The sequence below is a fragment of the Onychostruthus taczanowskii genome, unplaced genomic scaffold (assembly GCF_017590055.1).
Source record: "Onychostruthus taczanowskii isolate IOZ18803 unplaced genomic scaffold, ASM1759005v1 scaffold133, whole genome shotgun sequence".
Taxonomy (NCBI): Eukaryota; Metazoa; Chordata; class Aves; order Passeriformes; family Passeridae; genus Onychostruthus; species Onychostruthus taczanowskii.
Window position 1 is genome coordinate 60763 of NW_024498496.1, and position 237770 is coordinate 298532.

Genomic DNA, 237770 nt, shown 5'->3' on the forward strand with positions numbered 1-237770 from the left:
GCCTTAAACCATCAAAAGAGTTTCTGTCAGGTATGCTCCTTGGAGGTCTAAATCCTTTCTTCTGAGTTTGATGTAGAATTATTTTAGTACTGTTGGGTAACTACTTCCCAAGTGTTGTATTTGTATCAAAGTGAAATGGTTACTTGCATGAGGAGGAAGTCATAGTACACTGATTGGCAGGGCAGGACATCTGACATGATCTGCCAAATAATTTTTGTACCTCATTTGGTGGCGGAGTGGACAATTTGATGGGTATAAGCCCGGCTGGAACAGAAGTGTAGTGCTTAGTGTTTTGTACCCTACCAAAAGCTGCTAACAAGCATGTTTTTCCAGGGCCTGTCCTGGCACCTTGTTTTGTCTAGTGTCTGTGAATAACTGGAAGAGAGAAGAGCGCACCCTCATCAATTCTGTAACACCAAACCACGTGGCCTGAGCACATGGGCTTAGGGGCAGGAGGTGGAGTTCTGAAAGAACAGATGGGGAAAGGGGCCAAGCAGGACCCTGGCAAAATTCAGCAAAGGCAGGTACAAAGTCCTGCATCCAGGACACTACTTCCAACAGTGCAGGCTGGGGACTGACCAGCAAGGAAGAAACTCTGCTGGAGAAGACAGGGGAGAACCAGTCTACAGCCAGCTAAGCACCATCCAGCATGAGGCCACTAACATCCTGAGCCATATTAACAGGAGGGTAGCCACGACATCAGGGAAAACAGATATTCCTTTGTATTAGGCACTTCTTAGGCCACATCTGTGTGCTGTGGCCAGTACTGCGCCCTCCAGTACAAAACAGGCATTGATCAGTTGGGGCAGGTTTAGCAGGAAGTGGCCAAGGTGATCAGGGGATGGAGAAGAGACACTGCCACAGACAGATGGAACCATGCTTGTTCAGACTGGAGACAAGAAGGGTTCAGGAATACCTAACAGCAGCCTTCCAGCCCCCGCAAGAAGGTTACTGAGAAGGCAGGGACAGGCTGCTTACTAAGATGAGTGGCAGGACTTGGCAAGTCAGGCAGTGGAATCTAAGTATTAGTAGACTGAGGTTTTTAAGACCCCACTGGATAAAGCCCCTCGCAACCCAGTCTGACCTTGCTTTGGTCCACAGATTGGGCTACAGATCTGGATTCCAACCTGGATAAGGCTGTGATGCTGTATTTGTAAACAAGATACCCCATTAATAATGTTTTTTTTAAATAATGCATTGACTACTTATCCAGTGAAGGCTAACATATATACACAACACAGCTGAAAATTCTCCTTCAAAAAATATATACCATCAAGAACACTTGAGGACAAGATTTTTTTATTAGATATAAGTTGAAATACATAGAATGAAATGTTGCTGTTGAACTGTTTCCTTTAAAGTAGCAAAGACATAACTCTTTACACACCAAAAATGTAGAGCTGTGATTCTTTATTTAGATTTAAATAGTGTTTTATTGCAAAGAGGGATATCACTATCATTTTTGTGGTGTCACTCCTACCTTTATTAAAAAGCCTAATTAATTATTCTTCACAGATGGCTGAGTATAGCAAATTGACACTTATACATAGCATGGCTTGTTCCAAAACTCTAAGTTTCCTAGGAAATGTGTATTCTTCAGACAGAAATTCACTGCCTGTACACCAAGCTTGTGTACACTCAAAACCTTATTTGTGACAAAGCTGAAGCACACCTTATTCACAAAGTGAAAAATCTATTAACATAATTGAAACTCTAACAGTGTCACTCAAGAATGATTCATTATTACAGAAAGTTTATGCTAATTACCATTATTAAGTTTTATTATTTATTATATAAATAATTAATTGCTCCACACACACTTCTTCGTTTTCCCCATTCTCCTGGTGTTGTATTTACCTCTCTCCTCTTCTTGCCTGGGTCCCAAGGTCTCACTCAAGTGAGGGTGGTGGGGTTATGGTGAGTCATCAGCATCTGGACTCCCTCACCAGGAAGAATGCCATGCTCCTTCCTCATCCCTGTAGGGTTCACTCAGAGTTGTTTTTGTATGCTTGCTAACACAATGTTACACCTTGCCTTTTCTTTGTCTTTTTTTGCTAAACCAGTTGTATCCAGCTCCAGGTCTGCAACCAAGAAAAGAAACATAAAATACAATAAAAATAAATTACCCATAGAAAACCTGTCAAAACTGCTCTCACAATTAAAGGAAGCAAACCAAAGCTGCAAGCAGATCAAAGAACATTCAGACAATGCAAATCTGACTAACTTCTGTTCTGATGCCTTGGAAATTCAATAAAAGGCTTATGTCCTGTTACGAGCAATGGCAATATTTTGTTGGAGTCACAAGTTGATAATAATCAAATACAGAATTTTAGTTATTTGGAAAACATTTATGTTGTCTCAGGTTCTTTTGAGCTGTATTTGGAGTTTCTAATTTTAGTCCTATAAAAAGCACTCACTGCAGATTGTTTAGACATCCCTCAAAATAAACATAAATAGGAAAAGAAATAAAGTTCAAGTAAAAGAGAAGTTACATAGCTGTGTTTCCGAGACTGTGTGAAAAGTCTTGGGAGGTATGTAAACTAACAGAAATTCAGAGAAATGTGTTATCATTTTGCATTCTTGGAGCCCTCATATATTAGCAAAAGACAGATCTCTTTTGGAAGTTTCTGTAATGACATTTTCTGTATTGTATATCTCAAGTGATCAAACTATCAGGAGACTGTCATGTTCTCCAACCACTGATTAAATGAAAACTAATATTTGCCTGAGTACTGAGGTAAGCCAGTAATAGCTTTACATTTTGAGGTTATATTGTAACAGCTGCCCAGATCATGACATGTGTATATCTCTGAGGTGCCACTCCCTCTCTCTGTGCCACCTCTAGGCAGTTGACAAAAATCATTTCCCTGACTCCAGAAATCCTTGAACTTCTAGCACAACAAGCTAATAGCATTCCCAGGGAAACAAAACCCCTCCTTTATGTCACTGGGTATTTTTATGAAGATAGAGCTTTCATTACAGGGATACTTACATTATACCAGGAGAGTATATATGCCAGTGTTTTTTTACAGAAGCATCTTATTTCAGTTACATGAGAAAATTCTGACTGCCAATGGAATAATTCTTGGGGAAGACTGTTTTCTGTTTTGTCCTACCAATTTTGTTTTCCCATGCCTTGACATAAAGCAGATACTTGCAAATTGTTAACAGATGATAGCAAGTAATGGGAAGTCACAGAAGAAGGACAGGATGGACAGAACTAAAAATACATGTGTGGGAGCGCAGGGGAGTACACAAAGGAAGACAGAGATTTCATTCAAAGTAGACGCAGTTGACTAGACATTTTCAATGCAAATCTAAGATACAGAGTTCAGACAATGCAGTGAAAAACATAGTCCCAGCAGCAGCACCTGAAAGCCTTTCACACAGCTGTCTTCACAGAAGAAGACACTAGATTTCAGTGGGAGTGTTTGTCCTCTATCACACGCCATATCCACAAACTCACAGCAAACTTAGTTATTTAACTACTGCCCTGAAATTACGTCTAAAAGGCCTGTGAATGAAGGAAATTAAAGACGACAAAGTTGCTCCCTGATAATAGGAAACAGTTAAGTGCCAGACTTCTCCATTCATCATGAAGTTTAGCACTGTTTGTTCTGGAATTCCAAAATACCCTCCAAACTCTGAAACCCAAAGGAATTATGCAGAGAGTTGACTGAATTTAATTGTTTGTAAACAGGAAAACAAACCACTGATTTATTAAGAACGTTTTAAGAATTTTTTGTGAAGTTTGGACATAGATTTATTAGCTCTGAGAAGATACGTATGTTCTTTACCTTCCTTACACTCAGTTTTCTCTTAGTTCTGTTCAGTGCATAACAAAAAGAATTTCACCTGTCCAAGCCTCCCCCTATTTTCTGCTATATTCTAGATCAGAGCTGCAACTGGCAACTAATTTCTTACACACAGAAAGCTACAATTCTTTGATTCCACAAAACTGTCCATGACAGAACTCTCTTTTTCTAAAAATACAGTGAGGTTTCTCCATTAATAGCTCTAGATATTTCTGCCCATATCTCAGAAATCTTGGACATCACATATGTGAACAAATGCTGTTTAACTGCTGTCATTTTTTGATTCTCATTTTCCACAAATTTCTCAATATGCTTCTTTAAAAAATTTCTTAGGCTTTGTTTCCACACAGATGTGGTCTTTTGACTAAGATGTACAATTTTTTGGCGTTTGATTTCTTTGTCTTACCACCTGGGTCTGGGAAATCCAAAGCATCTGCACAGTCTGTGTGGTAAATGGATTAAGTGGAGAAGAAATTTAGGATACTGGTATGTGAAAAATTGGACTCCAGCATAAAGAGCAGTGTGTCCAGCTGGTCAAGGGGCATGATTGCCCTTTTCTACTCCACGCTTGTGAGACCCACCTGGATTTTTGCATCCAACTGTGGAGTCCTCAGTTCAGGAAAGACAAGAGGACAGTCTTAAGCTGTGGTAAGGAATATTTAGGAGGAATTTCTTCACAGAATTGTTGATTGGGCATTCAAATATGCTGCCCAGGGAGGTGGTGGAGTCACTGCCCCTGGAGGTTTTTAAGAAAAGACTGGATGTGGCACTCAGTGGTCGAGGCAACAAGGTAATGTTTGGTCATAGGTTGGACTTGATGATCTCAAAGGTCTTTTCCAGCCTAATCAATTCTGTGATTCTGCCTCTGTGGTTCTGCAACATGGACCTGATTCAATCAGTCTAGATGTGGGTCACAAAAATGATTGGTGGGCTGGAATAATTTCTTCTTGAGGAAAGGCTGAAAAAGCTCAGATTGGTCAGCCTGGAGAAGAGAGGGCCTTGGTGTGAGCTCATTGCTGTCTTTCAGTATTTTTCGGGGCTTATCAGAGAGACAGAGAGAATTTTTACCAAGAAATAGTGACAGGACAAAGGGCAAGAGTTTTACATTGAAAAAGGGTAGATTTACCCTGGACATAAGGAAGAATTTTTCTACAGTGAAGGTCACGAGGCACTGGCACAAGCTGCCAACAGAAGTTGTGTATGCCCAATGGGGACCTGTAAGTGTTGAAGACAAGGCTGGATGGGGCTTTTAGCAACCTGGTCCATGGAAGGTGACCCTGCCGATAGCATGAGGTTGACTAGATGATCTTTAAAGATCCCTTCCAAACGAATTAATTCTGCTTTTCTGTGATACAAAGCTTGCAGACCAGTGTATCAACACAACAAATATCCTTATGCATTTTGTCAGCAAGCAGCTAATAATAGGTGACTTGGTTCCTTCAGTTTCTGTAAAGTGCGCCTATCATGGCTTTAAAAAAAGAAGTTTTAGTCTCTGGAAAACAATTTAGTAAAATAAAAAGTGGTTATCATTTGTAAGGAAAATTGTTTGACTTTTGCTGTGCAACAGTGGAAGGTGCTGCTGACTCTCCTGAGGGCCAAGAAGCCTTAGAGTGAGAGGGATCTGGATAGAGTGAAGCACTGGGCAATCACCAGTGACATGAAGATGGCAAGTCAAATGCCAGATTCTGCACCTGGGATAGAGAAATGCCAGACCCAAGTCTACACTAGGAGAGGGGCAGTTCTGGGGTTGCAGAGAGGGCTCTGAGGGCGCCATCCTGATGCAGCAAACCCCATCCTGAGATCAGCAAACGCCATCCTGAGATCAGCAAATGCCATCCTGAGTGCAGCAAACGCCATCCAGAGATCAGCAAACCCCACCCTGAGTGCACCAACCTCGGCACTCTATGTGTCCCTCTGTGTCCAGCGTTAGGGCAGGGCCCCTCCTCGAGTGCTGGGTGCAGCTCTGGGCTCCACCATTTCAGAACCATGGGAAGGTCCTCAAAGGTGTCTGGAGAAGGGCAAGACAGCTGGTGGAAGGACTGGACACCATGGCTGTGAGCAGCTGCTAAGGGCTTAGGGTTTGTCTAGTCTGGAGGAAAGCAGGCTGGGGGGCAACCTCCTTGCTCTCTGCAGCTTCCTGAGGAGGGGAAGTGGAGAGGGAGGTGCTGATCTCTTCTCCCTGGGATCCAGTGACAGAATGTGTGGGAATGGATCAAAGCTGCACCAGGGAAGGTTCAGACTCACCATTAGGAAGCATTTCTTTATAGAGAGGGTGGTCAAGCCTGATGATGCCCTGAGCCTATCAATGTGTAAGGGGCGTTTGGACAGAGCCTGTTTAAGAGCCTGCTTTACCTTTGGGTCGGCCCTGAAGTGAAGCAGCTGGGCTAAATGATTCTTGTACATCTCTTACAACTAGACTCTTCAATTACAATAAACTTCTTTTCATGGGCACGTAAATGTAGCCTAACAATTGACATTGTCACACCTCCACTGTAATCGATGTTTCTCTTAAAGAGACTGAAAGCTTTAGTCGGTCTCCTCCTTAAGGACAGCAGGACCCTGTCAGCATCATTAAGCAAACAGGCTGTCCCAAGGAGCGCGAGCAGGACTCATTCCTCCGCCGTTTTCCTTAAGGTAAACAGGGGTAAATTACTGAAAAGTATTGCCTAGGGAACATGATCCCAGAAATCGACTCATTTGGATGTGGGGGCAGAATCCTTGTGCGGGCACCACGTTCCGCTCCGGACCGTCCTTACCCGCCCGCCGGAGGAGAGCCCACCCGGAGGAGCAGAGGGCCGGGTCCCGGTCAGACACATTTCCCCACACTTCCACACTCCTTAAGTTTCAACTGAAAACAAGCCGGCTGGGAGAGCAGAGGATAAGGCAGAGGCTGTCGCCCGTGCCTCGACAAACTCAGCCCGGTCGTCTCGACACGGCCCCGCCGCCGGCTGCCGGCGGATGCGAAGCGCGGGGGCGGTGCGAGCCCTCCCAGCGCCCGCCCGCCCCCTGCCCTTTGCCCCCGCCGGTGTCCCAGCGCTTCCTGTTCCCAACCACGTGGGCAGCGGGATGGCGGGCGGCGCGGCGGGCGAGGCGCAGTGCCTCAGCTACACGGGATGCAACTTCCTGCGGCAGCGCCTGGTGCTGGCCACGCTCAGCGGGCGCCCGCTGAAGATCCGCAAGATCCGTGCCAAGGAGGAGGATCCCGGCCTCCGCGGTGAGCGGCGGCACCGGCGGCCGCGGGGCAGGAGGTCGAGGGGCGGCGGAGCTCCGGCTCCAGCTGTGCCCGGGACCTGCTGCCGAGCAGGGGCAGACCCCCACTGGGAGCTGGGGCAGCCGGGCTCCATCTGGGCGGGCCCCACCGAGGAGAGGTCCCGGTGTCTTGCCGTGGATGCGCTCTGCTCTGAGCGCCCCGCACACCGGTCTCGGGTGTAGCTGTCACACGTGGATCGCGGGGCTTGGGGAGGAGGAGGAGAAGGGGCGGTGAAGGGGGCCGGAGCAGGGGGGATGTCACACACCCGCCGGCACCTGCCGTCAGCCTCCCTCGCTGCCCGGCGGGGCGGGATGGGGAACGGGGCCGTACCAGCCGCGTCCCGCCGGTTCGGCTCGGCTCGGCAGCCCTGCCTTCCGCGGGGTCACTCTTTTTCTTCAGAGCGGGCCGTCCGGGGCCGGTTCGAGCGGCCGGGGCTGGCTCTGCCCTGCCGAGCCGCCCCGGTGGGACGGGCCTGGCGCTGCCCGGCCGAGCCGCCCCGGTGGGACGGGGCTGGCGCTGCCCGGCCGCCCCTCCCGCCCCGCGGGGCAGCGCGTTCGCTCCGCGCCTGGCGGAGGCGGTGTGGGAGCGGCCGGGCCGGGCTCCGACCGGCTCGCTGGTGCGCGGGAGCCTCTCCACAGCCCCGGAGCTGGTTCTCGTTCCCGTGACGGTGGGGATCTTCGCAGTCGGGGTGCCGGAGTTAATTCCGTCTCTTGGGCCGTCGTTGCCGCGTGCCCGTGCCCAAGCGCCGTGTGCTGCCTGTGCTGGTGGGAGCTCACGTTCGTGCAGTTTTAATCGGCACGTTTTATGCTTTGATTTTTGTCAGGGTTTGCCGAAACGGGAAAGGTGAAAGACTTGAAATCATTTATTCTGCATATTTGTTTAAGGGAAATCTATTTTAGGGCATACTATCGTTATTGTCGTACAAAGCCTTTGGCATCCCAGGATGAATTCCATCAGAACTGAAATAAGAAAACAATAGGACAGTGTTTGAGGAAGAAACATTATTGTGGTGTTCAGTTATTTTTTAGGCAAGGGCCCCCTGTTATAAAGTTCAGAACAGGAGTAGATGTTTCTCTGCCTCCTGAAGAGCCTTGGGCGTGTAGCTAAAAATTCTACTCAAAAAATGCCAAAGCATTCTTGTGTGCTTGACTTAACATTTACCATGATCCAAAATATTTATTATCACTGTGGAGCATTTGGTGGTGGTAAAGTTTGTAGCTATTGCCATGTTTTTTTAAAGAGTGTTTGAATTTACTTTTTTTAAGTATGGGTTCAAGTGTGAACTATGGCTGTAACAGAAAAATAATCACAATAAATCCTGATTTATATTGATAATTCAACATGCAGCTATTTTTTTCCTTTTCATGACTGGAACTTTTGTAAACTCTGCTACTGGTGTTCTTCAGGAGTGAAATGTGTGCTCACAAGGATGCACTCTTGCACTGGAAGATGCCCCAGTGCTTATAAAGTGATATAAACTTTGTAAGCATATAAGCTGTCTTAGTTTAGAAAGAGAGCAGAACCAGTATTGTGTGACTGAGGCATAAATCATGTTATGCAGATATTGACAAACTGTAACTCCTGCAGGTAGCTTAAATGTCTGTTACATCCTAGAGCCACATGTAGAAAGAAAAAACCTGATTACTGTGTAAGAAGTAACATAGGATTATTGCTTAATAAGGGACTTCAGCAGCCTACAAACAATTGTGCAGATGCTGTTGGCTCTTAAAACTAGCTGGGTTTTGAATTCTGCATATATTCACCTATCTTCTTGATACTGAGCCTGTACCATATTGGGATACTAGAATACTAGCATATTCTTCCTGGGATGGCTTTTTTCAGGTGTTTTTGTTTTGGTTTTGCTTGTTTGGTTTGGTTTTTGGAGTTTTTGTTTGATTTGCTTTGTGTTATTTCCTTTTTGGTTATGGTTGGTTGGTGCTTTTGGTTTTATTTTGGGTTAAATCTGCTTGTCCTTTTCATCTCTGCGTGAGAGTCCACACAATTGAGAGAAACTGAGGAATCATTTCCACTTGAACTGTAGTGAAGACAGTAAGCAAGAAAAGAGGCAGTGGGATGACTTGTGGTTCTCTAGCCCTAAGCATGTCCAAAACTGATTTGGAAATTAAAAATTTTAGAGTCTGCAAGCAACTAATTCTGTTTGTGGAACAGATAAGCAGCAGCACTTCACATCTAAATATCCCCTACTTTTAAGCTAACACTTTCACAGAGAATAATGTGAAGCTGTTATTAGTTTGTCAGGCTTCAGTATATGGGGTCCTGTTTGCTATGATTTGTCTGTTCTGCTTTGTACTGAGCAAAATGTAAATTGCCAAAAGTTTTGTCCTGGACAAGAGCAATCCCCTGTTTTTACAGAGAATTGCCTTTTCACATGTGGTGGCATTATACCACAACTTGAAGAGTGAGAGTAGCCTTACTGTCATGGAAAGCAGGAAAGGGTAAAAGTACAAGTAAGATGTTGAACTTCTAAGAAACTTTACAATTCTGTCTGTGCTCTACTCCTTAGATTTTGAAGCAAGTTTTATTCGCCTGATTGACAAAGTGACCAATGGCTCACGGATTGAAATAAACCAAACAGGTGAGATCTGGTTTTTTTCTGCTTGGTCTCCAGGATTTATCAATTTTTGCAGTAGAATGGAAGTCTTGTCTTGATAGAGGTAGGTGTTCAGATAAGATTGACTGAGAAGATCAGAAGTAACAAAGTTGACAAGTTTTGCAGTAATTGATCACATGCAAGAAGGCCAGTGCTCCACCATAACGCAGGGAGCTAAGGGAGCTCTATTGCCCAAGAACTAAAATTAGTATTTTGTTAGGTATGCAGGATTTCACAGTGCGCAAAGGTTCCTCTGCACCAGAATCAACTTTTGTAGAAGAAAAAGAAGATTTACCCTCTACAGAGGCAAACTGCTTAGCCAGACTGCTTGCTTATTCGTGCTTAGAAATTAGTTTGATGAGGGTGAAAAGCATTCCATGCGATAACCTCACCCGGTCTGAGTTTTTTCCTTTTTTTTTTTTTAAGGGTTCTAATGATCTTTTGTTGGTAAGTAAGGCAAATGAATTAGCATCCAATATGCCAAGACTCCAGTGACTTGTAATAGACTGATGAAGGTTTAGCTTCTGTGGAAAATAATAATTGCTTGTATTAGCATTTTGGAGATTGCTAAGAGATCCTTGGTTTTGGTTGGAGGGGAAAAGATGTAAATGGTGTCCAGGACAGAGACACACTCATGTGTTGACCCATTTATTAGCTGCAGACATGTAAATAGTGTGCTGGAAGTGCTTTAGCCTTCCATATAGTCTTCTGCCTCCAGTTTGCCTCATATGTTGTTGCAAAGTATTTTTTTGCTGTTTTAATGGCCAGTGTTTTACAGTGCTCTCATTTTGGTTTGCTCCCCTGGCCTCTTCCACAGGTACTACCTTGTATTATCAGCCTGGTCTTCTGTACGGAGGCTCATTGGAACATGACTGCAGCCCCAGCCGTGGTATTGGCTACTACTTGGAAAGTCTGCTCTGCTTGGCACCTTTCATGAAGCATCCCTTGAAGATTGTCTTGAGGGGAGTAACAAATGATCAGGTAGATCCTTCGGTAAGTAATAAAGTTTAAGTATCAGAGAAGGATATTTTTCCCCCTAAAATAACAAGATTGGGAAGAAGTGTCTAAAACATGTTGAATTTTTAGCATTCCTCACATCCAGAAGTATCCAGTATCTATTGTCGCTGCATTAACAAACTCTGAGTCAAAGAACCACCTGCTAAACTAGAGTGTATCATACTCTAAACTTCAGTTTTTAATCCCCCTGGCTGAACTGATGTTCAGTTCTGTACAGCTTCTGTCTTCCCCCCTGCAAACTCCTTTTAAATGCATTGTGAGGCCCTGACACAGGTTTGTTTCTCCTCTTCTCTTAGAATTTCAATGGATTATTTCTCTTGCCCCATACTTGTATTTACTTTATAAAGAAGAAAGTGTCTTCAAAACATGAGTGCGAAAAGGAAGAAATCTGTCTCTTCTGGACAGAAGTCATACAACTGGTTTCTGGACACAGTCATACCACTGCTGCTGTCAAGCCTTCTTTCTATTAGAAACAGGAGTCACATGATGATTAGGCAATTACAGTAGCAAAAGAATGTAATAACTTTCTGGTTCTTCAGAAACATGCCAGAAGGTGTGGTAGGTCAAATGGCTATGAAATGCTTGCCTTGCTTTCTATTACTGATATGCAGTCCTTTGTTTTGTACCAGTGTTGTTACAGAAATGAGCTGTGGGAGACGTGATCAGAATGCTGAAGTAATGATTAATGGGCATGCTCTTCATTTATTTTTCTCCAAAAACTCCAAACATAGACTTCTGCTTTTAGAGAACAGCATTACTCTTTACTTTTTGAATGGTGATTAGACATTGCCTGTTTTCCTCTGAGTAAATTAAGGACACATTGTAATATGACAATTTAACCAGTTTAAATGAACACAAATACTTGTGAAGTATAACTACAGATACTACATGAGCCCCTGAGTCCTGCTCGAATTTATGACTTTTCAGCTGTGTTTTTCTGGTCATTTAAAAAACTCACTCTCTCACCTGTGGCTCTGTGAGACATCCCCATGAGTCAAGGGATGATCAAAGTGTGTTGTACACAGCACTATAAGAAAAAAAGAGGGAGTATTTTTTGCTACCCTTTCAGTCATTGTGATTAAAAGCACTTCTTGTACTTCTTGTAAGTAGTAAGAATCAAAGAAGTCCTTTTTTTGTTGAGTACTTAATCACAGTGGAGAAATTCCTGCATAATCTGGAGATGAAGAGTAGTGCAATGTTCATATTGCTTTCAGGTAAATTCGGACACTCATCTAAGCAATGGAGTCTTGATTCTGGGAATTATCTCCTTTTGGGCATCAGTCACATGGGCCTGAGATTAAACTATTTTAGTTCAAATGGGTGCAAGAATTAAGGCCATTTTGTGCTTGAAGGGTGCTTGCACTTGCCAAAACTTAGACAAGTGGTTTGGCACACATCAGCTGACTCCCAAGCTCTGTACGCTGAATGTAAATCAAATGCATGCAAAGAGTTACATCTTAAGTTCATTGTTCTGTAGTAGAGACTATGTTTTAGTTCTTAGCGACAACACAGTAACAGCTTCAGTTACTGTGACTCAGCTCCTACTTGCTAACTGTTAAGTGATTGTAACTGAATGCCAGTTCCTAAAATTGGTTTAACACTGGCTTTTATCTGTTTAACTTGGCTGAGTAAACATTAATCCTGGTGCATACCAATAAGGTACTTAAAGCCCTTCTACAAGTTGTTTGGTATAACATATATCTCTGCTGGTTTCTGAGACTAAAAGCACAATTTTAAGTGTTACCCTAATTTATTTGTATGCTTAAGTAAATGGAAACTTGGTTTTAAATTGATTTTGGTTTTTATTTTTCAGTAGACAGAGCGTGTATATAAACTCAGTGAAAAATTATTACCTGTGCTTGCCCAAAAAGAAGTGCTTGAGTTTGTTTGTCTATCTGTATGCTTTTTTGCTTTCCAAAGGTGGAAAGGCAAACCAGTGTGACTACAGTGTGGAAGTTTAGGTGTTTTACCTGCTGCTCTTCATGTAGCAACCTCTCTACTTCAGCTTAGTGGGTTGTATTGGATTTGCATGGCTGGATTTTGTGACCTGAGATGCTACAGAAGTGGCTTCTGTAAGAAGTTGACAAAAGTTTCCCCTTAATCTAACAGAGGCCATGTCATCTGGCCAAGTCTGAGCCCATCACTGATGGTGGTAGCACTGCTGGGGTAGCAGCTTTAAGGAGGAAGTGCTGGGGGGTGGAACGGTGGAATAACCTGGAGCTGGAGAGAGGAGTGAGAATATGTGAGAGAAGCAGCCCTGCAGAGAGCAGGGACAGTGAAAAATGGGAGGTGTTCCATGCACTGGAGCAGAGACTTCCCTATAGCCCATAATGAATACCATGGTGAGGCAACTGTCCTCCTGCAACCCTCAAACGTCAACAGCAGAGTGTGTGTCCACCTGCAGCCAGTGCAGGACCCCACACTGGAGCAGGTGGATGCCTGAATGTGGGTGTGAACCCATGGGAAACCTGCCCTGGAGCAGGATCCTGGCAGGACTTGCAGGCCTGTGGAGAGAGGAGCCTATGCTGGAGCAGGTTTGCTGGCAGGACTCGTGAACTCATGGGGAATCCGCACTGGAGCAGTTTGTGGAGAGCTGTAGCCAGTGGGAGGCAAGTAGCAGGAATATGTGTGCAGCCAGGGGAGTGTGACCTTTCTCTCATGGTGGCAGTAAACAGGTAGGCTGACCCACTGGGCTTTGTGAAATCTGCTCTTCAGCACCGAGATCTTGGCTTTTGCACAACCTTTTACACAGAAGTATTTTGGATGTGATTGCTATGTGGTTTGAGGTTGCTTTTCACCAGGGATCACCTTGTCAGGTGTGTGCAAGGGAATCTCTTGTGGATCTCCTGCTGTGAGGAGAGTAGAAGAGAGTCAGGTGAGAGGAGGAATTTCTAAAGGACATCTTGTAGAAGGAAAGACTTTAGCTGAGTTCAGGGAGGCACAGGTCAGGCTGCGTTCCTGGAGTATAAGAGCATGTGTTTACTGTGATGTTTGTTTACATACATTAATAGCCCTCCAATAGGCTGCAATGAAAGCTCTTTGACAGCTGGCATCACTTCTAAAGTGTATCGTGGCCAGTGAACATGCACTTGTTCCAAGTGGGACTGTGCTGACATTATTAATAATATTGTCCATATTATTTGGTACATTGTTAGACACTGGAACAAGTCAGCCTGAGAAGTTCTGGATACCACAACCCTGGCAATGTTCAAAGCCAGGTTGGACGGGGACTTGTTCTAGTGGGAGGTGTCCCTGCCTATGGCAGGGGTAGGTGGAACTAGATGGTCTTTAAGGTCTCTTCCAACCCCAAAACATTCTATGATTCTATGATAATACTCCGCAGTATTGTTACTGTGTGAGTGATACATCCTAAATGGATGAAAGGAATGCTGCTTTGCTCTCGCTTGTCAGGAAGAGCTAAGCCTTTGGAATACCAGCCTGGAATGTTCATTGACAGCCTACACTTGCAATGTGTTTTCCTGTGCTGTTGCTGGTGAGATCTGACCCTGGGTAGCTTGTGGGACCAACCATGTGAGACTGGGTTGAGGCAGTTTAAAGTTTCTCTGTGTAGTGATTATGTATGCAAAGTGTGCCCTTTGTAAAGTGCCTTTTTGAAGGGGATGGAGGTGGCACACAAATGATGGGCTCCTATTTTCCCTTTCTTCTCTATGTGTTGTTATTCTGACATTTAGATATACTTGCAGTAATTTGTTTTAGAGTAATCATTCTTGATCTTTGTGTTTCCAGATGTTGAAGGTTTTTTACAGCTATGGCATGGGGCTTTGAGTTCAAATGACTGACATGAGGCTAGTATATTAAAATTTAGCTTAGGAGCAGTAATCTTCAATCTTAATCAGAATTCAATAGTTGTCTGTAGAAAACAAGACATTTTTCCTACTGAGTTTTCTTCCCAGGGTTCTTTCTTCCCTGTTAAACTCTGTTTTTTCCCTTCCCCTTCTAGGCCCTTTTTTGCAAAACATAACCCTGTATGTTAGGTAGGGCTCAGTGATATGTGCAATGCCAATGGATATAGAGGCCAAGTGGTGCTTTTCCATTTCTCAGGTATCCATGTGCTGCAGGATCTCTATCTGGGTGAGGGTTTTTTGTGTGTGGGGGGTTTTTTTGTCTTTGTTGGGGTTTTTTTTTTTGTGGCATTTTTGGGGTTTGTTTGGGTTTTTTGGTTGGTTGGTTTGGTTTTGGTTTTTTTTTTTGACTGGGTTTTTTAAATATATCTTTGTACTGGATAAGGGATTCTTAAAATTACTTTTCTACCTTTTTCTTAGCTACTGTAGATTTCTTTAAAGGGAAGTGATAAGTGATTTGCATTTACACAACTTTGCGAATAAGCAATATTTATGTGACTTAGAATGTTGTCATTTGTGGTGAGGTATACCATTAGTTGGTATGATGCATCTGTTTCGGTGCAACTTGGTGTTGTGCTGTCTGTTCTGGAAATAGAATAACTGCCCTCCAAGGGGAGCTAAGGGATGGGGTTTATGGCTGAGAGTAGGCAAAAGGATAGAAAAATGGGTTTACCGCTCAGTTCAGCTGCTGTTTTTTGATTTTCATTGAACTGCTGCTCATCCTGCCCAACTCCCTGCTTGTTTGTGAGGCAGAACAGCCTTTTCCCATTCTTCAAATACTGCTGATTGCCTCCTCTGTTTAGGCAGCAAAACTGGAACAGTCAGTCTTACTATTTGTCTGTCTGGTACCTCTTAAGTATTATGCCTGGAATTTTTCTGAAGACTGAAAACTACAACAAGTCTTGACGTTTTTTGAGTTCTTAACCTACACAGTAAAGTTTTTATTTTTTACTGGTATGTTTTGTTTTATGAGAAGGAGGAAGAAATGTTGTGTAATTTTAATTTGAACCAGATCAGCTTGCTGAGGCTTCTGCCAGTGGTATTCATATGCTTATGCACATGCATGTTAGTATCTGCCAATGGTATTCACGTGCTTGTGCACATGCATGTTAATAAAGGCTTTACTCCAAAAGTCAAATTTGTACAGTTAATGAATACTACTGAAGGGCCAAAGCAAGGTAGCCTGGCTTTAAAAAACTGTAAACTTTGTGAGTTAAAAGGAGTTAAGCATTGGCTTGTAGTTTTGTTTGTTTTAACACAGACATTCAAATATTGATACTAAAACCAGCAGCAAATGCCTTTCTGTAAGAAAGGAGACATGTTGTCCAGCAGGATTTGAAAATGAGAACTACAACACACACTCATAGCTCCTCAGGTACCACTAACAGAATGTTCACAGATTTGTAGGTGAGGTACTGCAATTTTGTCAGTGGCTTGCACTCTTTTTCAAAGCAGAGAAAATGAAATTCAGGAATTACGAATTTTGTCTGAAGGCATGGGAAAGAGAGTGTTTTTTATCTGCCTTCTCAAATACTGTCTACCTCATGACTGTTTCCTTCATCTGTGTTTATCTTCTCTTTGGTCATGCCGTCCTGATCCTGTCTCTCCACAGCTATTTGTCTTGGGTAACTCCCTGTGCTGTTGCACTGCTAAATAATTTATATCATGTTTGGCAACACTACTGAAGTTTCAGAAAGGGAAGATGAGGGCAGTCCCTGTAGTCTTAGGAATTAGAAAGAGCAATGACAAGGATTATTCTGTTCAGACCTGGACCTGGTGAGCACCTGGCTTAAAAGGGAGTACACTGATGATGTGTTACCCACTTCAGATTCTTTTAAGTGCTTCAGCAGGAGCTACCTATAAGCTTCTGTTTCTTAGAAACAGGTAAAAAGAAGTTGTTGATAGAATGATCTTTCTGCCAAATACTGCAGCTATATCTTGCAGTGATGATTGAAAAAAGTGCAGTGGTTCTTGCATTGATTTGTTTAGCTATAGGAGTTTTTTAGTAATGACGGAAGAATATTATTTTCTCAATAACATAGAAATGTTCAGAGAAATGTTTCACTGTTCAGAGAAATAAGTAAGCTGTTTTACATAATGACATTCAAAATCAGGCTGAGGAGGAAAGCCAGAATAGGAAATTCTATCTACCAGTAATTTGTTCTAGGACTTTTTTTTTAGTAATGATGTAGCTCTCTGTGCTGCATTCCCATGTTTTCCCATAAAATACCTTCTATGAAGAAGATCTGTCTCTGTTAGTGACTAACCTTACTTCAAATAGAGAGTCTTTTCTTAAAATTTTGTGTTCCACATAGGTTGATGTCCTTAAGGCAACAGCTCTACCCCTTCTGAGGAAGTTTGGAATTGATGGTGAAAGTCTGGAAATCAAGGTAAGACAGTTTGTTCCTTTATTTTCAAGCATGTGTTGAAATTATGCTCTTGCAGTACTTCATGGGTCCATGTGCTTGCTTTGGGTTTCTGTCTCTAACAGATAATTTGTTCTGGCTACGAGCCACAAAGTGATAGAGAGGATAAGGAGAAAGTAGTGATTTTCCTTAGTCTCCAAAGAAGACTGAGAAACTGTCATGGATTGACTCTGGCACAGTGCCAGTGCCCCCCATGAAAGGTGTATTCTCCAAAATGGTCCCTTTTGCTTTTTGTTGCTTATTAGTTCATTTATTATCTTTTTATTTCTACTTGTTCATTCTGCCTCATGCTTGGGACTAAGAATTAAAAATGTATCTTTAACCTTTTTCACCTGTAGGAGAGCTGAATCTGTGTTTGGGTAGATGAACTCTCTGTGTGTGGAAACACAAGGTTTGATTCTATTTCAGAAGGTTGATTTATTATGTTATATATTATATTAAAATATTACATTAAAACTATACTAAAAGAACAGAGAGAACAGAAAGATCAGAAGGCTACAAAGAACAAGAATAGAATAGAATGTATAACAAAATTCTATGACTGCTCACAGCCTCGGTACAGGTGGCTGTGATTGGTCATCAATTAAAAACAATCCACATGAACCAATGGAAGATGCACCTGTTGCATTCCACAGCAGCAGATAGATATTGTTTACATTTCTTTCCTGAGGCTCCCAGCTCCTCAGGAGGGAAAAAAATCCTAGGAAAGGATTTTTAATAAAATATCATAACTACATTAGTTGGTTTGTTTCTAGTTCGGAAAACAGAGGAAAGCCATTTTTCATGAAGACTACAGTCTTCAGAGGCCCAGTAAATCTGGATACAAAACAACATTTGGGTTTCTTTTAGGCAGGAGAAATGAGTGAAGGGTCTGGCTGCACAACTGGGGCCTGCTGGTGCCTTGCTCTGCGAAGGCTCACCCCTCACCCCCACCCTGCCCACAGTCCAAGTGCCCTTGTCATTGTCCTGGCATTGCCAGCCTCTGCTCCTGTCACTCTGCAGCAGGGCTGGCCTTCAGCTCACCACGGCCCTGCCCTGCCTGGCTCTGGGCCTCTCTACCCAGACCCACTCACTGGGCCATGTCCCAGCTCCATCCTTGCCTTGGAATGGTGTGACTGGCTCAGGCTAGACAGACCTGTTAGTGGGAATGAGTTCATTTTAGTCTCTCACATACAGAAGTCATCAAGTCCAAATCTTAAGTGAATGTTCCCATATGGGAATCAAAGCCACGACCTTGGCATTACCAGCACCATGCTGTAATCAGCTCAGCTCAAATCAAATAGTTCTAGTCTCCTTAGCAGCGAGGTGCCATCTGCTACTAGAGACAAGTCTTAAGCCAAGGTTGTTTTGGTAAAGATGTTTTTGTTTGGTTTTGCACTGTTTTCTATTGAGAAGCCATGCTTTACTTTACTTGAGAGGAACGAAGAAATCAATGCCTGCTTTTAGTTTTGATGCAAAATCTATTTCTGCTTTTAGGATGTGGTTTTCTTGCCTGTGTTCACATAATGCCCCTACTTAAAACATTGTATTCTATGAGAAATAAAAGTGTAATTTTGGGGGGTGTAGGTACATTCTTTGCACTATTTACTAACCTGCTTTTTTTCCTCCATTATTTGTTCTAGATCAACCGAAGAGGAATGCCTCCCAAAGGGGGTGGAGAGATACTGTTTTCTTGCCCAGTGAGAAAGGTCTTGCAGCCTGTTCAGTTCACAGACCCTGGAAAAATCAAGCGCATCAGAGGAACTGCGTATCCTTTTTGTTTGTCTGTTTTTCTACTTTTAAATCGGTTTGTTTATTTAAAAAAAATCCCCTAACTTGGAAACCATAGAAGTGCACCCACGTTTCTGAGCACAGAACACAGGCCAACATTACACAGAGGGGTCATACAACTAGATTTCAGAACTGTGTCCCAAAACTCCTGTTTTCAAAACATTCAAAAAGTATCTGTAAGCTATTGAATAAATTCAAAGCTGAACAGCACTATTTGAAATTCAATAGCAAGAAAAAGTTAAAATTGCTTCCATCACATATTGTAGGAGGCTTAGAGAATCTTACTTTGTGTGTAAATTCAGTAGTAACCAATGTAGTTTAGTTGTGCATTGAATAGTTGACATCTTGGTGGTTACTAGTTTAGCAGAAGTTAGATGGGGTGATAGTTTAGCATGATAAATCTTAGTTCAGTTTACATCTTGCAGCACACTAAGCTTTTTGGTGTGGCTTGAAAGAGGATTCTTTGGCTCTTCACCTTTGGTAGAACCAGTGCAGGTGGAAGTGGAGGAGGTTTTATTCCATATGGAGATAAGGGCACAAAATACTCTTGTGAACTCCATACTTTTTCAAACAGCTGCAAATCTAGCCAATGTTTTGGATTGTTTATTTCTTTTTGACATTATTTTTCTCTTGTGGCTTTTGTATGGTATCTGTCCTGAATCTGCTGTCATTGTAGAAAGAAGGTAGAAATCCCTTATATGAAACTGTCTTAAGCGGTGGCCAACATGTAGTTTAATTTGTGTTTGAGAGCCCAAACATGATTTGGCATTGATTACTCAAAAGCAAAGCAGGAACGAGGTCACGTTTTCTGCCAGAAGTGTAGATTTGCAGCCTGTTTCTTCTTTTGATGGCATACCATCACAACTGTGTGTATAAACTGGATGTTTTCACTGCCTTGTCCAATTGCGGCATTTAGATAAGTGCAGCAGTGCCAAGCAAGAGCAGTTTTACTGGGTACATGTGCTGTAGAACAGAAAGGAGGCAGCTCATTGTGCTTTTGGTGATAGTTGCTGTGGTATATTGGTGGAGAAGGTAATTTTCTTATGCCTCCTTTCTGCTCTGTGGTAAGTAGTTGTGTCTGTGTGGAGGAGGAAGCAGTGATCATGACTTTACTGCCGTTGTTCTAAATTGACACTAATATGCAGCACCATTCTGGACCACTTTGACTGATGTATCTGATCTAATTCTGAACTTCTACCTTGCTGTAGGCTTTCCTGGGCCTTTTCTCAGGGGTATAGGTTTGCCTTTAAGCATTGTGAGAGACAGACTCATTTTAGTTTAGCTATTAAGTGGTCCTTCAAGGCAATAGAATACAAAACATCTGAAAGGATAAGCCCATATGTCTTTTTTATGTGTACTTTTATTCCTCCAAGATTCATCTGAGTAAATCTTCCTCACAGCTGTAGAGATCATATTACAGCAGCCTTTTATATAATCCAAAATACTGAGTGCATCAACTGTGCAGAGCAGTTTATTTTTTAATGATTTTGCCTTAAGATCCTAAAGTTTTGGGTTTGCCTACTCCATAAGAGATGCTATAGAAATTTGTAGAAAAGAAAATTTCTCCCTGCCAGCTGGGAGTTTTGAGAGTGTGTTTCTCTGCATTGCTGTGTGAATGTATGTGCAGATGGGTAGAGTGTGAGTCTGCATTATAGGTGGGCTGGAATTTAAAGCATAATGTGCTTTGTACATTTGAAGATCTTTTGGGACTTTCTCTGAAGCAGCACCTGAGTACAAGATCAGAAAGGCTGTTCATCTCTTAGTTACTGTTAAGAGGTGGGTTGGGGTGGGTGGTAAGGTGGTAGGTTCTTCTTTACTGGAACTTTCAGATGCTGAGCGACTAGAGAACTAGTGAATTTGATAGCCTCAGAACACTGCAAAATAGTTGGAGATAGCGAAGATATTTTTCTTAGAGCTTTTTAATTAATTTTTTTTTTGTTGGAACATTTGTCTTTAATTTCTTATTCATCTTCCCAATTTCTCTCTGACAGAAACAGAAAGGCAGGATTTTTTTTGCTGCAAATTCACAGAAACTTCACTCAGGATCGTGTTGTAATAAACCATGAAGAACAGAGCATGTGGGACTTCCTCCATCATAAGAAAGTAGATGACAGAACAGCAGTTTAAATTTGATGAAGGGCATTTTCAAGATAGATGTTTACTTAGTTGTAATCTGTTCTTCAGCACATGTTCTGTGTACTTCACTTCAAGGTACATCAATGAAAAGACTAGAAAACATTTACATGCATATGGTTCTCTAGGTACAGGAACATGGACAAAAGCCCATGAATAGATGTATAAAACACATGTTTTCTGAAATAATGCACTGGGACCTCTTCACTTTGTCAGTCTCTGCTTTCAATTTTTTCTTGTGATCACAATGGATTTCTTAGCTCAGAAATGTAGATACTCTGTCCGAGTGTCACCACAGATGGCAAACAGAATGGTGGAATCTGCAAGGGGCATCCTGAATAAATTCCTCCCAGACATCTATATCTACACAGACCATATGAAGGGGGTCAGCTCTGGAAAGTGAGTATCCAGAATTTACAGGAAACAGACGTGTTATTCTGCATTTGTTTATTTGCTGGGGTGTCCTGATCTAATTTTACTGAGCTTTAGATCACAATCTTCTATTTTGTTGATTTGAAATAAATATTTCTCACAAAGAAAGAATGGGTGATTCACTAGATACATTTGTTTTACTTACACAGGGATAGAAGTGTGTTTTCTTAAACAAGGAATGCAATACATCACTACTGCCACTAAAGGCAATTTGAGTCCCCTTCGTCTTTAAATCTGTTGCTTTGAAGAGAGATTAAGATCAAGGTGTCATGATATGTTCAGGAAACCAAGATTCAAAGTTGACTGTACACCTTCTGTTGGAAATAGTAATGTTAAGGATGGGACCGAGGTGTTTTAAGGAAGTGTTAAAGCAGTATGAGTTGTCTTCTGCTGAATGGCTGAAGGAGTGTCCTCTCACTAGCGAGGACTGGAAAATTAATTTATTGTACTTCCACAGATTTTGATTAGTGACAGAACACAGAAGTGGTGGATGCTATTGCGAAAATTTTGCTGGTATCTGTCATCTCTGTTGTCTTCTTCCTTGAGGTTGAAAGATCTGGATAACTCATTTGATAGTTTTCTGTCTGTATGCTCAAATGCAAGCATGCGTATTTTCTTTGACTATTTCTGCTTTTTGAAATATTTCGTTAAACTTTGGTAGATTAAAAAGTTTATGAACATAGAAGTTGTTGAAGAAATTTTTGGTATCTTTTTGTCTTTTCCAATCCTTCATCATATTTAATATGCCAGGATTGTAACTTTAATGGCTCCAAACTGTTTACAGGATCAGAATTGCAAAAATGTTTCTGGGAGCTGTGTAGTTTTTGGGTCTCGATTCTGTTTTTCATCTGTTTATGAAATTTAAAAAGTCAAATTATTTGGGGCAGCAACATTATTTTTACTACAAGCAGCTCATGCAGAGAGATAAACAGTAGCATGGGAAGAGGAACTGAATCACTTTCAACCTGGCTGGCTGGGTTTCTGATGCTACTGTGACAATCATCTTAAATATGAATCCAGTGTGATAGCAGTATCCTTGATACTAAGTAATTAGTCTAATTTTGCTAAATATTGTGGCTTCCAGGAGAAAGAGCTGAAGCCTTAAAGAAGGGTAGTTCTGGTTTTGAATGTCGCAGAGAATAAACACCAGATACCTTTGAAATATTTATCAAACACAAATTAAATAAATGTAAAAGGTACCCTCCTCTATTAAAAAAAAAACCCAAGCATTTCTGAGGTTTGTATGGCTCTTTATTTTCTTCTTCATTTTTCTGTTTAAAGAGTTTGGCCCAGGAAAAGCCAACATAGAGGGTTTTGTGGCTACTGGTACTGGGTTTGACTTTTAATTTGTTAATTTTCTTTTTCCAGCATCAATCTATTGTATCAAACAGGACATTTGTCATCCTATGGGAGGAGGTGTTTATGACTTGAAGTTCTTGACTCACTACTCCAGTTTTGTCCTTCAATCAAATGCACGTTTTCACTTTCTTTCAGATCACCAGGTTTTGGCATGTGCCTTACTGCAGAAACCATCAACGGCACTATTCTCAGTGCTGAGCTAGCCTCAAACCCTCAGGGCCAGGGAGCAGCTATACTTCCTGAGGAACTGGGCCAGAATTGTGCTAAGCTGCTGCTTGAGGAGGTCTACAGAGTAAGTGGCCAATATGTTTTGTATATGTGTGTATAGATGTAAGGGAAGTGGCACCCTCAGACAGGTGCGAATTCAAGCAGAGAAATTGTCTGATGCTGCCAGTGTTGTTTTCATCCAGGTCAAGAGTGGTTTTGCGTGACTCCTTTAACAGTGTAATGAGTTACTGGGGCATGCTGTTTCCAATGTCTGATATGTATTATGAATCATGGGAGTGGCTGTTCACTGTTGCTTTCTGTCTTCAACAGAATTCAATTAGCTTCATTCACATGGGCTGTTACTCTTCTAAATAGTATGAATGGGTAACATAGTCCATGCTTCTAAACTAGTGGTTGGAATTGGACATTATGAGTGAAAGAGCATAGGAGAGGCAGAAGGGGCAAAAAACCTTGCAAGGCTCCACGTTGACCACTTTGTGATGTTGATGACGAAGTCAACTGTGCTGAGAATTATTGGTTGTATGAAGAATTGTCTTAATGGGTTGTTGGAAGGGAGCTGAATTGATGTTTACTTAGGAATCCTAAGTGCATCACAGTTTTCTTCAGCATAGATATTTTTCTTTATTAAAATGATTTTCATTTGTGGCAAGAATTTCAGTGGATAAGCAGCTTTCAGTGCTACAAATTATTTGGCAAATAGCACCCTGATGAGTTTCCAATTTAATAAAGAACCTTCCAGCTGCCTTGATTTGTATCTCCACAAATGTTTAAATAACTACGTTTTAGCATTGATAAAACATGTTTGGCCTTTAGGAGGCAGTCATGTACAAATTTTGCTCATTATTTAAAAAAACAAGTAGTTGCTCTGAACTGTAACAAGCTATGTGACTTCACAAATTGTTAAAACTGCCATTATTGAGATTCTATGTTAGGGAATGCAGTTAAATGTAAAAAAGCCCCTCAACTTCATAAATCACATCCATACCTGTGTTAGATTGTTCATCTGTGCCCATTTTATTTTTCTCTTTCCCTGTTGCAAATCTTTTATCTGTTTGAATTACTAGTTGGCCACTTTTTTCAGTCGTCCATTAATATTTTGGCTATGTTTATTCAGCAGATAAACTATGTTGCTAAAGGACTTTTCTAGCCCAGGCTTCTTGTGTTACAGAAATACCACCGCCAAAATGTATTTCATGGGTTGCTGGGTACAATCTGTATTTGAAAGTCTGGCCTGTGTCAAGAATGTAGTCACAGCTAGTGATGGAAACATCTGTCTGTTTCTGCAATTACATACTGTCATGTAGTTATTTTGTTTCAGGTGTGAACTGCAAAAATCTTTCAGTAATTTGTTTGTGTACATGTTGGAAAGCATCTTCTGGTAGTTATATGTCTAGAGACATCAAAAATCAAGTTTCCACGTACTTTTGTCAGCAACAATAGGGTTTTTTCCCCCTTTGGAAACCATTTAGCACTTGATACATTAAAACTAGTGAGGCAATTTGTCCAGATGTTATGTTTTGCACAGAGTCAGATGTCAGAGAACTTACAAAGGAAGAGGGCTGGAAAGGCCTAAAGCAAGTAACTTTCTGCTTTAGTGTGTGGCAGCCATTTAAATATGACGAGTCAAATTCTGCAAAGGATAGTGAGGATCTTAAGACAACAGGAAAAAAAGTTTGAGGAGGAATCAGGGTCAGACAAGTCTTTGAATCGTAAAGTAATAGGCTGTCAGGTTTCAGTGTCTTTGAAGATCAGAATCTGAGTGAGGTTGTTAGCCGTGGCTTGCTATGGCACTGCTGGTGCTGCTGGAAGACTCCTTTATGTGTGGGTGACTTCTGTCCAAGAGTGACTGAAAAATGCTGAGCAGTGTACAGTCTACTTGTCCTTCACTATAGCAGCTCACTGTGGAAAAGTTAGAATTTGGTAGCATTTTGGCTCTTTGTGCTACTTTTTCACTGCAGTGCTTAGTCATTATTTAGTGAATTCTCCTCTCCCTCCATCATGGGCAATATGATGGGTTTTGTTATGTAGTTTTTGAAATACAGACTTGAATTTATGTGTGACACATATGGTCCTGAATTTTGAAAGGTAAGGTTTCTTTTTAATTTTCTTTCTTTTGTATTTTTGGGGCTTAGTGTGTTTTTTGTTTTGGGATGGGCTTTTTTAGGGTGTTTGGTTTTTGGACATTTATTTTTTGTTTGGGGTGCTTTTTCATTTGTTTGGTCTTTTTTGGGTTTTTTGTTGATCAATTTGATTTAGTGTTGGATGCAGAGGGGATATAAAAACATGTTGCAAAGTGCACAGTGTTTGTTTAGGTTTAGTGTACTAGTTTTTTATGTTTCTTTGCCTAGGTAAAATGTTTAGTGAAACTAAAAATCTGAAAAAGCAAGAATAGATTGCTCTGAACAGGCAATCTTTAAGTCTCACATATTTTTACACCATCTACTTTTTGAATACAGGGCTCAATTTCTTTTCCTGTTTTTAGATCTTCTCTTTATGGGATTATTCCACTATCTGTGTTTTTACCAGTAGGTACTATGCTGTGGGAGCCAGGGCAGGCTGACCAGACAAGGGCACGCTGAGAGCACTGGAGACAATTCTCTGTAAAAGGGCTTTAGGTGTTGGGATCACCCACAAATCTGCTGGAGTTGCAGTTACTGTTGAAAGGGGTCCAGGGACATTTTGTAAAGTGCTTGCCATTGTATATAGTTTACCACCTAGGAAATCTAAGGATTTGAGTCTTGCTAGAAGTCCTTTTACTAAGCCTTCAAAAATATATTAGTTAGGTTGCATGGTTCTTGGAATCAGCAGAGTTTTTAAATGCACATTTGTTGATGGAAAGATGTCAGAGCTAATAGACTAATAAGTGGCACAGTGCCTTAATTGCAGTGGCTCTGCAAGAGGGGATAATGGATTGACTGACTAGCATTGTCATTACAAATCCATATGCAGTTCTTTCTGAAGCTTAATTGTAGAAGGCTAGTAAGGATTTTAACTCTTGCCTTTGAAAGACATTGTTTATGGGAGCTTTATGTAGAGAGTAATTGGCAGAATGGAAGGTCTGGAAGAACTGGAAAAGGATTTAATTTTTATATTCTTTGTAATCATGAAAAATAGGGGAGTATCTATTTAAGGCTGAATTCTTTAATGAAGAAAGGCTGAGTTGCTAGGGGACCTTGAAGGGGCAGGAGGGCTAAAGCTGTTTGTTTTATTGAAGTAGAGCAAAAATGAGTGAAGGATTTCATTAATGGCTTTATTCTCAAGATGGTCTTACTTCAGTGTGGTAAGGCTTTGCTCCATTCTTCTGGGAAAAAACCCAAACCCCAAAAACCAAAATACAAACCCTCTGCAATAATTTGATACCCTTTGTATAATAGATTATTGAGTCCTGCAAATATGTACCACACAGGTAAGGGAGGAAATTGTGTGTGTCCCAAAATATAGCTAACACTCAATCAAAGCTGGGCTCAAGCTCAGAAGAAAAAACCTTTTCGAGACACAGTTGTCCAATACGCTGAGTTGTGATATTTGTATGTACATGTCAGCTGTAGTATTTGTACAACATTTAAAAATGGATGGGATTTTAAGGGACCTGTGTATACTTATCACAACTAGCTGGATCTGGCTCTGTAGTCAGTGTAAACAATAATGGCTAAGCTGCCATAGACTGAATTAATACAGTCTAGAAGCTGCATTCTACATTGGTAATGAACACCAGTTATTTTGGAACAAACGTACCTTGGCTCTGACTTTGCCCATTCCATTTCTTTTGGGAGGGTTGTTTCTAATCTTTGACTCTTGAGTAAGTGGCAGGTGGATTGATAGGAAAAAAAAACTGACCTCCTTGGGAACGTTAAGTCCTTTACTTGGCAGAAGTTACTGGTCAGTCATTAGATTACAAGCAATCACTTAATGTCACTGTCTGGGATCTGTCTTTGTAGGAATGGTGTCGCAAATGAGTGGTTTAGATCACTTAAATTGCTGGCAAAAGTATTGTCAAAAGGAAGTTTTTGTATAAATTTGTTGACATGTTGCAAAGTTTGATGGCAAGGTCCACTATTACTTATTACATAGATGAATCACGCCAAGAAACAATGGTTAGTGTGATTCTACAATGATTTATGCAGAGAACGGCAGTACAAAGAGGGGAAGGATGGAAAAAGGATAAAGCTGCAAAAGGGGTAAGGGAGGTCCTCCTTTTGGGTCACAAAAGTGTATCCCTTGCAAAATGTAGCTTCCGACTTGATCAACAATTTGTCTCAAGAACATAGCAGCTTTTAATCATTGACTATTGGAATGCTGACATAATCAAATAGTTCTGTAAACTGCATGTGCACCAGTGCACACAGTATGGGGAACAAACAAGATGAGCTAAAAACCTGCATGCAGTCACAGGGCTTTGATCTTATTGCGGTGGCAGAGACATGGTGGGCTAGTTCATGTGTCTGGAACGTTGGCATGAAGGGCTACACCGTGTTCCGGAGAGACAACCCTGACAGTTGTCTCTGTATTGGTGAGGATGATGAGCTTATGGGTCAGGATAAAAGGGCAGACTAGTAAGGGTGTTTGCTGTTGTGGGTGTTTGCTGCCTGATCAGGAGGAGAAAGTGAACGAAGCCATCTACAGGCAGCATGAAGCAGCCTCAAAATCACAGGCCCTGGTTTTTTGGGGGACTTTAGCTCCCCTGACATCTGCTGCAGAGCCAACACAGTGAAACACAAACAGCCCAGGAGGTTCCTGGAAAGCACGGGTGACAATTTCCTGACACAGGTAGTGGAGGATCCCCCAGGCAATGGTGTGCTGCTCAAGCAATGCTAACAAACAGGGAAGGCCTTGCTGGAGGTGTGGCCATGAGAGTGTGGAATTCAATTCCAGATGAGGAGAAAGCAGGGCAGCAAGTAGCCACAACCACAGACTTCAGGAGAGCTAACTTTAGCTTCTGCAGGGAGATCTTCTTGGAGAATGCCATGACAAGAAGCCCCACAGGATCCAAGAGACCCTGAGGGGTCCAAGAGAGTTGGTTGATTTCAAGGATTGCTTCCTCCAGACTCAAGAACAATGCTTCCAAATGTGCAAGAAATTGGGCAAAGAGGAAGAGATCTGATGGATAAATAAAGAACTTCTCTCATTATCAAGGGTAAGCAGGAATTACACAGGAACTGGAAGCAAGATCAGGTTACTTGGAATTAATACAGAGAGGTTGTCAGAATATTTAGAAAAGAGACAAGGGAAGCCAAGGTCCACCTGGAATTAAGTCTGGCAAAGAATGTCAAGGACAGCAAGAAAGGATTTTTCAAATACATCTATAACAAAAGGAAAAAGGATAATATGGGCCTGATACTAAATGGAAGTGGGGCCCTGTTAACAGAGGACACAGCAGAGGCAGGGTTAGTGAATGCTGCCTTTGCATCGGTCATCACTGACAAGACCAGCCCTCAGGGATCTCTGATCCACAAGACTAGGATGCAGGGAGGGTTGAAGGAAGGCTTTCCCTTGCTCAAGGAGGACTGAGTTGGAGTCAGGCAAACCTGGCATCCACAAGTGCATGGGCCCCAATGGGATGCACCCACAAATGCTGAGAGAGCTGATGGACACCAAGGTGGGCAATTTACAACCATCTTTGAAATGCTGTGGTGATCAGGAGAAGTGCCTGAGGACTGGAAGGAAGCAAATGTCACACTGGGCATAAAAATTGAAAGAAGGACCCAGGAAGCTACCAGACAGTCAGCCTCACATCAATCCATGATGATTCTGGAGGCCATTTCTATCCACATGGAGGACAAGAAAGTGTACAGGAGTAGTCAGCATGGATTCTTTAAAGGTAAATCATACTTGACTGTCCTGCTTCTCTTCTATAATGAAACAGCTAGATGAATGGATGAGGGAAAAGCAGTGGATATTGTCTGCCTTGACTTCAGCAAGGCTTTCAACACTCTCACAAAATTCTCACAAGCAAACTCAGGAAGTGTAGATTAGGTGAGTGGACAGGGAGGTGGATTAAGAACCAGCTGAATGGGAGATCCCAGGGGGTTGTAATCAGTAGTGTAGGGTCTGGCTGGAGGCCTGTCACTGGTGGTGTCCCCAGGGTTCAGTACTGATCCAGCATTGTTTAACTTGTTTATCAAGAACTTGAACAAAGGCACAAACGTCTTCTCAGTGAGTTCACTCACGACACAAAGCTGGGAGCAGTGGCCAATACCCCAGAGGGCCATGCAGCCCTTCAGAGGGCCTCAGCAGTGTAGAGAGATGGGCAGAGAAGAACTCCTGAAACTCAGCAAAGGTGAATGCTGGGTCCTGCATGTGGGGAAAAATAATCCTGGGCACTTGCAGAGGCTGGGAACTGAGCCACTGGGGATAGGTCTCTGTATCCTGGGGGACAACATGGGGTTGGACAGCATGCTGTCCAGGAGCCAGCAGTATGTCCAGGAGCCAGCAGTGTGTGCTGGTGGCCAAGAAGGCCAATGATACCTTGGGGTGCCTTAGGAAGAGCACTGACGGCAGGTTGAAGGAGTTGATCCTGCCCCTCTACTCAGCCCTGGTGAGGCTACATATGGGAATGCTGTGTTCAGTTCTCAGGACAAGAGAGACATGGTGTTCCTGGAGCAAGTCTAGAGGAGGTGACAAAGATGATTAAAGCACTGGAGCATCTCTCTTACGAAGAAAGGCCAAGCGAGCTGCACCTGTTTGGTGTTGAAAAGAGGTGACTGAGTGGAGACCTTATTGATACATCTGAAGGGAGGGTGCCAGGAAGATGGTTCCAAGCTCTTTTTGGTGGTGCCAAGCATTAGGGCAAGAGCCAACAGACAAAAACCGATGTGCAGGAAGTTCCACCTAGATAAGAGGAAGATATTTTTACATATCCTTTACAGTGCAGGTGATTGCACTCTGGAACAGGTTGCCCAGAGAGGTTGTGGAGTCTCACACACTGGAGATACTCGGGAACAGTCTGGATGCAATCCTGTGCCATGTACTCTGGGGCGATCCTGCTTGAGCAGGGAGGTTGGTCCAGCTGACCTGCTGTGATCCCTTCCAATCTTAACCATTCTGTGATTCTGTGACTAACATTTACAAAATGATTCAGTAAGATTTTCTATAAGCTCAGTAGCAACTTAGTTGAAAAATTAAGAGATGGCAACATTCATACTACACTTGCTGTACTATATTTAAATCAATTCATACATGCACACACATAGACATAAAGATGTATATAAAAAGGTTAAAAATTCCCCTCAAGTTTAGTAAAATATGTCAGATGGCTTTGTACCTGACACATAACTTGAAGAGTTAAGCTTTGAGGGTTGAGTGTATCAGTGCAGACCCTGTCAACAACTTTTGGTGGTTGTTCTCCAAGTACTGAAGACTTGAGGGTTGTTGAGCTTCGAGAGGTGTACCACTTCGGGGGAGGTGCTGGTGCAGCATTCTGTAGCCTTGGAGAACTCAAAGACCCTCACTTAGTACTGCTGCCAGTAGGGTTGTGAGATGCTTGGCTTTAGGCTTCTGTCATTCTCCATTCTGGCCACAATCTGGGTCAGTTGTTACTGGAATTTTCGTCAAAAGGTGCAGTAACAATAGTATTGTTCCACCTGGTCTATGATTTAGACAAAAATAATGTTCCAAGACTGTCCATTAGAAAACAGTAGTTTGTTAGGCAGAACTTCCTAGGAGCAGACTGTTTCTGATAAGCTAAAAAGGAGCTTAACTGCCCAGGAGGCATTAATCAAGGTCAATGTCTAATAAGAATTCCTGAGGAGATGGTAGAGTGGCACAAGGGAACACTGCCACAAATGGGCATACCAGATTGCTACTGCACAGCAGTACTGGGGATGACTGACTCACGGCAGCAAGGAAGCTTATGTAAGCAGTTAGGACATGATGGATGCATTGTGGTTTGATTTATTTGTTAGGACATGGTTGTCTCCGTGCTGATTGAAGCTTTTGTATAAATTAGGTTATAAAAGTAGATACCTTACAACGTTTTCAGCTGTAGAGAAACAAAAGAAGCTCAGAAAATGTGAAGTTTTCATCCAAGTAAGAAGGAGCATTTTGAATTACTAATCAGACTACAACTACACAAAGTCCAGTGTCAGGAATACTTCTTACCAAACTCTTATCTGCTTTGGTATGTGTTTCTCCTTGGCAAATACAACTGGTGAGATCTGTGGCTTTAGATGGCACCAGCAAATTCTGCAAGTCCCCTGTTCACTCAAGATAAAGTAAAATTTTTATCAGTCCTATAGGCGGCATTAGGTTGAATATATGAGCTTCATTTTGATTATGGCAAGTTTGCGCAGTTAAGAGGGCAAGTACTGCTGTAAGAGCATGTTTTAGGAGTTGGGTCATGGTAGTGAATGTAACAGAGCTACTTACTTTGCTGTGCTGTAGTTCGTTGCACGTAATGCACAGACCTTTTTTCAGAAGAATGGATCTGCAACTTGTCACAAGGCCGTCTTGAAAATTAAGTCTTCGGTATCCCCCCTTGGAAAGGCTCTCCCTTTCTGCCTCTCACTGAGTAAATGTGCTGCGGTTGTCACGTTGGCTGATTCTCTTAATCTGTGTAGTCCAAAATATATTTTCTCCCTTGCCTTCTTGGATAGTGTTATAGCTTGAAATTATGATAGGTGACCTTCCTTGTCAACAAAGGTAAGTGTCAGTTTACCTCATTAGAGAATTTGGTTTTAAAAAGTTAAGTCTCTCCAGAGAAACTATTCAGAGGACTTAGCATTAGGCCTGATGCAGCAGAAAACTGTTCAGATAGATTTCATATGGCTAGTCTCTACAGCAGCCTTGACTGAACGTATCCCTTTAAATTCATATTCCAGCTTTGTAAACAATTCTTATTTCTAATTCTAGCCTTCCAGTTCTAATTAATTTATGCATCATAGTAAACACCTTTCACATACAGTACTATTTACCTTGCATATGACTTACTACAGTCAAATATGTAAAAGAGTTTGTGTGGTTCTACTTAATTTTATGTATGGCTCTTTCACTTCGCAATAAAAAAAATCTATTTTAATTATGGAGGGGAAATGTTTTACAAGTGTAAACTCGCAAAAGTTGGCAGCAAGGGTTTTTGTGGATAAGTGCTAAATAACTTTTAAATTGCTGTTTTGCACCTGCTAACACTGAACTATTTGTGCAAATGTAACTGTTATCATAAAGTGCTGGAATTCATGGATCTTCAGATGCATGTGAACTAGAACTAATACCTCTTTTCAATTTACTGCAAAGAAATTCTTCAGTGTTTACATTCTGAGGTGTTAAAACAGATTAGGAGGGATATTTAATGTGACCTTCCTACGGGTTTTGTTTTAGTTCTGTTCTTCTCCCAGCCTGCCATGTGAAATTAATTTGTCATTGTTTAAAAAATCTAGATTTTTACCTTCTTGGCCCTTAAAAATTGGGAGTGTATTTCACCCTTTTAAGTGTATCTTTTGCCTTTGTTACTCTCCTCCCATCCCAGTTTCTGGTTGTACAGAGATTAATTATGAAAACATTTTGGTTTGCAGGGAGGCTGTGTGGATTCAACAAATCAGAGCCTTGCTCTGCTCCTTATGACCCTTGGACAGCGGGACGTTTCCAAAGTCCTGTTGGGACCTCTGTCTCCATACACGTAAGTTGTTTTGTTCAGTTCAGTTACACAGTCTTGTTTTAATTCACTAGTTTTATTGCATAGCTATTTTTATGTATGGAAGACTTTGCCTGTGGTAACAAATAGAACAACTTGTACCTGACTTCAAATGAGAAAAGTGGTGCAAATTGCCTAGGGTTTGTTTCTACATATTGGATGAGTCCCTTACTGTCCTATATTATTCCTGTTTCTGAGAATTGCAGAGACAGGGTTTATTGATGGTTCTTGACGTGGAATGTATGTGTACATCAGTTGGCTTTTTGTTGCCTAGTGTACACTAGTATGTTTTCCCTGGTGATCTCTCTGTAGCTGTGTCATTAAATGTTGTATTTCAAATGGCTAGCCAAACTCTAAAGCTGTGATTTTTCCTATGAAACAGCTTAAAACTTCAATTCATAGAGCTATGTGCTATTTCAAGGTTTTATTGGGCAGCAGAATCCTATCTGGTCCTTTAGTCTCAGTTTTCACTAAAGCTTTGTCTGTACCTGGTAGTTGTCCAGGGGATAGAAAATAAATTAATTTCTTATATTGCTAGTTGTAAACACAGGTTACAGAATCATCAAGGCTGGAAAGGACGTCTAAGACCAAGTCCAACTTTTGACTGAACACTGTTTCTCTACTAGACCATAGTGCTAGATCTGGTTGTTTCTTTCACACTTCCACAGATTGTGACTCCACCACCACCATGGGCGGCCCATTTAAATTCTTAACAACCCTTGCAGTGAAAAAACCTTTCCTGATATCCAACCTGAACCTACACTGGTGCAGCTTGAGGCCATTTCCTCTAATTCTTTCACTTGTTGCCTGGGAGAAGAGACCAAACCCTCACCTGTCTACAGCCTCCTTTCAGGCAGTTGTAGAGAGCAGTAAGGTCTCCCCTGAGCCTCCTTTTTTCTCCAGGCTAAACACCCCAAGCTCCCTCAGGTGTTCCTCCCAGGACTTGTGCTCCAGACCCTTCACCAGCTCTGTTGCCCTTCTCTGGACATGCTCCTGCACTTCAATGTCTTTCTTGGAGCGAGGGGCCTAGAACTGAGCACAGGATTTGAGGTGTGGCTTCACCAGCGTTGAGTACAGGAGGACAATCCCTGCCCTGCTCCTGCTGGCCACACTATTGCTGGTGCAGGCCAGGATGCCATTGGCCTTCTTGGCCAGCTGGGCACTGCTGGCTCATGTTCAGCTGCTGTCAGCAGCACCCCCAGCTCCTTTTCCTGTGGGCAGCTTTGCAGCCCCTCTGCCCCAGCCTGTGGCACTGCCTGGGGTTGCTGTGACCCAAGGGCAGGAGCCAGCACTGGCCTTGTTGGACCTCACACCACTGGCCTTGGCCCATGATCCAGCCTGTCTAGATCCCTCTGCAGAGCCTTCCTGCCCTCCAGGAGATCAGCACTCCCACCCAGCTTGGTGTCACCTGCAAACAGACTGAGGGTGCACTCAATCCCCTCATCCATGTCACTGATGAAGATGTTAAACAGAACTGGCCCGAGTGCCGAGCCCTGGGGAACACCACTGGTCACTGGCCACCAGCTGGATGTAACTCCATACACCACCACACTCTGGGCCCAGCCATACGAACAGTTTTTTTACCTAGCGAAGAGGGTACCCATCCAATCCATGGGTTATTACTATAGTTCCCTGGGTCTTCCTTCTGACCCTGCTGGTATGAGCATCACACTGGCCAACTTCCAGTCCTCTGGGACCTGCTCAGTTAGCTAGGACTGATGCTACATGATAGAGATTTTCTTGGGGAATTCTTCTTCTTGCTCCCTCAGTACCCTTGAAATGAATTCCATCCAATCCCATAGAATTCTTGAGTGTCTAAATGGCTCAGTACTTCACTGTGTATTTCAGAAGATCTATTCTCCCTGTGCCCCAGCTAGGAGGCTAGTTGCCCTGAGGATGAGTCTTACTGTTAAAGACTGAGGCAAAGAAGACATTGAGGACCTCAGCCTTTTCCTCTTCCTTGATGGCAATGTTCCCTTCTACATCTAGTAAAGCAGGAGATTTTCCATGGCCTTCCTTTAGTTTTTAATGTATTTATAAAAACACCTTTTATTATCTTTCATGGCAGTAGTCTAATTGAGTTCTAGGAGAAACTGATTAGGGAAACAAATTATCAAAAAATTATCAAAACAAATTTATCAAAACAATTTATCAAAAATTTAATTTTTCAGACTTGCAAGGGATTTATTAGATCACAGTTATTTCTAGAGACTGAGCAGTTTTCTTTAGTCAAATGAAGGGAGGTTTGTTTATCTGGCAATGGCATCAAACAATAAGAGTATGAACTGTCCTTTTTCGGTTATCATGGTACCGGTGCTGTATACGTGAAAGGTACAGTACTGTGATAACTGAAGAATGGTGGTGCCATCACATGAGAGCTAAAAATTACCTAACTGCTTTTCTCAACTCCTGAACAACATTCATCAGATTTTGAGGGGAAGATAGGGAAGTGTCCCACTGCACAAAGGGGAAGTAATCCCCTGTAAAGTAAGTATTTATGTGGAATGTTTCAGAAGAGTAGATATTAGTGTTTGAAGTGCACACTTAAGCATATGGGACAATCCAATCACTTTTCATTGTGAGGATTTTTTAATTTTTTACCCTTTTTTTGTTCTGTGAAAATCAAGCAAATGCACTAGTTTATTTTGTAAGCAGGCTGAGTTGAAGTTCATGGGTTGTCACTTCTTCCAAGCTAGGTGTATGCAGCAGGGATAGAGGTCAGGAGTACACATACAGAAGCAGCACATTGTAAAATCTATGATTCTGTGAGAATCTGTGACTCATCAATCCTATGAGGATCTGTTCAGACAGAATGCAGCTTTTTATGCATTCAACAACTAGAGCTTTTTATGCCCTCAGCTAGGGCTGTTTATGAAGAACTGGTAAATTTGGCTCCTAAGCAACTCATTGGATACACAAGCTATGAAGTGAATTGCGGTATTGTCATGTTCCGTGTCCTTGGCCCTTCTTTTTTTTCAGAGCTGTGACATCTCTGTACTTAACATTTTCACCCTACAGAATCTGAAATTATTTAAAAGCTATGTTACTGGCTTCCCTGTCCATCATGAATGTGACAGTTCAGCTGGGTGCTGAGAGCATCACATGGGGACAAAATGCTTTGGAACATAGCCATTAGAATGAGGAAACTTCTTATATTCACAGGAGACATCTGTTGTCTCAGCTAACAATGGGGAGTGGAAGTGCAGGCAACACCATGAGCAGGGCTGTCCTGAGTGGCAATGGAGCTAACAGTCTTCATGACCAGCAGCTGCTCTGCATTACTCCTTTCTTAGTATCCCTATTTCACAGAAGCAAGTGCCTTTCTGTCAAGCTGAGCTTAAAATCAAATGCAGGGTGCTGGCCATCCCACTAGCTCACAGGGATCAGTCTGGCAGGACAGACCTGTCTGCATGCAGGTGGATCAGCAGGAGCCAGGGGTATGTGAAGCACAGCAACAGGAAAGCCTGTTGTGCCCCAAAAGCCTGGGTGCCCCAATCCATGGCTTTGCAAGGGTTTAGGGGCTTCAAGAGGTGGGGTTAGAGTGCCTCTGCCGAGCCAAACTGACACTTGCAGTTGCTCCCCTGACTGGGGATGCCCACCCCCAGCTCCTCAGTCTGTCTCCTCCTGGGAAGGTCTCTGGCAGGACTCAGGAGAGCCGTGCTGGGGCTGCCACTGCCAGCGGGCAAAGCCCTCTGCAGGCCCCAGTGCAACTGAATCAAGAATGCACTGCTAGTGCACAGGTCTTCTCACACTGGTCTGTTAGTTGGTTGCTTTGCCCAGTGTGTGAAGTTCTTGTGTACTTCTTGGTAATTCTTAGCAGGCTTTGGGGAAAAGACAGCACTTAGATAAACAGGCCTTTTACTCTTGTTTTTGGCTGCAAGGCCTCCTCTGTGGCTCAGCTGTCCCTGCACCTAAGGAGCAGCTCTGTTCAGCTGCTGCCTTGTTCTTTCCTGAACACAGAGTGTAAATTTTCAGCAAAATAAACCTTCTTTATACCTTTCACCCCCTCCCTCAGTCCTCCAGCATGTGCCTGTGTGGTTGGCGCAGCCAGCGCTATTATTTGAGGGGCCCACCCGTGACCCAGACCAACCTCAGAGCTAATACAAACCCGCTTTCTGTCACGAACCCCTACTTTCCTGCCTCTTTCTCTTCTATTTTCAGGGCTTGTACCACTTGTCCTTCCACTACTACAAGACCATGCTGGCCTTTTGCTTTTTCTACATTCTCCCCTGGTGTCCCCAGGCAGCCTTCCCTTGCTCACACCCTAGAGAGCCTTTCCCATGTACGTAAGGGCTGATATTTTTCTCACTCTGCTTTTATTCAAAAGGGATAAAAGGCAGTGATGCGGGGTAGCCCAGCTATGTGCAAAGACAGGTATGGGCTGAACTGATCCCACCAACATGTTGCAGAGTTTCCGGATCACCTTTTAGGATTTTTCCCTGAGTCTCTGACTCCACATGGCCTCTGTCATTTTTACAGTTTCTTCTGTGCCCTCCTTGCAGTGTAGCATGCCACTCCTGCTGTTTTGGGCTTGGCTGCTTTCTTGTCACACTGCCAGAGCCTCCGAAAGGACCCAGCTAAGGAGAAGGCTGATACAGAGTTTGTTGTCTGTCAGCTTTACTGAAGCATTTGTGCCAGCATATGCCCATTTGGCTGCTATAGCTGCAACCAGAAACCTTGCAGCTGGAGAGGCATGGAAGAAAAGGTGCTTTTCAGTTCTTCATTTCAACTGTTAGTCCATTTGAGAGAGGAGAAAGCTGGTGTCTGTCCTGAGGCAAGTTATCAGTCCAGGAAGGTGCAGGAGAAAGTATACCTAGCATTGGGAGTGATGTTCCCACATTCACCCTGCAGAGGTATTTAGCAGATTGCCCCAGAGATAAGTAAGATCATCCCAAGCACACACCAGTACAGCCTCTCTTTTTCCAGCTCCTGCCATTTTCCTCTTCTCCCATGCATATATCTGAGTGCAGGAATAGCAGCATGCCCAGCTGAAGTGTATAAAGTGATTTTGCTTCTGCAGTTTTCCTTGTACTACTTCACAAATTCTGTGAAAAGGAGCTGCCAAGAAGCTTCAGAGGCCTCATGATGCCACAGTGGGGACAGGCTTAGGCTTTTGTTCTCCTTCTTCCCATTTTGTGGATACTTACTCTTGATTTGTTGTAATGATGTATGTGCGATTAGCTTGCAATTATGCATGTAGAGCAGACAAGCCAATTTGTGAACTGGATGTCCACATTCCATTTCTTTAAACTAAGAAAGGCATATACCGGTTGCTGGAGGAAATGAACTCTTTGTTCAAGACTGTAGACTTGCTTGTGGCCATGACTGGAAGAGTCCAAACTTCTGTCAGAAGCAATTACAAATTTTCTTTGGTGCAGTTGCATGTTCCCTCTTTCAGAGAAGCCAGTAAAAATGTTTTCTTGGATGTTTTTGGTTTTTTCCTTTTTTTATAGTTTTTCATGTTACTTACCCTCCAGTCAGTGTTTGTTTTGGATCAGTGTGATTGTTCAGTTTCTTGTTGCCTTTCTGTCTGAAATGATGAAAGGATTTTTTTTTCTGAAAATGAGAAAACAGGAAGAATTCTGTGTCTGATTGTAATCCTAATGAAACATTTAACTGAGAAGTGGAGAAGATAGTAATCAGTCAGAAATCAAACACATGCTTTGGGATCTCTCTTAAAGTATGCACCCAATCTTTTGGCTGTGCCTGTTTATTATGTTATATTATTATGTTTTATTTCTGCTTTAAACATGGGGCAGGGGAAAGGAGAAATCACAGGTTGGTGTGGGGTTCATATAGCCCTGATGAAGAGTCAGCATCAGGAGTAAATAACCTGCCTGGCTACATTTCTCTCCTTTCTTTCTTCTTCTCTCACCATTTTGTCTTGCTGTATTACCAGCCATTCCTCTCTCTGCTTATACAGAGAGAGCAGAGGTTTCAGGAGGGGTCACTAGCTGTTTCTACAATACAAATGAGAACAGTGTGTGGAGGTTGTAGCACTGTTTCTCTGTACTAAGCAATGTTTTCTTATTTCTTTCACCATGCTCATTGCTGGAATCTGTGTTGGTACATAATGCTATGGGACTTTCTGTTTTGTTTCTTAAATGGTATTATTTTCTCTCATTCAGAATTGAGTTTCTGCGACACCTCAGAAGCTTCTTCCAGATCATGTTTAAAATTGAAACAAAGACCTCTGAGGAAGAGCACATGGGCGGGGAGAAAGTCTTAATGACATGTGTTGGCATTGGATTTTGCAACCTCAGTAAAACTATAAGATAAAAAACATCTACAGACTCCATGAAAGACAGAAAATGCTGCAAAGATCTAATAAACCATTCCTGTCTCTGTACTTACTCTGGCGTAGGGAGACCTGTGATGATTCCAGTGCGGGATTACCCAAACTCACTGCATGTAAACAATAAAGCTGACTTCAGACTATTTAGATCTGTGCTATTTATAAATGCAATGCCAGTATTCTGTGCTGCTTGGAGTGGCTCTCTGGAGTCTCAGCTGACTTGGGACTCTGCACTGTATTCCGCTGAATGGGACACAAGTGCCTCATGTCACTGTGCTCTCAGGCCTTAATGAGGTGAGTGCTCTGGTTTTCTGTATTTACTGATTTCACTCGTAGCTTTTTCTGAAAGAGAAAGAGATAGATAGAAAGGGAAAACAAAAACAAGCTTTGCATTGCGAAACAGATGATCCTAATGGAAAAATATTAGATTATTGAGGTAATTGCAGAGATAATATTGGCATGAAAATTAAAGGTATGACAGCAATTCTTTGTTTATACATTGTGTGTGTGTAGAATTTGTCAGATGCTTCACTCCTGTTTACATTTACTAAATTCACAGAATTACAAAATAGTCTGAATTGGAAAGGACCCAGAAGGATCACTGAGCCCAACTCTTAAGTGAATGGCCTATACAGGGATGAAATACATGACCTTGGCATTATTAGCGCCATGCTTTAACCAGCTGAGCTCATCTCAGCATTACAGTTTCAAAGGAAAAATAAAATATCTGTCTTTTATTTTTCCTAATGTTGGAATACTGTAGAAGAGACCACAGCCTAGACTGACTTATTTTAGCCTCTTTTGCAAAGATGGGCATGGGAGGAGAAACTTTCATGGCAGCTTTTGACTTATCACATATATTCTTTTTAGGTTTGTTTGACATGCTATACACATCTCACAATTAGTTGTTAGAAGTAGCAAAAATAGCTGTACGCTTTGAGAAAGAAAAAGATACTCAGTTCCACCATCATATTTTGCGCATCTGCTCCCTTTTTATACTGCCAGTAATGCTGTATGGGATGGATTGACAGATGTGAAAAAGTTTCTGCCATGAAAGGCTTCTGGTAGATTCCAGGCAAACCTGTTGAACTTAATGCTGAACTCCTTACACAAGGGAGGAAATTTATATTTGACTTCAGACTATCCTTCATGTGTCTGGAGGAATATAAAACTGTGTCAAAAGCTGGTATATAGAGAGAGCAGATACTAGTGACTGTTAAAATGGTTTCACAAACTTCATCTGATGCCACTGTAAGGTGGGCATTACCTCTGCAGTATGAAGAATATATATTAGACCCAAAAAGGACTTGGACAGAGGTTTGGTATTTGATCACTATTTTGTTAACTTTTGCAGGCCATGTGAGTAATTTTTTATTGTACTTTGTTCTTGTTGCAATCTGTCAGATATAATTTGAAAAAATAAAGGTTTTTTTTTTTTTCCTAAATAAGGTTTTACTTTCCTTTAAAGCAAAACAGACAATAACTGGGGGGGAAAAAAAAGCCTGGAAGTCTTTCCTAAGCCCATCATAATATAAATGGCTATCTTGAACTGATGCATCAAAAAAAAACAAACTCGGGAGTTGTCAGAGAGGGAGGAAGGAAAAGGGTGAAGCCATTCTTATAATTTATTAGATTTCTAAAATTTGACTTGCAGCCAAGGAAATCCTAAATAAAACAATAGGATGTAAAATAAAAGAACTTGACTATATTTTTTACATTTCAAGTTAGAAAAAGGAATATAGACCTGAAAGAATCTGCCTTGCTCCCCTCTGTAACTATGTAATGAGAAAACTGGAAATTTCAGGAATTAAAAGTATCCAAAATACAAGGCACCACTGATCCACAAGGTGAAATGTACAAACTAAAATTAAAAGCCAGTAGAATAGAAATATAAAGCTTACAATAATTAAAGATTCAAATTTGTGCCACAGGTCCAGTTTCCAAAATTTGCTTAAATAAAAATTTGCAAGTATTGTCACAATTTCAAAAATGAAAAGCTTTATTCTTTTTAAGCTTAACCGTAAAGCTGAGTTTTTCCACATGTTCCAGTTGCACCAGACATAGAGAGGGCAATAAGTTGCCCAAGCAGCAGACACTATGTTACACAATTACCTGTACTTAACCTTAGTGTTAAAATTGGACTGGTAAGCCTTAGCCCTGCTGAAATTGCATAGCTCTACAGCACACCATTTGCTGCAACAATTCAAATCCCGTGAATTTGCTTGTTGCTTTTCAGAGAAAAAGAATGGTATATGAAACTAATAAGTTTTTCCAGAACAGTCACTCTTTGGAGAAATATTAATTTCAGATGAGGTTTTAGGTAAGAATTTTCTTAAAATTGTATGGCCTTCATGTTCTGGGAAGAGTACTTATTAGAAGGAAATCCTGCAGATAAAAGCTGTTTGTTTATCAGCAAAACAGCAACTGACATCTGTTTTGGTGGTCTGATCACACAAGCAGTAAGATTTTAGAGCTGGACAAAGGAAATTAATTTTTGGTGAAAAAAATTCGTAGTGTTGGTAACCAGAGACTTTATGGTGAAGATGGTAGTTACTAGGAGACACATCTTTCATCTCAGTCCGTCCGTCCATAGCAGAGTAACACTCAGGTAACTTAAATTTTAAGTGATTAGCTGTACATGAGTAATCCATCAGTAATTTAGTTAATTCCTTTTGGGTGAACAGCTTTGATAATAGAATCAAAATGGTTTTGGTTAAAAGAGTCCTTGCAGATCATCTAGTTCCAGCATCCCCCCAACCAGATTGCTCAAAGACCCATTCAGTCTGGCCTTGAGCACTTCCAGGGACTGAGCATCCACAGCTACACTGGGCAACCTGTTAGAGCAGCTCACCACTCTCACAGTAAGGAATTTCTTCTAATAGCCAATCTAAACATACCTTCTTTAGCTTAAACCCATCACGACTTGTTCTGTCACTACATGCCCTTTTAAAAATTTCATTTCCAGCCTTCCTTTAGGTCCATTAGGTACTGACTTAAAGGTGCTATAAGGTCTCCACAGTCTCCTCCCAGCTCTCTCAGCCTGTCCTCATGAGGAGAAGTGGTGCTCAGACCCTGGGATCTTTACTGTGGGCCTCCTCTGGACTTGCTCCAAGAGGTCCAGGTTGCATTTTGGGGTCCCCAGAGCTGAATGCACCACTGCAGGTGTGGTCCCATGACAGTTGCAGTCACAGCGGTGACATTAAAGGTATTTGTAAAATATGCCTTTACCTTGCATCTCCTGCCAATTTTGTAATACCTGTTGTCAAACTTTCTTCTATGTTATGATTGTTACGATGTTATGATTGTAGTTTGACTGCATCTTCTGTAGCTATGTCAGAAAATCCATGCTAACTTGCTGTAGCAAATTGCTGTAGGACAGCTTCTGGAGTAGAAGAGATTATGTTGGAAGCAAAATTGTTTCATTCCAAGTGCACTTTATCAGAGGGATATGGCTAGAAGCCAGTGCAATAACTGTCTGGGGAAGCACACAGTAGGTAAGTTGGCTGGGCCAAAACAGTAAGTACATAGCTGTCTTGGGTAATGTTTTCAAAATGGTGTTTTGTTATTGCCACAGCATATATGCTTTCTCTCTTCTTCCTCTTCCCCATGGGTGATATGGATTTTGTTTCAATCCACAGAGGCATAATTCTCTGCTTGCAAATTCTGACATTCACTTCCCTGTTTCTCAATCATACTCTTGAGAAACCAGATGCAAAAAGAGACAAGCAAGAAACCAATTTTCAGGATGCATAATTTTGTCTATGAGTTAATTTCCTTTTTTATTATTATTTTTTTTTTTTAATATTGTATGGCCATCTCCATGCTTTTATTTTGTATGTCTGATGTATGTCCACTTCTATTTAATCTGGCTCCTAAGGGATCCCAAGTGAGACACACAATTGTGTCAGGGCAACTCTAAACAAAGTAAAAATGTGGAAGGAGCATCTTTAGCAGTTACTCCTTAGGTCTTGGTAAGCTGTATCTGAAAAGAGCATTCACGATGGGAACTGTAGTGTCTTCCTTGTGCCTGTTGCTTCTGAGCAACACTGACCAGCTCTGAAAAACACTTATAACCTGTTTTCGGTGAGAGGGGTTAAAAGACAGTCCTGCAGGGAAGAGAGTGTGTGGGCTGAACTGTGTGGTGACGGCATTGGGTGAGTAACAGAAGCAAGTCATGCACTGTGTCACAGCATCACAATGTCCAAATTGCACCAGGACTAGATATAAATTGAGTTGTGACATTGTTACAAGACAGAACTATTAGGATGATTTGTAGTAAATCTGTAGCAATAGATGTCAGGTGTTAGTGCTAATCTCTTTCCTGGAATAGTAAGATTATGTATACACATGAAGAAGAGTGCCCAGAGCTGTATTTCCTGTGTATTAAAGAGTGTAAACATAATCTGTGTATGTAGCAATAAGGAGACCCACAGAGGAAACCCGGTTTAAAGTGGTATTGATCAAGGGTGTTGCTGCAAGAAAACAAAATAAATTCTTTACATGAGAGTGAGCAGTGGTGTGTGCCCACAGAAATTGAAGTAGCAACTGCTCTGCACAACTGAGCACACAGAGGTGGGCTGTGTCTTTGCATATTTGTCCTCATGCTGTATGTTGGCCGCATTGTCACTCCCTCTTCTCAGTACCAGTCTGGCCATGCTTCCCTCTGTTGTGTTGCTCATACAACAAACATCAGTGCTGCTTCAGCAGTGATCCTGTGGTGAAAATCTGTAGGACCTTGTGGAGATTGATCCGTGTGAGGGATCTAGTGCTTAACTATGGATGAACTAGTAGGATTAAGGGCTTAATTCCAGTGATCATCACTACATGTCAGTGACACATCCCATTTTACAAAATACAACAGGCTCAGGAGGGCACTCATTTTTGCAGGATGCCTCAGAAGTTACAGGCTTCAGAACAAATGCCTTACCCCTTCCCACTGCATTTTAAACTGGCCACCACCTTACTCCTTGAAAGTTATTTAAATCTTTTTTTGATCCTAAACTGTCTCCAAGGATAAGAAAAAAAAACTGCTTTAGCAAATTTTGCATAAATCTAGATATATTTTGTTAACTTTGATGAATGTGGATATATTTCGTAAGTTAAGACTGTGGTTCTGAATCATCCCTCAGCACATCAAGACAAACAATTTTCTTTGTCTGTCTGGTAATACAGTTTTGATTCTGTATAATGCACTAAAGACTTGCAAGATGCATCTAGATCAAAACATGCATGAATTTTGATTATTTACTCTTTTTCTTTCCAACATCATGAAAGTGGGGAAAAAAGAGAAGAAAACCACAGCCATACTGTTTTGTTTGTGTGCCATCATTCAGAAGGTGCCTGAAGCAGTATGGCTTCCTGAGAGATTCGTAAAAGTATTTGTATTTAGAAAGACATCTAAACATTCAGAATGTGTCTGGGAAAGAATTTCTATTGCAGAATCTTTCTGAGCAATGATTGTAAAAATCTACTTAATAATTCATGCCACAATTTTATTATCTACTATTTTCACTTGATTTTTGGGACATAGGTAATTTGCATAATATATTTTCAAAGAACACATCCACAGTGAGGCAGGGCTAAATAAGAAACACTAGGAAAAGGTATTTCTGTTTCTTTTGGAATGTGTTTGTCAGGTTAGCAAAAATACTGTTACTTCATCCTTCACTGTTAATGTCAGCAGCAAGTTTTGTCTTGAAACAGTGTCAAGATCTTGCTTTAGACTTTTTTAAGCAATAATGTATGAATTTGAAGTGAGGAACTGTTCTGAAAGATCTGGCTTTTTCCATGCTATGTAGAGCATCTTAGAAGAACAAGCTATTAGACAAGGCACAAACTTATTTAACAGTTTCTTACTCAACAAGAGGATGAGGGGTGCTAGTCTAAAGCTGCACCACCAGAAGCTGGGTGTGACAGCTGCCTAAAAAGGTATTCTTCATTTTAGTTTAAAGTACAAATAAAGAATGAACATGTGTTTCAGTTTGCAGGGTTAAATAAGCATTGTTAGCAGGTTTTTTTAAAACTTGAAATTTACAATAAGAATCAAAAAGATAGTATAACTAACAGCCAAGAAGAAGGATATTGCAGAATCCTATTACTCTTCCCTTCTCAGTCTCACAACTTTGCACAGAAAAGAGCAATTTTTTGTCAGAAATTGTTTAATAGCTATTGAGACATTGTAAGGAAAATACAAGAAATTACCAAAATTGTCACTTGCCTGAGTGACACATGGAGTGAAAACTTAATCATATTTATGCTCATGGCATTTTCTTCACTGAATCACTTTCAAAGAAAGAGATGCTATGAAAGAACTTGTCTGAAACTTCTCTTTTGTCACCTTTCAGTGTGATTTCAGGGAAGTCTCTCACTGATTTCCTCTGCCTTATGTCTTCTCCAGACAACAACAATGCTATTAATTAATATACAATTTTAATTGTTATTCCTAAGTCACAGGCCTATAAATATAAAAAGGTACATTTTTTGCATTACATGTAATGTAATTCTTGGCTTCATGCATTTTTATCCTCTGTTCCAAAGTCTGTGTTTTGGAGAACTTCTTCTGTGCCAGTGGTAAAGAAGAATGAAGTGACTCACTTTTATCCCACAGGGAGCTGGACTAGAAAATATCAAGATTCACAGAACCTCAGGTCTTTGCAAACATTTGCCTCACTTTGTGATGGCAATAAGCTTCTTTGGGGTCTACAAGCCTGAGTCTCCCTGTTTTATTTCTGCTGGTTTTTTATGTTGGTTTTGGTTTGAGGGTGGTGGGTTTTGTTTGTTTGTTTTGGTGAAGTTTACATTCTTGCTTACACTTTTTTCACAAAACTGTTTGGTTTGTCTACCTCTAAAGACTAAATTCTGCCAGTTTTACTTGAGGAAGCTTTCCATTGTGACATTTCCCTTTCTCCACTGATCTCTTCTGACTCCTGTCAGATGCATGGTCTTTGCTGTATTGTACAAGCTGGAAGAACAGTCCCCACTATGCTGCAGTAGACTCTGAGTTGCTACATCATTTCACTTCTCTGTTCCCTGTATGTACACAGAATCCTATGCAGGCAGTCTCCCTGGCCATTCATCCAGACATCTTCCTCTCTTTTTTCCACTGGTCACTGATCTGTCTCACTACAGGGATTTTCATCCAGGATTTCTGAAACAGAAGAGTGAAGAGACAGATGGGATTTGTTCTAAGTCTGCCCTAGTAGTTCCTGCTGTAGAAACAAAGCATTTTCCTCGTCTTTCCATCTCAGAGGTCTCCTTGAAGGCTTGCCATCTTGAAAAATAATAGTCCTCTGGCTGAATCCTCTTGAGTTTTGGAAAAAAGTGGAACAAGAAAGGAACTTAAGCCTAACACTCAAAATCAAAGTTTCTTGCTGACTGGCACTAACATGTATGGGCTGCTTTAAAACTGGTGGAATATTATGCTAAGAAATGGACAATGAGCACATTCTTAAAAAATCCTAAGTGTCTGAATTGTACAAGATAAAATCTTGATATAAAGCTCCAGTCTTATGAAATTAAAATACTTTATTATTTTAGGACCTTCTGTTAAGGAAGCCAACATAATGTTGTGTTTGCTTATCAGTCGTGGGAGTTTCTGTCGTTAACTTTCCACTGGTGAAACCCTTACTGCATTTCATCATGTAAGGTGTCTACCATTGCTACTGCAAAGACTATCTCCAGCACAAAGACAAGGTTAGTTTAAGAGAAGGAGCTTTGAGGGTTAGATACTACTTTTTAGCTTCTTGCTTGTCAATGAAGCAATGTGGGGAATAAAAGTCACAAAGATATAGAAGCACACAATTGAAGAAACTAATGTAACTGTGTTACTGTTTCAATTATCTGTTTATATTTAAAATGTTTAAAGCTATTTTAAATATTGTTCTTTTGCCCACTAGCATTTTATAGGGATTAAAAAAAAATTCCAAACCCTTGCCAGCATATTTTTGTAACGCTAGCTCATATAAAAAAAAAATCAAGAAACACAGATGCTAACCATAGTAGTGCAGTAGTTCTATCTCCCCGACCACTCTCATGACAATCCACTTCTTCTGGTGTTACTGCAGCTGCTAGCCAAATATTACACTCAAATAGCTCTGTGTGGGGCTTGTTAGTTTCACTTTTGAGAGTAAGCAGAACAGTGGCAATTCCAAGTAAAAGCTGTTCCCTTTGCAATCTTTTCAATTTGCTTCCTCTGCCATTTACTGAATGGTAACCTCTCCATAGATCAGTAGAATATTTATTTGTCTGCTGCAACATCTCCTAAGCACAAACGGACTCCTGTTGTCACAATTTCTGGTAACCAAAAATATCTGTCTGGGTTTTCTGGTAGCTCTAGCCTTTCTGTCTATGGCTGACTCAATTCTGTAGCAGCAGAGGAAGCAGAAGACGTTCAAAACCAGGAGGGTTGGGCACCCTGTGACTCATCTCAGAGGACTGGGTTTCCTCCACAGGTCTAGCTGTTTTGAAGGCAGTGCCAGGACTGCAGGGTGCTCTTGCAGCTTCTCTGGTCCTTGGAATGCCAGATTCAACATTGCTCAGCATTGATCAAAACCCATGACAACTAGCTTTCCTTCATTTCTGTAGATGAGAACTAGTTCTACTCTTTGAAGCAATTAGATAAATACATCTAATTATTTTGGTCCTTCATATGAAAGGTATCTTGGGAATGACACACTCTGAAGCTACTCCCTGGAAGGATCATGTTAACTCCTGTTTCTGCCTAGGGTACAGCTACCTTGACAATATCTTTTATAACCTAAGCTTTCAGGAAGCTTAATGGCAAGTGATGTGTATTCTTTGCCCTAGGGAGAGCTTTCTTGCTTTATTTTGTATGTGTGCCTCAGTGTCAGGGAATACTTACTGGAATTGCTTATCTAAAAATCTTCCTCCTCTAAGAAAAGGAGTTAGTGGAAGCTATTTCTAGATCCTGAAATGCTGTCCTGGAGAGCTCCAATATGTAGTTTATTTCCATTACGCTATAAAGCGTGGAACAAGATTTTCAGTATTTTCAAATTTAATAGTTGCTGGGTGCTTCTTTTAATATAGGAAATTAAAGAGCTGAATATGATTTATTGTTTTAATTACAAAGAAAGATCTTTAACTGATCTGACTGCAATTTGAAAATAAGGGAGGAGAAGAAAAGAGTGATTTGACATGGGTTTGATGTTGTTTGTACCAATGTAAATACAGAGCAATAGTGAAAATCAGTGGTTAAATCATGTAGAGTTTTATCCCACAATTAATTAATGAAAGCTGTGTTACCAAAGCTGTAGCATGTGGGACAGGCCTCTCTCTTAGAATTGCCTCTTAACTGGTTTGCAGATGTCCATACCTTTTTGAATCCAGACTAGGAATTTACTTCTTTGTGAAAACCTTATACTCTTGCTAGTTTTAACTAAAATTGGCCAAAAGATTCAAAAGCAAAACGGCTATGTTAAAGATACCTAATAATTTATTTTAAACATAAAATATTTTAGTATTAAAGTTTTGCCAGTGTGCATATTTGATACCAACACTGATATCTAGCTTTTTCCTGAGGTAACTTTTTCAGAAATATTAACAAAACAATGGGTCTCATATCTATTTTCATTTGAACAACAATTACTTAGCACATTTGAAGAATCATCAGACTGCATGTTTTTATAATTGTATTTCAGACTGGAATAGGTTTCTGATTTTAAGCTCTGCTCATGCTTTTCCAGAACTGTGAATCAAAACACAACATGCTGCTACTATGTACTATCAATTAGAAGTAAAACTGTGTAGAAACAAAAGTGAAATTCAGTGTCTTTACTTCATTGTGAAATATTAAAGTGAGAATACCATGTGGAAAAATTACCTACAAACAAATTTTTCACTTTGAGTTTACTGTATGCAGTATAGAAACTTCTAGAATCACTTCATAAAAGTTTCTTGTTTGTATATTTGTGTGTGTATATTAAAGTTTCTTGCTCTTACAGAATCATAAAATGGTTTGGGTTTGAAGAGACATTAAAAGTTATCTAGTTCTAATGCCCCTGTCATAGGTAGGGACATCTTTCACTATACCAGATTTCTCACAGTCACATCCAATTTGATCTTGAACCCTTCCAGGGATGGACCATTTGCAGTTTCCCTGGGAAACCTGTTCCAGCACCTCAATGTTTTCACAATAAAGAATTTCTTCTTAATATCTAATCTAAACCTACTTTCTTCAGTTTAAAGCTATTTTGTTCTGTCACTACATGCCCATGTAAAAAGTCTCTCTCCAGTCTTCCTGTAAGACTCCTTTACAGGAAGGAGCTAAAACCAGGAGGCTGCTATAAAGTCTCCCTGAAGACTTCTCTTCTCCATCCTAACTCAAGACTGGTGATTGATGTGAGTACAGAAGGCAGTTAAGAAAATGGGCAAGATACACTTGGTTCACTTTCATGACATTGATTTCTGTATTGCATCCAAGCAGCTTAGTAATTGTATCCAAATGTATTTCAAAAATGAAAAGAAATAATGAAAAATATCATAAAGGTTGAGCTCTCGAGTGAGGAAATTCAAAAACTTCAACAGTTGACCTTAGCAGGATTTCTGTTACCCCATTGTGTTGTCTTTTGTACTTTTAGTTTCTAGCTCTATCACAGTCACATCCTGCTACACTAAAGCAGATGAAATGACACAACAATGAAAAACATAATTAAATAACACAAAGAAAGCCCCAAACCCAACAGGATGAAACACTACTGATGGAAATGAATTTACCTAAGCATTAAATTTTGAAGCTTCCTGGCTTTCACAGATAGATAACTGCTGCCAAACAAGCTAAGGAAGGTTAACTTTCCATAATAATGCATGGTGAAAGAATATGGGTACAGCTGCAGTCCATTGCATTTAAAATCAGACATTATTAAACAGTACATAATTAACTTCTAGAAATATTAATTTTAAAAATCCATAACAAATATTCTCATCTAAATCTCCATTCATGTCTTGAGACACAAGAAAAAAAATCTAATATAAATACACATGTGAAAACACTATTCAAAGAACAATCTTACCTTCCACAAATTGATGCCAGGTCATTACTCAGTTGTGAACACTGTACATTACTCAGTTGTGTACACAATGAAGTCCTGAAGAAGGTGAACTGGGCTGGAAACCTATAATTATGCATTAGAGTACTTCTGGTCAATTTCTGAGTCCCTTTAAATATCTGGACACTCCAAGAATTAATAGAGAAATACTAGTTTGTGTATATGAGGAAAGTAGGCTGTTCTCCATATTTGCCTAAGGTAAGAAAGCCTGAGGTGATTTTGGTTTGATTTTTCAAAAGAAAAAACAGACTCTGGGCCTTCCAAAATCTATTTTGAGAGGTCTTCAATCTAGTAGACTTCCCTATTCCCATGGGTTTTTCAAAGACAATTTCTTTGTGAAAAGTTATTTTCCTATTGATAGGTAGACCTAGGAAGGCACTTTAATTTATCTTTATTATGAATATGAATACAATTTGTATAACAGTAGCACTGAAAACTTTTGGAGGGTTGATCCTGGCTTGATACCAGGTATCCAACAAAGCTAGTCTAACACTCTCCTTCGCAACTAGACATGGGAGGGAAAATATAGTGAAAGGCTCATGATTTGTGATAAAATCAGTGGGACTGGTAAATCAATTACCATCTCAACTAAAGCAGACTGAATTTGGTCATTAGTTGAATTTAGGACCAAGAAAATCAGGTCAGGATAATGAGAAGTAAAACAAACAAACAAAAAGTTTCCCTCATTTCTCTTCCTTCCTAGCTCTATTTCCTCCTGTAATGGTGCAGGCAGAAGGGGAATGGGGGTTATGGTCAGTTCATCAGACATTTTTTTCTCCCAGTGCTCAGGGAGAGGAGTCTTTCCCATGTTCCAGCATGGGGTGCCTCCAGTGTGAGCTCATCTCACAGGAAGATCGCACTCTTCCACAGGTGCTATCCATCAGGCACAGCCTGCTCCAGCATGACATCTCACAGAGTCACAAGTCCTACCAGGAAACCTGCTCCACTGCAGGCTCCTCTCTCCCTGGGTCTGCAGGTCCCTGCCAGGACTTGCTCCAGCACAGGCCTCCCATAGGGTCACAGCCTCTTTTGGGCATCCACCTGCTTGGGTGTGGGTCTCCTTCACAGGCTGCAGGTGGATCTCTGCATCCATGTGGTTCCCCGTGGGCTGCAGGAACACAGCTGCCTCACCACAGGCTCCACCATGGCCTTTAGAGGAATTCCAGCTGCAGTGTCTGCCTCTTCCCTCCCCTTCTTCACAGACCTTGATGTCTGCAGAGCTGTTCCTCTTACATACTCTCAGTCTGCTCTTCTCTGGCTGCAGTTACATCTACCCAATAACATTTTTTCCTTCTTAAATATTTTATCAAAAGGCATCACCATCATTTCTGATTGTCCCAGCCTTGGCCAGCAGCATGTCTGCCTTGAAGACATCTGACGCTGGCTCTACCAGACATGGAGGACACTGCCAGCATATTCTGACAGAATCCAGTAGCTCCCCCACTACCAAAACCTGGCCATGAAAACCCAAGACAAATTCACATATTATTGTATTTAGATACCAGTCAAACACAGAAGATACCCTGCTTTAAAGATGAAAGGGAAAACAAAACAAAACAGAACCTATGCAAGCAAAAGTTGGTTAGGAAACAGTCACTTGATGGAGTCCTGGCATACTGATGGACCCCTGAAGCATTTGTATTGCAATCACTAGGACTTTTGACAGCAGAGCCACTAACAAACACTACAAGCTGAGTTTTCATACTTGAAGGTTCTCCTTCAGCCTCAGGCTGCAGTTTTATTAATTTTTTTCATTCTGTTAGCAGATTTTGAGTAGAAATTCAGACTTACTGACCCTTTTCTTCACTGTGTGGTACTAGTATGTTTACTAACCAAAAAAGTCACAGGGTGACAGTAAATTTGTGATTCCACGTAATACCATTTATACCAAGCCATTTCCCATCAGTGGACTGCATTTCAAAAATTTATTTTGAAGTTCTATAGTTAAACCAATTGCTTGTGCTTACTTGCCTGCCTACTTTTTCCAGCTACTAAATTGTTGGCTGCACACTAGGTTTTATCCTCTAATAAGAGAAAGGCATATGTTCCTTAAAAGGAAATCCCATGCTGCTGCTCTGTTATGACTCAACTAACTTGGCAAGAAATGAATTTACTCCATTTCCATATCAGATCCACACCAACCTGTGCTGAGCCACATGGATGACAGTGCTCAAAGGATTGCAACATTTAATAGAGCCACAAGCAGTATGGGAGATCAGTGCAGGCCTTACTACTCACATGAGGCAATTAGCTTCACTAAACAGTAAATAAGCAAATTATTTAATCTTTATTTGCAGAAAACCTATCAGAAACTATTGAAATCCACAAAACTGGAACAATTAAATTTGAAAGGTGCAGATGAAAATCTCATGCACTACATGTGGGTGACTTGTGCATATTCTACCAATATTGGTTAAGAAATACAGCAATACTTCTATGCAATACTTTTAATCCAAGATTTAATGCCACTGGACATTTGACACACCCATCTCTCATACAATCTGTCAGGCAGAGCAGTATTCCTGATCACTGCTGGCTACAAAGCAGGCTTCTCTGTCTTCTCCTTATATTGTTTGGAGGGAATCCCGGAGAGCTGTTGGAAAATGAAAGCTTATCCAATTCCTGGAAACTTCTGGGGAAGGAAACAGGGCAGTTTTGGACACACAGGGAGCATTACCTGATTCCATTCCTCTGGTTCATAGAAGTCACCATCGTGCATTAGTCACTGTAGTCTCTGAGTGCTTTTTGCTTGCTCAGCAGTTGAACTAATGCCTGTTCTTGCCGGGCTTTTTCTATGTTTGTTTGGATTTTTAAAAATTTTTTTCCTATGGGATTGTTGTGTGATGCAGCATATTGTACCTGATCAAGAACACAGTGGACTGTTGGAGAAGGAACTGACAAAGAAGTTCATCTTCTAATGAGGGTACAATTTAGTGTCAGGAGAAGTACCTTTTGCATACTTAGGTATATGCTCCAAAAGCTGTCTTTGCAGAAATGCATTACAAATGGTACTTTTAGGTACTTTCTACTGTCTGTCAGAGGAACAGTATCCAATGGATGTCTTGCCCTATCAAATGGATGTCTTCCCTTCAAATAGAAGGGGAAAATCTTGTGCTTCCTGTTGGGGCCCTCAAAGCCAAGAGATGGCTTCTTTTCCTAAGTTATATTTTCCCAAAGGGGATGAATTAGAAGTGTGTCCTTTTGCAAGCCGAGTCATACACAAACCTGTATTTACAGGTGCTTTTTCTTCCATTCTCCTCCAGGAAGGAGGTAATCACTCATACGACTTCAAGAAAAAGGTTTTAGAGAATGACTATTAAAAAAGAAAACAATTCTTTTACGACTGTTCTTTGCATCATATATTTAAAGGGAAAACATGGCTTTTTAACCAAAGTATGTTTTTGTCCAAGGCCGGGCCTATTACACAAAGAAAATGAGAAAAAACATTATGACATATGTACTTACTAAACCGTATGAATTTTACATCCTACTATAAAAGTAGAAAGACAAGTGAAATACATGCATAGATTCGACTAAAATAAGTAATTTCGTTAGTGTTGTAATTTGAAAAGGTTTTGCAAATAGCTCCCTACTTCTGAACAGAGAATATGCTTTGATTTTAATTTCAGCTGAAAATGATAAATCAAAGGACAACTATGAGAATTTTTGAAGGACCTACTACAGAACTGTTTCTGTAATTTTCAGCTTTTTGAACATGAAACCAAAACAAAGTCTATATCCTGGCCAGCACACTAATCTCAGAATTTGGAACACAGAAGTAAAGTAATCAAGTAAGTAAAACTAGGCTTTTTGCACAGATGGCAAGTTCGTAACTTGCTTTGAAAAGCAAACTAAATTTGAAGCTGCTACACCACCTGCAGAAATAATGCTTTTTGTATAATTAGCGGTATTTTTGTCCATTATTCGGGAATATGTTTATTAAGTTTTTTGTTTAGCATCCATGTTTTTGGATTCTATGGTTATGGCTGTGTTACTACACCCTACACACAAGAGCATTCACAGAATGTGAAGACACAAAATGAAATGTGTGAACAGTATGGAGGTACTTCAACTCCCTCCCACAGGTTGACACTGGTGTCCAAGCATAGTAACATGCAAATGTATTGACACTGTATCATCATTTAGCAAAGAAAAAGGGAAGGGGAGGGGGCTTAAATGGCAGTTAGATGCAAACCTGAGTTGTTCACAGTTTTTGAGCGCAGATGCCTTTTAAAGGATTTGTTGAAAACTGATATAATAGCAAGAACCCTGATGAAAGTAATGAACAATGCTGAACAGACCAGTGAAAAAGGGTATTTCATAGGACAATTCTGTTTCTTGCTATGTTATACTAAAACATGTTTAGTTATAATTGAAGACAAACAAGAATACCAGGTATCATTAGATAAGCTGTAAAGTTTGGAGTCCTAACACAGATCGGACTTTCAAAATCTAGGCAAGCAGTGGTGTGCTTTATCACTCCAGAGGCTGAGAAATTTTGCAGCCCAACTACACCTGACTCTGACAAACTACTGAAACTTAACAATATGAGGATTTGTCATCTATTTCAGTCAAATTCTTTGCATTTGCAGGGATCTGTCCACAGAAATCTTGATGAGCAGAGTCTTATGTCATGCAGTGAACACAACCAATGTAGTACACGACTCTCCGTATCTTTTGAGTGGTCTGGATATCATTGGCATGTTAGGTAATTATGTTTGGGAGGCATCAGAATATTTTTATTTTGGAGATTTTGTGAGATGATCTTAAAGGACATGAGACCTGGGAGATTATGTTACAGCACATGGGCGTACTCTTCTGTACAGAGCAAAAGACCATGCATCACATCATAGAAATGACAAAGTAAGATTGTTCTTAAAGAATTACATTTTAACAGTACCAAATTGCTAGCTGACACATAACAGCCTGCTTTGAGAGCAAGAATGTAATGAACCTGAGTCTATTAGCAGTCTGAGACTCATCAACCATCAAACTTTTACATGGCTTTTTAGTTCTTCCCTGTCCCAGCTTGTGTTTTTCCTTTGTCTAACAGACAACCCACCAGAGCCTTCAGGTGAAGCATGTTTACTTGGCACAGACAAGAAAACAAGGAACAAACTCATCACACAGGAAGTGACAGAAAAGTGTGCATTTCAGAAGTCAGAACTATGCAATAAATCCCAAGAGGTGGGACAGAACTAGAACACACACACACACACACACACACACACACACTTTGCTTAAAAAACTACCATACATTTTTTCTTTGGCCCAGCTAACACACTCACTACTGTGCAGCCAGACCGCAGCAAAGACGCACTGCTTGTTTGCCATGGCTGAACAAGGCCAGATCTGTCCCTCACGCTCGCTGGTCCCCAGCCCTTCGCCTCACAGCGGTCCAGCTTTCGCCTCGGCGGGCTCCTACAGACGGAGACTTGCGGGAGGCAAGAAGCCCTTGCTGCCCACACCGGCTGTCGAGCAGGCAGCGGGGGCAAAGAGCAGCACCCGCCTGCTCGGCAGCGGTTCTGCTTCCCGCATTGACAAAACCCTGGTGCCCTCTCTAGTGCCGACGGAACCTGACACAGCTCCAGAGGAGTTTCGATCTCAAGCACATACGTGACTCTTGGGGATGGTACTGTGTAGGGCCAAGAGCTGGACGCGATGATCCATGTGTGTCCCTTGCCCTTTCCAACTCAGAGTATGCTGCGATTCTGTCACGAGGGGACTGCCGCGTCCACGGGCGAGCTGCGCGATGCCTGCCCTGCGGCCGCACGGCGTCCCCGCGGGCCGAGGGGCGCCCCGCCCCGCCCGGCAAGGCGAGCCCCGCGCGGAGCGGCCGCGCCTCGCCGGGGTACCGGCGGGCGGGCGCTCGGGGGGCGGGCGGCTCTGCCCGGCGGGCGCTGTGCGCGGGGCACCGCGCTGGCTTCCTCCCCCTCCGTAAACAGGGCTCCCGGGGGGCGGGCCGGGCCGACCTGGGCGGCGGGGAAGTGTGGCTGCCGCGCCTCTTCGGTGGAGGTGCTGTGTGTTGCGGGAGAACTTCCTCGCGAATACTTATTTGTGCCGTTAAAAAAAAAAAAAATCTCTTCACAGAAGGAGGGCAAACAGTCACGAAAAACCGCATTTGTGGTTTCTCTCTGTAAGTCTCTATTGAATTTGCTTCTGCGTGGGGAAGTGTTCCGTTAGGTGTGGGTTGTGAATTAACAGATTTGATTAATTTTCAGACGATAATTTTTCTTTTAAGAAAATAATTTCAAATAAAACTTCCTCAGGTGGTTTTTTTGGGTTTTTTTTTTTTGACTGAAGTCTAATTAGAACCTGATTGTGGCATTGTCTTCAAATGTCTCACTTCTGCAGTCAGTGACAGGTGAGAAAATAGCACCTTCTTTTGGTTATCCATAAATTGTTTTATGCTGAGAATTGTTGACTGTATTCCTTTTGGTTGTTGTACAGAAGGAAACTTAACTGGGAAGATTATAATGGTTATTAAGAGTTTTGAGTGTAATTTTGCACTTGAGTAAATTTGTAAAGCAAACTTTTAAATTTGCTTCGTGATTAGTGTTTCTGACATCTTTGCTCTGTAAAGCTTACCAATTTATTATCTACTTCATTTGTTCTATTGCTAGCTAAATGTAATGTGTATGTAACTAGGTGAGAGAAGTATTTCTTAAATTTCTGTTTTATGGAAAATCAGTATTGACAGAAGACTATAGAGAAATATGCGTGCTTAAAGGTATTTTGGATCAGTTATATGGATTAACTTTCTTTTCCTTCCTTGCATCTCAGTCTTCTTCATAAATGATATGGTGCTAATACTGTAGTGATGTTCTTTGGTCATGCCCCTTTTTCTTCCCTTTTTAGGGTTTGTGGCAGTAATTTGAGGATTCAGTGGGAATACAGTAACTGCTACTGTGTTCTCCTTGATGAGAATGCATCCAGAGTGACTTACATGGTATAAGTCTAGACTCTTGAATTAAACAATTTCAGTATTATTGTATAAAATAGCAGGGATTTGAAGCTGTGGTGGACTTTCCAGAGAAGCCTGAATTTGACCTATTCACAGATGTTCATTTTTTGTAAGCGCCAATGGCAGCAACATGGGGAAGGAGTATTTTCTGCTGGAAGGGGAAGTTGTAATGAGCAAGAAGTACCGGGAATGCATATGGTCCAGCATCCTTGTTGGTTGAATCGGACTTACTGGAACTGCAGAATGGAAAACAAAAGGAGATTGCTTCTGTTTTTTACTTGTAGCTGCTCAAAGTGATAATTAGGCTGATCTAAAGTTGAAATCTCTGTAGAATAACCATTTCCAAACTATGTGGAGGTAGTGTTATGCATGACCACAGAATAGTACTAAAGTGAGTGTTACTGCCATGTTGTATTAGCAGTGGCATCATCTTTCTGAAGTTAGAAGAAAAGCAATTGCTGAATGATGTTGTTGCTTTGCCATTGGTCTCTTTTTATTTCAGCTTTGGGGCATTTTTCCAGTATGACCTTATGTAAACAAAAGCTAAGTGATGATGTTTACAGTTACAAGAAATAACCTGACATCTCATCTGAAAGAGCCTTAAAGAGGCTAATAAACAAAATTCAGAAATGTAGTAATATTAAACAGAGACAGTAGTTAAATGGTGTTCATTATGAATAGAAGAGTATCAAAAGTTACAAAACTTGCTGTTAAAAAGCAGTTAACAGAATTGACCATGCAATAATAAAACAAGTGTTTGTTCTAAAAAATGGTATTCTAAAAAAAACCCAAAAAAAACAAAACAAAAAAAAAACCCAAAAAACCAAAAAAAACCCCCAAAAAAACAACAAAAAAAACCCCAAAACCCAACTGGAAGAAGGCAACCAAAACCTGGTGCCTTTTTTTTAGAAAAGTAACTGGAACTTTAAGTAGGAGGTTGAACTAGATGACCTCGTGCGGTGCCTTTCAACCCGAATTGTCCTATCCTAGTGCTCCTCTTCTGTTACAGGCTAGCTAGCATGTTTCTTGTAATACACCTGCTACTTTTTACCTAGGCTTGCATGCAAATGTTATCATTGTCATTAGGCAAGTACACAGTTATATTTTTTCATTTGACTTAATAGAGCTACTGTTTCAAAGCCTCTGACCCTGGCTGTGCACTGATTTTGGTGGGTTCTTTATGTATTCATGTGTCCCATGGGGTTCTCAGCACGAGGCCAGTAATGACTAATATGAGTAATACTAGCATGATCTGAGTCAACATTTGAGCTCATGCTTACGTTTGTTTTCTTTAACTTGTTTCAGTTACAATTTCTTTATCAAAAGGTAAATGAGAAGCTTTCTTGAATTTCTGAATAAGAGATTTAAAAATTATTTTGTAAGATAGATCTGTCTTCATGCAGACGTGAAAAACTGTACAAAAATGTGAATATACAAAGAAGCTTCTTTGTAGTAGTTCTGCTGAAGGAACAGTAATCCAGTTTTATTTGCTGCATACAAATAGATGCTTTCTGCTGCATACTGTGTTCATCTAGAGAGTAGATTGTATGTCTCGTTTAAATTGGTTGTGAACATCAGTACAGTGACAGCTGCAAGGTGCAAGTGTAAAGTAGGTTGTCACTGTCAGTTGCAACCTGTAAGATGCTCAAAGAAAAAGGGTGATGCCTCACTCAAATGTCAAGCTCTGTGGGTTATGCAGTACTGGATGCAGAGAGGTCTGGTTCACGTGGACAATGATAACCCCCATGTGTTATGTGAAATGACTTGCCTAGAAGGCAATTGTCTGCCTAATTTTGGTTATCTAGTTACTGTTTCACGCAGTCAAAGCTGAATCTTTAAATCTGATTTGTAGAAAAAAAACTGTCCAATCTGGTGCAGGCACCTATTGATTTAAAATCAATAGAAACATTGTCCCTTTCTGAGGTGAGTTGTCTCTGCATCTGTCTTTGACAATGACTTCCACAATAGCATTACATGATTCCTTTTGTTGTTAGTAGATTGCTTTTTAATCATAGTTGCACATTTCCTTATATTAGGAATGAAGGCGTTAACTCTTGCTGCTTAGATTTTCTGTCGTCTTGATTTTCGTCTGGTTTTGTGTGGTGCTTTTTCTGCAGGAGTGGGGGAAGGAGGGTATATTTGTGTATTTTCTTTTTTCATAGAGTCGTATTTGTTCATAGCTCATACAAATCTATGAACTAATTGTTTTTCTGTGTTTTTTGCAGTGTCACAAAAGACAGTATTCCAGGTGAATTGAGAATGTTTTCAATACCTTTCCTCTTTTCATCAGAACACTTTCTCTTGTCTAGTGTATGTCTGTATTAAAATAGAGATTCTGCTGAAGTGCATATCCTGTGAGTGATTGTTTTGTTTATCTGCTTACATTTGGCTTAAAATTCGATGTCACGTGGGAATAACTGCAAGTTATTCTTTCAGGGGTTTATTATTTTATGTTTGTTGACATCAGATATTATCTGTCTTCTGGTTTGTTTTTTTTTTTATTGGCTAGCTCTCAGTTTTGATCCTGCTCAAGTCTCATGTAAGCCGGTTATCACCAAAGTTGTTTTTAGGCTAAGATTTGAAAGTGCTTATATGCTTAATGCTTATATGCATAAATATATACGGTGTGGTATTTCTTGCTCTGCATGCAGCCCCATGTGGGGTCTTTTCTGATGTTTACCCCAGTTCTTAATCTATGTGTTGTTTGTGGTGTAAGGTTTTTTATCGACAGTTCAGTGGAGCTGATTTAGCTGGTATTACCTTTATCATTCTGCTTGTGTGCCTGAGCAGCTGCAGTAGATTTCAAGACTTAAGAAAGTCTTTTACAGATGTTTTAAGTAAATGGATTTATTATACATGTTCAAAGTATTGTGATTAAAGTTATTAGCATGTACAATTAAAACTTTAAAAGTGCTTCTTTATGTGACTTCATTGGTCTCAAGGATTTAGTTTTTGTACTATTTAGTGAGAGTAGCTATCAAATCAGTTTAAATCAGTTTTATAAACCTTATTTTGCACAGGCTATATCATCCTGTTCACCAGAAACAATGCCAGACTTTTGAGGGTTTTTTTGGTGGGTGGATAGTATCTTAAAGGAATAGTGTTAGTGTACAGGTCTAGTATGCTTTAAATTAGTATTTTCCATCTCTGATATCTGTTAGTCTTGTTTGACTGCAAGGATTTCATAGTTATGACAAAAATGTTCATCACTATTCAGTATGTCATAATACTGGCTATGGCTTGGGTTTCTAGTACTGTCAGATATTTCTAAAGTAGGAAACCTTTGCCTTCTAAATATCCAGTGTTGATACATAAACATACAGTTCATTTGGTGCCTGAACTTATCAAACAGTTTTTAGAGGCCTCAGTTATTCAAGTGCATTGAGACTGGGAAGCCTTTTAATTTCAGCGTGAAATTATGGGATTACTTGCATGGATTCAGATATGGAGGTATGGTTGCAGGTGGCGTTTCAGTTACGTATTAGGTAAAATTTGACTGGGAAACCAATGCAAGACCATTTGAGGACGAAGACAATTGGAAAACAAACATTAATTCCTAATGAAAGAGGGGTTTATAAACCATAGAGAGAATTATAACCATGAAGTCACAAAGATCTAAGAATAAGGTGAAGTTGTAGTTTCATGATGTGTATTAACTGTTCTCTTAACCTGTCTTTGTTCTCAAGACTTTTCTTAGCCTCTCACAAACACTGGAATTTGCTGCTCCCTTGGTTGTGTAAACATGACAGCTTTTGGTAGGACTGTGCTGTAAACTGTATCACAAGTGACCTAAGTTAAAATTAATTTTTTTTGTCTCATTTGGAACAAGTGGCATGAGGGATAACTTCTTAAGCTGGCTTGCAGTGTCAGAGAAAATGTTGTGTAATCTCATCCTGGATAACCCCAAAGATGGACTGAGCTACAAAAGAAATGTTGGGTTCCCAGTGGAATTGGAGGGCACTGGATTGCACAAGACCCAGATCCTCAGCTGTGGGCAGTAAAGCTTGTGTCAATCCAACAGCTGGCTCCCAAAAGACAGACTTTGGAACTACTCTGACAACTGTGTAAATAGGTGCACGGTTATCTTTTAATTGCCGCATACCTGGGTCTTCATAAACCTTTGTAACTATGCTCTCTGTCAGGGAGCTTGTGAAAATGTACTTCTGGCTGCTTTTCTCCTAACCAGGTTTCTTCAGTTAAAGGTGATTTCAAGGTAGTTGGCTAACATGAGGGCATTCTATTCCTGTGTATCTTCTCTTACCTAAAATTGGAGACTAGCCCACTAAAACCGTATTTTGGACATTGCAAGGAGGATGGACATGTACTGAATTTCAGCAAGTATTTCATAAGTATGCTTGCAGAAGCGGGGGATAAGCATGTTAGACTGAAGTTTGTGATAGCAAGAGTGTAAAACTTTGTAAAACATACAGGCATTGTGCAAAGTGGATGTGAAAATGAACCAGAGTCTTCACTTTTCGTTGTTATGCATTGGCAGACCTAAAAGCAGTGTGATGAAATAGGTGTACATCAAAGTGGAGAATAAATAAACCAGGGGATTTATTTGGCTGAGGTTTAATTAGATTACCCTAGTATCACCCAGGAACAAATGAATTTGAAACTATGTTGGCAATATAGTTGCATGTGTGATTGTAACACACATAGGTGTACCTGAACTTGTTCATATTTCAGCAGTTGGAAGCTACAGCAGCTTAAACCATACAGGACACTGAAAGTTTCACATGGCCTTTGCTACCCAAGCTGGGGCACATGTATTAGCAGTCTTTAGAAGGATATCTTTAGACTGCAGCACCCTTAAGCCGTGCCATAGTTTTCCTGGGCTTTGGTATTTTTTTCCAGGTTTCTTTCCAAAGAGCTCTGCCACTTGCTGAGATTGCTATGTTATTGTCCTGATTTCAGCCAAGACAGAGTTAATTTTTCTGCAGTAGCTGTGAGGGGGTGGAACCTGGACCCATGTGGCAGTGTCTAGGTTTTTGTTCTATACCATGCACTTCATCCTGTTGGAAGTAGGGTGATGTCACTTCTGGAAAGAAAGGTGTGGCATCAGATCAAGAAGAAGTGTGGTGGGAAGAGGGAACCTGGGGCCTTTGGGGAGAGTTTTGCATGTAAATCACCCTCTTTTTTACACTTTTGTTATTAATGCTGTTGCTATTACTGTCCATTTTCTTATCTCATTGCTGTTTCCAGTAAATTGTTCTTACGACAATTTGTAATCTCCGCCTTTTGTTTTTTTTCACTGGAGTGGGGACATGGAGGGAGCAGCCAGGGATTCTTTTTAGTGGGAGTACCAAATTGGGAATACCTAAATCATGACACTTATCAATAATGCTGCCAGTGAACCCACAAAACTGAATTTTAAATTCACTTTGGAATGCAAAAATGTTTTTGTTTTTTGAAAAAGATTATAGTGTTTGTCAATTTTTATGGTGATTCAGTGAGTTTTGACCCCTAAGTTTTTTGAACTCTTTAACCTGATGTAAAAATTTTTGGGTAGGTTGATAATACATGATGCCTCTTCTTGTAGTTTGTTATGCTGTGATGTGGTTGTGCAGTTGTTATGACTATGCAGGGTGGTGAAATAATATTTTTAGTCAGACTTTTTAGAAGGATATTTGAAGTTTGTCATGACTTGATATTATATTTGTCAATGCCATAATACGCTAGAAGGCATTGACGTCTGGTTTCTTATCCTTGCAGTAGTCTTGGGGACTGCTCAACCAAATTCTGTGAAAGACCTTTGAACAGCTTTATATTTAGATTTTTTGAAACCATTTCTGCAAATACTGAAAAAGCATTAGTTTTGAACAGCATGTAGGGCACTTGGTGCTTTGTGCTAGTGTGTCAAACTACTTTGCTCCCTCTCTGACATCTGTAGTATGTCTTGGATAAAAAACTCAGCATTATTTTGAGCTGATGCAACATAGCTTAAGTGTTTCTAAGTGAGAATGCCTAAAGGGAAGTCACCTTGGGTGCCCTTTATTATGCAGTTAATGGGTTAAATATCTGTGAAACTAGGAAAAGTGACAGTCCCTTTTCATGCTCAGAGAACATGCAGAATGAAAACAAGAGCATATAATCCCTGATTTTCAATGGACAAGCAGCTAATAGATTTGGAAAGGATTTATTTAAATTTAGTAAAATGTTGTAACTTTTAGTTAAAGATAGATATTGTATGTATAGAACCACAGAATAATTTAGTGAAGTGGTTCAGAACCTCAGTTGGTTTCTGTTTCAAAGTTCTGCATAAAGCAGGGTAAGTAAGGAGGTCATAACAGGTATGAAAGCTGTATCCAGGATGGTCATAAAAATCTCCAAGGATGGAGATGACACATCGACCACTGGGCCATCATCTGGATGTCAAACCTTCTCTTTATATCCTCTCTGAACATTTTGTGTTTCAACTTGCTCCTGTTGTCTCTTGTCCTGTGGATGGAGGACAAGAGCTTGGCTCCGTCTTCTGAATAACTTCCATGTTGGTACTGGGGACTGCTGTTAGGCTCCCCAGTCTCATCCAAGTGGAATAGACCCTGCTTCCTAGTCTGTCCTCATAGGGTCTGTGCTACAGCCTCCAACGGTGTTGGTGGCCTCTGCTGTGAACTTGTTCCTGTTTGCCCGTGGTTTTTCTCTACGTTAGGACACTAGAATACGACCTAGATTCAGAATTTTAAGTTCAGCAAAGATCTGAATATTGGCAGATTTCTAAATAAAGGCCAGGACAGTAGGTGGCCAGAGACTTTCCAACAACCAAACTGGGAATATATTCTTCCCCCAGTTTGTATAAAAATAGCCATAGGATGATGAATGATGAGTGGTTTAAATCCTTGAAGGATACTGTTACCAGAAACAAGCTGTTCAGCTCATGCAATTAACTTTCATTCTTTGTTGAACTGCATAGTTTGAAAAATATAGTATGTTTTGATAAATTTATTTGGTTATATAACTTTTCTTTAAAAGTATTGTATTTAATAATGTCAACTCTAGTTTTTTTGACAGTTTCCTATGTATTTGTTACATTTCAATTTTAGAAATGCAGTGTGCCAACAGAAAGTTAAAAATTATTGTAGTTGAAGACTGTAGCCAATGTGCTTTTTGGCATAATTTAATTAATTAAAATTCAAAGTCTAGATTGAACTCATTAAATTCCATCTCTTCTTACATAAAAATGCACCATAATGTATCTTGTTTAATTAAAAACATTAGTGCAGAGAACTATTTGGTTCCTTGAGTGATTAAACATGTGGAACAACAGTTTAAAAAGTAAATGTGCTACATGAATGGTTTATATTAAATGTTCTCTTTAATTTCAGTTGTAACTTGATGTTTTTAATTTGAAGAAATAAATTTGTCTGGCCATTAGATTGCTGAGTACTTAATTATACATGACATGAATAGAACACATGTGTTTATATTTGGGAGTTTGCGGGTTTTGATGTTTTTGTTTTGTTTTGGGGATTTTTGGTTTTGCTTTGTGTTTTTTGTTGTTTGTTTATTTTTTGGTTTTTGTTTTGTTTTTGTTTGCATTTGTTTTCTTTTAATTTTCTCTTTGAGTCTTTAAGATTCATGCACTTTTAAACTAGCTGGAACTTTTGGAGTGTTACAGTCTTTTGTTTTTGTCAAGTCATTAAACTTCAACCTGTTGAGACCAATGCGTTCTGTTTTGCTGGAACAAATGTCTTCTAGAACTGGTTACAAGGGTGTGCCAGTGCAGTTTGGTTCTTCCATCAAACTGGATTCCTGAGTGCAAGTTTACAAGTCAAGTTTTAATATTTGCCTTTCTTAACAGTTTCCCTATGATCTCATAGCATACAAATAATGTTAATTCTGGAATGAAGGTTTCTTCCCTTAAGAAACATAAATATATTGTGGATCAGTGTGCCAATTTTTTTCGCATCATTTAATGACCTCTAAATTTGTTTAATAAGAGCTTGTACTAGTGATATTTTTTGTGCCTAAAATTCTTCCATTTCTTACTAAGGTTTGTTCTTGTACCTGAGGAGCTAAGTGTATGTATATATATATATACACACATGTAATGTTAGAGTACTTGCCTTGTTTCCACTTGTTTTTGGTTTCTGTTGCTTTTTAAAGTTCATGTTCCTGACTCCTTTCTTATTATAATGACTTAAATTATTAGGCTGCTTTCTTGATTATGAAATACTAAGGGGAAGGAAGAAATTTTAAGAAATCTGGTTTTTAAGCAAAATAACATCTTAATTACTGGCCCTGTTAGGCAGCAGTGTATGCTTAGAGGCAGTAAACATGCAGGAATTATCACTATGGAATTGTGGGTTGAAACAATATTTTGCTTACTTCTGGTTAAGAAGAAAATCTAATTTCTCATCTAACAGTTCTTTATAATACATTACAGTGATTCTAGAATATTTACCTGTTGTCTTATCTAGACATAATTTCCAGTTACTCACTGAGCCTTTAGAGGAAGAAACTGAGCAAACAAAACTGCTGCATATCCTTTTGCTGTCAGGGAATTAAGGTGGTAAATCATTGTCACTGATGACATTTACAGCAGAAAAAAGATAAACTAAGGGAAAAAAGTATTAAAGTCTTCATGGCAAATACATACAAGGTGCAGCAAGGAGGTTAAATGGATGTGTAGACTCATTTGGTAAGCTTACACAGCAAGTGGTAGGAAAAAAATGTTTGTCTAAATTGTTAATTTGAACTTTCTGATATGAATGATATTGCACCACACACAAGATAATTATTTTGAACTTGCAAATAAAAGAAGACGCTCTTAGTCAAAGACATTGGGATATAATATAATATATATATCTAGTATAAATTATATATAAGATCATAAGCATAATATAACCTTACTGTTTCTAAATGGTTATATTTCTAGTGTAGAAAGAAAAGGAATTTTCCTCTTTTATCACAACAGCAAAAATACTTCTGCATTCCTTTCTCAGAGTAGTGGAGCATGAGGTGAATTTGCAGGCAGAAGCAGGAACTCAATATGATTCTGGAAATAATATGGTCTTAAAGTAAGGAGAGAGCAAAAATGGCTTTGTCTCATCATCCTTCCATATGCCTCTCTGTTCATTACCTTCTTACTATCTCTTTTCTTTTTCAAAACTTTTCTCTCATGTTCAGCCACATCTCTCCTGTTGAGGCTTTGTTGCTTTCTTACATTTCTTCCTCTGGTCCCATTAATAAAACAGCCATTAGCTGTTCTGCTCTGAATCAAGTAGGTTTCAAGTTTGCTTTCTGATCTTGACAGTAGTCAGTCTGACCTACTTGGAATCAAACTTCATTGCCCACATCTAGCCAAGTATTTTGTCTTTCAGTTTACATTGCTGAAACAACCTTTGTCTTTGTGGATCTCTTGTCCTCAGATTTACTATAGCTGACTCCCCAGTCAAGTTTTGAGTGCCTCTGGAGAGAAAATGGGAAGAAAATAAGATAACCAAAAAGCTCTTTATAACACATTAAATATGATTAGATTTGCAAGCTGGGCTTAGCTATATTAAGATTATCTTTTTGGGGTTGGAAAACTGATTTTCACTTGGAGGAGTACTGTTGCTGGTTTTGAAGAAGAAATTAGTTTTGATTGGTTAGTAGAAAAAGCAATTTTCTTATGAAAAACAGATTGTGATAAGACTCAGTTCTGTTAGTCTCAGTGGATAAGGGTGTGGTATGTTGATTAGAATTTTTTTTTTATGTGTGAGGAAGGAGAAGTATCGGTATTTTGTCCGGAAGGAAAACAGAAACTGGCAGGGTGCTTGGTAGTAGATGAGAACTGATGTTTAGTCTGAAAACAAGGATAATGGTAGGAAGTCAAAATGTATTACAAATGAGGGGAAAAAAATACAGATGACAGGTAATTAAGAAGGTGCAAGAAACCCTGAAATTAGTTCAGTTGGTTAGAGCATGAGTATTGCTGAGCTTGTGGGTTCAATCCCCACACAGGCCATTCACTTAAGACTGGGGCTCAGTGACCCCTGTGGGTCCTTTCCAGCTCGGAGCATGTAGTGATTCTTAAAGTTAGAAGTGTCCTTGCTTCTTTGTCTGTGAAGTGTCACAAAAGTGAACTGAATGTTTTGTGAAGGTGTGGGTAGATGAGTGGTTCTGTATGGAAATAGAGATGGATGCAAATCCTTGTATGTCTTGTTAACTTTAACTGTTACTGTACAAGTTTAATTATTCCAGCAGTGGTAACTGTTGGAAAGTACTGTGTAATGTCAAATTTCAGTGAGGCTTCTGTATTGACAGTAGAGAGGTCGTTTGTGATAAGACTTTGGAAATGTTGTTTTATAACCTCAGTATAGACAACTGATCTAGGAAAAGATTGATCATCTGGTAGTGTTTGAAGCAGGCATTCATGCTATCTGCAAATGTTTTGCTCAGTTTTGATTCCCCATGATTGAGGGTCAGACACTCTGGCTGTGTGTGAGCATTAAAGATTTCATAGTTTAAACTAAAGTTTTCTCTGAACTAGTGATCATTTCTCCAGAAAATGTACTGTATCTTACATGTGTATGGAAACATTCCTGACTACTTTTTCACCAATACCTTTAGTTTCTTGGCAGGAAAATAACCAGAAATATGTATTTCATTCTAAAATTCTTAGTATCTAGAACTCTAACATCATCCTTTCATCTTTTAGGCCATGTGATGGAATAATGTACTAGCTTAATAAGCCTTTTATTTATGACAACTCCATCTACTGACACAGATCATGTACAGGATTGGTTTTGCAATTACAGTTTGTGATCTCTCATTTCCTGCTTGTTCCTACATACTTTTATTTTAAAGTTTTGTTTTATCTGTGTAATGGATGAGGCCCTTTTGAAGTCATAATTAAAATACTGGATCACAGTACTTATTCGCTGGGTGAATTGCTACATAATATAACTGTTACTGGAACAATGACATACTCATAAGTACAGTGCTGTAAATACAGTGTTTACTGTAAAATGTTTTACAATTCTGTTGTTTATATGAGAGGGAGTCTTTAATAGGGTATCATTGCATGTGTGCATAACATTAGTCATTCTGTATTTTAAATTATGATGTGCTTCTATTTCATACAATATTGGCGTCACTTCTAGGTAATTATTAGAATTTCATATGCTTTCCAAATGTGATAGAACATTTTAAATGTGTATGGCTAATGCTACTGTTTCTGCTAGTTTCAAAACATTTGAAAAGTACTCTTGGTGTTTAGCAAGTAGATCATCAAAATGCTACTGTTGGACTAGTTCACACAAAGTCTGGCTTTAGCAAATCTCATTATATGATTACAGCCGTACTTAAAGTGTTAAATTGTGTGTACAAGCAATGAAAGAAATGGCAGGTCAGTTGTGGATTACACAGACTATTGTGAGTGTGTCAGTTTGGTAATTTGTGTGTCTTTTCATTTTTGTCCTTCTAACCTGAAAATCCTTGTTGACATAAGAACATCATGTTTACTGTCAAGACTACTATGATAACTAAACCATTTACTTGGAACAGATGCCTGATATCTAGACTCCATACCAGCAACACATCATCTGACATATGCAATGGTGTGTTTCTTTCATATAAAAAAAACAGAAGACCAAAAAAAAACCCTTATGTAATTTTTAGCTCACTAATAGTACGGGAACTTATGAAATGGGTAATATAAACTTCATCACAGGCAGAAAGGAAGTAATTTGCAGCGCAGAAGTAAGAAAAAATTGGCAGTCTTTGTGGCGATACTACCTCTAATGATTACATGAAAATGACTTTTCTAGAACCTTTTTCTAGATACATTTCCTTGTATATTCTAGGGTTTATATAAATTTTTAACTTGTTTCCCCATTAGAAGACACTCTTTGAGTGTTGCCTGTTCGCAGATAATCAATAATTTCTACTTGCAATGGATTATTTAAAATTACTGACTTGAGAGCCGTTACACAAGAAGACATGGAAGATTATCAACTCTGAAAGCAACTTGTATGCTCTTGAGTGATAAAGAAATGAAATACTGGGGAGAGCTGGCTCTTTTCTCTTCTACCAAAAGGAAGAAAACCCAAACCTCTCAAAGGGGCAGAACCAGTTCCTTTGAGGAGTTCAGCTGCTAGGAAAGGAAGGAGGAAATAGGAAATGGAGAATGCCCTGAATAAACAAAGGAAAAGGAACTTAAAGTGGGGAACTTCTACAGAATACAGAATATAGAGCAGGGATATAAAGTGGAAAGAAGAAAAGCGTGTTTCTTTTTCTCCTGTTTTTCCTTCTGTCTTTTTCAGGGCAGGGAGAGGATTATGATGTATAAAAGAGAAGGGAGGAACAAAACCAGAAAAAAAATAGAAGGGAATTTGGCTGCCAGCATAATTTATAGTTCTGCTGGGCTAAACGCTCAGCTTGAGAAGTATTTAGAGGTTTTGCAGGACTAGTACAAGCAATATATTTGCATTTGTGTGGTAAGGGGAAAAATATTTAACCGCTTGCGCAAGTCAAGCTACTGCATTGAAAAAGCTTATGAAGTGAAAGGCCTTTAAGGCAGCTCAGAAGCTGAACAAAGGCAGTACAGAAAGGACTGATTAGAGATCAACTATAGCTCTAGTAAGGCAGTTGGACTGGGTATGGGACTGCTTTGGATTTGTAAAAGGAATAAGATGTAATGCTATTTAATCTGGTTTGGTCACAGTGAAAAACACCCTTGTTTCAATAAACATGTCCATTCACCAGGATGTGAGCTCTAATTCGTGAAGCCTTTGGCTGCCTAGCTGGTACCTCCTGTATTATTGAATTGGCAAAAGTTTCCTACCCAATCTATCGGTTAGTCACAAACACACAGAAGCAGAGTGAAAAGGAGAGACAACCATACAAGTGTTTCTGTGTTTGTTTGGTTATAGAGTAGAACTGCTAATATGGTGAGGTAGACAACATTAATAGGAAGGGGTTTGGCAAGGCTGAGATGAGAAGGTATGTGGAAGCTTGCTGTCACTCCTACCAGCACTTCAGTTTTCTGCTCAAGGGCCTCAGTCCTCCTGTTTGTCTACAAACAGGAGGACTGAGGCCCTTGAGCAGAAAACACTGAGGTGAGAGGGGGGTTAAAAGTTTGGAGTACTGACACTTTCTTCCATGTTAAAGGCCAAGAAGGCACATTCTTGAAGGGCTCCATGAGATGGAGTTTTCAGTGCTGCAGTGATCCTCTTTTGACTGAGTTAAAGGACAAGTGAATTAAATGGAGTTGAGTACTGTAGGTGAAGAATGCCAGAATGCCGTAGGTTTTTATTTGTCACTGTTTTATTTCTAGTACTTCTGCTGCAGTGAGAAGGGGTGGGAATTAAACTGACAACATCATTATGACTAGTTACTCAGTATTGTTACAGTACTTGAAGTAATTTGAAGAAATTCTGTTCCAGAGGTACAACATATAGGTGGCTTTCATCGAAGAAAGGAGTCTATTATTTGATTGCATTCACTATAAAATAAGGTCCCTAAAATGCTAAGAATGAAAGAATAGTCATAACTGGAAATGTGCTTGCAGACATTGAAGTGGGTTTTAAGGAAATGTTTTGAAGTGCTTTTAAAGAGGATCTGCATCTGGATCACTTTTTTTTTTTCTTAGTTTCTCTGTATTTAAAAATAACCAGACACCTATATGCAAAAGATTCAGTGTTATCGCTAGAAACCTGGTTTCTGATCTTTTGGGATTCAAGTTGAAATTTACATTAGATTAATATGCATAAAGCGAGTCAGCAACGAAACATGTTAGACTCCATAATCTTACTGAGCCGCAACTTCTTTGAGTTTTTTTTTTTTTTTATGAGGATTCAAATACTGTTTCTCTTCTTGGGTTCTCATTCAAAGCCTTGTGAAATCAGCAACATTTATTTGAATTAATTTGAATTAAACCATTTGTATTTTGAGGTATGTGGGCCTGATACAAATTTGAGTAGTATGTGACTCGGGTAGTTGCTTAATAAATCAAAGCAGGTTTTATGTGTATTTTTATTTAGATTGATTTCTGAGTTATTGCTGAGGTAAGCAGGCTACTAAAAGGTCACTGTTCTAGATAAAATATCAGATGGGGCCTTTTGGAGGCCACCACCATTTAGCACGCACTGGATTTATTACTTTGACAATATTTCTGTGTAGTAGGTCCTGTTTATTGTTAAAACCTTGAAGTTCTTGGTCTAAGTTTAACAATCTTCTGTGTTCCAAAACTCTCTTGCAAAGTAACCTAAATACTGAGAAGAGCTATGGGAAAACTCCAGTATCCATTTCCACTTCAAACTTCTAAAGATATCAGAGGACTAGGGGCTGGAGGACAGACAGTGGACAGCATGAAAGAGGTTATACTCCTTGCTTGTGTTCATTGGCAGATTGGGTTGCAGAGACCTACTTTATTGTAGTTCCAAGGGAAGAAAAACCTTTAATCTCCAAACATTCTGCAATTAGTAACATCTCTTCCATGCTACAATGGGTTGTCTGAATTTTTTTTGTCTAATTGACATTACTTGCTGGTTGATGTAATCATCCCACAATGTATCTTAGTTTAAAAGAAAAGCAAAAACAACCAAGTCCTTTTTCTATCTTTATGCAGAACCCAGAAAAAAGCTATTTATTTCCAGGAATCAGTCTGCATCTGTGTGTAGGTTTTTTTCCCCATTTACAGATTGAGTTCGTTGGTCATTGATGTTACTTGGAGTAAAATATTACTTTCTTTCATGTAGTCTATGTAGAGTATTATGGAACATCCTTCAAATTTGAGGAAAGGGGTTCTCTCATTTTAAAGTTTGGTGTGCAGTGCTTGGAAAAAAAAATTGTGTTAGCTCAAATAAACTTTAAATTGAACCAGCTACTCTGTGGGTTTTTTTGTTTTACAGCAAAGTTCCTATATAAAAATAGAATTTTGGGTTACTGTTCCTTCTTTCATATGCAGTTCTTGCAATTGTTTTGTTGAGTTTTGCAAGTTAGAAGCTCTTCCAGCAAGTTTAGTGATTGTATCAAATATGTACAACTTTAACAGACAGCAAATGTTTATGAATGATAGCTTTATTCTTTGATGTAGTCATGAATTTTTGCAGCTAAGTATTTTTATGTTTGTAATTTGTTGTCTAGATAGTCTTTAAACTAGAATAATCCTAAATAAATGCAGAAACTATAAAACCGTACTTCTGTTTTGGATTTCAGCCAGGTTGTACGTAAGGTCTCCCCCCATGATGATTAAGTCCTTTATATATTTGAAGTATATAAGTAAAATTGAATGTGCCTAATGTTTATTGTATGTGTAAAGAACACATAATCTGCTCCATATACATAGCTTGCACTTACGAGTTTTCTTCTCAATTACATTGAAAATTTGTGTTCAATTCAGATCTCACTATACCAGGAGTTACTGTGATTACTACTCAGGGCATGCTCAATTATTTCCCAAGTGTAGCCTGTATTTTTCTTGAGTATCTAACTTAACACTGATATAATTAAAATGTGTGTCTTTTAAAAGAAAGTTCTATTTGAAAGGCTTCTATCTAATTTTGTCTGATTGTGATTCCAGTTCAAAGCTTCTTAATACTAGATCATTCCAACATTGGCATGCTGGAAAAAGATCAGTGAAGTACTGCCAAAGATAAATACAGCTGGAGTACATGATGTACTATGGGCTGAGGGAATTGTGTATTTTCATTTGTAGAAGTGTAAAGAGACATCGGTTTGTCTTCAGCTGCCTGATGGGAGGCTATAAAAAATATGGAGTTGGACTTTTTCTTGAAAGCACAGGGTGTTTGGATGAGAGAAAACAAACACAAGGAGCATGGGAAATTTTTGTTAGGTATTAAGGAAATATTTTTAAGCAGGAGGACAGTCAAACACTGGAACAAGCTGTTCAGAGAGGTTGTGAAATATCCACCTCTGAAAATGTTATAAATTTTGCTATATAGGCTCTGCGCCTGGTATAATTTGACCCTACTTTGAGCAGGGATAACAGACAAAAATGGCCATCATAAGACCCTTCCAACTATATTAATCTATTGTTACTTTATTTTTTCACTTTTGCCTGTAATAATTGTGACTTTCAGTTTTGTTGCTGTGTAAAAATGGTATTGTTTCACACCAGAGAAAATATTTGCTTAAATTGCACCTGTGTATGGATAATCATAACACTAGGGTAGGTAGTATTGCTTGGTTTTGATTCCCTTTTGATTATTACTTTGAGATTCTATTTAGCGTGTTTAACTTTCTAAAGTGTGGGGTTTTTCTTATTTATGAAGGTGGAATGCAATGGGATATTAAGTCTAAATCCCTGCAAATGTCTGCTGAACCTGTATGCATATTTATGGTTAAATTAAATGCCTCACTAAGTAGAAAGTATGCTTGTGGGTTTTTTCCTCTATTAAACATTTTATTTTCAGATTTTCCTTGAGTATCTTTCTAAGAAAATGGAAGTTTCCAGCTACAAACCAGCTTTTTCTTAACTCTGCTGGTTTTTCTGCAGATTTAGAGAAATTTCAATTTTCTGTGGTGCATTTTCAAGTAGGATAGGTTTTCAAGTCACTGTATGGCAGTTAGAGTGGAGCATGTTCCCATACATGTCTCTGCAACTGCGCTAGCAATCCTGTGTTTTTGGAGTGAAAAAAATGCAGAAAACTTCAGCAAATGCTGAAAACTTCTGAATAGTACTAACTGAAACTGGTTTACTGAATGTTGTCCCAGTACAAAGACAAGTGCTAAGCAAGAAGGGAGCAATTAGGAATACCAGGTGAAAGGGAGAATAAGACTTTAGCTTTCCAGAATTTCAGATTTAAGCTAACGTGAAACCACTGTACTCAAAACCTAGACTGCACTAATTATATAATACATACATAATAATTATACATAATTATACATAATAGTACATAATCTTAGGTTTTGGTGATGTTAGAATAGCACAGTGTGGCTGGTTTGTAGGCATTCATAGTTACTTGAGCTGCTTGTTAAGCTCTGAACATAACTCTCTTACAGGTAAATTTTCAAGTAAATACCGTTGGTTCACTGAACTTTTATTTCTTTGGCATGTTTATAGAATAAGTATCTTTCACAGTTTCTCAGTTTTTAATGGTGTTTAAATGGTTAAATAAATCTGTTTATGTACTGAAAAATAGCAGGTAGAGGAGTTAATCGGAAAGCTGAGAACTGAAGTGAGGTTTCTTTGGACTTCATAAATTACATGTTGATCCCTCATGTATTCAAAAGATTTAATTTGAATTTGCAGTAATGTTAACACTTGCCTCCCCTGCCTCCACAGTTTTGCCAGCAGGTCAAGTAGCAGTGTAAATTGTGTTGATTTCAGTAGTCCAAATTGTGTTGATATTTTTTGAAGTGCCACTTTCATATAAGAACTTAGCCAGAATTTTTTGTAACTGCATTTTTCTCATGTATTGCCAGGAGGCCTACCACTTTTGTATGAGAACTGATCTATTGTGTTTGTGTGGATTCAGTACTCTTGTGGTCTGTCAATTTCTGCATGTACCAATCTGCATACCTTGTATCTTACATTGTTAATTAAATGCTGCTCCTTCTGCTGTTCCAGAAGGTCTGTGTTGACTGGTGCCCCATTTGAGAGGCAGGCTTTCCAGTTTATGCAGCTTTCTCTGCTGGTCAGTCTGTATAATCAATTGTGCCTCAATAAAAGCACTGCCAGGATTTTTCCTTTAGTATATGCCTGTCTTTTCCTACTTAAGGGTCAGGAGGCTTCATTGGAGAAGGTCAGATGCCTTCCTTCTCAAGTCCTTTAAAGATCACTAGATAATTAACTTAGGTAGTTCTGCCTCACCCCATGATGTATTCCCATGTGAGTCACTGTCCTTGCCAAATGGATTTGCAGTCCTGCCTAATTTTGCTGCCGTAATCTGTGTCTTTCCTGGGAGCAAAATGGCCTGCATTCCTTCTTTACCTTTCTTGCTCTGTTTACTCAGTTATTTTAGTATGGAATTGTTATTTTATAATGACTTGTGTGTCCTAGGTCATGCAACAACTGCTCATGTATGTATTTTTTCTTGTCTGAAAATGCCTATCAGATGCGCTGCTTTGAGTTTGCTTTATTTCTTTGGAAGTTGACTTCATGAGTGACTGATTATGATTATCTGTCTTTTAAGTTAGTAGGGTACTTTGATTCCCTTACTTTTTTGGGTAACAGAAGAAGAGTGTTAGTCAGTAGGATGGAAGAAAGAAGTAAATTGTAGAAAGTGGCAAGAAAAGATGGAGAAAGGATACAGAAGAAATTACATGGAAATGAAGATTGAGTGTTCCTAAGGTTAATCATTTGAGGAGAAAAAAGACATTTTAACTTCATTCTAGGACCTTATCTTCTAGACCACATCTTCTGGTCTGATGATTTTCATGTCTGAAGGGACAAGAACTTGTATAATTTTTCACAGAGTCATAGAGAAATGCTAAGAGTGGGAAAGATCTCTGAGATTGAGTCCAACCATTAACCTAGTACACTGTGTTTGCCATGAAATTGTATCCCTATATGCCACATCCATATGCCTTTTGAACACTTTCAGGGATGGGGATTTCACCACCTCCACGGGCAACCTGTTCCAATGGCTAACTACCCTTTCAGTGAAGAAATTTTTCCCTATATCCAATCTAAATCTCCCCATGTACAACTTAAGGCTATTTCTTCTTGTTCTGTTACTTATTACGTGGAAGAGGATACTAAACCCCAGGTCACTATGACCTTCTTTCAGGTAGTTGTATAGAGGAAGGTGGTTGTTTTCAGGTGTTGCTTGTAAAGATCACAAAGCTGTTTTTTTTTAAAAATTCGTCTTGGCTTCAGATATTTGTGGATCTTGGATCACTATGAAACTACCATGGGAAAGTACTGTTGTGGGCTTGTTCTGCTCCTAGGCTCTTTTCTGGGCACTTACTCTTGGCCGCCACTAGAACTAGGTGTGCCTTTGGTCTCATCCTGTGTGCCTGTTCTGAAAAAAGTGAACCAACAAATGGCCTGGAAAACGTGTACTGAGAGAGATTTAAATTTAACTCTCAAAATCAAGTTGCCTGTTGCAGTTTAGGTAGAGAAAAAATAGAAGTAACAGAATTGTTTCATGAGCATTTGAAAATAAGTCTGAAAATTAGTTATACAATGCACTAAACAGTGACAGTAGCTGAGAAAAGACACAGACTCAAAGAGTGTTTAAGGTTATAAGGTCCACAGTGGGTCATCTGGTCTAACCTCTCTGCTCAAGCAGGGCCATCGTGGAGCACATGGCGTAGGATTGTATCCAGACAGTTGTTGGAGTTCTCCAAGAACTCCAAAGACTCCACAGCCTTTCTGGACAATCTGTTTTAGTGCACAGTTACCTGCTCAGTAAAGAAATTCATCCTTGTATCCAAGTAGAACTTCTGCTGCTGTTTCTGTTAGTTATCTCATTGCTGTTTCCAGTAGCTTGTTCATATCTCAACCTGTGGTTGTCACCTTTTGTGGTTCCAGTTCTCAACTCCATCCTGCCAGAGTGGGAAGGGAAGATTAAGCAAGTGGTGTTGGTTTGGGAGAGTACCAGTGGAGGCACTGAACTGAGGAGTACCATTCCTTAACCACAATAAATGATTAGAAAAGGAAAAGATGACTAAGTACATCTAGTAAGCTTTGCCTGCATTAAGTCAAAGCCACTCTCAAGTGGCTGTAAATGTATTTTCATAAATAAGTAAAAGAATCTTAATTGCTGTTGCTAAATTCTCTAGAGATATTTCAAAGCTGGGGTTGGATTTATAGGTGTCACAATTTGTTAGATAGCAGTTGGAGGAAAAGAAGGAAGGAATGCTTCATATAGATGAAAGAAACAGAAGGGGTAGACTAAGAAAGAAATGTTTCATAACTAGTGAGTGTGAAGAATTAAGCTTGTTTTTTCACTGTTCTGTGGTTACAGTGGGATGTAGGTGTTTCAGAAATACTTGCTGGTACACCTTCATTGTAGAAGTAACAGTGGCAGTTCAGAACACTAGGATCAGGAGTCATGAAAGACCAGGGAACGGTGAAGAAAGCACGTAGTTAGGAATTCTGGTTTTGACTCAAGAAAGTTCCCTATGCTGAGTGTTGAGCAAAGAAGGAGGAAAGGAATGCAGTTAGGCCAAGTCTGTAGTGCAAAATGCATGCAACAAGATACCTTTTTGATGTTGTGTCTGATCAAAAAATATGGTCCATGTTTATTAGCTTTGTTGCCAAGCTGAAATGTTCACATACTTGAAAATTATGTGATCATAAGCACTAATTAATTTTTCTCATACTGTCTATGCTAATAAGGAATATCAGTCTGTAGAAGTTTTGTTGAAAGCTGTTGTATTGTGGTATGTCTTCGGTGGGCACTGGGCTTCAAGCAACCACTGCAAGCAAAATCCAAGGAAGTATCAAGTAGTAGTAAGAAGGAATTTGGTAGGCTTCACTCTGTCACTTTCTTTTCCTGTTCAGTAGACAGTTGAATCTGGGCAGTAGTCGATAAGAAATTTATGTCACATACTGGTACTAAAGGGAAATTAAATTTTTCAAACTCATCATGCTGGTAGTCTAGGGAAATTTAATAAAAAATAATTTGTGATAAACTGTTTCTTGCTGTGATACTGATCACAAAGCAAATACTTCACCAATTGTAGAACTGCATACTATTAACAAGGAAAACTTCTGCAATATAGGCAAGTACTTGGCATAGGAAAGCAGTTATATTTAATTTGAATTATTTTGAAAAATTAAAAGAGAACTACCTTAAAGGCAGACCTGTCTCTAATTTCCCATAAATCCATCATATATGTTATGATAAATGTATATAAAAGAGCTGAGGGAAGGAGATGTACTACAAGTGTGTTTAATTTTGATGGCTGAATAGATAAAACGTTCATTAAGATCCTACATGCACATTGTGGGGGGGTTTGTTGTGTGTTCAATGTAATACTGCCCTTTTCAAACTTAAATGAGCAGGATGACTGAGAAATCACGCTGTAGAAAGACCAATATTAACTTAGCATTGACAGGTGGGAATCAGCTAATTGTGTTGCTCTTGCTTTTAGTGCTTCTGAACATCTAGGTTTGTTTATCTGCAGTCTGTGCTTTGATCTCTTCAACTTCTGTATGGCTGCACAGCCTTCAGGCTTATATTACAAGAGCAAGGTATGTTGGGGTGAAAGCTGTGACAAGACACAAGAAAATGAAAACTGCTCAGAAGCTGTTGGGAGCTGACTGTCCTTCAAGGCCACCAATGCTTCATTAGGGCATTGAAACTTGTAGTAGTAGTGATTTTTTTTTTTTTTTTTGAGTAGAGAAGAAATTGACTGGCATGGATGTATTTTATAAACCAATGTTATGAAAGCTGGCACAACTTGCTGAAGCCTCTTCACCACCCTCTTAGGCTGGGTGTTTTAAAAGTTCATAGCAGAAAAACTTCCAGGAGGAAGCAAAGCTGGTTTATCTGAGCAAGATGTTTGCACAGACTGCCCAAGAAAAATTTGAACAAGTATGAAATCCATCCATAGTTTGTGGACTATGCAGAGCTATTCCTTCATTTTGATTTTATATGTACTTGTGAGAAAGCCAGATGTTTATAGTTACTTATTTTGTTCATTGTATGTTCCAGGTGGTAAGGAAATAACATAGCTGCTTTGTTCTCTCACCATTCTTATGGAGAGTGGCAGATTAGAGGGTACTCAGATGAAACCACAGGATTAGAGTTGCTTTGTTCTTCTGGAGGATTGTGTTGTTACAAGTATTTACTGTTCTGGTTTCTTTCAGTAAAGCTAGTTGGCTCTGCAACAGGTGACATTTGCCAGTAATTGAGACTAAACAGTAGTTGGGACTGACTTTTCCTGTCATTAGGAGCATGCAAAACATGCATGGAAACATGGTTGGAAAATAGCTCCAAGATAAGTCCAGCATTTGACTGAACACCACCATGCCCACTAAAACCATAGCACAAAGTGCTATGTCTGCTCCTTTGAACTCCTCAAGGGATGGTGAATTCACCATTCCCTGAGCAGCCTATTCCAAAGCCTAACCACTCTTTCAGTGAAGAATTTTTTTCATTATATCCAATCTGAATCTCTCTTTGCACAACCTGAGTCATTTCCCCTTCACCTGTCACTTGTTACTTGGGAGAAGGGACACTGCCTTGCAATAACCTCCTTTCTCATAGCAGCTATAGAGTCTGATAAGGTCACCCCTGAGCCTCCTTTTCCCCAGGCTGAACAATCTCAGCTCCCTCAGCTGCTCCCCACAAGAATTTATGCTCCAGACTCTTCACCTTTGCTCTTCTGTGGACATGCTGCAGCACCTCAGTGTCCTTGTCATAAGAGGGCCAATACTGACCACAGAATTAAAGGCGTGGCTTCACCAGTGCCAAGTAGAGGGGACAGTCAGTGCCCTGGTCCAGCTGGTACATGGCCTCTTGTGCCATGGCAGCTGAAGTTCATTAAGAAAAAGCAGTCACTTCCACTGGTGTTATTTCTCACCCCACAACAGAAAGATTAAAGTTGTGATTTGAACATCTGTTTTAACTTGGTCTTGGTCATGGGCTCTATTTAATGGGCTCCTTAAACCTCCTTTTAATTTTCTTCCCTAAATTAACTTCCTGTAGTCTTTGGGGTTCCCCCCCCCCCAAAGGTATTTACTCCTGCTTCCTTTAATTTTATGTCAGTTTAAAATAGGATTTTTGTAGGTTTCATTTGTTCTACCTTCATTTAAAAAAACCAGCCTGAAGATGTCAGGAGGGTGGCACTTTCAATGCTTGAAGACTGCAGTTGTAGTGCTCAAAGGCTCAGTGCACTATTTTCATCTTCCACCTGAACTGAGACTCATGCTTTTACTTAATCCTCTGGTCATGGAGTGTCTGTCTCCTCTGGTATCTGTCACTGCCTCCCAGCAAATAATCCATGAAAAGGTACTTTCTTCTCAGGAGTAGCTGGAACTTCTTCCCAAGTTTTCATTTATGTTCAATTATATTTCCAAAGTTTAAAACATAATGCTCTGGAAGAACTTAATTTTCACAGGATGCCTCTACTTCCTTCCTCCTTTTGGATTTTTCTAGGAATCAAATTGCATCCAGACGTTTGGTCATGTTAGTAGCTATGTTTTCCTATGCCTACCAAGATGAAGCAGGCTCCAGCCTTCTGGTTTTTTTCATCTGCTTATGCACAAGCATTGATTTCACCATGTGTGTATTACGGTTATGCCTGCCTTTGAATCATGAACTTTTAATTAGTTTGAAACAAGTTAAATTAATTTTTCATTAGTTTTAAAGGAGGTGGAGTAAGTGCTAAATCACTGAGGTTATTTCAGCTAAAATTTGAACCTGGTTTTGTACCCAATTGTGGATGAGAGAGGAGAGAATTTCTCTTTATGAGAAAGGCTTAGTTGGGAGAGGGAGTGGCCATGGGAAAAGAGGAAAAGCAGCTGCTTTTGAGAGCAGCTCAGTTTGGGCTCAGACTTTGCATACTAATCTGTACTTTTGACCTGGAAATGCATTCTGAACTTGCAGACTATTCAAGCAACATCCAGGTTTTAGAGTAAGGGGTACTCGGATTTTTCTGGAAAATCTGATGTTCTGCTGTCATACAGTTTCTAATACATGTCATATTGTCCTTTCTCTCTCAATTCATTCTCAATTTTTCCCTCAAGGATTTGCCTGTTTTACCTGTTGCCCACTCTTTTTCTTCTTTCTGGTGGAGATCGTGTACAACACATAAAATGACATCAAATCTTCACTGTGACTCAGCTGCTGTGCTTACGCTGCTTAAGAGGACCTAGTCTGAGAGGGAGATAATTTGGTTTTAGGAAATTTCCATGTCAGATGAGATAGGATTCTTCATCAGAGAAGGCATTCTTCCATTACCCTGTGTTGCTGTCCACAAAAGCCTGTGTCTGGCAAAAAGAAGCTCAAGAACCACTTCTTACATTAATTCGATTTTAGATTCTAGGTTTCTAAAATCCTTTGTCAAGTACAAGAGTTATTTAACTGCCGTAACCCCTGCTGCACCTCTTTGTATTGGGTCTGGCTGAGATGGAGTTGATTTTCCCACAGGTGCCCTCACAGTGCTTGCTTTGCACTGGTACCTGCAAAGGAGTTGGTGACACACCAGTGTCTTGGCTGCTGCTGAGCAGCTCTGCACAGCACCGGCACTGTCTCTCCATCGTTCCACCTCCCACCGGCAGCCTGGGGGTGGGCAAAATCTTGGCAAAAATCTTGGCAGAGGACAACCAGGACAGCTGACTCAAAGTGACCAAAGGGATATTCCATATGGTATGATGTCAGCTCAGATAGAAAAGCTAAGTAAAGGAGGAGGAAGGGAGAGCACGGGTTATTTGTAATTTGTTTGCCTTTCAGAGCAGCTGTGACATGTGCTGCAGCCCTGCTTCATGGGAAGTGGCTGAACATTGCTTGCTGATGGGAAGTGGAGAATAGGGGTTTTTTGTCTTTGCTTGTGTGTGCATGAACTTTTGCTTTTGCTTTACTAAACTGCCTTATCTCAACCTATGAGTTGTTTTCTGTCTTTTTTCTCACCTGTCCAGCTGACAAGGGGAGTGGTGGAGTGGCTTAGTGGGCACCTGGCCTGCAGCCAAGGTCAACCCACCAGACCCTTCCTGTGATTCTGCCTGCCTGTCTGACGGGCAGAATCTATCCCAGCCTACACACAGTCCTGAGATATGGTGGCATATGCTGCTTGTGCCTCTAGTTAGGCCAAGTGTTAAATGGTGATCTTTGTCTGTGAGCAGTTTTCAGGGAGGTGGAAAGGGGAAGCATCTGGTGAATGAAAACTTATCATTCCTGAGCACAGGTGGAAGAATAACAAGAGCGTGTTTTTGTGAGTTTATTTTATTTACTGCTTGAAATAATGTAGAGGGCATTACATCCTACATGGTAATGACATTTAGAGTTGAGCAGAACCACAGTCACTAAGAATTTTGTTTCTTTTGTAGACATGAGGGATATCTTGGTCACCTGTGAGGTACTGAACAATACACCTACAGCTTTTGATAGAGTTGTTCACAGTAGTGTCACATTTGTTACCTAGTTATGTATAGTTTTTGAACTCTAAAGAGTAATTGAGAATGGAATTAATAAACACTGTGCAGAATCACTGTGTTGTGTTACTTTGAGAGGTGTTACATATGTTGATATATTACATCTATGTCTTTCTCTCAGTGCTTTTTCCTTGGTTTCTTCCTTACTCATGCCCTTTGTGTTGAACTCTGTGTGTTCAGAAGAGTTTTTCTCTTTCCTCTCCCTGAGATTTTCTCAATATACTAAAACTGAAAAATGAAACATGAGAAACAGTGTGGGAAAAATTATGATAAGAATTGAAATTTAAAATGGATTTTTTTTTTGCAGTGCCTTATATGAAAAGAATGATGAGATAAAGCTTTCTTTGCCATTTTTTCTCTTAAATATTTCATGAATCAAAGAATTTTGTTTATGTTTGGTTTACTGGTGGTTCACAGTGTGAGCCTAGGGAAATGATTTAGACCTTTGTATTAGATTCAGAAAGTAAGAGAAGTGACAGTGTTTTACGTAAAGGATCCTAGTATTAAACTGCAGTGGAAACTGAAAATATTAGGATTATTATGTGTTGTTACAGACTTGTTCAAATACATAGAGATTGTCTAGAATAGGGGAAGGGTTCTGGTGACACTGATGATACGTTTGCCACTGACAGAAGCATGTTCTCTTTTGTAGCAAAGCCACATTGTGGAGGTTTGTTTTTAACCAAATTTGATACTAAAGAGTGCTATCAGGGATCTAAAGAATTAGGCCTCAGTCTGACTTCTTCTGTCATTTGGCTGGGGTTTTTTTAGATTTTCTTTTTGTCTGTGTGCCAGTCAAAGGGATGTAGTGCCTGTGACTGTATTTACTTTAATGACATGAAACTTAATTCACTTATTTTGTGGATTGGCAGACAAATATTGTTATGTGTAGTTTGATTACTAGTAGGTGCAATAAATAGTCCGCCTGCATCTAGGCCCAAAGTCCTTACTAAGTCCCAAATAAGGAAAAAAAAAATTAAAAGACTGGTTGCTGGTAGATGTAGCAAACTCTGAAGGGCCATAGAGGGGAGAGGGATGTCCATTTACAGGTGCTGGAATGCCTGGGCAGAAGTGGTCTACTCAGACATTATTAATTCCTGCCTAGGATTTTTAACTGGCTTTTGTTTGCTAATGTTTAATTGGCTTTTAATTTTTAATGGGCTTTTGTTTGCTAATCGGAATTTATATTTAGCAAAACATATATTTATATTTGCTAAATATATTAATATTTAGCAAATATAAATATATATTTTATATTTATACTAGCAAATCACTAGTGTTTATAGTGATTTGTACTTTGTTGAGAAATATCTTTGGGAGCTTAAAGCATGCATAAAGAAAGGAGAGACCACGGTTGATTTTAAACAATGAGTTCATTTAAGTGGGCTTCAGCAATTGTCTTGTAAATGTACGTAAAAAACTTTACCTCTTAGAGCAACTAGTTCAGATGTAGACAGTTCTTACTCTGTATTTGAGTGAGAATTTATTATAATTTGCAAATAATGAAGAAACTTGGCTGTAATAAACTGTGTTGCATTTGTATTCTACACATAGCTCCAACTTATCTAATTATTTACATTCAAAGAAATAAAGTGTCAAAAAATCTGCAGTATCTTTTACAGGAAGTTTGGGGGGCCTAGCTGGATTTTTTTATTGCTTCATGGTCACAGCTTGCTTTTGTCAACTTTGCATTAGTCATTCTGCTTTACCTTGGGAAGTGGTTCTTGGGGTCCACACTTCTGTGCAACAGCTGGTTCCAAAACATGGGGAGAGAGATGAAATTCTTATTTCATCAGAGCTGGGGTGAAGCTGCAAATAATTATGCCAAGTATGCTGAAAAGTTCTGTAAAAAACTGAAGTGGCTTGTAAGTCTGAGATGATCTAGGAAAGAGTTCTTCTTCTGTAATTTAGAGAAGGGAGTATCTTAGATTTTGAACAGATCACCTTAGGTAGATTAAAATTTCCTATCCATGAGTGGGTGGGAAAATAATGCTTTTAGACGAGATTAGAACAGTATGATTGCTGAGTTGGAGTGGGGATCTGCAGGGAGAGCTGAGGTGCCTTGGTTCGTGTTACTGGATGCGTGCATCTGCAGAACGTTTGGGTGAGTTCCCACAATGCTAAGGACACTGAAATGTGGGTGGAAGCCCTCAGGGCTCTGAGGCAAAACTTGTGTGTTGGAGTTTGACTTTTGTACTGAGAGATCTGAGTGTTTTCAGGGTTTTTTTTTCTAGTTTTCTGTCATCTGAAAGAATTTTAGCAGGAGTTAAATAAATTTTTTAGTGGGAATTTTGCAATGTAACCTTTTTATCATCAACTTACCAGTTATTAAATAATGTTGTGCTAGTAATGCTTAATCTTTATTTTATAATGCCTTGTCATAAATGAACTGATAATAGTACAATCTGCAACAGCATATTTTAAAATCCAGAAAAGAACACTGTATCTTCCTGTCTAATCTTCTGTATGTCATAAACCAGTCAGTTACATTTGGCTTTCTTCCTCCCTTCATCAAGTTCAGTAACATAGAATTATCTAAAACCTATTTTGTAACAGTGCATCTACTCTTCATGTTTTAAAATCAGGAAATACTGGTTTTTTTCAGTAGTTTGACACTCTTGTTTCTGAGAGAAAAAAAAAAAGTTTTTAAAATAGGTATTTATTCTAAAGCTACTGCATATCTTATTTAAACAGTTCCTTGTTTTACCACTATGTTTTTTATTTATTGAGACTGTCAGGTAGTCTGCTAGATCTTATTAGTCTGTTGGAGCACAGTTTTCATGCTCTTGCTTTCTGCCATTTTCTTAGGGTGTTTCAGGATATAATTTCAAAAAGAATGAAAAAAGGTTTGTGTCATTATTGTTTCAGAGCTTGGGGAACAGTCAATGTGCATATAGGCAGTTCTAAGTTTATCTTATTTTGGAATATTTTCTTTCTCTTTAAAAGTGAAGTGTACAATTGAATGCTTAATCATACTCAAAACAGAGTTCTGTAAATACTGGGTCCATGTGATGATAATTTGACTCTTCCACAGTGTTTGGGAAAGCACCAGTCTGTTCTTTCTTTAAAATGTTCAAGAGAACACAGACTGTTTGAAATGCTACACTGTGAAAATAACTTGTCTTAATGTTTCTTTCTCCTTGTCACTTCTAGTAGACTTCTGCAGAATCTCTGCTAGTGGTATATTTTATGAAAAACCTTTGTTTACTTTCAGAGCCCAGGGTTTTCTGGCCAGCATTTTTTTCTGACAATCTGCGTTTATAGAGATAACATGATCTTGGCAAAGCAAGTAGTGCAGTATCTTTGCAAAAGCTGTCTGGTATTTCAGATAGGGAACAAGTGGAGAACTTGCAGGCCATTGGTGTTTAAGGAAACATTAAATAAACTATCAAGCAAGTACATTTTCCTGAATTGTAAAGATAAAGCATCAGCATTGGTGTCATAAATTATTCAGCAATATGAAGCATTAATATAGGATTTAAAAAAAGAATGTATTCTTTTGCAAAAATACTTCAGCTCTTCTCCTAAAGAGTAACAAGAAGCTGCACTATATATATGTTATAATAGCTATATAATTACAATATTTATATATTGATATAAATATTTATATATTGATACAGTAATTGAACTCTGAATCATTATTTGGTGGGCTTGTGAATGCATTTACATAGTCTTGACTTTACTGTTTAATCAGACTTCTACAAAAATAATTTTATTTGAAATATTTCTGTGGCAGTTGCTTGAATATCTCAGATTGTTGCTTGTATGTTTCAGATGGTCTTCGTTATGTTTTGTTGTCTCATTTTATGTGATCAGGCCCTGACTCTCTAAGGGTTTATGAAAGTACTTAGTCATAGCCTTGTTGAAACTGTATGGGATCTAAGTTGGAGAGCAGGGAGGGAAGTGTTCTGGGTTTTTGTTGGTTTTTCCTTTGGCTGGATTTTTAGGGGATTTTGGGGGAGATTTTTTTTTTTTGTTTGTTTGTTTGCTTGGTTTTCTAGGGGGGAGGGTGTTTCTTAAGGCAGGGTTGTAAATAATATTAGTGTCCTGGGTTCCTGTAACTGATGTATTACTGTAAAGAGCTAGCTTGGTTTCCTTTACAAGACTTTAGGCACTTTTCCAAAGACGAGGAGGAAGGAGGGAAATGACACCAAAATCCCCTAGAAACCCCCGCACCTTGAGTAGGAAATTTGTACAGCGAAATTTGCATTAGATCTGACCTTTTGAAGTACAGTTGCTTAACTGAAGCTGAAAAAGCAGGGTAGACTGAAGAAAGTATTTCTGGAGAGTCCAGAGGAGACACTGACATCTATTGCTCTTGGCTGTTTGGAAGAGTTTGCTGATTCACTGTGACTTAACTGTTATCCTGTTTACATGCTGACAGTTACTTCTGCAAAGAGCTAATTTGTTGAAGCATGTGTTTCCAGATTCTCTTCAGATAGTGTAGCTGGCATAAGAATAGTTCCTTCGTCCAGATGTTTTCACATTTTTGATGTCTCTGTCTCAGATTTACTAGATTTCTTTTCCACCATATTTTTCCCAGAAAAAATGTTACAGGAATCAAGGTAATGCATGTTTTATCATTCAGGCTATTATTGGAATTCTCTTGTCCAAGACCACTTTACCTTGCTTTGGTCAGGTCATGAAAACTGGGAGGGGAAATAAGCCAAATAACCTATGAATTCGGGAACAGCAGGAGTGACATCTTACAAACATAACATTGTGTTATGTTGAGCATAGTGGATCTTGTGGTTTTTCTTTTTGTGGGCAGAAGAGCTGGTTGGGGTTATGATTATTATATTCTATATTATATACTTTGTGTGGCAGACTGGTAAAGTGTATCTTTAATCTCTAAGGGTAGTTATTTAGAAGTTTGGCAAAGAGCAGTAGTTTCAGTTGGGATATTCTGGAGTTGAAACAGGAGGCATAATTTCACCTAGAATGAAGAGACCTGGTGATACTGTTCCATGGAATTATTACTCACTTAAATGACTGCAAATTTCATTAAACAGTCTTTGAGGTTAGAGTAACAGATTTTTTTCTTAAGATGTTCTGATTCTTGGGCAGGAATCAGGATCGTTTATTCCCCTCTTTTCTTTTGTCTCTTTTTTCTTTTATGCTGCCAAATGCAATCTGTGTTGAAAGAGAAAAGCCATAAAATAAACCATGAAGGTGAAAGCATGTTTTTAAACATTGTTTTGACACTTGACTTGAGAATGGCTCTTCCTCTTTCTGTTTACTTCCTATTTGCCTAGAGGAGACTTAGTGATGTCACTGCCCTTTCTCCCTACTACATAATCTTCTGCTCCTGGTTCTCAGGAAAATTCTAGCTCTTGAGCCTTCTTGAGCTCTGCATGTAGTGTAAACACGTATGACAGTTGCTGTAGAGGCAGTAGTTTTACTGAGCTCTGAGGAGGGAAGTTGCCACACTGGGGAAGTGAGATAAGAGTGCAAGAAAATGGAGATGACAGAATTCAGAAGGAAGTCCACAGGAGTTTAGCTTTTTAAAATCCAGGACTTGGAAAAAGCTTCCTGAACAAATGCAAGCAGGGCAATTTATGCTAATAGCCAATGGCAACTGGAAAGAGTTATGACTAGTTTTCCTGACAGAAGTATTTGCTGTGAGAAACTTTTTCTTCTGTGAGGAAGAGAACTCTTTAATTTCTGCCAGTAAATAACTCTGCTTCGTTATATTGTTTTGTTGATATTTGCTTAGAGGATAATATTTTTTATAGACTCAGAACTCCAGAGTGCATCTGTAGTGGGAGAGGATAAAGAACTTTGTCAAAAGTCTGACATCTTTCAGAAGTACCAGACCAGTGCAGGTGGTGTGTCTTGGTTGTTCTCTGTTGTACCTGTTCCACAGTTAAGGTGCTAAAACCAGAACATAGCTGGGAAATCCCTGCCTGCCTCAGAAGGCTGGGAGAAGAGTAACTGGTTTGAAACCTTTTCCATTGTGATACAGCTGGTGCCTGCCGTGCCACTCTTCAACACTCACTGCCTGCAGCGTGAAACGTGTATGACTTCTGAGAGCTTAGCACTAGCTTGTGTGGCTCTTGACAGCATCTGTAAACCAACATCTGTTTTGCAACTGTTGATGCTATTCTTTGGCCCTGCAGTACTGTAGAAACAAGTGCTGGTTCATGTTTTCACAAATTACTCTTCAGTTATGACAGCAGGAATTGCATTTGGGAACGAATAGCTAGCTTTTTTCAAAAGTGTCTTCCAGCATCACCTCCTGACTCTCTCAATCTTACAACATTTAAGAAAATTAAGTAATGTTACAGACAACTTTGCTGTGGTTGTAAGTTTTGCTTTTGCTTGCACTTCCAGTATTTTTTTTAACTTGTGAGTGAGGCTGTAGCTGTCTTATATACTCTCTGCAGGTTGTTGAAGGGTTTTTCCCCAAGACAGCATTTTTAACAAAAATGCCTTTTAATAGAAAAATACTTTTTTCTTCTTCTTTTTTGATGGTTTGTTGGAATATTTTTTAACATTAAAATTATATTTTTTCATGGAACCTTTTTTTATAATTTCTTAACTTCTTCATAATGCATCGGTAGTTTTTCCTGTGTAGAAGTTGGTGCTTTGATTGCTCACTGTAGAAGAGTTCACTTTTTTTTTTTTGTAACCAAAATCCAGCCAGGCAGAATGAGACCAGTAGCAAGCAGTTCTGCTTTTTACTTTGAATTAATTTCCTCCATGTACACAGGGGCATTGGGAATTCCTATTTAATGTCTTTCTTTCTGAAAGAAATCAAAGAACCAATTCAGGAAGACCTGTGCTCTAGTACGTAACTAGGAACAATCTTTTGTTCCATGATCTGAACTATTAAACAGTACTGTTTTCAGTACAGTTAACCAAAAAAATCTAGTATGATGTAGCATATTTGTGAAAATATCACTTAGTCCTAATTTTGGTGTTGTCATCTTTTATTGCATCACTTTCAAAGAATTTGGGAGGTATGTAAGGGAACAAAAGTAAATTGGTGATAATTTTCACATGCTTCATGCAAATGGCCTTCCTGACCCATTATCATTATTTTTCCTATGTCTTGTGTGTATATAAAGATGTGCAGGTAGTGGTGGCTCTGAATGGACTAAGGACCCTCAGATGCCATTATTTTGGGACATAATCTGTGCCAAATGATTGGGCAACTGTTTGAATTGCTTGGAAATTTTCTGATGAAATAGACTTTTGCTAAAATTTATCACTGTGGTGAAACTGAAATGTTTTGCAGATAAGGATCAATTTTTTCCAAAGTTATAATGGAACCTAAACAAAGCTGTTGCTTCTGGGCAAGTCTTTGATTTGATTACTTCTCTGGTAACTCACCTACATGGCATGTTACTGTGATGTTGAGGCTTCTACCTGAGTGTGTTCATTCATTTGCTGACAGTAGCCCCAGGTAGTTTTCTTCCTGCAATAAGTACAGTGATTACTTCATTCTCTTGTGAAGAACTTAGAAATCAAAATTTTCAGAATGAAAATATCAGAATGAAAATGGAGTAATCTTCATATTAACAGTGATCCACTTAGTCCCTGTGTGTCATGCAAGCAGATCAGGCCAGGATCATTACTCTCTTCTTACACAAAAGTTCATGGACTGAATTGTGAATACCGGGAGTGGCTTTCCAAGTAAAAACTGTAAGCGAATGTTATCTTTGCTTCTCTACCTTTTTTTTTAGGTTTGTTGTTGGTTTTGTTTGTTTGTTTGTTTGTTTTTGGTTTTTTTTTTGGCATGTTTTGTCATTGATATATTAATCTGTCACCTTCTGTATGTATTTGCTTGCTACCACATGCATTCAAATTTTGGTGTATTAAAAATTCTTCTGTGCTATTAGTATACAGTTGATAAAGCAGGAAAACTCCTTTGGAGTTACTTAACATTTTGGGCTTGTTTATTGTAAAAGCAGTTGTTTTCTTGTGTGGCTTCACCTCATGGCAGGGGAACAATAGGCACAGTATATTAGAAAAATGACCATGAAAACTGAAGATGCACTCCTTGTTCGCTAAACATCTTTGAATATGCTTTAGGAGAATATTTTATATTTTAGTGAAAGCTGGTTTTAAGGTCAGAATAAATATTAAAAGACAACAATAAAAGGATAAAATATGAAAAGACAACAGAGTTTTAATGCAGAAGATGGTGCATTTCAAGTGCAGATTAATTTTATTTATGAACTTGCCACCTGCTTTCCAAGTAATGGAAAAAAGTTCTCAGATTTTCCAGTTTGCTTAGTATTTTTAAAAGTATTGTTGAACATTTTGGCCAAGTTAGTCAGGAGAATATTTTCTTATGAATATATACTTGAAATACATTAATCTGTTGCTGTGAATTTTTTGTGAAATTTTCGCTGATGTGACGTGTTCAGACTGAACAAAGACTTAATGGACCTCTTGTTGGTCCATTAAAAAGCACTGTCATTCTGTAAGAGGTGGTGTTTTAAAAATACAATACTTTATTGCCTGTCAGCATAGTGTATGCATTTGCTTCCTTGAATTTAGCATACTTTTGTGTTTAAAGCAACCCACTGAAACAAGCTTGTACACGCAAAGAAAATCAGACCAGATTTGCAAGGATACCTGATGTTGTATATGCAGAATATGAAAACTATTGCTATTTGTCATAAGATTTTAAACTTTTAATAGCATAACAAGCCATGCTGAGCACATGTTATGGGCAAGCTTAATTGTGCTCCATTTGTCCGTGTATTCAAACTGAACTGCAAAGACTATAATTAAATATTAATTATACATATTAAGCGTAAATCAAACAAACTAGTCAAAATGATGGGAAGCTGACTGACTTTTTTTCTCAGTCTAAGTTTGGATTTAGAGGTGAAAACTTGATTCTTGTTGTCTTGGAACAAGATGCATAATACCCTTGTGATGTTCTGTTACTACTGGCTAATGTGAGATTTGTTAGTGCTTTTTATGATACTTTGCTGTAGTCTTAATCTGCTGTCACAGGTAGAGTGAGACCTTCAGACAAAGTTTATTAGAAAAGTTTCCATTGAGTCATGATGTGCAGAAGGGACCTGCTTGCCTTCTAAACTCCTTCTCAAGGAGGTGCCTGGTGTGGCTGGATCCTATCTTAGTGCCAAACTAATAGTTTTAGGTCTAAGAAATTATAGGGTTGTGATTGAACCTTTGTACAGCTTTGTCCCACAGGATTAAGGGAGGCAAACCAGATCTATTAATATAAAAATGAATGATTTACTATAATAAATTATTAGATATGAAGATCTTAATCAGAATTAGTTACTATGCATAATAGAAGCTAAAACTAGGATAGTATAGTGTATGCTATGTCAAAACAATTATATTAAAGCAATTTCATTAAAGCTAGCAAAGAAACCCCCTAAAAATTATTAGGTAAAGATTGATGTTACTTACCTGTATCACCAACTGTGTCACCTTAGCATTTTTAGGTAAGGATATTTTACTGTCTCTGCCACACCTTCACCTCACTATCAGGATGTTAAACTTCAGTGTTGATGAGTCAAGCTGGTTTTAGCATAATGCAATACCAAAAGCAGCATGATGCCCTCTTTTAGTTCACTACAGATAGCTTTGCAAAATAGAGCATTGTTCAAGTTGGTTCATCCCATTCTAGGCAGAGCATCCTGCTATACCACCTACTCACCATTACTTGGGAAGGCTTTCAGTATTGATGTTCATTCAAATTCCTTGAAAGAAGGATGTGTATATAAGCAGATGGAAAGTGTGCACAATGCTGTCATCTTTGGTTTACTGGCAATAAACTTACCGACTTATTGGGAGACAGCCTGTGTCTTCAAGGCCTTGCTTGTCAATAGAAAATACTATTTATTCTTTCTTCTTTCACTGAGCAGTTGGTGACAAGGCACAAACATTCATTGTATTTATAGGAGTTCTGAAGACTTGCTGAAATAACAAGTGCTGTATTGTGTTCTTTGCAGACAGTGGCAACTGGGAGATGATGGACTAATTTATTTTGGCTGAGTTTCATTAGACTCTTAAGTTTGTTTTGAAATTGGACATTTAAATCCTTGTAGCTACCAGAAATGTAAGATGGTGGAGACTTGAACAAATAGAGGGAAGGAGGAAATAGGGGAGCTAGGTCACTGACAAGATTGTGCACTGTGAGATTGGTACAGCAGCTCTGCTTCTAAAAGAGTAAGTTGTGTCAGATGAGACTTAGTCTGAAAGTGTGTGAACTGAATAGTTTTTTAAGGCCTTAATGCAGATCCTGTAGATGGAATGAGGGAGAAAGAGAGAAATATGTCACATGAACCTGTTGAGCTTGGAGTTTTTAATCTCTGTGTTTCCATGCTTCTTGATCACAGCTGTAAACTGCTTTTTCCTAAGTAAGCAATCATTTTGTTTGTCATGTGAAAAATAGATTTTCTGTTAGGCTGCTTCATTTATTTTTTTTTTTTATTTTTTTTTTTTTTTTTTTTTTTTTTTTTTTTTTTTTTTTTTTTTTTTTTTGCCTGTGAAGCACAAGCTACAGTATTTTTGGTAGTATTCAAAATGTTGCAATCCTTATTCTGCTGGATTTGTGGAAAAACGACATAGTTAAACATAGATAAATCTTCATGCAGTTTTGGTTAAAGTCAGGAGCCTGATTGGGAATTACGAATGCTAGGCAGTTCTCAGCATGGAACTGTACTTTTAAAATAGAAGATAAATTAGAATATCCACAATGCCCCTTGATCTGAAACCTGTAGGAATAGGTGATTGTTCTCTGCTTTATTTGAAGGTCGTGCTCTCAGACCAGTGTGCATGGAATGTGTGCTCAGAAGGTCAGAGACAGACAGCTCTCCCCCAAACAATCCTTCCTCTCTCCTTCCAGCACTTCAGCACAGGTCTGGAAAACCTGTGCTGACTGTACTGGCCTTGAGATCAGATCCTGGTATGGTCTAAAGCACTTGGAGGAGGTGCATACAAAATACACAGCTTGTCCAAGCAAGGCAAAACTGTCTGTCTCTAAAGCTAGTATTGCTGGCGGAGAAATGCTAATCATTGCCACCAGGATGACTTCTGTGGGGAAAGAAGCTGAATTTACTGTTCACTGAGATGGGTTCTTTTTTGGGGATGGAAGGAGGGAGTGTGGTATTCATGACAGACTCAATCAACACAGCACCTGGCACTGAGGAAGCTGTGTTGAAGTCTTTGCTCCTGTTCTTGGAGATACTTGTCTGAAGAGTCATCCAGTATGGAACTTGAAGAGTTCTCCATTTTGAATTCTGCCCCCTTCAGACTTCCATGTGTTCCTTGTATTTCACCCACCTTTATTCAGTTTTAAAATCAATTTTTGGTTCTTTGTCAGGTCCTTTCTGTGTTGGGAGGGTCACAAAGGGAATGCATATTTTTTTCATTGCTGCAGGAAGCTACTGTTGTGCTTAAGCACTTTCAAATAGTTTTCTGCAACCACAGAAGTGTTGTGCAATGAGAGCAAAGGGTGTGTGTGCCCTTGCCCTTCCTGCTGCAAGATAGTTGATCTTAACTTCCACGTGAATTGAAATGAGTGGATGTTGTCAGTTTTCAAACAGATTTAATTGTTATGGCTAAAGGGATTATTATTACATGAAGTGAACATACCATGTCTCTTTTTGTGATTGCTTTCACTTTTTCATTTTTATTTTCTCCATGTAATGCCATCAACAGTTTTCTCAAACTGATGCTGTATCCACAGAAAAGAAAAACATGTTGTGTGCAAAAAAACCTGGTGATCACATTTGAAGTCAGGTATCTGGCTTCTATGCCACTTTCTTGCTAGAACTGAGAAGTAGTGTCAGTACCACAAATGTAGTTTAATTTTTTTTTTAATTTTGTATTTTAAAAAGCCTAAATTAAAAAAGTTCTTGGCAAAGATGACAGGAATTTGGGCAAATAAGACAGGAGGAGATCATCTGTATCTAAATACAGATTTGATATCTTCAATAATCATGCATTATGTATTGTTCACAGCCATTAACATTCTTTTAATATTGTACTTTTAATGCAGATACATTATGTTCCACCTCTGCCTGTGTGCTTGCTTTGTCTGACTTTCTGTGGATTCCTGCAGTGAGTGGATGTCTTATGACATGCTCATTTAAAGGGATTCATCACTCCCATGTTTAGTACAGAGATTTCTCAAGTGATAAAAAGGTAATTAACTGTTGGGGATTTATCTGTAGTGAGATGCATTAAACCTTTGAAACTATACATTTGAAGTGGTATGGCTAAAGACCCTGGCTCAGGAGGCTTCCCTTCAAGAGCCAGCTGTTGCCTCAAATGCTCCCACCCCCGCCCTCCCTTCAAAAAAGAAACCCTGTAAGTTGAAAAACAATCTTCTGAAGGCTGTGAATGTTGCATATTATTAAATAGTGAGAATTTTGTATGTCCTCCATGTTTTAGTGAAATGTCTTCTGTGAGTCATGATTTTCAATCTAATTAACCAGTTTCTTGATGGTTGACTTGGAAAGAACAGTATAAATTACAATTCTGCAGCGTAGTGTGGCTGGTGAAAGTAATTTTCAGGTGCATTGCTGATACAAATGTCAGCAGAGAATTGTATGTAGATATGTTCTGTTGTAGATGCTGGTGATTGTGGTTAGAGCAGTGTATGGAATGATTAATCTTATCCTTTAGAAGCCATGGCTTAAAATATTATCTGTATTAGGAACATAAAATAATTCTATTGAATCAAATAATCTGTTCATCCGTACCAGAATAACATCTCCTACAGCTAGTAGTTTTCATCTCCAAAACTTCATCCTTATCTCAGACTTTGTTACCTTTTCCTGTTTATTACTTGAATAACTGGTTCGGCCATTTTTTTAATTGAGTCTTTGTTATGTCAGACATCCACTCTAAAGATGTGTGTGGACTTGGTATAGGGTTTTTTGTTTTTTTTTTTAAAATATCTTTGTGGCACCAAGTAACTTATCTACAAAAGTTGCATTCTGAATATGTTAAATCCTTTCATACAGCAGTGAGAATTATTTACATTCTTTATAGAAACACAGAAATTCCTTTGAATTACAGTATGAACAGATCTGTATACCCCAGATGATTATACTCAGTGAGTTCTGCAAACAGGTATGCTATTGTCTCCCAGTATATTTAATCTCAAAATACTTAACTCCATCAGAAGAATAGGTCATATTTAAAATATACTAGATCAACAGCAGTTAATTTTTTGGCCATGTTTAGTATTTCTGGTGTGCTAATATAGTGGAATAGAGCAAAGCAGGGAAAACCAAATGTGTCCAATTTGAGACTCGTTTGCTAAGAAAAACAGGTGCAAGCAGTTTGGTATTGTTTTCACCAGCGAGTGATGACCTTGCACGTCAGGTTCTGCCCATATAACTGCTTTAGTTACATGTACGAGGCAGAGGCCAAGAAAATGTGTTTTCTATTTTCAGTGAAGAAAATAATGTAGGACTATTTCTTGGTTTCACCTGCTTTGTCTGCACTTTAACATAAAGACAAACTTGAAACTTGAAAATTAGTTAATTTGAAGTCATGACACAATTTTACTGAATAGTATCTCTTGAGATTTTTTTCACATTGTCATATGGAACCTGTGAAATTAGAGCAACAAATAGAACAGAGTAGAGTATTTACTTTGTGTTGTTTACTGCATTTTATTGCTATTTCACATTCTTAGGTGTGTTCCCTTCTTGGCTTATCGAGTTTTTTAATACAGAAACAAAGAGAATGATGGGAGTTTTTTGAAAGGACAAATATATCGTAAATACACAGACTTTATGAAGGAGAGGCAGGCACAAGCACGTGTGTTTAGTACACTTCTGAAACTGGCCAGGTTTTCAGTTAGGTTGACAAATTACATTTCCATTCAGTTTTGGATAGACATAAAGCTGAGTGACCAGGATGAAAAATCTGTCAGTTCAGGTTAAGGTTTGAATAAACAGAGGTTAATTTTGGAGTATTTTGGGAAAACTACTGCAGTAATTAAAGATGACCCCCTGTGGTATTACACCCTGTGAGTTAAAGCTGGGACTGTTTTATAAAAGCAAGTTGCAGAGCACAAACATTACGTCTTGCATAATGTTGACAAAAGTAGTGAGAAATCCTTTAAATATAATGTTTATAGTCATGTAGTGGTTATTTTCTTCTAAAAAACAATAATTCCTTGTTGAGTGAGGAGGGATCATTTTTCTTTTTTCTTTTCTCTTTCCCCCAGAATTAGCGTAATGGTAACACTGTTTTATCCTCTTGTATATGTAATTGAATATTTTTGTCATCTCACAACTCATTAAGTTAGTTTTCCTTATTTAAGATCAGCCTTTTTTTCCTGCTGATGTAACTGTTGTGGTTTCCATAGCACACATCATCTTTAGCCCTCATTAATGAATATTCATACACTCATCCTTTCTTAAATAATTCTAGTTAGGAGCAGAAAATTTAAAAAACAACCCTCAAAACATGTTCCAAACAGCTCTTTCCTGTAAAGCAACATAGTTCAATACAAACAAAAGCTGTTGAAAATAATGCATTAAGAATGTAATACTCATATGCCTGTGCAGAACAATAGACATATTTTTAACTTAAACATTTACATTTTCAGTATCTTTATTAACCATTCAATATCTTAAGCAGCAGCATGCAGACCCTTAGTGAGTTTGGGAATGACACCAAGCATACTAGTGCAGATGAAGGGATTGAGGGAAGGGACACCGTCCAGCGGCACCCTGACAGACTTGAGAAGTGATTCCATGGGAAACTCATGAAGTTCAACAACGCCAGGTGCTGCACCTGGTCCTGCATCTAGGTTAGAGCAATCTCCAGGATCAGTACAGGCTGGAGGATGAATAGATTTGAGAGTGGCCCAATGAGGACTTGGGGATTCTGGTAGATAAAAAGTGAGATGTGAGCTGACCATGTGTGCTGGCACCCCAGAAAACCAATTTCATCGTATACAAAGAAGCTTTGCCAGCAGGTCAAGGGGTGTGATTCTCTTCCTCTGCTGTGTTTTTGTGAGACTGCACTTGGAGTCCTGTGTCCAGCTCTGGAATCCCTAGCACAGGGAAGACATGGACTATTTGGAGTGAGTCCAGAGAAGGGCCACAGAAACAATCAGAGCTCTGGAGTGCCTCTTCCATGAGGAAGGACCGAGATAGTTGGGGTTTTTCAGCTCAATGAGAAGGAGGTGTCAGGGCAACGTTATTGTGGCCCAAACCATACTTTGATTCTAAAAAAATCAAATTTTTAAAATTGTCTTGTTTGAACCTATTCTGCATTTTCAGAATAAGAAATGCAGAATTCCAGGTGGTGGTTACTTGGAATAACTTCTAATAAAAGCAAGCTTTTTGACTGTGATCAAAGCTTTTGCCTTACAAGGGGTTGTACCGATTAAAATTATGATGCAGTCACAGAGAAGCAAAGATATTCTTCAACTGGCTTTTGGAATATGCTGTTTAATCTCACATTTTTAAACTGTTTTTTCATTATCAAATATATGTGTGGTTATTTTTTACATTATTAGTCTTTGATTACATTTATCAGAGATGACTGTTATTTTAATGGCAGATAAAATGATTTTTTTCTGGAAGAAGGTGGTCTTGGAAGATTGCCCATTCCTAGGTCAACAAACCATGTCTGTTAGATTCTCATCTCAGCACTTTTTTGAAGTGTTTGCTTACAAGGAAAATTCAGCTGCAAGGTGCTGTTTTTGTCCTTCTCTCCATCAGTGCAAGTTTGTGACCCAACTAGATCTTGTTGAAGCAATTCTTTTGGCATTCAGGTTTAATTAGCATGTTGCAGGTGAGCACATGCTGTCTCAAGTCCAGTGAAAAGTGATAATCCTCTAGCTGAACTCCCAGTTTAGATTTTGTTTTTTCCTTTAATACTGTCAGTTACTTTTCCTCTAGGGCTATATAGTAAATCGAGGAGAAACTTTGCTTTTCGTAAACCACCTAATCTGTTTGCTTGTCTTCAAGTTCTAATGATTTTCAGTGTCAGAACAGTACTGTCACCAAATATGAATATTACAAATAAAACCAAGTGCAGTTAGTCAAGAAGTATTTCTTATATTTCTTTCAGGCAGATGCTTTGAACAGAACCAAAACAAACTATGGCTTGTCTTACAATGACAAATATGGAAAGTACAGCAACTTCTACTGTCCACCAGAATGGTGACATCCGTGGAAATAGCAGTGCACCCAAGCAGACAGAACCATTGCTTCAAGTGTACCTTTATCATTCTCCTGGGAAGACAGAAGGAGACTACCTTCAATTTTCAGCTGGAGAATATATTGCAGAAGAGATTTGTGCTGTTGCCTGTAAAGCCTGTGGTAAGTATATACCTAACAGTTTATAATATAATGAAGCAGTGAAATCCAGCTTCATACAAGAAAGTTTTCAACAATCCAGAGCTCATCAAAATGGTGGCATTTAGACTGTTCTCTGTTCTTTCAGATGTAATTAGCTCCAGACTGTGAAACTGTTCCCATTATAGTGGTTGTGAAGCTGAATTGGGTGACTGCCATATTTTTTCAAATAATTTAAGGGTATACCATCCTGTAACTGAAAGTTGTCTTTCATTGAGCTAAGTTTGAATAGTTAAATCATAGCAGGAGCTGTAAATAGCTTGAATTACTTCCTGATGCAGTCCTGCACAACAGATTGGTCCTGGAGGTTATGTGCATATGTTGTATATTATACATGCTTAGTCACTTTGCAGAAGGAAACTGTTCTGTTAGATACAACATGAGTGCTTGTGTGTGTGGTTGATACTCTTCAAAATGGTTTAGGAAATTAAGTGTGTCAATAACATGGTGGTATATTATAAATAAGTAATACATTGATATCTAAGAATGCCTTTGAATTGTTGCATTTACCCAGAATCTAACATACACTAGGGCTGAAATCTGTAGTAAAATAATTCAAGCTTGGATTTTGTGCATGCATCTTTCTTTGCTAAAGTACGTTGGATTTTTTAATAAAACAAATCCATTCCTATAATCTCTGGGTATGAAAATGATCTTCCTTCTGTGGTTTTTTCTCTTTCATAGCAACCATTAGTGCTTAAATCATGAGGTATTGCTTCTTATTGTTTATTATTCTTTTTTTTTTTTTTCTGAGAGGATTTTTTGGTTGTACATCAGAACAGATATGGCTCCATACAGTCAAATAGTGTTTGTTTGCAAGACTCATCTTTCAGGAGTAAGCTATGAGTCAGAATACTTGGTTAAGAAGAGAGTGATTTGGGTAGTAAGCAAGACTGAAATATAACAAATTTGGTAATTGTTACTTAATTTTGCAATCTGAGAAACTCATAGATCTTTTGATAGCAGAGCTGATTATATCCAACTATGACTGCTGTTGGAGGCAAAGCAGGACTGGATCTAGGCAAACATCAGCAGTCAGAGTCTTGTTATGTATCACTTAAACAGTTCAAACCATGGAAAATTTTCCAGTCACTGCTAACTTGACATTAGATCTGTTATATCTGGCTATAAAAATATTAGTCTGTCTAAATATTTTTCTGCCAGTTTGATACATGCATGCAAAAGCTTGGCCTTTTTTTTTTTAAACTTTATTTTAAAACAGTTTTCTGGTTTGGGAAAAAATATAATAAACATTTTTGTAGGTTTGTATTTTTATAAGGAAAACTGTACATAAAAGTGACTATCACATTTTCCAAGCAGAAATGCAAAAATAAATAAGGTGTCTTGAAATTAAATTTAAATTGATGAGTTAGTCATGGTTCAGTTCTTGCATGTTAGCTAGTTAATTCCAAGTAAAATATTAGAAATGTCATACCAAATTGAAGAAAAGGTATTGTTCTCAGCCTGAAGGGGAAAGTGGTATTAGAGGAACTAACTGATGATGGAAATTAAATACATTAGAGAAATTGTTCTAAAGGTTGCAGAATCTTTGTGTTAGGTGTATCTTCATTTTAATTCTCATCCATCTGAATTGCAAATATGTCGGAACTTGCATGGTACAACCCTTGAAAAATGCTGGTCTCTTTTGGAAAACCATAAAATGGCAGAGAGTTTTTAATTATAAGTAAGTAAAGGCACTGTTTCAAAGCATTTAATGTGACAAGTGGTGGCAGTGTTTGCAGTCAATTAAATGTTTTCAAGGGAGAGAGTGCAGTGCATAATGTTATGATTTGTAGTAAGTCTTTGCTTATATGCTCCAGAAGAGATTCCGTGCTGCTAACAAGGGAATTCTAGGCATATTTTTCCTAACATGCAGAATTTCCAGAATTGACATGAGTCAGGATTCGCACAGCTCGGAGTTGTCATTGAGTATAACTGTTCACTGAGGGTTGGTTTTTTTTGTTCAGTTGTTTTACTTGGTTTCAGGGGTTTTTTCTGTGTGTGTGTTTTTGCTTGTTTTTGTGAGGTCATGTTGTTGTTTGGTTTTTCTTTCTTTGTCATCCTTTAGGTGATAGCCTTTCCTGAAAATCCACCCAGAACATGTAGCCCCCCTGCTTTCCCTCACTAGCTGGGGAATGAATAGATCAGAACTCTGGGCAATTCTGTTTTTCCAGGAAAAGAAATAGAAGCTTTGATTGACTATTCAGAAACCATTTTGTTGACAGGATAGTGACATTGAATATGATGTTAAGGGTTTGGTAAGCCTCCAGTTTGCATGAATGATAATGCAAGATACTATTTTTATGTCAGAAAAGGCAAGCAAATTTCCATCTGGTATATGCAAGGCTATATATGTTTTAAATAGTTTGCTTTCAACTTTATGAGAACTAATGTATGTATTAGACTTTTTATATAGAAATTTGAGATTTTTATTAATCATTCAACTAGTTGCTTTCCTCTTTTTATATCTAATGACTTAACATGCTTGAGTTGAGAGTTTCATACAACAGTATTTCTATTGCAGACTCTGCATGGCTTTCACATGTCAGAGTGGTGTCATGGCTTGCTGTGATTTACACTTCCTGCTTTTTATTTTTTCTTAGAAGAGGGACATTCCCTTATGAAAATATACTGTATGGGAGAAAGGGTTCCTAATGCAAACAAAAGAGGAGACTCAGAAAAACTGTATTTTCGAAGCTGCTTCAGGATAAATGAAGTAGTGAGACTTGTCTGGATGTGAAGCTCTAAAATCATAATGAGGAAGAGAAGAATCTACTTTTTTTTAGGTTTGAAACAGAAGGTTGAAATATAAACTTACACTGTGTTGTAGTCTTTTGTGATGTTGCTTGACTATAGTCAAGTATATATCCTATATCCTATAGTATGTATATACTATATATATATATATATATATATATATATACACACTCCTTTCTTCAGCCTTATTGAACAAACAAATAAATTTTCAAGAGATCCTGTCACTGCAATATTCCAGAAAATTTACTTGATAGCCCTTGCTGAAGAAGCAAAGCAGTGAAAATTCTGATTAATTATGTCTGAATCACTGTCTTCTCTCCTAATTCATCACTGATTGAGCTGATAGCATGGTTGATGCAGTGTAAAAATCCAGGGGGGGCTTTTCAGTACCTGTTGTGAATGGCTTTTATGATTTTACTTAGCTTCACTTACTTTTATATTTCTCCTAAGTTTTCGCTATTGTTCATATATCTAGGCTTCAGCAGAAGACTTTTATTCCCCACTCCAATTTTTAGATTTTCATTGTTTCTAGAGAAAACATTTAAATACTGAAGTTATCTTGACTTTAAAAGGTCCTGCAGTTAATAGTGGTGGTAAGAATTACGTGAAAAGAGAAGTTTCTGGCCTCTTTGCTTTTGTCAGATTTTTGTGGACAATTTTCAAGACTGTTTAATAAAGGAATTTGCTCTGTTTTATAGTTGTTGAACATTAAGTGTAGCAAAGCAAATGAATAGTTCTAAAGGGGAAGGGATAACAAAGTGATACTCCTTTTCTTGAAAAATAGACATGATCTCTAAGTTCTTAAATACTGCCAGTGAATGGTGCAAGTTGCCATTCAGAAGTATAAGTGCCAAAATATGAGGGATGGAAGAGTGCACAGTTTACTTTTCAAACAAAGGAAGACAGTGGCAGGGGGAGGGCTTAATATAAGTACTTCTGATTTGTAGGGGGGAGTGCTGCAGTCATGCCTTGGTTAAAGTTTCAGAATGGGAATGATAGGATCTTGAAATACCTGTGGGGTTTTTTGAGATGTGGGGTGGCGTGGTGATTGTGGTGTCTGTAATGTATTTGGTGAAATACAGCAGCTTAGCATTTGAATTTAAGAATGTGGGTTTGAAATGTTGTTCAGTGAGTGTACACTGGATGGTTAATAGTTTGGGTAAAAGTATTAGGGAGACTAGGTAGGTCTCACTAGCTATATAGTAAATATTCAGCATTGCCCTGAATGGTGTTTAGCATCTAGCAAGAGTCATGAAACAGGCTAGTGATTCTCACATACATTACACTGTAATTAATCTGAAATTGTTTGGGATGCAGATACCACACCACCATAAAACTGCTGAGTTAGTGACTGCTAAGTTACTGCTTTATGGACAGCTGACATGTAGTATAGTATAGTTCATCCCACTTTACACATCAAATGAGAACCATATTTAGTTGTATGGGGTAGGTTTCTTTCTAACTCCATTAAAAAAATCCTCAAAACTTGGATGGATCAAATATGTCATATTGCGCCATAAATTTGCAACATTTAGAATTACAGCCGATCTTTCAGTTACTTATCTGTTTTATTCCTGCGGGGGATTTGTTTTGTTTTGGTTTCCTTTTCATTGCCTTATATAATGCTTTCCATTTCTCTAGTTTCCTGTAAGCCTGTGACTCCTTTTCATAGAAAATCATATGTTAACACCTGCAGCTCTGGTATGTTTTGTAGAGCTTTGGTTTGAGAAGGTGTCAGATGATTGGCCTACAGATTTCAGCAGTTTAATCTTCACGAATATGCAATAGAACTCTAGTTCTTAGCCCTCTTACTAGACCCCTATAGAAGCAAAGCCTTTTTTGTATCAAATTTAATAAGCTAGTTGTTGTTTAAGACTGAACTATGTTTTATTCCAAAACGGGGTTATGTAGTTTTTGTATGTGGAATTGGTTGGTTGTTTCTTTCGATTGTCTTACATGCTGTTTAGATGTGATGAAAGAAATGTGGGGTCTGCCCCTTTCAGTAATTACCTAGATGTTGTTCAGAACAGTAGGAAATAAAGGATTTCCTTTTTCTCCTGGTTTCTTTTGAGAACTTCAATTACTTCATTCTAAGTCTTTGAGCAAGGGTGTTGATATTTTACCTTTTCCCAGAATTCTTTTGTCTCATAACATCATTTTAAGTTACTTTTCTTGTCTTTACCTGTTTGTTTTTCCATTTTTTTGTTGCCTTCTTACCCCAAAGTCTATTCCTTTAATGTAAAGTTTTTTTTAGATATGACCTGCTTTGACATTGTAATTTTTCATCCTACTCTCTGGCCTTTCAACCTGTGTCTCTTTCTGTCTTCAGAATATTTTTGTCGATACCTGCAGTTCATTCTTTTGTGCTGTCAATTTTCAGGCAGTTACCCTGTTTTCCAAATCTAACACTGGCATCACAGGGACACATAACACTGCAGCACAGTACAATGCTGAGTCGTAGGCTGTGTTTTAGTTTTGAGTGTCAAAGTCAAATTTAAATTGTGGTGCTGCTGAAGAGTTGATGCTCAACTGATAGTTGTAGTTTCTGGTTAAGTAGGATTGCTTGTCAGTTACCATTAGCATAATTCAAAGTTGTTGAGGGAAAATAATATTTTCCAGTTCTGTTTTATTTTAACAGTATATGTTTGGCTATAAACTGAGTTACTAAAATGGAAATGGCCAGTGGTTGTCCTAATCACTATAATTTTGTGTTGCTTTACTTCTAATTTTTAATCAGTCTAAAGTCTTAAAATCAATGCTTAGTTGTAAAATCAATGCTCAAATCAAATTATCTGATTTTGGAAAGGCAGGAAAAACAAATCTACTGTTGTAAGCTGTTTCTAAACTGAGAAGCTAAGAAGACATTTTATTAAATGCCATACAGAGAAAATCTTGTAATCTAACAGTGGGGTCATAGGACAACAGGTGGACAGAGTCTTCAGTCAGAGACCATAAAGGAGAAATGAAAAATTTAACCAGCAAAGCAGCCTGCAGGTTATGGGCTCATGGTTGCAATGTTGTTGGCAATATTGATACCTGTAGCTGATAGTAGTAGAGCACTGTGGCAATCTGCTGCTTTTAAGCCATTTTTAAAAATATTTTATTTTTTTAAAAAATATTTTGTGAAAACTGTTTCCTACTGATGTTTGCTTCTCTGCTCCTCGTGTAGGTATCATGCCAGTGTATCATAACATGTTTGCACTCATGAGTGAAACAGACAGAATGTGGTATCCCCCAAATCACATCTTCCATGTAGATGAAACAACCAGACTCATCCTAATTTACCGGATAAGGTAATCTAAATAAAATATTGTACACTTTTCATGATAAAACAAGACTGTGTGAGAGAACACAACCAATATGATCTTTAGTTGAACTGTAGTTTCGCTTGGAAGTTATGGACAGATTGCTGGCATTTTCTGGAAAACAGGGAGCTAAAAGAATCAAAAATATTGGAGTGATTTGAATTATGTACTTTATTAATTTTCTCTATCCACTATGTTTACCAGTGTCACATTGAAGAAACAAACAATAAAAATATACTAGAAGTAAAAACCTTTCTTCGTAATAATACATCTCATCTCCTCTGTGCTTGCCTGTTTGAAATAAGTAGCAGTTTCTGAAATGCAGAGTAATTGTCCTGCGTAGTCAGACATGTTTCTGCAATACAACCATTTTTCCCTAACTTTATAATTGAATGTGGACAACTAAAACTGTAGTCAGTTTTCGTTTTGTAAATTGCTTAATTTATTTACATTATATAATTTGGCCTGAGTGTTTTTTGGGAGCTGTTTCAAAAGAAGCTAGAAGGCACTAATAAAATTCTCTGTATTCTGATTAGTGAGAATAACTTAGCAAAGTTCTCATTCCTATCAGTACAGTTTATCATCTTGCTCGAGTACTGTAGTACTTTAAAACACCAAGAACTGGATCTGAATTCTTCATTGAGTAACTGGGATTTCATAGTGGTCCTCCAGATCAGCGGCACTAGTTACATGTGTATGAGAGCAGTAAGGTCTGATGCTGGTAACCAAAATGTCTGTTTATTAACATTTGCTTGAATTTATTTCCTACCAGGTTTTATTTTCCCCACTGGTATTGCAGTGGCAGCAACAGGGCATACCGTTACGGCGTTCTTCGTGGTGCAGAAAGCCCTGTCCTTGATGATCTTGTCATGTCTTACCTATTTGCACAGGTATGATTTGCTCGCTCATTGCTAAATGCAGATTGGTGAGGGTTATTAGCATTTGTTCCCTTTCCATCTTCTCCTAGTAACTCTGTAGGCTCTTGAAAGCTTGAAGCCCTCTCAAGCTGGAAATTAAATTCCATCTCCTATTGTGTATTTGGAGAGATGAAGTTCAAAACAGTGCTTACAAGCATGATAGCAGCTGGTATTCCTTTTGAATAAGTACATCTCTTTGTGGATGAAGTAGGTCGTTGAGTCTTTAAAAACCAAGCCAATAAAACCCCCTAAACAAACCAAATATAAACAATCAAGCAGCACAACAGCTCCCCCCAGCAACTGCACCCCAAACCTCTATTCTTGTTAAGAAGCAGTGCACCAGGTTTCATTTGCTGTCTTGCATTCTTTCTTAGTGGCGAGCTGATTTTTTGGATGGATGGGTACAGATGCCTGTTACTCACGAAACACAAGAAGAATGCCTTGGAATGGCTGTTCTAGATATGATGAGAGTGGCCAAAGAAAAGGACCAAACCCCAATGGCTGTTTACAATTCAGTCAGGTGATTCTGTAATTTGTTTCAGATCTATCTCATGCCTAAAGATTGTATTTTTGCACGTTAGTGTCTAGGAGAAAGTATTCATCTGTTGGCAGTTGATGTGTTGGTGTAAAATTGTTACATAATTTTACTTATTATGTAAAATAGAGATGAATAGAAAATTTGTGTCATGATGACCATTCATGATTTGGAGACATGGATTTGACTCTCTTGATGAAAGGTAAGGCAGCAGCTTCTTATGTGAGAAAATATGTAAGCAATAATTTTAGGTGAGACACCTTCTGGATGTCATCAGATCCAAGCCCCTGTTCCTGTCAGGGTCAAATTCAAAGTTAGATGAAGTGACTCACGGCCTCATCCAGTCAAGTTCTGAAATTGTCTAGATACGGAGATTTCCCTGGTAACTCTGTGCACCTTTGTCCTCTGCATGACCATGGTCATTGTGAAAGATTTCTTCTGTACCTAATCAGTCTCCTCTCTGGTACTGATAATCCTCTCTTGTCCTTTCACATTATTAGATGACAATTAATAGAACACCATACTTGAGCCTACTTTTCTCCAGGCTGACCAAATCAAGATCCCATATGTCTCTTCTCTCATGTCATGTGCTCCAGGCTCTTAAACCATCTCGGGCAGATCTCTGCTAAACATTCTTGAGTTTATCAACTCACTTGGGTGTGTCAATCCTGTCAGTTTCTACTCCAGCTGAGTTAATTCTGTCCCTGACATAGGAACTTCAGTGACAACCAACCACAGTTTTGTATTCTACCACCTGTATTTTCAGCCGGGAAATCTGTCCTTTATCCATGTAGTTGCTATGCAGTATCCTCTTTACAATTTCTACACCAAACAAACCAATTTTGTAACTTCTGCTGCCTTACCTTAGAACTTCACTAATGAAAGAACAGACATTTTTGAATTTATGGAGAATGCATTATGTAGTTTATGTTGCAATTGAAAGAGTGGAAAAAAATGGAAAATGGAAGAATACAGGGGGCTCTGTTTGAAAGAACATACTACAGATCTAAGAAAGGATCTTTGTTATCCTACAGTTGTAAAAATAACAGTACATTTAGAGGAAAAGGTGTTTTCAATGTTGACTTGTTTAGCACAGAACTAATTATCTTTGCTGGATTTAATGGATAAAATTGGTAGCTTTTTTTGTCTGGTTATGTATTCACAGCTACAAAATGTTTTTACCTAAGTGTGTGCGAGCAAAAATCCAAGACTACCACATTTTGACACGAAAAAGGATAAGGTACAGGTTCCGCAAATTTATACAACAGTTTGGCCAATGCAAAGCTACTGCCAGAAACTTGAAACTTAAGTATCTCATAAATCTGGAAACCCTTCAGCCTGCCTTCTATTCAGAGGTTTTTGAAGTAAAAGAACCTGGTGGAGGTCCTTCTGGAGAGGAAAGTTTTGCAACCGTTGTAATAACTGGAAATGGTGGAATTCAGTGTTCAAGGGGAAAACTTAAAGACTGTGAGACACTTGGAGAGCAGGTAATTTTAAAAAATTATTTTAATCACTTCTAATGGAACAGAGTAGTAAGCAAATTTGGTAGGCAAATTTTACTTCACAATGACATATAAAAAATGTAAAAATGTAATGACCATGCCCTGAGGTGTAGATAAAATGCAGAAATTCCCCAAATCTTCTTTGAAAGCAGGGATCTAAGGACTCCAAACAAGAGGCAGATTCTCCTATACCTCTTTCCTGCTGTGGTTAGACAACTACCAGTGTCTCAGTTAGCAAATTTAAAATTACATCTGTGTGATTGTGGAGTCCATGTAGTCTTTCTTCAGGAATTAGGTGCTTAGTGGTTCCTGTAAGTGCTAATAATCATGTACTGCTGCATTTTTATTGGTATTATTTTGTATGTGTGTGAGATTTCCCATCATGACTGTTCATTAGGTTGAGTTTACCAAAACCTGATAAAACTCAAAGCAGTGTACATTGAGAGTGTGGGAGGTATCCTAAGGCAAAAGTAAAGGCAAACTGGAGTATGTGTGTTTTTTTCAAAATAATCACATTGATTTGGTAATTTTGATTCGTAATACGTAGCAGAAAAGATCAAAGTACAAAAAAGTTGTATTTCTACCGTGTGCTGTAATAATTTGTAAAAAAACGCTATATGCTAGTGGGTTTTTTCAATACTTAGCAAAAAGTAAATTTGATTACATGCCCATATATTTTGAGGTGTGCAGTTCTTAGAATATTTGTAGATTGACAATTACTTCATTCATAGTTGTTATGTATCAGCCCTCTGCCTTCCCTAATTTTCCTGTAAATGCAAGTTGCTCTGGTAGGATCTGTCATAAATGTCAGATTCTGCAGTTTCCAGTTTTAGGTGTGCAGAATGTATGCATACTATGCTGTTTGGGTTTGGCAGCCAAGCCTTTAGTAAGCATAGTGTTTGAATAAATCATGTTTTTTTATAAAGATTGCCAAATTATTTTTTCCTTATTAAAAATATTGTAATTCTATTATTGACAGACACGGCATATATTTTCACTGGTAAAGAAACTATTTATAAGGTTGGTTTTGAAAACCGGATTAATTAATATGGCTGCTTCTAAACATGATTGTAACTCGTTTCAGTAAACTTTACTATGAATTGTCATTTAGATACTGAACTAAAAAATATTTTTTATTTATTTGTATGTAATGACATATGTGGAGTGGATTGTGAAGAAATTTGTTTTGCAAGTTTACATTTTCACTAACTAGATGAACAAGTAGATAGGACTGAGAGGACAGCCTTACACTTTTTCTTCATTCCAACTACAGATTTGCAGCTTGTATCACTCTGAATGAAGTTATGACATTTTGTATAATTGACAGGCTTTCTAAAACTGTTTAATCAGGATGCCAGTAATAAGCTCACAAAAAAAAAAACCCAAACCCTTCTCAAAAAAGTAATCAAAATGATCCACTGTTCATAAAATACTACAGAGTGAAGAAATATCTGCAGTTATAAAAATCCAAGCCCATATGTAGATATTTCTGTTCATGGTTCCCGGATCTATGTCTGTTCTTCAATTTATGTTCCTAGTGATGATTCAATAAAGAAAAAAAAGAAAAAAATCCTGTATTTCCTTGTAATGGCATGTTTAAGGTTTTATAATCCTCTTTGTTGTTGGCTTACAAGTTCGGAATTGTAGAAGTTCCAATGCTGCAATTAGGTGAGGCTTTTTAATTGCCATTTATGTTATTACTGAAATTATATGATATTTGTTGCAGGATTTACAAACATACTGTGATTTTCCTGATATCATTGATGTCAGCATTAAACAAGCAAGCCAAGAAGGCTCCAGTGAGAGAAGAATTGTCACCATTCACAAACAAGACAGCAAGAATCTGGTCTGTTTATTTTGGTTGCTGTTCTTTCTAATAGATACTGCTTTGAACAGGCTGTATGACTGTTGTATGCATAGTATTGTATAATCCATGACCACATTAATTAAGCATGAGATAAAACTAAACATCTATCAGCAGTGTAAGGGGTGTTATCAGAACACTAAAAGTCTTCTGCATTCAAAGCTATTTGCTTGAAATGAAATAGAAGTAGATATTTATATCTGAGGAAAATTTCTGGTACACAGATAGGTTCTTTTGTTTATTAGTCTTAAACCTGAGTCCATGGTTTCAGTTCTCAAGTGTGCTGTTTCCATGGTGTCCTGATAAGCTGTCTGCTACAGACCAACACATTGAAAAAGACTTCAAAATGTTCTGAAAAATGATGATACAAAATAAGTATCAGGACAAAATTAATGTTACTGCTTTTACTGTGTACCATTCTTTGAAGATGATCTTAAGAAAGTATTTTGTACCCAAACGTAAAAAGTTTTTTACTTGAGCTACAACCTTGCACTTGGGTCAGGCTTTCTAGCAGGTATTGCTATCACAGAGTTGTGGGGTGGACTGACCCTGGCTGGGCACCAGATGCCGACCAAGTCTTCTCTAATCACAAACCCTCTGCAGCTTGAACAGAGGAGAGAAAATGTAATGAAAGGCTTGTGGGTCAAGATAAGGATAAATTAAGATGTATTAACCGTCATGGACAAAACAGAATTGACTCAGGGAAATTAACCAAGTTTGTTTCAGAGTAGGGTAATGAGAATAAAAAAATCCTAAAAACATTTTCCCAGCACGCCTCTCTTCTTCATGGGCCAACTTTATTCCTTATTCTCTACTTCCTTCCTTCCCCTCAGCACTGTAGAGGATTGATAATGGGAAGTGTGGTCAGTTCATTGCATGTTGTCCTTGCCTCTCAGTCTTCCCCATCTCATCCTCTGCTCCAGCAAGGGATCCCTCCAATGGTGGACAGTCCCCCATGAACTTCTCCAATGCAAATTGTTTCTACAGGGTGCAGTTCTTCATGAGCTGCTTCAGTGTTGGTCCCTTCCATGAAGTGCAGTTCTCAAGGAACAGGCTGCTCCACATCTCCATAGTGGCTCATGGGGCCACAAGTCCTGCCAGCACCTATGTTTCCATGCTTCCCATGGGGTCACAACCTGCTTGAGGCACGTCCTCCTTCTGTGACATGAGGTTCTTCACGGGCTGCAGGGGGATCTCTGCTGCACCATGAATTTCCATGGGCCGCAGAGGTACAGCTGCCTCACCATGGGCTGCAGTTGTTTCCAGATCCTGGTCCTCTTAAAAAGGAGTTTGGAAACTCTAAATTCTTGACACTTCCTCAAAAACACCAGCTCTTTTTATTGTTCTCTAGCAGCAAAGAACTTGCCAAATAATTGTGTTCAGTGAAGTATGTCTCTGGTGTCACAGGCAAACACATACTAAAGCCTGTTCCGTTGGGTTACACTGCTGAATGAAATCTAGGGTGACTCAGAAAATGCTTCTCTGTTTTTTTTTTATTTGCAGCAGTTAATGTGCTGTTGCAGATTAATGTAATTTTTCCCTGCTTTTATCTGTTAATCATAACGTACATAAGACCTTTTTCACACCCATTTTCCTTTAACCACCTGATTTTTCTCTCTGTTCTATCCGGTGTACCTGATTTCATAGTAGTAAAAGGTCATCTTCTGTCTATGATCCAGCTGAGGGTGCCAGTTTTTCCTGACTCGTAGTTAAGTTTTCAGGCAGGTACTTTACTGGAGATTTTTCTTTTCTGCTTGAAGGCAGAAGTATAAATCTTTGATAAGTGAAGGCTTTCCTTTAGGGAAAAGAACCAGACTGTATTGGCAGTGCAGTAGGTGTCTGCATGCTGTCTTGTATCTATCTACTTGTTTTTCCCTTTCAAATGCTCTTTCATATTGGCATTCCGCTGCTGTTTCATCTATGTAGATTAAGGGTTGTTTGGGTTTTTTTTTGTGGCAGATTTCATAGAATTGTGGAATGGTTTGAGTTGGGAGGGCCTTTAAAGGTCATTGGGTTCCAGCACCTCTGCCATGGGCTGGGACACAGATCATTAGAGCAGATTGCTCAAAAGCCTGTTTCAGGGATAAGGCATCCACAACTTCTCTGTTTTCTTTGGTTTGGATTTGATCTTGAACATTGAAGGTTGCTATCAAGTTTTGAATGATAACAAGAAGGTAGAATATACAAACATGAGTTAAAAACTGCTTTTATTCATGTCTTTAATGTGTGCACATATGTGTATCTTTTATAGCATTAGCATATTCAGGAATTTTTTGTTGCCTATTAAAAATTGAAATTCTCTCTCCCTCCCTGCCCCACATTGTTCTCTGGCAATTGAACAGGAGGCTGAATTTCAGTCACTAAGAGAAGCCCTCTCCTTTGTATCATTAATTGATGGATATTACAGATTAACAGCAGATGCCCATCATTATCTCTGTAAAGAAGTAGCGCCACCATCAGTCCTTGAAAATATCCAAAGCAACTGTCATGGGCCAATTTTGTAAGTATTTTTTTTTAGTAATATGACAATTGAATTTTTTTTTTGGAATATGAGCTTTAGTTGTTTGTGTACTGTGGTAGGCATCTTAAAATGTTTTTTTACTGCATTTATGTAACATAAAATGCTTTATACTTTTCCTCTTATTTTTCACTTTGTAAAATACAGTGCCTTTGTGACATGTTATAAAAATTAAGTGGAAAGATCATTCCTGGATATGGATAGAAATAGTGAGTTAGCAAGGCTTGTTTAAAAGAAAATTAATTCTTATAATAATGAATGTTGCTTTGTTTCAACTCTTTTTTCTTGTTAGCCATTTTCCTGGTTAAACCCACCTTTTTCACCCACACAAATGTTTTGCTAATTTAAGCTTATTTGTTAGGTAATTTTATTACAGCTTCTTTCATAATGCATGTTGAAAATCATCTTGTAAGCTGTGGGGAGTATTACTTTTTAGCCCTTAACATTTCTTATTGGATAAATAATTGTGATGGTTTAGTATCAAAAAATTTTAATATGCTGCTCTCTACATAAGCAATCACCCTATATATTGGAAAATAAAGGACAGAGATTATCTTAAGCTGTATAAAATTGAAAGTTTTAATTATTGTTCTATTAGATATTTGTAATATTGCTCATTACTCAACAGCTTATAACTCTGTGTTTTGCAATTATGCAATATTAAACATTTTATTTTTACTGCAGCATGGACTTTGCTATCAATAAACTGAAGAAAGCGGGTAATCAGACTGGTTTCTACGTCCTTCGCTGCAGTCCTAAAGATTTTAAAAAATACTTCCTTACCTTTGCTATAGAGGTTTGTATTCTATCTTCATGCCTATTTCATTTTTGTTGTGGTCTGACATTGAGCCTGAGATGTTCAGTAAATGATTCTGAATTTCCCCTCCAGAATGTTTGTCTAGTATGTATATTCTATAGCTACTTTTGTCAGATGGGCCAATTTTCAGGGTCTTGTGAAAAATGTCAGAGTTGATACAGAATTGCTAATGCACATGCCATATGCCTTGGAGACCAAGGCAAGTGAGCTTAAGAGTTCTGGAGACAAAGGCATGGATCTTGGGACTGTGATGCTGGGATAAATATTTGGGAGATGGAGCAATCTGCCAGATTTTCTGTTTTTTTAATGTTTGGGGGTTTTTACTTGAGTTTTTTCTCTGGGTTTTCCACATACCTCCTCCCCCATCACAAGTGGGGCTTTGACAATCTGAGAGTGCCTCCTTCACGGGTTCTTCTGGGTTTGGGTCTTGTCCTCATCCCCAGAACTGGGCCAGCCATATTATTTGGCAGCTGTTACATCAACACAAATCTCCTGGGTATATCTGTTGTTAGCTAGAGAGAAAGCTACCCTGGAAATGCATATGGTTCTCAGAGAACTAGATGTACGTCTTCTCTCTGACATTGCAGCTAGTGATAATATAATGCTTTATTATTGCTGTTAAATAATTTCTTAATGTTGTTTCAATAATGAATTTCTCTTTAATTACATTAGCAGAGCTATCTTTGTGTTTTTAGCTGGGGAAGGTAATACAAGAATTTTCCTGCTGGTGTACAACGAGCTAGCAAGTTTGCTAATACTGTCAGACATAGGTACATCTCTGAAAATGACTAAATAATGCTGATGTGTGAATGGAGAAATGTTATGTCCAGTCAATGAAGTATGTTTGGTAGGGAATTTTGTAGACGAAATCGGTTCATGAACAACCTTAGAGAGGCAAAGTTGAGAGTCAGGCTTGTGAGAGAAGACTACCATTGCCTTTAAGTGACTTTACTGCAACTTCTTCTTTTTTTTTCCTGAGACTTGTGTAAGTTATTGGAGGACTTTTTATATTCAGAATTGGTTGGAACATTTGCTACAGGACTGAGATACAGGACCACAAAAGCACTGTTAAGAATTCATCTTGTTTAAAAACGTTTAATGGTATCTTTTCAGGAGCCTTTGTGAAAATAATTCAGTGCATATTAAAAATACAGAAATAAAAATATTAGAAAGTAATTTCGTAGAACTGTGCTGGAGATGACACAAAAGCAGAACTACAGCTGATATCTCCAAATGCCTGCCAAACAAACATGGAGTGTAAGCATTAGGGCTATTGCTTCCAACGAAATTTTGTTTTGATGTAACCCCTTGTCAGGATGAATAAGCTTTCCTTAATAGCTCTGAAGGATTTTTCCTGGGATCCATTATCTGTTTTCTCAGCTCCATCTTTTCAGATTTCATTAACCTTTGTTTTTCTCCAGCATCAACATGCTAGTTCCAGTGATGGGAGTAGAGTCATATTTTCTCAGAATCAATATTACATAGTGAGAACAGAATAACAAATTATGATCATATTTTCCTGAAGCATCCTTTCTTTAATTAGTGGAGCGCTATACATTTAGATTAGCTTTCAAATATTAAATATTAATCAATTTCCTTTTTAATGGAAAAATTTTCTGCAGCGTGACAATACTACAGATTATAAGCACTGCTTAATTACAAAGAATGAGAATGGAGAATATAATCTTAGTGGAACCAAGAGAAGTTTTAGTAATCTTAAGGATCTCTTGACCTGTTACCAGACAGAAACTGTCCGTTCAGACAGCATAATTTTCCAGTTCATCAAATGCTGTCCTCCAAAACCAAAAGGTAAGAAAGAGATTATTTCTAAGCAGAAAGTTTTCTATTTTCTAGATTAAAGACTTAAAGTGTTTGGACAATGCTCTCAGGCACGTATTGTGACTCTTGGGGATGGTCCTATGCAGGGCCAGGAGCTGGACTTGGTAATCCTTGTGGGTCCCCTCCAACTCAAAATATTTTGTGATTCTGTGATACGTTTGTCTGGGGTTTTTTAAATTTCACTGACCTATTTATTCATCTTCTTAGTAATAATTTCCAGTCAGAGTGTCTGCAAAATTTTGGTGTAGGATAGTCTTCCAAAAGTAATTATGGTAACCAGTTTCATGACTAGAAGCAAAACTGGTTTCTTAATTGCAGTGGATTCTGTGCAGCAGCATTTCTTCTTACATCAAGTGTTTTCATGTCTTGAGAAGGAAAGAGCTACTAAATTAATTATTTATCACTAAGAATGCTTCCATAGGCAATGGAACCAACAATGTCACTGAATTTCTGTCATTGTTGATCTTAGCTGAGCTATGTCAAGTCTGCGAGTGTGGTTTCAGCACCTTTTTAACACTGAAAAAATACACATGGAATAGGGCTTCTGCCTGAGGAGGGGATTTTTCTTGTATTTGCATTTTATTTTTTTGCCTACCTTTGATATTCATATCTTTCTCATTTATGAAATCTTTAAATATCTGCCCTTCTAAGTAGTACTACATACAGTTAATATTAGTCTTTGTCTCTATCAAAGTTCTTATTTAAAGACAAACTTGCCAGAACAGATATGATATAACTTGCCAGAACAGAACTGCATGATATAATTTTACTTCTCTCAAATTTGGTTGAAAATAGCCAATGGATTCAAAACCTTAAAGTGATTTAACAAGTAAGTATGTATGCACATTATAGAGAATAAATTTTTAACATTATTCCATTAAAATCAAAAGTTTATATGCATCAGAATGATAAATTATTGAATAAATATAATTATGGATGTGAGCAGATACCCACATAGACATACTTTTCAGATCTAGTTTTAGTATCAGACTTGCTCTTTTATAATACAAATACTTTTTCTGTTTTATAATACAAATACTTTGTATTATAAAACAAGGTGATTTACATCCCCTTTTCCATCCCCAGTTGTTGTTACAAAAAGTGCAGCAGTTAAAATGTGAAAGGAGGTAGGAATATTTTCAGAATGTTTATCAAAAGTAGGAGTACTTAAGAAACATATAACTCATGAGTAAACTTAGATGATTTAGCTGATTAGAAAATATCAGACTTTGATTTCAGTTAAATGCTGTGTGGCTTTTTAAATACACTGACCTCAATGTGATATCTTGTTTGTGTTGAATCAGGAGCCCCTCATTAGCAATCCTTCTGAAACAGTATTGGTTTAGTTTTATATTTTACAAATTTACTTTGGTTTTCCTTTCCCTTTTTCTTCTCCCAGATAAATCAAATCTCCTAGTCTTCAGAAGCAATAGTGTTTCTGATGTACCTTCATCACCTATGCTACAGAGACACAATAATGTCAATCAGATGGTTTTTCACAAAATCCGTAATGAGGACTTGATATTCGTAAGTCAGTTTGTTGCTTTTTCTACTGCAGATGTTGGGTCTAATATGCACCAAGTTTTAAAATCCTCAGCGTGTGTTTAAAAGAATCTTATCTGAGCTAGGAGATTTTGCTGTAATCTTTCCTTAGATTGTGGAAAAGAATTTATGTTATTTTTCAGTAATGAAAATAACTATTTTTTTTATAATTATGAAGCGTTGTTTTGACTGCAATAACAGTTATTTGGTTCTAGAGATGTTTAGATACATATTTAATGGAATTGCTTCCTCTCTGGTTCTTGCAGCAAGTTATTTTCTGAGATCCTTGAGTAATCAATAAAAAACAAACAAAAATATAAGATGTTTTTGATATAGTTGCTTCCTTTCCTTCTCAGCTGGTCTCTACAGCCAGCCAGCACACCTCTAAAGACTTGCATATGTGTATGCAGGGGCAGGGTTTCCAAAGACGCCTTTTAAAACAGGCAGATATTTTTGATTTTTTTTTTTCTGTCTATATTCTTCCTTCTTTTTAGGAGGAGAGTCTTGGACAGGGCACGTTTACGAAGATTTTCAAAGGTGTAAGGAAAGAAGTGGGAGACTATGGCCAGCTCCATCAAACTGAAGTTCTTTTAAAGGTGCTGGATAAAGTGCACAGAAACTACTCTGAGGTTGGTGTGATTGTTGACTGCTGTATAACATTTGTCCATGCTATGCTGAGCATTACTCTTCTTTTCGTGAGCATTACCCATTTAGTTCATAAATGGGTATTTGTGTGGTAGAGGGTTGCATGTTGAACCAAGCTCATGCTTAGGCTTGTGACACTGGAAGTATGAATTTGAGACTGGCTTTGGGAAGTACACCTATGTACTTTATTTCCCCTGTTCCCGCCACCTGTGAGAGAATTCAGAACTGCCCACTGGGATCTGGAGAGCAGGTCATTTATACAATTAAAGTACCAAAGGAGAGGTGGCATGGTCATGGATTGTCTTAACCAGTAAATTCATTATTTACAAACGAGGGACCATTTATGGAAAAACACTTCCTCTGGGTAGACTGTCTTCAGATTTTCCAATAAAATCAACTAATCAGAAGATTTATGTATGAGGAAAACTTGCCATACATGGATTCACCATAATCACTGAGTCTTTTGACACTTTTTGAGTGACGCTTTTAGCAGACCTGAAATGCTTTTGTGCAAAAACTAATCAACTGGTAGTGTAATCAAGCCCAAGACTCTGTATGTGAGAACTGAATTTTAAAGACTTTCACAAGATGTAATAGTGTTTATTATAGCAATATCACTTTACAATACTTCTTTTGGTAACATAGGTTAAAAATTTATATTGTAAAGTATGAATCAGTTACTAAAAGTTCAGAGCACAGAAACAAAAATATAGCCACCTGAAGAAAATGTTCTGATTTTCACTTCACTTTGTTGGGTGAATAATCAGTACACAAGCAAGTGTAGGCGGAGGTGCCACTGAACAGAATAAAAAAACAAAGAAAGCAATAAAAGCATTGAAACTTTCCTGACAAAGTTGGAAAAGGTCTTGCAATAGTGGATGAATTGCGTAATCATTTTTGTCTTTTAACTTAATAATGTGCTACAAAGAAATAAATTGGAAACTGAACAGTGCATTATGGCAGAATAAATTAGAAAGTGAATAGTGTATGATGAATTTACCTTCAATTTACCTAGGTAATTGACACTGAAAAAAAATTATTATTTTAAAAAATGTTGAGATACGCTTGCTGACAGAGAAAAAGAGGTAGTTAACCTATCTGGAATGTGTAATACCAGTTATTTAGAAAAAGAAAATGAGAAAAAAACCTCCACAACAAAAAAAAAACTGAAGCAAAAACCAACCAAACAAGAAACAGTTGCCAAACACAAACCAACAACAAACAATATAAAATATGTTACATAGGGTCTTTGTAAAGAGATAGTTGAAATATTTTTTAGAAATGGTTTTAGTAAATTTATTAGGACTTTGGGGCTTTGTTTTTACTGATATATTTTCTTTGTTGATCTCTCCCTCTCGTTACAAAAAGTCCTTTTTTGAAGCAGCAAGTATGATGAGCCAGCTTTCTTACAAACATTTGGTGTTAAATTATGGCGTCTGTGTTTGTGGAGAAGAGAGTAAGTAGAAATTAATTCTTTTTTTTACCAATTTTTATGCGTCTCTATATAGAGAGTTTGACATTGGTTTTTGGGAAAACAGGGAAAAAACAAAACAAAAGCTCAACACCAGCTGAACAGCTAATACATGTTCATGCTGCAGCAGTATTAGCCTTGGTATCTGAGAGCTAGTTAATAGTAAAAACAAAGAAAAAGGAAAAATTGTTTAAAGTACAGACAGTGTGAATAGTAACATCGGTAATGTCTGTTCTATCTGAGATCAGTTTTGCCATGCCTCTGGAATGAGCTTTTGAAGTGCCAGAAAAATTGCAGCCTTACATTGTATCAGCTGTGGTTAACTAGAAAGGGAGGTGCTGTGCTACCCAGAAAAATTTTCATTTACTGTGATTAGAAACAGACATTGCCACCCTTTTCCACACATGCTGACTTCATGAGCACAAATTTAACTGTGGGAAGTTTGGTTTAGAGATCCCATTCTGAAAACATGAGGTCCTGGTAATTCAACAAACACACTACAAAATTTTAGCAGCAGTAAAATGTTTGCATTATCTGTAAAAGTTGAATGTCTTTCCAGTTTAGCATACAGCTGTGACTGTGACTGTGTAATAATAAGAGGTTTTTAATATCTCCTGAAATACATTTGTGCCATCTTGAAATGATACCTTAATTTTGGATGGTTGTCTAATATGTCTTCAAATATGACTGCTGGACCTCACTTCGACAGTTTTTCTTCTTCATTCATTATTTGGGCTGAAATGCCAGTTTGCCTGAAACCTTTTTTTTTTTTTTTTTGTGATTAGAAATTTGTATGAAAGGGAGCATTTTATAATTGTATGAGCATATTATGTAGGTGGTTGTCTTCATTAGGGAGAGAGAATTTCCAAAAGAGATGGTGGATTCAGTAATCAGAATTTACCTCTGTAATCAAAAATTACCTCTCACAGAAGGCTGAAAAAGGCATAGCATTATGTTTGGCCAAGAACTTGTGCCAAAACAACCACATGGGGGGTTTTGTACTTTATTAATTTTACCACACACAGAGATAATATATAAAATTTCAGGTAGATCAAGTTTATAGTTGAAAAGAAATTGTTGCAAGAGGTATGTGGGTATGTATTTCACCTTTAGATCATAGCTGTCCTCTAGAAATGATTCTCCTTCTGAAGGCAAGAGATTTACTACAGTTTAAGGCGAGGCAGTAATTAAGAAATAGGAAGAGCAGCTGTTATTGATTCTGTGGTTTGCACACTTGATGTACAAATTCAATAAAAATTGTTTCACATAATTGCAAAAAAAGAGTATTTTCTGTCTCTAAAATTAATTTGTTAAAAAATCTGGGGTTTTTGTTACAGCCAGATATAATACTAGTAGCTTCAGTGTGAGCATCTTGCAGCTGAGGGCAAGGATTCAGTCATGTGATTTGAAATGGCTGGAAAGTGATGAGGACATCAGTTCTTGTTTCTGGAGTTATTTGCTGGATGGCTGCATGGAGGCATATGTCATACACATATAAGCAATTTTAGGGCAAATACTTGTCTGTTTTCAAGCAAGGCATCTTTTGTCAATAAAGCATTGCATTTTCCAGTAAGAATATAGATAGTAAACAACCATGAAGTGAATTACTTGAATGTTATTCAGCTACCACATTGAAAGTTCTGTACATCAGCAGTTACATTATTGTGCCTTTCAGGTAAGGGTGGAAAGATGCTAATTGGATTTTACCTAATCTGTAAAAGATTAAATCTAAATAATTAACCCTAAAATACTAAATCTGGTAACTATATATTTGAGAAGAAATTAGGTGAACTTCCACTCTCCAAAGAAGTATAAAGAACATAGAGTATTTGTGGCAGTACTGAGATATCACAGAAGTTGGAATTTATAGTTAGATCACCAACAAAATATCAAAAGAAGAGTAGTACTAAAGTCAGTAGTCTGTCCTGAAATTTTATTATTTGTGGTTGGTTTTAATTGTTATTCTTTTTATCATTGTGATTCAGACATCCTTGTACAAGAATATGTAAAATTTGGATCCTTGGACACATATTTGAAAAAGAACAAAAATATTATCAATATTTTGTGGAAGCTGGAAGTAGCCAAACAGTTGGCATTAGCCATGCATTTTCTGGTAAGTGATTCGGTTTTGTTAATGGCGGAATTCAAGTGATTAATGTAGAAAGGCTGAGCTATTACCTGAATTCTTGAAACTCTGAAGGGTTTTGATAATGGATTGGCCATATACCAGCTATTTAGTAGATACCCAGAGACAGACTTCATATCTTGCACAAAGCGTAGTTGAATGTCCATTCATTTTTAATACTTTATGTTTTAGCATGAAATATAACATATTTGCAGTAATGCTATCCCCCCACCACCCCCAGAAATCAGTCCTTTCTGGGCTTCCCACCTCAGCTCATGATGCTGAACATAAACATGAACATTCCTGGTAGTGTTAACACTTAACCACTGGGAAGGGAAAATCTGTATTGTTCACTCTGCCAGTGCATTCTTCTTGGGCATTAGGTCTCAACCTTACAGTCTTTCCAGTTAAACATAAAGGCCGTTATTCAAGACAGGATATGTGACTAGGTAAGTCTTTCCTTTAACGGAATTTAAATATTCCTACATTAATTTTAAGTGGATGGATTAGTACTCTTCTGAGTTAAAAAATGTCAAATTGTTTCAGACTTTCGGTAAATAACAAATATTGGCTGAAAACTGTAAGTTTGAGAGAAACTGGTGGAGTACCTGAAGTTTGATCAACTTAATCTGTGATCATTATTTTATTTGCTGATGTTTCCCTCATGCTGTAAAGTATTTGTTTTTAAATATCTCTTCAACAGTAAGACTTTTTTGGTCAGTTTGTAAAAGATGCATTTCTGTTTATAGGAGGATAAAGGCCTTGTTCATGGAAATGTCTGTGCAAAAAACATCTTGCTTATCAGAGAGGAAGACAGGAAGTCTGGAAACCTTCCATTTATAAAGCTAAGTGATCCTGGCATCAGTATTACAGTTTTGCCAAGAGATAGTAAGTCTTTGCATTAACTTTCTTGTTCAGTGCTTCTGACTTGAAAAATAAGTTTGGGGGTGGGTTTTTTGTTGACCACCATCTAATCTAATTCTCTTATAGTAAGTTCCTTGATCTGTGTGTCATTTTATAATTATCACTACAGCCCTAGCCAAGCAGTTTTGAGAGTATCTTTTAAATTAGCAGATAGCTACAGGAAAGAAAGGCACAATTCTCCACTGTGTGAGCTTTTTTCCCTGCTGTTCTAATTTTCAACCCTTTTTCATTGGTAATACTATTGTTATATTATAATGTAAAAACGTAATATAATTTATTACATTTGCAGATAGCTGCTGAACTTAGTGTCTTGTAATTGCTCAAGTCTTTTATAGCTTGCATAAAGTTTCAGAAATGAAACCAAATGCACTTTTGAAAATGCTGATTGGCAGTTATAAAGCATCTTCAGTGCATTTCTTAGTGAATACCTAGAGCCACTTGATGTTAAAAATACTGGGTTATCATCCACTCTTAAGACTGTTCCAGTGCTTTATAAACAGAAAAATTAATTAAATGGATATTGTGCAAGGTTGTTATGCTAATGGAATGGAATTTCATGGTCTTTTTTTATGGTCTTTCTTTTTAATAAAAACACTTCTTACTTGGTACTTTTTATTGATGTCTAAAGAAGTAATGTATCTAACAGCCTATGTATAATGCAGTGTCATTATTTGCCAGTAAATTATTTAAATTCTCTTATTTAATGTAAGCTTACATTATTCTTATGAGACCTCATTTTAAGGAGCTCTAAATCCAAATCAGTCCAATCCCATATTTTAACTTGTTACTGCAGTCAGTAGCAATAGCTTAAAAATCACATAGTGTAAAATTCCTTTTCATGGTGCCTTTTGCTGTGCCATAGTACACCAGCCACTAGCAAAGTACTTTTTACTCTTTGGTGTCTTGGTTCTTTGTGATAGCTATTGAGTCTTGGTAAGATTGAGTCTTGGTAAGATTGGAGGAAATAGAGAAATCACAGAACAAATGTAGCATGGAAATGATATTACGGCAGTTTTATACCGTTAGGCTTATTTTACTGTCAAATGAATGGATCTCCTCTTTGTTTCACAAATATTATTTTAATTTTTGTCCATATTCCATGATTTGATTTTCTTGGCAGGAAAAAATACTTGGAAAAATATTATAAGTACATTGCAATGAAATACCTGTCTATATTAAAGTAATTTTTACTAAATCAAATATGTTACAGAATTTTCTGGTGTCGTTATTCATGTTAACAAGTTTCCTTTGTGTGATCACACAGTTCTTCTTGAGAGAATACCCTGGGTACCTCCTGAATGTATTGAGAATCCCAAACAACTAAGCCTAGCTACAGACAAGTGGAGTTTTGGTACCACTTTGTGGGAAATCTGCAGTGGAGGAGACAAACCCCTGAGTGCACTAGATTCTTCAAGAGTAAGTATTACTGGGTCTGCAGTCACAGCAGTTCTTTGGACACTTCTAATTTGGAACATCTGCTGTTGTAACCACATCAGCATGTAAAGTGGTGTGGCTTATGACCACTGTAGGAAAAAGACATATTTGCTTGTAGGTAATAACCAGAAGATATTATTTGATGTTTGTGTTTATGTTGTTTATTTTGATTTTTAGGGGGACAAAGTACAGAATTGTCAGTATTATCTAGTTCATATTTCTGTTGCTTTGTTGCAGCAGTGTATCACTTGAAACAAAAAAGTATTCCTAATAGTGTGCATGGATTTTAATTAGCAGTCTTGTAATTGAACATCTTAAATACAGTAGTACTTTGTGTGTTGCAACAATTGTACTATTTTAGCTAAACCAGTGATGTTAACTTTTTTCTCAGGTAGGGACTGGAAATGGAGGAGAAACACATTCCATAAAAATATTAATTTATATGTATTTGCTTCTTTAGTTGGAAGCAAAAAGAATTCACTATGCCACAAAATTACTGGTAGTATTATTTTTGTAAAGGTACCTTCCCATAAAACGTGATTTGATTTCTCAGGTATTTTAATCAGCTCTTACAGTAATTTCCAAGGTTTACCTAGACCTAGCTGATAAATATCTAAGTATTTCAGAAGTTGCCCTACATTCTTTCATAATACTCACAAAGCTTTTCACAACTGCAGTTTAGCCACAGGTCAGTAGAATTTTCTGCTGGACCTACCCAGCTGAGGATTTATGAAATAGCAAATAGAAGAGACACTATTTTTCTCATATTTCTCTATCCTCTTATCTTCTGCCAGTAATTGGCTGGAAATTTCTGAACTGATCATTCTAAGTTATACCAGTCTTGCCTTAGGTGAAAATTGGTGATATGGACATCTGGTGAGATAACAAGTCTAGGTTTAGAGCTGTAATTTTTGGCTACTCTGGGGAGAATGTTAAGGCTTCTGCAACTCTTCCTGGCTGTAAAATGTAAAATTACTTACCTGTTTAATTTCAGAAACTACAGTTTTATGAAGATAGGCACCAGCTTCCTGCCCCCAACTGGACAGAACTTGCAAACCTCATCAACAACTGCATGGATTATGAGCCAGATTTCAGGCCTTCTTTTAGAGCAATTATACGTGATTTGAACAGTTTGTTCACTCCAGGTGAGTTTGTGATACAACAGGATTAAAAAGACTCCTGATTCCTATTGGTTCACTTTCTTTTTAGTGTGTTTTTTTGCAATACATCATTATATTTGACTGCAAATTACTACATAGAAATAAAGGCTGTCAATATTCTACTGAGCTTGAAGTATGCCAAACAAAAGCAGAACATGCCATGACTGTAATAGCCTTCTTCCTTTTCTTGTTCACTACTCTGTGCCTTCTGTTCTCTTTCTTCCCTTCTTCCTTCTACCTCTCAGATTATGAGCTGTTGACAGAAAGCGATATGTTGCCAAATATGAGAATTGGAGCACTTGGATTTTCTGGTGCGTTTGAAGATCGGGACCCAACGCAATTTGAAGAAAGACATCTTAAGTTTTTACAGCAACTTGGCAAGGTAACACGTTTCAAAATTCTGTAATAGTTTAGGAAATAACTATGGGTTTCAGTTATCCTTTGATGACCCCGTATACATTATTTACAATTAAATTTCTGTTTTAGAAGTTTCTAATTTCAGTCATCTGAGCAACACGTGAAGTTCCTTCTAGCTCTTTTTTTCACTTTCACAGTATTCTTAGAAGAAAATTAGCTAACCTCCACAATGCATCCAGTCATACCAGTAGGCTAAGTATTTTTAAAATAATTAAGAGCTGCCTGACATAAACGATAGATAGATAGATAGATACACACATAACCTTGATATTCAGTTAACAGCACTGTGGAGCACTCTTATGCAGAACTAGTGGGATTGGTGTTTTTGTGCATGCATGTTCTGAGAAATCTGAATATACAGCTTCTAAATTCAAAAAGAAGATATATGTCTTCAAGATACATGTAGGCCTTGAACTTTTTGGCTTTAAAAATCAGCATTTGGTTACTAGTTTTGCAAGTCATTGCAGCCTGGCTGTGTGAAAGCAGACCTAGACAGATGACCAAGTGCATTTGGCAGATCTTCACCAAGTACTATTTTTCTAGAATGGGTCTTTGCTGTTTTATTTGGTTTTTACCAGTATTCTTTTGGCTTCAAGTAATGAAGCAGCCTGAAAGTGAAGTAGCAGAAGTACTTCTGTTTGCAGATGTTTGTTGACTGTGATAGCATAGCTTAGGGAGAACAGCAGAGTGGTAGATGATGGCTGCATAAAGAAAGACAAAAGACAATGTAAATGAAGAAAGAGACAAAATCAGAAGATTGAAACAAATCAGAGAGGAGCCAGAAAGAAACAGCAGAATTAAGAACCAAGACAAAGGGATTTATGCAAGTGCAGGAAAAGTATCATGCCAGGGGAAGTGGAAATTTGTGAAAGGAGAGAAAACAGATGGACATCACCCTCTTTCCTTGTCCTCGTTTTCTGTTCTGTTTGCTTCCTTTCATGGAATATGTTTCTTCTGCAACTGTTATCCTCGATCCTGCAATTTTTTCTCTCAGGGAAGTTTTGTGGCCTTTCACTTAAATAATTAATCACATAACTTTAATGTTTAGTACTGTGAGCACTGAACAAAAACTACACTCTATATGAACAAACATGTGCACTAGGAGGCACAGAGAGCAAATGATGTGGACTTGTTTTTAATTCCCAAGTGTTTCCATTTGTCACCTAGGGAAATTTTGGCAGTGTTGAGATGTGCCGGTATGACCCGCTGCAGGATAATACTGGGGAGGTGGTTGCTGTGAAAAAGCTGCAACATAGCACAGAAGAGCACCTTAGGGATTTTGAAAGAGAAATTGAAATACTTAAATCGCTGCAGCATGATAACATTGTTAAATACAAAGGAGTATGCTACAGTGCAGGTATGTGCTATATTGAATTCACCTAAATATGCATACTGAGAAATTCAGAGAGGTAAGTGTTTATGACAGTCACTCACTTGTAAATTTTCCAGGACTGAGAGAGTACAAAACAAAGGAAGTTTTTTGGAAGATGGTAACATTGGTAACAAGTTGATGTCACTTTACCATTCTGAGTTTCATCTTGACAAACAGATATACAGACTTCTACTTTGCCTTAGCAATAGTAGCTGAAGTATTGATGAGATTATGTTGATTAGTGATATATTAATTTTTCAAGCATATCCACGTTGTTGTTGAGTTTCAATAAGTGGCATTTTCTGAGGAAATGCATTTAATTAGTATATGAAAAATTGCATAGTGATGTATAGGTCATAAATTAATATTTTTGTATTAAGTCCATTTTATATTATGGCTGCTGGTAGAGGAATTAAAATACTTATGTTACAAAACTCGTCTCTGAAAATTACAGAAAAAAATTACATTTGTATTTTTTGTTATTGCTGTAAAAGGACGTAGGAATCTAAGATTAATTATGGAATACCTACCATATGGAAGTTTACGAGATTATCTGCAGAAACACAAGGAGAGGCTGGACCACAAGAAGCTTTTGTTGTATGCATCTCAGATATGCAAGGTAGGACATTCTAAATTGTATACATATTTCAACAAAGCTTTTTCTCCTTTTTTCATCCCATTTGTCTCAAAAGAACAATAACTGGTTATTTTGGTGCATCTTCTATAATGCTGTTGGACTGCTAGCACCACATAACCCTAAGAAAAAGTAGAAATATATTCATATAGTCAAGACCTAAATCCTTAATCAGGATGCTGACACTGGTCTATCTGCTGACTGAGGCAGAATATACTCTCTTTTCTCAATCAGGTGACCTGACATAAAGTATTGTAGGAGTTAATATACTCGCTCAGGCAATCTGTTAATGACATTCTCTGGTGGAATTTTCAGAAATCTGACATTCAACTGTAAAAATACTATAACAACATGTGTATGTTTAAACAATTTACTTTAAACTGTAAGAGCAAAGATACATGACTTCTGTATGCAGAACTAGTGGCCTTAGAAATACCCAAACCTGTAATAAATTATTTGGTACCAAACATTCATATAATTCTGAAAAGTGGTACAAACTGCTATCTGATCTTTCTTGTGATATCTCATTTTCCTTATAAAGAGAGCTTATGCCTTCCCTAGTTTTATTCTGTAATTACATTTTAGATATTACAAACCAGAGACACTGAGATTTCATTGCATATTTAGAAATTTGGGAAAAGAAGAAAAAATGGGAGTAAGGGGGAGAGAGACAAAAAAAAAAACCAAACCACACCCCCTCAAGGCATGTACCAGAAATATTTTAAAATTTCTTTTCCCAATACCTACATCAAAGACATGGAATCAGTAGGTTACGTATGATTATATGATCACTGGGCTGGAAAAGATATTTGAGATCATTGACTCCAACCTGTGAATGAACACCATCTTGTCAACCAGGCCATGGCACTGAGTGCAATATCCAATCTTTCCTTAAATACCTTCATGGACGGTGACTCCCCCACATTCCTGAACAGCCTATTCCAATTCCCAATCCCACTTTCTGTGAACAATTTCTTCTTAATGTCGAACCTAAACCTTCCCTGTTGCAGCTGTGTCCTCTGATCCTATTGCTGGTTGCCTGGGAAAAGAGCTCAACCCTCATCTGGCTACAGCCTCCCTTCAGGCAGCTGTAGAGAGGGATGAGGTCTCCCCTGAGCTTCCTTTTCCTCAGGCTAAACAGCCCCAGCTCCCTCAGCTTCTCCTCACAGGACTTGTGCTCCAGACCCTTCACCAGCTCCACTGTCCCTCTCTGGACATGCTCCAGCACCTCAATGTCCTTCCTAAACTGGACACAGGATTTGAGGTATGGCTTCACCAGTGCTGAGTACAGGGCAACAATCCCTGTCCTGCTCCTGCTGGCCACACTATTGCTGGTCCAGGCCAGGATGCCACTGGCCTTCTTGGGCCTGCTGGCTCATGTTCAGCTGCTGTCAGTCAGTATTCCCAGGTTCCTTTCTGCCTGACCACTGTCCAGCCACTCTGTCCCCAGCCTGGAGCTCTGCCTGGGGTTGTTATGGTCAAACTGCAAGACCTGGCACTTGGTCTTGTTGAACCTCATACCGCTGGATTCAGCCCATTGATCCAGCCTGTCCAGGTCCTTGTGCAGAGCCCCACTGTACTCCAGCAGATCAACACTCCCCCCCTACCTGGTATTTTCCATGAATTTACTGAGGGTAGATTCGATCCCCTCATCCAGATCATCAGTGAAGGCTCTTAAACAGGACTGGGCCCAACACAAATCCCTGGGGGACACAACTGGTGACCACCCACCTACTAGAGATGTGGCACCGCTCACCAGCACTCTCTGGGCCCAGCATCCAGCCAGTTCTGAACCCAGCACAGAGTGCTCCTGTCCAAGCCGTGGGCTGCCAGCTTTTCCAGGAGAGTGCTGTGGGAGACAATGCCAAAGGCCTTGCTGAAGTCCAGGTACACAACATCCACAGCCTTCCCCACATCTACCAGGCCGTCACCTGGTCATAAAAGGAGATCAGGTTGGTCAAACACGACCGACCCCTCCTCATTCCATGCTGGCTGGGTCTGAGCCCTTGGCCATCCTGTAGGTTCTGTGTGGTGGCACGCAGGATGATCTGTCCCATAATCTTGCCAAGCACTGAGCTGAGACTGACTGCTCTGTAGTTTCCCAGATCCTTCTTCTGGCCCTATTTGTGGATGGGTGTCACACTGGCCAGCTTTCAGTCATCTGGGATGTCCCCAGTGAGCCAGGACTGATGCCAGATGATGGAGAGTGGCTTGGGGAGCTCTTCTGTCAACTTCCTCATCTCACTAAGATGGATGAGGGTGTTCATTAGGGTATGTTGTCCACATATATTCTTATGTCTGGTAAATGTGCCCTGCCACCTTAAGATCCTAAGACTTAGCTTCTGCAATATCTGCAGAAAAGGTCTGACAGTCAGGGGAGAATCTCTGCCAGGGCCAAGACCTTCTCCTGACATTCAGACTTTCTCATGGTGAAAAGAGCTTGCTGGTTCCTTGCTTGAAACTGGACTAACCTTTTAGCTGCTGAATGTCTTGCATGTATAAGGAATGCTGCACGCTTAACAGCTTATCTATTCATGTGCTTCACTAAAGGACAGCATTGTGGGTAGTCTCCAGGAGAAGCTCATTCATGGGCAAGCAGTGCTGAATGTGGGAAAACAGAAAAAGTTAGCAAGTCTATGGCAAGTGTCTTCGCAGAGAGAAAGCACTGAACAGGTGACCACCCACTTCAGAGGGTTGAAGAGCTCTCTGATCTGTCTCTCCAAAACAAGAAGTCATTCTCTGGTAACAGGCCTAAGAAATTATCTCATACTTAGTTCTGCAACCAAATTACATTGTTATGCTGGTAAGTCACTATAAACAATCTTTGTTCAAGCAGAGACCTGGAAGAGTCTTAAAACACCGCACCATCTATGGGGGTGGTGACCAAATCTTTCACAGAAGTAAGATGCAACATGGATTTTTGAGCACACAAAGGCTGAAGACAATTAGCTGTTTTATTCTGTGTCCATCTAGCCTGTGACCTCAAGGTGCTGGCCTTGTGCACTCTCATAAGAAGCTGCGAAGCATGTAGAAGTCCTCAGGGTTTCATTCAAAGCCTGGTGAAATAACATTGGCAACATGTCTCAGGACCCTGGTCTGAGGTACCCATTGAGAGGACTTTGGATTGGAAGGTGGATTTTGACCTTTGATAGCTGTGCAAATATGGTAGAAGAGTTTGGGAAAGGAACTGTATGCAGAAACTATGAAGAAAAAAGGACCTTAGTGTGTGTGTACAGACACATACATGAAAGACTTTGGAAATATTATAGGTCTTCAGGATAGTGAGAAATCAAAACAGCAGATGAGATGATTCCTTCCTAGATACCAAGCACCAGCCAAGAGAAAGGGAGCTAAAATATGCATCCGGCAGATACTAAAGCAGGAAAACATCCTGCTTTGATGACAAACCATGGGGACAAACAGTATGAAAATGCGGGAAATCTGAATAGAGCTTGCTCTTGAAGAAATGTCTTCACTTCTAAAAAAAGCAAAATCTAAGAATTACAATGTATGTGCCTTGCTTTGGAGCATTGTTGCTGTACAATCTGCAAAGTAGAGGTTATATTGATTGCTTTAAGATTTCTCTGATCTCTGGCATTCTGTTACTCCAAAACAACATAATTATAAGCATAGCAAGTACCTGATATTGTGAAAATGGAACCTGAATGCTTTTTCTTCATTTAGCTGATCATGTTACACTTCAGCTGGTTTTGCTTTTCTTGCAATGTTTGCCCTTTCAGCATCTCACATCTCATCTTTCTGCTGTGCATTTCTGTCAGTCTGTAATCTTGGGGGGTTTTGATCAAAAACCTTTCTACTTCTGCCTTGCTGTTCTCCTCTGAACAGTATGAGAGAAATGAAGGCACACCCATTACCTGAGAGTTAAGATGAATGTGTTTGGGTTCCTTGCTACTATACTGGGAAAGGGTTTTCCTTCTCTTAATATTTGAAGTGTTTCAGGTGTCCTTGCTGGTGAGCCCAGTTTTAAAGACAGAAACATTTTAAATCACATTTAAACTCTGTTGTTAGACTAGTGCCAGAGAACTGTGATATCCACTTAGAATTTGCATGATTTCAATTAAAGATCTGTCTTAGGTGTTTTCCAGGCTAACAGAAAAGTTACTATCATCAAACTTTAGGGTTGTTTTCAGAATAGTACATTGTAGTAAGAAAAAGCTGTAGCATTTTCATAGGCTAGTTGTACCAGAAACACAGAACCCTCACTTTGAAGTTAGGGTTGGTATTTGTGGCAGTGAATAAGTTGGCAATGAGGAATAGGGTATTTTTGAACAGTTTTAGAATGAGCTGTGAGAGAACAGCAATGCCACCCAATGGTACTGGGAGGTACTAGAATCTGAGAGAAAGACTGTACTTTGTAGCCAAACTCTGAGGTTTCTCATATTAAGAAAAAAAAAATAGAGAGACAAAGAAATAAGCCTTTTGGCATGACTAGTAATAACGTTGCTTTTCAGAACTTTTGGGATCATCAATGCTATTTGTGTAATTTGACTGTTGTGTTGAAAGGGTGGTATGCTTTCTTATAAAGCGATGAAACTGACAACTTGCTTGGTGATTCCTTTCACGTATGAGTTGGGTATCTCTTGACATTGTGCAGCATCACTTTCAATCCTCCATTTATTGCTGTCTGAGTAAGACCTTGTTTTAGAAATGCCACTACACGCACTGGCTTTTTCCAAATTTAATTGTTAGTGAATGTAATTAGGTGCATTGGTAAGGAGGGATCAGCAGCAGCAAAAGCCAACATGCCTTCAGACCAATGCTTTGTTAAAGCAATCTGTGGGAATGTAGCAATAAGCAGAACTGTGCTGGTGAATAATTGTCCATACAAAAGAGATACAAAGCACACTGTTGGGAATACAGTGAATAATAGTTAAATTCAAGGAATCATAATACAAAGTTTCATGGAGGCATTCAGGAAAGTAGATGCAGAAGATGGAGGAAAAAGAGTAAATTAAATGGATATGTTGGACAGTCTTCTCATGTACTCTGGATTGTGTAGATTGGCCCAAACTTTTTCCTTCTGCATATCACCAGCCAACTGAATTTGGGCACAGAAAGGGTGGTAGCATTTATCCAGCTACATAATCAAAAAATACTTGGTTCTGACAGGTACTCACTCTATGTCCCTCCAGTTAAAGAGAAGTTCCTGAGCTTGGAAAAATTATCTCCTCAGAGAAGACAAACTTGGTTTTAGTTTTAACTTTGAGGTTAATTCAACCTCTTACGGAAAGTACAGCTAGTGTAGTGGTAAAAATAACTCTTTTCCTGTTCTATTTGTAACCTCTACACCTAGGGCATGGAGTATCTGGGAACAAAAAGATATGTTCACCGGGATTTAGCAACAAGAAATATCTTGGTGGAGAATGAGAACAGAGTTAAAATTGGAGATTTTGGATTGACAAAAGTTTTGCCACAAGACAAAGAATACTACAAAGTGAAAGAACCTGGTGAAAGTCCTATATTTTGGTAAGTCTTCTTTTGGTATGTGAAATCATGGCATGTTTTCAGTTTTTGCCATTTCAGCCAATTCATTTTGCATGTTGTGGAATTCTTACTTGCAAGCTGTACATCAGTTTTCCAGCATTGTGAAAGTCATTTGCATGGTATTTCACTTCACAGAGTAGCATCTAGGACTTTTCAACATATTTGTAAAAAACCCAGGAAAACACCCAAAACAAAAGTCCCAAAAAATACTTACTTAGAGGAAATAATATCCAACAGAAAACAATTCAGAGATAAAGGAAGTCTAAAATGGCCCATTTTCCTGGATGCTTTCAAGTTTTTAGGTGTTCTAGTTCCCTAAACACTGGTCAATCATGTCTTCCAGCTGAGATGTGTTGGATATACCCCAAGAGAAAATGCTATTCCATACATGCGATTTTGGTCTGTATTTTAATTCTGACTCAGGCACTATTTAAAGAATAAGTTATACCAAGTGGCATCTTAGTAGATGCTATTGGAGATGTACAGTTTAGTTCCAAAAGTGCCTGCAACACAGTTCACTGAAAGTGATGGAAGGCTATAATTGTCTTTCTTTGCAGGTCTTATAACATCAAATTCTTGTTTACTTGCACTACAAATAAGAACTATATCTACAACCTTGTTGTAAAAAAAAAAAATCAAACTTGGTTATAGTTATCACCAACTGTGTTTGTTTAAGGTGTATTTGGTTTTCAAAACCAATTAACCATTACTAAAAGAGTAGTTAGTAATTGAAGGTACCAAAAGGAAATGAGAACATGCTAATATCAGTGAATAAAGAACACTTACTCATGAAAAACAAATCTGTCTTACTAAAACAAATGTTTTCAAAATCAAAATGGCACATATTGCAGAGAGCAATTTTCCTTGTACTGTGTGTTCCAGGTATGCTCCAGAATCTCTGACAGAAAGCAAATTTTCTGTGGCCTCAGATGTGTGGAGCTTTGGTGTGGTCTTGTATGAACTCTTCACCTATATTGACAAAAGCAAAAGCCCACCAGCTGTAAGTATATTATTAATGAATCTCTTTTCAACCTCATGCCCTTTTCTGGACTTGCTCCAACAGGTACATGTTCCTCCTGTGCTGCGACTGCTGATGCAGCACTGCAGGTGGGGTCTGAGCAGAGGGGCAGAATCCCCTCCCTGGCCCTGCTGGCATCACTTCTTTGGATGCAGCCCAAGACATGTTTGGCTTTTCTGGGCCTCCAAGTAGCTCCATCATAGAAGGCTGCTAGATTTCTCAGGCAAAAAATTGTGCCCTTACTAAAGCCATGTTGTCTGTTTCCAGTCACTTTGTTTTCCATATGCCTTAGCATGGTGTGCAGGAGAATTGGCTCCATGATCTTGCCTGGCAGAGGTGAGACTGACTAGCTTGTAGTTCATTGTGTCTTTCACTTTCCTCTTTTCAAAAATTCCCTTTTTCCAGTCATCACAAACTTCACCTTAACACTTCATCTGCCAGCTCCCTCAGGACCTCAGGTCCCACAGACTTCTGCACATTCAGGTTCCTTAGAGGGTTGTGAGCATGAACCTCTCTTACAGTGGTCTTAGGGTCTTCATTCTCTCAGTCCCTCCATCTGCCTTTCTCAACTTGGGCAGTGTGCCTGGAGCACTTGCCTTTGAGGACTCAGGCATAGAAGTAATTTAAAACCTCAGCCTTCTCTTTATCCAGGGTAGCCAAATCATCAGATGATGAGCAACATTTTTAAAGATTTTTCACTTAGTGCTTTAAATTGTGTATGTATCATTGTTCCATTTTATTCTATTCCATATTATTATTCCATTTTACACACCAAAAAAATCTGTAATTATTGGTATAGTCTCTGGATGTGTAATTTATAATTTCATCATTGTTATGTACTATTCAATTTATTCTTATTATTCTTATAAATTTTTGCCTGGTAAAAATATTGCAGCGTCTTTTTTTCCTCTAAAGATTGTATATTACAATTGGCCTTTTGTTTCAGGAATTCATGCGCATGATTGGCAATGATAAACAAGGGCAGATGATTGTATTTCATTTGATAGAGCTTTTGAAGAATAATGGACGACTGCCGAGACCGGATGGATGCCCTGATGAGGTGATGTACTGTGTTAAAATATTACTGTAGTGTAAAGGGTGCTCAGTTAGGGCAAGTACCTGCAAATGCAAAACTTGTATTTTGTTGTAAATAAAAAACTTGTATTTTGTTCTGCTTGGACCACTAAAGTATTTATGCAAGTGGAATGGCTGTGCTGTTATTTTATCAGTTTCATGATGAGTATAATAGTTTTTTTCTGATTCTTTAGCTGGTACTGCCTCAGGAGCCCAGACTGTAGTCTTGCTGAATATGTGAATTGGGACTGCTATAACCTACTGCTGTACTTGGGCAGTTGCACTTCTATTTCAAAAAGATACACATATTAAGGCAGCAAGATTAGTATATAGAACTTGTTCTGTGTAAGTCGCATGTGGAGATTCTCATTCAAAGCTGTGAACTTTAGGATTTTTTTGAAATCTGTAATATTCAGTAAAAAAATCTTAATATGCACCTAAAGTTTTCCACATGTAATGCCAGGATTTAAAGAGCTTCTTATCTTGATTATTGCCTTTCTGTTACTGTTCCCTTCTCAAGTGTGGAAGGCTCATGCTTATAATGTATATTATTCACCATCAGGCATTTTCAACTTATAGACTGTAGGCACAGTTAAGTATATGAATCAGATTTTCTATGCTCAGGGTCTTCAGATTTGTACTCATGTTCTTTGTAGATACTAAAGTACACCTGTAAAGCTGTCCTCAGAGCACCTAAATTCAGCGTTCTTTTGGTTTTACTTATATACCAGATGCTTTAAAAAATACTTTCATACCACTCCTACGTCTTGTTCTTCAGACCAGGGTGCACAAAGCCTGGTTCGGTCAAATTGACCTGGTTGGGCTGTGTAAGTGAATCAGTAGCAAAAAAATGGAAGGAAGATACTTACGGGTTTTTGTTTCTTACATATGTAATTGCGAGCTCAGAGTAATTGCTGCATCCCTTCAAAGTCAAGCACACTTGGCAATAAGTCAAGAAATAATACATTTGAAACTGGTGAAAGGGAAAACATCAGGGTCAAGTGTCTAATAGAGGAGAGAAAGGAAGCCACGGGGGAAGAAAAAATGTATAGAGAATGGAAAGAGAAGTCTTTGAAGAACCTTTCTTGCATTTATGTACCAGAACAGCAATTTATGTACCAGTTGTATTGCAGAGGTTTGGCTTTTTGTAGATAACCTGAATGTCATATGTATGAGATAATAAATAATCTGTTTTACTGCAACTGAATTTTAACTAACTCAGAAACTGTATTTTAACTAACTAACTGGTGAAAGGGAAAACATCAGGGTCAAGTGTCTAATAGAGGAGAGAAAGAATGGTACAAGTGAGGCAGGAAGCCTCAGGGGAAGAAAAAATAGATAGAGAATGGAAAGAGAAGTCTTTGAAGAGCCTTTCTTGCATTTTATGTACCAGTACAGCAGCTGTTGTATTGCAAAGGTTTGGCTTTTTGTAGATAACCTGAATGTCATATGTATAAGATAATAAATAATCTGTTTTACTGAAACTGTATTTTAACTAACTCAGAAGTTTCAGTGTCTGACATTTCTCCAGATATTAAAGCAAGATGGAAATGTCTTTTTGTCAGAAACTGTATTCATCCCCTTTTGATCCTGGAAGGCCACAGTCATCACAGATAATAAATCTTCCAGTTACCTTAGCTTACAGCAGCTTACCTTGCAGCTTACAAGCTGCTTGAGACTTGGTTCTAAAGCAGCTTTATCAATACAGGTGTTTCAAATCTGCTGAAAGATAAGGAACAATTTCTAATTTTTTTCCTGGTAGCTGTACAGATTGTTCTTAAGCAACATGTGAAAAACTGTTGAAAGGATGAGAAATTTGTAATAACAATCTGGATTGAGTGAATGAATGAGAAGAGTACAGGTGAAGAGCTTGGGAAGTTGTATGAGAGCAGGTATCAGGTACATCTCTGGGCAAAAAGAAAACCGTTGCCTTGTAACTATTGTAGTGGAAATATCTTTCAAAGTTGGTTCAGTTTGCACAGTAACTTTTTTTTTTTGCTTATTTATGATCATATATGAAGAATAATTAAGAATGTAATATACAAATGTGGAGAAGTATATGTTAACTTTCCAGGGGAAGTCTTACTTAGAATTACTGTCTTTGTAAATCTGATTTCTGGTCGTACTGGTGTTTGTTATGTTAAAGCATTTTTGAGCTTTTCAAAAAAAAAAGAGCAAGAAAAAAAATACAAAAACTTGGCAAAATAACCTAAGTCTTGTAGTCTTGTAAAAGTTTCAAAAAACAGCTGAGTGAATTTTCGTGCTAACTTTTAAAAAATTGTCTTTTATAATAAGAGCTTTTGCAGAGCCACCTATCCTAGGTTCTTGCAGTCACTGGGATCAAGCAGATAAACTGATGAGTATAGCAAGAGTTTAGGCATACTCTACTGCAGTTGTTGTTTGGAAGCAGAAGAAGTTAAGCTAGATGTCTTTTAGTCCAGTTTCAAGTAAATATATATGGTATCTGTTTACCTACTACCAATTTTTTTTTTCTTCTCCAGATTTATGCTATCATGAAAGAATGCTGGAACAATAATGTTGCCCAGCGCCCCACCTTTCGGGATCTTGCTCAGCGAGTGGATCATATAAGGGAAAACATGGGTGGATGAGAGAACTGTCCCTCCTTCAGAGGATGAGTTGGAATGCAGAGCAAAATGTACTTGGTCAGCTGTGTATATTTGACATATGTACATGTGCACACATCTTATCCTTGCTGGAAGTAAAATCTGTGGCAAATACCCTATCTCAATCTGCATACTGAGGAATCCTGCTAGGGCTTTTTTATCAGGGTATACTTGTTACTATGAGAACATGTTGAAATTCTAAGTAGGGAAAGAAATTATTTTTCTAAATTAAATAATGGGTGGTCATTCAGCAACACCTTTATTTGCCTTACTTGGCAGTACAAAAAAGAAGTGACTTAAAATGTGATGAAACTAAGAGATAAAAAAAACCCAGTGTATTTCCGTGTTAAAGTGGAGATGCCCAGAAAAGACTTCTAGAAATACTTTTACACTGAGTATATAGTGACTTGGCACCCTGTTTTGTGTGTTGCACAAAGACTTTTATCTGTTAATACAGTTTGATGATTTTTTCATTGTTGATGCAGAACTGGCTTCTCTGTGTAACAAAACAGAAGTGGTTTGCTGTGCCTGTCTGAATCAGTTATCAGCCAGCAGTATATCCAAAGAGATGTAGCTGTGTGATGTACTGTAAGTATTTTGAGGGAAAGGGAGCAAATTGTGCTCTATTGAGAGAGACAGAGAACTTAGTAATCTGTGCAAAAATTTTAATTTAAAAATGAAAAAGCAAAGATGTTATCCTTTTGTTCTTACTCCTCCCTTCATGAGTATTAGACTACCTTTACAGAATTGAAGGTACATAGAAGTGAGTTCATTTTTACACAAGGCAGTGTCTTCAGTGTAAATAAGGAAAAGCTAAGTCTACTGCTTTTAAGTGCTGCTCTTTTTTTCTTTCCATCCTTGTAGTTTTCATGCAGTCATAAGTGAATGAATTGAAGCTTTCAAAGCAGGATTAAAAATCTAGAAAATGCCCTCACTTTCACAATTCCTCACTTTGCTGTTAAGACGATCATCTTAATATCTTCCTTCCAGCACAGAAAAAGACTACTTACAACTCAGTATTTGATATGGCCAGTCACAACCACATCGAGCCTGTTCTGTATTGAAGTGACCCAAGCATATTTATTTCTGTGGTAATACCCAACATGGGACTATTTGGAAGGAGGAGTTTCAAGTGCAATTGCTCCACACTCAGCAGAGGGAAAGGACAGGATTCCAGTTACTGAGAACTGGATGGAGATCAGAGCTACCTGAATGTTGTTTAATTCAGCTTTTGAAATAAGTAACAAAAATTTTTGGAGAAGAGAATGCTTCGGTTTTGCCTTGAGGCATAAAACTTGGGGATAATCTCATATCTCAAAGCAGTATAATTGCAGGGTTTGTTTATTTTTAGTTTAAATAATCTTGTTTGTTTGTTTTTACTTAAGCATTATTGTTTGCAAAGTATAATGCTTGTTCTTTTTTGGACTTCTGATGAGAGAAGTTCAGTTAAGGGGATATACAGCTTGCCAAACTGACCTAACATCCAGATTTATATTTTAAATGAAGTGTTCATTCTGAAAATTTGTGGCAGTGAGTTAGTGAAACAGAGGTTACTTTCACTGTGGAGCCTCCTTAATATTTGTGGTTAACTACATCCATCTTATCAGAAATTGAAGAACCTCAGCTTTTGAAAAAACTAAAAAAAAAAAAAACCAAAAAAACCCCAACCAAACAAAAAAAAACCTTTAAAAAAATCTTTACTTAGTGTAATATAGTGCCAGTATAGCAGTATTTTGTACCACTATGATGTTTCTCTCCCACAGTCACTCCTACAAAATTATTATTTTATAGTACAGGAGAGTGCTAAATACGGAGAGCAGTGTCAACCTTCTCTCTGCCCATTGCATTTAAAACTATTTCTGTTAGCATTCTTGCTACCAAGCATTTGCATAGATGATTTTTCAAACCAATTTCACAGTCAGTTTTTAAGCTGCAAAGAACTTCGAAGTGCTATGTTCAACTTAAAATGTTTTCTCAATTTGTATACATTGCTTTGAGGATTTGAAATTTTGTGCAAAAAATGTCTTTGCATTTGTAGTCTCAGTTATGTGTATGTGTATTTTTGTAACAAAGGAGATAAAGCTTTAAAGTATCAAGACAGCATTTTAGCTGAATAACATATGCAGGAATTATGTAACATTTGCAGTGTATGACACTCAGTAGCTCACTGGTTTCAAATACATAGTAGACTAAACATAATTTATGTAAAAATCTCAGGGAAGTTTGTGTAATGCAATGAAGAAATCTTCCAGTCTGCTAATTTTTCAAGTGAATGAAAGGTCTTTTTCTTGTTCTACTACAGTTTGACTAATTACATAGTCTATTTGATTGCATAAATGTAGTGGTGAATTCAAGGATGATTTTTAAGTGTCTTGTGGAGTGTTTTTGTTTTGTTTTGGGTTTTGTTTTGTTTTTTTACTTTAATACTATATCATTTTGAGAGAAAGCCATATCTTTACACTGCAGTGTAATTGTGTGCTGTTGGCCAGAGACAGTCTTTTATAACAACCAAAGGCCTGTCCTGTGCAGAGGGCTTGAGCATTTGGGATGAATGTTCTTAGCTGGGAGAATAGGACCAAGCAGTGCTTAGGACTTGGGAGATACACAGTCCTCTGCAGTGTCAATATTTAGGTCCCACAGCAGACCTGGTGGCTTTCTCAAAAAGCTGTTGAGGGTGTAAATGTAGTGATTTTGCTGAATTTGCTACTGCCAATTGTGTAGCTGTTAAAAAAAAACCAACAAAACAACATCACCACCAAAAAACACTGTATTTTGTATTTTGAAAGCTCTCAGATCTACAGTAGCATTGATAATGTCATATTTTTACATGGCATTTGTATTAATAGACTAAGTACTTTGTTTTAGAAAATGTCTTCAGTTGCCATTGCATTTGTAATACTTTAGTGTAATCATTATGCTACCCAAAATGCTGTTTGATTTTGTTGATAGAAGAAGTGCTGGTTTATGTATACATGACTGCTACTACAGTGTAGAATTAAAATATTAACTACTGCTTTGCACTTACATTGGAATTGAAATAATTTTTTAATAAGTGCACAATGTATCTTATAGAATCTCTGCAATCAAGTATTGTGTTGTGTAGTATTGATTTGTTGTCTATCAGTATAAATATGTTAAGTTTCAAAGTTAGTTTTTAAATATTTTCCACACAGTATTCCACAAACTTGCAACAGTCATGTAGTAAGCCAGAGGAGAAGTGAATTTTCAGGAAAAGAAACGCATGTTCTTGTCAAGTCCTAGTACTGGTTAAAAGCTTCCATAGTTGAGATAATTGTTGTTAAATGTGCTGATGAATACAACTGTGAAAATACATGTAAGAATTATATTTTTCCCCCACAATTAAATTTTTAATTGTTGCATTTAGTTGAGATGTTGACCGGCTGCCCTGAAATGTATGGGAAAAGATGTTACTGTATTAAGTATGAAGAAATGTAACTCTTGTGTAAAGAAAGCAGGCTTTTCAGGAATGTAGGTTCACAAACACCTAGAGGTTAGAGTTCTGAGAGCAAAAGTAGAGGTGTAGAAGAACAAGACTAAAGGAAGAAGGATGATGTTCAGCATGGGAGAAGCTTTCTGAAATGTGAAATGCACAATGAAGTATGAAAAACTGATGTCTACTGAAAATGCCATACCGTGACAAATATGTGCTAATATATTTCTAAACTGTGTGTTGTCTGCCTTAAGTCTGAAATATTCACAGACACCTAACCTGGCTGAAAAAATTTCAATAATTACTATACCAAAATAAACTGCTAAATGTTGTGCCATGCCAGACAACAATTCTGAAAAGATGTTTGATTAAGAAGTTCTGGTTTGAATTTTTCTTTTTGAATAAGAGGTTTACAGTACTTTATATTAAAGTAGAACAAGTCCCTTGGTGGTAGGGAGCAGGGAGGGAAAGATACCTGCCACTTATGATTGAAATGTAAACATTTGAACACATGGTTTAGTGAAGAGAACATGAAAGGGATATGTTTAGAAAACTGTGTATCCATACCTGAAACTTAACTGTGTGTTTCTTTTTGCATTTGGATAGTGAAAATAAAAAAAAAAAAAAAAAAAACCTAAATAAAAGGGATGACAAATGCCTGCATGAAAGGGATATGTTTAGAAAACTGTGTATCCATACCTGAAACTTAACTGTGTGTTTCTTTTTGCATTTGGATAGTGAAAAAAAAAAAAAAAAAAAAAAAAAAACCTGAATACAATGGATGACACATGCCTGCCAACATTTTCTTTTGTACACTAAAATTTGTTACTGGTATTTAAATCACTGCTGAAGGCAGCTGTTCTGTTTGATGAGGTAGAGCACAACACATACAACTTTCCAACCTTCCTAGAATATCCATGTTAAGTATTTATCCTTTGGAAGAAACTTAGATGTACCAAAGTAAAGGTGTTAAACAGGTTAAAAGGTTAAACAGTAAGACTGAGGGCTTTTAATCTCTTTTTTTAATGAAGATTTTCACTAAGCAAATTAATTTGGGATGAAGAAATACTTCCTTTCGCTCTCAGTATTTAAAGAGATGCAAGTCTGTAAGACAGAAGTGCCTTACACCACCTTAAATTTGTTAGAAATGCTAGTGTATTGACTTTCATTACTTTGTCATCTTTCCATTTGACTTTGCTTAACTTTATGGGACAATTACCACCACTTTTAATGAAAATGACTACCATTTACCTTGAACAGAGTTGAATGCTTTTATCAAATACACAACTGGTCTCTTGGTGTTACTCACCAAGTACCCCTGTGTCCTTGAGCAAAACCAGTTCCACAGATGAGTTTGCCTTTGCTTGAGGCAGGACTAGTCCAGACAGTTTTCCCTAACACACTCCCCATATGGACCACAGGGACTTTATTCCCTTCCACAGTATATGGAGGTTTTGTTTGGGCAGGGCACCCACTCAATACTGTGCTCCCTGCTCCAGATGTCTATGAGGCTGTTTTTGAAATGAGTCCCATCATCCTACTGACTTCTCTCAGGGGTGCCATGTCCCAACAGGACTTGCTTCTCAAGGCCCAAGATGGAGTTCCAGGTGCTGGCATGAGGCACAGGGTACCTCTCCAGCCTCCAGTGATTGTGCTGCTATTTGTAAGCATGTAGCGCTTGCCTTGCACGTTTGGGCGAGTGTGATGTGATGGATCTGCAGACTCCCCCCATATTTTTCTTTTGACCATCATCCACTGTACCACAGGGGTTTACCTGCTTGATCTGCTGGGCTGCAGCACACATTCCACAGTGTCCTGGTTACAGAGAAAGGGGATAGAGTTTTCAGTGCTGTGTGGGTGTGACAACATGGTTTACTGCATACCACACACATCAATGGATATGGTTTCAGCAGGAAAAGCCAAGGACCAGCAAGAAGTGGGGTGCACCATCTTGGCTCTCCCTAGCTGAGAAGACATCAGGATCAGCCTGGTGGACTCAGCCCTGCTCTGTCACCCCCGTCCTTTCTCTGTTCTTTTGGGCCCAGTGGAGTGAACGCCCTGGCTCTGGCAGAGCAGAAGCAGCCACACAGAGCCCAAAGCACCACTGAGCCAAGCCAAACCCCACTGGTGCTGGAGTTAGCCACATGGGACCAAGCCAAGCCTGGGGAACAGTGCCAAACACAGTTGAGCTCAGCAATCCAGGAAAAAAAAAAAAAAAAAAAAGAAATGAGCAGTGCAACATGGTTGATCTATCTTCCAGGTTTGTTTTGTTCCAGCTCTTAGTTGTTTTCAGGCTGGTGTAGGGAGGGGACATAAAGCTATGGGATCTTTCTGCACCTTACTGCTTTTGGGCACTACCTTTGTGAAATGGTTTTTTTTGTTCACAGAAGTGAATGCCCTTTTGTGTATTAGGTCTTCCTTGAAAGAACACCTTTCCCTCCCATTTGACAGAAATCACCTCCAGAGGGTGAGAGTTTCTGTCCTCTTCCCTTGTCATTGCCCAAATTCTGTGACAGGGATCCCAGTTGCTTGGCGTTGCTACTATCTGGTTTCATACCATGTGCCAAAATATCCCAGCTTTGGAGCAAACAGACCAACAGACACTCTCCTCTCTGGTGGTTGAAATCTTCTCCTAGGTCTTGCAGCTCACCCGGGGGGGGGATTGTATAATTATCTCTGGCCCTGCCTCTGCCTCTTGTGAGGGTCCTGCTTCCTCTTCATCCCTCACAAAGTAAACTGATTTGGTTTTGGATTTCTTCTTCTGTACAGGGGTAGCTGCTACCAGCAGGGGTTACTCCCCTGATTCAGCTGCATTTTGAGTGGCCACAGTGCCTTCTGGTCTGCTTCCCTCCTCCTCTGAGTGTGCTGTCTAGTAATGAGCAATGTCCAATAAATAGTAGCCAGGGTCCAACACACTGGATGTCCCTCAAACACCATTTTATTCAATTTCCTTCTATTGTCTGTATTTTAAGATCTTCAAATTGAATGACTGAACACAGAGGAAGATATCAAATATGTTCTGCTTGCATAACAAATGACACAACAGAATACTTAAAATTTTCAGTCAGTCCTGGGCCTTGAATACTGTACCTGTGGAGATGAGTCTGATTACACACATCTCAATTTGTTTCATTGTAATAAGGGACAATAATAAGATTGCAATTGTGTCAGTTGACTTCAATAAAGGTACCTGCCACCCTGTAAATGGAGAAGACCATACTATTGCAGAAGAAATGGAAAAGACCATACTATTGCAGAGTTGTATCAGAACTGCCATAAATCAGACTACCCAAACAAGGAAAGCAAAAAATTCCTGTTTAAGTTCAAAGTATGTGATCAGTACAAATATTTTAAATATATACCATCAATTTTATCTGGATGATATCTGGTTGAATGGTGCATGGGGAAAGAAAATTATCATTTTGTTTCATCTCCTCTGTAATACAGCTGAATCATATACTGACTTCTTAAAAAGAGAATAAGTGTCCTACAAATGTAATTGTATTAGTGATTTCACTTTGACACTATAATCTTGTCTACTGTTTTACTAAGCTCATTTTAACTTTGGTCTTTATATTACATAGAACAATTTTTACATAACTTTTGAAGACTTCATTAAGAAATTGAATATTAACAAATCAGTTATTTAAAATAGTTAAATTTATCTGAGTATCTAGCTTAAAGGTATTGCAATACATTTAAAATTGCAGTAATTTCTCTCCAACAAGAACTTCACGTAGCAATAATGTCTGTTATTGAATTTAACTAACAAGAACAATAAAACAACAACAACAAAAGCTAAACAATTACATCAAGAACAGTTGAAAAAAAGCAGCTATTAAAAGTGGATATTGGATGTGTTTCCTGAGCTATAGCTGGTCAGATCAATGGAGTTTTCTAACTATCAGGTCACTTTTAGGACTAGCTTCTTCTCAGAAATACTGATCTATAAACAAAAAGGGTAAATCAACCTTAACATCTACTCTGCATACAGCAGCTTTCGCATGGGAAGTGTGGCACTTACAAATAAGCTTGTGCAGATTCTTACCTCTGAAAGTACCTGTGAAAAGATCCCAAGTAACATTTAAGGTTGAACTTAATCTTGACTCCAGTCTTCAAAAAAAAAAAAAAAAAGGACCTACCATAAGGATCCTTTCATTCTATTCACTTGTGTGCCAGCAATATCAGCCAAAGACATTGCTATTTAAAAAAATGTTTTGATAGCAAAAGATTTTGATTGTTCCTAAACACAGGAAGTAATTTCCCTAATTTTTGAAGACCAGACTGAAGTCTCCCAAGTAATTCCAGGCCCTTCCTTTTCAATGCCGTTTGTAAATTCCTCTGCATCTGTTTGCCAGTTTTTTCAACTTCACTGTCTCACTCCATGCAAGCAATTAATGGAAATGTCAAATAATACTGTACAAAAGGGAAGATGCTGTGAATTCAGTTTGATCTGCCTCTCCGCCTTGAAAGCACACCTCTGTTAAATAGCAGAAACATGATACAAAGAAGATCTGACTGAACTAAACTTTTTCAGTAGTTAAGTTTGTTCTCTCTTACCCTGGTTGAATTATGACAACTATAAGTTTTGAGAGCAAGAAATACAACATCTAAACACGAGATTTGATTTATTTTTTTTTAACCTATGTAGTGGCTCTTCATCATCTTATAAGTAAGTAATCATATTGTTCACTTGAGTGATTGCTACATTTCCTCTTGCCCTTTGAATTAGACTAAATTCTGATCCGTAGTTTTCTGACCAATCTTGCACAGTTTATATTTTTTTCCTATCACTGGAAATCTCTCTCTCTCTCTGAATTCCCACAGAGAACTATTAACAATTTTGGAGTCTAAGCCTGGGGGAGGCAAACACCCAGCTTAACAAGCCCTGGCTCTCATAAAAGGGCATAAAGGTGATCTGGAAAATATTTCAGATTTCAAATGGTGTTCCCAAACCCAAGAATGCACGTAATCCAACACGGGGAACAGGACAACATAGCTAAAAGAAGACATCTAGCTAGCCTGTGTTGTTCACTAGCAGCCAACTACTTCACTCAGTAGATACCACCATCAGCATGGACCCAGCTGGGGCTCTGCCTGAACTGCAGCTGGACTGTGCAACAGATGACTCTCCCCATGAGTAGGGACACTTCTTGGGATTTCAGATTCCTTACCTGACACTGAGAGATCCTGCCATGCCCAAGGCAGATCATCAATCCACAACAGATCCTTGGTAAGTGACTAATAGTGTGGTGAATTAAAATCAATGAAATACTACTCATCCTTTTAGCTACTCAATATTATTATAAGCATTGTATAGATAATTCCTTTAGACATAAACCATTGTCCAAGTCTCTGACTAAGATTGGATCTAGCTCCACTTTGGGTCCACAAAGAGTTTAGAAAATAAGGGGGTCCTCTCTGAACCTCATAACTCAATGATTGGCTCTTCCCTACTCTTGCATCTCTTTTCTCAATGTGAAGCATTCTAAATTCTAAATCGATTCTCTTTCATTTCCTCCATGCAATAATTGATAAGGTGAACCTTGCCATGAAACTTACTGAACTTTGTCAAACCACTCTTCATTAAGTTCCTTCAAATTTATTGAATCCTGTCAAATGATTATTTTACCTTAATAAAACATATTGCTGCTTCTCTCTTTTGAGATGCACTCCACTCATCCGTAACACTAGGCTAGTGTTGTATTCCATTTTATGTAAATGGTATGCTCTGTCTCACCCCTCCGAAATGTATGGTACATTCTAAGCCTGTGGTCCTGCCCTGAACCCTCCTGTATCTGCAATCCCATTGGCCCAAGTCTGATTCCGCGCCCACTTCAATTCCCCTCTTAAGCTGTGCTAGGGGATCAGTCTGGCTCTTAGCCCTTCCTCGCTCTCAGCCTCTTCCCCCCTCTTGCCCCTTCCCCCCTTTTCCCTCAGTAACCATGCTGTACCTGGGGTTGGGACCCCAAATAAACCTTCATCTGATCAGCACCCTCAGAAGCCGTGTGGAGTCTCCTTGCCTGCCTGCTGCTGCCAGCCAACTCACAGCCTAGGGGGCCCTCCGGGGACATCCCCGGGGTGCCCCCACCCCAAAACGAACCACAACAGGCTAGTCTCTGTTCTCAGCCCTGGATTACTAGTGCAGTTTTGCTAGTTAATCGCACTTTTTTGGGAATCTTAGTAATCTCTGGGGCATGGAGAGAGGTACTAGAAACCAGAGTTTTTTAATTCTCTATGTCATTATTTGTCTTAATACTCCTTTATTTTCTGAAACTAATGACTCTATGTTGGTAATTTTTTTTTCTTATGGTGCCCACTATGTCCACATTCTTAGCTAGATATTTTCTTAAGTAGCACACTTTCCTCCAGTTGTTTTCTCCATCTTCTACAGAGTGCTTCAACACCTTTCCTGAGTTTTCTGTGTAGTTTGTGTCCTTTTGTATCACTTTCTCATCAAAATGGTAATTTAAATTTTCTATTAGTATGCAGTTTTTCTCTTTCTGGTAAGTCCTTTGATCACACAGAGAAAGACTCATCTCCATTAACAACTTTATTTACAGCCTACCGTAGTCCCCTACATGACAGCAATATTCTTTTTACTGAGAAATGTTTAGTCACTCCAGCTTCCAAAAGTCCTTCTGGTCTAAGAATAAACATCCTCGAAATAGCCTTTTAGTCTTAAAGATATTTCCTGAACAGGTCATACATGCCTGTGTCTACTATCCAACCAAGTCTCTATCATGACAATTAAGACATGATTTTGAATACAATTTAAGACATCAAACCATTTTTTTCCTGTCTTCTTTCTTGTCCTTATCCATATTCCTATGTAATAAACTAATTATAGTGTATATATAGATATATAAATGCTAGTTATCTGCTAGTATGTAATGAACAATGTCATACAATAACTAAATACTTGTATGTAATTAACTAAGATGTGTCCATTTAGCTCCCTCAAGACTACACCAGGAAAATACTTCCTTCCACATCTAAGTCTTTACATAAATTACTGTTTTTTATCTGTTCAGCATTCCTGAAGGAGAAATCTCAGAGGAATGCACGCTGGGTAAGGCTCCTCTCCCACACTCTGCCCACAGAATGCTCAGCTGCAGGGTCAGACCAGGCTCCTTGAGGCATTACCCTGACAGGCCTGAAAATTCCTCAGATTGGGGGCAACTTCTCTGGGTCATGGCCCTGCTGCCAAAACTACCCTTGTGGGCTAAAGGCTTCTTTTTATCTCCAGCCTGTGCTTCCGTGTTTCACTTTATCAGTATTTTCTCTCATCCTCTCCCCATATACTGCTGCTTCCTGATGACCTCTTCATTGATAGCAGTGGTCAGTGTCTTGGGGATCTTTTGGATCTCCAACTACCTATTCAAGTCAACTAATTTAGTTTAGCTGTAATCTAAGTTTATAGTTAAATTTAGACTCAAAGATAAAATTTAAGAGATTATTGTGTTAAGGATCTTCCCAGACTGACCATTCAGGTGTGGGCAGACACTTCCACAACTGGGATGAAAGCCCCTCCATAGTGGGCATCTCCAGAGAGCCGATGGGTGCCCTGTCTGACTCTCTGCACTCACACCCAGTCAGAGTAAGTTTCCTCATTGGTTTGACCCCAGGTTTCCCAGGTGTTTGTTCCCAAGATGCATGAAAGCTGTGTGATGAATAGAATCCATTCAATGTGTGGTGGCATTGTGGCATAAATTAGGAAAGGACCCCCTTTGAGCTAATTGCTTATACAGGTGAGTGACTGCAGAGCAGGAGGTGGGATACAAATCTATCCAAGTTCTGTTTGCTGAGAAGGAAAGGAGTTGTCATTTTCTAGTCATTTCTCTACTGCCAGCTGAGTAGGAAACACAGTAGTCTCAGGAATTCTCCCTAAAACTCAGAGTGCTAACTCCAGGTCTGCCTCCAGCTCTGCCAGAAGGCAAAAATAAATGTCAGTCTTTTTGCTGCCTGTAAGTGGAGGCTAAAAAAGAAAAAAATGGACAGCATATCTTCAGTAACTCATGAATCTGGACATTTTCCTCTATGGTTTAAACAACTGACAAAATAAAGAACTGGCCAAACAGGACTAGAGTTAGGAGGGAGATGTGTCTGTCAAGTCTCTGGGACTTGTTACACAGTTTTCTGTAGCACATTTAGCATTCTGTCTATGTTCTTACATATCATCACTACTTGAGGTACTGGGCTCTAGCTATGTGACAATCAACACATTGCATAATTGCATTAAGAGTTTTCCATCAGATTTAAAACAAGGAAATAGCATGGAACAGAGCTGGGAAACCTGTTATTACATACTGCCCTGAATTATTCCCATGTCTTTGGGCACTGTTCTAGGAGGTCATAGTCAGACCTGAATCAGACTACACCTGTAGTGAAAAAAATTCCCCAAAACATTCAGAATACACTCGTGCAGACACAAATGGCAGCACAAATATGGGAATGTGCTGGTATACCTCTTTCTGTTCATGAACTAAAAATAGCTGTTCAGAAGTAGGCTCACACATCTTAATAGATTATCCAGAAATTGGATACTTCCTGTACACTAAAACTCAATCAACAGGATTGTAAGGAATTTCTGTAAGCAGCTAGTTGCTAAAACAATGTTTTCCTCAATACCTAATTTGTCAGTGAAAGAAATGTTGGGAAAAAAACTCATATTTTTCCTCATTAGAAAGTGTATGTTTCTGAACAGTTGTGATGGTAAGCAGAATGTGATCCCTTAAACTGCTGTCCTCATGTTTATGCTGCTGGATACATATGGTAGCACTCCCAAAGGCACATTCAGCAGAGACAGTGTCCTTGTGCTCTGCTATCTGGATCAATACCCAACTCAATCATTATTTTACATTTTGAGCTGTCTGCTCCAAAGTACGTTTACTTCAAAGTGTGTTTGCTTTCCCTACCCAAATAGTCAGACACCTCATTTTACATAAAAGGCTTGCTTCTCATCTTAAAAAAAGTACCTCTGGACACCAAGTGATGTGAGCAGTAGGCAGATGGCGTCCTCAAGACCTGTTCCAACTGAGCGACACAAAATTGTCACCTTTGGCTACATTGAAAAGAAACCATTAGAAAATACAGCCTAGCATCATGGGGGAGGAAAGGGGAGTTGAAGGGAAGGGAAGGGAAGGGAAGGGCCCTTTGCACACTGTAGTATGTACACAATTTCTTACTCTAATTTTTTAACACTAATTTTATTCTAATACTTTTTAACTCTATTTTTTTTTTCACAGACTTAATTTTTGTCTGTGCCATCTGCCTTTGTCATGGCCTGCCTGGTAAGGTTGTTACAGACTATGACAAGGCCTATTAGAGAAACCAAATGAAAACACAAATTTCACCTTTTTTCTGGGTTGACTCATACCTCTGAGAAAAGCCTGTTTATATCGGATAAAGTCTGATTTTTCTATTTATAATCCCATCTCAGCCTGAAACACTTCCACTCAAACACTATTTCCACTTACACTATTTATAGTTTTACCAATGGTTTACATCTAACCCAGCAAGTTAAACTCCAGATTGTTCCATTCAAGGCTTAAACTCACAAATTTAAGGTTTTAACTACATTTTTTTTTCACTCAAGTCTGCTATAACCATTTACTGGCTATAACCATTCACATTCTCCAATATTCCTTTTTAAAGCTTGGGAGACATTTTGCTAGCAAGACAAATGCATACAGGATAATTTTCACTTTCTTCTCGCACAGAATTTTCATTTGGCTTTTCCTAGGGATTCTATATACCTCTTATTCCTTACCTTACTGCTAAGTAATCTTAACTCCAAAAATTCTTGAAACTGCTCAAAAATAAGGAACACTTCCCCTCAAACTCCTCCTGTAATCTTCTAGGAAATCCTAATCAAAACCCAAACCCAAAACTATCTGTGCAGAGAAGTTGCTGGAAGCCAACTATAGACATTTAGCTAATCTGTTGCAAAAACAAACCTACCCAAAACTATAGCAGAATGTCGCACAGTTGCTGTTTCCACTCAGAGTGGCAAAAAGCATCTTAGAGTCACTACAACCAAGATGTTTAAGAAGACAACTAATTTCTTCATAAATATTATTACAAGGACAGAAGAGATGGTTCTTTTCATGTGGAAGATAACAACATTCATAGTGAATGTCCATTCTGCCTAATTTTTACTGAATTAAACTCATGTCTTAAAGAAAAAAAAAATTGATAGATGCCTAATTGCTGCAATAACAGTAATATCTTAAGGAATAAAAAAAAAAAATTATGCAATAATTGCAGAAAGTAGTCTTCTAATTAAGGAATACTTGTCAAAAGATAATTTGAAGAACAAAGCAAAAGGCTACAACTGCACAGCCTAAGCCCTGAAGCATACTCTGAGTCAACTACTGCTACAAAGTTAAGTTGCCTTGAGGATCACAGAGGTCAGGAAAACCAAAATTCTCACCTCATGAACCATATTGCTAGAAATACAACTTTTTTACAGCTGAGAAAAACATGGAGGAAGGCAAAAGGATTAGAAACTACAAGGAATAAATCAGCTATTCATAAATACAATAGCAATTAGCAACTTAGACATCTTTTTGTGTGTTCTTAAAGTATGCTGGTGTACACTAATTCAGATGTACTTCTGAGTGTCTGTACAGCACACTTGATGCACATCCAGCACTCTCACTCAGCAGCAGTAGTGAAAAAATGGGGAAGTAAAGTAAACAAGGAATGACTGAAGTGTTAATACTCTAACTATTTAAGCCTAGACATAAATATAAAAAAATGCAGGCTGCAAGTGTTGTGTTGAGTAAATTTCTATAAAGATAATACTGCATAAAAACAATTCTGCAATTACAAGAAAATGGAAAACATGGGGTCAAAATAATCAGCAAGCTGAGTCAGTGTCAAGAGAGATTTCTTTCAAAATATTCTTTCTCTACAGCTTTGTACCATGAATCCCATTTTAATATTGTTGAATGTTACAAGGAAGCTGGTGGGACTCCTCATTAGAAACTTAGTAGCACTAGAAATAAGGGGTTCAAACTAAAAGAGGGAGAATTTAGGTTAGATATTGAGGAAGAAATTGTTCCCTGTGAGGTGAGACTGGAACAGATTGCCCAGAGAAACTGTGGATGCCCCATCCCTGGAAGTATTAAAGGCCAAGGTTGAAGGGGGCTCTGAACAACTTCATCCAGGAGAAGGTATCTCTGCCTATGTCAGGGGGATGGAACTAGGTGATCTTTAAGGTCCCTTTCAACAAAAGGCATTCTATGATTCTATATTAATTATTTTGACAGAGGAACAATAATTTGGCAACACTTAGTACAATTACATTTTATTGAAATATTGAGGTTATTCTTAAAGTGTTACAAAGATATAATACATTCGTAATATAAGTGTAAAGGCTCAACATTAAAATGAAAAGACTTAGTAAAAAATATAGATTAGAAGTAACTGCAGCAAAACATACTCATTGCAATTACATTTATGTTTTGTTTATTTTGTTGGTTTTGGGGTTTTTTTTAAAGAAAACCAGCTATATTGACTGGCACATATAGACAAGATAAAATACAGCAAAAGTTTTCTTCCTCCATGAAGTAATCAATCAAGTAGTACTGCAACAAACACTGATTTCATGCATAAGTGTAGAAAGGATTTTAAACTCTGCATATGGTGCTGATTTCAGCTTTTGTACAGCCCCATTTGCAACACATTCCTGCCAAACCCAGAGACTCCCGTTTTCTTCTGGGATACCTGGCCCAAAGGTAGCTGCTTGATTCCACAGGATCTGCATTTCCTGTTCCCCCCCTGTCCTTCTGAACAGCTTCCTCTACCTGGTGAACAAGCTTTTTTAAGTCACCTGCCACAGGTACATATTCATTATAGTAATTTAAACTGTACAAGTCCTTAAACGTCTCCCATCCAAGAAATGGGCTGCTTCTCTGCAGCTGCTCCACTTCAGGATCCAAAACTGATTGCAGGTTGAAGCTTCCCAGTAGTTTGTTACTTGCTGTTTGTGCAGAATCTGTGTTAAAGAGAAGACTTATCTTAAATTCAGACTGTAGGAGCATCAAAAGCATTACACAGCTCTAAGCAACAGCAACAAAACCCATTCAGTTAGTAATAAGTGAAACACTATTATGCAGGAGAACTGTCAGCACTTGAGAGTCTCCACACCATGACTTACTTTTAGCAGAATCTATGTTTTAAGGACTATACCTCCTGTTAGATATGCAGAGTACACAGAAACAACTGCAACTGAAGTAAAGGTATCCTGTCACAACTGCAGTGTTTTTGATGGAGAAGTCGTAATTCTTCCACAGATTCAGAATTTTATTGTAAAGGCATGTACTCAAAAACACCACAGAGCTGTGTCTTGTGTTGGATGAATTAGATCAGACCCCTCCGCTCCTGGGCACAATCACACACAGTAGCATCATGTGAAGAACAAATGTAGGAAGGATTAAATAAGTAAAGACTGTATGCAAACTGATTCCTAGACTGCATTCTTCTATAGCTATTTTTAACTGATGCTTTCCTCTCATTTCTTTCATTTCTCAAGGCACATCAGGGGCTTGCAGAATTTACTTATGACATGCTTCATCTCAATGACTAGTGTTCTTAAAAATACAGCCTTATTTCCTTTCACCTTACACGGTTTCTCTTGATTTTACTTCTGCAAGGCAAGTGGCATGGCTTATTTCAGCTAATGTGAAGAAAAACAGCCTCTTCAAGTCTTAATTTTAAAATAATCCAAACCAAGTCTGTCTTGTGATCTTAATGATCGTAATACAGTTAAATTTTTGTTTCAGAAAGCTGAAAGAACATTGAGAATATCCAGCAACTTTTTTATTTACTTAAATATGGCACATTAGTATACAGAACCTAATTTTCAGATAGAACAGCTGTCTGAGTATGTGCAAAAATAAAAGTAGCTGTAGCTACTTTAGTAATTAGACAGTGATTGCCATTTAAGAATCTTGTGGGGTGGAGAAGTCTTCTAGTTAGATATCATGCAGCATAGTGGAGGCTCCTTAGTGACTGCTGTTCTCAGAAGCTGCTGTTAACAAAAATGAAGGCAAAATTTGCTGGGAAAGGACGTAATCCCCACAGAGGCTGTGTGTAAGTAATTTGTTATAATTACAAAGGTTACTTTTATCTTTTACTCAACCTGTTGGGAGAAAAAAATGTGCAAAAATTCCCAGAAAACTGGCTTCATTAACTGCCTGAATTCTTAGGTTATTTCACTAAAGTGTGTTTAATCAGAAAAAAAATAATCTCCTCCATTGCACGTTTTACCCATAGTTTTAAAAAACGTTATTTTTCAGTATTCAAAATAACAACATAAATTAATCACTCAGAATTACTGTTACAGTTACCGCAGGTGGAGAGCACAGCCCGGAGACTGTAACCCGGAGCACCAGAGCCCGTGCTCCCCAGCGTGCCGACTCTTTGATGCAGAGAAGCACCAGCGGTAACACCGCGCGCGTTCCCACGTCCGCCGCGCTCCCGCACATCCCGGGAGCTCCGACGGGCAGCGCGGCGTCAGGGCTCCCGTCCGGGAGGGAAACCCCGGCAGGAACCCCACTTCGTTCCGCCGCCCGAGGAATTACGGAGCCTTGGGAAGGGAGAGAAGCCATAGCGACAGGCATTCCCCACCGCTCCCCAGGGCGCATCAGACGTCCCCACATGGCCAAGAGAGGGGAGAAGTGTGGTTTTGTGGGATTTTATAGTAGAAGCTCCCCTGCAGCCGCCAGCTCTGCGCAGCCGCGCGGTATCTCCGAACTGATCAAAAACTTTGCGGATAATGCCGGCAAATAATGCCCCGGCGCCTACCGTCCCTTTCCCTCTGAAACTCAGGGCGTCCTTCCAAAAGTCTCGGAAATGCCAATTAGGATCTAGAAGGAAAGCCAGAGAGGGACGGGGACCTTCCCTCAGCGGCTCAGGGCGGGAGGAGCGAGAGGCGCCGCGGGGTGCCCACCCTTCCCCTTCCCTTCCCGTTCTCTCCATCCCTCCTCGCAGGCCGTCGCTCGGCAGCAAGCGAAGCGCCCCGACAGCCGCCTGCCCCTCGTGCTCGCTCCTGGGACACTCACCGGCCGCGGGCGCCGGCTCCGCCGCCAGCAGGGAGAGCCGCTTCCAGCGGGACCCGCCGCAGGTGAAGATGACGGCGCGGATGAACTCGCGGCCGCACAGCTTCACCCCGTACCCGTCCCCCTCGCCCGCGGGCAGCACGGCGCCGGGCTGCCCCGGCGGTGCCGCACACAGCAGTGCCACGGCGGCGCACAGCAGTCGCAGCTTGGCCATCCCCATCGCGCCGTCCCGGTGCCCTGGGCGCCTTCCCAGCAGACCCGACGGCCGCCACAACGCCCCCGACCGCGGCGTCCAGCCCGGCGCCGCCGCTCGCCTTTTATGCGCTGCGGTAGGCGCTGAGTCACCGCCCCGGACCCGGCCCCGGGCCCCCTCCCCTTCCCCGGTGCCGCGGCTGTCGTCTCTCGCCGGGCGGTCCCTGTGTCTGAAACAGCCGTCGAGGAGCGCTCGGGCAGCGCCATCCCCTCGTTCTGCCCTTGCTAGCTGTCGCGGCTCTTCACTCCGCCGTGCCTCACCTTCGGGCTCCCGGGACACGCCGGGTCCGGGCCTCAGCTGTTCCTGTTTGTGGCCAGATAGCCGTGCCGATGCCCTTTCGTATTGCTTTGAAAACGTGAAAAACTTAATTTCGACTGTTTTTCCATTGTAGGTCTAGAATCTCCATAACTACCTCTGTGTCCTAAAACTGTTGTCTGACATAAAAAGACAGAAACAAGTGAAGTAAAAGAAATGCGCTTCCAAGGAAGTACTTCAGCTGTGGATACTTGAAGGGGGATTTCAAAGCCTCGATTCCTCTCAGGTTTGTTGTACTGGAGGCCTGAGTTCAGTGGCAGCTATAGGCGTCCAAGTGTCAGAGATACCTTGGCTCCAATGTGGGCATCCTAAAGATTTGGAGCTCCACATCTGTGTGTCTCCCAAATAGAGCCTAGCAGGCTCTTGCTGACAAGGCTGCTGGTCTTTGGACTCCTTACAGAACTGTGCACTCTGTGAAATTAAACCTGACTTCTGGATTTGTTTGTTGGCTTCCTTGTTTTTTGGGTTTTTTCCCCTAGTACAATAGGACAAGAAGTGGTTGCTGTCACCTTTTGTAAGAAGTCATACTGTGAAGAACCAGAAAAGTTAATCTCTCTTAAAATACTTTGAAGCTGTTGTCTGTAGATCCTTTCACATGAAGGCTATGCTTTCAATCCCTTGAGTATTTTATAAAAAAACCCTCAAAACTCAATCTAGAAGGAGAGCACAGAGAAGACATACATCTGCAGACTAGTGTACAAAGGTGTATGGTTCACTTGTGCTGGCAGAGAAGTTACAGACTCCGGTCTCTTCTTCAAGGAGGACTTGGATGTTTTACACTGAGCAGGATCTAGAACAAGGCTGTGGAAGCAAAGTTCTTGTGTTTAACCCTAGCCAGCCACCAAGCTCCACACAGCCACTTGCTCATTCCTGCACTGGGGAAAGATTTAGAAAAGTGAGAAAAGTCATGGCAGTTTAATAGGGAAAGCAAAAGCAAAAAACCCCAAAAACCAAACCAAACCAAACAAACAAAAAACAAACAAACAAAAAACCCAACAAAAAAAAAAAAAAAAAAAAAAAAAAAAAAAAAAAAGAAATTTATTAAGACTTAAAAAAAAAAAAAAAAAAACCAAAAAAAAAAAAAAAAAAAAAAAAAAACAAAGAAAAATAGGAATTGATTCAGTGCTTCCTGTGGGCAGACAGGTACTCAGCCATCTTGGGAAGACAAATGCCATGGCTCCAAAGGTACCCTCCTTTTTCCTTCTTCCATTTCCCCCCACTTCATATATCAGCATGATATCCCTTTAGTCATTTTGAGTCATCTGTCCTGGCTGTATCTCCTCACAAGCACCCACAGTTCCCTCACTGGTGTGGTAGTACCCAAAGCAGAAAGGGCCTTGGCTCTTATCTGTTCAGCAATAACAAAAACATCTCTCTGTTATTAACCATGTGTTCAGCACAAATCCAAACTGCAGACCAATACAAAAAAAAAATTTAAATCTACCCAGCAAAATTAAAAATTAAAATCTTCCCCAGCCAAAACCCAGACAGTTTTCTTTTTGGTCCAGTCTTAAGTGTTTAAACAGTGGTACCTCTACAGCAGGAGGCACCATCATCCAGAATGTTGCTAGGATGCAATCTGCAGAAGTGGAGTCTGCTAATCTGAAATTCCTGAAGAACAAAACCTTGATCTGTTCCTCCCTCAGCTGAAGTCTTACCTACTATGCTGTTACAATCAGAAGTTGTGCAGGGGTGATTACAACTTGAATTTTGAGAGCAGTACCTTGGTTTTGTTGGTCTCATGGACTTTTTCTGAAAATTCTCACATAAGGTGGACTTCTGCATGGACTTTAAGTAGTCTTCCAGACAACAGATTTGTTTTCAGTGTCTGAAAAGCTGTAGTAATGTGAAAAAGCACTGCCAGGACAAGGCAAGAAGGATAGTACCTCCTGAGTGACTAGAAAAGCTATTATTCAAAACAAAACATGCAGAAGAAGATTAATAATATAAATTTAGCAAATCTGAAGTAACTATATAACTTCCTACTGTTTGTTTTGTAAAGAAGAAAAAACAATAGCAGAGCAAAGACACTAATTTCCATTAATGATCTATAGGATGTTTCAAGGCAAGTACATTCAGTGTACTGGCTCAATGCAAGTATTTTTTATCTTTTAATTTCTTATTAAAAGGTAAAGATAATTGTACTACTTCTCTCCTTGCACTAAATTATTATTCTGTTGAACAATAGCAAAGTTTATAGAAAGTAAAGGAGATTTCATGAAAACTGGGGGCTAAATAAAAATATATCCTTTAACAATATCTCAGTAGCCTTGAATACCTTAAATTAAACTCTTATTCCCATCACTCACAAATGTCAGACAAAGAAAATCAGCAGTAAGACAAAAACTTACTGATTTCATTAGACATTTTCCAGAGACTTAATTTCAAATTCATGCAATTAACTTCTGCAAAGACAACTTAGTTTTTGAAAGCTGTCCAAACATGAATTTACAGCATTTCTAAAGTTTGTTTAGTACCATACAGGATTCTGCAACAAATGGTAAATATCACTGCATCAATTGATGACCAAGCATGATCATTATCCAGTTGCCTTCATTAGAGGATTGTGCAGTTTAGAAAACAGTTCAATCTTAGGAAAGCTCATAACTTAAAAAGTTAAGAAATCCATGCATTTTTGCATAATGAAGTCCAAAGCTGATTAAGAAAATAAGTAATGCAGAAACAATCTTGTTTGTGTACATCCACATAAGTGCTTTCCCTTCTTTTAAAAGCAGTGACATGCAGTCAGCAATAAAATAACTCCAAAGCATGTAGGAAGGGGCCACGATTTTCAACTTTCCTTATTGTAAGGAAGGGGCCCAAACTGGACTCTCCAAAGCAACTTTGCTTGTTTCTCCTCAATGCTCGTATGCATTATCACAAGCAGATAAACAAGAGTGGAGGCACTTGTGGCTTGCAGGTGGCATGCACTTCCTTGGGTTCATACCTATAATTAGAACACAAACAGCTTAATTTTGGCATCCTAATCATGACTGACTTCTCCCTTTTCCGGAACAATCCTGCTCCAAATGATACTGATTCAGGATATATGGCTATCAGACATAATAACCAGAAAAAAACAACAGAATTAAGGTGGTAAGAGTAGTGCCTTCAGGCCAGAACAGGCTCCCCCTGGAATTGCTCTCCTTTTTTTCCCCAGTGATTCATGGAAACAAAGACAGTTGTGATATATTAAAGTGAGTCTAACAGCTGAGGCCAGTTGAGCACAAATGACAGAAAGGAGCAGGATGTTTTAGGCACTTCATTTATTTCTGTAACAAATATGATGAATATGGGCAACTTGTGCTGTAAACATGTATTTCCCCAAAGTAAACCTTGTCACTGCTAAGCCCCTGTTTTCTTTCACTGTCCTCTGAAGGAAGTTATACCATTCCATTATTCTGTATCTGTCACTATGTCACAGATATGACTGCGCACAGCACATGCAAACATTTTGATGAGTACACTGGCAGTAGAATAACTAACTCTGCAACAAAGAACAAGCATCTTCAAAACAAAACCATGCATTTTTCAAAAAAAAAAAAAAAAAAAAAAAAAAAAAAAAGCAAAGCAAACAGTAAAACATAAGGACAATAAAGGTGAATAACCCTGAACTCCTTGATGATTTTTGGCACATTCTGTGTAGCCCATCTAAATCTGTTTCTGGGTTATACATCTTGCTTAGAGCCTTTTCCTTAATAAATTTGGTAAATTTCACTGATACTGTGTAATACTGGATGAAACTTACCCCATTTCTGTCACACTTTTGTGTAGAGTCTTGCAATAGTCTAACATTATTAATCCAAGTTCAAACTTTGGGAGAAAAAAAATCAAATTTAGTTTGTATGGATTAATATATACCTACCCTATTATCCCCTAAAACTGCTACCTGGACCATGATTTTGCTCCCTTTAACACTAGCTTTTGATCAAACTTCATAGTCAGGAATCTGTCACAAGCACACAGATAAGAAAGAGTATCAATAGATGACAGATATCAAAACATACCATTATTCTTCAAAATTAACAGAAGGTGGACTTCAGAACTTGGAGAAAACATAGCAAATGCTCTGTAATTCAAAGCAAAACAAGAAAGAGTAGTACTTGTGTTCATTTTATTACACTGACCATTAAAACACACCACATTTGAGATCACTTACAGACTGTATGCATTGTTAACATGCAGGGGACAGAACCAATTACAGAATGCAGAAGTTAATGCACTTTCAGAAGTCAAATTGTGGAAACTGTGCTATTAATTTCTTCTGCATTGAGAAGCTTTTGTTTCATTATATATTTGGCTGTCTTGTTGTAGCAATATTCTCCGTTTAGTTAAGTAGTCTTCAAAATCATATTTGGGGCATTATCTCCAGCTGGAATTTAATTTTTAAATCAACAAATTGTCAGTATAGACTTTGGCTTAATTCATTTTTGGATGTTTTTTGAGCATTTGTTTTTCATTCCTCAATTGGATTAATGCTAGAAGAATTTCCATCCAAAACACAAAATAATCTGTTTCTGAACAATATTTCCAATGCAGAAACAATTTTTCCAAGTGTGACAACAGAACATTAAAGTATACTAAAATTATATTCTCGGAATTTACCATGTTAGAGTAAAGGCATACAAAAAAATCCCTCAGTTTTTCAGTACTTGTAAGGCCACTTGGATCTACTCATTACAAAAACATACATTAATAATTTTGCTTGCTGTTAGCCTAAGTTAATATTCATCTTAGTAGGGAAACTCTGATTTCAATTATCAAAAAACAAATTATCCTGAGTTTCGGAATGTCGAACAAGCATGAAAAAGATTCAGGAAATAGCTACATAATTTCTTTCCTCTTTTTCAGAAGCTATCTCTACTCATCCTTTAACACAGTTGTCCCTAAGAGTAAACCAACAGTTAGCAAGTTATGTGTTTACTTCTGAACCTACTTCTGATAAAAGCTGTTTATTCCAGAACTTGAAGCAGAGATGGTGAGTTCTTTGCTAAAGAGCAGCAAATAAAAAGTGTCTTGTTTTTCAAAGAAATTGACTGCCTGCTCCTGACTTCAAATTGAGCTCAGTATCCTGAAATATATTAGAAAATGATATATAATTATTTATATATTTTATACAATTTAATTACTAATACAATTAATATTTTATAGATTTATACAAACTTATAACTACCAATTACCATATCTTTATTGGTTATACTGAGTTTGGTCAGTACCAGACTTTTTTACTACAGGTGAAAGTTATTTTCAGACTCTGAACAGACAATGCAAATTCATTATTTCATTATAAACAAGAAAAATATACTACAGAAAAATTATTATTTTTAAGAGATACATATAATATGAAACCAATTGCTTTAGAAAGCACTAATTTTTAAAAATCCATTACATTTTGATTTTGTAACAGCTCATAATAATCTTATCTTATAATCTTATAAATTTTAAAATTATTTAATTATGTTAAAATGCAGTATTATAATCACATTTCAGATATGTAGCTTTAATACCATCTTCCTATTTTTCTATGAAGAAATTGCTCTGAGACATTGTGATTTTCTACAAATCTTTAAAAGTGAGAGGTCCTTTAGGCAATTCCAGCAAAGTGCCCTGTGCATCAAGTATGTTCTCTGCTTCACCTTAAAAAAAGGGAAAAAAAGGAAAAAAAAAAAGACAAAGAAAAGGGAAAAAAAACCCGTAAATTTCCTCAGTCTTACTGCTAGAAAGCAATGAAGGGAAAAAAAGAAACTGATTTAGCCATTCTTGTTTGGACCAAATTAGCAAAACAGCAAGTCATAGCTATGTATTTTATAAATAAGCTGATGTCAATACAGCAGCAAAGTTGTCTCTAAGGAATTTTGGACTGGTGGGATAATTAGGAATCTGAGAAGAAAGTGGATGAGACATTCACATGAAGGTGTACATAAGCTTTAACAAGTAAACTTGTACACAGTGTCACAGATGTACCATATTTGGGCACAATCTTTCTTCGTGCCTCAGGACTAGCCTAAAAGGTGTCAGAATGTGGGCAGCACAGGACTTGAAGAAGCATTGTTCAAAGCCCATTGCTCACAAAAGACTTTGCTAAGATAGATACCTAAACATGAAGCATAGCAGGGAAAAGTTGTAGAGTGCGGAATGTTCTGGGTAAGGCTGGAATGAAAACATCTAGGAGAGAGAATCCAAAAAACAAAGATACAGACTGAACATCATACATAGGTTGTGGTGGTCTGATTGTGATATAAGAAGTGATGAAGATTAGGCAAAGAATGCATTTGTTTTGGCTGATGCCATTTGGCACAATGCCAACAATCTTGTTTATCTATGCCTAAAGTCCCAGCTTTATGATCCTTATGGTTCATAAAGCAATGGTTTGAAACTGTTTATGTGTGACCAGCCTCACTGACTATTGCAATGCAGTCAGGATTACAGTCACTCCATAAAACAGGTCTGAGCACTGACATCTTCCAGCTGTAATTTTTATAGAACTACAGTGCCTGGGACCACCACTAATAACCAACACTGGTTACCACTCCCACAACTTCAGTCAGTTGCATATAGCATCTGATAATGAAACAGCAAGAGATCTTGGGGACAGAGATGTAGATGGACAACTCTCTGTGCCTGTCCCTCACCTGGAGTAGAGAACATTGACCCACTGACTGCTCAGGACACAAGGACTCAGCTATGAAAATCTCAGAAATGGTAGCCAGAGCTGCATTGCTTAGTGGAGAAGTTCTGTGCAATTATAGGCTGGCCATAAAATCCATCCCCTCATCTAATAATTTGTGTGGAAAACACCAGCAGTGTGTGCCTGGACTAGGAAGAAAAGCAAAACAGTGAGGCCAAGAACACAGACAGCAGGTTGGTTCTTTGTGTCCTCAGAGGTTTAGAAAAGATAGTTTGACAGCTGTTCTGTAACCCTGACATACCCAAAAGATTAGGTCCTGATACACAGACCTGGAAACTTAGGGCTTTCCAACAGCACAAACAGAACTCAAACCAGGTATTTCCTCCTGTGTCTTCAGTTTGGGGTTTTAATTAACCCAAGTTTTAAAGCAGGAAAAAATACCCTTCCAATATTTCAGTGTGGAAGAATACTAAAATAATGAGATAATTTTTGGTCAAATAGGCTAGAGACAGAAGAAAAAATAAACTGTAAGCAAGATCAGAAACAAAATGCCTAATGAAAGAGAAACAATGAAAACTTTCAGGGGTATAAAATGATGCCAAAGGAGGAAAGGCAGCAGATGCAGAAGTTATGTGATCAAGTTAGTTCAGATACAAGGTTCACCATGCAGCACAGAAATAATTGCATATTATCTTAGGAGAGGGAATTGGCTATGAGGTTGAAGATAGGTATACTCTGGAAGAAAGAGACCAGTTAAAGAAAAAACAGTAAAGGGAATGGTGCATACATTCATTATTACACCAGAGAGATTAAGCGTGGCATGCTCCAACAGAATAGACACACAAGCAGAGAAATGGTTGCAAAGGTATGGGAGTGAACATGGGGATCTGTTGAGTATTGTGAATAAGCATTGTGGCTGCAGGTCTATTGTGTCATAAAACCTTCTCTTCAACTACGTAATTTTAATCATAAAATGAAATTGAACTCCTGAACCTGATTTCCAGACCAGATTCATCCAGGCTATTCCACTTCCTTTTAATCTAGTGCTGATATTGGTAATTAGTTTAATTTCCTTCTCTTACTTTCCTTTATCCTATCTTGTAAGTAGGATCTGTAGACCCAAATCGCTCATGTCTTTTTACAAAGCTAAACAAATTAATCACTTTTTTTTTTCTCTTCTAAGGCAGCTTGTCATTACCTAGTAGTTTTAGCTCTTCAGTATAATTGCAGATTCCCTTTCCAGAAGTGATCTGAATTACATGTAAATTTCCACAAGAGTTATTATTTTCCTGCACCTTCCCATCTATACTCTATTTGTACTAAGGTTGTGAAATATGCATCCCTGGATATATTCAAAAGCCTTTTGGACATTTTCCTGGGCAACTGGCTATGGATGATCCTGTCTGAGCAGGGGGCTTGGACCAGATAACCTTCAGAGATTCCTTCCAATCTCAACCATACCATGAAACTAGGAAACCACATTTGATGTTTCTAGACTTTGTTTAACTCAATTTCATCACACTATTGGATTATACTCATTCTGTGATCATCAGCATTCATGTTTTCCCTTTTTCTACCATTTCCATCTGATGAACTCTGGTGGTAGAAATCCCTATTAATCCCTAGTTTCTTGCTAACATTATCAAATTGAATCCTATTTTGTTTTCTCATTTCTTCAGACCATCAGTTCTTCTTGCACTACAATTTATTTCTTCTTGTTGATGAACTTAATCAAGTTTGTCACACAAAGATTTGATTAGGATAACCTACTCATAATTTAAACTATAAAGCAAATGAAGATCCAGACCAAATCTTGAGAAATATTGTTAATAACCCTGGTGAAGCCTAATCCTCCTTTTCAAGCACAAAATTTGATGTAATTTCTTTACTCCTATGTTTACCTGTCTACTAATTTCCATGTGTTTCATGCTAACTTAATCTTTAGGCAATACCCCATCAAATGCTTTCATGAGTTTATAATGGATCTACCACATTTCTTTTAGAAAAAAAAATCTGGAAAAGACAGAGTTAGTTTGGCATATTCAATTTTATTTTCTGTTTGGTTCTACAGTTTCTTTTCTGCAAAACATTTTCACAAGCCTTGCATACTGCTGAAGTTCTCCTAATGGGTCTGAAGTGCTGAAGATGACTTTTCATATTTGAAAGCAATAGGATACCACATTGCTCCTCTTCAACCTACACAGGACCACATGGTACACAGTAAACACATTACATATAAATCATAAATTCAAAGTGCTAATTCTGCTCTGTGTGTATTAATCTCCTTTTCAACACTTTGATTTCTGAGAACTACCCTTTCTTCCCTATGCTTAGCTGACTCTTCATATTAAAATCCTGAGAAGCTTGTTTAATGCTGTTGGGGAAGTGTTCACAGGTATACAATCCTGCATCACCTAAATATATTTGCACCTGCATGGAGCAGGAACTACAGCAGATTTTGTCTAATTAACCTACCACTATTTTCCATGAAGCACACAGTGTTAGGAAACCTAAGTGTTAGATCAGGAGGCTAAAGACTAAGTGCTGAAACAGATTTTTATTTTGTTTCAATATGGTTGTGCCAGTAGCAGACAAGACAATTAGTTAGACTTAGTTAACTAAGTCAATTTGTGAAGGTGACAAGCCATGGCCTGATACTGTTTTCACTTATAGTCAACACTCACTGAGCCAGTCTTCTTCACTAGGAATCAGAGTTAACATAAATGCATCTCCGTATACTTCAACACAATGTATATAAGTTAATCGCATAGACAAGAGACAACTATGAGGCTAGACCCCACTTTCCAGGACTCACCTTTGTTCAGTCTTATCAGGACACTGCAGGAAGATCATCACCTGATGACTGTTTGGTCATGAAGGTGCAAGGCCCTGATTCATGTCTCTATTCCTTTATATTGTAATCCTTAACCCTTTCCCCATAAAAACAGCAGCAGAGTGGAATACAGAACTAAATCACTACATCTGTCATTTCTCCCAAATATCCAGTTCTTACATCAGCTGTGTTTATCACCTTAGCATTCAAATATTTTGAAACAAGAACAGAAAATGACAGTCTTAACTGAAAAGAAATGTTATAAAAGTATAGTGGGTACCCTTGACTAGCAAAATGTCTGATTTCAACAGAAGGAAAAAAATGAGACATAATATTTCTGTCAAAAAAAAGGTCAAATATCTATTACAAGAGTTCTCCCAGCCATTTAAAAAAACATAACAGGTTATCTGAAACTTGGTTCTCTGTGAGAACAGGACAGACTTACATACCTTTAATTCTTAGCAAGAGTGTCCCATAGCCCATACCATAATGATAGGAAAATACAAAGCTTAAGGGAAGTATTGGCAGTAAAATTGTTGGGCTCTTCCTTTTTATTGCTCTGTGCAAGAAAAAAGAAAAAAATATTTAGGATATTGAGCACATCAGCACTGTTACTTTAGGCTGATGACTGTCTGGGACTTGTGTATCCTTCTAAAAATGTCTAATCAAAGAGCAAATCTTTATTTCCTCAGGAACATTTGTCTTCTGGTTGCCTTCTTTCTCAACCCAAGAGCATTTTAAAAATGCAATAGTGGTTTTTGAAAATATTAACAAATATGGGATGATCTAACTCATTTAGCATGCATGTGCAGTGCCATATACCCAGCCACTTGCAACATGTAGCAATGTAGATTCTGTGTTCATTTCCAAATGCTACAGAGAACCCATAACGAATAAGGTGCATTTAACCTTCACTACATACACAAACCCACAAATATTTCCTAATTCCCTCTAAGCATGTTACAGCCCAAGAAAACATTATCAACTAAAAGTACTGTAGGGCAAGTTCTTCCCTATGCAATATAGCTTTATTAGCCAGGTTTCTTTTTCCCTTGGGTCAGTTGATTCAAATGTAAGTGAGTAGACTTCAGAATATGTCCACTTGTTCACTGCATTGAAAAAATCCAGATGGAGAATTAGTTAGTGCTACTCACTAACAGTTCATTAAATCTCAGTACAGACAAGAAAATAGCATGGCTTTTAAATACTTTCTCCTCTTCCACACACAACTTTTATTTTGCACTGGACCTTTTGTACTTCAGATATTTTATTGTCATTTTATTGTCAGCTCATGTCTCTGCTTTTAAATAAACCTGCAGACATAACCAGAACACATTCAAAGCAGACAGAATTCAGAGTCCATTTGTTATTTGATCAATCTCTGAGCAAGCACTGGATAAAAATAACTGCCTGCAAAAAACAAGAACTCGCAAAATAGAAATATATAATGTAATATACTTATATTTTCTGTTAGGGAATAAACTTCATACCCAGTTGTTAAAACTACAGCAGTAAGTGTCCAAAAATGTCCCAAAATATTTGAGAAATTCTTGTGTCCAAGCAATCTGCATGGCTGTTTGTCTCTCTCCCATCAGGTTCTGCAGTGCCAGTTGCCTTTCCAGCTAAAGAAGGGAGACAGGTTAAACAAAATTAAGTAATCCATTTATTTCAAAGATTGACTCAATCTCTCAGTGGTCTGTAAATCCAAAACACTAACTAAGAAGGCAATCTTTCATGGCTTTTGATTGAGAATGGCCTTCTTCAGTAATAATTTCTACCAAAAAACCCTTTAGGTCAATTAGCAAATGCTTTTATGCAAAATTTTTCTAATTGTGCTTCTCAAGGTCCAGACAATCAAAACTGCAGTGCTAGGTTTTGAGTGGGACCCAAGTCTCAGCAGGACTCTCTAGATTAAGATTCTCCAACCTTCGCATTTCCATGCTGATTCATACAGTACCTGCTTTCCCAATTCATTCTGCCTAATTCTAATTTAGTTGTAATAATTTTAGAGTCAATATTGACACCTCTTTGCCCTTTGAGGATTTCCTCTTCCTCATGATGCATCATAAAGCTAATAAATCTTCTGCAACACCACAGTTACAAATATAGAAAAGCACTGTGAAGATAATAGATCTTTTATAGATAATGAATACATATCAAAAGTCCATAAGGAAATACTTTTGTAACTAAAATTAAAAACAGTAAAAAAGTACAATCTAGTCAATATATTCGCATATCCAAGAAGAACTTTCTATGGTACAGAAGAATAAAACAGCAGACAACTGGAATTAATTTTTTTAGTTACATCCCCCATCTAAACCTATTGGTACTTTTTCATTAAGTAAGGTAAATTCAGTATTTCAAAAGTTCCTCTCAACTATACAGAACACAAAAATTTCCTTTTTAGAGTGATGAAAAAATAATAATTGTGCCAAAAATAAGCAGTCTGAAACCAAAATGGATAAGTTAGTTAACAGAACAATAAATCTTCACAGCAATGTTTATAACTCGTGGGGCAAAAATGGAATACCTGGGTTTGTATGTCTAGGCTAGCTAACCAGGTTGTATGAGAGGTTCAGCAAGGTACAGGAAACAGAATACCAGCTGCCTAAATGAGTGTATTCTAGGGAAGAAGGAACAAAGACTGAATTCAGAAAGTTCTCTTCTAATGAATCTCTAAAAGTAATTAAATATGTCCTGTTCTCCTGCTTTCTAATTCAAGAATAATTTAAAGGATTTGTAATTACTTAAGGTGTCCACCCATTTATTCATCTCCATTACTATTGATTTAGCCTGAACAGAACAATTTCTGTTAAATTGTTACTAATTATTTCTTCAGACTATGTTGATCTTGCTATCTTATTTACAAGTTCATTCAGTACCTACATAGGTAGAAATAATTTTGAGACAGCATAATGAAAAAAGGACAGATCTAATTACATATAATTGTACACAGCAGGAAAAACAACATTCACTATAGTCTCACAGTACTATTTCATCTGTTTCTCTTTCCTCAAGACTTTCATTGCAATTGTTGTCCTCACAAAAAATATCAACAGGCTTTACCTTTCTGATAGCCATAATTTTCAGATTGCTTTGTTTTGGTTTTCTTTTTTTTTCAGAAAAAGTAATTATATAATGGCTGACAAACCACTTAATAAAATATCAAAATAATTAGATTTTATTTTGTTACCTACAAGACAGTTGGAAATTCTAAAATAAACAAGAGCACTGCCCATTAATTACACCCATTTTGGTCCCAAATATTCTAAGCCTGGTAAATTGCTGAGGGCTGACACGGTGAGATAAAATAATGACATGTAATATCCATTTAATGACTTTATTTTCATCTCCGGTGTGATTATAGGTGTAGTTTCCACATATGTGAAAAGTATTAAGGGATCCTTTGTTTGCCTGTCAGCACAGATAAGGGTCTGTGCTTCCAAGATGCACGGTATTACCCTAAATGAGCTTCAATTTGAAGAAGCACATGGTAAGGAAGTGGGACAAGGATATGCTGATGAAATATAGGTCTTGCTAAAAGGGAACAATGGAGAAGAAGAAAAACAGACAGTTTAACATGTACAGTGTTTAGAGAGAAGTAAGTATGGCATTAAAAGAAGGCTGTAAGTTCAAACTTACAAAAGTAAATTAAAGGATCCTAACATGATTTCTTTAAAAACAAATACACACCCACACAAAAAAAAACCCAAAAAACCCTCTCACACTTGTTATATTTTGACAGCTCTTTAAAACCCAAGTGCTGAAAGAAAAAGATAAGTCACAAACAATAAAGTCAAACAAACACCATGCTGCAGGAGACTGTAATATCAAATTCCAGAAGCCCAAGGGTACTTTCATGTGTATCTACAAGTAGTTCATATAAATAACCTACGATAATTGAAAACAACTTGTTTTCTATATTATAGACAGCAGCCAGATAACATATCAAACATTTTTCATATTCTTTTCTAACTAGATCTTTTTTCTTTCACTTGAGTGAAACAACCCTCAACTTTCTCCATCAAAAAACAAGTGGTGGAATGAAATGCATAGAAAAATGCCTGTAATTCCTTTTCTTTGAGCAAACTTCTTCTATGTAGATGTAAAATTTAAACCAGATGAAACAGAATACTGTATTTAAATTAATTTCTTAAGAAAAATGTATTGGAGGGAAGTTTTAGAATTATGAATCTTAGAGATGAACATTCTCTTTGTACACGGTGAAATGTGACAGCCAAGAAACAATGGTTTCGCAGGAATACTAATCCACAAAAGGCAGTAAAAAGCAGGTCTAGTGATATTTGGCTAAAATAATAATTTAATTCTTGCTATTACTGAAGTTTTATGATATTACAATTAATAGTTTACAAGACCAGTTTTATCACTAAACTTACAGTGTAGCACCAAGAAAGCCCTGAGATGAGTTTGGAGAGCCTAAGTAAGCTACAGTACTGATGCAGAGATTTGTAAAGCAATTTTTATGTCGTCATAATTTATACAGAGAAAACTTAGTAACAATACATGAATACATGCTCCAAAACACCTTTGAACCTATGTGGTTTTCTGCCAAACCCAGGATTATATCTCTCAAATCCCAGAAGTTCCCTTGTTCTGTACTTCTTTATTAAAAAAAAAAAACTTCATTCATGCTTTCCATTTCCAAGATCAGTTTTGTTACTTGTCATAGTTTCATCTTGCAAAGCAAAAGACTACAATGCTGTAGCTGTTAGGATTATAACAGGAATCTGAGTAATGATGAGATTTACTCTAAGTATTCTAAGTGTTCCAGGGCAATTCCATGTTGACTCCACTGGATTTCAAACTCTCCTTAAGGAGAAGGAAAAACTGAGCAGCAATTATGGCCAAAGTTGTCCTACTAAATACTCTTTCATTACATGAACTTACCAGAATAATTGTAGAAAAAACAGTTTGGTTACACCTGAGCTCTTTTCAGGGAGCTCTGTAGCCACTGTGTAGCACAGCAGGGAACACCTCTCTGGCATATTCTGACAAAGCAGAAAAAAGGCAGGGCACCTGCCTATCCTGTGCAATCAAATACTGCTTTAGCATGTCCAGACCTGACACCTGATCAGTTAAATAGGTTTAAAAGCAATGCTTGACTGTAAAAGAGTATATACCTTTAAATAAATTTTGAATGCTCTAAGTGTCAAAATGAAACACCTACATGGGCACTTAGGCAACTCCTCTAAACTAGTCTTTTAAAAATTAAAACAATTCATGTGCAATATCCTTATGCTTATCCATTTAACATGCCAATCTTAAATGACTATCTGGAGCTTGCGTAGTTTTGAATGACCAAGATATGCTGACGTGCTGGTCTTAAACTGGCTAACAACCAGATCTTGGCAGATCTTAAGGCAAAAACCAATGCCTTAAGTGACTACCTTAAGACCTTAAGGCAACAGGATTTGAAAACATATGTATATAAGAAAAGAATCAGGAGTCTACCACAAAAAAGACTCGAAATTAGATGAAAGAAAACCAAACCATGTCCGACTGCAGTTCAAATCAATATCCCATTTTCAGCTGTTAATTTCCTAGTAATTGTGTCTTATTTTCCTCTGCATGTGTTCTATTGAAAATGTCAGTCACACTGGGATAGTGGAAGACATTTGATCTATTAACATGCAGATTTTATGAAAAACAACAAGTCCTACTGTCTTAGGACTTACTTTACAATAATTTAAAAAATTACTTCTTTTTTCATTATGGCAGAACAGAAGTAAGAACTAAGAACAGTAGGTATTCATTTTTACTGCAAAACATTTTACAGAATTTTATAGGTAACAAGACAAAAAAAGTATGCCATTCAGACTTAGCAGAGGTGGGCTGTATTTTATTTAGAAAAGTCTTACTGATGGGCGAAGCTGATTATTGAGAAAATAAGCCACAGGTGCACATCACACATAGCAGGTGAACAACCATTCACCATCCAAGTGCCATTATCTTAGAGAACAAATTCTACTTCATTTTAAGTATATAAATGACCCATCTAAATAGCCATAAAAACTTCGATAGGAATGATTTACGTGACTATACTTGCACTAAAAATTACAGATAAAGGATCTGAAGTGTAGCTTTAGAACAGAAGTAACAGGGATACTGTAATTTTCCTAGCCAGGTTGCTGTGCATAGCACAAGAGAGATGAAGCTGTAATGTGGAAGCATGGGTGCACATGCAAGCATGCTTTTCAATTACTTGTATCCTGTAACAATCAGACCATGATTTTATAGACACAGTTAATATAATAATAAAAAAGGGACAGTAGCAACTTCTATATTGGCAAAAAATATTGATTGCATAATTTTAAAAATTAAGTATAGTATTTCAAAATAAATGGGTACTAGTAGCAAGTGACATTTTAAATTTTATAACACTCTCAAGAGGGCCCAATTAGAAATAAATTTCCCATTTTTTCTTTAAATACAGCTAGTAGTTTCTCAACACTGTATGAGCAACTGTAAGAGTTGATTGGGATTTTGAAGTCTGTCACACAGAAACTGTTAGAGTAAAAGGAAATCAATGCTACAAAATGAATCATGACAGATGAAGAGAAATGAGGCACAGAGGGAAAAGGTCAGTTACTGTGAAACTGATAATGCTAATAAACTAGTCAGTGGTAACCATCCTTATCATTTCTACTGATTATTCTTCAGACTGCCACAATGATGTCAAACCACACAAAAGAGCATTTATACCATCATTTAATTGATTAAAATCCAGTAGGAGAAAATTCTCATCTGAAATAATTTAATAGACTTCGAAAACTTGCAAAAAAAACCCCTCTCTGGATTACAAGTCACATCTTCACTAGACTAGAAATTTCTCATACTTTAGACTGTTACCTTGTTTTCTCTCTTCAATGTTCAGATGCTGTAGAAGGAATGGATGGTACTTTGGTTTTGTAACCCCAAATGGGATGGAAGGTGGTTTACAAATACTCAATAGAAATGAAAAGCAGAGCCAGTGCAAAATGCTCTCTTCTTCACTGCCCACATGTATTAAATATAATTTCATTGGTGTATTTTGTGTGAATCTAAGTGTCTATGCAGAGGAATACACAGTAATCACCCTTCAATAACGAGTCAATTCGCAACCCAATATGCTTAATGGCTCTCCTGAGAGATACGCTCTTTTACCCAACCTATCTAAAATACTGGGTTGAACAAACACTTAGCTTGAGAGCAGTCATGGCAGTAAACCTATGGAGAACACATTTCATGTCACTATCATTAAGATGTAATTATACTGATGTCCTGGTAAACAGATATTTGGACAGGAGAGGTATTAACTACCTTATAAGAAATAATCAGATAAACACCATCTCTACTTAAGTTCTGAAACCCCATCTCTATAAATACACACCTTCTTATAAATAAACACCATCTCTAGTTAAGTTCTGAAACTTATAAATCTAAGAAAACTAAAACTTGAAGAAACTTTTGGGATACCCTTACACTCACGTAAAAGTGCTCTCCAGTTTTGTCGAAGGTTAACACATCTGTTATACGCCATGGCTACTCTGCCTATGATAGGTTATTTTCACGTACAGTTTTTCAGTGTTCAGACACTCTGAAAGCATTCTTTTAAAAAGTTCTAACTTCTAACTTCTGAGGACTCAGAGCTGTAATTAAAAATAAGGCTTAAGTTTGAAAAAAAAAGACAATCACACATAAAAAAATCTGCAAATCCCTTCCAAAACATGTATGAAAGCTAGTGTGCAGATAGTACAGTTACATGTGGCATTTCATCGGCAGATGAAAGATTAAAAGCTCAGGTGACTTATCCTTGGTATCCTTCTTTCTAATCAATAGGTAAAACAAGAAGCTGCTGCAAGTGGTTCTTTGGCAAAAAATAAATGAAAAATGTAATAGTGATACCTCTCTCTACGCCTCCAGTGTAAGCCATCAGAGTGCAATACAGAGATGGCAACTTAAAATAATTATGCAGTGTCTGCTTGGTTCTATGACCAGCATGCCCACAGATATCTCAGGAAATGGGCCTCTAGATCAAACAGTTAAAATAAATCAGACCTAAATGTTTTATCCTGCTGCTTCAAAGCTTGTTTGCAGATATTTTTCACATCAAGTACACAGACCAATTAAAATTATTAGCACTGCAAGAAACTGCACTTTAAAAGGAAAACTTAATTTTTAAAGCTTCCCCACGCAAAGACAGATTACAAATTATTTACAAGCAAAGAGTTATCAGAAAAAGAAATGGGTCTCACAATATTAGCCACAAGCCAGAACAGAAACTGCACTGAAAAAAATCACACAGAACCACAAAATATTCTGAGTTGGAGGGGACCCACCAGGATCGAGTCCCAGCCCTTAACTGAATGGTCACAGATCGAACTCATGACCTTGGTGTTATTAGCACCAAATCTTTTATATTCCTTTTGTTGTCAATAAGGTACTGAAATTGTACTCTGTATAAAGAAGAAATATTATCAAAAGCCCTTAAATCCGTGTGAGATTTTGTGCTGCACAAAGGACAGACTCAATCTAATGGGCAAAGCATGAAGGTAAAATTTCTTGGCAGTAACCCAGCATTATTATTTTTCCTCGGTGTGGCTTTTAGGCAACAAACATGCAGGAGAGTGCAGAAGGGCATCCACCACCTGTATTTAATAATCTTATCAAGAAAAGTAAGTGAAGTTTTAAGGTACTGTTACCAGTGTTCAGAATTCTCAGAAGCTTTATACAAGCGTCATAGAGACAAACCAAAGTCATTGAATAGCCAGTTATGTAAAAAGCAGGTATCAGTGTTGAAGGAATAGTAAAATAGATCAAGACTTATAAAATAAAGAATTAATGTAACAATATCAAGTAATTTCAATATTTGACTGAATAAGAGCTCGCCCCCCCCCTCCCCCCCACCAAGTTAACATTCAGGAAATAGTATTTCATAGAAAGCAAGTAAAAGATTAAATTTTACTTCAGTGGATTTAACAAAAAACTGAAATGATAGGTTTGCTCTACTAAGAAGAAAGGAACTATGCTAAATTTGTTGTGTCACAGGAAGCAGCTTCAGAAGGCATTTTTTCTTTGAAGTCAGTTAAATTCCTCCAACAAATTGAGACTAAACATATAAAGGTAAGCTGGAGGTGCACCTCCAAGCAAGACAAAATTTGCAAGCTGTATTCACAATGATATGTACTCGTCCCAGATATTCCCTCCCAAAAATGCTGGTATAATTGATTCAACTGAATAAATTTAATTCATATTTGTCTCACTACTAGTGCAGCAACCAGTTTGTTTTGCATCTTTTGCTGGTAGTCATTACATATTAGAAATAGCTATTAAAATCTGCTCTTTGTTAACCACTTCATTTGTTTCTTTACAGTGTTCAGGCAGAGTACACAATCTGTCAGCTAATACCAACCAAACTGGCTTTTTCCCTGCAAGACAGATGGTTCTAATCTTCCTCAGTACAGGTATCATTTATCTTGTTCTGTTCCATTTGATGAGCAGAAACTAATAAGGATATAGAATTGTTACCAGAGAGCATTTATTTCCCAGAATTAAGCCTAGATCACCTAAGGGGCAAAACAATTTATGTAAGGCTTCAAGACAAATGCATTAGTGATGTTGTAAGCGCTACTAGTATCTTGTCAATACAAAACAAATCTAGCTATTTCCCACCCCAAAGGGAAACAGATGGTAGTAATCTGGAAAGGCAAAACTTGCTTACATTTTACTTCACGAGAAAGAACAGGAACAATTGGTTTCATTTTACTAGAACTAAAAGAAAGTCCTTTTGACTAAATTTCACTGAAAACTTTGGGGAGGAAAAGGTTAGGGATTTACAAGACCCTGAAGAAAATGACTCAGTGTCTGAGACATTAAGAGAAATTAAATTTTTTGGGTATAATCATAGAGATGGTTGCTCTTTTACTAACAAAGATAAGGTGACAAATCTGTAGATGAAAAAATGTCATCACAAAAAGTTTTATTAGGCTCAGGAAGAACTACTGAAAACTGTGTCAGTACTTTCCTTTTTTATCAATGAAAAAGAAGAAACATGAAAAAAATTTTCTTGTTCAGAAACTCACTGGCATTTTAACATTAGCCATTTTTCCTGCCAAGAGTCAAAACATCACACACGTATGCATTTTAAGCACCACTTCATTTTAAGATCAACTGATAAATAATTGATAGCATTTTGACTGAGTAATGAGTTAATTGAATTTATTAAGGAAAAAAAAAACCCAAAAACAAACAACCAAAAACCAATAGAACCCCAAAACTGTATTTGTAAATATAATCCTCTTTAAATGAAAGAGATGTCATCCCCCCGCTGCCCTTACTCATACTTTCTCATACTCTATTTTTCATTCCTACTTATAGCTCATTACTCACAAAGAGTCCCAGAATAAAGGACCAGGACATGTGCAAGATATAAGTCCCTGCCAAGAACAAGCAATAGGCTTATGAGGTGCAGGGCCAGGACTTAGTCATGATGACCCTGATGGCTTCCTTTCACTCAGCATATTCTATGATTCTCTGAATTCCTTGTATCTGTTTAAGATGGAGTACTAGGACTGAGCCCACAAGGTATCAGAAAAACTTTAATGTTTTTGATTTTCAAAATTTTTGGTTTTTTCCATGCAATTTACATTAACACTTTGCATTTGTTTTTAAGACAGTGGTCCAGTGTCTAGTTTCTAATAAAACCTCTAGTGACCTATCTTAATATTATTTGTACATTCTTAATATATTTTTTATTCTAAGGAATTTAAAACTAACTGAGGAGAGGAGGTCAGAGGAGACCCATGAGCTGTCTGATAAATAAATCAGGTTTTCCTCATCTCTCACTCACAAAATTCTCAGTATCTGTAGTCAAGGACGTCCAGCCAAGTGCTATGTGTAGAATCCATGATTCAGTTCAAACATCACAAAACCAATAACCTAAGGAAAGGTGTACATTTGTACAGAAACATTATCTTCTTAAATATGCAGATACAAATACTGCTTGTACCTTATCTCTGCTAAATGTGAAATCTCATTTTTCACTTGAAGATACCTTCAAAATGCTTCAGTTGCCTCTTTTACTATACATCCTGTCACATATTACCATAGCAACTTCACTAAAAGTTTCTTAAGAAGTAAGAACTTCAAAAAACTTTAAAGGGTTACCTAGATTATCAATAAGAATCCAATAAGAAACAAACTTAAAACTCCTGCAGAAAGGTTCAAACTTATTTCTTACTGGGCAAACACAAATGTTTCGACTTCTTTGTATATTTTCAAAAAGACATTGAGGTGAAAAGCAAACACCAGTAATAAACAGCTGTATAACTGAAGTTACAACATCTTGTCTTGAGATACACATGAGTGTCTGGATATAAACTGAAATATAGTCCTGTTCCATCTTTTATAATATGTCTATATTTTTAAATTGTTTTTATATCTTTATTTCAGAAAAAAAAGGGGATATAATTTAGTCAAAATTATAATATAGTCAATTAATAAGCATCTATGGGGTACTTCTATACTTTCATTTCAGATTTAAGGACAAATTGTTAAACATGAAGAAAAAACTTCCATGTGACTTTCATTTATTGCCATTCAAAGCAAACCTCTTAAGGCAATACAATCCTGGCAGGAAGGTAAAGCAATCATGCTATGGTCTGCCCCTAATCAAGAGCTGACAGTGTAGAGGAAAGAAAACATACAATATTAAGTCGCATTTATCTACGGTTTCAGTGAGTTTTTGATATTTTTCTCCAAAAAAAACCATAGTTCTGTCACACACCTTCTGTAACATTAAATTACATTCTAATGATACTAATATTCATACATTAGTATATATGATGAAATAATATCCTGAATAATTTTCTTACAAAACTGAGAGCTTTAGTGCCATTTGCAGATATAGCAAACACTCACTAGCAGTTTCACTTCAAGCTGATTCGTGAATGCATGTGACATGGCTTATGCATACAGTGTGCAACGCATACGTGTTTCTCCACAGGCAAGAGTTGAAGAACAGATGAAAGCACAGAATACTTGAATGCCATTTTCAGAAGTATAGATCTTATGATTTATAATTTGAATGAACTAAATATGATTTTTTTTTTCTGTAAGTGATAAATACATTTGGCACTTCTGTGCTGTGTCAAAAGAAAATTTCATTTACAGAAGAAAATGATGTTTAATTTACATCTATTAAAAAGCAGACTATGCCTTACTGAACCAGAGGATGAGTTTTCCTAGCAATGTTCAATGTTTTATACCATCTGTCCACTTACTCCACGATTTTAACTAACTGAGGAAGAAAATGCCTTTAGTTTTCATTTGCTTTATTAATTTGCATCACTGCCAAAACTTCAAAGGAAGCTGTTAAAACAAAGCGGGGGTGGGGGGTGGAGGGTGAGGATGGAGAGGGAAGACCATGAAAGAGAAGTGAAAAAAAAAAAGAAAAGAAAAGAAAGTAGTATAAGAAAGGAGTATAAAAGTATCCACTGAGATGCAGAACTATGGAGAATTTTCCATACCACCATCTGGTCCTAATTAAAATAGGATAATGTAGTTTTATCATGACTCAAAATAAACCTAGATGATGTTAGGGACCCCAAAAGAAAGAAAATATTTTAAAAAACAAGAAAAAATTGCCATGGATTTTCAGGGAAAAGACAAAAAAAAAAAAACCTCTCAAAGACTAACTGCTATGAAAGCAGATCTATGACTGTTTCCTGTATTACCTGGGGAAAAGAATGCACTTTAGAGTCTGACATAATAAAATAGGGAGAGAGGAGGAACGGCAGCAGACTGGGATTGAGACTATCCAGAGATTCATGCTGTAGACAGGTTATAATAAAACACTTTTATTACTGGTAAATAGAAGATATGTCAGAAGTATATTATTTTTCTAGCATGTTTATTTTCTTACATGTTTAGTGGCTCCCATCAAATATTAGTCTGGGGGACTGCATTTGACTCCTGAAAGCAATGATGCTTTCCCACTGAGAAGACTGTCTTTTTGCATGGTAAGAAATCCTCCTGCTGGGAAGGAAAAAAAACCCCAAAAGTCTACCAAAAACCCCTCCAAATCACTCTGACTGTAACCCCCAAAAACCAATAAAAAAATGACATGCCCTAAGCATTAACTAGTTTCTTTTGTTTCCAGCACTTTCAGTGATTCTTGGCTCTTCCTGAGTAACTTATTCTTAAAAGTTATACTTCTCAAGAATTTCAACCCTCCAGTCCGACCCTGAGAGACTGGCAGAGCTGACCTACTGCAATATCAATGCAGTACTTTTTAAATTTGTTTTGCTTAAATAATGGTTATAACATTTTACTGAAATTTCTCATTTCAACTGACTTATGTATGTGCTAATGCTGGATACATAATTCTACATATACTGTAGGAGAAATGTATCTGCTAATACAGCAATATATATTACAAAACTTCCAAATTTTGTTGAACAATTGAACAATTGAGATTGAACCATTCTTTTTCAGGTAAATTACTCCCACAAACAAGATTTTGCTTTGTTTTTGCACTCTGACAGGCAGGGCACACAGAGGCTTTAATTCCCAATTCCCTTCTCCATCCCTTGTGATATTATTTCTGTACCATTATCCCTTAACATACTTCTAAAGTCTGTCTGATAGCTGTCAGTTAAAAGTTAGACCAAGTCACATCTTGTTTCAATAGATTGCTGCTGAGCATGTGGTGCCCAGTACCAGTGCAGACATCAAGAAGTAATTGCTCATAATGCTCAGTCTGGGAAGAAAGAGAGGTAAGAAAATCCTCCCTCACAGGATCGACAAAATACAGTGAGCCACAGCCTGCTTCTGTGGGTGTTAGAGAATCATAAAATAACTTGGATTCAACCTCAGCAGTCTTACTTAGGACGGCTATGTGATCAGACCAGGAGACCAGGCTGCTGAGGGCTTTTATCCTGCCAGGTCTTGAAAACATCCAAAGGTGGAAGCATCACTGAGCCTCTGCTCCACTGCTGGATTGGCCTTGCAGGGGAAAAGTTTCTCCTTACACTCAGTCTGCACTGCCCCCCAAATCCTGTTTCAGTGTATACCCATTTCCTCTCGCATTTTCTGGCTATACTTTCTTGATTACTCACAGTTGATGAGGGGTTGCCCTTCAGATCCTGCTCCCCAGAAGGCATCTCATTCCAAGTTAAGTAAGCACAGCTCGCTTGGCCTCCTTGCAAAAAGTGCTCCAGCCCTTGGCCGTCTTGGTGGTCTGCTGCAAAAGCTGCTCCTTTTCACCTACATTATTCTTGCACTGGGGAAGAAGGGGGACAAAAAGTTGATGCAGTATTTAAATGGATTTAACAAAGCACTGAACAGAAGACACCAGAAAATTTTGTCAACCTACTGGCTTCACTACAGCTTAAAAAGCCCTCATTTGTCGTTTTGACTCTCTCTTCTGTCAGGGTACACTGCTGACTTATGCCCTAGTTGCTATCTTGCAGTGTTGCATCTCCACAGAATTGCTCCCATTTTTCAGCTCTCAGTCTGTGTTGTGGCCAAGGACACTTAGCTGACACTTAAATCATGTCAGCTTTCCTAAACTGCTTTATCCTTCAAAGCTCCTATGGCACCTTGCCTACCAGTTTCCCAAGCGAGATGAAATCCCCTCTCCCAATGTCCAGGGTCTGCAACTCATCTTGCTACAATCAAGTCTGACTGTAACATTACAGTCCCCCCTCATTCGTAAATAACAAATTCAGCTGTGCATGATGGCCCTTGGATGGCCCATCTAGTACATACACCTGTATCAAGCAGTTATTCCTCACATTTTGCAGAAATGTATTTAGTTGTTTACATCTTCCTATTTATGGCACTTTCAGCAGATTTTAGGGAGACTACAGTCTCATGAGAATCAGTTAGTAATCCAGAAAATTTCTTCAGTTGTTTAAAAGAGTAACTTCTTGTTTCTTCGTGTATTTTGTCACTCTGATTGGTAACCTGCAGCATGCCTTTGACTCTCCTTTGACCTTAACTCACAAACTACACTTTCTCATCATGGGCATCACTACTATTTGTCTTTCCTTCCTGTCTTTCCTGAAGAAAGTACCTCTCTGTTAGAGATTTCAAGTTGCATGAGCTGTCCCACCATATCTCAGTTACTCCCATCATGTAGCAGTACTGTGACCAGAGACTGCTCTTGTTCTTCATGCTTGTTTCTCAGGCTGTGTGCATCTGTGCTTGAGCATGTACAGGCTTCCTTTCTCCAGAACCATCAGCACTGCAGAAAAACCCAGCACACTGTCTCATAAAAGCTTCTGCCAGGACTAGATACATTCTAGGCTTCTTTATTTAATATCTGCTGCAACAGCAGAATGCTCATATTGTGCTGCTGTAGTAGGAACCTTTTTTTAGGAAGGCACAATGTGATTCATTTTTTTGATTTTGAGAAAACACAGAGGTTTTTAATTTCCTGGGGTTTGATGCTTTTTTTTCCCAAAACCAGAGTAAATTGCTCTGCAATAGCTTAGAGAATTCTTTGTGCTCCATTTACTAGCCTATTTACTTCATTTCTCTAAGCAGGCCCTTATGCAGCACAATTGTCTCTTCCATGTCCCTTCTCTGATTCTGAATCAGTGCTTCTCTCCTCACTCCTTTTTTGTAAAGTTTTCCCAGAAATGCGTCTAGGTGAAAACTTCAATGGCTTGACAACATCAAGAGATGCACTTAAACCCTAGGTCTGATTGTTATACATAAAGATATTAAAACAAATCATTTCACCCATGCCTTTCCATCTATAATCTCAAAATAGAGAAAAGAATGATACAACAAATTACAAAGTAGCCTTCAATTCAGATCTCATTATTAATGACGAAGCTAACATGATAAAAAGTAAAAAAGGTCAGGCAATAACGGATTCAGTGTATCACCAATTATTTGTGGAGTTACAATGAAAAAAAATATTCTAATTAAGTAATAGAACACTTATACACTGAGATATACCTAAAAACAATCTCAAAGGATTTTAAATGCTACTAGGACTTAATTTTTTTAGTTGTATGGACTAGAAACCACTGCTTACTATGCAGTATTATTCCTATACACATCAAGATATCTTCATGTAATTAAACTCTTGTTGCCTTTCAATTAGCGCAGACATGCTATGTACAGGAAAACTGGGATATTAATCAGTTTCTCCTGAGTAGTGTTTCCCGAAGAAAGAAAGGAAAAGCAACTTTTTAGAGCCAAAAGCAGTGTTACCTCTATAAAAATAACAGCAGAACATAAACTAAAATCTAACTCGCAGAGTGGAGTGGGGTGTCACAGGAGGGAATGGCGTAATACTGACTTGGTGGGATTCTGTTCAAAACTACAGAAAGCATTTTTGATTTCCCTGTATGTATTAGGAGATCTGGCTAAAATTTGCTGGGAGAACTTAGGCTTTTCTATGTGGGGCCCCTAAATTAAAAGCCTTTTAAATTGTGCTTAGAATGTCTTTTACACATCACTGCAAAAATACTACTCTTAGATGCAAATTTAGTAAGTTCTGCTTGATGCAATCCTAGAATCAAATTAATTAGCAGAGAATTAAAATTTTGTTCTGTACTGTGCTGTGATCTTCTACCATGATTTTGCTTCTCATCATCCTAACTAACATTACACAGAGTTTACAAGATTGCTTTTGTATTTTTAGTATTATTTGAAGACAAAATACTTGTATTATGCACTAACCAAACTTAAGACTCTCTCATCACAATACAGTTTTTAGGAAGTATCTTCAATACATCTTCACAGTACATGAAGTCAGACAATTTTTTATTTAAAAAGCAACCTGTCAGGGTTTAAAAAGCAACCTGTCTTGACAACTGGTTCTAACAGTAATGTCACTGTCTAGACATATTAATAAGAAATATTTAAAGAGTTCTGATCCATATTGAGGAAAGCATAATTGGCTACAAATATTTCTGCATTCTCACTTGCCACTTTCAGATATGCATCTTTTTCCAACCTGCCTTGTACATCTTAAAATGTCTTTCTTAATAAATAGTTATTGCAATATCTTTCTTAAGGTATACCTTTGGGATGTTAAAAAAAAAAAAAAAAGGACTAGGAATAAAAGCCTCACTAGAACAGAAAGTACAGAACATAGCAATCTGACTAAAGAAATATATGCAATTCTCATATATGCAATTTAATTGCGTTAAGAGGACACAGATAACTCATTAAAAAAAATCTTCTATAACTGCTCTGTGGTCTGGAGCAGAGACCTACTCTAGCTTATTCAGCCTCACTAAAAGCACTCTGCAAGGCCATATACTAGTCTTGAGCTGCAGATCTGTGATATTAAATTGTTTGAAAATAATTTTGCAAACTACACTTTAAGGAGCAGGCTTCTGATAAAAATGAAGCCTCAACAAACTTCTACCACAAACAGTCTCCACTTGACACAGACTGGTATTTTATTCTGGAGCCACACAAAGACAATACAAACAATTGGCAAGTTCTTCAACATCAAGGCGAACAGTTGAGGTTTTATTACTCTTCCAAAAAGCAGTAAGATACAATTTACAAGGCCACAATCCCTCCTTTTCAGAGTTATTCCAAGAAAGGCATAAAGAAAAAACCCATGCACAGCATCTTTTAATATTGTCTTATGCTAAAGTAGTCTAGCTGGTTTGGCTGTCCAGCACATATCGGAACGACTCTAAAACTGACTGAGCTTTAGGATGCACCAAAGTTTGTGATTTGGAGGAGCCTTTACCCACTTCTATCATGTTAGTGTCTTCTTATTTTTACAACTGTCTCTTTCAAACCTACAATCTTCCACATGAAGTAAGTCAGTCACTAAATAGTTTTGTACTTTCTCTCTGTTCAGAGGAGAACATACACCTATTTGGGATTTTTTTTCTTTAAAAAAAAAAAAAGTGTTCTGACACAGAAATTAGTAGCACAAAAATCTTGTTCCAAGCACTTTACAGTAATGTATGGTACTTGTTCATCTGCAAGGAGCAGAAGCTTTACAGGTTCTGACTCTCTCACCAACACCTACTGTGTTTCATTCCAGGTCTACCCGAAGAGTAAGTGGCTCATTTCTGTGCACTGTCACACTTAAGATGGGTGAACTGATAGCATCCAAGTCCCAGTATTTCACCGTAAGAATACATATATGCTTTAAGTTTAGCTATTTCATTCTGGTCCTAGCATGACCTAACTTCTCCAAGCATTTCTAGTTACAATTTTGTCTAAAGCAAATAAATCAGGCTATATCATTGTCTACAAATATCTTGAAAGTCCAGTAGTAAACTCCATGTCACAGGTTTTAGTCACACATGGAAAAGACAAATGGCAGTCTTCCCTCTTCCCTACACTCTCCCCAAGTTTGATGCAGGGCTACATTCTTCTATCCCTTAATGACATGAAATTTAGTTCTCTTCCCTGCCCCCACTGAGTTTTTTACATGTGATTCAACTGTACACGTTGAATGTGTTTTCAAATAATGGGGGTTTTCTAACATGGCAGGTGCATCTGCAAACCCAGTAGGAATCAGATATGATCAGGTGTTTGTAGTGCTAGAAAGAAATATACTATTCTCACCATAACCATTGTCAAAAAGAAGAAATACAGTGAAGGGGAAGTTCCTGAAGAACAACTTGCAAAAAAATCATATATAATTTTGAAAGGGCATTTTTGTAACTGCCTTCAAAGTTTGTTTTTTATAAATGCCTGAGCATTTGAGCTAGTACTAGCCAAGGCATTCGACTAGACTGGCATTCGAGGTCTGCAGCTACCTCTACAAATGTTAGCTTGAATTCAAGCTCTTTCCTCAACTTTATTTACCCAACAGAGAAGCAGTTTGTGAAGCAAGCTTCCACTGTAATTTCACTATCAATCTTTCAAACTGAAAACCTTTCTGTTTTTTGGATTTCCAAAACCCTTAGGGGTGGGAGGATCATTTCTCTGCAGGAGGAAAAAAAAATATTGTGCACAAAACTTGTGGTTGCATCTAAGAAACACGTAACACAGCACAGACAGAAAATGATGTCTACAAGTCATGCAAAAGGTTGCTCTTCTTTGAACACATAAGAGTTATCCACTGTTTTATTATATAGGCTTTCCTTATGCTATCTTTCTTCTTCTTAGACACATTTCCAAGGCCACCTTCAGAGTTTACTTTGATCCTACAAAACCTACTACTGCACACTGCTTTATAAATTAGAATATGCCATCTACTGGCAATTTAGTAAATTGGAAGTTCATCCATCACTACTTTAAACATTCTAAAAATGTTACCTGTGTTCAATTTAAATGCAAAACTAAACGAACAAACTGCAGCTAAATTCTTCAGACTGCATTCCAGCACTTGGCATACAAATATTACGAGTAAGTTACCAGATATTCAACAACAAATCAGAAAGCTAGTGCTATGCTGTAGCTCTGTTCAGCACAACTTTCTGAAACCTAATCAAACTGGTTTTCCTTTTTTTCTGCTCTTATTTTTTTTTTTATTTTATGAGATGGAATTAAACATCCCCATGCCCTAGTCTGAGGTTTCCAGAAAAATTCAGCTGCTGTTACCTGACTAAACTTAAAGAAAGAACTGTTTCAAAGATTTTTTTAATAGTGAGAGAGTTGAAACATATTTAACTCATATAGTTTAAAAGTATAAGATCATGTTTTAGCAGTTCCATTATAACTTTCTCTAAAAAAAAAAAAAAAAAAAAAAAAACCACAAAAAAAACCCAAACCCAAAACACCCACTTCACTTTAACGTATACATGTTTCTTAATACTGCAGTGTTACACTTCAGTAAGACAGCTCAGCTCCAGCATAGATGTACTTTTCCAAGTAGGTTTCCAAAACTGCTTTTAGAGTCTGGCTACTTTAACGAGTTTCCACTTCTACAATTCGTTAAGGCAGGCTGTTGAGGCAGTCCTTTGACACAGAGAACAGGTGCTTTACACAGCTGAACCTGCTGCACAAGGTAAGCACAGAGGAACTGGTGGAGTCCCTAAATGGAGCACCTTTCAGCCCGGAGGACAGCAAAGCGCAGCAGGTGAAGCTGCCGGTCCAGCCGTGCGCAGGCAGGGAGCCGCGGGACAGCTTCCCCCGCACCGCCGCCGGCCTCGCTCTTACCTGGAGCCGCATAAACTCCTGCTGCCCTTTCAGGCTGTCGTTCATGGCCTTCGACAAGACGAACCCCATCGCGCCCTGCAGCGCAGAAGACACGAGCCGGGGGATGCCCGCGAGCCGGGGGAACCGGGAGAGGATGAGGAGCCTGTCCTGGGGGCCGCCCCCTCTTCCTCCCCTCCCCATCGCCCCCTCTTCGGCTATAGAAACTGTCTCAAGGAATTTGCAGAAACCCATCCCATATGAATAGACACACAGGCCCTGGTACTGTCACCGCTCGGGGTGATGCATGTAGGCAATGCATGTAAGGAACAAGGAATTAAAAATGCCTTTGTTGCTTAATGCCTCTTATCTTGTTCTGGCTTTTATCATGTGTCAGAATGTTTTCATGACATCATCACCCATAACAACAGGCTGGCTTTGAAATTCAAAGAAACTAAATTTTCATACTTAAAAATACTGAGTCAGAAATTATGCTCTGTCAGTTGACCTTTAAAACAGTGATACAAATAAGTGCTAGAATTACAAAATTACAGAATATTCTGAGTTGAAAGAGACCCACAAGGATCATCAAGTTCCACTCCTAAGTGAATGGCTCACACGGGGATCAAATCTACAGCCCTGATAATATTAACAGCATGCTCTAATATCCAGAATTCTTTTGGCACTAAAGAGTATCTCATTCAGTTTTGCAACTTGAGTCTGTGAGGATACACAACACTTCAAACACCACCTCATAGTGCAATTTGACATTTTGTCCTACCGCAAGAATTAATATTTTTCCAGAAACAGTCTACTCCTTCAATCTGCTGATATCTTGAACTGCAAATGCTGTCCTTGACAATATTCAATGTTTGTTTTCTAAATTCAGACATTTTAAAAAATAGTTTTGTTTAAAAAAAAAAAAAACTAAGGAGCCAGGTGTTTTCCCTTTTTTTTTTTTTTTTTTTTTTTTTTTTTTTTTTTTTTTTTGTTACTGGTAGAGCAAAAATGAGAAAAAAGTAAGGAAAAATTATTTTTCTCTTGTGGAAACTTGCTTAGCATTTTTACTTGAAGTAAAGAACTTCCACAAACTTGAACTATTGTACTGATATTTTGAAAATGTCTGTGACTTTTTGAAGTATTCAACAAGTATTTAATTTCTCCCCTGGATCTCTGATGCAGCACAGATCCAGGGGAGAAATTTATTGGTATACTCCAGCTCCACGCAAGATGGCACTACTGCACTGGCAACCACTGGCAGGTATTTAACGAGACTTCAGAGAAAACTGTGACTGATGGGTGTCTCACTGATAAATTTGTGAGAATATCATGTTCCTTCAAAGCAGGTTACCAAAGATACCATCCACCTTCACTCACTGAGCCCCTTGCAACCAAGCAAACCGTTTTGGTCTGTGCAAATCTTTCCTTGAGGAGAAAGGAGTTTCAGAGTGCAGTAGACCTCTGCAGTGCAGCTCTGGCAAACCTCTGTGTTACAGAGATCTGCTTTCTGTGGACTTTCTGTGGAGGGGTTAGCATGATGGGGCAGCAGATTTCAATAACACCGGAACAGATATGGGAGAGGTGGAGGGGCAGAAATGTGACTTATTGCTAGAAAAAAGGTACAGGTTTCTGAAGAAAGGATCTAGGGCTTAAGAAGCAGCACAGAGAATGGACACTAGTTTCCATAGGGCATAAGAAGCCACTGTGACTCTTGCCTGTGGAAGGGAGGCTGCTCTGAGCTACATCAGACTTCAAACACTGGCAGAAGCCCACCTGCAGCAGGGGCTGCAGCACTTGCCTCTCTCTTGGTACCATAGCGGCTCTGGACATGAACTGAATTATGTGATTTCACTGATATTATAAATACTCATAGCACCACACTGGGGGATATAGCCTCTCCTGTTCCAATTCCCAGTCTGTCAGGTCATGGTACAGAAACCACAGGAAAAAATCAGACAGCGTCATATATTGCATGGTGCTGTTAGATTGTCAGCACTTCTGAAGGTAGGCAGTATTTCTCTAGTCCAGAAAGCAACAGGTATTGTTGCCATTACAAAAGACCCATGCAAAATCATAAAGACATTTCATAGTAACACAAATCTGGCATCCATTAGATAGGCAGTCATGTCTTCTTTGTTCTTGTCATATTTTTAAAAATAATATTTAAATTATAGGGTGTATTTTCTTCACAAACAGCTGGTCCAAAAATAATTGAACCTTGGAAATGCTGACTGTGATACCCAACAAAAAAAAAAAGAGTCAACAAAAAATTGAAATAGTTATAATTTGTGCCAATGCAGATATTTATGACGTAATTTATTTGTGATTTTTACATGATAAGGAAGAAAGAGGAACACAGAATTAGAACCAGAAGAAATATTTGAAAGAAAACAAATGTTCTTCCTCTTTTCTTTATATGTAGTGCACTTGGATGCATCAGTTTAATTTTACCATAATGACTTGGCTGTTAAACAATTCATTATTCTCTTCAATTATATAATCCAGATTGAGAAGGAAACATATCATGTTAGAGACAGCCTGCAGAAGTAGTATCTGGAAAGTAGGCTATATCTCTATCAGTCTATCTGACTGATTTCATTGAACTTGAAAGATTATCTACAAAATTGAATTCCAAAATCCATCAATCAAAAGAGTTAGTTTGAAAGAAACTGAAGAAATAAATTTAAGATCAATGTCCTGAATTTGTACTATTTTACAAGCCAATTTCCTTGTTTTATCACAGTATATTTACTTAAGTATGCTAGAAGTGTACTGATGGTAAACACAGATCACTGTAAGACATTTTAACCCTATAATAACTAATTATTTAACTTGTGACAGTAACTTTTTTATTTAAGATTTTTGGAATGAATGTTCAGCAAAATGATTCAGATTGCTAATATTTTACATTACTGAAGAAAGATTATTGCAGCCTTGTAGATTTTTACCTGTTTTTTTGTTTTACTATTTGATTTTTGAAAATAAGAGTTGTGTGAAGGAAAATTCTAGCAGCTACACAGAGCTGAAATAAGCCTGTAGCTTTGACACAGCATTTTTTGTTTGCTGTAGGGGAAGTCCCTATGTTATCTGGTCTTTTTAGTTAACCTAAGGTATTTATCATAAACTAGAAGCTTCCACTTCATTCTGGGAATGTTTTTGTAGTAATTTTTTGTTCTTACTGTAAAGGAACTTCACAGCTTGGCTTATGATTATTTTGTCTGGTTTCATGGCTGTTTTGTAACTCATGTACACCACACAGCTGTGTAAGTAAATTTGCCATTTACAAATGTCATGTTTATTGCTGAACAATTTGAAGCTTATTAAAATATGAGCAACTTCTAAGCCCTTTATTTGGACTCCTACCTGCCTTGAGATCTCTGTGTTTCTCTGTGCTTGTGGAGATGTGTCTCTGTTGGGGTGACATCCCCTGGGAAGGGCCTGGAAGCAGCAGGATCAGCAGTCTTTGTCTGTCTGGAAGTACACGTGAGGGGTGTGCAGAGAAGTTGTTATTGCATATCCTAATATCTACATCCTTCTTTCTGAGGGACTCATGTTGTATGTTTTTGGAAGATTTGAACACAATTAAATGATAGCTGTTAAACACCTCCACATCAATGTGCTATTATCAACAGAAAACCCAATGGCTTCTGGGTAGGGATTCCTGTGGTTTCTCTAATGCCTGCTGGCTTATGGCCCACAAAACCATTAACTTCATACTGCAGGTGGCAGTACCTGATGCTTAGGGCATAGAGAGCACAAGGGTTTGGGAGTCCTTCCCCTCCTTCAGTACACATCTCTGAGACGTGTATGCTACCATGGATCACAATTTTGTATTTGATTTATATTTTACCCTGTAAATACACTCATTAGTAAACCAGTCGCACAACCACTCTTTGGTTCTTTGGTAATGTCCTGAGTAATATGCTTATTTCAGGGTTGCTTTCTCACAGAAAAGTTACGGCTAAGATCTTGTTAGGGTTATATTTCACAACATAAGAAATATTATCGCAGCAAAAAAACTATGCATAATATTGTATGTCCAGATCATATTAGCATGTTATTAAATTGGAGGTTTGTTTCCCAGAAGGCTTTTTAAGTGGTAGGGAACAGAGCTATTTAAATAAATTGACTCTTTGTCTCTGGAGAAGCAGGACATAGCTCCTGGAATTTATGGATATCCTGGATGACTGTGTCCCTTCCAGTCCTTTGACACCAGTCATCCTCCCATGAGTATCAGTCATGCAAGCCATCCGTTTAGAAAGTGAATAAAGTGATCTCACCAAGTTAAAAAATAAAGGATAAGGAAAAGGCAAGGGAAGCAGGGTGAGGTAGGGGTACTGATGCTGCTTTTGGTTTTGTTTTCTAGAGCTCAAGGCTCTCAGGAACAGAGAAGCTGCCTGGAGAACTCCCTGTTCGGCCACGGCTGAAGCGCTGGGAAACGTGAGGCGTAGGAGCACAGCTCTGGGGGTTTCGGCACGGCTTTCCGCGAAGGGTCGTGGCCGAGAGCAGTTCCCGGCAGTGCCACGGCCGGCGCGGGTCTGGGGCCGGGGCCGGGGCCGGGGGGCTGGGGCCGGGGCGTAACACAGCCGGTCCGACCGGGGTCTGGCCGAGGTGGGGTGGGAGACGCTCCGCACAGCCTCGGCGGCCGCGGAGAGAGCCCCAGGCAGGGAGGAGCCGCCAGGCAGGGAGGAGCGGGACGGCAGCTCTGCGGGGCCCGGGGCTGCCGGTGGCCGGGGCGCGTCCCGGTGCTGCACCGGCCTCATCCCATCCTGAGGGTTGCTTGGGAATGCCCCAAGGCACGACTGAGATAGGTGTCTGGGAAGTTTGTTGCAAAACAGGTGAAAAAAAACCCAAAACTCGAACTCCACCACCGCAGTATAGAGCTGTGCAGTAGAATGTACTTGTGTGCCTGTAGATGTGTGTGTGTGTGTATGTATATATATATATATATATATATATATATATATATATGAGTATGTGTATATAAACAACATAATTAAACAAGAACAAAAAGAAACTCAACAAAACGCCACCTGTACTGGTGTTTTATTTGCTGTTAAAAATTTACATTAAAAATGCAATCCTGTGACCTCAAGGTAAGCAATCAAAAAGCAGGAACTGATTTCCTGACATTGAAAGGTCACTACAATTAAATGTGGCTTCTCTGATCTCACAGTACTTTATAAATGTGTTTCAGTTTCTTTCTGTTGCACCTTATTTTTTTCCTTTACTGAGACAATATAATTTAGCCTATTTTTAAGAGCAGTAAAAAAACCAGTGGAAATTAACACTTATCGGTCTCACCTACTGCGAATATCCACCCCCTCAATCTCCTAAGGTAGTTTCAGGTTGTTACAACATAAATGCTACATTCAGCTATTTTATATACCACGGTTTCCACATTCATCTCACACATCAAGTAAAAACATTAACCTTAATCAGTTTGTACATTACATGGTTTTTCTTCCATGACAGGCTTTTCTTCCTGTGAGCAGGCTGTCAAGCGGAAAGAAGAAAACAGAAAATTTTTAGAGCGCTCATTTTACAGAATTTTAAGTCCTCTGAGAATTTCAACCCTTTTCTGATGTATGTAAAGACAACTTAAGAGAATTAATTTACCATGAAACGTATGTTTAGAGTTGTATTTTGTGCTGTTGACTTGGTTCTCCCTCTGCAGTCTACAAGTTAACGTGAGTACATCCTTTTGCTTCTAACACTTGAGGTGGGAGGGGGGTTCTGTTCTTTAAAAGATTTCTAGAATCAAGAAAATGAAAAAGACAGTGCTCTCTATTTTTTGCTAACATAGTACATAGGGTTAAGATCTCTTTTTTCACTACACAGTAGCAAGCCAAGGGGCCTTCACTGTGTCCAAATCTTGGGAAGAGAATACCTGTCTTTACAAGAGGAGGTTAGGAAATGTTTTTCCTGCTGTTCCTACATTATTTCTATTCCTATGACCTTTACAGACATGAGAAAATTGTGTAGAAAGTTCTAGTTGTTGTTACCAGCTTTTTGGCATGGCTTGAGATTAATAATATAGGGACCCTGAATTTGTGTAGATGAATGACCACTTGCAGTTGGTGTTCCAAGGACTGGTGCTCACACACAGTTTTGACTGGATTATGTGTTTCTTAAAATGCCCATGGCATTTTATGTTCTAATTTTTGCAGCATTTATATGTTTGGTTACAGTGACCACTGTTAGCAATACAGAATTTTCCCTGCTGGGGAACTTTCCAATAATGGGGAAGTTTCCTAAAGAAGTAGGTGTAGTTACATCAACATTTAAGTCGTCACATGAAGTCCTTTGACAAATAGTTCTGGTTTTTCCTGTCTTTTTCATTTGATGGTGGCAGAAACATGCAGCAGCAGTACTGAGGAGCTGTTGCACAGTTTAGAATATATTTTGCTTTTAAAAAACTATTTGCCACAGATGTTGGAAGGTGACAGGAGGACAGAAAGGGCATTGTAGTTGGTTCTGTAAGAAAAACAGCACGCAGATAGCTTTAGGGAAGGATTTTGATTGATGTCAAGGTCTCAGACTGATCTGGAGGATTCTTCTGCTCAGGTGAAACAGGAGGAGGTTCTATAATGCTTATTGCAGTGGTTTTCTTTTTGCATGTGCACCTGGATTTGACCTGGACCTACATTTTCTTCCCTCTGAAATTGAAAAATTGAATACAGCAGCAAACTTTCTCAGTCTTGAGGAAATTTGTAAGTAATAGTCATTCTTATTTTGTGTATTGTAAAGCTTGTTTTCCTCTACAGCAGGAGAAAGCATGCTAATAAGTTTCAGCAATTCCAGGACATAAACATGGGTCTTAGGACTATAAAAGCTAACTTGTTGTCATCTGTCTTCCAGGAGTTAATGACAGCACCTCTCCTGGAGATCATGCCAGCACTCAGTTTTCCTGTCAAAAAGGTGGATAGGGGTTGCAGGCAGGAATATGGGTATCTTTCAGTATCCTGATTGTAGTGCACATACTGTTTGTTCCAAGCAGTGTACTAGTTCAAGCAGTCTGCTTTGTTACCAGCAGTCTACTGCCTCTACTTAAAATAAGAAAAAAAAATAGAAAGGATTTTGAGTCTGAGTGTGCTGAGACTCTGGTCATTCTGATGGGGAAGTGCACAATACCCAGTCAGTCTCTGTGGTAGGCTTGTCTCCAGAATAAGGGTGATTGTGGCACATTTGTGTAATGGGTTTACCTCTATCTTGTTTGAGAAGTGTTACTTTGGAGCTTAGCTGGTGGTCTGGTGTGCTTGTTACTCTAGCAGGGGAATCATGATGGAGGCATTCCTGTGCATACGTGTTCAGAGAAGTTCCTGGCGACCCACAGGATTGGGCTGCAATTTTCTAGTGCTTTCAAGGACATCACTTGTGGCTAAGGAATAAGACTGGTACCTAACCACTTTAGGAAGCCTAGGATTTATCAATTAATCAGATCTTGCACCCTGAGAATTTTCTTTGTATTTTTCCTGCCCCTGTTTTCAGACTATGCTTACATTGTTAACAATGTAGTGGATTGCCTTTCTTTCTGACCTCCATATGCATTGCTTGCTGCAAATCGTCTGTTGGGATCAGACAGCAGCAATCTGAGGAGAAGTAGCTTGAATCAAATTGTTAGAAGGAGTTTAGTTCCTTTAAGCCATAGCACTATAAGGGCACATGTGTCTTATGAATTGAAGACAAAATTGTTTTGTCATTATCATCTTAATGTTGACAATCAGAGAAAGAAGGAAGAAACATAAAAATTTTGAGGGATGGCAGTCAAGATAGAGCTCTGTCATTAGGGAGTGTTGTGAATGTAACAGTTGTCAAATTTCTTATGCAGATTCTGAAACTGCCACTAGAAAACAGGTAAAGGCAATCCTTCCTTATTTTGGTGGATGTTTGTGGGGCCAAAATTAGAACTTTATTGAGCAAAAAAATACTCCATTTTCTGTATTTGACTTAAAATACAGACTTACCAAAAGTAGTGGGTGTGTGAAGATTAAATGTATGAGTTGATATTAATAAGCATTTTAAAATGTTAAAATGTTGTGTAGGACTATAAAACCTATGCCAGTAAAGAGAAGAAAAACTTCTGACAGAAAAGTGAAATTACTTCTGTATTCAGAGGTAAAGCAGCAGAAATTCAAGGCAATAGATTCTGCTTGTAGATTGACTGGCTTTGTCACTGTTTTACAAAGGCACTATTGTGTGAAGAGGTGATTCATAGTTGTTATTGCGTAAATATATGTTACAAGATGAACTACTGCATTAATTGTTTTCACAATATATGTAACTTTGTGAGTCTTCTGGTATGTACTGTGGGACCAGGGTAAAAAAGCAGGATGTATTCACGCACAGTATGTTAAAACAAAAAGCGAACAGGTGGGGAAGAACCAAGTTCTATTTCCTGACAGTATAGTCCAAGTTCTATACACTGACAGTATAGAAAATTCTTTAATTCTCCTAATGGGAGCAACATTCCCTGCTATAGTTAGGGGTACAACTGGGAATTTGTGAGTACTTATTCACTAGTCAGCAGATAATGATAAAGCATCTATTTAGCCATAGTCAAGAACAGATATTTAAGCAAATAAAGTATGGACCCACCCATACAGGAAGACTTCTGCCCGATTATCTACTGGGTGCAGTTTCATCCTGTTTTTAAATAGGGTGGAATTCAGTGTCTCCTGTCCAGTTCTCTGTGTGGATTGACTATAAAGTGTATTTGACAGTGGAACTCAGAAAACGAGTATGTGTTTATACTTGCCTATTTTTTTATCATTTTAGGTTCCATCTACAGAATGGGAAGACCTTTGTTTTTGTATGTATTTTTATTCTACTGGCATTTCCTAAATGGTAAGAAGCTGTAAAAAAGCAGTAGAACTGTTTAAGTATGTTTTCCTTCTGTGTCTAAGGACAGAAATGTTAATTTCTCCAGTTTTCCTTCAGCTGCTAGCATTTGAGTTTTTTTCCCTTAATGTTTTAAGTGAAAAGGTCTAAGCAGAGCTTTACATGAAACTAGATGCATGTATTTTGATAAGGGGCCAGGTTAAAATCCCTGTCAGTGTTCCAGCAGAGGCACCATTTCAAACAAGGTACCATTGGCATTACACCAAAGGTTTTCTAGGCTCTGCCAAACCTGGGAAATGTTGTGTATTCTTTAACATTGTGTGTAAAAAACAACTGGCACTTATATAAACAGAACATTCCCAATGGAGGTACTAACTCTTGCCTGTTACCATGGCAGTGTTTTCTCAAAGCAACAGCTGAGGGGCGGTGCATATACAGTTCACTGTTTTTAGTACAGCATCACACTGTGTGTGTGCACAAAGCAGGTGTCTGCAGATATGAGTGCCCATTGTGTGTGTTTACAGCAGAGGTCTTGTGTTTTGTCACACACTGGGACAACAACATACATTAACTTTTCAGAACAGAGCAGATACTTTGGTCCTTAAAATTTCCTATGGATATGATAAGACATGACTTCAAAGTCTTACTTCAAGGATTAGGTGTATTATTTAAAAACTGAGTTTTCTTCCAAATTTTGTTTTTCAGCTCTATTCACTGTTGAAGCTCCTCAGTCACTCTGCATTGTGGAACGTGGGAACAATGTGACCATGGAATGCACATTTCCAGTGAATGGGAAATTAGAGTTTAGAGATTTAAGTGTCAGCTGGGAAAAGAAAGATGAGTTGAAGCAGGTTTATGTACTTCACAAAGGAAAGGAAGACTTAAAAAATCAGCACATTGACTTTAAGGGAAGAATAAAATTGTTGAAAGAGAATCTGAACTTGGGACGGTCTCTCCTTCAGATCACTGATGTGAAGCTCAGAGATGCAGGGGTTTACCGCTGTGTTATTGCCTATGGGGGAGCTGACTACAAGACAATCCATCTGAAAGTTAAGGGTGCGTGTGCTACTACCAGAGATTCAATACTCTGATACTCTTAACAGATTTCAGAGGAGACCCTGAAGTAAGATGTATCTGGATTAGCAGTTAAAGAAACTGCGTTGGGGACAGGAGCTGCCCGATGGCGCTTGTGCAGCTATGTAATTTGGCACTTCTGTTTAGGCTGAATCTGTGTTGTGTCCTTTAAATCCCATGACATGTAAGAAATCAGGTTGCAAAACCACTTAGAGAGTAGAAAGACCTTAAAGCCTAGTGAGCTTTCTAAACCACGTCAAAATTGTAATAAATCCTGTACCTTCAGTTACAGACTCAATAGTGTTACTTACTTTTCCTGTGAAAATCCAAGCTGAAACTTGACCCTGGGGGCTGGGGAAAAAGAAAAGGTGTCTTCATTTAATGCAGGCTGTTCTTCTAGCTTCCTATTGGTAATGATTTTTTTTTCCCCAATTGTTTAGCTCCTTACAGAATTATAAAGCAAGGAGTTGTGAGCACAGGACACAATGAATGGAGGTTGACATGTCAGTCAGAAGGATATCCAGAAGCTGAAGTGATATGGCAAAATAGAAACTATGAAGATTTGACTTATAAGGCAAACACAAGGTTTGAAACTGCAAGTGACCAGTTGTACCATGTGACAAGTACCCTTACCATCAAAAGTGGAATTGACGAGACTTTTTACTGTATATTCTGGAATAAAGAGCTGCAAGAAAATACAACTGCCATTTTACACATAGCAGGTAACAATTGTAAATTTCATTTACTTCAAGGTGCTAATGTAATTTTGTCCCAGTCAAATCAGCTGTGATTTTTTTCTCTTTCCAAGTTTTGAAGAGGCTAGAAAGAAATACCTGTGTAATTAAGTTTTGTTATTAATGTATACTTTCACCATACTAACATGTTCATCATGCATGTATGGTCAGAATTTAAAGACAGGAATTTTGCGTGACCTGCAGGTATGTGGAAATTGAGTCTAAATGTTTAAAAAGTTCCATTATTTGGAAGGCATGCAACTCAGCACCTGGAAATTAAATCCTTCCTTCTTCCAAGAATATTTTAGTTTGTTGATGATCACTGTCACATAAACTTGAACAATATGGCCTTTTCCTGCCACTACAGTGTTTGCTTTGAGCATATTTAAATTTAAGTAATCGTACACAGGTTTTTTTTTTCCTCATAAAGTCAGAATTTAAGGAAAACTCATAAATGGACAAGACCAATACAATTCCTAATTAAACCTTTTAACTGGGCAGCTCCTCTGCTGTTTTTGCTTTTGCTTATTCTTTTCTGCATTGTAGCCTGATATGTTTTCAACCAGACTGGAGACCCGATCCAACTCAAAACTAGTATTTCTCTTTGTCAGACTGTTACTTAGTGAGGTCATTTCCCTCGTTCAGTTCACCACCTACTTTTAGAAACTCTGTGCAGTCCCACTTTTTGGACATGACAAGGATTTGAAACAGGCAGGTTTAGAGTGAGAAAACCAAGTAATTTTTTCAATGGACAAGTTTGATTTTAACATGAAAAAATATCTGGGATTCAAGGAGACCACTTACCCTTTGCATTTAGAGCAATTTCACCAGGTGAAAGGGACTCTGTCCTCTTTCTCAATTGCCTTTTTCCTGTAATCCTGATAGGAAACTAGGCCAGATGTAACACTTTAACAAGCAGAATTCTGATGGGGGTCAAAGGCACTATCGTATGGAATGCAGATAACAAAGACAAATATTAATATGTTCTATCTTCCCCCCGCCTTCTTTGAAAAAATTGTTATGTGTACCATTAACATCTGACCTTAGACACAATCTATTATGTTGTTATCATGTCTTAATTGCTCATAGCAAAAATAATACAATGTAAATGAAATACAAAGGGAGGATCTTATGTAATGTCTTATCCCCCACCTGTTTTTCTTGAAGATTCAGCTGGTGGCATTCTCCAGACTGAGAGCAGACGCTTTGTTGGAGCAACTCTCATTGCTACTGCTTTTGTTGGATCAGTGCTTCTATTTCTGCTCTGCATAAGAAAAGGTACACAAATTATTTATTTTAGAGTTATCTCAGTTATTATCAATCTGCTTTGTTAATTCATTCTTGCTGAGTGGAGTGTGGTTTTTTACCACGTTTGTTTATTTCTCTTTCTTTGCTGGACTTGAGTAGATACTAGCAAGTTGACAGAGTGAAACAGGTTGTCAGCCCCTCACAAACCCCACTTACTCATGTATGTCTGTTAATCTTTCTTATAGGTAAGGATGTAAGAAGTAAAATTAGTGTCTAACCTGTTGCAACATCAAAGCGCTTGTTTTTTACCTACTGGAAAGGTTCCTGTACTGTTTCCTCCCTTTTGACTGGGATAGGATAGGATACTAGAGACAGGATACTAGAGGTTTTTTAGTGGTTCTTTTTCTGCATTCTCTGAAAAATTTCACTGAACTATGAAAGCGCCTGGTTTTTTAAGTGAATATTTCATTGATTTCCTTACTAAGTTTTGAGCTTTCTCAGTTCACTTCCTGAATTAATATTGGACATTTTCAGCATCACAGTATCTTCAAAAACAAAAACATTGGCAATAATTTGTTTTCACTTGCTAGCTAACAAAAGAAAAACTTGAAGAAATAATTTGTAGGTTGTCTGTGTATGAAAAGATACAGCTAGCACCCAACATAAAGGGAAAAAAAAGGTTTTAAACTTGTTGCTTAAATTGAAAGAAGTACTGTTAATTTACTTTTCTTTCATAGGTTGGGTGGGGGAGGGGGGCAGCTATGGAAACATCCTGAGAGAAGTATTCATAAGCTTAACAGGCTTGCAGGTGATTCTAACAGGCTGCAAGAGGACTGTAGATAATCCTGCAAGTATAAGAATATGCTTACCCAAGAGCATAATAGGAATAGGAAGAGAACATGAAAGTGGAAGAAGGGACAGCAAAATCCTTGACTGCTCAAAAGAATCCCACTGGGGATTTCATTGAAGGTCAGAAGTTTCCTAGGTTGCCTGACTAATATTTATTGTTTGTGTGTGTATGTGGTAATGTACATCACATTAGCTTTCCTCTATATATGCACACATACACATGTGAGTGTGTGTGTGTTTGATAAACTACAAGTTGATTCAAAAGCTAAACTAGTGACAATAGGTTTTTGTCTTAAACCCTAAGCTGTCCTGGGATACTGGACAAGTGATTTTTTCAGAACAGAATCTTCCCAGAATGTGAGCATTTTTCCCTTCAAAAAGCACTGGGAAGAAGATCCCTGTTCTGTTCCCTGTTTTCTGATACGTTCAAATTCTGGGTGAAAAGATGCAATGGGAAACCATCTGAACAAGTATTTTCCAGTGATGTTAGTGCATAGTATCAATGGAGTTCCAGCTTAGAAACAAGAAAAGAAAGTTGGAAAGGAAATCAAGAGACTGGGAGCACTGAAGAATTTATTTTAAAGTTTTTGAAGATGTTTAGTGTTTTGAGAACAAATGATTACACTATGTAATGTGTGCCCCTCCCACCAATGTATTTAAGCTCCTCACTAGATCTAAATCAAGTATTTTGGATTGTTTTTAAAATCTGTTTTGTTTTGTTTCCTTTCAGCTAAAGCAAATAAGGGCAACAGAACACCTGTGGCAAGTCCATCAATAGCAGGCATGTACATATGACATAAATCTAGCAGAGTGTGATGATTCTTCTGGAAATAATTGCTTGAGAGTTAACTTCATAATGATGACAACCAAATGGAGATTTAAATTCCATTTTGATTTTGCTTTCTACATTTCATTTACATAACAGCTATAAATTACAATTGAAGAATGGCTTTTCATGACTGTGTCATCCTTTTGAAAGGAAAGTGTGAAAGAAAAGTATACTTATTCCAGGAATTGTTGCACTCCTAATATGCACAAGAAAAGGACAGAGCAGTATGCTGTGTTTTGGAAAGTCTGCAGTAGGATGGGGCAGGCTCCCTAGAAATAATACCTCAGAATGCATCACATCCTGATGTGCAGAATTTTTGCTGTGATTTGAACTGTGCTGGCACATTCCTCTGTTTTCTCCAGTATCATAGCATGCAACATTAATGACAGAGAGTTTGGCCCCATTGGGCGAAACTCAGGGAAGCTTTAGTTTCTGTGTTGTGATATTGATGATATTTACTATGAGCAAAGATCAGTGGAAAGCCAGTACCACAATGAGAGGTGGTATTGAGGAAAATTAAGAAAAGAACAAAGAGACTTAATACTTACAGCAGGAGAGGAGAGATTAAAATCCTTTTGCTGCCTCTCAAATTGGTTATTGACTGACTTATTTTTAATTTTGGTATGTGTATTTGGAGACCACCACAAATTAAATTGCTGTGTGAAAATTAGTTCATGCTGCCCATTGGCATTTTTCCTAAGAAAAACTCTCTTGAGAATATTTACTCAGACACAGATTGGTGTTAATCTCATCCCTTGCTCTGCATTCAAATCACTATAGATCCTGAGCGGACTGAGGTGGCAGTTTCTAACACAGATTTACCACTATAGGAAAAGGTTAAGTTATGCTCACTGCTGCATGTATGTATGTCCTTTGCTTACAGAGCTGTCAAAAGATAAGGATACACACAACTGCAGAGATGCTTCTTTTGAAGACCAAGAGCTGAAATGTAAGTATAAATGACAAAGAAAAAATTAGTAGCAAATTTGACACGGCATAAACCATCCCTGGTCACTGGAGCATTGATTCAATGCTGGTTTATTTAGCCTCTTGTTTCAACAGACAGAGCCTTCAAGAGATAATACAGCCTCCCATTCTGTGCCTTACAAACTCACCATCATAACTCATTGTGTACTCTTTGTTACAGCAAATAATGAATCTGGTCTTTAAAATAAAAAGTAAATATATATAAAGGAAAATGTGATGGGGAGATATATAAAAACCCAAACCAGTCACTTTTTCCAACTTGCACTTTTGCTATAGAAAGTGTTGTTCATGTATGTCTGTAAGGGTGGTGATGGCAGTGAAGGAGGGGACAGGAACCTGTCACAGCCACTTGAGCAGATACGATTCTGTCTCAACAAAACAAGGAAATATATGACTAAATATCTCAAATCCATGGGACATGCTATGTGTGGAACAGGAGGATGAAATTATTGAGGTTTTCCTCTCCCTTTCTTGCTGACTTCTAAAGCACTTGCATTAATTGCATCCCAAATCCCTCCCTGCTACACTTTACTACAGTAAACTTGCAGGTAAGCCTGCTGTTCTTGCAGGTGTTGATCTCCAAGCCAAAGAGTTAGGGCCTGGAGATAAACCACTGGGAATACTGACAGGGGGAGCACTAAATGTATTTGAAAGAAAGGGGGACCTAAGCAACAGCAATCTCACTGTATTTGCTGAAGAGCACTTCCCAACAGTATGTTTGAACTACCACTTTTATTTCCTCCCATTATGATCTTTTCCTGTATGATCTTTTTATTAATTTATTTTTAGATCTTTAATTTTGACAATGAAGGAAACTTTTTGGTACCTTCAAACTCTAGGAAAGGGGTGCAAAACTATGAAGTGTTCTGTGCCTTCATAATTTTGTAATTTGATAATTTTTTCATATAATTCTTTCTGTTACAGATATGCAAATTGAGAAAACCTAGAGAGAGCAGGAGAAGACTTTTTTCCTCTATTGTGAAGATTTGACAGCTCAAATGTTCTGTGTTCTATGTATTGAAGGGGATATTAATTTTTTGTATTTATTGTGTGATGGCAATCTTCTATGTTGTTGTAACACAGGAAAAAATGTAATAAAGTTAAAATAATTATTATAGCATAAACAATTATTGAATGCAGGCTTCTGTATATATGACTAGATATTGAGGTATTTATTTAAATATCAAAGTTTATACTTTGTCAAGTGTAGGCAAATGTGTCTTTCAAAGATTTCATTTAATTGAATGTAACTTTCAGATAAAGCACTTTAGGTCTATGACCATCATGAATTTCACAGCTAGCTCTTGATAGGTCATCTTCTGAAACTTTTTTATTCCTTCACCTGAGCTCTCAATTTCCTGCACATAACTGGTTTTCCATCATTTAAAGAATCTTTTCAATACTTTGATCTTCATAAAAGGTGCAGCAAGACAAGTTGCCATACATACAGGGCATTTTTGGACCTTAAAATACCAGATGCTCACTAAGCTAAGTATGAAAAAATGATTTAAAACTCTTGGTATCTATGGTTTGGAAATTAAATAATACTAAGCTTTTTGATATCTTTCTTTGAAAAGCATTTTGGGCATTTAATTTCCTCATTATATTGTTGGCACTACTTGGTTTCTGCTTACTGTCTTCTGATTTACAGTCTGGGGATAATAAAATTCTTTGGGACATTTAGGAAAAGCAGCCCTTGCTTTGGATGACCATTTTGTTTTCTTGGGAATGGAAGAAAGAAAACCTACTTACTTCTAGGACATGAAAATACATGCACATGTGATTACATAGAAATGCTGAAGAAATCTGTTCTTAGATCCCATTTCACAAGTTATTGTTGTGTTACATACGTACACAGATGAAAAAAAAATTATTACAATGGTATTCACAATTGTGGTTTTTTTTAATAAAATATGTTTTCTTTTTCCTGTGGTTTTTCCTGCTTTCCTTAACCTTTCATCAAGTAGTGTAAGCTCTATTTGCTTATTTCTGAGAAAAAACAGTATCTAAGATTTAGATATAGGAGAGAGTCTACAGCCATGACCTCCCTCTAATGGCTCCCACAAAGAACAGATGGCAGAGAACTGGAATCTCATTGGACTCAGGTTTTATTTTTCATTTGAAAAGAAATAATTTATTGTCCCAAGAATGTGGACACAGTCCTCATTAATGAATGCCAGGGCTTCACTACTGGCAGTATTCAGGCTAGCTAATGTAAGGTTGTGTTTAATAATCTCAGAAAGCTGTCCTCTGTAGTAGAATAGAGAAATGTTTCTCAGAATCATAATGGGGCTGGTCAACCACAGTTAAGTAAAACTTTAGTTACTACCAATTTATTTCCCTTATTCATGGCAGACCTTGTGTATTCTGGGTCATATATACTGATTCTTACCATTTGAGTCTTCAAGGTTACTATGTGAACTTGAATATCTCCTCCTGCTTCCCAATATGCTTTTTGAATCTGGGTGTCATTGAAGGTGATAGCCAAATTTTAATTATCTACAGCGAGGTTTTTTAAATATCAGGGCCATTTGTAGACAAAGTACTGACTCAGCACAAAAATATAGAATCATATCACCACCTAAATAATTCACTTTCCAGACAAGATGACCTTTTCTCTTTCTACTTCCTATTTGAGACTGGACAAGTTGTGTGCATATTACAGTAAAAGTGAAGAAGTCTCCTCTTGTTAGTTCTTGTAAGCCTTTGCAAGGCAGTGCTTGCTTAGTGTTACAGAACTGAAGTTAATGTCTTTATCAAATTCTTCTGGACAGCAGGAACTGTTACATTTCTCTTTTCCCAGTAGGAGAAAGGACAAGTTACTGTTGAAAGTGAGTGATATCAGATGAATAAGATAATGAAATGAGGGGATAAAAAAAGAAATTCTTTGGCTGAACCCTAATTTCTGGTTTCAGAACCCAGAAATTTTGAATTTCTTGAGTGCTTGAATTTCTGAGTGGCTGATGTGAAGCATAAAATTTTGCATAGAAAAGCAGGAGATGTGGTGAATAACAGGTAAAGTGAAAAGACCTGCCCTTGCTAAATAAGCTGTCTTTTATACTCCTCTGAAATACAAAGCTGAACTGGTCTAATCTTTATTTTAAGCTTTTAGTATAATTTTAGTAGAGCTTAAGTTTTGTGGCTTCAATTTACAGAGACAGACCTACATGTTTATCCTTGAATGCCATAAGTGGTTTCATGTCAAGTATTCTCCATTCATTACAGAGGGAACACATTTAGTTCATGAGAACTAGGTAATTGGAAATCCTTCCTATGCTAATAAATGTAGTCAAGCACTATATGTGTAATAACATTTTTTCCTTCTGTTAAAAATATTTGCATGATGCTTCAGTGTTTTCAGTTATCTGGAAGACAAAATACAGCAGCAAGCAGGAGCAGACTTAGCTTCAGTAAGCTGCATTTTACTTCCTAGCAGCCAAGCATTATTAGATTTCCAAAAGTGCTCAGAAAAGCCTGGTTCATGTGCACAATCAAAATTGGCTTATTGGTATTTCAGTTCAGGACTCAATTATTTTACAAATGTAACTATGAACCAGTGTGGTGTCCTGCTTTGTGATGTGGCATTTAATTTTGTAGAATATGAAAGCTATTGATAATTACAATTCTAATAAAGATCTTATAATGAAAAATAGAATCATTGCTATTGACCTGCACCACTTTTCATGGAGCAGAACTGCAGGACTTTTGACCATGTCCCTTTTCCCCTTTGGCTAAAGAAGTACCAACGATGCATCATTCAAGCATGGAAAACCACAGAGGTATTAACAGTGTATTAACAGGTATTAACAGAGGTATTAACAGAGGTATTAACAGAGGTATTAACAGTGGAATTTCTGCTTTTGCAGACCTTAACAGTAGGACTTCTGGTTTTTCAGCATATTGTCCCAGATTCCCTGTCTCTCTCTCTCTCTCTCTGTATTTTTCTGGCTCTGCGAATATATGATTGTCCCAGGCAAGCCAGATACTACTGGGGTTCCTGTGATGTCCAAGGCAAGTCACTGATTCTTGGGCAACTTCACTGAGCTATATCCTTCTTCCAATATGGGAATGCATGAAGAACATATTGTAGCGCAGGACTAGCTCAGAATGAGTAGATGATGGTGATTATGAAGTAACTTTGGTGGGATTTTTCTGTCATCCAAATCATTGACTTCTGCCAAAGAAGTAATTGAAGCTTTTCTGGGAAAAGTTCAGACTACCCGTTAATTACTTTGTGTGACAGGGCTACATATGATAAGCTTACTGAGGAAAAATAGTAATGTAACAGTGGTTTTGTTAAATTACTTTGCTCTGTACTAGGCAGCAGGAGACATAATTTCATAAATCAGTCTGGAACTGTGAGGCAGGCAATCATCATACATCATCCCAAACCAGCTAGGATTTGCAGAAGTAAAGCCACAATCATTTTGTGTTGAGGTAGAACACAATTCTCACAAGCAGTGAGAAGCTAATAGGAGACAAAAGAGTATGTGTGTCCCAACTGTGGTATAAACACATCTGTATCTCTTTTATGTCCCTCACTAAATATGTCATGATAATTAAAAGATAGAGTAATGAAAAATGAAAAGATGCATCCATTGATAAAGCTGTTTGATAGAGCAAAATACTTTTGTATTGGAAGGGGATCTATCAGTCATCTAATCCAATCTTCCACTCAAAGCAATGACATCTTAAAAACAATTGCCCAAGTTTTGTCCTGTAAAGTTTCTAAGTACGCAGATTCACACCTCACTGAAGTGCTTGATTAGCCTCATAGTGATTTTTTTTTTTTTTTTTTTTGGGTAATAACATAAACTTAGATGAAAATTAAAAGGAAACAGAGTCTGCACATATTAGGTAATTGCTTGATGAATTCTTGTAAAATTAATATGATGAAGGTAAGAAAATGTAACTTTATAGTTTCATTAATGTACAACAGTCCTAGTAAATGCAAGTTCAGATGCCAATGCTGTACACTGCTTTAAATGTTTATAAACCCACTGAAAATCATGGCTAGATTCAAAAGCAGAATTTGAGCACATAAACTTTACAGAATGCTTTGTATAATTTTTTTGCATGCACGCACATTCTCAGCAATGCAGAGAAGTGAGCTCAGTGTACATTCAGCATGAAACTGAAACTGAAAACATCCTGAGAAACGTCCTTTCAACATAGTTAGGTTTCTTATGACTTAAATCCTGAATAAGATCAGCCTACAAACTGTGCTATTGGTGCATGTTATACACTGTCATAAGAGTTGGGTGGTTCCTGTTGTGCAAATAGGATAGAGCTTTGAGAATCTTTGCAAATTATTGCAATGACCTGCATAAAGATCTCATGTGAGTATAACACTGATAAAATGCAAATTGATATTTCCTGTATTTCTGGCTGACGGATTGCAGGTTTTCCCCCTATATTCTTAAATTTTACAACTTCTTCTTAAGATTTACTTATTTTCAAATTATTACTGGGATACAGACTCTGATTCTGAATGAAAGACTTGATAAGTTCCAGATCCTAAAACACAGGTCCATATAGATATTTTTAGAAGCTGAAATTTTTAGAAGCTGATATTTTTAGAAGCTGATATTTTTAGAAGTTGAAACTCTCTTACAATTCTATCTTCTCTTGTAGGCAAAGGCAGAGGAGTGGTGCTGGTGAGCCTCTTCAGCTTATGCATGAAGATGTAGCTCTTAGTAAATATTTCATCCTGAAATTCTGGGAGGATTTGAATGGACAAAAAAACCTCTGCATATATTTGTATCTATATATTCCTGTTTACTTTCTTTACTTGTTATTAACAAACTACCTGCAGGTTGTTTTGATTGTACAGCAAGGCTGGAAATTTTCATCTTCTGCATCCCAGAAAAAGCACAAGCTATGAAGAGGAGAAGTTCTTGTGCCTCTCTGAGAAGCCTTTCTTTCTGTAGAAGCTGAAGATATGAAAAAAAAAATTTGCAGTGTATATTTTGCCAGAATGTCAGTCTGTATTCAGTAATGCTGCTAAGAGCTGAAAGGCTCTGAAAGGTTCTATGATATACACAGCTGCTTTTTAAATGTAACAAAATTTCACCCCAATTCTATCCTAGTATCTATAGAAAAAAAAAATTCAGCCATATTATAATGATTGTATTTGTCATGGAACAAAAAACTGACAGTGGAAAATTTTCAACAGGTGACAGTAAAACAATGCAGGGAAAGTGAGAATTCACAGATAGTGTGAGCAAAGGAGGAAGTGAGAAATTCTATCTCTTCATCTGAAGGCTGAAGGGAGACGGAGAGCAGACTGAAATGATGCAAATAGGCTGTCACAGGTAAACAGGAATAAACCAATCATCCCAACAATAAATTGCCAATGTGGTGAGGTGGGTAACAAGGGACTGAAACAAGTGTGCAAAAGACAGAAGAACAGGAGGTGAGATGGCATTTTGATAAGGTGGGTTTGAGAGACTGAGAACAAGATTATGTCTACAAAATATACTGAGACAGGCTGGAGAAATGGCCTTCGAAAAAATTTTAATAGGCATGGTTAGGATTTTTTATTAAATTCCTGAAACAGAAAAAAAGTACCTTCTTTATGATGGTGAGATATGGAACAACTGTAGTTTGTATGAGGATCTATGCTTGTTTTTGTTTATTCTGTTGTTTATTTTATGACCTAGGATTTTTAAACTTTTTTCTTTAATTTTTTGATTTGTTTCTTTTTTTTTTTTTAACTGGATCCTTCACAGAAAGTAAAATCAGTTTAGCCATTTCATGAAGATGTCAAAACGTTGTGTCTTTTTGCACATGTGAGAGCGTTAGAAGAAAGCTGTTGAAAAAACTTGCTTCCATTGGAAAATGTACAGAAGGCAGGGGAGTTTCAGTAACAGAAAGAGACAAAAGAAACTGTGACTGGGACCATATAATCTTTTGCTGGGTACATAGGTGCATGAGAAGATAGTCTCTTTTTTAACTAAGTGAGCACAATACCCCATTTCACGCAGGGAGAGTCAAATGGAGCCAAGTCAGACACCTGTTATCACAGCTTGATAGCTTTTCATTAAGATGAGTTTTTCATTTTGGATTATTTCCAGAAGGCACTGTGCTGTGCTTAGTGTGGGTTCTAGCTTTGCAGTACAATAAGGCAGAGAGTGTAGAAGGAGAGGGAGTAGGAAAAGCATAGTCATTTGGAAAACATAGCTGATCTCAGCTCAGTAATGTTGCAGAGTCTGTCAGCAGCAGAGCAAAAACATTGAATGTAGGAATGTAGGAGTGACTAGATCAACTGCAATATTGGTATTTCAAACCCGTAACAAAGTCTACCACCTCAAGGTGTCTCAGGATGCAAGACTAATTGCAAAACCTTGTTTGCAAAAGTGTACGGGACAGTTTGTGTGGAGGTGAACATGGCCAACCGGCCAGCCTGGTGACAGTTCCATCCTCCCAGCTCCCAGCCGTGGAGTTCAACATCCCCATTTCCTTCTATGTGGTAAGAACACCTGTGTTATACCTGCTAAAATCAAGAAGGACGACGTCAGAAGTTCTGCCAATGGGATACCTTGGTCTGCAGGGAAATACAATTCAGAGAAGGGTCTGTGTGCCATAGCCATTAAACTTAAAAAGCACCAAGTGCCCCTTCCTTAGTTCTTTAATACTTTGATATTCTAGAGTGAAATCTGAGAGATTATTGTGAACCTCTGTGTTGATTTGACTCCTCCTTTAAACCTGGAGGAAATCCAGTGTGCTTGAAAGTTTTTTTAGCTTTTCCAACTGTTCCGATTGTTCTAGTGGAAGTTATGGGTCTACAAAGATCTCCTTGCTTAATGCTGCTAAATTTCATTATGTAGACACTAAATGTCTAAATGTCTACTGTTCTAAATCATCCATTTGCTGGAAAACAAATATTTTAATAGCTGAAACAATGTTTCCAGGAAAGAGCTTTCCACTATTTATTCCACTATAAGGTCCCTGAATCAGTGACTGTGTCTCTGGTTGTTTTGTTTACTGAACAGCACAAGGATTTTGTTTGGGATCCTTTGTTAAACTGGTGTTGAGAATAATCACAGAACTACAGAACCATGGAATGATTTGAGTTGGAAGGAACCTTTAAAGGTGATCTACTCCAACCCCCCCTGCCATGCGCAGGAGCAGTCACAGCAAGGATACTAATCAAAGGTAGCTCCAGGGATCTTACACTAAGATGCTTCTTTTCCTTAGGAAAAACATTATGATCTTTCATGGATGAAAAGAATAGGATTTAATTTACATTACTCAGATGTGGGTTTCAATCATTATTACAAAGGAGTAGATTGCAAAATATTCTGTGATCTTCATATTCCTTTGCTTAAAATACTTCTTGTAAACTTAGCATTATGAACATTGTGAGAGTTGTCACTAATGCCAAATCAATCCTAACTATTATGACCAGACTGGTGCCAACCTCAGTTGCCAATGCACTGTAGTGAAAACACACGAGTGTTTTCTGAAAATAGGATCCAGTAAATAAACACATACCAAAGAGGTCTGTACAAAGCATGGCTACTTAAATGAGCTACCCAAGCCTTTGCTCAAGAGCTGCACAATTTAAGCATGTAGCAGATTGATGTTCATATTTTGCCACCTGTTTCAGTTCCTGAGAGCATCCTTATAACATCCAGTCAAGACAAGTACCTCTTCACTTCTGTCTGTAGAATGGAATAAAGTCTATACATTATGTTGCAAATTGAATCATATAGTTGCATGAAGCATGGAGCTTGTACAGTTTGAAATGGGAATACTGAGTCTAAATTTTCCAATGGAACAATAAATATCCTTCTCAGTCCTTACACAAGGATTTTGGACAACCACTAAAGATTTTATATAAAGTAAGGCCAAAAATTATCCATTTTTTTGAGACAAGTGTTATAAACCCTCTTGGATAAGTGAGCTGAGACCAGGGCTAAAGTTGCAAGCATGATCAACTGAATGAATCAAGAAGAGAAAAACAATATTTAGTATCATTTCCATCTTTGATAGAACTTCATCAATTTATTATCATTGCCATCTGGATTTCAGTCAGCATTCACTAAGAAAATTTACTGGAATATGTTGCTTGTGGCCCAATGATGTCAAGTATGGGTTTCAACTTTGCATTTTCAGTAAAGCAAAAAAGCTGTACAAAAAGAAGACATTATATTCCTCATTTTCCCTGATCATTGTCATACTTTTGTTTTCATTGGTCCTGTTCAAACTTTTTGTCTTGGGCCCTAAGTCTTCATTGAAACTATTACAACTCATAAAAAGCCGTGATGATCTTTAGATGTTTGATGTGATGCTTTTTACCACCTCAATTATCCAAGGTCTTTTGGACTTAACTCTCGTAATCACAGAGCACTGTGTGATAAGTTGCTTTTTCTTCTGCAGGTTGGTCTGGGAAATCAATTTACTGACTCCATCTGAATTGCTCTTGAAATATCATGCTACTTCTTACTGTTCTCAAACATGCATTTTCATTTCCTCACTTTGCTGCAAGAAGCATTAAGTACTAATTTTTATGGCAGAGTGTTCCTTCTTTTATCCCTGTGAATTTGTAAGAGGCATATGATGAATACATTTTAGAAATGGTCTTTTGCTTAACAGAAAAAGATGTTTGCATAAGCTTAGGATTAGTTAAGACAGTTGTGTACAAGAACTGTTGAAGAGCAGGGCATGACATGTTTTATGAAAAGCAGGGAGAACATGAGGCCTATTCTGTAACATCACGAATGGTTAGTAATGCAAGCTCAGAAGAAATCACCTTCCAGATGCTGGTGCAGGCTCTTCTATGGAAGTGTGTCAGAGCCACATGATGAAGTTGCATGGGTAAATTGCACTGAGGTTGTACAACCACTTCATGTCTGCTTGTGAGATTATGGAAATAAAGAAGGATTTAATCTGATTTAATGCAGATCCTTGCTGACAAATCCTTGATCTTTCTAATTCACATCTGTGCTCAGAGATCTTTGGTCTTTCTAATACAGATCCTTCCTGCTTCCCACAAGCATTCTATGACTGCTTTCAGTATCCCAACTTAAAATGTACTAATGTTTGTTTTCTTTTGTGTATTTATATTATGTGTAATGCTTTTCTAAAACTAGCCCCTCTGGTCAGACAAGATTTACTTGATATGTAATAATTATGACTATCTGCTGGGGCAGATTGTGTATCTTCTTATTTTTCCTATCAGTAATATATTTATTTTTAAAAATCTTATCTCCTGCATTAAAAATAAACATGCTCTGCATTCTCAATGTACTCTAAACTATAAAAAGAGAGAAGAATACCTAAAATGTCTCACATGGATCTAAATATTGATGTGAAATATTGTTTCATTCTTCATTCAGTTCTTTCCCTCATGTCCATCTTCTGATAGGTAAGCTGTGTGGAGAAGTGAGCATAGTAGGAGACTAAGAATAGTAAATAGTAACAGTCTTTTCTTCTGCATCTGGAAAATAGAGATACTGATGGTGTTTATTAGCTCCTTTCTCACACAGCCATAGTAATTATGATTCATCATGCATTAAATAGTGATGGACTTCATCCTCTGATAAAGGTAACTAGTTTTCATTTACATCTAATAAGTCTGCTTACAGTAGTTTGCATATAAACCTTTATTTGTGACATCAAATCAAAAAGTCATATAATTTTGGCTGCTAATTTGCTAAGGTTTGAGCCTCACTTTCCAAGATTGAAAGCTCAAGGGTAGAAGCAATGAGAAAAATGCAGCACCTGAGAAAACTGGAACCAGAATGTTTCAAGCTGAGCCCACAAAAAATAGGGAAGTAAAAGTAAACCCCTCCTCCAGTAAATCTAGCTCTGGGGAAGTCTAAAATTGCTCCTTCTCTTCTCTACTTCCTTGTAGCATATTTCTGGATGTTATTCACTATATTTTTCAGGTTATACTGCATGTTAACAATCTTTATTCAAAGTAATTTTTCTGTCTTTTCTATTATCTCATTAGTTTTGCTATAAATTTTGCCCCGGTGCTTCTTTGTTCTTTGGATTTTTTTCTCTTTTTAGTTATGTTGATCTGCATACAATAGTATGGAAAATATGTGATAGTTTGCTTGCTACTGGAACGCAAATACTCTAAAACTGTACTTTCTCCTTTTGCATTATTCCAGGGCTGATGGTTTACTATCAGTAATACAAGGTGATTTGTACATGTCAGACATTTCCATATGTAAGGTGAAAGAATAGCTTCAGTAAGTCTTCATTCTAATCCTTTCTGAAGCAAACTTCAATTTATACACCCTGAGATTTCCACTGCCTCACAATATGTTCCAAGTATTTCCTGGTCTTTAAGGCAATAGGAAACTGCAAAATACTCCATGCAAAGCAAAGCTGAAACAAAAGCAGGATTAAAAATCTTGTAAACTAGATCATGTGTTAGTGCAGACAGTTATAAAATCTGCTTGTGTTTGTTCATGAATCTCTCCTACATGGGAAAAGTCAATTGCAATTGATTATTATTTGTGGATAGTAAAAAATATAAAAGCATTTACCTGTCAGTCTATTTGAAACTGCCTGCAAGCTACAGATCTTGAAAATGTCATGACTGAAGTTGTGGAAATGTTTCATTTCTCTTTATTGCCACTGGTTCATGGTCACTGGTTCATATTCTTTTTGTGGGCATGAGTTGCTCTAGTACAGATATTCCTTGTTTCTGTTTTTGCTGTTTATGAGCTGTGATGGATTTTAAATGCTAGCATGGCTTTCATCTGCCTCAGCAGAAGGTAATTGTTGCAAGTTCTAATGCAAATCTTCTTTTATTTCAGATCGACCTGAGAAAATGTTCCAAATCCTCACAATACTGTTGCTGGAAACAAAGCTCTCCATGGTCTCAGGTAAGAGAGAAACTGCCTTTCAGTTCCACTAGCAGAACTAATGCAGCTTTTACTATGTGAGCTTCAACACCTCCAGCAATACTTGCAGGAATGGTCAATAATGTCTGGAGCCTCTGCTTTCCATCTTATAGAAGGCACTGGTACTGCCGGAGCACAGGATAGGTGTCTGTCACTTTCCAGTCAGGCTTCTTTAACGCATTGTGTATTGGCAGCTGAGATGTCCAGCATCAGTGGCATGGCTGTGAGAAGGAGAATGACCAAAGTGACCAATGCCCACTGGGAAACATAACAATCTCAGTGTGAGATGGCGTGAAGTATAATCACTTGCGTTCCCCTGTCCATGCCTGTAGCAGAAGCAGCTTGGCTAAAACCCAAAAGGAGCTTGCACTTTTTCACATAATTTTCTCCCTTGCTACAGTTGTATTATAGTGAATAAAAAAACATCGCTAAGAAGAACCTAGCAGTGCTAAGGTTTCCCTGTAAGTATTTCAGAGACACATAAAACAAAAAGAATGCCTAAACAGTTGCACAGAGTTCTCTTTTCAGTGTCTCTACCAAGACTTCCAAGTGCTCCTGAATTGTCAACCAATATATAGCACATCCAATACAGAAAGCAGTAACAAAGTATATTGAATGATGTATTAGAAATAACTCTGCCATATCAAGTACAGTTTAAAATGGAGACCTCTTCATAACAATATTAATTTTGGATTGGGTGAATGGCTAAGATTATTTTGATATATTTTCTGTAATACTGTTGCATGTATCTGAGAAAATGCATGAGATCAAATGATACTCACATAGTTCCAGGTTTGTGGAGACTGTAATTGCTACATAGCAATTTTGAGCTATACACATTTATCCAGTGCACCTCTGTTTCACAGGAACTACACTGGTATTTCTTTTTGTGAATGATAGTGACATTAGATTTAAAATTTCCACAATTAATTGTTGCTTTTACTACAACCTTAGGACAAGTAAGAGACCATATCATAGTTTGATAAAAATGGTCCCTGTGTAGCCACTGGCCTAGCTTTAAATTACTCATAAAATGCAAAAAAAAAACCCCAAAAACAAACAAAACCCACCATCAAAAACTGGGTCATTCTGCCCTCATCTTTCAGATTCTGTAATCAATACAGAATATCGATGATTTGCTGTAATTACTATGTGGTAAAAATATTAGTGTGAATATGAACAAAAAATGCTTAAAACTTTTAGTCAAATCATATACTCTTGACTATCTGTATACAGGATACTATCTGTACACTATCTGACACAGTTTTGTCCAACTTTAAAGAAAATCAGAACATATTTTGATGAAACAAATGAAACTGTTCTCTTTTCCTCACATAGCTTTATTTACAGTTGAAGTTCCTCAACAGCTGTACACTGTGGAGTATGGGAGTAATGTAACCATGGAATGCAGATTCCCTGTGAATGGCTCAGTGGATCTAGGACTCCTGACTGTTGTTTGGGAACAGAAAAGGCAGGGCTCATTGAAATCAAAAGAGGTGTACACATTCCGCAATGGGAGGGCACTCCATCCATCTCAACATCCTGATTACATAGGAAGAGCATCACTTCTGCACAGTGGACTGAAGTTGGGACGAGCCATCCTCCAGATCACCAATGTTAAGATAACAGATGCAGGATCATACCTTTGTCTCATTGACTACCAGGGCGTGGACTACAAGTACATTGCTTTGGAAGTAAGAGGTGAGTGGTTAAATTAAATGTAATTGTGTATTCATTGAGATGTCTCTACTAAATTCCTACAGGCTTGTAGAAACTGGTTAATCTGAAGGAATTTGTAGCTAGTTGTCTGTTGTGATACGGCACGAAATGATGACACAGACACTGCTGCTCTCGAGGGGAACAAAAAGGAAGAAGTAGAAGAACTTTATTTTCTGACTCCAACATTTATAGTTTTCCAAAGGTGACAGTGGATTGGAGGGTGACAGTGCCACCTCTCCAATGCCACTGGACAGACCAAGGGTCCATCAATTCTCTCCACCTCCATGAAAGAATGCAAAACATAGGTTATTTACAGAACTGTGTGTGAGAAAGTTTGTTGAAAGAATGCAAACATCAGAAGGCTTAACAAAGTCTTATAAAATCAGGGCGACAGTTGTCCCATTAAGACTTTGTACTCATCCCCCAGCTGAACCAAAGCAAAGTTGTCTTAGTGGTGGCTAGGGTTCAACAGCTGAGCTCCTCCAGGGGCATCTGGTGCTGGGAAGGGACAGCATCTGTTCTCCTTCCATCCTTCTTTCAACAGCCTTCTTCTCCAGTGCCACCACCTCCTTCCTCTTCTTTGATCCCCTTGTTGGGCCACCCTCTGGTTATTCCAAAAAGTTTCTCAGAGATGCTTTGATATACTTATTAATCCTGCTGCAATGACCCAAGTGGCTGGGGATTCCCCAAGTGACTGCACTTCCCAGAGCAAGGACATGTGATTTTCTGTGTCCATTGAAGTCAAATGGGCATTAGTAATAAAGGTATATGTTAATGCAAAGTATGACAAACCAGATCTTTGAAAGATTTTGGTGTTTCTCACTAATTGCATGTGTTTGTGATGCAAGGCAGAATTAATTTCCCACCCAGATATTTAAATAACAATATTTATCAAATGCAAATATGGACACACACATTCTCAAGACCCACATTAGTTCCTATGAAAAGTCAATTTTTTTCTAATATGATGAAAATATGACACTGTTTATAAGCTATGAAATCAGGCTTTCTGGAAGTGGCATATTCTAAAAGTGAAAATAAGAGTCCCATAAGATTCCACTTGTCTGTTCTGTCTTAATAAATCACAAATTTAGTGTCAACTGCTGCCCTGTATAAAGTACTTGAGTATGCTCTTTTGCTGTAGGCATGGTAAGGATTGAATAATCCATTTTGCATTGTTCTACAAAACAACCTTCATCATTTTAAATACATGTTCCACAGATGTAGCCAGAGACAATACATAGCATTAAAAGGAAGCAGGGAAAGTGAAGTGAGAAAATTACTATTGTTGCATACAAGAATTTCACTCAACAACTTCTCATGCAGCATCTTACAAGAGAATAAACACTCAAGCAATGAGAGTACCAGATGAAGACAAGTTTGTTTTTATGTGCCAGTCAGAAGGCTTTCCTCTGGCAGAGGTTTTCTGGCAAAATGAGAACCTCAATCTCAGTGGATCTGCAAATACCACCTATACACTGACTGCAGATGGCCTCTACAATGTCACCACCATCCTGACATTCAAACCAAATATGAGTGAGAACTACACTTGTGTCTTCTGGAATAAAGAACTGAATGGAGAAACTTCAGCTCACTTTTCCACTTTAGGTTCGTATGACCTTGAACTTGTACAGGACAGTGTTCATACATACATCATGTGCTATGCTCCATCACTGGAGTTCAGTTCTAGAAATCAGTGTAATATTGATTCTTGATAAACTGTACAAGTCAATATTATTTATGTCTTTGAAGTCAGCTAGCTTCCACTCCAACAAACCAGTCTGTATTTTTCTGTATATTTTAATTTTAGAATAGCTTTCCTTATTTTCCTGCCAATACAGAGGGAATTTTTTCAGCTGCAGGGGCATCTTCCCTGATAGTCTCCTACTTAATTGTTCTATCTAGTTTTCTACCTTGACTTCAGCAAGGCTTTTGACACTGTCACCCACAATATCCTCATGGGTAAGCTCAGGAAATGTGGGTTAGATTAAAAGGATCAAGAACTGGTAAATTACAGAGTCCAGAAGGTCATGATCCTAGGAAGAGAATACAGATGGAAGCCTGCTGTCAGTGGCATTCCCTAAGGATCAATATTGGGTCCATTCTTATTCAATTTATCAACAACCCGGACAAAGGAATCAAAGGCACCCTCCACAGGTTTGCTGGTGACACTAAACTGGGTGCAGTGGCTGATCCACCTGTAGGCTCTGCTGCCATTCCACGGACCTTGATTAGCTGGAGGGTTGGGCAGAGAGAAACCTAGTGAGGTTCAACTGAGGGTAAGGTCCTGCACCTGGGGAGGAATGCCGCACACGCCAGCACAGACTGGGGCTGACCTCTGTGAAGTGGTTCTGCAGAGAAGGACCTAGGAGTCCTGGCAGACAAAAAGCTCTCCATGAGCCAGCCAAGAAAGCTAATGGTATCCTGGGGCACACTAGGAAGAGCATTGCCAGCAGGTTGAGCCAGACGATCCTGCCCCTTTAGTCAGCAGTAGTGAGGCCACATCTGGAGTGCTGTGCCTAGTGCTGTGCTCAGTTCTGGGCTCCTCAGGACACAAGAGAGAAGGAGGTACTGGAGAGGGTTCAGCAATGGCCACAAGGATGATGAGGGGTCTGAAGCATCTCTCTTATGAGGAGACACTGTTTAGTTTGGAGAAGACTGAGAGGACGTCTCATCAATATATATAAATATTTCAAAGGCAGATGCCAATAGGATAAATAAAAGATTTGAAGGCTTTTTTAAAGGTTTTTCACGGTAATATTTCAGAACAAATTATTAATGACTGTAAATCACTATGCTGATAAATTTTAAAAATCCCTTGTTCAGTCAGAGCAAGACTTTGGAGAAACAGAACCAGTAACTTGATAAACAATGCCTGTTTTGTAAGTTATAAATTTATTCTCCTTTAATGTTTTTAACAGCTTTAATGAGTACACAGTACAGTGGACAAAAATTCCTGGTCTCCTTAATCATCCCCACATGTGTGACTGTAGCTGTCCTTCTCTCTGCACTAATAATATTTCAGAAGAGAAAATCATTCAAGAATGAACAACCCAAAAAAGGTACATTTTACTTCAGATAGTGAAACTTTTTACTATTTCTTTACTTTTTCCTATGAACAACCTCAAAGAAATTTTAATAAGGCACACTCACATGTCACGTTTTATTTCCAGATTACAAGAGGCTAGAAAAGGAGATCTTGGGTTTTATTGAGTTGGGTTTTATTTTCCTCACTGTGTTACCTATGTGAGACAAGGTGTATGGAAGGATACATTTTTAAAGCTAACCAGTTAGTATTCTGTACAGAGCAAAACAAACTTTGTCTTGCATAAGGAGGACTGTAAAAGCATAGTTTGAACAGTGTTTTCTTCATAGCTGCAAAGACATTGTGGCTACAGTATATTACACAGAATTTTTATTTTCCAACACCATTTTGGGTCTATAACTAAAATGGTGTGATACAGGACTATCACAGTATTTCCTTTCTTGTTTGCACTTGCAGTAATACAAAACTAATAAAGCAAACAGACTATTATTCTAGTATTTTCTTGCACATGAACAGACTCCAGTAAACCAGACTATATGTATTTATAGTCAAGAAAGGAGAGTCTTAACATTATGACTTCAGAATTTGATTGAAGTTTTGTAAAGTTTTTGATTCGAGTTTTGTAAAAGAAAAGTAGAGAGGTTTATTTATTTTATATGATTTAATAATAACTTACAGCTCGGTTTAATGTAAAGATTTGTTGAATAGTTATAGTTACAATACAGTTTCTTTCAAATCTAGAAATGTTTAAGCTAAATTCGTATATATTTGCTTTAACAGACAGGAAAAGAAAACTGAACCCTAATGCAAAGGATGAGAACAGTAAGTCATAGGCAATTTTTAAAATTTACATTTACAGATTTTTCTTTCTTACATCTAAAATCTTAAAAAATATGTAAATTGAAACCTAAATAATGTTACATCAGAATAGAGGGTAGTTTTGAGGTTAAATTTTTTTATTCTTGAGTTTTTTAAAAATGCAGTTTCTAAAGATTTTACTTTCTCTTAGGCAATGTAAAAAATTATAAATACTGGTTCCCTTTCACTGAGGTACCAATAGCTTTCATGCACAACTCAGCACACACCTCTGCATACTACCTGGGATTCTAATAGTCTTGGCTGACAAGGATACTCACAGAAAGCTGGTTTTTTTTGGATAGCATCAAGATTTTTGTGACAATAGTGTGTTATACTTTTGGATCAGGCTACAGGTTTTAACAACCAATAAAATGATACCTCATTTATCTGGAATACTATATCATGTCCTACGCTACGTCTTGTCCTATAACAATCTGACTTGCCTAGACATCCAGAAATTTTTACATTTCAGAGGGAATACCTAAAAAACCGTCAGGATGCATCTAACTGCTCCGTACTAAAATTAAACTGAAAAATAAAAAAGATACCACTATGGAAAATGATAAATCAGCATGACAAGGAAAATCTTAATACACTTACTGATATAAATCAATTTTGTTACCTACAGATAACAGTTTAACAGGCTAATGCATTGTGAGGTAAGAGGCTGTGGCCAATGTTAGATACTTGGTTTAGCCATAATTCCTTTGTGTCCAAGCAGACCCTCACATAGCATATTGATGTCAGCCCTGAGGCTGCCAAGGAGCACAAATGGAATAATACTGTGATGCAGCTAACCAAGTGAACAGAGACAACTCAGTGCTTTTCCAAGGAGAGAATTTCTTTGAGAATCCACCCATGTTTCTCACTGCTAAAAAAAATACATGAAGAAGACCTTAAAATTAAATTTTGTAGGTGAAACCTAGAGACTGGATGAAGAAGGCATGAATTCACTCATTTCCAAATCACCTCAGATTGTCATGTTTGCAGCTTAACAGTGTTTGATCCACTGCCATCAGTAAATACTGCAATTGAAACAACATTTTCAGAAAGACACTTTCATCTTCCAGAAACCTTGCTGCAGTCAAAGTCTCATTCTTATTTTTCATGTGACAGTGTGAAACTTTAGTGGCATCATGCCATGCACTAATGAACGCAAGCTCACAGCAAGCAGCATTCTGGAGAACAGCGTTGGTGCATGTCTGGACATCATTCCAGTGCACATTGTCCAAGCATAGCTTGGCTTCCCCTGGCTTTTTGTATTACTTTTGTATTTTTCTTTTGTATTTGTATTTTGTAGCCTCTTCTGTGCACTTAGTGAAATGAAGAAATTAAAGGAGACAAGGCCACTCTTTGTGGTTTTACTTCTTCATTTTAATGACAAAAAAACTTTGTCTTACTTGCAACATGCAGTAAGTCAGATGACAAACATTTATATTTCTCAGCATTGGATATTTTTAAGAAACCCTGGAAAGAACCTTTTTTCCATGATGAGTAGGTAGTTGAAGCATAAAAGCCACAGATACTTTACCACAGTGCCTTGGAAATGACCCATACAGTCCTGGTTACAGGAACAGGGACTGTTAATGCTAAGTTTTAACTTACAGCTCAAGCTGTATCAGAATTGAATATGTAGGACATTTAAACTCATCACTGAAGTCCCAGTTTGCACACTTTTAATCACATGCACATATTTACTGACAATCATTACCATGGATTGGTAATCTAAACAGATTTCAGTTTTGTTATTTCATTTATATGGCTGAAAGTGAGTGATAGCTTTGCTGTAATAGAAACTTCAGAATTTGCACTATAGATAAAAGAGATAATTCTTTCCTCAGAAAAGACTGCAGCAGACGTTCTTGTAAATTATAACAGCTTTAAGGAGCCATTATAACTTCAGCATGATCCAGGAGACAGTTTTCATTCTTTACCACTCAGTTGTTAAAATCAGGCTTTTTATTTTCTTAAATCACTGCAGATTTTTAAACTAAAAATATTGCATTTTCTTTCTTTAAGGTGATGATTTTAACTCTCAGTCTGAGGCTTTATACTTGTCAACTGTCACAGCTTCAAGAGACTGTGGGAGTGTGAGTCTGTGAAAATTCTTCATCTTACATTCCATAATTTGCACTTTTACCATCGGTTTTTGGGGACTTCAAAAGAAAATGACAGCACTTTAGCCTTAGGATAAACAGTGAACTCATGGGGATGTATTTGCACTGCAGCGATGGAAAGCTATGCCTCCTCAGATACCATATCTTCTTGAAGTTACTGAGAACTATGCTGTCACGAAATGTGGTTTACCACTGTGGAGAGGTCAGCTGAGTGCCTTTGATACACTTTACTTTTGGACTTACTGTTGCTCAAGGGATTTTTGTTTAAGAATGCCTTTATCAACTGTTCCAGTCTCAGGAATGGTGCTTGGAGTAAAAAATCTTGTGGAATTTGAATAAAAGCTGTAAATACTATTTATGTCAATTATCTTTCTGGTGGAAACATCATTACATGCCCACATCCCATTTCCAAATTTTCTAACATATTAAACTGGGTATTACCACAGGTACTCACTCGCATCATTGTATCCACTCATATAACTTGTATCATTCTTGTATCTAGAACATATTTCATATCACAACAATAAGAGGTTGAAATTAAATCAAAGGACAGACCAAAAAAAAAAAAAAAAAAAAAAAAAAAAAAAAAAAAAAAAAAAAAAAACCAAAAACAACCCACCCAATATTAGCAATAAATCAACATGATGTTGCATAAGAGAATTAGAGAATTTTCACGTGTATATAAAACCTCACAAGTAAGCCAGGTGAAAAACTATGAACTGTGATACTATGCTACATGACAGTAAAAAAGTTTCAAATTTGAACTGATTATTCAACAGAATTTTCTTTAGGAGGAATTTGGAAGCAAAAATGAAAATGAAGCTCAGACAGATTTCTCCACTGGTTATTTTTAAACAGTAATTTTGCCTTTGTTCAGACGAAGAAGTGAGTCTTTTCTATGCCAGGCTGCTTTGCTTCCTAATACTGGAATGCCAGATTTGGAAAAACATCCAAAATGAAACAACTTTCCCTCTTAGTCAGTCATGAGATAGTGAAGTAAGGGCACTGGGTAAGATCTGTCATATTGTTTTGAAAGACCAGTGGCTTTAGTAAGCTGTGTTTTCTACTAAAATAGATGTAACAAGATTGAAGAAAGGTATTCACATGGAAGCTACTTCTGCTATGATCCTGCTTTTAGAAGAGTTCCACTGATTGAAGTTTTTGGATAGCACTTGTTCTGAATTTGCATGGGAACTGCTTCTCCAGTGTCACTTTGCAGCTATTTATTTCAGGAAAAAGTGGACCTACAGTGCTGCTATGAGACCAGAACATCAGCATTCGCCCTCTCTTGTTTCACCAGGACAGGTGATTTTAAAAAGCAGGACTGCCATTGATTTTATTTGTGGAGAACAAAAACTAATCTCTTTCTGACATAATCTGTAATTTAATATCCATGTATTGCATCTTTAATTACCCATTTGTAGCCACTGTATTCAGCTGAGACAAATCCGCACTAGGCTTGCGATGTCCTATGTCCTTGCTGACATGGCAAATCAGGCACATGTCAGAAAATCAGAGGCAGCTTCTTAAAGCATTGGTTAGCTTAATACGGAATAGCAGCTTGGGAACTGCACTGGCTTGCACCATTTAGCAATATTTAAGGGTCAGTACATAAGGCCAAGCAATTTCTCTCTGTTCCAGATTTATACTCTTCTGGGAACTACGAGCCCTTGCTCTTCTCTCAGCCATGGCAAAATCTAACCCACTGTGTTCCTGGAAAGAGTTAATTTTGCATTTTTCTATTTATTTTTTCCTCATGAAAATGAAATGGAAGTAATAAAAAAGGAATTGATGTGGATGAACATAAATACTGCAGTCTTTGCAATTAGGTTATGGTGATTATCATTGTTCCTCACTGAAATGGAAGTCATCTTGTCATTATTTTATACTGGTGAGTAAATGCTGTCTTGGTGTGAGCAACAAAGAACAAGTGTGGGTAGCACTTCGTGCCTATTTTACAGGCATGGCAAACACTACCCTGCTTTCCCTCTTACTGGATTGTACACTGAAAGGTTTCACCTGGCATCCCTAGGCAGGGGCAGCTCAGTTTTCCACAACACTCCTATGCCCTATCCACTCTATTTCATTATGAATGGAACAATAGCACTGTTTACTGCAATAGCTATAAGAATACCTAGAAACATATTTTGGCTCATGAGTTTCTATATTCACCAGCTCTCACTGGATGCTTATGAAGCTGTCACATCTTAGTATGTGAAAGTTAGCTTGTCAGCAGCTTGGCCAGTCTATATATGCCTATGAGTTCATGCAAGACTTGTCTTTTACTGTAAACCACTGAGCATATGATACATGTGTGATGAGTCTCTGTTCTTTCTGCTTCACCTACTGTTTTACATGCTGTTATCTCCAAACAGCTGAAGTGAGTTCTCACATACAAACTGCCTGCAAAATGTTTGAAGGTTTTGTGTTCTGTTTTACTGGGGTGTTCTCTCTGTGGTTTTTGTTGTTGTTCAGTTTGTTTGTTGGATTATTTTTTTAAAATTGGGTTGCTGGAGGTTTTTGTTTGGTGTTGTTGTTGTCTTTTTGTTTGGGTTTTTTATAGTTTTGAGCTTTACAGTGAGTCATAATGTTGTCAGACCATAAAACTATTAGGTATTTTTAGAGTTTGACTTTCATCTCCATATATTTTTCTCAATTAGGTGATTGTCATAAGCAACAGCATCTTGTGTACTGGAAAAAAAGTAGGGATTCAACTGAAGTTGGTGGAATGTTTGTGAAAACATGTGCAAAGATTCTACTCAGTGGTTTATAGTCACCTAAAACATAGCTCACTGAACTTTAATGATTTTCACAAGCAACCGTTTTTCACAAGCAAGTAGAGAGTTTGTTTTCAGTATTGAATTTTACTGGTATGGCTAAGGAAAATCTTTTCCAATCCACTGACCTGCTTTACTATGTATGAATGAGATACTTGCCATTTTAGCATAGGAGCAACTGGCAAATTGGGTGATTAGTATTTCTGTTCATTCTGCACCTCTGCCATCTACCAGAGATTTTAAGGGCTTACAGTAGGTTTATTTAATCTTTTCTACAACCGCAACATTTTCAGTAGGTGTGAGTTGCAGTTTGGTCTGTGATTAAGAGCATAGAGCAGAATAAGATTAGCTGTTTGTACCAAGTTCACTTTCATAATGGCAGCAGCCTAAACCTATACTATTTTCTTGATTCCCATTACCATAGACATGCCTGAAAGCAGCTGCTAACATCAAGAAGGTTTATTATCTGGAAGAAGACTGAAGGGAAAGAGATATTCCTAACAGCCAGTTGAAATGCCTTGCAAGACTTAAGTCTGCACACTAGAAAACCAACAGCTGATTCTGATTATGGGAGCAATTGGAAATGTCTTTTAGAATTTTGGAATCAAGAAACCCCTATTATTTCTTAAGAAATACTGCAGTCATCTTTTCTTACAGAATTTCTTCTTTCATCTGACACAACCATCCAGTTTAGCACCACAACCATTACCTACCTACTCCACAAAACAGTTACAGAGAAAGGTTTTACAAACCTCCTCTATACAGTCAGTAAAGGGTCACTGTTAGGAATAAGTCTAACTTGTCTTTTCTTTCTGTGGGGATGAGGATCAACTAAGCAATCTTAGAAGTCCCTTCTAACCCAAAATGACCTTTGACCGTAAATTTGTTGCTCACATTGACTTCCATAACCTTTGTAATTATCTGGTTTTTCTTTTACTCTGATGAACATGTGGCCTTAAAGTACAGCCTTAGATCAATGACTACGATCTGGTTCAACAAGATATCCTGGTTTTCCTCACCATATGTCTAGCACACTCTGTAATACTTTTTTATAGCCATTGCTTGTTACTATTTCACTAAAACTCAATATGCAGCCATATGGTAAAAAGTAGCTGAAACAGGTAAGTGCACTGTGCAAATATTGTTAAAAGCTGACTTTAATGAACTACTGAGTTCACTTTTAGTTTTATTTTCAATGCAATTTTCAGCAGCTAATGTTTGTTTACTCACAAGCACATTTCCTTAATGGGCTTTTCTAAGTGAGAAGTGAAACATTTTTCATGCGAAGTCTGTGTTAGAAACTACTTTACATAAAGAATGATGCAGTAGAAATTTGCACAGTGGGCTTAAGCTCATTCTTTACATGTGTTTTTCAAGCAGTAGGGTGAGATGATTACCTGAGTCTCAGCTGATGAAGGTGGTGCTTTCACTGGTGAGGGGGGGAATCTACCTAGTCAGAAATTTGGGGTTCTAATTACAACATTGCTAGCAAGAGGATTTCTGTGCTACTGGACAACAGTATTTGTTGTTTTTTTCAGGTGATATGATGAACATACTCCTTAGAGAAGTAAAATAGATAATTGTCAGTCTTAACTATCCAAACCTTGCAAAACAGAGGCTGGGTATCAGTGAATAGATGTACAAACTTGAGAAAATCACTAAGAAACGAGAAGCCGTTGGTGAGAATAGGGAACAGGAGAAGGTCAACGATTTTTTTTTTCAAGAAGGACACAGATTGTTTGTGAAAATAATAAAGTCAGATGAAGTACTGAAAGAACTTCCTAGTTCATATAAGAAGTTATAACTGCTGAGCCATGTTTCTGTACACCCCCAAATTCTACAGTCGTAGTGCACAGATGTCCCTCAGACTGGTAAGAAAACTGAGAAAGCAAGACAGCTTTCTGAAAAATTTATTGAGTAGAAGCAACATTTTAGACCTCCATGCAGTATTTGATTTTCTCTATGTTTGCTATGCATGTACTTTATGCTCCTAAAGAGTTGTGAAGTAAAATGCAAGCCACAAAGGGTAGATCTTGCTGAGATACTGGGAAAGATGTCAGAGGCTAGAGCCTGCTTCTGGTCCAGTTAAATGCTCAAAATCAGGCACCAGAATCTAATTCACCAAACCTAAGATATGAAGTATCTGGTGAATTCCCATCTGTGAAGTTTATTTAAATGAAATTTCACAGAGATGTATGAAAATTAGCATATGTCGTGACTTGGAATGATTTCTACTGTCCCATAAATTCTTTCTTAACATAGGTTTAACAGTTTAACTTCAGAAGAGACTACTCACTCCAGTGTTTTAATTCCCACTATGTTAGAGTGTATGAAGAACTGTTTGGGTCCTTTATAAAACGTCTCAAACTTCATTTCTACAGAGTTGTTCAGTTTTCCAAAACTAAATTCTGTTCCAAAACTAAAGCTTATGACAACTGCTGCAAGACGACAGAAGGTTAGAGCCCCTATCCTCCTAGAACCTTTACTGGAGGAAGTTGCTTGGGTTGGGTACTCCCAGTATTTCCACAATGCTGAGTTGTACAATTGTACCCCAGACTTCAGAGAGAAGGGTAAAAGAAGTCCAAGGCTGGGAAGCATTTTCTTGCTTCAGCCGAGGCAGACTTGAACAAGACATACTGTGGAATCCAGCTCAAGGCACAAGCCAACTCTGCTCAATTAGTCACTGCCGACCTATCTGGTCTCTAATACTGCAGACACCATTATTCTGGAAGCCAAACTGTGCACTGGGATAATATAACACTCCTAGTGCTTCCAGGCGACTGGTTATTGTCTAAAACATTGAGCTTTAGTTGTGAATTTGGCCTGACAGGACAATTGCTCATGGGCAGAAGCTAGAAGTTTCTTGACTCAAATATGGAAAGCTGTGAAGAATGGTAGGAAGTGATCACAAAAATCAGCTAAATAGACAGGATCCCAGTACCATGTAGAAAAGGCCAAGGATTTTCTCCAGTCAAAGGTCATTATCTACACATCTGCTGTGTGCTGGGTGTTGATATAAGACATGCACCTTTTGTTGATCTGCACGTTTTGAGCTTCATTTGTTAATTTATATCCCTCAGGTACTGCAGCAGAATGTTCTGCCTAGAGTGGGGGTAAGCCAACTTGAACAACACCCTATTTGAAAAACCCACCAGCGATGGATGGAGGAGAGGGCACAGACTGCTTTTGGTATTGCAGAATGCTGAAACTAGCCTGACTCATCAGTTCTGAACTTAAAACATTCTGGGGAAAAACAATGCTTCCTGGCAAACTGGCCATGGTGATATAAGGTTCCTGAAAAAGAAATCAGTGATATTACTGGTAACTTATCTAAAGCTGCTGACTTGAGACAGCTGGCCTAGGGACATTTGACTGATAGTCACTTTACCCTATAAAAGCCCAGTCCCACTTTGTAATAGTAAGATCTTCTAACATATTCCTCCTTAGAGTGCATGTGGATATTTCTCCCTTGAATAGTCACACCCCTCAAGGTGTCCTCCTAACTAACCCAGAGATGTATCCATAGTCATTGGTAGAGTGGCACAATATAAATATCTACTTAATTATTTTGCTAACATTAACATAACTGATTCAATGTTGCCTCAATAAATAGTGCTCTATACTAGTACTTATAGCTATCTATACTGTGTAGCAAGTAATTCTGATTAAGATCTTTTAGTGCAATCATTACCATCAATTTGAAGAAATAATTTATATAAATATATTTGGTTTGCCATCCTTAATCATATAGAGTCATATAAAGGCTCAAGTACACCTATATAATTCTTTAGTTGTAAAGGAATAAGTATAAGTCTAATAGAAATGTAAAGAAATAAGTATATATAAAGTAATAAACAGTTGACCAAGTCTGGGGCTAGGATTGGATCCAGCACACCAAAACCCCATTCTAAGAAGGCATTTAGAAAGCATGCATATTGTTTCTGCACTGAAAGGAAGCATCTCCTTGATGAACCTTGTGCAAAGATTCCATTCTGCCCAGACGGGTACCCTGTCAGTAACAGCAGCACAACTTAGCTGTATGTGACTGTATATGACTTAGCTGTAGTTCTGGGCTACTCTTATAACATGCTCCTTGATGTTATTTCAAACTATAATCATAATTAAACTACCTGCTTCCAAGCCTGCATAGTTTTTCTTTTTGTCATTGTCCTTTGTATAGTATTTGCATACTCCTTGGATTTTGCCTGCCTATGCAAGTGAAGATAGGATTGTTGTTAAGTGAATTATCTCACATAGGTTATTGGAGAAATAGTCCACCAGGATGGAAAGGAATTGTTTAGAAGACAACAGTGGCAGGGAGACAAAGGTATAAAGTGGCTGTATCCTAAATGCACTGTAGCAATTAGACTTCCTGAGAGTTTTAGAGAACAGAGGATCAGAAGTGGTTTTGCAGTGAAAGAGGTAGAGCAAAACATCTACAGCTAGACCCCAGTAAGTTTATGAAAGGGATTTTATGACTTGAGTCTTGTGACACTGGGATCCTGGACATGGCAATAAAGAGACCATTCTCCAATTCTGTGCTTCTGTTTTAAAGACCACAGAAACCCTTTTAAACACAACCTGAGGTCTGTACCTGTGAGGACACCAGCCTTCCTGAAGTTGAAACTTTTGAGATACAGTTTCCCACCACTAAGCATTGCCTACAATTACTTTGCTTCATAACCACTTTAATAAACAAGAGTAAGAAGCTGTAGCTAGCCACTACTAAGTCTTGCTCAGAAACTCTTATTGCCTAGGCCTCTGTCTGTATTAATAAAAAAGTTTTGACCTTGGAGAGACACTTGTTCAAACCTGGGTTTTACTCAGGAGAACATGTACACTGTTTTGATATATGCTGAAAACTTACTAGACATGAAAAACAGTTCTCATCTTGCACAGACATTAAGTAAATGTCCTAGTGGCTATGAACACCCCGGATATTTTTGAAATTGTTAATTTTCCACACAAAAAGCCATAGAATCCAAAAAGCTATAAGAAGATAAGAGAAACAAACGAGCTAGGGAATCTGGCTTGTCTTTTCAGTGCAATTATTAGAATTTTTTCACTTCATTGGACTTAAGTTGAACTGTTCTTTTTAGTAGTGTTTTAATAGGCTACAATGCCTCCTAAAAATCCACTTTTCTTCAGGAAAAGAGAGGTTTTCCTCTGGCTTTTGGTAAGGTAGGACATGATAAGATTATACTTGATTTCCTCTGAAACCTGGTACCTGTAGATCTCAGTGCTGCAAGCTGCATTTTGATATATTTACAGAAGCACACTGACGTACAGCAGACTATACTACAGCAAATGTCTTTGAAAGCAGGGATGTTCTTATCTGCTTTCATAAAGTGTCTGCCCAAAGAGCAGGCCATATACTCCACCCTCCCAGTACCATATTTATTTGAACTTTGGGAAACAGTTGCAGGTAAAAGTAGCAGGAAAATAGCTGACTATGTTTCTGTAAAAGAGTAACTGCATAGAGAACTCAGATGGCTGCTTTCACTTTGGCCTATTTTGGCCCCATTTTCTCTCTTTGGGGTGAGTTCTCCTAAAAAGACTTGAGAAAGGGACTAATTTTTTGTACTGAATCTTGCTATTTGTCATCTGATCTATTTCACAAGAAGTAAGAATTTCCTTAGAAAGGGATTTAATTAGCTGACTTTGTGGTTTTTTTAAGAGAAGCAGCAGTATCTGCGATCTGAGAATCTAGAAACGTTTTCCAAATATATTTTAACTGATGGAGAAGGTAAGTATGTACCTTAATAAAAGCAGACTGAAGGACATCAAAGAAATACAAGTCCCATCTATGAAGTTTCATTACAATCCTCATGTAACTAGCTTTACTATCCTTGCAAGGTAGACTGTCAGTAAGCTTCAAGAGCAAGGCTGCCCCATGAGGGGCTATGAGACAGGAACAGAGGGCAACCTCAGCACCACATCCTCCCCAGCAGACTTAACACTGAGGTTAAGCAGGACAAGGGTTGGTAACACATTGCGGAACAACCCCTTTTCAGTCAAGGTGATTGAGTCAAGTTCAAGACCCACCCAGGAGGCCTGGTTGGGCAGGGCCAGCCAGGCCTGGACACAGGACAGTCTACAGCAGCATGCACCAATGGCCCAGTCAGGAAAAGCAGCGCGTCAGGATGCCCGGGACAGAGCTGGGCACAGACCTACCCACAGCTTGGCTCAGGCAATGCATGGGTGCCTAGGGATGAACTTAAAGTGGGGTTTGTGAGCCCATGGGCAGAGGATGCACTGCTGGGGTCACCAGGGAAGCTGGCCAGGGTAGCTAAAGCCCTCTGTCAGACATAGCCACCCAACAATGAGAAGCCTCCACTGCCTTCTATAACACATCCTGTGTTCCTAGTTTTAATAGCAATCATCTTTGTACTATAACTCCTATTTTTAGAGCAGCCACTTCTGGATTAACCATGTTCTTTCTGCTTTACTGTAGTATTTAACCAGTGCCCTGCATATTGCTATTTTTAAATATTAAAGGGCTTTCTTTTGCAATAAAGAAACACATATGCTCAAATATATTTAGTCATACTCACATCTAAACATCTGTTAACAAAAGTTAAGTCAGTAAACTTCCAGTTATTCTTCATTGCACAGCAGCACTACGTTTTTCTTTGTGAAATTCAGAACTGTTTGAGATCTCAGCAGAGCTTTGGAAAACTCAGAGCAGAAATTTAGCTGACATGATCCCTGCACCCACTCAAGATTTTTTTTTTTTTCTGAAAGTATTAAGGAAAAAACCTTGTCCCAGCTTCTCTTACAGCTAAGTTCTGCTGAACTGACCACAATGCTGCTGACAGATCTTATCTCAAGTTAGGAGGATTGGTTACATGCGTTAGTGACCTATTCTCTTTTTTTTCAAAACAAACTTGGTTATATCTAAGGAAATGTCATCTGACATCTACTTCTGACAGAAACAGTGTGACTTTGCAATTTTCCTGCTTCTCACAAGTCAGCAGACCAAAAGACTGGTAGAGCTGATAATGCAATAGCAAGTGCTAGAGACCTTCTTTGCAGCAGTTATGCCTTTACTGAACAACCATATTCCGGCAAGGCCTTGACATTAAAATACAGTGTTATACAAGGTATCACGGAGCCAAGCGATTTTCAGCTGAATAAATCATCAGCACAGTTGACCACAGTCAGACCTATTACCAAGCAGAGTAATGGAGAATTATAACAAATATCTCATAATAAGATCTCACCAACTAAAGCAAAAAAACCAAAAAATAAAATGAAAGAACAAAGCAAGTACTATTAAAAAAAAGAAAATGACAAAAAGAACTGATACTTTCCTGCATCATCTCCACCACCCCAACAGGGAATACACTGCTAAAAATCTGAAACAATTTTGACTAAAGCAGCCCAGAGGATGTGAAAAGAAAATAGTTAAATATCTAAGCAAACTGTGCTGACATGCAGTTATTTAACTGTTGTGCTGGCATACTGTGTGCCTCAAAGAGCTAAAGGATCCTAATGGGGATTTTTAATCAGGAATTTGATAGTTAAATTAGTAAAGGTTTTTTTGTATGCTACACTAATGGTTTTCAGTCCTATTTGCTGTCTAGTCCTTCTCCTCTCCTGCTGCCCTCCTCTGCATATTTCATATTTCAAATTTCTCTTGAGAAGTATGTGCCAATAGCCTGGCTGATGTTTCAAATAATCCCTTTCTTGCCAGTAAGTATCTAAAGACTTTATTTTACTAATACAGAGATCTGAATATTTTATACTATTTGACTAAGATGCCATTTCAAGACAGAATTTATATATACAACCAGCAAGCTGTTTGATGCCCAAGCACTGTGCTCTGTACATGAATGTTGGGGGCATGTGGGGGCTGTTTCTGTACGTCATGAGAAATACAGCTCAAGTTGCTTCTCATAGGAAACAGTGGGAAACAGTGCTATTAACATGAGGGATGTTTGTGTTTTACCTGTCATTTACATCTTGAAATACCAGATTGCTAGTATTTTCAATGGGTTTGTCAATATTGAAATTATAACGTTCTCTTCCTGCACCTCCATTATTCTACGAGCAGAAGCTGAGTTTTCAGCTCCTTAATTCCAATTTGCATGTCACATTTGGAAATTTCTCTTGAGACCTTTACAACAAGCACAGGACTCTGCCTGTGCAGAGTCCTGGGAATTTTAGTTTGCTGTCTCAGCAAGAGGAATATTATTTTGGAATTTACTTCTCAGTAGGAGTATAAGAAAGGAGGGATGAAATCTCACTATTTCAAGGACTACATAAAAGTCTCACAAGTCCAAGAATGTCACATGACTCAAGACAAGCACTTCTTTTAAATACAGCTTCTCTCCAGATTTTGATGAGCAATGGCATACCTGTTTTTCCCATGTTTACACAGAGCTAAATCCTGAGGTGTGCTGAGCTGTCACAAGTTTCTATGTTCAACAGGAGCTCCAAAACTGAACATTTGCAGGACTAGATCTATAAACCTAATTTTTCTACTGACTTCAGTCATGAATATCCTGTGCTTGCTTACAAGCATTGCAAGTTGATAAATTCTTCTGATAAAGCAAGGTTTCAAGAGCAGTTTTGCCTGCATGCCTCCTTATAAACTCTCAGATATCTGTTAGAGGACATTAAACAAAAAATAAAATTTTGCAAATCCATCCATTAAAAAATAATTGGTGAGTAACTGAGGTTCTGTTTTTTTAATGTCAACAGAGATTAACTAGAATTCTGTTTGTATGAGGTTTCAAAGTGGATACTCTATCAAAGAACAAAACAAGCCCTTTTGAAATGTGTTGGCTGAGTAAAAACTGAAGGAGGATCATTGGATACTGTGATTGAAGGATTAAAGTTTTACCCATTGAATACTGGGGAATGCTTGTGAATGATATGCATTCCAAATGGAGGCAATACAGGAATGACAGTGATTTTCACTCTGGGCATCATGATTTTTAACCTTTAGGTAATCTTGTTCATCCTTACCAAGTCACAATACATACTGGTTGATGAACTGATTTTGGAAAAAAATCATAAAATGGTGAGAAAACATACACCTGCAATGGAACAGCCTACTCAAGAAGTGAACACACCGATTTCACCCTTCTATTTATTTAGTACCTAACCAAATGCCAAACTTCACTGGATACTTCCTAGGTCTTATACTGGAAAGGACAAGTGAATACCAGTCCTTGTTCATATCATCGAGTTTGATAGATTTTGCAATCTTTCCCCCTCATCTCTTCCTTCTGTGCCTCCCATGCAAACAGAAACTGAACTCACATAAGCATGGACACACAGGTGGCCCGATCCTTCTCCTCCTCTTTGGCTGATCAACAGCAACACATATGCAGGCCTTCACTCACATACGTCAAAGATACATTCACATTTACAGTCCTTTTCATGTCATGAACAATATTTTTTCACATTCTTTTCAATGAATTTAACCCTTGGTTAGATCCTACTGAGCAGCCTGCAGTCCTGAGGCCTTTAATAATTTCTTGTTGCCCTTGTTGACATCAAAGGGTGAAAACAGCCCACTGTGTTCATGTGACAAGACCACTTTGAACTTAATGACAAAATTATGTTCTTATTACTATCAATAAAGTAATATTGAGGTGGCATTTGTTAGGGCAAAACATCAGTGACTAAAAAAGTGATTAGAAGCTGATACCATAGTTGTAGTTTAGGAGTGCATTAGAAGTATGCTTCAGTGATTTTTAACTTGTAATTACAAACCTCTTATAAGTACAGTATGTCACACAAAAAAGTATAGCTAAACAAGTGAACCTATTTACTTACTACTGAAACCAATGTGATTTGCTAAGGCACTTAAAGCACCTGCTTGCTAAATGAGTCTTCTGACTAAACATGTTCCTGCTGCATCTTCTTCTGTAAGACATACATTTCCTGTCACAGAGATAATTTCAATTATTCAGGGTTGGTTAAAATTTTTCACTGACCTGCATACGTACAACAGAAAAATAACCCTTAATATGGCAGTATTCTTAATAAAATCTGTTAGATACTCTTAATAAGACTGTAATCCAGTCATTCCAAGACCTGTGTTCCCCAGAATTATTTAAGAACAACTGGTGCTATGTTTAGTTGTATGATGCCTAAAGAGATGAATAATGCAAAGTTTTCTGCATGTTCTTATTTATTTACTAGAACTAAGTAACAAGGCAAGTCATAAAGCAGTATCCAAGCTGAAAAACTGGCATCCAATGAAAAATAACAGTTATCAAAACAAGTCAGCTTTGGTGTACAGAATTGTATTTTGTTCTGCCAGCATTTCAACCAGTTTGCTTCCCACTTAATATATTTGTGGATATCGTCTACAAAAGCTGAAATGCTCCTCTTTTTTAATTAACTGTAAATGAGAGCTTTGATTACAATTAGGAAAATATCTATTTAACTCTGTCAAGGAACTGCTAAAAAGTTGGCACGATTCAGTGACTGAAAAAATGTGATTACTGAAGTATAGCCTAAAAGCAGAACTTCATATAGCACTTCTCTTTTCACTTTGCTGTTTTGACGACAATTTACTTCTACTGAAGAACAAGCTCTACAGCTCCACACAGTGCTGACTTACCAACGTCAAACCTCTGAACAGGATGTAGCCTACAGATTTTTCTAAATGTGGATAAAGTAAACCAACTTTCTATAATTTTTCACGTGCATTCTTATTTAATGGTTTTATTTTTCATTTAGGTTATTTAATATATGTCAGAATATATATATTCTTATTCCTAGGAATATAACTGACAGTATTCACTTTTTTTTGTGTGTGTTTGTATTTTCAGCTACTCCTGATGTCACATTTTTTGCCACTTCAGATCTTCACTACTGCTGAAGTACAAGCTTCTGCCTGACAAGAACTTCAAATCTGTCTCCTTAAATAATTTACACACTAAAGTGTGGTGATCCACATATTCTTAATAAAATTTTAGCAACAAAGACTTTGATGACATCCTAGAGACTACAAAGATGTCCCCACATAGTCTCAGACTAGAAGACAGAAACCTTGGCTGGTAACTGTCCTCATTGTTCTGAACCTCATAATTAGAAAACATATTTTACTTAACGTGCAGGGCACAGTCAGGAATGAGAGCAATTTACTAATAAATACAGTAATGAAAAGGCTCTATGTTATGTGATTATATTTTTGCACTGAAAGGGTTACCATTCAATCAATGATGATTTGGAATGAGCTATCAATTTTCATGTAATTTACCAAGAGAGGAATTATTTCCAAGTTCCGTCCTGCAACTGCAAGGTACTTTAAGCCACAATACATAGATTATTAACAAATAGGTAAAAAAAGAATTGTAAGTAATTTATTTTACATTAGACTTCTGTAGGGAACAGCTCAAAATATTATGCCGTCTCTGACACTGCCAATTTCCGTTGTATTTGCAGTTGTATTTTAGGGAAGTTTGGACAGTTCTATTTCAGTACCAACTTGGCTGAAAGTGACAAAAACTCCTAAAAAAAAGTAGATTTTTTTTTTTCACTGTAATCATTGTTCAAAAAGAACTAAAAGCTGAATTGATCACCTTTTTCCTTTGTACACAGCCAGGTCAATACAGACAGAAATAAGCTTCTAGGGCAAAGACAGAGGGGAGTTGGAATTCCTGTTGCTCAGAACTCTATACAGTTGTAACACAAAAACTAGCAAGAAACCAGGCTCTTGAAACAAGCATGCAATTTGTGTGCCATTTCATTAATCACTTACAGCACTCTGCGTGTATTTCCAAGCAGCTTGAGAATAAAATTCTAAAGTTCAGATGATGCTTGGCTAGGAAAATATTTAAAAAGAACCAGCTCAACTACTACATAATCAAGACAGAGTGGAGCCACTACAGCCCTCTCTAACCACCACGAAAAAAGCCTGCAGAGGGCACTGCTAAGCACTTACATTTTACTTTAATTAATAACTTAATTTTAAGTTATTTAATACACATTCCAGTCCAAATAAGTGCCTACAATGAAGAGACACAGAAGACAAGGTGAAGATCCACTAAGATTATATAATATAATCCCAGCGTTTTCTTTCTTCCTTCTACTTGTTCCTTATATCTGCTCAAGGAGAAACCTGTGGATGTGCTTTACACCCTGTCACCTGAAAGTCAGGGCCCTGCCTCTTGGATACAGACTGTGTTCCATGCTGCAGAGGTCGCTAGATCAAACTCCTGCCTTCAGCATCTGTTGTCCTTACTGTTCACCTTCAGACCGAAAACATTCAAATTCATCAGCAGAGCTGAGGCATGAACACTGTATTACACATGTGTTATGGAAAACATGTATGGCTATATTATGAATAGCAATATAATTCAAGTGCACTTCCTTTGAATTTCAGATCAGGCAATAAAGCAGATATTCACAAAATTTCAGAAACACCTAGTAAAACAGTAATTTAAATGTATAATAGATGACAATTCTAGGCCATCCTATCTACCAATGCTTCCACATGCAAGAGCTCCTACCTCTCCAACTCTTGTCTGCTACTCCCATATCCACCTAATACACTCTGACCCTATTGTGGAGCCTGTACTTCATGTAGGTGATCTCACCTGGTAAAAACATGCAGTTATCACCCCAAAAAAGTTTCATTAATTTCCTTCTACACACAGCAGCATGGTTCTTTGGTCAGTTTCTTTACAGCAAATATAAAATGTCTTTCCAACATTGGTTCATACTGAAAATTATGTTAGTAAATGCACATCTGAGTCAGCTCGTTCTACAACCCTTTTTCCTCTTGCAAAGTCATGTACGGTTTATATACAGAGTCTTTATTGAGCAGCAGTGACCCAATGCAATTAAATGATCTGCAGTTCATTATGTTGGTGCTTTGCACAGAAGGCAGCACTGTGTGTTCCAGAATCTAAAAGAATTTAATTATTTTCTAAAGCTGAGATTTCAAAAATGATCTTTGATTCTGGACTTTTCGTCTTCCCAGTATCAAATATTGAAGGAACGCAGTTTAGAAACCACATTGGCTTTTGGCAAAGCAATTGTGTGCACAAAGCAAATACCTCAGTGGTAAGCTATTCACGAAGAGCATATTCACCAGTCACTGAAACCCAGATAATGAAGTCTGAAAGAACAGACTGTATTTCTAGGGATATTTTCCCTGATGCAGAAGGCTTTTTCCAAAAAAATACCCTCCACTGAACTTATAGCAGTTATAAAAATCAAACTGAAGTCCTCAGGACTGTATAACCTGAAGAACCCAGATTTTCTGCAAATGTTGTGCTAGGTATGTTAAATCTGATAGACCATGGTTTTGGCATTCAAAAACTTTGAAATACTTGTCTCCCTTTTTATCTGGCTTTATATATTGGTATGGCTGTTAATGCATGGAATGACCACTGTCATGATTTCCCCTTCTATTTTCTCCGAGATAAGTAAACAAAAGAAAGTATTTTGGGCCCAAATTTATTTGATTTCTAACCTAACTAAACCATAACTAACCTAACTAAATCATAACCACAACTTTATCCACTCTAAAATTCACTAGTAAGCTTGAAAATTTTAGCTTTGGGTTCTTGAATGCTTGGTGAAAGCCACTTTTCAACAATATATACATTTAAGAAATTTAGAATACAACTTTGTTGTTTGATTTATCCAGTGGGGGAAAAACCCCAAAACAAAGCATTACTGCAACGCACTGTTGAAGAAGTCAGGAAACTGGGTTCTAATGCTACTGTTTTATACTGCCAGTGACATAAATTGTAGAGTCAAAAACTGAAATTGTACCTTGTGGTGTGTACTAAATACACTATAAAATGGATGGCAGCATATTACATATAATCAGAGAATGACCTGAAACCAGTCATTATTAATTGCATTAATTTATAAATTATCAAATGGTAAATAATATTGCCAAATAAATTTGGGACCATTTGTGAGTGACTGATTGCTAGAAAAATCAGCTAGAATTTATCTAATTGATTTTATTACTTGCACTTTCTAAATTCAAAATTAACTTTTTACTGTATGTAAACGTAGCTGGGTATAGTAAACAACTTTCAAAAATTGTCAGAAAGTAAATCTAAACATTAGGATTAAGAACTGTACTGTATTCTGCACCAGAATTATTGGATTTTGTCCCCATACTTCAGGCCATCCACTGTACCTAAGCAAAAATTGCTGCATTGAGTAGTAACAATATAATAAACTGTTCTTCCCCTTCTTCCTAACAGTCTCTTCACATGAATACTCCTTCCAGCTCTCTCTGCTGATTTCAGAAATTGTTTGAAATAATCAGAGTGATTTTCCTCTTTACTAATTGCAACAGACTAGCCTTAGCATCTAATCCACTGTTTGTTTGGTTTTCTTCCTTTTACTTTTAAAATATGCAAGATTTTCTTGTGGTGTTACAAGAAATCACTTCCCTTTACTGGGTTTGTTTTGGAGTGTTTGTTTTTTTAAAATTTATGGTATTATTATTTTGATACTTCAGATTTCATCTTTAAGGATGATAACAACCATTATAACTCACCCTCTGAGAACATCTCTGTGGACAGTCTGTGGGAAAATGGTTTGAATATTTGTCCTACCTCATCCTGTTTATCTGGAACTGTTTTAATGTAAATATCCATTTAGTGTATCAGTGGATGACTAACAACATGGGCAGTTTAAATAACAAACTAATCTCTGGCAATCATCACAGTCCATCAGTAGAAACCTGCAAGATAAAAGACTCATTTGTTCCACAACCAGTTTAAGTGAAAATAACTTAATGAAGACGTTTTTATGTACATAACACAGATGCTCACTCACTATCACATACTTAGTGTGTTTTATATGACACAATACTTGCATGTGTAAGCAGCATGGCAAAAACTTTATGACACTGACTCTGATCATGCCTCAGTCTGAGTTTCCTTCTTTTACTCATATTGCTAGTAGTGACAACAGTGGGGGGAGGAGCAATTGTTCGGTCTAAATTTAACAAGCAGGAACTAACACTGTTACTGCTCATGCAAGAGCTGCAGACACATTAGGTGAGAGCTAGCTGCACAATCTAAGGGACAACTCAGGGCAACACCTGCCCATTAACACCAGGAATGTTAATAGAGCCAACTACACAGAACAACTACCCTCATCCAACATTTTCATTCCAGACCTGCTTTGTCACCAGCAGTATCTCCTCCTTCCTTTCACTAGCCTGCTAATATCCAAACTTATATACCCGGGCATATGACATTTCAATGTCCCTGCATATTCCCACAGCTCTGCATGAGCTCTTCCTTTCCAGGACACAATCATCTCAGGAGTATGGTTTCCAAAACAATATGACTGTCATATTATAGGCAGCTGCAATCAAGACTTATTTTCAACTTGGTGAAGTTGATGACAACTGACAAGCGGACCTTTGTGTATAAAGGGCTTTCACAATTCTCTTGAGCTTTGTTATCATAGTGTTGCCACTATCTCCTGTAACTGTGCCTTGGCAGCCACTGCCAGAGCTGTTCAAGAAACTCTCCACTGCACACATTTAATTTCTATACAACTTTTGCACCCTAGTATGGGAGTGTAACTCATCCATTATGAGTTACAGTCCCATACTGCAACACTTAGAAATGCTTTTTGAGCTAAGTACAAACAGACTATTATTAGAAAAAGTTGATCACTACTGATTTACCATTCTAGGCATCTAGATTTGTTCTTGATTCAGCCTACAGAAAAGTACCACGTTTGGATCACGTTTGCATTATTGGTGTGAGGATTTTGGTAGCCACACTTTTAACAACATAGTGCCATCACCATGATTTCTAATTTCAAATATGTGCCTCGTGTCTCGCCACAGAGAAAAGAACAATAGCCGCAATCCAAAAATTGCAAAGGCTTCAGCCTCTACTTTTTGCACAAAAACTGTACTTTTTGTACAGTTACCACAAAATCCTACCATGTAGTGGCTATTAAAAGCAGTAGCTATTTTCTTCATTAATGCTGGTCTTGGCACACAACCTCACATTGATCCACAGGCATGAACAGCATGATCTGGAAGTATGCTTGTTTCTTACACAGCCATGTTAGGATGCTGCAGCATTAACTAAGGAAGCTACAAACAAGTATGAGAAACATGGAGGTCTCTTATTAACTGTTTCATAGAATTTCTTTGACAAACCTCTCCTTACTTTCAAGTAAAATGAACTCAGCTAAATGGAATTAATCCAGAAGGATGATTATAGTTGCAACTATTCTTCAGTGTGTATTTTGTACCATTTACTTCATATTCTGAGGAATAGGAGAGACAATAAAATGAGATGATGCTACATTCCTAACATTACTTCCATTTCCTAATTTAGAAAGCTAGCAGTCAAAAACACAGATCAAAAAGATTCAGAGAAAAGACTAAAGCAAGGAGGGTAGTCATAGCATAAAGCACTGGTTGGCATATATTTGAGAGTGGTGAATTTGATTTTAATGCATTTCCAACTAGCCCAACTAGTTAAAAGCCTAAGGTATAAGACATCTGAGTATTTTGTTCCCTTACTACTATATTTTTTCCAAATTATATTATGGTTTTGTTAGGATTCTAATATATGTGTCCTCTTAACTCACTTCTCTTTTTGTGCTTGTGTTCAGATGAAAATATTTCAGCTGGAAAATCGTATTCAGATGGTAACAAAATTCATATGGTAGCATAACCAGAAAGCTGCTGGGAGAGAGAAGGTCTTTGGTGTGCAGATAACCTATGTTCTTTGAAGAGCACTGGGTAATTTGTACAGTGAGACCTGTTACCAGACAGCTCAGTCCGGACAAAGTCCTCTAACAGGCAGTGTGAGGGGACTGACTCATAAAACTCTTCTGACTATTTCTACCAATAGCTATTTCTTTCCAACACAGTCACCGCCCTTACAATGGCATGGAGATTTTGCCTTTAGTTCTCTTCTATTTCCTTTTATTTACCAGTTACAGAAAAAGACTAAAAAGCCTTATTTACTACCTCTAAAGCTACAGCTTCCTACTTTCCATTCTTCGTAACACACGCTCCTGCTCTCTCCACAGTGTGTGAATAAAAGCAT

At 38.2% G+C, this 237770-nt stretch overlaps 6 protein-coding genes across 17 annotated transcripts; 4 read left to right on the top strand and 2 right to left on the bottom strand.

Moving 5' to 3' along the window:
* The first annotated feature begins 6853 nt into the window (after positions 1 to 6853).
* On the top strand, positions 6854 to 39319 carry RCL1 (RNA terminal phosphate cyclase like 1). The gene is made up of 9 exons (XM_041396970.1): positions 6854 to 7029; positions 9590 to 9661; positions 10494 to 10669; positions 16872 to 16946; positions 18605 to 18729; positions 21159 to 21284; positions 22812 to 22968; positions 32411 to 32514; positions 38658 to 39319. The coding sequence occupies exons 1-9, from the start codon at positions 6882 to 6884 to the stop codon at positions 38806 to 38808; spliced, it is 1134 nt and encodes a 377-aa protein (XP_041252904.1). The 5' UTR covers positions 6854 to 6881; the 3' UTR covers positions 38809 to 39319.
* Positions 39320 to 55747: 16428 nt separating this feature from the next.
* Positions 55748 to 139968, top strand: JAK2 (Janus kinase 2). Of its 12 annotated transcripts, XM_041396980.1 has the most exons (26): positions 55748 to 56023; positions 56191 to 56251; positions 59077 to 59205; positions 97890 to 98140; positions 104103 to 104226; positions 105011 to 105128; positions 105530 to 105675; positions 106856 to 107177; positions 108919 to 109038; positions 111399 to 111556; positions 112259 to 112370; positions 114014 to 114200; positions 115630 to 115757; positions 116267 to 116401; positions 117786 to 117873; positions 119874 to 120001; positions 120763 to 120901; positions 122202 to 122353; positions 123366 to 123516; positions 123777 to 123913; positions 125116 to 125305; positions 125815 to 125939; positions 131269 to 131441; positions 132342 to 132459; positions 133424 to 133537; positions 136053 to 139968. In XM_041396980.1, the coding sequence occupies exons 4-26, from the start codon at positions 97921 to 97923 to the stop codon at positions 136158 to 136160; spliced, it is 3393 nt and encodes a 1130-aa protein (XP_041252914.1). In that variant the 5' UTR covers positions 55748 to 56023; positions 56191 to 56251; positions 59077 to 59205; positions 97890 to 97920; the 3' UTR covers positions 136161 to 139968. The 12 variants fall into 12 exon arrangements, with proteins under 12 accessions (XP_041252914.1, XP_041252905.1, XP_041252907.1 ...); XM_041396971.1 differs by having other exon boundaries at positions 55748 to 56251; XM_041396973.1 differs by lacking the exon at positions 56191 to 56251.
* An 11294-nt stretch (positions 139969 to 151262) lies between these two features.
* LOC121332021 (relaxin-3-like) lies at positions 151263 to 153957 on the bottom strand. The gene is made up of 2 exons (XM_041397000.1): positions 153699 to 153957; positions 151263 to 151630 (listed from the first exon to the last, which is right to left on the bottom strand). The coding sequence occupies exons 1-2, from the start codon at positions 153913 to 153915 to the stop codon at positions 151263 to 151265; spliced, it is 585 nt and encodes a 194-aa protein (XP_041252934.1). The 5' UTR covers positions 153916 to 153957.
* Positions 153958 to 159777: 5820 nt separating this feature from the next.
* On the bottom strand, positions 159778 to 183893 carry PLGRKT (plasminogen receptor with a C-terminal lysine). Its single transcript, XM_041396999.1, is given in 5 exon segments — positions 159778 to 159899; positions 164174 to 164283; positions 165215 to 165249; positions 165251 to 165346; positions 183825 to 183893. Coding segments are annotated over 5 exon segments (432 nt in total).
* Positions 183894 to 192592: 8699 nt separating this feature from the next.
* CD274 (CD274 molecule) lies at positions 192593 to 199309 on the top strand. The gene is made up of 7 exons (XM_041396995.1): positions 192593 to 192647; positions 193347 to 193697; positions 194156 to 194437; positions 195617 to 195727; positions 197277 to 197327; positions 198259 to 198324; positions 199287 to 199309. Exons 1-7 carry the CDS (start codon positions 192593 to 192595, stop codon positions 199307 to 199309), a joined length of 939 nt encoding a protein of 312 aa, XP_041252929.1.
* Positions 199310 to 208005: 8696 nt separating this feature from the next.
* On the top strand, positions 208006 to 217951 carry LOC121332017 (programmed cell death 1 ligand 2-like). Its single transcript, XM_041396996.1, has 7 exons — positions 208006 to 208184; positions 210140 to 210208; positions 211565 to 211927; positions 213272 to 213553; positions 214867 to 215007; positions 215772 to 215813; positions 217869 to 217951. Exons 1-7 carry the CDS (start codon positions 208181 to 208183, stop codon positions 217949 to 217951), a joined length of 984 nt encoding a protein of 327 aa, XP_041252930.1. The 5' UTR covers positions 208006 to 208180.
* Positions 217952 to 237770: the final 19819 nt, after the last annotated feature.

Excerpts from the sequence above, each read along its gene's own strand:
- RCL1 (XM_041396970.1), top strand. The coding sequence starts at position 6,882 with ATGGCGGGCGGCGCGGCGGGCGAGGCGCAGTGCCTCAGCTACACGGGA. Across the intron at positions 10,670-16,871 it reads ATGATCAGGTAGATCCTTCG|GTTGATGTCCTTAAGGCAAC; the intron begins GTAAGTAATAAA and ends TGTTCCACATAG. Across the intron at positions 18,730-21,158 it reads AAGCGCATCAGAGGAACTGC|ATACTCTGTCCGAGTGTCAC; the intron begins GTATCCTTTTTG and ends TCAGAAATGTAG.
- JAK2 (XM_041396971.1), top strand. The coding sequence starts at position 97,921 with ATGGCTTGTCTTACAATGACAAATATGGAAAGTACAGCAACTTCTACT. Across the intron at positions 115,758-116,266 it reads GTAATGAGGACTTGATATTC|GAGGAGAGTCTTGGACAGGG; the intron begins GTAAGTCAGTTT and ends CCTTCTTTTTAG. Across the intron at positions 131,442-132,341 it reads GGTGAAAGTCCTATATTTTG|GTATGCTCCAGAATCTCTGA; the intron begins GTAAGTCTTCTT and ends TGTGTGTTCCAG.
- LOC121332021 (XM_041397000.1), bottom strand. The coding sequence starts at position 153,915 with ATGGGGATGGCCAAGCTGCGACTGCTGTGCGCCGCCGTGGCACTGCTG. Across the intron at positions 151,631-153,698 it reads GGAGCCGGCGCCCGCGGCCG|ATTCTGCACAAACAGCAAGT; the intron begins GTGAGTGTCCCA and ends TCTTTAACACAG.
- CD274 (XM_041396995.1), top strand. The coding sequence starts at position 192,593 with ATGGGAAGACCTTTGTTTTTGTATGTATTTTTATTCTACTGGCATTTC. Across the intron at positions 192,648-193,346 it reads CTACTGGCATTTCCTAAATG|CTCTATTCACTGTTGAAGCT; the intron begins GTAAGAAGCTGT and ends TTTGTTTTTCAG. Across the intron at positions 197,328-198,258 it reads GGCAAGTCCATCAATAGCAG|AGCTGTCAAAAGATAAGGAT; the intron begins GCATGTACATAT and ends CTTTGCTTACAG.
- LOC121332017 (XM_041396996.1), top strand. Across the intron at positions 210,209-211,564 it reads AAAGCTCTCCATGGTCTCAG|CTTTATTTACAGTTGAAGTT; the intron begins GTAAGAGAGAAA and ends TTCCTCACATAG. Across the intron at positions 215,814-217,868 it reads TAATGCAAAGGATGAGAACA|GTGATGATTTTAACTCTCAG; the intron begins GTAAGTCATAGG and ends TCTTTCTTTAAG.